This window comes from Lemur catta, chromosome 7 (genome assembly GCF_020740605.2).
Source record: "Lemur catta isolate mLemCat1 chromosome 7, mLemCat1.pri, whole genome shotgun sequence".
In the NCBI taxonomy this organism is placed as follows: domain Eukaryota; kingdom Metazoa; phylum Chordata; class Mammalia; order Primates; family Lemuridae; genus Lemur; species Lemur catta.
The window spans coordinates 9,270,391-9,558,748 of record NC_059134.1 but is presented as its reverse complement, the minus strand read 5'-3'; the positions used below and the strand labels follow the sequence as shown (position 1 = coordinate 9,558,748).

General features: G+C 36.6%; 1 protein-coding gene across 3 annotated transcripts; it reads left to right on the top strand.

Moving 5' to 3' along the window:
* The first annotated feature begins 52,322 nt into the window (after window positions 1-52,322).
* Window positions 52,323-254,258, top strand: ARHGAP32 (Rho GTPase activating protein 32). 3 transcript variants are annotated; one of them, XM_045555419.1, is made up of 23 exons: window positions 52,323-52,377; window positions 77,006-77,114; window positions 103,811-103,902; window positions 104,779-104,820; window positions 105,178-105,262; window positions 138,857-138,943; window positions 166,890-167,027; window positions 169,415-169,507; window positions 170,346-170,468; window positions 172,014-172,091; window positions 189,402-189,483; window positions 221,957-222,106; window positions 232,026-232,128; window positions 233,478-233,622; window positions 234,069-234,151; window positions 240,918-241,025; window positions 241,300-241,445; window positions 242,024-242,219; window positions 243,818-243,963; window positions 246,407-246,478; window positions 248,504-249,382; window positions 250,069-251,051; window positions 251,866-254,258. In XM_045555419.1, exons 2-23 carry the CDS (start codon window positions 77,010-77,012, stop codon window positions 254,116-254,118), a joined length of 6,189 nt encoding a protein of 2,062 aa, XP_045411375.1. In that variant the 5' UTR covers window positions 52,323-52,377; window positions 77,006-77,009; the 3' UTR covers window positions 254,119-254,258. The 3 variants fall into 3 exon arrangements, with proteins under 3 accessions (XP_045411375.1, XP_045411373.1, XP_045411374.1); XM_045555417.1 differs by lacking the exon at window positions 104,779-104,820; XM_045555418.1 differs by lacking the exons at window positions 104,779-104,820; window positions 169,415-169,507.
* Window positions 254,259-288,358: the final 34,100 nt, after the last annotated feature.

The following is a 288,358-nucleotide window of genomic DNA, read 5'->3' as shown; positions in this document are numbered from 1 at the left end:
AGGAATTTGACTGCTGTCCTCATCTCCCTCCATATCAAGCTTAACTGTGGAGATTTTTTTCCCCTTTTCATTTTTTTTTTTTTTTTTTTTGAGACAGAGTCTCACTCTGTTGCTCAGGGTAGAGTGCCGTGGCGTCAGTCTAGCTCACAGCAATCTCAGACTCCTGGGCTCAAGCAATCCTCCTGCCTCAGCCTCCCGAGTAGCTGGGACTACAGGCATGCGCCACCATGCCCGGCTAATTTTTTCTGTATATATTTTTACTTTTCCAGCTAATTTCTTTCTGTATTTTTTTTAGTAGGGAAGGGGTCTTGCTCTTGCTCAGGTTGGTTTCGAACTCCTGAGCTCAAATGGTCTTCCTGCCTCGGCCTCCCAGAGTACTAGGATTACAGGCACGAGCCACCATGCCCGGCCCCCTTTTCCTTTTATAATTTTTTAACTTATTCATGTGTAATACACATACAGGAAAGTGCATAGGTCATACATGTACAACTCTGTGACTTCTCACAGAGTGACCCTGTGTGTGTAACTAGCATCCGATTGAGAAACGAAGCAGCTCCCTTATTGTCCTGCGTATTATCCATACCCAGATTTACAACAGCATAGATTAGTTTTTGCCTGTATTTGTATTTTATATACATGAAGTCATATGTTAATTGAACGTATTCTTTTGTGTCTGGCTTCTTTTGCTCAGTGTTATCTGTGAGATTTATCCATATTGTTATGTATAATCGTAGAATATTCTCATCTCTCAAAGCCTGTTGCATTCCATTTTGTGACTTTATCTTATCTACCGTAGGTGGGCATTTGGATTGTTTTCAGTTTTGACTATTGTGAATGCTGCTGCTGAGAACATTCTAGTGCAAATCTTTAGGTAAACATATGTAAGCATTCTGTTGTCTGCATACTTTGGCGTGGAATTGCTGGATCAGAGGGTATCAGCAACCTAAAAGAGTTTAAGCTCTTCTACATTCTCTCCAGCACTTGACGCTGTCATTGTTTTTAATCTCGTCATTCTGGTCGGTGTATATTTCGTGAAGTGCTTCTTCATGTCTTTTGCCCATTTTTCCATTGGATTGTTTGTCTTATTGTTTGTGAGAATCCTTTTTATCTTCTGGATACCAGTTGTTTTTATCAGATATCTTTTCCTGCTGTCTGGGTTACTTTCACTCTTCTAAGTGTCTTTTAAAGAACAGGTATTAATATAATATAGTACAATGTATTACGTTTTCCTTTGTGGTTAGTGCTTTTTGGATACTGTTAAAAATATCTTTTCCTACTCTAATGTCACGAAGATGATCTATTTTCTTCTATAAAAGCTTTATTGTTTTACCTTTTGTATTTTGATCTATTTTTTCTGGAATTGCTTTTTGTGTAGGATGTGAGGTGGGGGTCACAATACATTTTTTCCCATATGGATATTTAGTTGAGTCAACACCATTTATTAAACAGAGTATCTTTTCCCACTGCATTGCACTATCAGCTCTGTCATAAATCAGATGACCCAGTATGTGTGGGTTGTTTTTGGATTGTTTTATTCTATTCCGTAAGTCAGTTTTTCTACCCTTTTTGCAAATACCATGCTGTTCTAATTATTATAATTTTATGACAGATTTTGTTAACTGTTAGTGTTAAGTGCTCCAGCTTTGTTCTTCTTTCAGATGGCCTTAGCTAACCTTGGGGATTGTCAACTGGTTAGGTGGAGTTAATATTCATTTTGTATGTCTTCTAACTTCTACCATACACATCTCTCAACCAGGTGATTGAAGTACTGGCATTAATCCAGTTAGCCAGCCAGAGAACCCAGTTAGGACCTCTAACCTCTTAATGAGTTTTCAGATTTATTGAGTAAACAGAAAATAATTTTTTGTTGCACACACAATCATCACATTTTTTAAAATCAGTGCTTTCAGCATAAATCACTGCAGTGTGTAGTTATCAAATATTTAGTTCAAATGTGTATATTTAATTGCACTGATAGTTAATTTTCTCATTTGTAAGTAATCAGCTGTTTTGTTTACCCTTATGACCAGCTCTGTAGATACCATGTTTGGGAATTAGTTTGCTTCAAAAAGATGAAACAGGAATAGTGAAATAAAAATAAGACTGAGTCCATCTGGAAGAATGAATCATCTGTGCATGACATTTAAAGGCAATAATCTTTGTTAGTAACAACCTGATATTGTTAATCTGAGGAAATTTCTTCTCAATATCCTGCCTTATTTTCCCCTTGCATTTCACATTGCTTCATTTGGAGGAAATCATAAGGTTTTAAGTAAGCAGTTAATATTCATCTTCAAGATTGACCATATGTAACTTATTTTTTTTTTTGAGGGATGGAAAATAGGGAGAGGAAGTAGGGAGCCTTCTGGTTGCAGTGATTATGTTCCATATTCCCATATAACGCATTGTTATACATGATACATCATTTAAAATTGGCCACTGCACTTCAGCCTGGGCAAAGGAGGGGAGACCCTGACTCTATAAATAAATAGATAGTCTTTATGTATGTATGTATGTATGTATGTATGTATCTGTCTTGGGAAATTGAAAATATATGATCCCTATAATACCTTGTTTCTACTTTTAAAAATAAGGGACTGAATGATCAGAGATCATATAGGCTGCTGCATGAGTGTCCCTCCCAATCCCCCTGCTTTCTCTTAATAAAAGGTGAGTTATGGGGTAGGGTTCATGCTTGATTCAAAATTGGAACTGAATGCTAGTGAGGCATATGAAACTCTATTCAAAGTTATTTACTTTTTTCTTTTTCTTTTTTTTTTTTTTTTGAGACAGAGTCTCGCTCTGTTGCCCGGCTAGAGTGAGTGCCGTGGCATCAGCCTAGCTCACAGCAACCTCAAACTCCTGGGCTTAACCGATCCTACTGCCTCAGCCTCCCGAGTAGCTGGGACTACAGGCATGTGCCACCATGCCCGGCTAATTTTTTCTATATATATTTTTAGTTGGCCAGATAATTTGTTTCTATTTTTAGTAGAGATGGGGTCTCGCTCTTGCTCAGGCTGGTCTTGAACTCCTGACCTCGAGCGATCCACCCGCCTCGGCCTCCCAGAGTGCTAGGGTTACAGGCGTGAGCCACTGCGCCCGGCCAAAGTTATTTACTTTTAATTACAAATAAAGACCACACCATTTCATTTATAATACTTTAATATTTTAAATCACACAATTATATCCTATTTCAGTTAGAATTTGCTGTGTTACCTTACACAGTCTGTTTATACAACTGTGTTGTGGGCAGAAGTTCTTGTTTGTTAATGGATCAGGTACACATTGTGGCCTTAAAGATCTCAGTGACCGAGTTTGCTGAACAGGTACCTGTGGAGTGCATATTGATTTTCAGACACTTTGTAAGCACTGGGAACATAATGGTGAGCAAAATGGATGTGATCCTGCCACCACAGATCTTTCCAATCAGAGTTTGACGTCTTAGTTTTACTTGTACTTGGTGCATTTGCATGCTGGTAACAGTAAATAATATTTGATTGCCCTGTGAGGATTCAGGCTTTCTATGCCAGTTAAGTGTAATATTCCTAGTGCGATATGTTAGTATTAGATTTCAGATATTGTGGGCTGTTTTTCCTCAATGTATAATTTACTTAATAGTGTGTAACTGAGCTGGATTTAGCCTTTTGCACTCCATGCAAAGTATATCTGAAAATATTATGACTTTATGAGTGCTTGTGGAAATGAGAGCATCTAAAATGAACATGCACTGCGTTGTTCCTTATATATCACGTTTCCTACCTACCACTCTTTTTTGTTTGGATTGAAAAATAGCACAAATATGTGTATCGACCTATCCATACATTATGCCCATATTTGGTAACATATGATTTGTTTGCTTAAGTATCACCAAGTTCCTAATTAAGAAGCAAAGCAAGGGAATGAATGGGGTGGGGGAAAGGAATGAATCTTTATCTGAAAATCCCTTCTGCCAATGCACATCTGGGTTTATTTTATTTGTATAGTTGTATTTTTATACCTTTTAAACCACTTTCAAATTTGTCTGCCTCTCTGTCTTCAGTGCTGCTACGTTAGTTCTGAAAGATACTCTCTGGCCTCCAGTTATTGCAGCAGCCTCCTTATTGTTCTCTCTGACCCAAACTTATCCTATTCCAGGTCTTTTTTCCTCCATTTTCAAGCCAGAATAATTTTACTGAGATGCATATGTGGGAATTCAGGGAGCTTCAGGTGATATTCCCTGGTTGAGTTTAGAGTTTGGCCCAGAAAAGGGGCTAGCACAGGCTGAGTAGAAGGGGTAGCATTTACAGAAGCTTTCATGTTTTAAACCATGGCAGCACTCTTACAAGGAGACAGCCTCCCAGGAAGACTGCAGTTCTTTTAAGCTTAAGTCATTTACCTCTGTGCATGCAGGCAAAATCAGTCATATTACCTTATGGCAGTATAGTCTTACATTAATGCAAGTTTACATAACAAGTTTTATACAAATACACTTGAACCTTGTTCCCCTTATACTGTTGCATTTCAAAGACCTGTTCTACTTTTGGTATCTAATAGCTTGTTTCTATTGATGCTTTCCTGGACGATTTGATTCACTGTACTTTGTTTAATTAATATAAATAGCTAATTTCTAATGGTGATCAATATTTTGTCCAATTCAGCAAATATCTGTGGTGAGTTGGAATCCTTTCTTAAGGACAGAAGTTGCCAGTTAAGCTGTTAAGTGAAAATAGTTTATTAGAGTAGATACCATCCTGAAAACAGTACAGTTAGTACAGGGACTGTCTACTGATAAGCTGACCATTCTTGCCTCTTAACTAGTTTTTTTGAGAGTAGATCCTGGTGGAGTTTGTTGTGTTCTTCCATTGCTAATGAAAGATTAAACATGATTACAGCTGAGAGTAAAGCTGTTAAACTGGAAATAGACCAATTAGTGAAAGTGATGGTAAAGGTGTTAAAGATGATAAAAGCATACAGCAGATGTAAAGTTAGTTTAAAGTTGGTATTAAACTAAAAATTGTTCACTTTTTTTTATTGTGGTGACATTATAAGGTTGAGGCACATAAGCATGTTGGCTCATTTGTGGTAATAGTACTTTGTCATTTTTAACCTTCAGTATTTTCTGCTCTATTTATTTGATGCTATTTTGGTTATAAATACATGTAATTCATATATTGTGGATGTGTTTCAGTATGATCATTAGACAAATTTCTGTCAAATATGTCACTTTAAAATATAGTTGCATTTAAACTTTGAGCTTAAGCAAATTTAGGTGTCATTTTCTGTGTTTTCATGAATATACTTTCATTTATTTTTACAGTCCACTTATTTTTAAGTTTACTGTTTTCTTCCATGTGTTTTTTACATTCAGAGGCTCATTTTCTTCTTAGTGAAACTATTCTAAGATTTCGTGATGTAAGCTGGTTAAAAATGACTCATTTAATAGAATTGTATTCCACAGTCTAGGTTTTTGGAGCATGTCATATTTCATTGAAGGAAAGATATTTGAGAAAAGGAGAGTCTATAAACCAGATAAAAGTAATAGCATCTTTGCCAACTTCATTACCTTATCACCATTACCTTTAGAATTATTTAGTGATGCCTAATCAAGACAGGATCAATTTACTTTCTTGTCTACTGTTGTAGAATTTCTTTAACCAATATCTAAGAAATCACAACTTGCTGATTTAAATAATAGATATTTTCTGGATCTAAGCCAAATTTGAGGTTGGCTTTTAGCATTTAGTGTAACTTTTTAACAGTTGTTATTTGGGTAAAATAACTCTCTAAAAGGCCAAGATTATGTAATGGAATTCATATGCCATTTGTGAGTGTGTTAAATGGTGTGATTTCTCTGAAGGACAATTTAGAAAAATATGTCAAGAGCCTTGAAATGTTGCTTTTGACCTAGTAATTCCACTTTTAGGATCTCATTCCAAGAAAGTAATATAAAATATACGAAAAGATTTAACCAGTGATACTTGATGTAGTATTATATGTAGTATTATAATGGTGAAAATTTGGTAAATCAAAATCTGCAACAAAAAATAATTAATTATGGCATATTCACATAGAGGAATGTTACTTAGCCATCATAAAGTTTATTTCTGAGGACCAATAACTAGGGAAAATCTTCATACTATAAAAGTGAAATAAGTATCAAGAACTCTATAAGAAGATGAACTCTATTGAATAATCAATAACAATTAAAAATAAGTCAGACTTGTATATACAGACCTGGAAAGATCAATAGGATGCATTAATTAAATGCAAAAAAGCAAGATGTATAATAATATATACACTTACATATACATATTTTAAATTATGTATATATACACACATATATAATGTACATATACACGTATTCACACACATATGCACATACATACATGGAAAAAAGATATTTGTAAAAGCAAACATGCTAAATTAACTATAAATTCATATGTAAGTAGGTACATGTATAGGAAAATATCTGTTTGGTCAAACTATTAGTAGCATTGACTGGAATTGGAGAGGGGAAAAGTGTACTTTGAGTTCTACTTGAATTTTTAACAGTGAGAGTATATTCATATATTATTTGTAATTAAAATAAGAATAAAAACCCCTGAAACTCAAGATTCTATTTGGTAAAAAAAAATTCACTAGGATATAAGCAGTGGTTACCTCTGGAAGGTAAGAGTTCACATAGATCTAATTTTCTTTGTATTTTTCTGTATTTTCCTGACTTTTGGCAATGAACAGGGTTTATTTTTATAAACAGAAAACGCAGTAAGATTTTTTAAAAAGCTCATATCTCAGGTAATACAGTCTGGAGTCAAGATTGCCTTGACGAGCTGTGAGACTCTAGGAGGTTACTTTATTTTTCCCACAGGATTTTTTTGAAAGTTAAATGATACCTGACATGTAAGCTAGTTAATTTCCTTCCTTTTTGCTTTCCTTTTTAATGCCGTAATAGTTAAAATTCTTCAAAATCAATGAAAAATACTATGAAACTATTAACAGAAACACAGATGTATATTCAAATGTATATTAAAAAATTGGACTTTGTAAAGCTCCTGATAGTTTCAGAAGTAATTCTGCTACAGGATAGAAAGTGAGAATTTTCTTCAGAGCAAATAAAGGCGTGGGATTTCACTCTGATGGTGGGAAGAAGCAGGAATGAAGCCTCATTGTTTTGTAGGAACCAGTCTTTAGTCAGCAATAGCAATGGTTTTCAAAGTGTGGTTTATTAGAATTTCCCCACAGGTTCAACTTGATTGATTTTTTTCAAAGCTGTATTGTAGATAAAGTGCTGTCTTTATTCATCATGGCCACTAATATTAAGAAATAAAAGTATTGAGGTTTCCAGGATATTAAGTGTTGCAGTAGTAATTCAACATGTAGAATGAGATATCGTCGTTAATTTCGGAGGTTGTGTTTTAGTGGCATAAGATAGTTAGGGAAAATGGACACCAATGTAAAATTCTCATAGCACTTAATGATTGCATTCTTCTTATATATGTTTATTAGAAGTACAGTGGAAAATACAGAAATTTGCTTTTTCCTTATTTTTCAGAGGCAGTATCACAATCTTAAAAAGGAACATTAGTTGATATATATCAGAGAGCCAGTTAAGTGGCAAAGGTAGGGGTCCAGTCCTAGATACACGGGACTTCAGAACATTAGTACTGCTGTCTCTAGTATTACTGCCTTTAGGTGTTTTCATAAAAAGAAATACTTTTTTTTAAAGGGCTAAGAGATTTGGTGGATATCAAATGTTTCTATTATTTTGTTTGTTTCCTTATTTAGTCCTATTTCTCAACTGTGTAAATTTGATCTCATCTGTGCCTTTCTTCTTCTTGTAAGTCTTACTCTTGAATTTCAGCCCTTCAAGAATGCCACATATTGAAAAGCAATTTGGGACAGAATTTCATGTGGTTTAAAAATGAGTCTACTTTGGAAAACCACTTTACTTGCGTGACTGTGAGTCAGCAGCAGTGTCTCAGCTTGTAGTCCGCAGTTGTGACCTGGCTCCAGCACCTTTTTTAAGTATCTACTAGTAATAAAAATCTCAACAGCAGTACAGAGTGCCTTTCATAAGTATGTGAAATCCCGTGGAATTGATCTGAATTCACTTCCACTCTGGTATATATATTTTATATGATTTTTTTTCCCTAAAAAGCTAAAAGTTTCCCCTGAATGCACTTTCTTCAGTGTATCCTCTTCACCTTGTAGATTGATCAGTGGTCAGAAGTTTTTTGTGGGTGTGTTTAAATAGTGTCTTTATATTTTTAACTTGCTGTATAGTTGCTTGACTCATTATAGGTTATCTAGGAAATGTTTTGCTGCTTTTAATGAATTCTGGAATGATTCTCTTTTGAATGTATCCTTTATCTTGTGGAAGTCTTTTAATCTCTTTATCTAATTCAGTATGTTATTGTCATTCTTGCACCACATCATTTATTATAAGAGCTAATCTGAGTGGCATTGTGCAGTCCATTGCTCTTACTTTGCTAAGTGACCAAGTCAGAGAGGAAATGGATTCCAAGCTCCATGAGGGCCAGAGACCATCCTGCTTTATTCACTGTATACTGTGTCTTGCACGGTACCTGATACACAGCAGGCACACCGTAAAGCTGAGTATAGAAGAGTATGACTGAGCACAAATACAGCAGAGAAAACTGCAGGGTCATAGTGAACTTAGCTTAAGTCATCAGCAGTATTGATGGGAGTTGTGTACAAGAAAAGAAGGAGAGGGGAGATTGAACCAGGCTTTTGGAAATATGTGAAAAACTAATAATAGTGATAAGGTTTTTAAGACTTACATTCTAGGCACTGTGTTATGAGCTTTATATATATTATTTAGTCTGCAGAGAGTACAAACAATACAATAAAATAAATAATCAAGAAGCAGGAAAATGTTCTAATTTGCTTAGGTAAAGGGAAGCTAGGGGAGATTTAGGTGCAGAGCACTACTTATAAAGATGTTTTGTACAGGAATTGTTGAGATGTTGGTGGAACATAGAATGATTTTTACTTCTATTATGATTAGAAGTAAATTAAAAAATTATAGATACTGTAATGAAAATAATGAGAGCCAAGACATAATAAAAAATAAAAAATACTCTTTGTATCTCATCCCAAGGAAGTCATTCTATTAAAATACTGTGAGGTAGATATTATGGAAAGTTAAGCTTACACAGCCTCTAGAAGAAAATGGGTCTTCTAGATGGTTAGATAGGTTGGATCAGATACGCTTTCAAAATTTTCTTTCAGTCAGATTCTATGATTTTATCAGATTAGGTATAAATAATTTTGGGGGAGGATGTTTTGTTTTTTCATTTGCCTTTTTTTTTTTTTGGAGACAGTGTCTTGCTCTGTTGCCCAGGCTAGAGTGAGTGCCGTGGCGTCAGCCTGGCTCACAGCAACCTCAAACTCCTGGGCTTAAGCGATCCTACTGCCTCAGCCTCCCAGGTAGTTGGGACTACAGGCATGCACCACCATGCCCGGCTAATTTTTTCTCTGTGTAGTTTTAGTTGGCCAGATAATTTCTTTCTATTTTTAGTAGAGACGGGGTCTCGCTCTTGCTCAGGCTGGTCTTGAACTCCTGAGCTCGAACAGTCCTCCCACCTCGGCCTCCCAGAGTGCTGGGATTACAGGTGTGAGCCACAACCCCCGGCCTTTAAAATTCTTTTAGAAAAGGCCGGCGCGGTGGCACACACCTGTAATCCCAGCACTCTGGGAGGCCGAGGCGGGTGGATTGCTCGAGGTCAGGAGTTCGAGACCAGCCTGAGCAAGAGCGAGACCCCATCTCTACTAAAAATAGAAAGAAATTATCTGGGCAACTAAAACATATATATAGAAAAAATTAGCCGGGCATGGTGGCGCATGCCTGTAGTCCCAGCTACCCGAGAGGCTGAGGCAGGAGGATCGCTTAAGCCCAGGAGTTTGAGGTTGCTGTGAGCCAGGCTGACGCCACGGCACTCACTCTAGCCCGGGCAACAAAGTGAGACTCAGTCTCAAAAAAAAAAAAATTCTTTTAAAAAAGTCTCACAGGTTACTTTGAAGTCATGAAATAGGAAGTGTGAATGCATGAGAAGACAAACATATGAATGAACTTAATCAGTTTAAAATCTTACGACTGCTGACAACTTGTCCCATATCTAGTTTTGAATGATGAATAGAACCGGGACTACATGCACATCGTTTATGTTTTTAATATACAAAATCCTTGCTCTTTAACCAAGGGTTATTTATGTAGGAGTGTGATAATTTTCTACTCAGTTCTAAGAATTGTGGAATAAGCGTTTTATTGCTGATTTAAATAATTTAATGTACATTATTAATATTTTGCTAGATGTAAAGCACTGCTGGACCTGTGGGGGTTGAAGAATAAGACTTGGGAGTATTTACAGTAGAGTGTGGAAGGTAGACCTGGTGAGGAGAAAATAGGGGCAGTCAGTGTGGGAAATGCTGCTTTCGAGCTGAACATGAATATGAAAACGGAAGTTAGCCACTGTTGAGTTCTCAATTGAAATATTGATATTATATATATATCTTCCCTTAAAAGACACATTTTAGTAGCATGGTTTATGGTAGAGATGAGTTTGAGGGGAGGAGAACAGAGAGAAGGATAGGCCCCTTTAAGATTCCATCCCAATTTTATGCTTGAAATGCCTATAGGGTTGAATTAGAAATTACTGAATGGATCAGACCAAAAGGCTTAATCTCAGTATTCAGTTGCCACTAGTGACCTATAGTTAAAAACAGTCCCACTGCTATGGGAGTGCATGATTTTTGTCTCAGATAGTACCTTAAAGGTTAAGTGTTGCCCTGGTTCTTTGAGCAGTAATTTATAGCTTTGTGTCAATTTTTTTCAGAACGTTTTTGGTTCATTTTATTTGTCCATTTCTTGGGTTTTGAGGTATTGGTTTCATAATTTTATTTCATGCTGTGAGAAATAGAATTGACTTTTTTCTTATTTATCTTATTCATCATCAAAGCATCCTACTAATTTAATGGTTTTGAATTTGGTAACCTGAAGTTCGTGGGCTGCCAGTGCTTTTATAGATTGGTTTATCCCAGTGTTACCTCTTTTAACTGAAGAGTTTTATTATTTATGTGATTATACTTTAATTGAACTTCTTTGATCCTTCATTAATTCTGCCACATTTGGATGCTTTTCTGTATACAATTGAAACACGCTGGGTTGGAATCGTATTACAACTGACCAGAGAGTGATCGCTCTAAATGAGTTTCGATCCATGAACCAACTCCCCTAGGCTCAAGATGGCTCTGTTGTTTAAAAAACTGTAATCTTGAAGGCAGGATTGTGTTTTATCGATTTATGCCCAGGGACTAGTATAGCATCTGATCCCGATGAGCTGTAAATAAAGATTTCGTGAATATCTAATCCATTTGTTAAATTGATGAATAGAATATTGCCAAAGGTTTAATGAATATGTGAGTAGATTAAGTGTTTGATTTCCTTTTATCTATGTAAAAACTATGAAATAACTTCCAATGAATTATTTTGGCTTAGTATCTCTTAAAACATTGTTTTTAATAATAGCAACAATTACCCCCAAGCACTGGTTATAAACCTTAAGAGTACTATTATTTAAGATTGAGAATTGTACCTGTCATTCTTTGCTTGAACTAGGAGAATGGGAAAATAATGGTGATATACCAAGCTTTTATACAGGAGGCAGTAAAATTTTTACCCTTCCACATTGTTGGTGGCTTTATAAAATGGTAAATCCTTTAAAAATTTAAAAAAAATAAGTATAAAGAACCATCAAAACATCCGTACTGTTTGACTGAATATTATGTTTAGAGTCTAATGAAATAGTCCAAAATAAGGAACTAACCATGTATATAAAAATGTTAATTACAAAAATATTTATACAATTGAGGAATAGTATTAAACCTCAAGTAAGTTAATTATTTTTCTGCCTCAGTTTTCTTATCTGCAAAATGAAGGTAATATACCTTCTTCATAGAGTTGTTGTGAGGAATAAATGAAATCATATATGTATAGTACTTAGAATAGTGTCTGGTATTTATAAAGCACTGAAATTTGGCTGTACTGCTGTTGTATTTTATTATTATTGATATACAAGTCTCTCGTTTCCTAGAGACTTTATAATATTATTGTACAGGTATATATTAGGTGCAATAGGAGCTAAGTAAAAGTTGTGGTTCTGGTTTACAAGGAACTGAAATTTCATTTGGTGGTAATTATAGCATATTGAGAAATAATTTTAATTCTGCATTAGAATGTGGTAAGTAGCATAAGAAAGTTACAAAATGCTATGGGGACTCTAATAAAGGAAGGCGCCGATGATTACTTTGGGTTTGTGGGGTTGGAGAAGACATTTTCACCAAGCTGTGAAAGCTAGATAGAATTCTGAGAGGTAAAACTGTGGAGGATGCCATTTTGTGGTGCACATGAGCAAAGACAAGTGGGAAAACAAAGCATGTATCTAGTGTATTAGAATTGTGGGAGAGAATGCTGAGAGAGAAAGAGTACTCACTGGAATGGTTCGAATGCCAAGCTGAGGAATTTTTACTTTATTTATGTGACATTGGTAAATGAAGGCTCTTGTGACCTGGTAAGAACTATGTTTTAGGAAGATTGAATAACTCTGCAAAATGGTTTGGTGGAGGTAGAAGAGAAGTGAAGTCGGAAGACTAGTTTGTTTTTTTTCCATTTATTTATTTTAAAAATATTTGCTGCTCACCTATTCTTTACGATGTTTTATACTTTGTATTGAGAATAGTACTATATCATATTTTCTTTATTTATGATTGTTAGTGGTATTTCAAGACACAGATAATGAAAACTGAAACTCATTGGTGTTTGTGGGAGTGAAAGTAGATTAGATGTCAAGTGCATTATAGAAGTGGAATGACAGGCTTGCTAACTTTATGTATGCTGTAAGGCAGAGGCAGAAGTTCAAGATAATTTGGGTTTTAAGCCTGAGTGACCTGGGGACTTACTGCATTATTCTTAATGCACATTGGGAAATCAAGAAGTGAGCTAGTGTATGTGGACAAATGATGCTTTCTATTTGACTTACTACTTTGTTTGACTTGCCAGTGAAACACTAATTGGGTGCTATCTAGGAGGCAGTTGGCAACGTGGAGCTGGAACTTGAGGGAGTGGGTGGCTAGTGAGATTAAGAATATAAGTTTGTAAATCATAGGCATAGATGGGGTAGATGAAGCTGTTGAAGTGAGTGAAGTTGTCACGGGGGAATGTGAAGGGGGCTGTGTGCTCTTGGTGGGGATGGGTTGGGAGATGAACATTTTTTATTTTACAAGAATCACTTTGGTATTTTTTATTAAAATGATATATTCCCATTATTTAAAAAAATCTGATGGTAAAGAGGGTATATCCAGATCTCACTACCTGGACTTTATTGCCACTAAATTCAGTAGAATATCCATTTATTTGTTCTATTTATAGTATCAAGATTGAATATCATAGCATTTTCTGCAGATTTCACTTTCTCTTACCTTTCCACATAAAAGAAAAATTAATTACGTTTTAATGAAGTATAAGTTACCGTGTGTGCATATCCTTTAATTAAAATATTTTTTCATTAAAATTTCTAAAGTTCATTTATTGGATGAAAGCTATGTATCAGAGTACTGACATATACATTTTGTATACATGATCTCATTTATTCATTACGGTTCATAGGTGCCAATATCCCCATTTTACTGGTAAGGAAATGAAGAGAATTTGAATACTTTGCCCTAAGCCACAGTGGTGGTGAGTAGTGGAACAAGACTTCAAACTCAGAAATGGCTCACTCTGAAATCCATATTCTTAACCACTAAGTTAAACTATATGTTGTCCTCTCTTCTGGATTCCCAAATTTCTCTAGCAACATTCCTTTCTACTTCCTCTGCTGAAATGTTGCTTTTAAATTTAATCTTTAAAATTTACAGAAAATTGGCTTTTGCAGACTCAAACTTTTTTCAGTCCATATTAAAGATAAATTTGTGCAGTGATTTCTTATAATGTAATGACTAAAAATATAAAAGAAAATATAAATCTCACTCTGAAGCGTTTGGGGGTTGGGAGAAGGAAGAGGAAAATTAATATAATCAGATTATTCACATTTGGTTGGTTTACAAATATTTAATACTTCATAAAAGCCCTATGTTGTGTGTCTCAAGGAATTCAGAGATAAATAAGACAGCCTTGGCCCGCAAGAGTAATTCAACTGAAAGTAAGCATACCATGAGGCACTATAAGTGTCCCAAGAGAAGGGTTAATTAGGTACTTTGGGAATTTATTGAAGATGAAAGCTTGTAGAAAGGAAATGACTTGAGATGGGCTTCTGAAGGATGGATAACACAATTATGGAAGTGTCATTTCAGTAGGAATTTACAGAGGAAGGAAATTATAGGGGTGTATTTATGGAACAGCAAATAGTTTGGTTTGACTAGAATTTTTTTTCCCAAGGTCACATAGCTAGTAAGTGCTTGAATTGGAATTGGAATCCCTGGCTGTCTGACTCCAGAGTCTACAGTAATAACTATCATGTTAAACTGCTGCATCCTTACCAAGAAATTTTTCTAGTCCTGAGGCCCAAGTAGTGGTGTATTATTTGATGAGGTTAAGAGTAGGGGAAATATTTACAATGTAACAAGTTTCCTAAGGGATTACTGGAAAGCGATGAGAGGGTAGTCAGCAGAGGGAGGATGGGTTAGAGCCAAAGAAGTGTTAAGAAGAGTGGAGTTCACTTTTGGGGTGGTGATCAGGGCAGGTTGACAGGAATGTGATACATTGATGGAATTCGTCAGTCTAAAGGTTCTAAGTAGAGCTGCTTTGCTATTCTTTAAATGAGGCATTTACATTATACTGAGAACTTTCTCCTGTCATATCATTAAAAATGTTACTTCTGTTAGCGTTTAGTGAATTTTGGTGATATTTAAGATTAGTTTTGTATTATTAATATTATAAAATTATTTAGTGTTATAAAATGCTGGATTGCTATTGCAACTCCTGTCTTTAGATAGAATTGCATAGCTATATTTTCAAGAATGCATTGTTCATACATGAAAAGATAAAAAGACATAAATTTAGAAAAAAGATTATGAAAAAAAAATTTCATGAGCTTCATTGTGTTCAGTTGTTTCCACTTGTATGATGCTGGCCTGTGCCCCCTTCTGAGTAGGGGTGAGTTTGATATTATTGACTAGCCATTGTTATCTATAAATGGGGGAAATGCACTTGTAGTTTAGGAATTAACACATGGACTGCCACATTAGAAAAAAATTTTTCCTTGGGGCCATGAAAATAGAATAAAAACTTCAAAAACAAAACAATCCTTTCTAATTTAGTGAAAATTTTGTTATTTTTTTATTGTTTCCTTGCATGAGTTGTATGCAATTGTCAATATTAATTGTAACAATACGAACATCAGCAAGATGAGTGAGTTACACATGCTTCACGAGGCCCTGGAGTCAAAATTAGCATGAGTTAAATACAACTCACATGACAGTTAATGTGTTAAATAACTTGTTATTTAAAAGTCAAATGTTAAGATAAGAATTATTACTTAATAAGTACAATTGGGAAGTGAGAACCAACCTTTAAAACTTAGAGTTTATGCTCAGATTTAATTCTACAAACATTTTATGTACAGTTACTATGTAGGAAATGAAGATTACAAACAACAGTCCCTGCCTTGGAATTTATAGTCTGAGAGGTAGGAGAAGAAATTTGTACAAAGGAGATAGAATGATAGTTACCTAAGAAAGTATAAAATGCTGTGGGATCTTCAAGTCTGTTTTTTAAATCATTGTGTGTGTATGTGCTGTAGGTTTTTAGAAAAAGTTTCATGAAGAGTGGCATGTGAATTGGATTTTAAAGAATTGGCTTTCTTTTCAGCAGATTGAGGATAGAGGGAAGGGTTTGATGGGTTAACGTGAGAGTAGACACAGGTTTAGAAAATGGCCAGTAGTCTAAATTGGCAATGATGTGGGGAGTGAGGGGATTAATTAGAGATGATGCCAAGCCTGACATGCTAAGAAGTTTGGATTGTATTTTGTGGGTGGTTAACAGTACTTGGAAGTATTTTAATAGAACTGATATCATCTAATTTGTCTTTTAGGAGGGTTATTCTAGGTGGTTAGTGTAATGGTAGGTTGGAGAATGAGCTCTGGGGTCCTCAGTCCTGGGACACCTTCTACTTCTGTCACTCCGGGTAATTGGGTAATCTGACCAATCCTGAAATTACTCATCTGCAAAATGGGGATAATGCTGATACCTACCTTACAGAGCCGCTGTGAGGAATAAATGAGATTATGCAGTAGAGTACCTACTGCATGTCTTAACACAGAATAAGTGCTCAGAACAAATGTTAGCTATAAAAGAATGTCATTTTGGAAAAGGACAAAGTCTAGAGGTAGAAAGACCATATAAGATTTAGGAAAGTCTGTACTATTTAATAAACTATATAATATGTTATGGCTTTTAAAAATTATTGTAAAGATAACACTTCATTACACCACCAAGAATTTTAATTGTGTTCAGTCTGTTTAAAATATGTTCTATGAAAATGCAATTGGTTATTTTATTTCTTTTGAGATGGGGTCTTGCTATGTTATTCAGGATGGCCTTGAGGCCTTGGGCTTAAGAGATCTGCCCACCTCAGCCTCCCGAGTAGCTGGGATCACAGGAGCATGCCACCATGCTGGCTCGCAGTTGGTTATTTTAAATCTCATCAGTGTGTGTATTACTCATACATGTAAGAGTAGCCTCACATTTATGAGGGTACCTGTTAGTGATGTTTACAGATATGTGGTGGTGGTGGAGGCTGCAAAGACTAGTAAATCCAGTGGCCCATGAAATCACTGATTGGAGAATGACCGTGGGCAGATTTTTCACTCAGTACGACCTCAGTGTGTAATTTTTTTCTCTTACTGGGTCATGACAAGCGAGAAAAGGGTGAAGAAAGGGAACAGAATGACAAAACACTATTTACGTGGGTTAGTTGTTAGGAATTATTCCTCAGAGGGTACAAGAGTTAGAAGGAAGAATCTTAATTTAACAGAATGGTGCTCTGTGTCCTCAAAGTTTGCAGGAACTATAAATAAATTCCGTGATGTTTGGCCTCTAATATGGGAGGAAATTCAGGGTAAATGAACTTTACTGAAGCTTAGGGGAAAATTTCGGGTTAGTCAGAGCTGTAATTGAGAAGATTGAAAATTACCTTGAGTCATCAAAAATCGTAGGGTCTGTGGTGACTTTTTCTCTGGTCCACATCCATTGCATCACCAAACTCCCTTCCCCCTAGTGTCATAATGTGTCTTCAATTGAGCCACTTGTCACCACCTGCATCACTACCATCCTGGTCTAAATCACCCTCATCTCTTTGACTAGACCAGTGCAGCAGCCCTAAACTGGTCTCTTTGTTTGATTTTTGCCCTGCTTTGTTCTGCTGTTTATAAAGCAGACAGATTAGTCCTTCCTAGTCTGAGAAGAGTCATGTTCCTCTTTTGCAAAAACCTCTCAGTAGCTCCCTGTTTCAGGGGTTCTTAGGACAGCTTGGAAAGCCCTGTGAGGTCTGGACCATTTTCTGGAGCCTTTTCTCCCACCCGCTCCACCCACCCTCAATGCTCTGTTGCACCACACTGGCCACAAGCCGGCCTTTGCCCCATGGCCTCTGCACCTGTGCTTCCATCTGCCTAGATCCACATAATTCACCCGGTTCACATGTCACCTCCTCACAGAGGACTTCTCTGATCACTCCTTCTAAAGCAGCCGTCTTGGGCATTCTTTATTCCCTTTAATGTGCTTGAAGCACTTACCACTACCCAACAAGTAATCCTTTAAAAACATCTGTCTTCCCATCTAGAATGTAAACTCCAAGAGAACAGAGATTTTGTTTTCTGAAGTATTCCCACTAGTTAGGATATAATAAATGGCCAGTAAATATTTGTTTAGTGGATGAATGACTTATAAACAAAGGGAGATTTATATTTCTTTAAATCTGAGATTTACTGTTCATGCCAACATTTATTTTCTGTGCAGGCAAAATGAAATATGAATATGAAATATTAAGAAAAGGAACCACTAGGGAACTACAGGATTATGGTTTGGAATCTTTTGCATAAGATAGTATGTGGTGACAATAGAGAATATATTCTTTAGAAGTTTGTTTCTTGCTGTGAATTATCTTTCTTATGACATCTATGATAAACTTGAGGCCTGACAAAAATTATTTGAATCTTACAAATTCTTTTAGTAATTGACTGATTTTGTAGCCCTTGGTTAAAAGTATGTTCTTAAGATTGTATGTTTCTTTTGAAAATTACAATTTATAAGCCTTATAGTATCTATTAGAAGTTTTCAATCTTAAAGCAAATTTTGGCTGTAGACCAAGTTTTGACAGATGTTCAGAATCTCAGTTCCAAATATCATAGAAGTATATTGAACTTCAATAACTATGTAAAAAACAAATGTAGCAAATAGCAGAATGATTTTTGTGATCATTTGGAAACTGAGCATGCCTTGGCAAATAAAACAAGGGTCTTGGATTTGGTCAACCTAAATTTGAATTCTGGCTCCCTTTCTTACTAGTATTGTGATTTTTGACAAGTTACTTAGCCTTTCTTGAGTCTGTTTTCCTAATGAGTAAAATAGGAATAATATTACCCGGTGACTTTACAGCGTTAATGGATGAATCGAATATGAAGATGTAAGTCATATAGTTGGTAGATAATAACTGTGTGCATGGACTGCTGAGTCAATATAGTTTTGTATTTTGATAGTTGTGACAAATTAGTTTTCCAAAGAGATTTAAACAATATTTAGCTTACATTTTAAAATTCATTGAATCATCATGAAATCTAATTATTTCTTAATAAGTACTTTATGTAGGGAGTCAATTATTTTTATCATTCTTTTAATTTTATTTTGGGAAATTAAACTGTAGAAAATTCATTTAAACCTAAATTTGTGTTTTTCATTTTAAAATTAGATATAAAATAGTATTAGAACTTGATATGAGAAAGTGATAACATTTCTGCCTTTAAAGATTAAAAAATTTTTAATTTGTATATTTTTGAAATTCTGTAACTGCATTTTAAAAGCATACTGTGGCTGGGTGAGGTGGCTGATACTTGTAATCCTAGCACTTTGGGAGGCTGAGTCGGGAGGATTCCTTGAGGCCAGGAGTTTGAGACCAGCCTGGGCAACATAGTGAGACCCTGTCTCTTAAAAAAAACAAAAACCCAAAAAGCCATACTATGGATGTGCTTGGTTATCTGATTGATGTTAGTGTGAGCCAAGTGCACAATATAGTTCAGTAAAATCAAATTGCACGTTATGGGTTTTGAATTGCAGATATCAACTTCATTAGATAATCTTTTTATGCTTTTACAAGCCATTTATCATTAACATTTTGTGGTGTAATTTTACTCCTTGGATGCTTTTATAGTCTTACATCTGTCAGGTGAGATAACTGGCTTCATTCTATGAAATATGGATTTTAATGAACCAAGGGCAACAATAAGAAAAACATTTTCTCCTGAGTCCACTGAATATGAATTAAGAGGTCAGTAAGATACACATAGTAGCCTTATAAAAACAATGCTGCAATATGATATATTTTAAAATTCCAGGTCTTTGCAATTTATTTGATGTATCACTTAATGGTAGTATTCTGGTCGTTACCTATAAAAAGTGCTGTACTTAGAAACTTCCTTTGACTCTTTCTTGATATCTTACTTCTGTCTCCCTCCGCTCTAGCTGTGTAGAGATATGTAAAAAAAAAAAAAAAAAATTAGAAGAGTCAGTGGCTGAGAGAATGGAGTAGAAATTTAGAAAATAAGTTAAGGGGCAGTTAACCTGAAAGTTTCCTTAGAATAAACTCAAATGTCCTATGTAGGAATTTTGCAAATTGTCATTAGGATTTGTGCAAATGTAAATGCAAGCACTAGGTCTTTCTGATAGTTTGCTCTTTCAAATGCTATACACAGGAGTATACTGTTGGAGGCTACTGCAACAGAAACACCATTTGAGATACAGTATTGGTATGAAAATATTGGTACCAAAATATAGTAGCAGGTAAATCAGTCTAGCTGGTAGCAACTAGTGTTTGTTTATAGGAAGTCATTGGATAAAAAGTGACCAAAACATGTAACGGTTGCAATTGCAGACCTCTTGCAGAATGTGTGCTTCATCTGTGTGTACTGTGTGAAAATGGTTTATTCTTTTGATTTCTGTAGATACAAATATAAAGGAGGTTGGTCACTGGTGCTATTTTTAAGGCATTAAGAATAGGCACCTTGGCTGAGGGAGGTGGCGCATGCTTATAATCCTAGCAGTTTGGGAGGCTGAGTCGGGAGGATTGCTTGAGGCCAGGAGTTCAAGATCAGCCTGAGCAAGAGCAAGACCCTGTCTCTACAAAAAATAAAAGAATTAGCCAGGCATTGTGATGTGCACCTGTAATCCCAGCTACTTAGGAGGCTGAGACAGGTAGATTCCTTGAGCCCAGGAATTCAGTGCTGCAGTGAGCTATGGCCATGCCACTGTACTCCAGCCTGAGTGATACAGCAAGACCAAAAAGAGGAATAGAGACCTTGTAAGTAGAATCCTATTTTCTTATTTGTATACATTATCCCTAAACTAGAAAACAAACAAACAAACAAAATAGCTGATAATAGGTTAGCCAAGTTACAAACTGTCTTCTGAGATATACCTATTGTCAGATGTGAGTTACATGTTGACTGCCGTGTGAGTTGTATTTAACTCATGCTAGTTTTGAGCCCAGTGCCTTGTGAAGCATATGTAACTCACACGTCTCTTCACCCTGGGAGCTGCGTTAACTATTTTTCAAGTTGCATATAACTCTCGCATAGAAAACAATTAAAAAAAACCAAAATTTTCACTAAATTAGAGAGGATTGTTTTGTTTTTGAACTTTTTATTCTTTTTTATAATAAAACACTGTGGCCCCAAGGAAAAATGTTTTTTTCTAGTGTGGCAGTCAATGTGTTTAAATAGCTCTAAATTTCTTTGGAATTTCATATTTCTCTTAAAAATCCTTACAACTTTTACATACACAATAATGTATTCAATCTCATGTAAATATGAGTGTTTAAAATTAACTCCCCCACAAGGTATTCTATTTTAGTTTTTTTTATTTCTTGGTACACTTGCCAAGTACATCCATTTTGAGTAGTAATATGCAAATGGTCAGGTTTAGTTTAATTACCCTGTTTAAAATTTAACAGTTTCAAATGCCCTACACCCAGAACCACAACCATCATTTCACTTTTGAACACATGCTTTTGTAGTATGTGGTTTGGTGTACAAAGAAATTACAGGTAAGTCTAGAGATAAATAATTACCTAACACTAAGGAAAAAAAAAACTCCGCAGTTTATATCAAAATGAAAGTAAGGCTGATTTTTTTTTTTCTGGCTAAAAAGATGAACTGTTTTACTAGTTATTTAAAAGATGGGCATGAAATGATACTGGTTGTTTGTACAGTTTTGATAATGATAGATATAAATACTTTTCAATCTGAAATAAATCAGATTTATATATAGGTAAGAAGTAATAGCATCTAAAATGTGAAACAGTTGTTAACTCAGTTGATGAAACCTAATTTAAAATTGTTAGGAAGCTTCAAATAAGATATGTAAGAACCACTTAAACTTTTGTACTCCCATAATATGCTGAAATAAAAAAAAAAAAAGGTATGTAAGAACCACTGAATAGTACATTCTTTCTCTGCTGACAGTATTTTTGTCATCCAGATTGTGAGTGTGCAAAATTAAGATAAGTATAGCTACCTTTTAGTAGTTTCTCTTTGAAAAAAATACCACATTAAAAATCAATACTCTTCATAATACATGTTTCTGTTATAGTTTTCTTTTATTGTTTTAAAATTTAAAATTATTTTTGAATAGTTAATACATTCACCTAACCAGAATTCAAAAGAAATTGCAGGATACACTCCTGTGTATCCCTTCCCTGTCAGTACAAAGAATGACTTCATCATTTTTGTTTTGTTTTTTGAAACAGAGTGTCACTCTGTTGCCCGGGCTAGAGTGCCATGGCATCAGCCTAGCTCACAGCAACCTCAAACTCCTGGGCTCAAGCAATCCTTCTCCCTCAGCCTCCCGAGTAGCTGGGACTACAGGCATGCGCCACCATGCCCGGCTAATTTTTCTATATATATTTTTAGCTGTCCATATGACTTCTTTCTAGTTTTAGTAGAGACAGGGTCTTGCTCTTGCTCAGGCTGGTCTCAAACTCCTGAGCTCAAACGATCTGCCCGCCTCAGCCTCCCAGAGTGCTAGGATTACAGGCATGAGCCACCACGTCCGGCCTGACTTCATCATTTTTTTAAAGGACTGCCTGGTATTCTCTTGAATGGGGATAGTCCAGTTTTGTTTTTTTTTTTTAACTAGTGCTGCTTGTGAGACTTTTTATGTTGTTGCATTATAGCCTTGACTCCATGGACTATTTTAGTTTTGAAAATCATTTGTTTCTTTCAGGCAGAAATACTGGAGAGTTATGAAAAGAAAGAAGAAGGATGTTGGGAGCTGGGTGAGGAAGGGTGGTCTTCAGCCAGGTTTTGACTGTTAGAGGTAAAGAGTTCATTTAAGGAGAAGTCTATTTAAAATTAGTTCTTAAACTGCTGTCATATGTGTGTGCACATAAGGTGGTAGCATTCTATACAAAGTGCTTTCCAAACTTGAGCAGTCCTGGGTAGCATTCAGGCAGCTGCTGGGAGAACTTTGCGTCAGAGAGCCAGAGATCTGGGTTTGTATTTCATTTGAACTGGCAATATGGGCATACCTAAAAAAAACTCTGAGCTGACCATACTTTTTTTTACTTTGCTCTCTTTATATGGCTTTTGTAATCTTAAAAAAAAAGTTACAGCTAACTGTAAATACTTCAGGTAGTAGTAGTTGATTGTTCTTGTTTTTTTTTTTTTCCTTTAAAAGACAGGGTGTTACTCCGTTGCCCTGGCTGGAGTGCAGTAGTGCAACCATAGCTTACTGCAATCTTGAGCTCCTGAGCTCAAGTGATCCCACCTCAGTCTTCAGAGTAGCTGGGAACTACAGGTGCATGCCACAATGCCTGGCTTATTTTTTTATTTTTTATAGAGACAGAGTCTCATGCTATGTTGCCCAGGCTGGTCTGGAACTTCTGGCTTCAGGCAGTCCTTCTACCTCAGCCTCCCAAAGGGCTAGGATTACAGGTGTGAGCCACCACCCTGCCCCAGATTAGTTTTGTAAATCATATCATGATGTATGAAGTCAAAAGTTGATGATTTCCTGTGGCTAGAGAATCTGTACTCCAATAATACCACTTATTCCTGGGTTTCTTTTTTATGTTGCTACCGACCAGGGACAGAATTTGGTTTTCTCTTATTTGAAGACCAAGTTCAATTGTGTTGTGTTCTTACACACCTATGATTGTATCCATGCTGGTTTGTGTTTACCAGTTCCTGAATTCCAGGAACTCAAACTCAACTTTTGCTACAGATGATTAAAGTTTTAGAATAGGTTGTACATACTTATACATACGACATCTACAGTAGGGGCTCAGGCAGGAGTGTGGGGAGGAACACAGCAAATGTGGGATGAAACTCTGAGGCAGGTAAAGCCCATGGCAGGTGCTATGTTAGGTAGCTAGCTGAAGTGGTAGGAGAATGTTTGGGAAGATAAGATGGCAAATGACTATAAACTTGGTGGCTTCAAGCTACAGAAATTTATTGTCTTAAAGTTCTAGGGGGCAGAACTCTGAAATCAAGATGTGAGCAGGGCCACGCACGTGAAAGCACAAGGGTTCTTTGCTTATTCCAATTTCTGGTAGCTCCAGGTGTTCCTTGGCTTTTGGCTGCCTAACTCCAATCACTGCCTGTCTTCACATGGCCTTCTCTTTTGTGTCCATGTCTTCTCTTCTGTCTCTTCATTGGATTTAGACTCCACCTGAAATCCAGGATGATTTTCATCTCAAGATCCTGGACTTACATCTGCAAATTTGTTCTTTTTATCCTTTTCCAAATAAAGTAAGATTTACAGGGTCCGAGTATTAGGACATGGACATATGCTTTTGGAGGCTACCATTCAAAAGCTTGAAGTCCTACTTAAAAACCTAAAAAACGAAAGGAATGGTGAGTAGGGATTCAAAGATAGGAACGACTACTTGTGGTTTTGTTTTTCGTTCTTAGAACCTAGCTATCCTTACAGAGACTCCCCTTTAAATAAATAGTTTATATGCCGAATAGTTTTCCCCACCCCACCCTGGAGGGATGGTTTTGTTTGTCTAAAAGTTGCTAGATTAATTCAGTTATCAGATTAAAAATAAGTAAATGCTTTTCTTTTTGAATAACTTGTAAGGAGATCTTTGGGAAGAGTTTCCTAGAAAGCAATATTTTTTTGCCATTCTTTCTGCAGATATTTCAGTTATGTTTATATTAATATATTTTTAACTTTATAAAATGTTTCAGAATACACAGACTAGTACAGAGAATAGGATCACAGTACTCATGTGCCCATCACTGAAACTTAATAGAATTTTACGTTTTGTCATAGTTTACTTAGGAGATACACACACACACACACACACACACATACACACAATTTATTTATTTTCTTTTTTTGAGACAGGGTGTTGCTTTGTTATCTGGGCTAGAGTATGGTAGTGTCATCATAGCTTACTACAACCTCAAACTCCTGGGCTCACGTGACTCTCCTGCCTCAGCCTCCCAAGTAGCTGAGACAATAGGTGCACACCAGCATTCCTGGCCAGTTTTTCTGTTTGTTATAGAGATGGGGTCTTGCTCTGTTGCTCAGACTGGCCTTGAACTCCTGGCCTCAAGTAATCCTCCCACCTCAGCCTCCCAAAGTGCTAAGGTTACATTTGTGAGCCACCATGCCCAGCTAACAGGATATATATTTTTATATACACAGTAGACGATTCATTTTACACATATTATATATTTTTATAGTTTTAAAATATGTGGCTCAATGCCGCTACATTTTGGCTTAGTTATTCATATATTTATAATATGTATTATTGGTATTATCAGCAAGATTTTCTTTCAAACTCATATTTAACTGTGGGTATTTTGAAGTGGGATAGTTTACAATTCTGAAATCAACTAGGTAACATTCAAAATTCTTAAAATCTTATTTAAAAACTTTAATGTTAGATAACTTGTCAGTAATCTTTTTTTTTTTTTGATTTTTTTTGTCTTTTTTTTTTCCAATTTTTTTTTTTTAATTTCAGCTTATTATAGGGGTACAAAAGTTCAGGTTATATATTGTCCTGCCCATCCCCCTGAGTCAGAACTTCAAGCAAGTCCATTCCCCAGACAGTGTGCATTGCACTCATCATGTAGTTATACCCCCATCCCCTCCCCCCACCCCCCACCTCAGTCCGATACCCCATTGGTGTTATTCCCAAATGTGTACTTAGGTGATGATCAGGGAAACCAATTTGCTGGTGAGTACATGTGGTGCTTGTTTTTCCATTCTTGGAATACTTCACTTAATAGAATGGGTTCCAGCTCTCTCCAGGAGAACAAGTAATCTCTCTCTTGAGCTAGCTTTTTTGTTTTGTTTTTAAAAATTTTGGAATATTCCAAACAGAAAAGTACAAAGAGGAACATAAACCAACATGCCAGCTCCATTAATTCCTTATATTTTACCTTTTTTGCTTCAGGTATTTTTTAAAAAAAAATTAAAACATTACATATATAGTTGACCTCCTGATATTATTTTTCTTTCTTCTTACTTAGAAGTAACCATTATCCTGAATTTGGTACTTATCATGCTCATTCATGATACACTCTCTATTAATCAAGTACATAGGTCTATCCATAAAAAATACATAGCATTGTATAGTATGTATTAAAACTGTGTATTATATAGTATTAGACTATATATTGTATATTATTTTGTAGTATTAAAAACTGTAAATTATATAGTACATATTAGAACTTTATGTAAAAAGTATATTTATCACTGGACAGCTTTTTTCTCATTGTTAATATTCTTCCATATAGTTAATACATAAAGATACAGTTCATTTTAACTATTATATATATTTTCATTGCATGAATATTCTACAATTGTTCTTCTGTTGCCACGAAGATATCTAGATCGTTACAAATGTTTTTTGCTGTTGTAGATTGTGCTGCATTGAATGTTTTTTTACATATTTCCTTGTACATATGTGCATGACTTCTCTAGGGTATCCTAAAAATGAGTTGCTGGGTTGAAGGGTATGAGCAGTTTCAGCTTTAGTAGATTTGGACAGAGTAATTTCTTAAAGAGGTTTTACCAATTTGTACTCAAACCAATTGTGTATTATGATTTTTATCCTTGTGTATCCACTTCTAAGAGTTGGTTAGTTCAAAAATATTTTCATTATAGAAATTTTCAACTGTATAGAAAAGTAAAGATAGAATATAATGAACTGCCATGTTCCCCTCACCTAGTGTCTAAAGTCTTTAATTATGACCAGTTTTGTTTTATCCAAAGCCACTCCCACCACCCAGGATTATTTTGAAGGAAATCTCTGACATTTTATCTGTAACTATGTCAATACATATATCTAAAAGGTAAGGGTGCTTTTTTAAAGTAACATTGATGTTTATTTAGCATAGTATCTATTGAGGTATAACTTACATATAGTAAAATGCATGTCTTAAGTGTACAGTTTGAAAAAATTTGACAAAGGTATATATTTGAGTAATCCATACTCCAGTCAAGATATAGAACCGTTCCATCACTACAACTGGAAGAGATCTGTGCAAGTCTGGCCCCTGTGGAAGACAGGGAGGAAGGTTGGGTAAGAAAACCATCACCCTGTGGTGCAGTTGTCAAAGTTTTGGCAAAGCTGATTGGTAGCCCTTGAGTTAAAGTCACCTATCAGAGGAGCCACATGCTTCCCAGCAGCAGGGTTACCCATGGCACTCAGTCATTGGCTAGGAGCAGCTCATGAGAAGTGTGATAGGCAGAATCATAAAGATGGTCCTCCTGATTCCTGTGCCCAGGTATTCATTCAAACACTATTCTAGGTATTGCTGTGAAAGGATTTTGCAGATGTAATTAAAGTCCCAAATCAATTGACCTAAAGATATGAAGGTTATCTGGGTGGACCCAATTTAATTACATGGGCCCTTTAAAAAAGAATTTTTTCAGGCTGATGGCAGAAGGGGAAGTCAGAAAGAGTGGAAGCATGAGAAGGGTTGAGCACACATTGCTGGTTTTGAGGTAGGAAGGAGACATATGATGAGGAATGCCAGTGTCCTCTGGAAGTTGAGAGTAGCCCATCTGACAGCCAGCAGGGACCTCTGTCCTACAACTGCAAAGAACTGAATTTGGCCAACAACCTGAATAAACTTGGAAGCAGATTTTCCTTGGAGCTTTCAGATGAGAGCTAGTCCTGGCTGATACCTTGATGATGGTCTTGTGAGATCACTTACTGATATCATTAGGGATCTCATCAAGCTGTCAAGCCCATATTGTCAGATACAAGTTTTCCAAAAATCTTACTTTTACTTGAAAGTTCAAGTGTTGTCATTTTCAACAAATGCTGACAGTTGTTTTCCTTGAAATGACAAACTTACTTCATTCATTTTTAAGGAAATAATCTGCCAGATATAATCATTTGAGTAACCCTGATTTGTTTGCCATTCTTTCAAATTAAAATGATATTCCATGAAAAATGGGGCTAGTTCGTCTTGTACTTCAGTCACTCAGGTGCTTTTCTTCGAGAGAGCCCTCTGTTTGTATGCTGACACCTTGTGTAAAGTGCTTTATGCATACTTCCTGTTTCATCGCAGAGTGTCTGCTTAACAGACATACAGAATATCTGCACCTGTGCAGACCTCACCCATGAGTTTGTGGTTCTCAAACTCTCTGGGACTGAGAATTAATGTGAGGGAAGTTTATTAGGATAATGTTGGTATCAACACCTGTTGAAGGGAAGAAAAAGGAAGGAAAAGAAATAGGTAGAGGGAGAAGTTGGATGTGATGCAGCCTTAAGAAAGACTGTAGCAGCTGGGCGTGGTGGCTCACACCTGTAATCCTAGCACTCTGGGAGGCCGAGGCAGGAGGATAGCTGGAGGTAAGGAGTTCCAGACCAGCCTGAGCAACAGTGAGACTCCGTCTCTACTAAAAATAGAAAGAAATTACCCGGGCAACTAAAAATAGAAAAAAAAAAAAAATTAGCTGGGCATGGTAGCGCACACCTGTAGTCTCAGCTCCTTGGGAGGCTGATGCAGGAGGATCGATTGAGCCCAGGAGTTTGAGGTTGCTGTGAGCTAGGCTAATGCCACAGCACTCTAGGCCAGGCAACAGAGGGAGACTCTGTCTCAAAAAAAAAAAAAAAAAAGGAGAGAGACTGTAACTGACACTGTAGGAAATTCTGAAATGAGATGGCTCCTCACAGTTTTTTCTAGTTGGAATGACTGGGTCAAACCTACAGTATCCCTTCATTAGATGTACTGCTTCTGTAGTCATTCTCTAATCTTTTCAAGTAGTTGTTCTGTGTATAGTTGATAGTTTTTAAAGTGTTGTAGATGTAGAACCTGTTGGAGAAGTACAAGCTACTCCACCATGACTGGAACCAGGACTTTTCCTAGGTTTTTGAAATTTTAAAGTTATATATTATTATAATCAGTTTGCAGGTCGCACATCACACTTGTATTTGACAATGTGAAGATAATTCAGGTATTTTGCACTTTGAATTACTTGCTTGTTAGTGTATTTGAACAGACAAGTGCTTTGCACTGAAGTTTCACCTGTAATCAGAAAACATAATTATTAGTCATAGGTTAAATGGCTGTCAAAAACAGAACAGAATTTCTCAATATAAAACAATAACAATAAGAACAAACAGTATATATTTACAGAAGAACCATAAAATATTTATGTGCCATGTAACTATGAAAAATTACTTTCATTTTGTATTAGCATATTAAATTTTATACTCTTATTTGATAGATTTTTTACATTTTACAAGTTAGCTGATCATTGAATTGATTCAACACATGGTATTTGATACAGTTTCTGTTGAAATCATGTAGCCCAAAGGTATTTTAATCTTATTTTCAAAAAGTTTTACTCTCAGGCACATACTTATTGTGAAATATTTCTCATGAGAAATAATAAAAGTATGAAATAATAAAAGTATATTCTAGCTTAATTTGATGTCACTAAGTTAGCTTGGAGAAGACAAAAATACCTAAACTGAAATGTTTGCTCTCCTGCTGTATTTTAACAAAAATGTTGTACAAAATGATTTGTAACCAAATTTTTAAAAAGTAAATAGAACAAACCAGTGAATATATTATGGAATACAGTGGCATCATTATATGTTTTTGCTTGCGCTCTCACTGTAAACTCAAATGACAGAGATTAGGGAGAGAGAAGATGAGCGCTCCCTTTATCCAGGTCCAAAAACAACTACTTTTTTCAGTAGCATCTGAAACATTTCCTCAAAGATGTGGATTGTGTATTTAGGAAAAATTAAGTAATTTCTTTTCAAGTATATTTTATTAAATAACCTGGGTTGGCTAAGCAGTATAATGTTAAACTTTAGGTTCATTTTCTCACCCTCTATGTTACAGTAATTATTTCTTTTACAGGAGTGCCACCCAATGTTCCAATTCTTCAGTAGCAGCTGGATGCAGTTTTTCATTTAGCATCTTAAAAATATTTTTGTGGCTTGGTATCTGGCCACATTAATGTTACGCATATGTATTTCTTCATATTCAGACTGTTTTAGCAAAGTTGATAGAAATTAAAATAAGTAACCCAAATTTTTAAAAAATTGACTGATTTTAAAAGATTATACATATGGTTCTTTTCCTGTATTCCCAAATCTTGCCGATAGCTTCTCCACTATACTACTACCTTTTTTGTTACTGCTATTTCTGCAGACCTCCAACCCTAAATTTGCAGTTAATGCAGCAGTGGGGTTGCTTTATGATGGTGTTTGTGGATAGATTTTAATCATTATATAATGTAAAAACAATATTATTAATAATTAGCTCTTTGGTAATTGAGTGATAATAGAGCTGATAGTATAAAGTTTAAGTAGAAAAAAACTGTCTTTTAAGGTTCACTGCTTAAATAACTGTAAATGTAATTTAATGAAAATTATTTAATACAAATTAACATTTTGTATTTTGTTTTGGCAAATATTCATTTACATGTGACTGATGCCTTCATTATAAATAATTTGTATCTGTTCATTTATACAGATTATCTTTGGTTCTTTTTTAGTACATACTTTTTCTAAGTATATGAAGTTAGTAAGTTAATGAAGACTAAGTTTTTCAGTAATGCCCAAGTTAAACCAAAAGAACAGTATAATTAAAAACCTATCTTTGACAAAAGTAAATTAAATTAATATAATTGCATTGTTTTTCTTTTGAGACAGGGTCTCGTTCTGTCACCCAGGCTTGAATGCAGTGGTGTTAATCATAGCTCACTGTAACCTCAAACTCTGGGGCTCAAGTGATCTTTCTGCTTCAGCCTCCTGAGTAGCTGTGACAGGTGTGTACCACCATCCCCACCTAATTTTTAAAATTTTTTGTAGAGACAGAGTCTTGCTGTGTTGTCCAGGCTACTCGCAAACTTTTGGCCTCAAGTGATCCTCCCACCCTGGCTTCCCAAATTGCTGGAATTATAGGCATGATCCACCATACTTGGCCCATATTTTTAAAAATGTACTTTAGATTTTTGTAAATCCCAAAACTGGTCCAGGCAGTACAACATTATGTTAATATAAAAAACATGGCGCTTAAATTTTGACCTCTCTATTTCCTGTTTCTTTGGTAAATGATGTAACAACTCATAACTTTACTTTTGTGTGAATTGGGCATAGCCAAATATACTTTCATAGGTGGCTGTGACTATTAAATAAAATTACATATATTACTTAACAGAGTTTATTTTCAATATTAGCTAAAGTTTTGTCAATTTTGTTATCTTTTTAAAGGACTAACTTTTGGTTTTGTTGATTTTTTTTCTTATGTTTTTCTGTTCTCCATTTCTGCTCTGGTATCTTAACTATTTCTGTCTGCTTGCTTTGGGTTTAGTTCTTTTTTAGGGTGGAAACTCAGGTTATTGGTTTGAAATTGTTCTGCTTTTTAAAATGTAGAGTTTATAGCTATAAATTTCCTCTAAGCACTGCTTTTGTTACATTCCATTAGTTATGGGTGGCTGTGTTTTCATTTGTCTCAATGTATTTTCTAACTTTTTCTGAATTCTGTTTTACCTGTTATTTAGGAGTGTTTAATTTCCACTTGTATATTTTTCAATTCTCCTATTGTTATTTATTTCTAATTTTATTATATTATGTTTAGAGAGCATAAGTTACGTGATTTTAATCCATTTAAATTTATCAAGACTTGTTTTATGGCCTAACATATGTTCTGTCCTGGAGAATGTTCCGTGTGCAATTGAGAAGAATGTATATTCTGTTGTTGTTGGGTGAAATATCCAATAGGTGTTTGTTAGGTAAGGTTGATTTATAATGTTGTTCCTGTCTTCTATTCCTTATTGATCTTTTAATTGTTTTATCCATTATTGACAGTGAGATATTGAAATCTCTATTAATTGTTGCATTGTCTCAGTTCTGTCTGTTTTGCTTCATGAGACTGTCGTTATGTGTATGGATGTTTGTAATTGTCTTATTGGAAGATTGACCTTTTTCTCATTGTAAAATGTTGTTTGTATCTAGTAACAATTTTTTTCTTAAAGTCTTATTGTATTAGATAGTATAGCCTTTTCAACTCTCTTTCTGGTACTGTTTGCATGGAATATCTTTTCTATCCTTTCACTTTCGACCCATCTGTATCTTTATAAAGTGTGTTTCTTGTAGAAAACATACAATTGGATCATATTTTTTTAAAAAAACCATTCTGCCAATAGAATGTTTAATTAGAGTATTTATACATGTACATTTAACATAATAACTGATAAGACAGGATTTACTTCTGCCATTTTGGTATGTTTTCTTTGTATCTTATGTCTTTTTGTTTCTCTGTTCTTCCGTTATGGCATTCTTTTAGGTATTTTCTAGTGCAGCATCTTAATTTCCTTGTCTTGTATTTTACTATATTTTTTGAGTTGTTTTATGAGTGGTTGTCCTGGGGAATATAATTAACAATTAGCATTTTAGTTTATAACAGTCTATTTTGGATTAATACAAATTTAATTTCAATAGTTTACAAAAACTTTTTTTCTACATAGCTGTTTTTCGTCCCCCTTATGCTGCTATTTTATACAAATTACTCTTTATATATTCTGTGCCCATCCACACAGATTTATAATTTGCTTTATGCAGTTGTCTTTTAAATTAGATAGAAGAAAAACAGAAAAATAAAATGTAAACAAAAATACAATTATATTGTCTTTCATACTTACCTATATAGTTAGCTTTACTGGCACTCTTTATTTCTTCTTCTGCATTGTCATTACAGTTAAATGTTCTTTCGTTTTAGCCTGAAGGACTCCCTTTAGTATTTCTTGTGGATTAAGTTTGCTAAATACAAATTCTTTTAGTTTCTGTTTATCTGGGAATGTCTTTTTTTTTTTTTTTTTTGAGACAGAGTCTCACTTTGTTGCCTGGGCTAGAGTGAGTGCCGTGGCGTCAGCCTAGCTCACAGCAACCTCAAACTCCTGGGCTCAAGTTATCCTCCTGCCTCAGCCTCCCGAGTAGCTGGGACTACAGGCATGCGCCACCGTGCCTGGCTAATTTTTTCTCTATATATTTTTAGTTGTCCAGATAATTTTTATTTCTGTTTTTATTAGAGACAGGGTCTCGCTCTCGCTCAGGCTGGTCTCAAACTCCTGACCTTGAGCGATCCACCCACCTCGGCCTCCCAGAGTGCTAGGATTACAGGCGTGAGCCACCGCTCCCGGCCTGGGAATGTCTTAATTCTTCATTTTTGGAGCATGGCTTTGGTGGTTGTAGACATCTTGGTTAACAGTCTTTTTCTTTCAGCACTTTGAATATGTCATTCTGTTGCCTTCTGATCTTCATGGTTTCTGATCAGAAATCAGCTGGTTTTTTTTTGTTGTTTTTGTTTTTGTTTTGAGACAGAGTCTCACTCTTGCCCAGGCTAGAGTGCCGTGGCGTCAGCCTAGCTCACAGCAACCTCAAACTCTTGGGCTTAAGCAATCCTTCTGCCTCAACCTCCCGAGTAGCTGGGACTACAGATATGTGCCACCATGCCCGGCTAATTTTTTTCTATATATATTTTTAGTTGGCCAGATAATTTCTTTCTATTTTTAGTAGAGATGGGTTCTTGCTCTTGCTCAGGCTGATCTCAAACTCCTGACCTCAAGCGATCCTCCCACCCTGGCCTCCCGGAGTGCTAGGATTACAGGCGTGAGCCACCATGCCTGGCCAGAAATCAGCTGTTAATCTTACAGAAGCTCACTTGTATGTGATGTGTTGCATCTTTCTTGCTTCTTTGTCTTTGGACAGTTTGATTATAATATGTCTGGGTGCGTCATACAGAATGGGGAAAAGTTGAAAGCATTCCCAGTAAGAACTGGAACAAGACAAGGGTGCCCACTGTCACCACTTCTATTCAATATAGTGCTGGAAGTCCTAGTCAGAGATGTCAGGCAAGAGAAAGAAATAAAGGGTATCCAAAGTGGGAAAGAGGAGGTTAAAGTATCTTTTTTTTTCTGAGACAGTCTTGCTCTGTTGCCTGGGCTAGAATGCTGTGGCGGCAGCCTAGCTCACAGCAACCTCAAACTCAAATGCCTGAGCTCAAGTGATCCTCCCGCCTCAGCCTCCTGAGTAGCTGAGACTACAGGCGTGTGCTACCACACCTGGCTAATTTTTTTTTTTCTATTTTTAGTCACCCAGGTAATTTATTTTTAGTAGAGACAGGGTCTTGCTGTTGCTCAGGCTGGTCTGGAACTCCTTACCTCAAGCGATCCTCCTGCCTCGGCCTCCTAGAGTGCTAGGATTATAGGCACGAGCCACCATGCCTCGCCTAAAGTATTGCTTTTTGCTGACAATATGATCTTATATCCAGAAAGCCCCAAAGACTTCACTGAGAGACCCCTGGAATTGATAAATAAATTCAGCAAAGTCTAAGTTTACAAAATCAATAAATAAATTCAGCAAAGTCTCAGGTTACAAAATCAATGTTTACAAATCAAGTAGCATTCCTATACACCAAGAACAGTCAAGCTGAGAGTCAAATCAAAGACTCAATACCATTCACAATAGCCACAAAGAAAATAAAATACTTAAGAATATATTTGACCAAGGAGATGAACAAAATCTCTACAAAGAGAACTATGAAACACTGAGGAAAGAAATCGCAGATGGCACAAATGGAAAAACATATCATGCTCATAGATCAGTAGAATCAACTTTTTTTTTTGAGACAGAGTGTCGCTTTGTTGCCCGGGCTAGAGTGAGTGGCTGTGGTGTCAGCCTAGCTCACAGCAACCTCAAATTCCTGGGCTTAAGCGATCCTACTGCCTCAGCCTCCTGAGTAGCTGGGACTACAGGCATGCGCCACCATGCCCGGCTAATTTTTTCTATGTATATTTTAGTTGGCCGGATAATGTCTTTCTATTTTTAGTAGAGACGAGGTCTCACTCTTGCTCAGGCTGGTCTCGAACTCCTGACCTCGAGCCATCCACCTGCCTTGGCCTCCCAGAGTGCTAGGATTACAGGCGTGAGCCACCGCGCCTGGCCAGAATCAACATTTTTAAAATGTCCATACTACCCAAAGTGATTCACAGATTCAATGCAATCGCCATCAAAATACGAACATCACATTTCAGAGATCTAGAAAAAATAATTCTACACTTTGTTTGGAACCAGAATAGCACCTGAATAGCCAAAGCAATCTTAAGCAAAAAGAATAAATCTGTTTCTTTGGTTTAAAAAAAAAAAAAGAGGAAAAAAAGAACAAATCTGGAGGCATCACATTACCAGATTTCAAACTGTACTACAAGGTCAAAGTAACCAAAACAGCATGATATTGGTGCAAAAATAGAGACATAGACCAATGGAACAGAACAGAGAACCCAGACATAAAACCTTCCACATACAGCCAACTCATCTTTGACAAAGCGGACAACAATATACACTGGGAAAAAGAAGCCCTATTTGATAAATGGTGCTGGGAGAATTGGATAGCCCAATGCAAAAGAATGAAATAGGATCTATATCTCTCACCACTCAAAAAAAAATTAATTCAAGATGGATAAAAGACTTAGATGTAAGGCATTTAGCTGTAAGAATTCTAGAAGAAAATGCGAGAAAAACTCTTCTAGATACCAGCCCAGGCAAAGAATTTATGAAGAAGACCCCAATGACAATCACAGCAGTGACAAAAGTAAATAAATGGGACTTGGTTAAATTAAAAAGCTTTCTGCACAACTAAAGAAATAATCAACAAAGCAAATAGACAACCTACAGAATGGGAGAAAATATTTGCAAGCTATATATCTGATAAAGGGCTAATAACCAGAATATACAAAGAACTCAAGTAAATCAGCAAGAAAAAAACAACCCCATTAACAAGTGGGCAAAAGACATGAACAGAAGCTTTTCAAAAGGAGATAGAAAATGTTCAATAAACACTTGAAAAAATGCTCAAGGTCACCAATCATCAGGGAAAATGTAAATTAAAACCACAATGAGGTATCACCTTACCCCAGTTAAAATGCCTTTTATTAAAAAGTTCAAAAACAATAGATGCTGGTGTGGATGCAGAGTGAAAGGAACACTTACACACTTTTGGTGGGACTGCAAATTAGTACAATGTCTATGGAAAACAGTATAGAAATTCTTCAAGGAGCTAAAAGTAGACCTACCATTTGATCCATTTTGATCACTACTGGGTATTTACTTAAAGGGAAAGAAGTCATTTTATCAAACAGACACCTGTCCTGGAATGTTTATTGCAACCCAAATCACAATTGCAAAGATGTGGAATCAACCCAAGTGCCCATCAATTCATGAGTGGATGAACAAAATGTGTTATGTGTATGCTATGGAATACTACTCAGCCATGAAGAAGGATGAGTTAATGCCTTTTGCAACAATTTGGATAGAACTGGAGACCATTATCCTCAGTGAAGTATCTGAGGAATGGAAAAACAAACACATACTTGCTGTTAAATTGGAACTAACCAGTGAGCGAGCACACATGTGCACAGAGAGAAGTAAAACTCAGTGGAAATGAAGCAGGGGGAAGAGGGAGGAGGAGATGGGCGAAAACCTTCCTAATGGGTACAATGAACATTATCTGGGTGATGGGGACACTTATAACCCTGACTCAAGCATAAGAAAAGCTATCCATGTAACCAGAAACATTTGTACCCCCATAATATTTTGACATAAAGTAATATGTGTAGGTGTGGATCTTTTTGAGTTTATCTTACTTGGAGTTTGTTGAGCTTCTTGGATGTGTAGCTTAATTCTTTTTGTCATATATGTAAAATTTTTGGCCATTATTTCTTCAAATATTCTTTCTGGTCCTTTCCTTTTAATACCCTCGAATGTATACTGATGTGCTTGATGGTGTCCCACTGTTCTTTAGGCTCTGTTCATTTTCCTTTATTTTTCTTTTTTCTGGTCTGCAGACTAGAAAATCTCATTTGACCTATCTTTCCATTTGCTGAATCTTCTGCTTTCTCAGATTTGTTGTTGAGACCTCCTAGTGAATTTTTTATTTTGGTGATTGTACTTTCCAATCCTGAATTTCTGTTTGGTTCTTGTCTCTTTATCTCTATTTGGTGAGGCATCATTCTCACACTTTATTTAGTGTTTTAGGGTTGGTTTCCTTTAGTTCTTTGAACATATTTAAATTAGGGACAGTTTCTACCAATTATTTTTCTCCTATGTATAGGCCATACTTTGTTGTTTCTTTGCATGTCTTATATTTTTGTTGTTGGAAACCAGACATTTTATGTAATATAATATGGTGGCAACTCTGGAAATCAGATTCTGCCCCAGGTTCTTCATTGTTCTTGTTTGTTGTTGCTCTTTATTTGTTCAGTGCTTTTTCAGTGATTTTTCTATAAAGTCTGTAATCTTTGTGGCCACAGGAGTCTCTGCTCGAATAGCTTAGTGGTCAGCTAATGATTGTACAGAGATTTCCTTAAACTCCTGGAACCAGTCAGTTTCCCAGTTTTTGCTGAGAGGCTCTTTGTGTGTGTTGGTACATTCCTTTAATAGTTATCCAGACAGTTGACAATTCTGCTTAACCTTCACTTCTTGTACAGAGCCTCCAAGTCAGCCTTCTCAGATCTTTCCTGAGCATATACAAAGTCTTGAGCATGCACACAGCCCTTTGCATGTGAAGAGCCTTTTAGATTTTCTGGAATATGTCTAAACTTTTGGAAGCCCCTATGGGCATGTCATTCCTCAGTTCATTCTTTTAAGATCTTCCCTTAGTCTATTATTTGTCCGACTGCTATCCACCATCTGTCTCAGGCAGCTACAGAGTTAGACAATTGCCTCTAAGTATTTTTGACAAATTCCCCATGGGGAAAAGATTTTTTTGTTCCAGCCAAGCTCTGAGTCAGGTCAAATAAAGATAGCCCTACAAGTAGGGTGTTCTAGGGAACCCCACCAGATAGGTTAATATAGTAATACTTCTCTGGGAATGAGGCTTTGAAGGAGCTTCAGATCCTCTGGTGGTTGCCAGGATGCTGGTTTTCAGTGGGATTATGGGTTTTTGGTTTTCAAGGCTACTGTGGAGCTGCAAAGCAGGGAGGGAATAGGGCAAGTTTAAAATGCCGCTCAACTTGCTGTTCATACTGAGATTCATTTGTTTTTCTTGGAAAAAGTGCTTTATAGATTGCTTCAAGCTTTTAATTAATTTCCCGGATTTTGAGAAAGTGAAGGAGAGAATTTTCAGAGGTACTCACTCTGCTGTTTTTGCTGATAAAACTCTTATGGCTGGTATTTAAACTTCAATAAATGCGGGTCCCAGGTCCCTTTTTTCACTATCATTGGTTTGAATTACTAAGATTTTAGTACATAACCATTCTGTTGCCGAGTTTTTACAATCTGAATTCAGGGCCTACAGCCTTATAGAATTTGAATCTCTTGCCATATTTTCTAATTTAATTCTGAGAATTATGCTATGAGGGCAGAGTGTGGATGACATAGTGCATAGAAAACTGGCACTAACATCTGTTGTCTGTACCACTTTTCTGTCTAAATGCAAAACCTCAGTGGACAACAGTGCAGTTGAATCAGCTGTTTCTTGGTTTGTATTTCATTACTTCACCGTCCTCATGAAGCCTATCAACTCTTTAGTACTCAAGATGAAAGCCAGCAAATGAGTTGGCATCTTTTTATTTCTACCCTGAAATTTCTGTTATTGTTCCTTTAACTTCGAGATAGTGCCAAAATGTGATTTGGTTTAAGTGATATATATGGGCAGATGCCCAGCTAATTCATTCTTTGCCTGAAACTTTGTTTCTGGAAAGCATGATAGACCACATTCATCTTAATTGCTTAATGTTCTTTGGGAAATCCTGGCATATAGAAACCCGTTTGGCTGTCTTTGACAGGAGAGTTGAATTTACTCTGTGTTTTGTTGTGGATCAGCTGTCTTTCACTTCTTCAGCTATTTTTAAAAAATGAATGTTTGATATTTAAATTGGTGTGTAAACCAAATCTTTATTTTAGATTTTTAAAAAGGTGAATAAAAAGTCAATAAAAACTACGATACCAGTTTTCATGTACCTGCTGGTAAAACTTGGCCAAGGCACATTATATGATGTTCCTTCTTTGAGGATTCTGTAACGCTTAGGCTCACTTGTCATAAAAAGGTCAATAAAAAGTAAGCAGGTATCTTTTCTACGTTTCCTGCTAGATTGTGCCAAGATTATGTCTTAAAAGTATGTTCACTTTCTCTTTTCCCACTGTCAGTGCTGCCGTTACCCAGCCTTGCCAGCTCTTCTTTCTCTGTAGCCCAAAATGACAAGCCGTGCTTATCATGCCCTTCCTGTGCTCCAGCGCTCAGTCACGGATTGCCAGGGTAAAGGAAAATGTAAAAAACAAACAAATACTTTTCTATTCCACTGATACCACAGATTAAGGCTAAACTTTATGTATTTGCTGATGATAAATTTTGAACCATCAATCTACTAGACCTGCTTGGTTCTGTAAGGTAGCAACTAGCCATAGGGGATTATTGAGGCCTTGGGATGTTGCTATTCTGAATGAAGATGTGGAAAACTCAAGCTGGGTTGCAAAGACAGTATGAAAAAACAATGTAAAATATCTCATTAATTTTAAAGTTTTGATTACATGTTGAACTGGTAATGGTTTGGATATATTAGGTTAAATAAAATATATTGTGAAAGTTAATTTTACCTGTTTTTAAAAGTTTTATTAATGTGGCTACTAAGAAATTTAAAATAATATATGTCACTTGCATTATTTCTGTAGGACAGCACAACACTGTACTAGACCCTTTCAAATCAAGGGGATACTACACTATCCCCTAGGTTTTTATTAGAAATACAGAATCTTACCACTCTGACCATACTGACTCAGAATCTGCATTTTAACAGCATTCTCATGTGATTTGTTTGACATTAAAGTTTGCAAACAAGAAGTATCAAAGTATTAGATTGTTAAAGGAAGATGCAGATGAAATAATGTTTTGTATAGAATCAGTTGCCAAAGAGATTGTATTCAAAGAATACAAAAATGTAGGCTGTGAATGAGACCGGTGACATGTGTATTTCCATTTAAATTTATGAAAATTAGAAAGGAGGATAACTATCTTCCATTTCGCCCTTTTGTTATATCAGTTTGTTCCCTGGATATGGCCTTTCTGGACCATGCAGAAATTTCACTGGGACATTTTTATAGTTAATATGTCATAAAATTTAGGGTGTATTGCTACTTAAAATTGGAGGAAATTTCTTATGTCTTTTAGTGTGGCAGGGCATAGCATTTGGAATTAAAAGATCAAAGTTTAAGGCTGGCTTTCACTTAGTACTAGCGTGTCCTTGGAAAGTTGCTTAACCAGTTTGAACTTGCATACTAGAGAAAAGACTAGGATACCAGTTTTCATGTACTTGCTGGTAAAACTTGACCAAGGCACATTATATGATGTGCTTTCTTTGAGGATCCTGTAACTCTTAGGCTCACTTGTTATATTTCTTCTTGATGGCAGCAGGAGGAGTATAATATAGAGCAGCAAAAATCCACAAAAAAGAAACCACCACTACTTAAAATATTTGATCAATGCTGAAGGTAAATGGCTGCTTCAAATGATGTCATTTCTTCCTTTTGCCACTCAGTAAACTCCACTAGTAGCCATAGTTGTCAATATTTCAGAAGAACTTGGTCCCACAATGCCTATCAACAGAATGCCTCGGATCCTAAACCTGCATATTCATGATGTCCCAGAATAATGAGGGCCAGTGACTCAGTGGGGTCGTGGAAGGAAAGAGAAGATACCAGTGTCTATAGTAACACACTGTGGGAGCATCTGGGAGGAGCAGAAAGTAATGGTATTGGAGTACAGGGCCCCATTGCCCACTGTTGGTACCAGCTGTAGGCTGAGGCTCTCCTTCAGAAGCCCTGCTGATCCTCTGCTGCTTGTTCTTTCCTTGTTCCTCATCTTTCAAGTATTTATTAATATTGTGGCAGGAGGAATGTGGAGAGTCCCAGAGCTTCCGCAGCTCAGCTCAGGCGCAGGGTTGGTTCCTCTCACCTCTGCTGCCTGTGACTTTTCCCATAAAAACAAACACATATGCACAGTAATGACAATCACAAACTTTGAGAAGGATCAAAATTAAACGGTGTATTTTCAGTCCACCTTCTTCACATGAAGTCCAGTTTTAAATTTGTTTTTATTCACTAATAAATGGAAGTTTGTGAAGTCTTAACTGATGTTTAAAAATCATGCTCTAATCAATTAAAAATTTATATGGTGATTATCTCTGCCAGAAACTTTGACTCCTTAAGACTTAATAGTTTTGTATAAATTTTCTTTTGTGAGCAGTGTAATTTTTCAATTTACTTTATATTGTACTGGGAATATTATGTGTCTGAAATATCAGTGTCTTCAGTCTAGATATTGTTTCATTTCTATTTTCTATGTACCTTTTTACCTCCTTAATTAGAATATATAGGATCTTCTGAATTGGTGCTTTTAAAACATGGGTTCACATTGGGATCACCTACAAAGCTTTTAATAAATGCTGATTTCCCCTCCCTATCTCTGGAGAATGTGATTTAGTTTGTGAGTCTCGAGTTTTGGTATGTTTTAAAAGCTCATCACTTATTCTAATATGTAGTTAGGCTTGAGAGTTATACCATTTAGTTTAATATAATCTATTAAATAGTTGTAGGAATGGGTAAATATAACGCGGAGCAAGTATGTTACCATTACAAATTCTACACACACAAAAAAAGTTATCAGGCTTTAACCTGTAAAGGAATCACCTAGAAGTTTTTAAACAATGAAGATTTTTGAGTCTTAATTAATTTATGAACTACTGGATTCTAATCAGTGGGGTATATGTTCAGTGAGGGTATATGTTTAGTGAGGAATCTATATTTTTTCATGTTGAGAAAACTCGACTGTGGCAAGATTAAAATTTAAATATGTATTCTCCTCGACTGGGAGAATATATACTTGTGTTTGGACAGTTTTTGATTTAGGTTGCCATAAGGATTTCTTTATATATTGATTATAAAAAAATCTGTAGCTGTTGGAGAAATGGATAACTTTTGCGATTTGCATTGAAAACAAAGTAGTTGAGTGTGAAAGACTGTGGTGGGGCATAATTCTAATAGGCCACAATTCACAATTTCATTTTAGTTGAATATCTGTAGTAGGCTTATTTTGGGATAGAGAGTAACTTTTACATCATCCTAAATGGAGCTTTTACCTTACATCTAGTTCTGTCTTTCTGTGCTGGTTTTGAAAATGGCCCCCAGCATTGTCTTCACAACACCTACTTTAAATCCTTTATTGGGGCTTAAGATAAATTTCTCTGCTCTTAAGCAAAAAGTATTAGGAGTAACATTTGGGCTTCCCTCTTCATAACGCCATACACATTTTTGAGTTATAAACCCCTGATTAAAGTAACATTTTTTGTTTTGTCTATAAGTGAAACATGACCTTTTGTTTTCTGTTGTACTGTTGCATTAAAGCTGGAATAATTGTTTTCCTTTCCCAAAGCTTATTGACATATCTTCACTGTTTCAGATACAGGAGAAACATATTTCACTGTTAAATGATCTAATATGCCTGATCTAGTTTTTTTTAAAGCAGTTTACACAAGTCATATAGTTTCAGGAATCTCATTTGCCCAAGATATAATAATTTTTCGCTGTCCATGAGCAATCTATTTGAAAACAGATTGCTAGGTTTTATTTTTTCATGTCAAAATGGTTATGCATCCCTCTGAAGCCTGGCAGACTACATTATGTGGGACTGAGAATGAACAGTGTGTATGTGGGTTGGGGGTGGTGGTAGTTAATACGAATATTCATAATCTCTAGATTTTAGTTTCTTTTTATTTGTAAGTAGGAACATAGCTCTATCTTTTTTCACTCTGGGAGACAATATTAATTATTGTATGGTAGAATATAATGCTGTGTTCTGACCTGAGAAAACATGAGGCAGGAAGTCTTACTATTCTTAATATTATCTTTACAAATAATGTACTAATATTATTAAAGTTATCTATCATAAATTAGAAAAGTTTGAAAATTACCAGAGAAATGATATTTCTGGGCCAGAAAAATAGAGACTGGAGCCAGCTAATTTGAGACATTTCCTGAGAATGTGTTTCTGCTGGTGTGTGAGATTTGAATTCTCTGCTCTTTGCTTCCTATGTGAAGCAAAGATTGCATAACAGATCTTGGAAACAGCTGAAACATAGATTACAACTTTCTTGATTATCATTTGTGAGAATAGGAATAATAGAAAAGTTACAGAAAAGGTGCCTCAGGCTGAACTCAGTACAATAAAAAGGAAGGGAAAGATATGCTTTGTAAATTTTTAACCATTTTTATAGTTGATAATTAATTATAACTAAATATCAGGGGTAAAGAATAAGAATTTTTTTTTGGGGGGGGGAGATGGTATCTCACTCTGTCTCCCAGGCTAGACTGCAGTGGCATCATCACAGCTCACTGAAACCTCCAACTCTGGGCTCAAGGGATCCTCCTGCCTAAGCCTCCTAAGTAGCAGGGACTACAGGCATGTACCAGCACACCTGGCTATTTTTTTATTTTTAGTAGAGACAGACAGGGTATCGCTTTAGCTCAGGCTGGTCTGGAACTCCTGGCCTCAACAATCCTTCTGCTTTGGCCTCCCAAAGTGCTAGGATTACAGGTGTGAGCTACCACACCCGGTGGTGAGAAAATAATTTTTCTATGTATGTTTCCAGGTACATGCAACTGAAATTTGTATTTATTTCTGGTAGGAAAAAAGTATACTTTTCAAAATAAAGCTGTTTCTATTTGAAATAATTCCCCAAATAAAAAGGGAAAAGAATTTAGGAAATTCAGCTATCACGTTCTCAAGAACATAATCTGAGTCTGAAATCTGAAGGGCTGTTCCTCTTGCCCCTACTCAATTCTAAAGGGCCACACTAATTTCAGTGCTTTTTGGGGGTTGTCTATAGCTTTCATTGAGTCTGCAGTGAAGCTCAACTTCTTCCTTTGCTCAATTCTGGTTTCTTTTCCTTACCACAAATGTTCTCCTCACTGGCATGCCCTAATAAACATTCTACGTGTCAAATGTGTCAGAGTCTGTTTCCTGGAGAATCCAACCTGCAGTACCCACCTTCTGCTGTTATAAGGGCTTACCTTTTCATTGGCTAGGAATTGTAATCCCAAATAGCTTTTTTTTTTTTTTTTAATTTGTTACTATGTAAAGGTTTCTCCTTTTAGATGCATGCATTCAGAAAATACTTTCCTCAGGCCTCTTCTCTCCTAGCCTGGCTTCCTTTGGTATATATTTTTCCTTTCTTTTCCTTTCCTTTCCTCTCTCCTGCCTCCTTTTATAGTTCTGACATCACTATTTGTATTTATATAGATTTGTATCTGAGGAGATCAGGGAAGACTTCTCAAAGGAGATGACATTTGAGCTAATTTAGAAGGACAAAGAGGATTTTATTTAGGGGGCTGTGTGTGTGATTAGCTGCAGTGGAGGATGGAATGCATTAAAGTTGTCAGGAACCATCTATAAAGAACTTGGAACAGCTTGATGAGAGTGGAGAGCTATAAACAGTTGCTGTGGCTGATTGAAAGAAGATCTGATGCTAGATAGCTACTAGACAGGTTAGAGAAGGGCCAGTTCATATATATCCTATAAGGTAGTTTGTACTTCGTTCTTTAGCAGTGGGATACCATTAATAAGTTCATGTTCTCAGTACCAGCTTTATAAGAAGTAGATATTTAACATATTTAGTATTCCACAGTGTATTTAAAGTCAGGTAATGGCATTATTAAAATTTTGAATTTGCATAAAGCTCATGACTCTCAAGAGTCACCAGATTAAAAAAATTTTTTTGTAAGAGATCTCTCCCCTCCCCTCCCCTCCCCTCCCCTCCCCTCCCTCCCCTCCCCTCCCCTCCCCTCCCCTCCCCTCCCCTTCCTTCCTTCCTTCCTTCCTTCCTTCCTTCCTTCCTTCCTTCCTTCCTTCCTTCCTTCCTTCCTTCCTTCCTTCCTATCGTTCTTTCGTTCGTTCTTTTGTTCTTTCTTTCTTGACAAGGTCTCGCTCTATTGCCTGGGCTAGAGTGCAGTGGCATCATCATAGCTCACTGCAACCTCGACCTCCTGGCCTCAAACGATCCTCCTGCTTCAGCCTCCTGAGTGGCTGGGACTATAGGTGTGAGCCACCATGCCTAGCTAATTTAAAATTTTTGTAGAGAGTGGGTCTCACTATGTTTCTCAGGCTGATCTTGAACTCCTTATCTCAAGTGATCCTCCTGCCTCAGCCTCCCAAGGCACTAGGTTTATAGGCATGAGCCACCTCACCTGTCCAGCAGATTTTAAAAGTGGGTGTTGGGGGGGGTGGGCAAGGGCAACGTACATAACCTAAACATTTGTACCCCCATAATATGCAGAAATAAAAAAAAAGTGGTTGTCAGAGCTGGTTTTGGTATGCCACCTGAGAGTGCTACAGTTAGAGCAATTTATAAGCACTTACGATATAGTAGACATTGTGCCAAGTTCATTGCCACGTTTAATTCTACCACTGTCCTTCTCAGGTAGGTGGTGTTAGTCCAGTTTTGCAGATAAGGACATTGTGGCTTAGGTAAATAGCCTGCTCAGGGTCCCACAGTAATCATCAAGGCTGGGATTTGAATTCAGGTTTGACTCCCAAGCTAGTGCTTTTAACCACTTTGCAAAGCTGACTTCAGTGATAGGTATGTATCTGTTTCTTTGACTGGAGTGTTTATTTTAAAAAGTCAGAATAATCCTTGAGGACTATACAATATTTTCTTTTCTTTTTCTTTTCTTTTTTTTTTTTTTTTGAGACAGAGTCTCTTTCTGTTGCCTGGGCTAGAGTGAGTTCCGTGGTGTCAGCCTAGCTCACAGCAACCTCAAACTCCTGGGCTTAAGCGATCCTCCTGCCTCAGCCTCCTGAGTAGCTGGGACTATAGGCATGTACCACCATGCCCGGCTAATTTTTTCTACATTTAGTTGGCCAGATAATTTCTTTCTATTTTTTTTTTTAGTAGAGACAGGGTCTCGCTCTTGCTCAGGCTGGTCTTAAACTCCTGACCTCGAGTGATCCTCCTGCCTCAGAAGTGCTAGGATTACAGGCGTGAGCCACCGCGCCTGGCCTATAATATTTTCTTAGTCATTTTTTAAATTAAAAATTTTCAGAAATCAGAAATAGAAAATAGTACTGAACTTTTTCTGTCTTTGAGTTTATTTTTCTAGGGAAGGTAGAAAGACATCTCAGAAAGCAATTGTTACGTGATTCATGGTATATAAATTGTAGAGCATATGTGTACATGGTATAAAAGAAGATAGCTCTAGAAAATGCTCATAGAAGGTAGACATGATATCTTTTATATTGAACTTTTAAAAAATCAACAGCGTTCAGGATTTAACATTTTCCTACCATTTATACAGTATTGGATTTTGATAAGGCATACTACCCCTTGGCATGACATGGGCCCAAGGGTGACCTGTTTTGTACTACTGTTGTATATCAGTTTCTTCATTAACCTTATATATGGTTAATTCTACTTTCTCATGGCAGCTTTGATTTCAGAGCATAGGAGAAATGTTTCTGGATTATTTGAAGCAATAGCTAACAAAAAGGGAGGAAATACAGGTTTTGATATCAGATATGATTGAATTCAGGGCAGAAAGATTAAAAGAGGCAAAAAAGGAGGTTTACTGCAATAAAGGGTATGGACTGATTATGCTCCAAATAATAGCATTAACAAACATAAAGGCAAAACTATAGGTAATAAGGAAAAACAGGAAAATATTGGACATAGCAATGGCCAAAGATTAAGCCAGGATTTAGAAAAATCTGATTAAGGTAAATTTAGTTAAAATATATTTAATGTTATACTCAAAAACCAGACTACACCTTCTTTTCCAAATTTTCTTGGAACTTGACAAAAACTGATCCTATATTGGGCCATTGAAAAAAATCCTCATTAATTTCCCGAAATAGATATAATTAAAGTAGTGTTCTTGCACATTGTGATAAAAGTAGAAATTAATAATTTTAGGGAGAAGAAACTACAAAACAAAATCACTATCACTGGTAATTAAACTCTTTAATATTTGGGTCAAAAAAGAAAAATCATAGAAAATGATGATAAAATATATTAGAACCTATGGGGACCTAGCTGAAATTCTATGGATAGAACTATTATTTGTCTTAATATACATATTAATAAACAAGAAAGAAATAGAAGAAATGAACTACCCATTTGAGAGCAAAAGAATGCCAAAATATATTGAAAGTGTACGGAGGAATAAGGATTGGTAGGCTGAATAATGGACTCTCAAATATGTTCATGTCCTAAACCCTGGAACCTGTAAGTATGTTACTTTACAGAGTGTGTTTACCAAGGCTGCTGAAAGAAATTAGCACAGACTTGGTAGCTAAAACAGCAAAAATTATTCTCTCACAGTTTTGGAGGCCAGAATTCTGAAATAAGGTTGTACTTCCTCCAGAGGTTCTAGATGAGAATGCATTCCTCACCTTTTCTTGCTTCAGGTAGCTGCTGGCATTCCTGTTACTCAGTCTCTGCCTATTTTCACATTGCTGTTTCCTCTTCTGTGTATCTAAACTCCCTCTGCCTCTCTTATGTAAGCGTTTAGAGACTACCTGGATAATCCAGGGTTATTTCCTCATTTTAAAATCCTTAATCTATTCAAGTCTGCAAAGACCCTTTTTCCAAATAAGGTAACATTCATAAATTCCCAGGATTAGAACATGAACATATCTTTGGGAGCCATATCAGCTTACCACACATGGCAAAAGGGACTTTGTAGATGTGATTAAGTTAAGGACTTTGACATGGGAGCTTATCCTGGATTAGCTGGGTGGGCTCTCAGGGTAATCACAGGACATGGGCCTAGTGAAACTGATTTTGGACTTCTGACCTCCAGAACTGCAAGATAACAAATTTCTGTTTTTTTAAGCCATTAAATTTGGGGTGACTACAATGGCAGTTGGAAATTAATACAGTGATAAAAGCAGAAATTAATACATATGGAATGCACTGAGTGCTAGGATGCGTTTTAAAGCACTTACGTGAACTCAGTTATTTTTCACAATAACTTTTTGAGGTAGGAACTGTTACTGCTAAACTGAGGTGCTGAAACCCTAACCCTAACCAAACACTAAGGTAACCCTAACCCTGGGGTTAGGAAAGTTTAAAGATTGTGAGGAGGGCTGAGGGTTGTGGCCACTGTATGGTTGGAAGGACTGCAGCTTGTGAGTTATTGTGAAGTGCTGGAAGGAGGTTGCTTAGAAATGGGAGGGAAAGTTGTAACACCAGGTGTGGACGAGTGTGGCTCATTGTCCTCTGAGGTGTGTGCGTTTGGAGTGTTCCTAAGTGGCTTAGGGAGCTGCACGCAGTTTTCTTTCCTTTTTTTTTAACTTTTAATTTTTAATTATTATAGGTACATAATAGTTGTATATATTCATTCGCTTAGTTCAGAGGTGGACTAATTGCCCTGCTTGTTTTGGTAAATAAAGTTTTACTCGAAAATAGCCATGTCCGCTCATTTGCTGTTGTCTGTGGCTGCTTTCCTTCTATGAAGGCAGAGTTGAGCAGCTGTGACAGAGACCATATGGTCTACAAAGCCTAAAATACTTATTATCTGGCCCTTTACTGAAAACCTTTGTTGACCCTACCTAGTGCTTCCATCAGATAAAATCATGCATAAAGAATTGCAAAATTCATGCTATGTTCAGATTGTTCCCTAATATATCAATCAGTTTATAACAAACTTGCACGTTCCCAACAAATGTTATAGCCTGTTTGTACGTGAAACCTAAGACTGCTGTCAACATCTGGAGAGCAGAATAAAGGCGGCAAATGGAGAGACACTTTCCTGAAGCCATTTGAACCCGCTTCATCTCTCTGTGCTTAAAGTGAAACCAACCCTTAGATATTTTCAGTTGTAGGAGCCATAAATTTATTTTATGTTTAATCCAGTTTAAGTTGTGTTTTCACTTAAAATAGGAAATTTTTTTAAAAAACTTCTGGAATAGTTTTAGGTTTACGGAAAAGTTGCAGATAGTACAGAGAATTCCCATTTACCTCATGTCCAGGTTCCCCCATTGTCAACATCCTACATTAGTCACAGCTAATGAACCAATACTGATGTATTGTTATTAACTAAGGTTTATACTTCATTTGAATTTCTTTGGTTTCTTCCTAATGTTTTCTTTGTTTTCCAGGGTCCCATCCAGGATACCATTACCTGTGTAATCACGTCTTCTTAGGCCACTCTTGGTTGTGCCATTTTCTCAGACTTTGTTTTGTTTCAGTGACCTTAACAGTTTTGACTAGTACTGGTCAGTTATTTTCTAGAATGTCCCTGAGTCTGGGTTTGTGTGATATTTTTCTCATGGTTAGACTGGAGTTACAGGTTTTTGAGAGCAGGACTATCATACTCTTTTAAAAATTGTTTCTTGAGGTATAAGCATGTATAAGACAAAACAAATATCAGATATTGTTCTTAACCTTCAAGATTTTTGTAATTTTTTTTTCAAAAGATAATTTAAAGCCCATACCCACTTTCCCCCCACAACACTAGCTATATATATCTGTATGTGCTCCATATATAGGGTCTCCTTCCTTGTCTCTCCCTGCCCTCATTTATTGCCTCAATTTGTCATCCTTGTAGTGTCCTCATGTAAGATTTGCCATTTTGGCTGTCACAGAGCACTGCATCTGTTTGAAATAAATCTGTTTTTAAATGGCTTATATAGCATTATGAAAATGCTGCACTATTAAAAAATGTTATCTAAAACATAAGGAAAGCTGTCACATTTTCAGGAGTTTTTGCCTAATATTTATATTTCAATAATGCAGATTTCATTTAACGTAGTTGAGCTTGGGGACACTATTTTTGACATATCCTGCAATATGTTCTGAGTGTGCTATGATGACATCTTGGACTCCTGTGAAATCAGTCATTTTTCTCCATTGCTATTACTGTACCTGGCTTCCAGTTGCAGAAAATCTCATTATATTATTACATGCTGTCATTTGCCTTTGGCAAGTAGTTCTTATAAATGGAAGATTAAAATTTAGCTGCTGTAAGTGGTAAACCACATTCTTTGTGTCAGTAAAATACCTCCTGGGGGTATTTTTCTAGTTTAACTGAAGAAGCAGTGATTTTGTCCATTTTCAGTGAAATGTGAGTTTCATTGAACATAGCAGCCTTGGGAACATCTTTTGATTACCCTGCATCTCAGTTTATGTCATTTAAATTTGAAATAGCAGTAATACCAAGTAAATAAAAATATTTGAGGTTAGACAAATGAAAATACATAGGTCCTTTAATTATACTATATTTGAAATATAATATTATAAGATATATACAAATCTCTGTGGTTTGGAAAATAAAAATTAAGACATTTTTTGGGATAACTAGGTAATAGCCAGATAAATATATAATTTGAGATCTAAATCATGTTTTGTAGCCCAAATAACACTGGTTTCATTATATGTAAACTAGGCAATTTTTTGCCCCCAAATTAAAACTTTGTGGTCTTCTTATAAGTATTCTGGATCACAAATATTTAAGTAGGTACATGTTACAGTACAAAGTTTCCTGGAGCATTTTGTTTGTGTAAGTGTGACTTTTTCTAATTGCCATCTAGAATGTTATAGTTGTACTATGCTATGTAGGATAATAGCAGTAACATTCTACCAACTGTGGTAGATTTATATTTAAGTATTTAAATAGGAAATATTGATGGAGAAATAAATGTAAATTATATTGAGGTAATTTAAGCAGTATAGTTAGTGTAAATGATATTGGCACAGCTTTAATGAGAAAATTTACCCCAGCAGACCGAAGAATTCCAAAATAAAAAAGTCAAGAGTATGGTGACTTTCCATCTTTCAGATTGACAGAGCTCTGTGCCAATAAAATAAAACTTCCTATGTGTGCCTATATTGCAAACACCAAGATTTTTATTTTCATTTCCCACAATGAAAGCCTTGTTAGCATATCAGGCAGCTAGTTGGAGGGTATATTTCATAGTTATGTTGCTATTTCCACTCATTCAAGCCTCTTATTAATTATAGCAGCCCTTTCATATTTGATCAGTTCAGAGATATATGATTAAAAAATAGCTATACAATTTTAGTACTCTTCGTTTAAGAGTGATATTTCTTTCACTTAAATTATTGATCATGCAGAAGTAATCCTGTCTCTGGAGATCCAGTAGGTCTGTGTAGGGGTGGGAGAACCTGTATCTTTTTAAGCTGCTCAGGTGTTTATGATGCCCAGTCATATTTAGGAACTGGTCATAGCATGTTTGTGCAGTTCTTTTGTATACATTCTGAGGAACTCCTGACTTTGGTTTATGTAGAAGGCACTGGGATGAATAGGGAATGAATAACAGTTCAACTGTGCTAGATGCCCAGTATTTTTTTTTTTTTTGAGACAGAATCTTGCTCTGTTGCCTGGGCCAGAGTGCTGTGGTGTCAGCCCAGCTCATGGCAACCTCAAACTCCTGAGCTCAAGTCTTCTTCCTGCCTTAGCCTCCCAAGTAGTTGGGACTATAGGTGTGGGCCACCACACCCAGCTAATTTTTTCTATTTTTAGTTGTCTGCCTAATTTCTTTTTATTTTTAGTAGAAACGGGGTCTTGCTTTTGCTCAGGCTGGTCTCAAACTCCTTACCTCAATTGATCCTCCTACCTTGGCCTCCCAGAATGCTAGGATTACAGGCGTGAGCCACCAAGCCTGGCCGATGCCCAATATTTTTGATGGTAGCAGTTCTATTCTGTAGAAACACTTGAAAGATCTGACTGGCCATACAGGGATTGTAAACATTGATACTGATTTAAAAACATTATTTTTTGTATACTTGTTTTTGGTATAATTGATATATACTTCTGAAAAGTGTTGTAATTTTAAACAAGCACTAAAAAGGTCTGGGAAAAACAGTTGCATAAATCATTCAAAATCTTTATAGCTTTGTATGCAGAGCACTAATAAAAGCAATAACAATCCTAATAAAAATAATAGCACAATTAAAAAGACGTGAAAGTCCTAGTAAGTAAAGAAATATTACAGTAAATATAGGATTTTATCTTTAAAGGTGATGGTTGCATAATGAAAAGGGGTATAATGAAGGGTTGAGGCTGCTGGATTGCAGAGACAAGGACAAAGTCAGAAAAATGAGCAAGTACCATGCAAAAAGCCCTATCAAAACATAAGTGACCAAATTTAAGTAGCATCAAAGTGGCATGAATGAGCATTATGTACAGTACAGTAATCCCCTGCAGTTTATTGCATTCAGCTTGTGTTAGGGTACTTTGTGTTAAACTGGGCACACCAGGCTAAAAACACACATGGGAAAAAATACTATATAGAATCTGAGTTACATTAACATCATTCCTTGATTTACTAACCTCATATGAGCTAATTAATGTTATAGAAAGGTGTTATAGCAGAAAAGATCATACTTGGTTAGTAATCATTTTGGGAAATAGTTTAGTGGTTAAGTGTACAACCTCTGGAGTCCGATTCCTACCTCCATTGATGTGGTCTTTGGGCATATTACTTAACCTCTTTATACCTGTTTCTCTTGTGTTTTTGAAGGTATTATAGGAAAGCAGAAAGGAAAATGCTTTGGACTGGGTTATAACTTGGAAATTTCTCAGTGGAGGAGACATTTCAACTGTTCCTACATAGGTAACCTAAAAGGTGAATATCACTTATAAACTGTGTGACCTGGGGCAAGCCTCAGTTTTCTCATATATAATACAGGGACAGTGTTGTTTCCCTTGTGATGTCACTAGGTTCTTGTGGGTATCAGAATTAAAATGACATACAGTGTGAAAATTTACCATATAGCAGTAAGGTAGAAAAAGGAAACATGAATTTCTAGAATTTAGTTTTCTAGCTAACTACAGAATAGATGGTCTTCAGGGTTTCTTCTCACTTTGAAAATATTCAACTCTGTGAAATCCCAATAAGTGCTAATAGTTGTTCTTTGTGTCCTCTGACACAAATGTTTCTCTGGCCATTCATTCTTATCAGCAGTAAGTAGCCACTGGCCAAATTCTTCTTTACTCTCATAATTTGCATCAGATATTCAGTTAGGCAAATATTCCTAATTTCAGAGATGATAGCCTAACAAAAATGTCAATAATGGCATAAGGATTACCCCCATGTTGATTCAAAACCATAGTCCATGCGGTTGAATATTCTGTCACTTTGGTGTCATTTTCAGGATATTTTGAGGAAGAATATTGGTACCCTCATTGGTATCCTTGGACATTCTGGTAAATGATTTGTGTCTATTTCATCTGTGAATTTTCAGAGAGTTATATAAAGATTTTTCAGTTTAAAGGTGATATCTTTCATTTTCTAAGATTACTATACTTGATAAAATTTAACTCTGTTCACATACTGAATGGATCTATGCTTCTAAAAGTTGCCATTACAGAAGGAAAAAATCTTTTTTATTTTTCTTTGTCATCACTTCTGTTGCTTTTTCAGAACTTTTTACAGCTTCATTTTATCTTTTGTGAGATTTGTAAGCCAGAAATAGAACCAGTGTGGATGTTTTCTGTTTGCAGCCTTTCAAGCCATTTCTAACATAAGAATTTGGCCCCTGTCAAAGCATGTGCAACAGAGGTACCCCTGCAGGCAGCTAGACACATCCTTGGTGTTGTCTAGGTGTATTTGGTATCCTCTTTTGTTTTTTTGTTCTTAATTAGTCTTCTTGTCATATCGCCCTCAGCTGACCAGAGACTCTATTTCATCCAGCTCTCTCCTCCCTATTCTCGCTTTAACTTCTTTTGTGCTTCTAATTTCAACTAAATTAAGTTCTAATTAAAATAATTTACACCTTAAGGTTTGAATGCTCAACAAGCTTGAAACGCTCAAAAGATAATTCGCTTTTTAAATGATCTCTAGATAGGTTATGAGTCATTGTTACTGATGAGATTGTGTATATCCTTGAACTGTTTTGGAGCAGAAAAAAAAAGATTGAGAATCTCTGTTCTAAAGCCACTCTTGAAACAGTCATAGTTTTTTCCTTGGAAAACAATGCTGTAAGTGGCCATACTTTCTTGTGGCATACTCATTTCTTGGAATGTGTTGTACTTGTTTTTATTATTAATCTCTTTAATGTTAGATGATGTAGTTACTGAAGGATTATAGTGAGTTTAATTCTGGATACTTTTTGTTCTCTAGAAAGTTTAATTTTCTAAAATCTATGTATATATACATATTCTTTTTTTTATTTTTATTTATTTATTTATTTTTTTGAGACAGTCTCACTCTGTTGCCCTGGCTAGAGTGCCATGGCATCATTGTAGCTCACAGCAACCACAAACTCCTGGGCTCAAGCGATCTTCCTGCCTCAGCCTCCTGAGTAGCTGGGACTACAGGCAAGCACCACCACGCCCAGCTAATTTTTTCTATTTTTAGTAGTTCCTGGCTAATTATTTCTATTTTTAGTAGAGATGGGTCTTACTCTTGCTTAGGCTGGTCTTGAATTCCTGCTCTCCAGCGATCCTCCCGCCTCTGCCTCCCAAAGTACTAGGATTACAGGCGTAAGCCACTGCGCCTGGCCATAACATCTGTATTTTAGATACAAAATTCCCACTGTTTCCTTGCTTTAGTTTCTTTTTTGTTATTTGTCATTTGCTGTGAAATATATCAGAGTGCTGTGAAAATAGTAAGCTCCTATACTAGTTTAAGGTGATGTTTTTCTTGTGCTAGTATATATTTTGTATTTTATGTTTGCAAATGATAGATGGCAATCCCTGGCTGGTTGTTTGAAGGTGGCTGAAAAACAAGTACATGATGAATTGTCTTTTTTCCATTTGTTTACTTAAGAACTCCTTGTTGGTTTTTGGATATTGTTGACACTTGCAGAATCTATTACTGTTTATTGTTCTTTGACTTGGAGATTCTGATCACTGGCCAGATAATAACAATATTCCTGTGGGGGTGGGTGAGTGGGAGGAGGTCTAGTTCTACTTGGCAAAACTGTGTTACTTGGGACTAACATGTTGGACTTACAGGCTCATGAAGGTTTATTAATGTTTATCCCTCTGCATTAATATCATATCCTGAATTCTGTGTTTCCTCAGATACGCAGCCTGTTTTAGTTAAATCTTTCTTTGACCCCATGATTCTCACTAATTATTTAATCTAAAATGTTGAAGAGTTGGAGAGTGAAGTTTAATTATACTGGAATGGGATGTTCCTGCATTTCATGTAACTGATGAATTCATTCTAGAATATCAATTTTGCTTCTTTTCAACCCAAATAGGAGTGATTATAATGTTTCTGTCCTCTACTTTAAGGCTATAGTTCACATAGCTTTGATGTTGTTCTTCTTTTGGAAGAACATTTTGTGGTAGGAACTAATCAGTGACAAACATATTGGGTAGAGTCTTAGTAGTAGTCATAGGTTGTTCAGATGTGTGCAGGTATTGTCCTTGTCCTTAGCAGATTGTGTAGGAGGACATATAAATGTCATAGATGGCAGGAAAGAATGGAAGAGCCCATTTTGGTTAGAAGTCACATATTTGAAAACTGTTTATGTGCTCTACCTTGGGTAGCTCACCCACTTACACCTGCCTAAGTCATTGCAAGAATAGATTATCTGTGGTCCTTTGGTCACTTTTTTCTTTGTATTTTCTACCATTTTATCATTTCATTTTGTTGTTCACTTGATTAATATTTATTTTAGAAGGCTGGTAGACAAGGCAGAAAACGTTAAGGCAAAGCATTCACTATATAGCTTTTAAGAATTAATGACTTAAAGGAAATATTAGAGCTAGAAGCACCTATAGAACAACACTGTTGGGATATAATCAGCAAGATAGAGAATGTCAGAGATTATACAGGACCTTGTTTCTTCAGCCAATATATGACAATGAAAAATGGAGGAGGGGGAAACTTTAAAGAGACTTAAGAGACCTATTAATTAAAATATCATGTGTGGACTTTCTGATTCAAATAGACAAGCTGTTAAAAAAGATTGAAGACAGAAAAGTGTACTCTGGATATTTGTAGTAATTAAGGGATTATTGGTTAATTTCTTTAGGTAATATAATATTTTAGTTATTTATAAAAGAGTATCTTTTAGAGATACATGGTGAATTATTTAAGGATGAAATGATACCTTATCTGAGATTTTCTTACACATAATCCAGTGGGATGGAGGGGGAGAGAGATGAAATTTGCCATTGTTAATTGTTAAAGCTAGGTAATGGATACCTGTTGGCTTACTGTTCTATTATCTGTTGTATATGGTTGACAGTTTCCCTAACAAAAAGTCAGAATATTTAAATTAAGTGGCATTTGAGTACATTCTAAGTGTTAAGGAGCATAGTAATTGCTATGAAGGATAGCATCACAGTATCTAGCATATATCATGAAAAAATGAAGTAGTACATTAAATAAATGAGAATTTTGTTTCCTCTTCTAAAGAAGTTTAGCATTTTTAGAAGATCCAAACCTAGATTCATGAACCATCTTTCTTTTATTATACCTTCTATTTCTTGAGCACCTACTGTTTATAGACATTGTATTATAGGTACTTTATATATCCTGTTTCATCTAATTACTTCAACCACAATATGAATGGGTATGATTATTCAGAAGAGGAAATAGAACTTCAGAGATCTTAAGTAAATTGCCTGAGTTCACATAGGTAGTAAGTGGCACAGAAGGAATTTGAATAAATTTGAGCCCAAATTTATTAAAGGAAAAAATTCAACATTATTTTTAAAATGGAAATCGTAGCTACTCAAGAACAGCACTGTTGTTTTCAATTGCTGTATGTACTGTAACTGAAATATTACCTGAAATAGTGAAACAGTACCTTAATGAATTACGTATCAGTAAGCAACATTAGTTCCATTTCTAAACATGTTTATCTTACCAGGAGGGAATGCTGATATAGCTTGAAGATTCTGAATTGACACTTAAAAACAGCCTCATTATTTTGCAAGTAATGTTTGAGAATCAAACAAAATGTACTTTGTATTCATTGTTCATTTTTAAAACATCAGATGAAAATCACCACAGATGATAATATTGATGTCTGGGTTCTAGCAAAATCAGAAGAAATAGGCAAATATTCAATTCCTAATTTATGTGTCATTCAAACTTAAATATAGATCTGTCTCTTTTAAAGAGCTACCTATATTAAACTTCTTTTTACTTCTCCATTATGTTTTATTCTTCAAAAGATTCACTCTATTATTATTTTTGCAATTGCTGAAACTAACCACAATAAATTTCCATAACAAAGGATAATGGGAAAATGCCTGTTTGTTTCCAGAAATAAATGAGCAGGTAGGAACTTAATTCTCCTTTCTAGAAGAATAAAATCAAAGAATTACTGATACCAGGAGTAGTGGTATAACTTATTCAAATCAGAATAGTATACCTCAAATTAATGTTTGGAAGTATGGGTCTTAGGCCAGGCATGGTGGCTCACACTTGTAATCCTAGCTCTTAGCCAAGGTATGAGGGCAGGAGTTTGAAACCAGCCTGAGCAAGAGCAAGTCGAGTCCCTGTCTCTACAAAAAATAGAAAAATTAACTGGGCATGGCAGTGCACACCTGTAGACCCAACTACTTGGGAAACTGAGGCAGGAGGATTGCTTGAGCCCCAGGAGTTTGAGGTTGCTGTGAGCTATGATGACACCACCATACTCTAGCCAGGAGCAACAGTGAGACCTTATCTCCCAAAAAAAAAAAAAAGGACGAAAAAGTATGGGTTTTAGCTTCTGTTACTTAAGGATAGGATGATTATGATTTGAGAAAAATGTCTTTAATTTGTAAGTATTTGAATTTTCCCTAGTACTTTAATAAACTAGTCATTATTATTATTATTTTTTTGAGACAGAGTCTCACTCTCTTGCCTGGGCCGGAGTGCCGTGGCGTCAGTCTAGCTCACAGCAACCTCAAACTCCTGGGCTCAAGTGATCCTCCTGCCTCAGCCTCCCGAGTAGCTGGGACTACAGGCATGTGCCACCATGCCTGGCTAATGTTTTCTATTTTTAGTTGTTTCGCTAATTTCTTTCTATTTTCAGTAGAGACGGAGTCTCACTCTTGCTCAGGCTGGTCTCGAACTGCTGAGCTCAAGCAATCCTCCCGCCTTGGCCTCCCAGAGTGTTAGGATTACAGGTGTGAGCCACTGCGCTCGGCCAACTAGTTATTATTGATTCCCATTTTTACTGAGAGAGGTTGCCACCCTCTCTGAGCGATAGGAGAGGAGCAGGCAGAATGAAATATGTAGCAAGTTGCTAAAATTACTTCAGTCTCAAACCAACTTCATAGTAGAGTGAGCTATCCAGGTCTGCATACCAATAGGTACACAGTGGATTGAAAACATTTGATTAATTGGTATTTCCTCAACTAGTTTGATGGAAGAAACTCTACTAAGTTTATGCCATACCTGACCTTTTCAAGCATGAAGTGTTAGTACATCTTTTTTTTTTAATTTCAGCATATTACAGGGGTACAAATGTTTCAGTTACGTATATTGCCCTTGTCCTACCCAAGTCAGAGCTTCAAGCATATCCATCCCCCAGATGGTGCACACCACACCCCTGAGGTGTGTATATATCCATCCCTTCCTCCCTGCTCCCATCTGCCTGACACCCGATGAATGTTGTTACTATATGTGTACTTAAGTGTTGATCAGTTAATACCAATTTGATGGTGAGTTCATGTAGTGCTTGTTTTTCCATTCTTGGGATACTTCACTTAGTAGAATGGGTTCCAGCTCTATCCAGCATAATGCAAGAAGTACATTTTTTAAAATATAGCTCTAATTTTTCCCCCTTAGTGATTTCATATTAGTCTCTTCCTGACCTCTCCCTAGCCCTTACACTGAGGTGGAGTCTACTTAGATCATTTGCTTTCCCCCTTGTTATTATTGGTTGAATTTACAGTTAGCATTTTTTTCTTTGCAGTATTATTAATATTAGGAGGAGGTCTAGTTATAGCAGTGACCAGGAGTGCTGTATGTACAGTTCAATTTATGTCAAGACCACAATTTCCTAGGTTCCTAAATTTGTAAAAGCAACGTAGCCTTATTTCTCTGTATCTCACTGACTATGGATGGCATTATTCAGTCAAAATTTTAGCTCAGGAAATGTTATTTCCCTTAATTCAACATTATACTCAACCTTCGTTATCTTTACAAGACCCATTACTACCAAATCAATTGTAACATAATTAGTTTCTAATTTTCAACACTATACTTTTACATTAATTAACTGTGGTCCACTTCCTTCCTTTAGTTCTATAAATTCCCTTTCAGATAGAAATACTGTTTTACAATCCAGGGGTTATTGAAAAAGTTAATTGATTCTGTTAAGTTTTATTTATTACTTTTTGCCAGTGTTTTGTTTTTTTGTGTTTACTTAACCATTGTATATAAACCTTGTTTTTTAGTTGCTTTTAACTTGTTAGTAGAAAAATTATCACTTCAGACTTTGAGTAGGTTTGATGCGCTTTATCTGTAGATTCATCTCAGAGATACATGGTTGCTTAGTCAGTGAGAAGTATTTCCTGAGATCTCTAGATTCCAATGTATCTGATAAAGTAAGTTTTATCACTGAGTCTAACAGTGGAATTCTCAAGTTGATACAGCTTGCTTGTTCTTTGTGCCCGTGGCTAGGTAGATGTGTATGAGTTGTTTTCTGTAGCCTCTGATTACTTTTATTCCATTTGGTAGAGTATGTTCACGCTAATGCTGTTGTTCTTTTTGTCCCTTTACACAAGCACCTTGAACTCTTGAGTGTTAGAACAAAGCATTTCTGGGTTGGCTTTTGTAAACTAACTTACTTATTTATTTAGCCCCCTCAATTTCCTTCATATGTGAACTTTTGAAAAGGGAAACAATGATACAGAGTGATATAGTTTATAAATTCGACAGTAAGTAGATGCAGTCCCTGCACTTGTAGACGTACTTTAGGCATTGGATTTCTTTATTAATGTGGTGTAAATACCATTGATTTTGATTCTTCATAGGCTGGGATGGGAAATATTTAGAAATGGAATTAAATTCTTATTAAGCCCTGATACATACATTTATTTCATGATTCTGAGATCCTGATGTAAAAAGAATCTCTGTTTAAGTTTTCTTAGTTATTTAGACCAGATACTTGTTTTTACTTTTCTCCTTGGCTATTTTTCATGTTCTCTCTCTGTTTTCGATTTATCTTAGTCTATATGAGAATACTGTACTGCGTTCTTTATGCACATTGCCTTGATTTACACACATATATATTACACATTATTCACAGAATACCACATTTTTTGAGGAGTATTATATCATATTTAGAATCATAGCTGTGAAGTGTTCTGTGGACAAAGCTTGGTGCCCAGTTAAGGAGACACTTATTGACCTGTTGGCTATGTGCCATGCATTGTATTGAACAGTTTTAATAAAAACAATTCTAATATTATTATGAGAGAAAAGGACCACTAAAGTGAGAGTATTAAGGTCGTGGTTTTGGCCAGGCGTGGTGGCTCACGCCTGTAATCCTAGCACTCTGGGAGGCCGAGGTGGGAGGATTGCTTGAGATCAGGAGTTCGAGACCAGCCTGAGCAAGAGCAAGACCCCGTCTCTACTAAAAAATAGAAAGAAATTATCTGGACAACTAAAAATATATGGAAAAAATTAGCCGGGCATGGTGGCGCATGCCTGTAGTCCCAGCTACTCAGGAGGCTGAGGCAGAAGGATTGCTTAAGCCCAGGAGTTTGAAGTTGCTGTGAGGTAGGCTGACACTGTGGCACTCTAGCTTGGGCAACAGAGCGAGACTCTGTCTCAAAAAAAAAGATGGTGGTTTTACTCTTGCTCTGCTGTTGTTTTTTTGTGTGGTCTCTTATCTATACCATTCTCTAGTATAGAGAATGTATACTGTGTTCAGTCATGTAGGTAAATTTATGGGGTATGAGATATAGAAATGAATGTAGGTCAGCATATCATCACCCCTTCTGCCCCCTCAAAAAGAAAAAAAATAATAAAATTATGAGATCAGAGAGGGCCACGCAAATGAGCTGAATGTGGATCAAAATGAAAACCACATATTTTTTTACCACGGAAATAACATTCCATAGGTCTTGGGCTGATTTTTAAAAAGTATTTTTAATGCAAACGTGTGAGCTGGGTAACCCTGGACAAGTTGTTATGCTAAGCCTCAGTTTCTTCACCTGTAATATGAGGATCATGATGGCTCCTACTTTATAGGGTGGTTGTGGGAATTATGTAATTCATTATGTAAGGGCCTTAGCACAATGCTTGGCACATAGAGTAAGTGCTCAGTATATAGCCTTCCTTTCATGTCCATGGGGGATTGGTTCGAGGACCCCTGTGGATACCAAAATCCAAGGATGCTGAAGTCCCTTATATAAAATGTTGTAGTATTTGCATTTAATCTACACACATCTTCCTGTTTACTTTAAATCATCTCTAGATTACTTATAATACCTAGTACAATGTAAATGCTATGCAAATAGTTGCTATACTGTATTGTTTAGGAAATAATGATAAAAAAATAAAGTGTGTACATGTTCATTACATATGTAACCATCTGTGTTTTTTTCCTGAATATTTTTCATTCAACCAAATGATTGAATCTATGGATGTGGAATCCATGGATACAGAAGGCTGCCTATATTTGCTGTTATTGTAACTACTTACTACTGCTACCAGAAAAATAATCCACTTTTTAACAATTATTTCTCTTAAAAATTGATTCCACCTTGGGATTCTTAAACTGTTGCTAAGAATTCTTCTTTCTGCTGTGGGATCAGATATTATCCTTTCCCTCTGTTTTCTTACCTTTTTGGTTTTGATGAGAATCACCTAGTTCTCAATAGTACTTGGTGACTCCTGTGGTTTAGGTCAGAGACTTGAGCTCTACAAATGCTTGTTGGGGAAGTGAAACCTGATTGGGGTTTTAACAAGTCAGGAAAAAGGGAGTTAAAGCCATCCTTTGGTCTTCAGGAATATCTAGTCTCCCCCGCCCCCTTGTAGCCTCAGTGATTGACTCCACTTTGTTCCATTCCTTTGCTATCCAGTGTTTTTTGTTTCTGCTGGATTTTCATTGGCTACTGGAAAAGGGAACATAAAACAGAAACACATGTTGATTTTGAAGTTAAAAACATTTACAAAAAACTCCAATAGCAGAGTCAAAACTGAGAACAAGTCTTGGAAGGTATACTTGTGCATATTTTAGGTGGGGGGATAGAAGGTTCTTTCCACAGCAGGGGTGTCTGGGGAGGTAGGATTCTGAAGTGGCAGCAGGACTAGAAAAGGAGCTTTCCAAGGTAGTCTTAATGTAAGTCAGACTGTCTATCAGTGTTCTATGTAAAAATGCTGCTTGCAGTTCACTTTTTTATGTTTAAAAGGGCTTGAAGAAGTGTGGTAAGGCAACCATGGTAATGAAAAGAAAACAAAAGACATTATTGAAAGGAAAGGAGAATAGGATTCATGAAAACACACTGAGGGAGTTAAAATTGTTTGGAAGAAAAAGAAGACCTAGACACTGAGGGATAGAAAAGATTATACTTAAAACTGATTAATTTTTTTTGCAAGATTATATGTGCATGATATAGTGAAAACTGTCTTCCGTTTTTTCCTTTTCTCCTGTTATCTATTTTCTTCCTTGACGACAACTGCTGTTATTGGCACTGTCCTTCCATAGCTATTCTGAGCATCTATAGTTCCCTCTTCCTCCTCACTGAGAATATGAATAGCAGGATACCACATACACTATTCTGTACTCTTACCTCTTTCTTCTTTGCCTTAATGGTATGTCTTAGGGTTTGTTCCATATCATGACCAACAGGGCTGCCTTTTTCCTCATTTACTTACCTGTGTAGCATTCCAGTCTATTGGATAGTCCATAATTTAATTATCTAGTTTTCTGTTACTGAGGAAGTGAGGTTTTTGCTATTCTATTTTGCTATTATAAAGTGTATCATAATGAATATTCCTGTCCACCTTTTATTTCTACCGGTGAAAGTAAGATAATTTCCTAGAAGAGGAATTGTTGGGCCAAAAAGATGTGCATTTTGAATTTTGGTAAATTATGCCAAATTGCTCTGCACAGAGATTGTACTAGTTTAAGCTCCCACCAACACTGCAGGTTTATTTTGTCGTATCTTCTTCCAGTTTGTTGAGACCTTTTTAAATCTTTGCCTATCTGATAGATTAAAAAAAGACATCTTATTGTTGTTTTACATTTTTGTTATGAATGAAGTTAAATACTTTTTAATATGTTTTTATGTTCTGTTGTATTTTTCTCCGATTATTCTGTTTATGTTCATTGCCTATTTTTTGAATTGTTGAGTCTTTAAGATTTGTAGGAACTCTCTCTCTCTCTCTCTCTATATATATATGTATAAAAGAAATTAACCCTTTGTGATATGTTCTGAATTTTTTTTTCAATTTTGTTTCTATTTTGACTTGGCTTTTTTTGTTATGGAAGATTTAAAAATTTTTATACAGTGAGATATGTCAGTCTTTTATGGTTTTAGGACTTTTTAAAGTTATATGTAGAAAAGACTTTCCCACAGATGATAAAGAACTTTTATGTTTTATTTTTATATTTAAAATTTTGATTTATTGGGAATTTATTTTAATGGATAGATTGAGGAAGGGATGATTGTTTAGGTCAAAATTTGCTATGGATTTGTCATGAGTGGAAATTATTAGACTATTCTGCAAGATATGTTTTATGAAATGTTAAGTTTTTACAAGTCACCTGCTATCGAGAACAGTTTGTTTTCTAAATCTATTCTCAGGCTTGACAATACATTTTAGTTTCTGTTTAGACTAAAACTATATGACTTGGTGAAGCATCAAGATTAAAACAATAAAACATATAAGTTGTAATTTTGTAGAAGGGAATAAGGTATTATATAAGCAAAGTCAGTTTGAGGTTCATTTTTCTTATTTTCAACATGAAAATTCAAGGATAGCCCAATGATGCCCCTAAAAATTTTTTAATCTAATCAGATTTAATGAAAAATCAGGGCTTAGTAGTTTGATGCTGCTTAGTAAAAGACAAATAACCATGAAGACATGACATGTCAGGGTTGGTGCCAGCATGGCTGTCTTCTGAGTAACAGTTGTGTTTGTTGACAGAGTCATGCTATAGTTTTCATTCATTTTCCAGAAAATCATTTTATTGCTTCCATCTGCAATGTAAATGTGTAAAAATTTTGCATGCTTATTTTTGATGTGATTGTTAGCATCTTTCAACTTGTAATTTCTTTAAAGGACCATGGACAAGCCCAGCTTTTTTGTCTCCCTCTGGATACCTGAGCAAAGGTGTATATGGCAGTTATTATTGAGAGGAAGGAAAGGGGGGTGTAAGATTGGAAGGTATGAAGTTGGGCAGGTCCCTAGACCATGCTTATCTTCCCTATTAATTGTGAGTAAGCTTCCTTAACTATAAGATCTATAATTGTGCCTGTCATCCTGCTTGGCCCTGGAGACCTTTGCATATATAGTGTTATCCTTTCTAGTTTTCTGTTTAGCTTTCTTAAGTCTGAGATTGCAAAAGGATGCAAATAAAGAAAAGCTTGCTTTTTAAAAATACCTATTTTTAACTTATTAACTGGAAACTTTGAGAAGAGAAAAACAGTTCTTTAAAGAATAAATAATTAGTGAAAAATCACCTTCATTTGGATTCTGCTTTCGGTTATGTAGGTCACAAAGCCTAAGGCAGTGGGAGGGTTCAGGTGTCACCAGTGCAGCAGTCAGATGCCTGTGATTTCCTGTCTGCACCCCGACTATAATTAAACCAGCACCATCACCTGTCACTGGTACACCAGCCACACACCTGAGTGTGTGTAAATAGAGCTGAACAACCTGAACATTGGTGCTGTTTATTCCATGCCTGGAGGTTTAGATTTTTTTTAATACAAGATGGAGACTGAAAGTGAGAGTAGCACTTCAGGGGATGACAGTGTCTTTTGGTTGGATTCTGAAATTATAACCCAGATGACTGACTGTGAAGAGGGAGAAAGCAAAGAGAAGTTCAGGTAATCATGGAATTCGTGGTTTTTGCACTTACCCTTTGTCCCTCTGTTCACCCTTACCACCCTTTTTCCGTCCTCTGTGTTTCAGTCTCTTTTCCAGTAAGACTTTCTTTTCTCTGGGGGAAGGTTTGGAGCTGAAGGGGACAGGTTTTGAGTTGTATATAGCACTCCTCATTCCACAACTTGCCCTAAGCTTGTAAAGTACATTTTAAATGACTTGTTAGAACACCAGGAAGAGAAGATGTTAGACAGGTTTTGTAGTTGCATTTCAGGAATTTCAAGTAGACTTACAATGAACTACTACCGCTTCCTGTATCTGATTTGTATTTAACATCAATAGATTTGATCTGAATTTGTACCTAATAGGTTTTTCTTTCTCTTTTTCTTGGAATGTGTTCTGGTGTATGTATGTGTGTGTCAGCCTGCCTTTGTTGCCTTTTGCATGTATATGAAAAATTTTAATTAAGTACAAATTGATGGCTTCAATCCTTACTCTTGTCTCTGACTTCATATCTCACTCCCCTAATCTTTCTTGGTTTTTGCATCTCTAGTAGTAACTTCATAACTGAAGTTTTTACAGGATGCCTTCTGATTAAGTGGCTCTCGAAGTTAGTGGCACTGGTGAAGGAGGAGGTACTCACCCAGCTGTGGAAACAGTACCAGTTGTTTTATTCATTCTTTTGTACTGTTACAAATTTTAAGGGGCTTTATTCTGGCTTTTCTTTTTCATTCAGGGTTTGCAATTTAATACCTTTGGAGGCATTAAACAATTTCTTGATGAAGTTTGAAGTCTGTACTACGTATTATTACTGCCCACAGAAGGGCAATTAAACATCTTTCATAATTTTACCTCTGAATTTTTGGTGGATAGGTAAACAACATTTCCATCAAATATTGTCTTTATGTTTGATGCTCAAGAGTCTTTCCCTTTCTCAACTTAAAGGATTCTTTTATCCACAGGTTTTATTTTTTAAAGTCTAGTTTAAATGACAGAGGTATTGAATATTGGAAACTCTTGATAATCCACACTAAATTTGTTAGTCAGTAGTTAAAATAAATGAGAAGTATAGTTTGTATTTTAAAAGAATAATTTAATATTCAAAGTATGAAAATGAACTATTTTATTAGCAGGTGATTCTTTTTGTCTGAATGTTCTTATTTTACTATCATTTTATTTAGCCTTTCTAATTTGAATAAGTCATTTCTCCGCCAAGGTTATTTCCTAGTTTTTAATACGGCCAGTGTCTCACTAACAATTAGTAGAAATAAAGTATTTGTTTGGTATTGTTTGTAATAAAACTGTTTGACCTGGTATTAAAATTGTGGAAGTTATTTTGGGTATTTGTCAAAGCAAGAAACAAATAGGAATTTATTTTGTTGTTGTTACAACAGATTTGATGCTGTAATCCTAGATTTATTTGTTAGGCAACAGGAATCTCTCTGGGATTTTTTTTTTTTTTTTTTTGACAGTTAAAGTTAAAAGCAAATCTGTGTAAGGTTGAGCTTTTTTTTTTTTTCCTTAGGAGTAAGTGACATTTCCGTTGTGACAAACCCAGCTAGTTGTATACGTTGTTTTAGGAAACCATGATGCCATACATAGGGAGTGTGTCCTCCGTTTATGATTGTATTTCCTGTCTGAATAGCACCATAGCTTTCCCAAACCAAATATGTCTTTGAGATTTGATCTTATTTTATTTACAAATGTAACAAAGATCTGGGTAGGGCCCAGTTTCATGGCAGTGTTTCTCACCTATTCAGCTGGTGAGGCACGAGGAGGCGTGGCAGCAGAGTGCTTTCTCAACGTCCTGGCGGCGCGGTTCCTGCTGAAATGCCTGGCAGGAAAAACGCGGAAATGCCTGCCAGGAAAAATGTGCGCGTGGGTGTGGAAGGTGAAGGATTGGATAGAAGGAATTGCAGCCATACCCTTGGGAGAGCCGAATAGTAGACTCAGTGTTGTAGGAGAGTTGTTTTAGAAAAACCAATTTAATAATTTAAAAAAGCCACCAAAGTCTTAATGTGTTTGTTTTAAAAATCTACGCTAATACACAAGAAACCAAACTGTTGGATTGATTACATGTACACACACACACATACACGCACACACAGCTAATGCGATGAAGGCAAAAGATTGCGCACTATTCTTTTTCCTTGTCTTCTAAGCTAGGTTTTAAATTTATTCTTAAAAGAATTCCATTGTGTTGAGGCACCCTGGCTAAGAGAATGAAGTCATACCACACCTAGAATGTAGGCTTCCGGTGCTTCCAGGTACCATTTGCTTTATGAGAAAGTACTCCCAGAGGTAGTTAAAATTTGTCCAGTAGCTTTTGGAATAGCCTTTATTTTTGGACTTGGAGGAAAGGATACTTTTTCTTACATTAAAGCACTGTAGGAAATTGCCTAGTCTCCTTTATGGCAATAGTTTGAACTTATCCACTGCTGACTCACAAATCTCTCATTTTCTGATTTCTCATTTGTCGTGTGACGTTAATAATCTGTGTTATCTACCGTATCACTATGATAAAATAGTTATTAGACTAGAATATTTAGTTGTTAGAATATTCCGTAGAGATCATTAAAAGAATCCATTTCTAAATTAGAAGGGGGAATGTGAGGCAGAAAAGGAAATACATAAATGTTTTAATTCTATCAAGAAAGAAAATTGTATTTAGAAGTTTTTAGACATTGTTACATGCAATATGTAGGCCAACTATGTTATATACAGTATGTCAGTGAACTGTATATCAATCTTGTGAAGTAGGTATTATTTTTTCCATTTTCAGATGAGGAATTTATGGTGCAGAGAGCCACATAGCTCACACTGTCAGGGTAGTGCAAAAATTTGAACCAGGTATAACTGATGTTGAAAGTGAAAGACTTTTGTTTTATGAAAGATTTTTTATATGTCTGCTGCTAAATGATGAATTTTAAGAGATTACAGCTAATATCTCAGTCTTGAAATTCCTTCTTTGAGGAGTATATAACCAACATAAAAATGAAGCTATGAACATAAAAATGGGACTTCTAAAAAATGTGACCTCTAGAACACCTGGGAATCATGGCTGACTCAGTCATGAAAGGCTCTCGTTATTTGGCATTTGAAGGTAGAAATGTTTATCGTGTAATTTTATTTAGTCTTCTCTAATATCACATTATTGGCAGATAGACAACCTGGTATGACATATAATTTGAAACAGTTACAGGGATGAGATAATACATAATTGAGTCACATTTTTAAACTTGTATACCTTTAAAACCAGGATCTATAGAAGCCCAGATCTTTCAATGAGACCTTCACTTTACCTCCATCATAAGACAATTGATTTTAAGTGAAAAGAAAAACTTCTGACTATCTAGTTAAACCGGATGAGTTAGTGAACATGTTTTGATTTTGGGGGGAATGGTCTTCATTAGTTTATAGCATTATAGAACTAATATTTCATGTGCTTGATTGGTTGCTTTATTCATTCTCTACTTTATTTGGAACAATGCCACAAATTAGAAGATATTGCAACAGTCCAAATAGGCAATGAAAGCCTGGACTATGGTATATGTCTTCTACGTTCTTGCTTTTCTTTTAGATCTCGGATATCTTTAATGACTATTTCATAATTCCTTGCTTTTAGTACTATGGATTTTCTTTTGTTTACTGCAGAAATTCTTGATTTTGGGATTCCCAACCAGTTTTAATGAGCCTGAAAAGATAGAGAATTAGTATTAACAATTAACCATTGATCTGTATACCAATGTGACACTCAGGCCTCTTTTATACTGTGTAAATTTTCGTAGGCATCTCATCCTTAATCATCTATTATGTGTATGATGTCAAAAAAGATATATATATTTTGCCAAAAATGTAATTTATATTGCTTTGTAACCTTGAAGATAGCATCTGGGATTTAGTTTAGGGCCTGAAATATTATTTCAACAGTAAATATAACTTTCACCCAAGGTACTCTTATCAGTGTTACAAAAATAATGAATTTAATTGTAATCAGCAGAATCTGATGTGAACATTCTTTAATCTCAGAAAATTTTATGCAATATTGGAGTCTAGCCATTAGGCTCTCTTTATAATCTGTGAAATCAATCTGTCTTAACCATGAGGCATGCTAATACAAGACTTTCTTGGTATTTCAGTAATTAAGCCCTTTGGGATGGAGTCCAAGGTAGGCTTTTCTTATATCTGCCTGTGTGAGTATTTTGATGTTTAAGAAGGGCCCTAGAGCACAGAAACTATATAAAACTATATAAAAGTTCCTGGTTATTATGTTGTTAAAAATTTTTAAACTTATTTTCCCTTAAACTTTGCATTCCACTTAGGCACTAAAACTCCCTTAACCAGTCAATGGCACTTTAACTTAATAAATTAAAATCTTGGCAACATTTAAAGTTCTATGTATAAATGTAATATAGTCCATTTTCTTTTTTAAAAATAAAATACATTAAGTGACTAGCTTAGCAAGAACATAATCAGAACAAACAAAACCTTCCCAGATACTTCATTTTGGAAGTTCTGTTATACTTTTTACTTTCCATTAGTGATTAGTTTTCCTTTCCATGTTCTCATATGCAGATATGTGCTTTCTCCATTATTATTTGAAAATCAGATAATTTCTTCCACCCAGATGTTCTGTTTTTGCCTATCATGGCTCTCTTTTTTTCTAATTCCTTTGCTCATATCTTGAGAATACTTTCACTTCTTTCTTGCAATCCCATTCCCCTAGATGAGACTTTTGGAACTCTTATTTATTCCCATTCTACCTTACCCCACTCTTAGTTTTTTGTGGAGATAGTTTAATATTTTTTATTCTTCATTAAGATTTAATCATATGTGTCATTGTTCAGTGCTTACTGTTATTTCTTTTCTTTATCATGTTCCATTTTAATGTGCCTGTTCTGGATCATTTGTTATTTTTTCTTGAGTGTTTTGTTCAAGTAAGTTCTACAGGTGATCAGTCTGATTTTTTGTATGCACTCAAATGCCAATCTGTCTTTTCTTTTCCTTTGTAGGTAACTTGTTCTTTCCACCTGAATATGTGTAAGATTTCCATTTTATCCTTGGTTACATATATTTTGTCATCAATTTCTCAGCTTGGAGCTTAGTGACTTTCAGTCTATAGATTCAAGCCTTTGTGTTAGGGTAGAAATTTTGTTATTGATTAGTGGCTTTCCTCTATCTGTAATAGTTTTCTCTTTGTGGAACCTATTGATAGCCTATTAGGTCTTCTTAATCCTTTCTTGCATGATATATTTCTCTTTACATTTTTATTTTGTGATTTGAAGTATTTCTTGTACTTGTTTTCTTAGCCTACTTTTTAATTCCGTCTTCTTTAATCTTCCGAATTCAATTTGAGTAGAGAAATTCTTTTTAAGGGTTCTTAATGTATCGATATATACGTACATAAGATATTTATCTAGTAAATTTAGTTTATTGTCTTTCTTCTTCAGCTTTGCAGCTTTATTCATTCAGTGTGCACGTACTGTTTCATTCTGACTGAACAGAACATATGCTTTTAACCACCAAGCAAAACATCTGCCCTCTTTTGCCTCCCCCTACTGTGTTTTCTTTCACAGTCCTAGAATGTGTATAGCCTCTGCCTTGCTTCTCTGAGGTGCACACATCCACATTAGGAGCCCTAGTCCTTATAGCTAATGGTTAAATTTTTTTACAGGACATTTTTCCAGTTTTTATTAGTACCTTGGAAGCAAGTGTCTTTTTTGTTGTTGAGAGGGGTAGAGTATAGCCTACTTGAACCTCTGCTGTTTTTCTGTTTTGGTTTATCAGTCAGTATGATCCTACTTTTTGTCTTCCAGAAGTTTATCAAAGTCTCTGGCCTGCTGAAGCTATCCATAACATTTTGTTAAGGATTTATTTCTCTTTCTTTAACTTACTGATTTTTCAGAGAATTGGAGAAGGATAGAGCTGTTTCTTCACGTAAACACAATCTACTGTTGAAAGTCCACTGGCTAGTTTTTTTCATAGCTTTTGGGAGGAAACTTCTCTGAAGGGAAAAGTCATTGAGGCAAAATGGTGGTGTCTTTTACCCAGACTGGTGGATATCTAGGGATATGGATGTCTGCTTTAGTGTCTTCTTCAGGTTGGAAAGGAGGGGTTTCCAGGAGAAAATGATCTACCACATTTGGGGTGACTGAGATGTGATCATGCATTCCAGTTTTCCTATCTGGAAAACAGGGCTACTAATAATAGTGTATCAGACAATAACCAGTTAGAAGATACAATGTGGCCAGGCGCGGTGGCTCACGCCTGTAATCCTATCCCTCTGGGAGGCTGAGGCGGGTGGATTGCTCAAGGTCAGGAGTTCGAGACCAGCAAGAGGGAGACCCCGTCTCTACTAAGAATGGAAATAAATTATCTGGACAACTAAAAATATATATAGAAAAAATTAGCCGGACATGGTGGCGCATGCCTGTAGTCCCAGCTACTCGGGAGGCTGAGGCAGGAGGATTGCTTGAGCCCAGGAGTTTGAGGTTGCTGTGAGCTAGGCTGACGCCACGGCACTCACTCTAACTCGGGCAACAAAGTGAGACTCTGTCTCAAAAAAAAAAAAAAAAAAAGAAGAAGATACAATGTAAAAAAAGTGCCATTTTCAAGAGCAACAAAAAAGATAAAATATCAGAAATAAACTTACTAAGGAACTCTAAGACCTATATGATAAAAATGTAAAACACTATTGAAGGACACAGACGAAGTTTGGAACAAATGGAAAAGATTAATTGTTCATAGCTGGAAATATATAACACCATTTAAAGATGTCAGTTTAAGTTAATTTATAAGTCTTATGTTATAAGAATGCTTTTTAAAAAACTAGATAAACTGATCTTGAAATAAATTGATCTTGGCTAAATAATTTAACTAGGAGACTTTTTAGGAAAAGGAAAAGAGAAAAGTAGTGGATAGAGGACTTGTGCAACTAGATATTTTAATATGCAGTCTCAGTAATTAAGACCTTGTGGTTCTGGCATATGAAGAGAAGGCATAATGGGGTAAAATGGAAAGCCTAGAAATATACCCATGTCCATAGGAACATTTAGATATGATAAAGATAGATTCTCAAAAACCAGTGGAGACAATATGTACTATTCAATAAATAGTTTGGGGGAAACTGAATACTCACATGTGTAAAGAAAGAAAATTGGAGTCCTACCTCATACCAAGGATAAATTGCAAATGAACAAAGATTCAGAGGTGCTAAATGAAACCACAAATATTTTAAAAGAAAACGTGGGAGAGTTAAAAAATTTTTTGGATTAGGGAGGGCATTTTGAACTATGACTTAAAAAAATCATAAAAGACAAAGCCATGAAAGAGTTGAGAAATTAGACTACATAAGATGATAAACATCTGCATTATAAAGAACAAAATAAGCAAGGACAAATGACAATCTGGGAAAAGTACTTAGAACTCATATTACAGATGAAGAATTAATCTCTTTAATATATAAAGAACTAAAAATAGGTAAGAAAAAGGCTAACAATCCAATGGAAAAATGGGCTGATATATAAAAAGAATTTTTTCACTGTTGGAATTTGTCTTTCAAATATACTTGTACATATATAGAAATGGCATATGTAGAAATGTACAAACTATTTTTTCATCATATACTTTTTTTGTTTTTTGTTTTTTTTTTCTTTCTTTTTTTTTTTTTTTTTTTTTTAGAGACATGGTGTTACTCACTTTGTCACCTAGGCTGGAGTGCAGTGGTGTGATCATAGCTCACTGCAGCCTCAAGCTCCTGGGCTCAAGCAATCCTCCCACCTCAGCCTCCCAAGTAGCTGGGACTGTAGACGCACACCACCATGCCTGGGTAATGTTTTTATTCTTTGTGGAGATGGGGGTTTGCTAGTTGCCCAGGCTGCTCTTGAACTCCTACCCTCAAGCAGTCCTCCTGTCTTGGCCTCCCAGAGTGCTAGGATTACAGATGTAAGCCAGCACACCTGGCCCTTTTTTGATTTTTGCATGATACAGTTGTAATACCTATTAGTATATCAGACATTTTCAGTTGGAGTTGACCACAATCCTATTCCAACGGTCTTCAGCAAACGTCTATTCCATTTTCACCACCAATATAGCTGTCCCCATTAGTGTTTAGAAGTTCACTTTCTTTGTTTTCTGGGAATTCTGGAAATGTTAGATTTATGTAAGCACTTATTAGTCTATATAAACTAACCAGAACAGAGCACCTATATTTTAAGAGGCTTTATAGTCTAATTTATTAATATTCCCTGAAGGTAGGAAAATATATCTTATGATGGCAGATAATGGCTTTTATCAGTTACAGGCACATAGATACACAGAAGCCTTGTAGCTTCAGATTTATAGCATCAGCCATGGGTAAAATGAACAGAGAACACCGAATTCCCTCCTTAGGACGTTTCTCAAAAAGCTGTTCTTTTCTCCAGTGGGACTGAGACATATTCTTACACACACAAACAAAAATTGACTAGCCAAATTCTCTGTTTTCTCTGACAGAGTAGATGCCTGTCTCTGTCAAACATCACCAAATGTTTGACCATAAAACAGACTTTGAGTCATTGTTGCCACCAATGGAGAATAACTTATCAGCCACAGCTGTCACAGAGCCAGGACCAGTCTTCCCCTCCCCTTCCCGTTCCCCTTCCTCTTCCCTTTCCCCTCTTCTCACCACAACCTCAAACTTCTGGGCTCATACAATCCTCCTGCCTCAGCCTCCTGAGTAGGACTACAGGCATGCACCACCACACCCAGCTAATTTTTCTGTTTTTCATAGAGACAGGATCTCCCTTTGTTGCTCACGCTGGTCTCTAACTGGCCTCAAATGATCCTCCCACCTCAGCCTCCCAAAGTGCTGGGATTACAGGCATGAGCCACTGTATCTGGCTGCTCTTTTTTCCGAGGTTCCTATGATGGAAGCTTAGAACACTGATTTTTCAACTTGTCTAATTTCCAATAGTAAGCATTTGTAGATATGTATGAGTTTTGCTTTAGTTGTATCTCACACATTTTCATGTGTTGTATTTTTATTATTATTCAGATAAAAATATTTTAAAATTTCCAATGTGGTTTTTTTGTATTTGGTTTATGAGTTATTCAGAATTGCATTTCTTAATTTCCAAACATTTAGAGGAATTTCTAGTTATCTTTCTGTAATTGATTTTTAGTGTAATTCTGTGGTGTTCATAAAACACATGATTCATGATTTAAATTTTTTGTATTTGTTGAGACTTGCTTCATCTTCTAGCAGTTAGTCCTTGGTGAATGTTTCATATGCACTTGAAAAGAATGTAAAAGAAAAAAGAATTGTGTAGTTGTGTTTAGTGTCCTATATTAGTTCAAGTGGAAAATTGGATTGTTCAAATCTATATACTTATAATTTTTTGGTCTGCTGATTCTGTCAGTTACTGAGAAATGTTAAAATTACCAACTGCGATTGTGGATTTATCTATTACAATTTTTTTTAATTTTTGCAGTTTTATTTATTTTGAATCTGTATTATTTGTTGCATACAAATTTTATTTACAGTTTGTTGCATACTAATTATATCAACCTTGAAGAATAATTTGACACTTTTATCATTGTGAAATCTCCTCCTTTATCTTTTAGTAATACCTTTTGCCTAAGTTCTACTTTGATGTTAATATAGATATAGTAGCCTTCTTTAGCTAGTATTTATATGGTATCACATTTTTTTAATCCCTCTGTTTTGCACCTTTTGGTGTCCTTATATTTCAGGTTTGTCTCTTAGGGTGTGGCAGTTTTTGTTTTTTTTTTTTTTTTTTTGTGGTGAGTCAGTGTCTTGCTCTGTTGCCCGGGGCTGCAGTGCTATGGGGTCAGCCTAGCTCACAGTAACTTCAAACTCCTGGGCTTGAGATCCTCCTGCCTCAGCCTTTCCAGTAACTGGGACTATAGGCGAGCACCACCACAGCCAGCCAATTTATTTAATTAATATTTTTAGTAGTTCCCAGCTATTTTTTCTATTTTTAGTAGAGATGGGGTCTTGCTCTTGCTGAGGCTGGTCTTGAACTCCTAAGCTCAGGGGACCTTCCTGCCTTGGCCTCCCAGAGTGCTAGGATTACAGGTGTGAGCCACTGTGCCTGGCACAGTGTTGATATTTTCTACTAAACTATCCTCCAGTTTACTAACCCTCTCTTTAACTATGTCTGTTGTTCTATTAAATCCATTTAGTAAGTTCTTAATTTCAGATATTATATTTTTCAGTTTTAGACGGAACATTTGATTGTTCTTTGTAGATCCCAATTCTCTGTTGGAGTTATTCATTTTTCCATCTCTTTTTAATTTACCTTTCATTGAACATATTACGTATAAAGGTATTTAGTAACTTCGTTAAAAATTTAACTGAATTCTTCTCACCAGCTTGTTTATCTTTCTTTTCCCATGCTTTGCTCCAGAGAAGTAATTGCTTATGATCCATTTCATATTGGAGAAGCTTGTGTTTTGTTAGAGTTCAGGCTAGTTGGTTGCCCTGAAACGTCAGTTTTTGGTTGTGTCCTAGAAAAGTTATAATTTTGTGGATTATCTGACTTTTCTTCTTGTTAGGCTATGAGTAATACTCTTTACAGGTTTCTCCATTATAAGCAGAAACCACAAATGCATCATAGCCATTTTAAAGTCTCTTTTTGATAATTCTAATACCTGAATTAAATGTGAGTTTCTCTGTTTTAACTGTTTTTTCTTCAAATTTTTTCATTTCTTTTTGGCTTTATTTTTTAAAACATGCCTCATAATGTTTATTGGATACCAGATAATGTGGATAAAAATTTTGCAGAGTCTGGAGAATTCTTTTTTCTCCAAAGAGAGTTAATTTTTTTCCCAGCATTTCTGTTCTTGTCCAGGTTTAACTTTAGGTTTTATTAGAGTTTGTTTATTGCTATTTTGTCCTTACTCCCAAGGCATGGCTTTTTTGGATTCTTAGTTAAGAGCGCAGGGGTTTTTCCCACCCTTCTCTGTCTTGACAGTGCGTGCTTTCCAACCTCTGTCTCCTCAACCCTGCTGGGCTGCTGAAATTTCCACTTGGCTCTTCAGTTGGTTTATTTTGGGTTCCTTGGCATCTTGTCCTGCTTGCTTGCTTGCTTGCTTGTTTGCTTGCTTGCTTGTTTATTTATTTATTTATTTATTTATGAATGAATGAATGAATGAATGACACAGTCTCGCTCTGTTGCCCGGGCTAGAGTGCTGTGGCGTCAAGCTCACAGCAACCTCAAACTCCTGGGCTTAAGCAATCTTTCTGCCTCAGCCTCCCGAGTAGCTGGGACTACAGGCATGTGCCACCATGCCTGGCTAATTTTTTTCAATATATATATATTTTTAGCTGTCCAGATCATTTCTTTCTATTTTTAGTAGAGATGGGGTCTCGCTCTTGCTCAGGCTGGTCTTGCTCTTGCTCAGGCTGGTCTCAAACTCCTGACCTCCAGCGATCTTTCTGCCTTGGCCTCCCAGAGTGCTAGGATTACAGGCGTGAGCCACTTCGCTTGGCCTGCATATTTATAATATTAGAAATCAGCTAATGATTTGAGGGGAATTTTCATGTACATTTCTGGGCTCTTTTTCTCCAGGCTTTTTTGAGGGCAATTTCACCCCTGGAAGCCCATCTAATTTGGTGAACCTGACCTCCAACTTCTGCCTTCTCAGCCCAGTTAGATTATAATATTATGCTTGGGCTCCATTTTTCTTCATTGATTTGGAACATTTGCTTATACAAAAAGAATGATTAAATGTAGAATTTGCTTCTCTCAAAGTTTGTAGCCTTGGAAGCCTCACCTGTTGGTTGCTTTTCCATGCCTTCAGATAAGCAGTTTTAAATGTTTTGCTCAGCATTCGTAGATGTTCTCATCAAGGGTGTTTGTTTGATGCACTCTGCTCCATTGATTCTAACCAGAGATATCATATCTCTTCTTCATTTTGGAATTTCACTAATATTTAGCACAGTTCTGTAAGTATTGATATAGAGTAAATGATAGCTGTTCCAAATCTTTCCAAGGTTCAAATTGTGTTGAACAGATAAAAATAAGTTTTTATATGATAATTACTGTGGATTATAAAGGTCAACTAGTTACAAACCTTACTTTTATCTCTCGGAATAAAAGCAAGTATTTGGTACCTTAGGAAAGATCCCTGAAAGCCAGAGTAGAAGTGAAGGATCAACGCTAGCCACTTAAGCCTTTTAACTGAACTTCCAATCTGACATACAAGTTTTCTGTTCTTTGAATTATATTCATTGGAAAGCTTTCACAGAAATGGAAATTCTTATCAGAATCTCTCCTATTTTGATCTCTAGGAAGATGAAGTCCTCAGTACATTCTGAAGAAGATGATTTTGTTCCAGAACTACATAGAAACGTTCACCCTCGAGAGCGGCCTGATTGGGAAGAAACACTTAGCGCAATGGTAAATCAGCTTTATACATATGTATATATGTATATTGTACTTAAATAAGGAAAAGGAACTGAAGGAGCGTTACAGAAAAAAGTACAATTTTTTTTGTTGCTTAATTTATTTATTCAGGAAATATTCATTGAGCAAATACTTTTTTCCAGGCACTGTTCTGGACTCTGTGGACAGAGTAATAGGGTTACGGAGTGGTAAGATACAGTGAAAGGATAGTTGCTAGTTATGTAGGGGGTGGTCACAGATGGGCTCTGCAAGAAGGGGAGATTTGATTAGAAACCTGAAGGATGTGAGGGAGTGAGTAATGTGTTTATCTGGGAACACATGATTTTAGGCAGTGGAATAACAAGTTAAAGGCTGTGGTATAGGATTCAAAAGCAACTTGGAAGAAACACGAATAGGACAGTGTGGCTGACATTGAATGAGCCAGGGGAAGAATAGAAGAGATCAGGTCAGAAGAGTTGTTTGGGTGGGTGGAGAGCAGATCATGCAGTTTCTTATAGTCCATTGATAAGGATTTTGGCTTTTTATGCTGAGTGAGAAGGGAAACCATTTGAGGATTTTTGGCTGAGAAGTGATATGATCTGGCTTAAAATCTTAAAGGAATTCTCAGGTTGCTCTGAATAGAAGGAGGTAAAAGAGGAAGTAAGGAGACTAGTTACAAGGGTATTATAATAGATGAACAGTGATGGTAGCTTGAACCAGAGTGGCAGCACAAATGGTGAAAAGTGTTTAGATTCTGGATACAGTTATATAGATAAAGCCAACCGTTTTTGCCGATGAATGGGATGTAGAATATGAGATAAAGGGATGACAAAGATGACTTCAAGTTTTTTGTCCTGATCAACCTAAAGAATGGAATTTATATTTACTGAGATGCTGGAAAAGCAGTTTTTGTTGCGAGTATGTGGAAAAATTAGCAGTGTAGATTTCCACATGATAAGTTTGAGACATCCATTTAGTTTATTAAAACTTTTTATAATTTAGATCTAGTAATAAGAATGATGAACTTCTTTTTTTGTGGGAGATGACATTTTACTTAATTGTGGTTCAAAGTTAAAGTTCTCTCTATCATCAAAATGCAATGCAAATGTTCATCTGTCAGTGTTGATTTGTAATGATATTTTACTTGAAGTCATTTTTGAAAATGTTTTTTTACTCAGGTACTGGAAATACTGCCATTAGTTCACAAGCATATGATTTTATTTGAGCGTATCATCACTCGGAAGGATAGAAACTATAAAATTCTATTAGATTCTCCTCTTGATATTTGCCTTTAAACGTTATTACATTGTAGATGAATCACTTCCAATTGAAGGTTAGGTAAAGTTTGCAATATGGAGCTTTACTTTGCACTTACATAGTGGTCTGAAAAACCCTGCTGGACCTATAGTGTGAACTCAGAAAATATATTCATTACGAATTTGTATGGGAATGGAAAACTCCCTTCTTGTTCTGTTTGTTAGCTTTGGAGTATGTAAAGAAGCTTGTGATTACTTGTGATTCTAAGAATACTGGTTATAATCAAAATGACTATTGCCAGAGTTTCTTATATAAGCTATTCAGTGGTCCCCAGCCTTTTTGGCACCAGGGACTGGTTTCATGGGGGTGCGTGGCTGCATGCAGCTCAGGCGGTGCTGTGAGCATGGGGAGTGGCTGTAGATACAGACACAGATGAAGCCTCCCTTGCCTGCGGTTACTTCCTGCTGTGCACCCCACCCCCGTTGGTTCCTACATCTCATGGAAGACCAATTTTTCTTTAAGAGGGGCGCGGATTTCTCTGGCCTGGTACCTAAGAGGCCACGACCATACCAGTTGCAGCCAGGGGGTTGGGGACTGCAGAGCTATGTTTTGCCTTGTAATTTTAGGTTTAATTCATCAAGAAACACCAAATCTGCTGCAAAATCTAATTAACAAAGCCATTTAGTATTCAGTAATAGAGGTTGAAAATAAGCCTAACTGAAACTTTTTCTGCTCCACACATTTTTGCCAAAATTGGTTATAATGTATCTTAGTAAATTTCACTTCAGGTTGTACTAAATTAATGTTTGCTCAAGTTATTTGAGAATATTCTTGTCTATAATTGTCCCGTGTGCACTGTTCATAGAGGGACTCCTCATCAACAACTGAGCAATAATGGTTCACTTTGTTGACTCATCAAGAGTCAAGGAAAACCACTTGAAATCATTTGCTTTTTTTTAAATTGACTAATAATTTTGCTCCCAGTGTCTTTGAATCTTCAAGCAACTATTCTCACCAGTAGGCTTAAATCAGTTTGCTTTCTCTGGACACATTTGGCTGCTGCAGTCAAACATGATTTAATAGACTTATGAAGGGTAAATGGCTTTCTTTGCTTGGCTAATAAATGAGCTGCTTGGAAATTTACTTAGTTTGCAATCTTGTTACTATTTAATATTTTTTATTTCTGTGGAGAAATTTTGCATGGTGATACATTCTTAGAATTTTTAAATTTTTCAGTGTTACTTTCCTGTGAGTTAAGAATATTGTGATCAGTACATAGTTTGGTAGTGTCAATGCATATACTGTTTAAGCACAGCTGTAGTGTCATTGTATTAATAAACACAATGTTTTGCCATCTAATTTGATAAAATAATCAACATTCTTCTGTGCCTTAACGTATGACATTCAAAGTCCCCTTATCTCTTGTTTTCTTATTCTTATATGATATGCATATGTATGTAATTTTTAAAAAATGTGGTAAGGTAATACATGTGATAATTGAAATGCTGTTCATTTAAAATTTAAAACTGCAGTTTATAGTGTGCCGTACAGCAGTGTGAATTGATGAGAGTGCCACATACGGTCTTTTCTGCACCTACTCAGCTCTGTCATTGTATTGTGAAAACAGCTATAAATAATACGTAAACAAATGAGTGTAATTGTGTTCCATAAAACTTTATTTATGGATGCTGATATTTGAATTCCATATAATTTTCACATGTCATTAGGTAATCTCATCTTTTCACTTTTTTCCCCAAACATTTAAAAATGTAAAAACTACTTTTAGCTCAAGTGCTGTTCAAGAACAGATGGTGGGCTAGATTGGCCCTAGTTTTCAACCCCTTTTTTAACATAAAATTGTAACTTAAGATGTAGGGCTTTCCGAAACTTTCCAGAGAGAAAGCAGTTTTATTTCACTTCTCATAGTATGCTATATAATACTGTCTGTATTATGGTACTTATCTCATTGTATTGATCTAATTGATTACTAATGTACCTGTCTCCCTCCCTACTAGGTTATGAGCTCTTTGAGAAAGGGTAGAGATCATCTTGTATTCATTTTATTGAAGGATAAAGTTTAAAAGAGGATATAATCATGACTCTCATATAAATATAGAATAAATACAAGTCAAAGATATTTAACTCATTAATTAGTGAAGGAGCCAGTCAGTTGTTAAAAGTGGTTTAAAGGAGAATTCAAAGTACCTTTTATAGATCAACCATGTTAAAATGCATACAAATAGATGCAAAATTAACACAACTGTTCAGTTCCACTGGACACAATTTGCATTTCTATGAACAGGGATTATTTGTATTACTGTGAATTTTCTATAAGTTAACTTCCATCTCTACAGAGTTGTAAAATAGCTGAGTCAAAAGACAAACAAAAATCACATACCCCTATTGAATCAAGTAATCCTTGGAGATGTCAGTATTCCCATTGAAAGGATATTCAGTAATATTTTTTGCCCATTTTTAAATATTCTATAACTTTTGTCTACAATTTTTATAACCTTCAGTAAATCTACATTGAATTTATGGAATGGAAAGAAAGGTGACGTTAGTTTTTATGTGGTGGTCTGTTGGCTGTGTATTAAAATGTCATATGCTGTGTACGTGTGAAATTACTGAATTCTCTTTTCTGAAGTCCACATTAATTTGTCTAAGCACTTATGGAAATTACTGTTTATATCATAATGTTTTAACACCTCATTAAATTCTTATTTTATGCTCTTAATTTCCTCATTTGTAAGCTCCTTGAGAGCAAGTGCTATAATCCTTTTTCCATTAAAAAAATGCATCACAATAAATAGTACATTGCTAGGTTGCAAAAAGCGTTTAGTGAATGATAAAGAGGAAAGGGTGTAAATGAGATTAGAGCCACTATTTTACTGCCATTTCTGTAGAAATTCCTTTTGATATTAATCATTAAGAGTAGACAGAGCTTGGGACTTTTTCTCTCGATAATAATCTATGTGAAATATCACTTTGAGAATGAAATTTGTTATTCAGAGAAACCCTTATATTTCTCTCAATTCCATTTAGTTAATTTTTGAGTTGCTTTAGAGATAAAAGGGCTTAGATATTAAATTTTTGTTGATTTGTGTGCTGTAGCCAGAATATTGGATTTCTTATACATGTATTTACGAGCCAGAAATTTCTGAGCTATTAAGAATTTAAGGAATTTTTGTGTATATTATAGTCATTTTTAAATCAAAACAATAGCAATAAAAACCTAAAATACTGCTCTAATTTTGTGATTTATGGTTAGGTAATCTTCATAGATCTGTAACTAGATAAGTATTTTAAGAAATCTAATAGAAGCTATATTTTTCTAAATTACTAAAAGTACAACATTTATTAGTAATTATTTAACAGTGAAATTATTTAGCAATTAAATATCAGGATCTTTAAAAAAATCTGAAGAAAGTGTGTGTTTGTATGTGTGTGTATCAGGATCTTTTTACCAGTTTTCAATATTTGGACTAAAACCAAATATTATTATTGTTTCTCTATTCATTTTATTTTTAGTATTGATTATTTCAGTGTTCTCAGAATGGATCCTATTAATTCTCAAATTATTTTGTTAGGAACCATTTCTCCCTTCAGTTTTCTTTTAATTCATTAAAATTAGTATGTGTTCAGGGCTCAGGGCTAAAACAGGTTATGGAGTGAGTAAATGGTTCTGGCTGCAAATGCTCACTTGTGCTAACAACCAGAGTCATGGAAACTAAAACAAGGTGTAAATTTTCAACTTCCAAGCTATTGAAGATTTAAAAAAAAGAAGATTAAAAAGTTAATGCTCAATGTTGTCAACACTGCTTGCATGCCATCTCTCTCTCCCCCCTTCCCCCTCCTTCCCCCTTTTCTTGCTTCTTCCCTCCCTCTTCTTCCCCCCACCCCCTCTCATGCATACACCCACGCTCACTCACTTCTTAAGGTTATGTCTTCTCAACTCTTTCTTCTTCCCTCCTTTGAAATGTGGGCATCTACCTGGGATCTGCACTTGGTCTCTTTATGCTTATTCCCTCCAAGTTCTTTGCTGTCATCTCTATGCAGATGACTTCCATGTCCCTATCTCTAGCCCTATAAGAATTCACTCCCCACAATGAGCCTCCTTTTTTTAAAACTTTACAATGTATGTTAACTTTATTCCAGTCACCCAGGTTCAAAACCTTGTATTTGTTTTTTTGTTTGTTTGTCATTTTTTATTGATACATAATAATTGTATATATTCATGGAGTACATGTTACATCTTGATACAAGCACACAACATGCAATGATCAAATCAGGGTAACTGGGACATGATTCACTTGAAACATTTATCTTTGCTTTATGTTGGGAGCATTTGAAAACTTCTAGCTATTCTGAAATACAATAAACTATTGTCAACTATAGTTGCCCCATTGTACCACTGAACATCAGAACTTCTTCCTTCTATTAAACAGAATTACCCCTTCACCAACGTCTCTTCATTACCCCTTCCCACCAGCCTTACCAGTCTCTAGTAGCCACCATTCTATCACTACTTCCTTGAGATCAATTTTTTTTTTTTTAGGTCCCATATATGAGTGTGAAAATGAAATATTTGTCTTTCTGTGCCTGGTTTATTTCACTTAAGATACTCTTCAAAGTAAAACCTTGTATTTGTTATCAGTGAGATAGTTTCATTTCATTTATCTTAAAAGCCAAAGTTCTTCATTTTTGATCATTTTGCTCCAGTCACATTGGCCTCCTTACAATTTCGCAAACATGTTAGGCATTCTCCCACTTTTGGGTCTGTGTATTTATCTTCCTTCTAGAAAGTTCTTTTTTCAGATCATTTGCTCCCTTACTTCCTATATGTCTCTTTTCAGATATTTTTAAGTGTTGCCTTTACTCACCATCTTACATGAACTAATAATAACCCTGCCCTCCTCTGTCTTTCTTACTCGGCTTTAATTTTCTCCATAGTACTTGCAAATATTGAGTATTTGTATTATTAATATTATTATCTTTCTTTTCCATTATAGTGTAAACTCCACAAGTACAAGGGACTCTGTCATTTCTGTGTACTGCTTTCTCCCTTATGCCTGGCATGGTAAATTCTCAGTAAATTTTTGTTGAATAAATGAAATTGTCATTCTCTGGACAGATCAAACTACTTGTTTTTCCTTGAAAAGGCCCTGAATTTTCTTGCTTCTTTATCTAATTTGTAGGACATTGATATTAACATGAATATGGATTTTCTTCTTTCTTTTCTTTTTTCTTTCTTTTTTTTTAACTTCTCTGCTTTTTTTGTTTTTAAAACAAAAGTGAGACTATGGATACATTTTTCTTAGGCTATCACAAGTGTCCCTTTGTACTTGGGCCAGTCCCCCCTCTATTGCCTACTTTCTAAAGAGAGCAAAAGTTTGTAGAATAGTTGGATTATTTCTTCCTGAATAATCCTGAAGAAGAGGTAATTTTGGAGGAGATATGTATTTTATTTATTGGTTCTTGGATAGACATGTATCCACTCTCGGTAGTACAGTAGGCCCTCTTTATTCAGGGGGATATGTTCCAAGACTCCCAGTGGATGCCTGAAACTGCGGATAGTACTGAACCCTATATAGGCTAATGGCTGGGCAGTGTATATAGCGTGGATATGCTAGACAAATAGATGATTCATGTCCCGGGCAGTACAGAGCAGAGTGGTGTGAGATTTCATCATATTATGCAGGATGACATTCAATTTAAAACTTACAAATTGTTCACTTCTGGAATTTTCCATTTCATATTTTCAGACTGTGGTGACTGTGGGTAACTGAAACCATGGATAAGGGGGGACTATTCTACTTAGATGGCCCTTTCTACCCACCAAATTGTAAAAACATCTGCAGGTTTGAATAAAAGAAAAAGTTTTTGCAAATGTTCCTTAAGTGAATGTCTTTAGCTCTTTTATTATTCTATGATGTTTAACCCTTTATTTTTGATGGATGGGGTGAATTTTAATTCAGAGGAACTGATGATGTTATCATTTTGCAGTCTTTAAATGTTGAATGCTTTATGTAATGTTGCCTTATGTACAATCACAAATGCAGCCAATGATTAATATGCAAAGTCCAGGTTTTGGATTTCTGCCAGTATGTTCAACGCTCTTCAGTAAACAACTCCAAGCCTCCCTCAATTCCATCCCCTTCCATGATGGATCCTGTTCTGGCTGAAGATTGTGGAAATTCTCTGGCATGAATCAAGTGGTATTAATTATTGAAGTTAATTAATGTACTACTGAGAGCTGTGGGATATATATTAAGTTGGACTGTATGAGATGCTATAGGTCAAAAAGGGTTGAAAATTGGCAGTTTCATAATGTTAAACCTAGAATCATTTGAACTGTTGAACCAGTGCTTGAGCCTATTTTATTGTTAATTGCTAAACTGAAAACTGCATTCAGAACATGCTATTTAAAGCTTTAGGTGATCTGGATGTTACTTTTACTGATGGAGTTTGCTGTATAGCTTTTCAAAAAATATTTAAAGCTTATGAAATATTCAAGGAGAAAACTACATAAAATGTGCAGTTAGAGGAATAATGGTTCTTAGAGGTCTTAACTGGAATGTCCTGGGTGGTCTAAAATCTTGCTCTTTCTTCTTTTAATAGAAATTTTTCCAAATAAGCATCTCATTTGTGGTTCTTTCTTCCCTTCTCTTCTTCTATTCATACTCTGTCTTTTTCTAGAACTCATATTTTATATTTTTATATATTTAAATATTGCATGTAGTTTTTTATAAGTAGATCTAATGTATGCAAAATTCAAGTGTAGAAATAGATCAGTATAGGCCGGGAGCGGTGGCTCATGCCTGTGATCCTAGCACTCTGGGAGGCCAAGGCGGGTGGATCCTTTGAGCTCAGGAGTTGAAGACCAGCCTGAGCAAGATTGAGACCCTGTCTTTACTAAAAATAGAAAGAAATTATATGGACAACTAAAAATATGTATAGAAAAAATTAGCTGGGCCTGGTGGCACATACCTGTAGTCCCAACTACTTGGGAGGCTGAGGCAGGAGGATTGCTTGAGCCCAGGAGTTTGAGGTTGCTGTGAGCAAGACTAACGCCACTGCACTCTAGCCTGGGCAACAGAGTGAGACTCTGTCTCAAAAAAAAAAAAAAAAAAGATCAGTATAAATTTCTAGGAGCACTGAAAACTAGTGATAATTTACCGTAATAAAGTGCCTATAAAGGTAGTAAAATACTGTTCTTAGAGTTTCATAGGAGCCTTCATATAAAATGTCTGGTAAAATTAGATACATTATTGGAACCTGTATTGTTAACAGATCAAACACCTTCTGTATATAGGGTTATTTTTAACAATGAGAGCAAATGGGAATAAGATGAAGGAAAGGATGAATCTCAGTTATGGAAAAGTATAAATTTCAGAACAATGAAAAGTTTGCTAATGTGTCAATGTGTTAATTCTAGGTTGATTGACCTGCTGTTGCCTAGCAGAGGAGTTGTGATTGTTGTACTAATGACAATTGCTAATAATTTTTCCCAAATTGTTTTAAACATTGCCTCTGCATAATTTTTCTCTGAAGTTATTGGCTCTCTGAGGAGTGTTATATTTTATTATTATTATCAATAAATATTATTTATATCATTAGTATAAAGGGACTGTGCCATCTCAAATTTTGACAGGAAATAATAATAAAATTTGAATCCAAGAAACAAGTGAAAAGTGGCAAAAAGTTACCATTCTTCCCTCAGATTTATTTTTAGATGCTATTTGCTAGCCTCATACATAAAAAAGACTTTGATCGAGTCTTCCTTTCCCCTTGCATATTTTAGTGGAGTTTTTTTGTTCTTTGAAGACAAGAACATTCCTGGTCCACTTTGATAGTAGTATATACTTACACTGATTACATTTTGATATCCCTTACGAATGCTTGTTTGATGATGTTATTGTTGATTTTTTATAGCAGTTTCAAACCCATTTTTGTTCTTAAGTATTAACTACTCATTTTGATTAGTTGTTTGCCTTTCTTGATTGTACAAATTTAGTATTAAAATTGTGTTTATTCAGTTGATGTCATGTGTATACCTATGTACATATGTATGTTATTTGGCTACTGTACCTTATCAAAATATGAGGATACTTTATATAAACCTGTGTTTATATGTTATATATTTATTGCTTATTAATAAATTTTATGGATATGGGGATGGGATCTCCTGCCTTCCTTCTGCTCTGTTCTCTAGTGCAGGAACGTTGATGCCTGTAAACTACATTTCTCAGGCTCCTTTGCCCGAAGACTTCTGGCTCAGTTTGGCAAATGGAAGGCGGCACTAGTGAAAGATTGGAGGGAGGAAGAGGGAGAAGCCAGGGTGTTTCTCCCTCTGTTTATTGCTTTGAGAGCTATCTCCACTCAGTGGTTCTAGCTGTGGTTCATCTTTCCGTGCAGGATGACTCATAATTTGGTTCAGTGATTAACAGAAAATCTTTTTTTACTACTGTATGTATCCTGGGTACATTTCACCATAGAAGCGTTTTTTTATTTTTTTTTTCCCAAATTGACTATAAATATGAATACCTAGTTTTGCATGTTGTAGTTATATAGACTAATATCATTTATTTATAACAGGTTGTTATGCATTTAAATGGTTGGTGTAAGGAAATATGCAGAGAAGGAAGAAGGCTAACTTGCTTGGTTTCTCTTTCTTTCTCTATTTTTTTCTTTTTCTTTCTCTCTTTCACCCCTTCCTTTACAAAAATAAAACATGCTTATACAGAAAATGTAGAAAGTGAAAAGGAAGAAAGAGAATCACTCATAATCCCATTTCCCACAGTGGTGAGATCATTTTGCTATATTCAAGACTTTTTATGATGCAGAGAGATTTTAATAAAACATCCACCTAAGCATGTTTTTCTTATACAAATTTCTCCAAATTGTTAGTTTCAAAGAATATTGCTTTGGTGATATACTCCCCCTTCCCATCATGTCTGGGAATATGATATTTTCAATAATTGTGAACAGTATATGATTTTATATTTCTTTGCTTTTCCATTTAACATTAGCATTCTACCTGATTATTAAGGTGCCGGCGAAGTACAGAGACCTGAGTATTCCCCGTTGTACATTATGGGAGGGGTCATAGGTAAAGGAGTTGGCAGTTTTACTGGAAGGAGGAGATCTCTGGAAAAGACTAGCTATTAATAGTGAACATAGAACCATTTTGGCAAATAATCTGGGGACTCTTATGTTCCCCCTTGGAAGGGGGAAAAAACATATAGCCATAGAGAGGGGAAGGAATTACATTTTCCTCCCCTTATGGGAAAATGAATGATGGTCTTGAGAGCTGCTGAATGGGAAATGGAACAGACTGTAGAATGCACACTTAAAATACAAGGTTGCAAGGGAGAGAGGATAGCTGGGTATTGCACTGAGTCAGATCTGTGTACTTTCCCCCAGTTACCTATCCCACTTTCGGAATTTGCACTTTCCTCCAGGGTTTGCCTTCATGTGAGCAGTTTACTCCTTCCAGGAAGGCTTTAGCAGGAGGTTTGGGAGAATACTGAAGTCAGTGCATCATTGGAGTTCTGGGAGTGCTGGAAGGCAAGAGCTACTGAGGCTTTGCATTACAATCCTGGGAAGAGAGAGTTATTTAATTAGTTAGTTATTAATAATTGCATGAGAGAGAAAGGGGCAGGTAAAGCCTAAGATTACTCAGGAATTCCTAGGGTCTTAGATGTCAACATTGTTAGTATTTGTTATCTGTTGACTGTGTATAAGAAATTGTCACAAGCTTTGGGACTTAAAACAATATCCATTTATCATATCACAGTTCTGTATGTCAGAAATCTGGGCAGGTTGAACTGGGTTCTCTGCTCAGGATCTCCTAAGGCAGAAATCAAAGTGTTGGCTAGGCTGGGTTCTCATCCTGAGATTCTGTCTAAGAATCCCTTTCCTGCCTTATCCAGGCTGTGGGCAGAATCTGTTTCCTTGTGGTTGCAGTTCTGAGGTCTCTGTTCCTTGCTGGCTGTCACTGGGGGGCCATTCTCTGCCCCCTCAGTCTTCAAAGCTAGCAGTGGTGCCTCATGCTTCAAATCTTCAACTTTCCCTTCTACTACCAGCTGGAGAAAACTCTGCTTTTAAAGTGCTCACGTGACTAGATTAGGTCCATTTTAAGATCAAATGACCTGGGATTTTAATTACACATGCAGACTCTCCTCTTAGCAATGCCTAGATTGAATAACCATGTGGTGAGAATCTTGGGGGTGGGGAGACTGGGTCTTTAGAATTTTGCTTACCACAGTGTTGTGTGTTTTCTCTGCTATTTATGCTTCATAATATATTTAACGTGATAACATTGGTCAATGGAAATTACACATATTCCAGAAATTTAAAATTCACTAATACTCCATAAAACTGATTGCTTGGGGGGAAATTTATGTTTGCAATGTGTTGTTATTGATGTTCAATGAAAACATTAATAAACATATTTAAAGACTACATAACACCCTATAAAATAGGACATTTTTGTTGTTAATTAATAGGAACTTGGGTTTGTTATATATTTTTCATTTTGACGAATATCTTTATGATGAGTTTTGCTTTTGCTTTTTACTATTATCTTATAGGGAATTACTTACCCAAAGAATATAGGGATCCCCAAATTACTTGCCAAAATGGTTTTATTAATTCGTATTCTGATCCGTAATGTTTAGTGACTTTTGTGCCAATCTTTTCAGTCTTATATTTTTATAAGGGGAAAGGTATTTCTCATTATTCTAATATTCCATTTTTAAAATTCCATTGCTTTTGAACATTTTTTAATGTATCTATATTAGACATAGTGGGTTTTGTGATAAAAATTCAGTTTAATTCAAATACTGTGACTAATGCACTATGCAGATTACTTCTTTCTTGGTCTCAGTTTCCTCTTTATGGTAGAATAGCTGAATGAGATTTCTTTCAGCTCTGTGATTACATTAAACACTTCTTCATTCCCCCTCTTTTTTAGTTAAAAATCTGTAATACTCATTAGCATTCTGGTAATACCTATCAAGATAGAGTTTGTAGAATTTTGAAGGAGGTAGATCGATAAATAATACAAAGGGATTGGGGCTGAATGTAGAAGCAGCCAGCTTTATGGTTCTTTATCAGAACACAGTGTGTTAATCTACTGTGAGGTCACTTGACAGTTACCCAGTCAATGGTAGTGCTTTGTTTGGATATGGGATCAAGAGAGGAGGCTATTTGAAAGATTCTTTAAAGATCTGTAGCAGTGGAAGAAATAGTAGGATTTTTCCAGCGGGGGGTGGGGGGTGGGGGGTGGTGGCAGGGTGGGGGATGGGCGGTTAGGGAGCAGTGAAACAGACATGATAAAACATTGCCAATTCTTAGTTTTGCAAGCTTTCTGTACCAAATTATATTTTCCTGAAATGGATGAACTGTCCCCTATGTGATTTAACTGGTTAAAATAGAGAAACAAATACTTCCTTTGTTACAGATGCCATATATTTTAAGACTGCATTAGCTTTTTACCAGTAAGGGTATATTTTTGGCTTATATTAGGCTTGTGGTAAACTATGGGTCTTAGATCTTGTTATATGAATTCCTGTCAAACAGTGTGCTCCCCATATGCATTCATATATAATTGAGTTTTGAATATAAATTTGGGGCTTTAATTTTTATTCTTGATGAACTTCACATTCATTTGGCTTGTCTTTGGAGCTTATTAAAATCTCCTTGAATTCTGTCATTCACAGTTCAGTGCCCCTTTCAGTTTTCTTTTATCTATAAATTCAATAAATATGCCATATGTTTTTATTTGTCTTTTATAAAAGTATTGAGAAAGGAATAAAAGAGTCCTGTGATATTCTGCCTTCTTCCTGTGACACATTAATTTGTAGTAATTGACACTTACTTAACATTTTTCAGTATTTAATCATCTTCAAATTTAACTATATTAATATTGAATTCTCATTTTAAAATATGCACAGGTGTACCACAAAAGACTCAGTTATATGTCTTGCTATAATCAAGATTTAGTAGTCCATCTGCATGTGTCTATCTTATCATTCTAGCTGCTTTATTTAAACATACACATGCACCCCCCCCAAAATGAATAGGGTTTCTGCTTAATTTCTTTGATTTTATATTTGGATCTCTTATGCTGAAAGCCTTAGTTTTTAGTGACATTAACAATTTTTGCTTTAATCTGCTTTTGATAATTTCAAAATAATAATGTCAATATTACTGAAAAGTTTGCTTTCTTTCATCTCTAGGATGTATCCTACTAGGGATATATTACTTTGCTTTTCTGTTGTCTGAAGTAATTCCTGTCTCTGTGTGTAAGCCACCAACTTATAATTAGGATCATTTGTTTTATTTGGTTTTTGATTTTTAGGCCCCTTTTTCCACTTTAATTTAATTTTACAAATATTTAAAATATTTACACGACCTAAAATTTGAACTACAATATAAGGCATTCGAATAGAAAAATCTTTCATCCCTGTCTCTGTTCCTTCATAGGTAAACATTTAAATTCACTTTTAGTTATCCTTCCATTTTTTAAATGTATTTACACACTGTTTAGTTAGGTAGCCTGTTCTCAAACCATGCTTTTTTTTTTCTTCTTAATATATACTGAAGACTACTCCATAGCAATTGATTGAAATCTTCATTTCTTTTATAGCTATGACTGTTCCATTGTGTGGATGCAGCATAGTATATCCAACTGTTTCCTTATTAATGGACGTCTGGGTTGTTTTCACTCTTCAGTTAGTAGAAATAGTTCTGCAGAGAATGACCTTATATTTAATATATATGGCATTTTTTTCTTTTGCCAATATAAGAAGAAATGGTTAAAAAAATTACTGTTATTTTGGTGAGTTGTGAGAGAGCAGAGGTGAATATGTCTTCAGTCTTGCTAGACAGAAGTCTTGCTAGACATTCTTATCATGAATGAGTTTTATCAGACAATTTTTCTGCATCTATTGCAACAATCTGATGTTTTTCCCTCATTAATTTTAATTGTAATGTGGAATGATAATAATAGATTTTCTATTATTAAACCATTCTTGCAGTCCTGGAACAAATTCAATTTGGTTATGATTTTTTTTTAATACGGTGGTGGATTTTGTTCACTATTTTATGTAGGATATTTTTATGCATCTGTGTTTAATAAATGAGATTGGCCTATAATTTTCCACTGTCGTGCTGTTGTCTGTTTCTTCCCATTTATTTTTTAAAATTTACTTTTATATTGAGGTATAACATACAGAGAAGTCACAAATCTTACATGTGGAGCTTGGTGAATTTTTGCTTGTGTATATGTGGATCACCACCCAGATTTAAACACAGAACTTTTCCTGAAATTCAGAAAGCTCCCTTGAATGCCTCTCAGTATCTTTCCCACCAAAGGTAACTATTCCTATACATGAAATCCTACAAAAATATACTCTTTGTGTCCAATTTGTTATGTATGTAGTAGAATCTCATTGTGGCGTTTGTTTCTATGATGAAGATGTTTAGTGCTGTTTCATATTCTTACTGGCCACTGAAGATAACTCTGTTGTTACATGCACATTTAAGTCTTGCCTTTTTCTTATGTTGGATTGTCTGGTTTTGCTAAGCTGACTTTTAGAAATTCTTTATAAATTGTAGATACTGGTCATTTATTTGATATATGTTTCCAAGTTCTTCTTCCAGACTCTGACTTGTCTTTTTGCATGCTTAATATTATCATTTGGTAGACAGAAACTCTTAGCTTTAGTGAAGTTCAGTTTATTAAATTTTTTTGGGGGGAGTCAGAATATTCTTTTTTTATGTATGCACTTTTAAGAAATCTTTGCCCACCCCAGTGTTATAAAGGTATTTTTCTAGAAGAATATGTTTACCTTTTATTATATGTTTGGGTCTATGAACTATTTAAAATTGATTTTTGTGTATGATATAAGGTTGGGGTCAACATTCATTTTTCTCCATATAGAAATCTGATTGACATAGTAAATGTGTTGAAATGACCACCTTTTTTCTGACTTAATTTCAGTGATGCTTTTGTCATGAGTCAGACAAAAGAAGTCAACCATCTTGTTGGCTGCTTTCTGAATTCTTTATTGTGCTCTGTTGATCCATTTTTCTAGACTTATACCAATATCACACTGGCTTAGTTATAATTTTAGAGTAAATCTTGATACCTGGTAGAGAAAGTCTTTCGGCTTTGCCCTTTTTGTCTTGACAGTTCTATGTCTTGCATTTCCGTATAAAGTTTTAGAATAAGCCTGCCAATTTCCACAGATGAATCTGTAAATCATATTGGGGGAGAATTGACACCTTGACATTATTGCATCTTCCAATCTATACAAATGAGGGGTGTTTATGTGTGTGTGTGTGCGTGTGTGTTTAATCTATCCATTTAGATTTTCTTCAATTTTTTAACAATGTTTGTAGTTTTTAGTGTGGAGGTCTGTCTTAGTCTGTTTGGGCTGCTATAACAAAATACCTTAGACTGGGTAATTTATGAAAAATAGAAACCTTATTTCTCATAGATCTGGAGGCTGGGTAGTTGAACATCAAGCCAGCAGATTCAGTGTCTGATGAGGGGTTGTTTCTCATAGATGGCATCTTTTATTTGTCCTCACATGGTGGAAGAAGAAAACAGGCTCCATCAGGCCTCTTTTAAAAAAAGGGCAATAATCCCAGCACTCATGACCTAATCACCTCCGAAAGGCCTGACCTTTTAATACCATCATCTTGGGCATTAGGTTTTAACATACGAATTTTGGGGGAACACAGACATTTAGACCATAGCAAGATCTTTTACTTTTTTATTAGATGTGTTCCTAGGTATTTGCTATTTTCTTCGATGCTACTGTAATTGGTATTTTAAAATTGTTTTTAAATTTTATTTTCTGCTTGTTTGTTGCTAATATGTACAAATCTAGTTAATTTTTATATATTTATCTTATGCCCAGAGACCTTGATAAATTCTTTGATTAATGCTAAGAGTTTGTGAATTTTTTAATTTTATATGTACACAGTCTTATTTCTTTTACTTTCTTGCTTGTGCTGGCTAGGCACTCAAGGATAATGATGAATAGATGTGGTAATTACACGTATCCTTGTCTTGTTCTTGATATTAGAATGAAACTTTAAATATTTAACCATTAAGTATAATATACCTCTAGTTCCTTTCCAGTTACTTTTTTATCAGATGAAGGATGTTCTCTTTTATTTTTAGTTTGCTGATGTTTATATTTTTCATGAACAGGGTTTGGAATTTTTCCACGTTTTTTACTGTCTCAGTGATCATTGTATGATTATTTTATCCCATTCTGTTAATGTGCTGAACTACATTGGTTTGTTTTTAGATGTTAAACCAACCTTGCATTCTTGGGATAATCTACTTGATCATGGTATTTTATCTTTTCTATATATTCTTGGTTTCAATTTGCTTAACTTTTCATATTCTACTTAAAATTATTATTTTATATTTCAAGTGTAATATAAAAACTTACCACCACATAGAACCCTTTATCTTCCTCCTTTATGTTATAGTTTTTATATAGATTACATCTGCATTCATCAGTGTTATAATTTTTGCATTCAACTTGTACATATATTTTAAAGAATTTAAGAGGAGATTAATACTCTATTACATTTGCCTAATTATTTACCATTCCTGTTGTTCTTCCTTTATGCCAGAAGGTCCATGTTTCAGTTCACCTGAAGTATCCTTTTCCTTCTACTTGAAGAACTTTCTTTAGCATTTCTTTTAGAGCCTGTCTACTGGTGACAAATTCTTTTAATTTTCTCTTATCTGAATATGTCTTTATTTTTACTTCATTTCTGAAGGATATTTTCACTTGATGCAGATTCCTAGGTTGAGAGTTTGTTGTTCCACTGTCTTCTGGTTTCTCATGAGAAATCCTTATTACCCTGTACCTAGACCTAATGTGTGTGTGTTTTTTTTTCTGAATGCTATCAAGATACTTCCTTTATATTTGGTTTTCAACAGCTTGATTATGATGTTTTGGTTTATAGTTTATTTTATTCTGTTTTGTTTTTCCTGATCTTAAATCTGTAAATATATATGTTTCAATAAATTTTTAGTATTTTCAGAATTGTTGCTTAATTTTTTTTCCTATACCAAAGTGTTTCTTCTTCCATGCAGAGACTTCAAAACATTAATGTTAGATGTTTTGATATTCTCTGTTAGATATTGACAGGTATTTTTTCTATCTTTTAAAAATTTTTAACCATCTGTGCTTCAGATTAGATAATTTTTTTGGTCTGTTGGAGTATTCACTCTTTCTTCTGTTTTCTTCATTATGCTATTGAGCCAAGCAAATATTTTTTTATTTGGGATACTACATTTTTCAGTTCTCAAATTTTCATTTAGTCTTTTTTTGTAGTTTCCATTTTTCCTAAGAGAATTTCAGTCTCATCATGGGTTTCAATATCTAATGGAGCATGTTTATAATATCTGTTTTAAAGTCTTTGTCTGATTAGTCGAATATCTATTTCATCTCAGACTTGGCATTTCTTGAATGTCTTTTCTATTGGCAATTACTCATATTTCACTGGTATAGCTAGTAATTTTAAATTATGTGTGGAAATTCTGAATATTATTTGTGAGACAGACTCCTACTGAAATCCCCTGGAGAATGTTGACTTGTTTTATGGGGCATCAGCCTGGTTGGGTTCAGATTGAAGTTTCATATGGATATTTTTAGGTGGTGGTTTCAACATCAGTTGTTATATTCTTACCAACCTCTTTCTTGTTGGGGATTTTGCCTACACTTTTTTTTGTTTTGTCTGGCTAGAAATATGGGATTCTCCAAGAGCTTTAAAACTCTTGCGCTGTATAGTTTTTCCTGATTGGGGCAGCTGTCAAGTCTAAGTAATAAGAAAAGAGAGAGAGAAAATAATACCAAGAGTTATCTTCACAATCTTTATGTAACAGGGTCCTACTTTATTGTTTCTGTGTTCAGAAGAATGGATTTCACTCAAGCTCTCATGTATCCAAGCCTAAGCTCAACTAGTGTACTACAGTTCTGCTTCCAGTTCTGTCCTAGTGTCAGGCTAGAAGAGGCAAAAAAAGGGGAAAAAAACCTCTGGACTATTTTCCCCACATTCAAGGTTAATTTTTTTCTATCCTCTGGTCAGAAAGTTGGACTTCTAAAAGAGTTTTTCTGACCATACCTGCTACTCATATCCCAATTCAGCCTGTCCTTGGGTCAATTCCAGGAAGTAACGGGGGAAAACTAAGGAAGCATAGTGTCGCTGTATTGGTCATTCATCAGCTTTTGATCTTATTCCTCAGTCTACCTACTCACATTTTTTTAAAAACAGTTCTCAGATAGTTGCATGTTTTTATTGATTGATTGATTGATTGATTGATTGAGACAGAGTCTCACTCTGTTGCCCAGGCTAGAGTGAGTGCCATGACGTTAGCCTTGCTCACAGCAACCTCAAACTCCTGGGCTCAAGCGATCCTCCTGCCCCAGCCTCCCGAGTAGCTGGGACTACACGCATGAGCCACCATGCCCGGCTAATTTTTTCTATATATATTTTTAGCTGTCCAAATCATTTCTCTCTATTTTTAGTAGAGATGGGGTCTCACTCTTGCTCAGGCTGGTCTCGAACTCCTGAGCTCAAGCAATCCACCCGCCTCGGCCTCCCATAGTGCTGGGATTACAGGTGTGAGCCACCGTGCCCGGCCCATATTTTTTTTGAAATAAACTTTGCTTAGTATAGAATTCTTTGTTAACTCAACAGTTGTTTTAAAAAGCATTTGAAAGAACTCAGTCTAACTCTTCTGCCTTTCTATATTTATTTCTCTGAACATAATGTATATCCTTTTTTTTTTTTGTTTGCTATTAAGCTTTTCTCTTTATCAGTGGTTTTTATTTAGCCATCCGATTATGATATTGCCTTGGTATGATTTGTATTTTTCTTACTTTGGATTTATTGAGTTTTATGGATCAATGTGTCTATAATTTTTATGAAATTTAGATGAAATTTACAAACTTCATCAATTATTTCTTCAAAGTTTTTTCTCTGTTATTTTTCTATTAGGTTGGTGCAAAAGTAATTGCGGTTTCAGCATTTTTGAAATTTGCCATTTGCTATTGGAATACATTCTTAAATGTGGTTATGTTATATAGCATTTTAATGCACATTTCTCACATTGTGTTTTTGCTGATGACTTACTACTTGGTCTTTATTTTACATTTATTTTGGACTATGGAAGTAATATTAGACAAAAAGCAAATCCAAGTGATTTTCTTCATTACATCTGAGAAGTATGCTCAGCAAATCGATGAGATGCACCGAAAACTACAATGCTTGTGGCTGGCTGGTGTTGGTCAACAGAAAGGGCTCAATTTTTCTCCATGACAACGCCCAACCCGACCACATGTCACACAACGAACACTTCAAAAGTTGAACGAATTGGGCTATGAAGTTTTACCTCATCCACCATGTTCACCTGACCTCTCTCCAACCGACTACCACCTCTTCAAGCATCTCGACAACTTTTTGCAGGGAAAACACTTCCATAACCAGCAGTATGCAGAAAATGCTTTCCAAGAGTTCGTCGAATCACGAAGCATGGATTTTTACACTACAGGAATAAACAAACATTTCTCATTGGAAAAATGTGTTGATTGTAATGGTTCCTATTTTCATTAACAAAGATGTGTTTGAGCCTAGTTATTAATATAATGATTTAAAATTCATGGTCTGAAACTGGAATTACTTTGGCACCAACCTAATACAACATTCCTCTCCCCTTGCTGTTTATGTTTTCCTTTTGTTTTTTTGCCTTCAGTTACACATATGTTAAATGGCTTTATATTGTTCCACATTTTGCAGAGTTTTCTCCTTTTTCTCTTTGCTTAATTTTAGAAAGTTTCTCTTGCAGTTTCTTCAAGTTCACTGATCTTTTCTTCTGCCATGTCTAGTATCCTATTACTTTTATTATAGATATTGTATTTTTTATCTGTAGTCTCACTGATTTTTTAAAACAGTTGTCATTTTTTCTTCATTATGTTTTTTTTTTCCGTCCTTGAGCCAATTGAACATACTTACAAAGTAATTTTAAATTTTTTTCTGCTAGTTTCATTACTCTTGTTATTTTTGGGTCTCTTTCTAGTTGGTGATTGTCCTCTTGGTTATGCTTTTTTGGATAGATTTCTTAGGTATCTCTTGTATATGTGGAGTTTAGGGATGAAAAATTATTTTAGGTTAATTTTTATATAAATATTTTTGTTTATTTCTAATGGTTTCTTCTTTAAGGTCCAATCATATGGCAGTTTAGAAATGTAACCTCCACTGTTTTTGCCCAGTAATAGTATTCCTTTCTGTTTGGAGTATAGGCCTTCCTGGGGTGAGAAGTACTTGCAGGTCAACAGTTCAGGTGAATATGGAGCTCATCTTACATCATTTGTTTCTCTCAAAGATCATAGCCTATCATGTTTTTTTCTGAATGATTGAAATTAAATGTTTTTGAATAGTTGGTTTATACATTTTATACAGCTTTTCTGGTTGTTTTAAGTGGAAATTTTAGTCTTGCCATTACTAGTCCCAAGTCTCTTGGTACTTTTGATGTCTGGGGTTAACTAGTATCGTAAAATGAGTTAGAAAAACATTCTCTGTTCTTTGAAATATTATTATTTCCTCATTTCTCATTGTTTTCATAGTTATAGCTATTGCAGACAAATGTAGAACCAGCTTAAGTTCCATAAAAATTCCTCTTGACCTTTTTTCTATTAATTTTTAATTGAAGTGTAATATACACACACAGTAAGTGCGTAAAGCACACTAATGTTAGCATACTGTTTGATGACCTGTATATTTTGTGAAACCACCACCCACACCAAGATATAAAGCATTTCTCAATACTCAATAAGGTTTCTTCATACTTCTTTCCAGTCAGATGTAACACATTCTTCTTTCTCTGAATAATTTCACCTGTTATTGAACTTCAGGTAAATATTATAACAGAGCAAGATTTTTTTTCCTTCTGGTTTCTTTAATGTAATACAACAACTGTTAGATTATTCATGATGTTTACTGTATTAATATTAATAATTAGCTTTTTTCAAGCACAGAATTTCATTGACTAAATATATCATAATTTATTCATTTATTTCCCTATTCATGTATATTTGTATTGTTTCTATTTTTTGGTGATTATGAATAAACCTTCTATGAACATTTATGTACATATTTTTTTGGTGTACATATGGATTAATTTGGAGGGACATATATTTGGTAGTGTACAGTTGTAGGATCGTGGCATGGATATGTTTAGTAGGAATTATCAAACAATTTTCCGAAGTGGTTATGCTATTTTATACTCCAGCCAGCAATGAATTTTTAACAATATTAGTATTTTTTTCTTTCTAAAACAGAGTCTCACTCTGTTGCCCGGGTCAGTGCCGTGGCGTCAGCCTAGCTCACAGCAACCTCAAACTCCTGGGCTCAAGCTATCCTCCTGCCTCAGCCTCCCGAGTAGCTGGGACTACAGGCATGTGCCACCACGCCAGGCTAATTTTTTTCAATTTTTAGTAAAAACGGGGTCTTGCTCTTGTTCAGGCTGGTCTGAACTCCTGAGCTCAAGTGATCCTCCCATCTCAGCCTCCCAGCGTGCTAGGATTACAGGCGTGAGCCACCGCAGTGGCCTATTAGTATTTTAATTAAAAAAATTTTTTGGCTTTTTGGGTGGTGCGCACTGTTATTCCATGTGGCTTTCTTTTCTTTCCTTTCTTTTTATTTAAGAACTGGGGTGTCTGTCTGTTGTCCAGTCTAGAGTGCAGTGGTGTGATCATAGCTCACAGCAGCCTTCAACCCCTAGGCTCAAGTGGTCCTTCCGCCTCAACTTCCTGAGGAGCTGGGACTATGGGCAGGTGCCTCCATGCCTGACTACGCATGTGCTTTTGCTTTGCATTTCCTTGATGAATAATGACACTGAGTACCTAGATTATTGGCCATTGGTATTCTCTTTTGTGAAATACTTGTTCAGATTTTTTGTCAGTTTTTTATCATAAGGAGTTCTTTATATATGTTGGACATGAGTTCTTTGTTTTTAATTTTGATGTAGTTGAATTTATTTTTTTCTCTTCTGTGTAGTGCTTTCTTGCTTTCCGTTTAAGGCACCTTTATTTACCTCAGGTTTATTCTTCTGTGTTTGTTAAGTTTATTATTTTTCATAATGAATGATTTCCACCTTGAATTAATTTTTATATGTTAAGATTCAAGGTTTGTTCTTATTTTGTATACTTTTGAAACTGTCAATCCCATTTATTGACAGTACTATTCTTTTGAATTGCATTGGTGTCTTTGTCATAAATCAGGTTTTATCATATATGTTTGAGCCTTTTTTAGACTCTTTGTTATATTTTATTGATTTGTTTGTTTATCCTTACCCCAATACCACAGTCTTAATTAGTACGGCTTTATAGTAAGTCTGGAAATCAGGAGGTATAAGCCTCCAACTTCCAGGTTTATAATTTTAATGACAAGCTATTAAATAGCTTGTCATATACTACTAGCATTAACTTAACTTTTGAAAAATCTCAAAAACATAGAATATAAGAATAAAAACATATTACACAAAATAATAGATATAGATACCCACTAAAATGTGAGATTATGTTCAACTCTTTTGCCTTGTTAATTATAACAGAAAGGCAAAGAAGTAATCTTATCAGACTGACATGGATAAAGATTTGATACTATTCAGTGTTTGTGAGGTTGTGAGAAAATAGGCACTCTGATACATAGTTGGTAGCAGTGAAAATTAGATCAAGCTCTCTGGAGAGTCATTCAGCAGTGTACATCAAAATAGTAAGGGTAAAATATTTTTGATCATAAAAATAAAGATATTAAAATGAACTTTATTTTGTTAACTGTGGACATCCAAAGATAGTATTTATTATGCAGGGGAATTAAAAATGAGAGATAAAAAGCTTTATTTGTTCTTCTAGGGTAGTTAACAATACTGAATTTTTTTGACCGTTTTCCTCAAACAGTACTACATTTTAGTGTTGTAGTAGAGGTTGATGATGTCAAATACTAGCAAAATATGTACAGATTATTCCATTGGCTCATGGTCAAGGAATGTATTCTCTTGATGAGTGGAAAAACCTTTGATCGGAGAATTATGGAAGCCAATTTGCAATAAAATATGAATAAACATATATTAAAATGCTTCAGTGTGCTGTATATAGTATACATCTTACGGAAGATTAATAAAGGAAAATATCAACATTTGGGAAAGTTATTGGGATAGGCTTAAATGGAGTAGGTAGATTTGAATTGGATTTTGAGGATAAGGTTGTATAGATGGGGTAATTTATATATTGGTTGAATTACATAGTGAAAACAAGAGGTATAAAAGTGAATGTAGGGAAGAGTAAGGAGGTAAACAGTGTTATTTAATCTGTTCTCTTAAACTTTTGGAGCACATCCTTTGTATCTGATTTTTATAATTGAAAGATGATTGAAACTGTGTAACCATCTAGGAAGTCAGTTTATTGCTGGAGATAAACATGGAGTTGAAATGTAAATGGTGTGTGCTTTTATGAGCATATGTTCTGATGAATGGTGCTGTGTCTGTTGCTATTATAATTCTATTTTGGAAGCATAATTACCTGATGAATAAATAGGAAAAACTGTGTCATTTTCTCTGAATGAATATCACTTAATGAACTATTTTCTAAAGGAGAATTTTCTTAACCTTTGACTTGGAGCAACAGTATAAATGACTCAAGCTCCATGCTTTCAGTGGAAAATTTAGGCTATTTATTTTAAATATGTAGGTGAAAATATTAGTTTATCGGGTGATTGAGTAGTAGTTCTATAATTTCCTTTGACTTCTATTTGCTGCTTCTTTTTTTTTTTTTTTTGAGACAGAGTCTCACTCTGTTGCCCGAGCTAGAGTGAGTGCTGTGGCGTCAGCCTAGCTCACAGCAACCTCAAACTCCTGGGCTTAAGCGATCCTACTGCCTCAGCCTCCCAAGTAGCTGGGACTACAGGCATGCGCCACCATGCCCGGCTGATTTTTTCTATATATATTTTTAGTTGGCCAGGTAATTTCTTTCTATTTTTAGTAGAGACGGGGTCTTGCTCTTGCTCAGGCTGGTCTCGAACTCCTGACCTCGAGCGATCCTCCCACCTCGGCCTCCCAGAGTGCTAGGATTTCAGGCGTGAGCCACCGCGCCCAGCCCTATTTGCTGCTTCTTAAAAGAGTAAATAATATAACCTTATCATGTTAAAGTGTGTTATATTTACTCACAGAGATATATAGTGAGTGAGTGGCCAGAATATGCTTAGAAATTTTAGAAATTTTAATAAGGATAGCATATCTCTTATATCAAGTAAATTTTGGTGTACAAACATCATAAAAGATGAAAGAGTATTGTCACATTTTTTTTTTAAGCAAAAAAGGTGATCCAGGTTGTTGCTGTAGAATACTGTTGTAGAATATTTCATGATTAAGTCCTTTCAGTTGAATGACTAACTGGAGGAAAATACCATGTTTCCTTTTTGTCCTTAGAAATACATTGTTCGCTACATTCTTAAGTTATACTATATTCATCTAAGATATTAGTATGAGATGTCATGTACATGATCATTTTTACTATCTTTATTAGAGTCTAGAATACTATTGTCTCTGTATCCACCTTTTGATATTTCTAATCATTGTAAAATATCTTTGTCAATTAGTTTTCTCTTTTCTATTATGGAAAGAAATGAAAACTATTGAATTAGTGAATATATTCAATGAAAGCACAATGCACACTACAACGATGGTGTCTTCAAGCTTTTTAAATACCTTTTTAAAAGATGAAGCAACAATTTGGGCAACACAATATAAAAACTGGATGATGATTTATTTCACTGTGTTATCGACCTTACAGATCAGGCATTGGCAGACTTCACCTGTTGGCTGCCTGATTTTGCAAATGAAGATTTGTTGGAATGTGGCCGTGTTTGGTCATTTATGTGTGGCTGCTTTTGCTGTACAGTAGCAGAGTTGAGTAGTGGCAGAGACAGTGTGGCCCACAAGCCTCAAATATTTACTAATTGGCCCTTTATGAAAAAGTTTGCCAAACTCCTTTGTAGGATATTCTCTCATTTTCCTCTTTTTGAAAAACTTACTTCCTATTTTTTAGTCTTTTAAAATTTTTTAGCATGGTATATTGGTGGAATAATGGATTAATAATACATGGAATAATTGATGAACAATGATGAGTACTATTGAAATAATACCTAGGATTATGAAATAATTGTCTCAAGATAGAGGAAAAATAGACAAGATTCTATCTTCGATTTGTAAAAAGATCCAATGGATCCATAATGGTAATTTTAAGATGGAATAATTCTATTGTATTACCAAAGAGTATAGTAAATCCTCTTTTGTCCTTTGGAAGACCTCTAAGGAGGAATAAAAAGACACCTAAGAAGGACTGAGGATGAAATAGCAGTCCTTATAAATAGTTAAATTTGTTAAGGAAAAAAACCTTAAAAACAAAAATTGAGTCTGATGGACCATGATAATGTACCAGGGGTTAATTCTTTTAAGTTTATACATTGTTACTTTATATCTTTGGGAAGGGGTGTGTGTGTGTGTGTGTGTGTGTGTGTGTGTGTGTGTGTGTGTCTTTTAACATTTAACCATATTGATTATTTAGGCTATTTTTTTTCATAAGAAGACATTAAAACCTTTAGTCAAGTTAGTGATTCTCCTGTCAACTTACGTTAACTGCTTATCCCACATTATTCTCCCCTATTGAATTATGTGGCATGGGCTATTGTAATTCAGCTTCAGTTTTTCTGTTACCAGTTATAGGTATGATAACATAAATTTGTTTTTAAGATAGATATTTGGACTTGATTTTTATTTTGTCCAAAGTGTTAAGAACTTTTTTATTTTTTTCAGTTTTTTTAATTTTGAATGATGGCAGCTGAATGTGTCCCTAAAGTTAAAAATTCACCACTATGAAAACTATGGCAGACTAAGGAGTAAGTTGGAAGTATTATATACATGTCACTCTGAGATTTTGGTGTGAGAAATGCATGTTTTGATATCTTAATTATGTTCATATTACCATTTTAACCTATATTAATCATTGTAACCAAGTTTATTTTATTCCAACAACTGTCAGGGGAGATTTTAGTTTGTATTGAGACACATAATGTAATAGCTGATTTTGAAATTTGATTTACAAGAGCATGAAAATTCTTATTTTCGCAGAAAGTTTTCCCCTATATAACAAAGCTAAATATTTAAACTAGGTGAAGATTTTTTATTCTAAATAATTAAAATTCAAGTTATAATTGTAAGAAGAGATTATTAAACTAAGACGTATTTTTGTTGGTACAAAGTCAGCAGAACCATTAAAATTAACCATAATCTCCTTTAGAAAAGTATTAATAATACTAAAGGAATGTCATAAACATTTTGTTTTTATTTTTTTAAGGCAAGAGGAGCAGATGTTCCAGAGATTCCTGGAGATCTTACTCTTAAGACATGTGGTAGTACAGCCAGTATGAAGGTTAAACATGTGAAAAAGTAAGTATAACTTTAAAGTGATATCTATATGAATTCTTGTAAATGGAAATTAATTCTATATTTCTCGTAAAAATTTTATTTAGATTCCTTAATATACTCTTACTGTGCATATATTATACTGTTAATTCTTAAATTATGACTCAACAATTAGTTGAAATAGCTTTGCAGCTTATCCACTCATATAAAAATGTTTTTTTCTCGAGACATCTTATGTCATTGTCTATTATGTTGCATTTCTTTAATAGGAACAATTCAACTATGTTGTTTTTGTTACCTTTAATGCATGTTGTCATTCATTGAGGAAAATCAACTTTGTTGTTTGAGTTATAAGATTGCTGGATCTCAGGTTTGCCTTTGAGAAGCATAAAATAGATGCCAAGAGTTGAGTGTTAAGTGAAATACAGGTTGAACGTCCCTAATCTGAATATCTGAAATCTGAAGTGCTCTAAAATCAGAAAGTTTTTTGACTGCCTACATGATACCACAAATGGGAAATTTCACACCTGACCTTATTTGACAGTTTGCAGTCAAAACTTTGTTTCATGCACAGCTTTATTAATGATATTATATAATACTTCCTTCAGGCTCTGTGGATAAGGTATATATGAAACATAAATGAATTTCATGTTTAGACTTGGGTCTCATCCTCAAGATACTCCATATGTATATGCAAATATTCCAAAACCTGAAAAAATCCCAAACCTAAAGTTTCTGGTCCCATGCGTAATGGATAAGGGATAGTCAACCTGTACCTGAAGGTTCCCCATTCAGTTTTAAACAGAAAAACCATCTTTTCACTTGGTAAGGAGTTAGATAGCTATGTTTCATGCATAAGTAGAGGAAAGACAAGGATAAAAATGTTAATTCTGCGTCCAGGTCCACCACTCCAGGACTGATGGGCTGTGACAACATTCACAGGTAAAGTCTGTTTTTGTATTTTGTGTTGAGAATGCTGCTTCCAGTTAGAAGCTGGCTGTTCACAGTTTCCATGACATTTGCAAAAAGTACGGTTTTTCTGTGGGCATTGACTTACGTCAAGATTACAGAGTATAGTGATGCTTTTTTATTTTTGGTTTTGATCTGTACACTAAGTATAAAATTCATTTGATTCAGTGTATTTCTGAAAGGGTTTGTGTGGATATATGTGGCTCAGATGCATGTGCTTTTAAATATTTTTGCTTGCATGAGCTCTTAAATCCATTGTATTTTCCCCTGAGACTTAGTAATTTTGACTATACCACTATCTTATTTTTTATTTATTTTAATGTATTTCAGGTTACCTTTCACTAAGGGTCACTTTCCGAAGATGGCTGAATGTGCACATTTCCATTATGAGAATGTTGAGTTTGGCAGCATACAGGTATAATTGAAATATTTCTTACATCCTGAATTAAGATATCTATTTATTTGTCTATATCTATATATCTATATCTGACAGATGAAACTTTGAAGTAGTTCTTTCTACTGTTGTTCTGTTGGTTGAGATGAAAACTATTACTCTGTTCTATTGAATAACCTTGATGCCAAGTTAACACATAGAATTAACCATCATGCTAGCATATATGAGTTAAGGAAAGTCAGTTATTTCTTCTTCTTTTGTCACGTATCATGTCCATATGTCTGTGGCTCCATGTAGTGGCTGTGTATTCTGAAATTGTGTAACCTTGCGAGTACTACCTTGTCTTAGTTAATTACTGTGAGTTTTGTTATTTGGTGGATTAAAGTGTTCTCACTTGATTCTTCTTTTTCAGAAATGTCTTGGCTATTACTGCCCTTTCCACTTACATATAAATTACTGAATCTGACTTACTGACATTGAGCTAAATATTTTGTTCTTATTATAACTCATTGGCAACTTAATGAGAAAAAATTATGAAAAAACTTTTAAAATACCAGATTATGGTTATTTTAAAAATTATATTTCCTTAGAGGAACAAAAGTAATTCTTTGTTATTTGTTTAGGCTAACAGCAAAAAGTCTTGATTTCTACACATGACATAGAGAGGTTTTTTTGCCTCTTGCAGTTGCCCGAACTCCACTGTCTCTCCAAAAAAAAAAAAAAAAAAACTCACAAGACATGGTCGATGCTGTGTCACAGTATGTCTCCTTTTGTAATGTTTTTTTATTTCATAAACAAGTGATATTAATTTAACCTGTAGGATTTATGAAAGTGAAGGACATTTCTATTTCAGATCAATTGACAGTTTAAAAAAGTGTTAGAGATTTACAATGCTTGACTACTGTGACATCAACCAAAGGACATTTTACTTCTTTTTTTTTTTTTTTTGAGACAGAGTCTCGCTCTGTTGCCCGGGCTAGAGTGAGTGCCGTGGCGTCAGCCTAGCTCACAGCAACCTCAAACTCCTGGGCTTAAGCGATCCTACTGCCTCAGCCTCCCGAGTAGCTGGGACTACAGACATGCGCCACCATGCCTGGCTAATTTTTTTCTGTATATATATTTTAGTTGGCCAGAAATTTCTTTCTATTTTTTTTAGTAGAGACGGGGTCTCGCTCTTGCTCAGGCTGGTCCCGAACTCCTGACCTTGAGCGATCCACCCGTCTCAGCCTCCTAGAGTGCTAGGATTACAGACGTGAGCCACTGTGTCCGGCCGACATTTTGTTTCTTTAATGTGTATATCCTTCAGATTGCAGTTATGATGATAAATTTGATAGGTCAGGAAGAGCTTATTAAGGAAGCGATAATGAATACATTTTTCATTTTGTGACTGTTAAGTATTTTGATATATCTATTTTAGTGATTTAGTTTACTTATGTAGGTAACTTATTTTCTAATTAGTTTACTTTGCTTGTTTTTTATTTTTACAAGATCGAATGAGCTCTTTTGGAGGCAGTAAACATTGTGAGGAGTTTTAGTGAACATTATGAAAAGAAATAGGAAGCTAGAGATTTAAAACCAGACAAGAAAAGTATTAGCTTGGTGCAAAAGTAATTGCGGTTTCAGACTGTGAATTTTAAATCATTATATCAATAACTAGGCTCGAACACATCTTTGTTAATCAAAATAGGAACCATTACAGTCAACACATTTTTGCCAATGAGAAATAAGTTTGTTTATTCCCATAGCGTAAAAATCCATGCTTCAGGATTCGAGGAACTCTTGGAAAGCATTTTCCGGATCCTGCTGGTTGTGGAAGTGTTTCCTCTGCCAAAAGTTGTCGAGGTGCTTGAAGAAGTGGTAGTCCATTGGCGACTGCAGGCATTGCAGTTTTTGGTGCATCTCATTGATTTGCTGAGCATACTTCTCAGGTGTAATGGTTTTGCTGGGATTCAAAAAGCTGTAGTGGATCAGACTGGCAGCAGACCACCAAATGGTGACCATTACCTTTTCTTGGTGCAAATTTGGCTTTGGAGAGTGCTTTGGAACTTCTTCTCGGTCCAGCCACTGAGCTGGTCATTGCCAGTTGTCATATACAATGCGCTTTTCGTTGCATGTCACAATCCGATTGAGAAATGGTTCATTGTTGTTGCGTACAAATAAGAGAAGACGACACTTCAAATGACGATTTTTTTGATTTTCAGTCAGCTCATGAGGCACCCACTTATCGAGCTTTTTCACCTTTCCAATTGGCTTCAAGTGCCAAACGACCGTAGAATGTCGACATTGAGTTCTTTGGCAACTCCTCATGTAGTAGTAAGAGGGTCAGCTTCGATGATGGCTTTCAATTGGTCGTTGTCAATTTCCTGTGGCTGGCCACTGGGCTCCTCATCTTCAAGGCTCTCGTCTCCTTTGCAAAACTTCTTGAACCACCACTGCACTGTACGTTTGTCAGCAGTTCCTGAGCCAAATGTGTTGTTGATGTTGCAAGTTGTCTCCGCTGCTTTACAATCCATTTTTAACTAGAATAAAAAAATCACTCGAATTTGCTTTTTGTCTAACATATTTCCATAGTCCAAAATAAATGTAAAATAAACAGCAAGTAATAAGTCATTAGCATAAAAATATGTGAGAAATGCATGTTAAAGTGATGTATAACATAACCACATTTATTTAAGAATGTATTCTAATATCAAATGGCAAATTTCAACAGTCCTAAAACTGCAAATACTTTTGCACCAGCCTAATATTTAAATGTTGATGTTATGCTAGGTTGGGAATTCTTTAATGAGTCTGACATAAAAACAGAACTGTTAATGGTAAGCATTGTTAGTGGAATAAAGAAAACACTGGCTTTAGTTAACAAATACAGATTCTGATTTCCTTTCTGCTTAGGAAGTTTGTGACCTTGGGCAAGTGGCCCAGCTTCTTAGGGTTTTGTTTCCTTTATGTATGAAGTGAACGAAGTTGTACTAAACAGTAGCATGGTTCTGAACTTTTATTATTTTCTGTTTGAAAAGTTTATAATGGGTGCATTGAGGATGTGGGTAAGGAACAGACATTAGTTATTCAGCTGGGTTTGGTTCTGTCTTCTGAGATTTTGTTAAGTGCCAATTATTAGGGTTTAGTCCTCTTAATTGGAGGCCTCTGTCTAATTCTTACGGGGGAACATGGTAGACTTTCTACCAGAATAGACCTGTAATCTTCATTTTAGAGAGAGTCATTCTACTTTTTACTTCCCTATTGTACTCACTTCAAACCTGTAAACATTCCACTACTTCTCAGGGAGAAAAAAGATATGATACCAACTCAGTTTGTGATCCTTTGTATATGAGGCAGATGAATGAGATTTTTCAGGATTGTGTTGATTGACCAGTAGGCTTCTGGACTATGGAGGGTAGGGGTGGTTCAGAGGAAACCAGCTCAGCTGCACCTTGCCAGTCCACTCTAGAATCTTCTTTCTTTGTTGACTACTGCTGTGTTTGGCACACCTCTCCTGCAAAATCCATTTTCCAGCCAGTTTTCTCCTGCCTTCTGTGCCTTTGGAGACTGGTCTCTACATACCACATTTTCCAGGTTCCCTTGCCCTCTACTTCTGGTTGGGTTCAGCCTATGTCAGATACCATCAGGAGGGAAACGTTAGTTTCTGTTAACTAAGTTGTACAGCAGTCCCCAATCTTTTTAGCACCAGGGACAGTTTTCATGGAAGAAAATTTTTCCGCAGACCGGCGGGGTGGGGAGATGGTTTTGGGATGATTCAAGTGCATTACATTTATTGTGTACTTTATTTCTATTATTATTACATTGTAATATATAATAAAATAATTATACAACTCACCATAGGTTGGGAACCCCTGTAGTAAAAGAACTGTAATAGCAAACTGGCTTGACTTACATGTTTATGTTTTTTGACTTGGGTTACTATTCCCTGTCTAGTGTAGGTTTTACATTTTATGAAATAATTGAATGCCACCAAAACAATAATATTAACCTTTAAACAATCCTACATTTTATCTACTACAGGCAGTTAAAATAAGGTTCATATGTCAAAGTTCATATCTTTATGATTTTGTAATTGCTTTATACATTAGATAAATCCTAGTACATTTGATTCCATACATGTTTGTGGAAAATGATTCTCTTACTTATTTTCAGTATAAGATTGGAATATGTTCTGAGGAGAAACCAAATAAGAAAACTTAGTAACATGTGTCTACAAAAGGTCATCAGTTGCATGCTGGGCAGCTCTATTATAAACCAGTAAGTTATTCATACTGTCATTTGGCTGACTTGGTTGTTGTCTTTTAATATGTCCCAGTTTGGGGACATTCTTTAGTTACATACTTTTTCTTTTTTACTCTGATCTTAGTCTTACAGATTTGTCTCTATATTTATAGTTTTTTCTCCTCTTAAGATGTTGACTTTATAATTGCAGTTGGCCATCGTATCCTAGTATGACTGGAGATGTCAGTGGCTTTTGATTATAAATGAAAATAATTATTTTAAAGTCTATATATTAGAAATTTCAATTATTATTTTATTAGATTATTTTTTTAGATTGAAAGACATAGTTACTTATAAAAGAATTGAGATATGTCATTACCATGTAATGTACAAGGACATTTTCATGATTCTCCTTTGAATTCCAGCCTTGTATATCCAGCTGACTTCCCAGAATCTTCACTTGGATGTCTAATAAGCACCTCAAACATAGCATTCCTAGAACATTCTCCTCTTAGACCTGCTCTTCCTGCTGACTTCCCATCTTGGTAAATACGGAAACTATCCTTTCAGTTCCTAAGGCCAGCCAAGAACCTTGGAGACATCTTGGATTCCTTTCCTTCTATCAGTCCTCATATCCAGTCCAGCAGCAAATTTCTTAGCTCTGTCTTTAAAGTAAATCCAGGGTCTGACCACACCTACCTGCTTCTCTGCTATCACCTTACGCTAAGCCATTGTTATTTTGGGAGGATTATTTCAATAGCCTTCTTTAGTTGGCACAGTAGCTGGAATGAGTTTTTTCAAATGCAAGTCAGATCATAGCACTTTTTCAAAACCCTCCAGTTACTTCTCATCTTATTCAGAGTAAAAGTAAAATTTCTTGAAGTTTCCTGCAAGGATTTACAGAATGTACCCTTACCTCTCTGACCTAATCTCTTCGTTCTCTTCCCCTCAGACAAGGTGTTCCAGCCACAGTGGCCTCTTTGCCCTTCCTCCAGTATGTATACCCCCTTCTTGGGGCCTTTGTACTTTCTCTTTCCTTTACTTAAAAAGCTCCCCAGGGACAGCCACCATACACCTTGCTGCCTGCCCTTTCTAAAATAGTTGTTCTAGTGCGATCTGCTCAGAATGTGCCTTCCGTTCATAAGATTGTAACTCCTGGTCACCAGCATTCTTCATCTCCCTCCCATGTTTTTTTTCCCCCTCCATAACACTTATCACCATTTGGCATGATAAATATTTTATTATTTATTCTCTTGTCCTTCCCTCAGCATCTAGAACAGTGCCTGACCCATAAAAACTACTGAGTCAATATTTGTTGAATGAATAGATCAATGAGATGAATGGGTTTATGTTTGAGGAAGAGATACAACTGGTTTAAAAAATTCTGTTTTACTATTTTATTTTTATTCATCATTTAAGTTTTGCTCCTGAAGCTTAGAGCTTCAAAAAAAAAAAAAAAAAGATAAATTTTGCTCTTGTATGTTAAGAATATATAGTTCTTATGAGTATTTATTTATTATAAAACAAATTATATAACCATCCTGTTTAAATCTCAGTACCTTCAGTTATAATATGTGGTATAAGATGCAAAGTATTGTGTTAAGAGAAATGATGTCGTGTGCTACAGAATGAGTGTGGCCAGCTGGTCGTACGTTCTCATTGTGCCATATTCTCTTGACTACTGTGGAGAGCGTCAGTTAATCTTGGTCATGTTTTTCTTATCTTCACACTGAAAAGAAAGTACAGTTCCTAAATACACTAGAATACAGGTGACAGTTAATGTTCATTCTAGCTAAGAAATTGTAGATGAACTGTAAGCTCTGATTTAAAGAACTGAGGTTGTGACTAAGTGAAAAAGAAAAGAAATACCATAGCACAGGGCCGGAGAGGCTGCACCATGTCATGTTCTTATTTTAGTTTGCTTCCATAGAGCTTGAATAAGCTGTCTTTAAAAATTAGTGCAAAGAATTGATCTTGCCATAGAAATAGATTATTGAAACATCTTTACATTCCTGGGATACATTCTACTGTATTATATATATTTAAAAATAAATTCTTTTTTCATTCTACTAAGATTTTGTAATTTTTGCATCTGTGTTAATTAGTGATGTTGACCTATGTGCTGTCCTTGTCTACTAGCCTGAGTTTGGGGAATTTCCACTGCCCCTCCCCTTAAAATAAATGCCTAGCATAGTTTGTGTAAGTAGGAATTACCTGTTCTTTGAAGGTTTAGTAGAATTTTCCTGTTAAAAACTTTTGGGCCTGGTTTCCAAATAGGATATTAACTTTAATTACCATTTGAATTTATGATTTGATTATTGGTCTAGATAGATTCTTTTGTGTCTCCTTAGGTCAATTTTTATCATTAGTATTTTCTTAAAAATTGTCAATTTAATGTAGCTTTTCAAATTTGTGGGTTATAAATTGTATACAAGATATTCTTAAAATTTGGTCTTATTAAAGAACCAGTTTATGTGTTTATTGATGAAGCTAAGTTTGTTTTTCTTTCCTTATTTTCCATACTATTAATTCCTAACCATACTTTTTTTCCTATTTACGGAATTGAAATATTAGTTTTAATATTTTCTTTTCTTCCTGAAAAAGAGTTGAGAATAACAAACATGTATGTACCTACTAGAACTTGCCTATCAGAAACTAGCTTTGTCATAAGCCAACTTTGTCAAGTATTAATAATTATGCTACATATTCCTGTTATGTTTTCTTTAGAGAAATAGAATTCCATAGGTATTATTAATAATTTAATTGTTTTCAGCAATTGATTTTTAATAAGTGCATTTAAGTTTGGATATTTTCCTGTGAAGAGTACTTTTGCCAAATTCTACAGGTTTTCAAGTATAAATGTATTATGTTTTGCTTGGAGAAATTTAAACCTCAAATAAAAAAAGAGAAACAATTACTAGAAAGAGCTTTTTGTTTTAAGTAAAGCCACATGTAGTTTTAAATTCTGTAAATTTATCATTATTGCACTTTTTCTCCCTGTTGTAGCAGTTTCATTGTCCAAAAACAAAGATTTGTTCACATTTCCCAAAATATTTTTCAGTAAGAAGGAAAAAAAAATCTCTTCTAACATGCAAAGAAATGATCAATTTTTTTTCTCCTTTATCAATTTGAGGCCGTCATCTCTTTCTGCTGTGCCTTATGTTGTACTGCCATCTAGTGTGTAGAATGGTAAAATGGATATATCTAATTTACATTTTCTTTATCTGGTTATTGGAAGCTATCATTATATTCCTTTTTATCTGATTTTGTATAAAACATTAAGTTAATCTGAATACAAGAGCTTAGGTTTTCTCAGATAGAGCATAGGAAGAGCATGAATTTAATGCGTGTGTCTTGAGCTTTGTATAAGAAAGCTGCCTGTGAGGGGCTCAGAAATGCTACTGTGGCTTTCTGTTATTAGATGCATTCTTGCCTTGATACTGGAAAATGTGGAAAGAGCTAATAAAGTTTGACTTGAGTGTAAGAATATTGAGGTGTAATAATATAAAAATTTACAAGCTTGAAGTTTCATTTTAAATGAAGTAATCAGAATTATAATTAAAAAATAGAAGCAAATATTTATTAAATGCTTCCTGTGAGCCAGGCATACTAAGCAGTGCTTGCATGTCGACTCATTAACTTTTCACAACAACTTCAGATATGAAAACTTAGGCAAAAGGTTGAAGAACCTATTCAAAATCATAGCCGTTATCTGGGGGGAGGTTGGATTTTAATCAAGGCAGTCTGACTCTAGAGCCATTCTGCATGTACTTTTGTAGTGCTAGAAAAGAATAAATTGACAGAACTACTATTTTAACAAGAAAGAATAAACCATAGTTCTGAAATATTTAATGTAGTTGAAGCTCAAAGGTACAACACTTAATATTGCAGTATAACCTGTGTGATCTTAAGTAAAACCTTAACATTTCTGTTCCTCAGTTTCCTCGTCTGTGAAATGAGAATAAATATATCTATTCCAATTATGTCACTGAGTACTATGAGAATTGACATGATATTTATTAAGGTTGCTTAATAAATTTTAAAGTACTTTAGAGAAAGGCAAAAAGTTCTAAGGAAGCAGTTAGGTGAAGTCAAATCATCATCATTAACATATGGAAAGTCCTACTTGTCCTGATGACCCGAGAGCAGCATTGTTAAACTTGAGGCAGTGGATGTGACTTCACCAAAGTGCTTCCTATCAGTTAGGCTCTCATCATTAATAAAAATGAATTAGCTAATGAAAGATTATCTCCCCCTCTTTTGTTAAAACACTTGAGTTTGTAAGATTAATTTGTAGATATTTTCAGTTAAAAATATCTTATATAGAAGTACATACTATTACATGTCACCATCTGAAACAAAAGCCATGCTAATTTTATTATTGTCACCCTGACCAAAAAGTTTAGTTTTCCTCGAACCAAAAGAAATAAAAATTTCATCTCTACTTTTGCACATATTCTGTAGTAATACTCCCTCTTATGCTGGGAAATCATTGTCCTTTGAGGGGAAGATTTGAAACAAAAAGTCCAGATAGTTATCAGTGCTGCTACCTTCCAAGTACTGGATTTTAACTGTATCTCAATTGAGATTATCCACCCTAAGAGTTAAATGTGTAAAAGTGGTTGGACAATGAAAAAATGTATCTATAGTGGAGTCACAGTTATACATGCAGTTCACTTAATAGGCATCCAACTGAATATGCTTGAAAATAATATTATTGAGTCTGAAACTATGAAGGGTCTGAGAAACTAACCTACTTGTAAGCTAACAAGTTGTCTTGCCACAACTATGGACACACACTGCACACACACTCTCTGTCTCCCCACTGCTCCCCAACAGAAACATGAGGTCCCTGGGTCAGAAATCATGCCTTTTATTTACCCAAGGAGTAACTTGTACTGATTTCCTAGGCCCCAGTTCTCCACAGAGTGATGTGGTGAGAACCAGATATAACCTGTGTATACAGTGGGATTTTATACCACAAAAGAACTCTGGAATTATGAAACTTGGAGCTTATATAGGACAGCTAGCTCTTCTGCCTATTCTCCTTTGTGGAGATGGAAAGAGAGACCTTTGCTCTGAAATGTACATCAATTTTCTCTGGAGAAAAAAAGCAAAGATCTGTATTTCACAAACACCCTGGTATGTAAACATGGCTTGGGGGAGAGAGAAGACTTTATATCTCTCTGGAGGGCTCTAGCTTTGGGGTTACTGTTAAACCCTTTAACCCAGGTGCCAGTACTCTTTGCTCAGTAAGCCCTGACCGTGGAGAAATGTGAAAATATTTATGAAGCACTGTTTCCTGACAAGTATGTACTCTTGAGTGAGCATCAGTAAGATGAGAGATATAATTCTGCTGTCATGTCATTTAGTTTCATTTTTCATGTATTATTCATACTGTGACCATCACACTGAACTGAAGGTGAGTCTAATGTTTAAAGATGAACAAACCAATTATTTTTTCTGGTGCTCAACTGAGGAACCAGTGCTCTATTTCAATTCTGGAAGGAAAAATTGACTGTTAGGTTTATTAAGATGCATGTGGGTCTCTAGCTTTTTCCTGTTAAATTTGAAGGGTAATTTTATTTTTGTTGATTTTTTGCCTTATGTGCAGAAATTAGAACTTATTAATATTTCACTTATTAACCATGTAAGATGTGACTCTCCTGTAGAGTTGTTCTTCTCCTTGGCCTCCTGAACTCAGTAGTTTTGAAGTAGTGTTTTCATTGTTGAATATTAGGAGGTTGAAGGTAGGGTGAATGGACCACATAATATTGTACAACAGAAATTATTTTTTGTATCTCCATGTCTACTGCAGGCTACTGAAATGAAAGGAAACTTGTTTACAGACTACATAGGTATGACACAGTGAAATTGAACCACCATAGAACTATAAAAGATAAGTAAAAGAAAGGAACTCTTTCTGTGTCCCATTTGCAATCTGTTGACTAGGCTTTGGTGAATGGCTTCTTATGTGGGCGTGGTGGTGTATTTTTACCCTGCTCCATGCTACTGATTTCCATTTTCCATATTGAGAAAAGACTTCTCTGAACATTTGATGGCTTCCTGAATAGAGTTGTATTTTTAAAGTTCCTAACGACATTAATTGTGATTGGTTTCCATGGTGATAGAAAAATGAAGTCAATACAGGAAAAATTAACTACAAAGATAGATTTGGAAGGCATTTAGAAGTATAGGATTTGGAAATCCTGTTTGCCATTTTTTTTCTTAGAGATAGGGTCTCACTTTGTTACTCAGGCTAGAGTGCAGTGGCATCATCATAGCTCACTTCAACCTCAAACTCCTGGGCTCAAGTGATTCTCCTGCTCAGCCTCCTGAGTCGCTAGGACTACAGGCGCGCACCACCACGCCCAGCCAATTTTTCTATTTTTAGTAGAGATGAAGTCTCACACTTGCTCAGGCTAGTCTTGAACTCCTGAGCTCAAGCAATCTTCCTGCCTCAGCTTCCCAGAGTGCTAGGACTACAGGCATGAGCAACTACACTTGGCCCTGTTTGCCATTTGTAATAGGCAAAGGACTGAGATATTGTTAAGTTAAATGAAGTGAAAATTATTTAAATTATTGAGTTCATGTCATAAATTTCCACAGACAAGTACAGCTCAAACCTTCATAGTGTATACTCTTGGTGCATGTGGTTCAGGTACTGCATAAAATACGTTAATGTTCAGGCATGTAGACAGGAAGTCTTTAAACCTACAATTCATTTAGGATGGTTTTACTGCATATCTTGTATGTGCTTGCCATCTATGTGAGCACCACTGACGAAGCAGGTAGAGATTCTTTCCTCAAAGAGAATAAGCAATATACCAATAAACATAAGATAAGAATGTAGTAAATATTGTAAGAGAGCTTGAAGGTATTCAAAGGTGAGAGAGGCTATTTCCTATGGAATTCAAAAGTCTTCACCATTATTGAAGAAAAAATAGTACAGAGTTACCTGGAAAGGAAGGGGATGAATGGGGAAGAATGACTGTGGGAAATCATGATTTGGAAGGTATTTGGAAAAATGCCATAGAGGTCCTTCAGTGATCATCTAGGGTCTTTGAATTTTACTTTTCAATTACTTTCTTAGTAGGAACTGGGAAAGTATAGCTGGATTTTGAGAAGAGAGTACCATGATCAGTGTGTAGTGGGAAATGGAGAGAGACAAGTTAGAAGGCTATTGTAATCATCCTAATTCAGAGAAGCCTAGGACCAGGAAAGTAGCAGTACAGATGGGGAAAAAAAGAGACAGGTGTGAGAGACAAGTTTTGGGAGACAGGGAGAGATGAAGGAATAACGGTTAAGATTAGATCTTGAGCCCCAGAAGATAGTGTGTGGGGGGAGGGGAAGCAGCAGGGGAGTCTAGGGTGATGAGGTGGGTCTACTGGTTGAATGGTAGTGCAGTTTGTTTACTTTGGGAATTCAGGAAGAAAAAGAGAATATCTGAGGAAGGAGGAAGAATTCAGTTTTGAAAATGAGTACCACGTTTCACTGAGAATGTTTGTGTATACAGTCATTCATCAGATACATAGTGATCCCACTTACATTCCACTATAGTTGACCCTTGAACACACTGATTGGAACCATGGAGGTCCACTCATATGCAGATGTTTAAAAATAAATATACTAGAAAATTTTTTGGAGATTTGTGACAACTTGAAAAAATTCACAGATGAACTCTGTAGCCTAGAAATATAAAAAAAAAAGAAAAAGTTAGGTATGTTACAAATGCATAAAAGATATGTAGATACTAGTATATTTTATCATTTACTACCATAAAATATACACAAATCTATTATAAAAAGTTAGAATTTATCAAAACTTGTACACACACTTACAGAACATGGTGCCATTTGCAGTAAAGAGAAATGCAAATAAAAATAAAGATGCAGCATTAAACCACAACTGCATAAATTTAACTGTAATAATACTATACTACTGTCATAATTTCATAGCCACCTCCTATTGCTAGTGCAGTGTACTCAGGTGTTGCAGATAGCCACTTAAAACACTGTGTGATGCTAATCATCTTTGTGTGAGCATTTTGTCTCTCCAGTAAATTGTATATTGCAGTAAAAAGAGATCTCTTGTGGTTCTTACATGTTTTTCATCATGTTTAGTACAATACGGTAAACTGTGAATAACTTAATGGGCCCCATAGACATGCTAATAGTGATGCTGGAAGTGTTCTGAAGAAGCAAAGTCATGACAGTACGAAAAAAAGGTTGAACTGCTTGATGTGTACCATAGATTGAGACCTGTGTCTATGGTTGCCTGCCATTGCAAAAAAAAAGGAATCCATTATAAGAACCATTATAAAAAAGAAAATGAAATTCTTGAAGCATTTGCTACAGCTACACCAACAGGTGTGAAAACCTTACACTTTTTGCAAAAATGCCTTTTTATCTTGTATTGAAAATGCAGCTTTTACGTGGATACAGGATTGCTATAAGAAAGACATACCTACAGACTCTAATATGATTCAAGAAAAAGGAAAGTCATTATATGACAATGTAAAGCAAAAGGAAGGTGCAGAATCTAAAACTAGAGAATTTAATGCCAGCAAAGGGTGGTTTGATGATTTTAAAGAGGTTTGACTTAAAAAATATCAAGGTAACAGGAGAAGCAGCTTCTGCCAATCAGGAGACAGCAAGTGTGTTCCCAGATACCATTAAAGAAATCATTGAAAAGAAAGGTGATCTGCTTGAACAGGTTTTTAAAGTAGACAAAGTACCGTATTCTGGAAAAAAATGTGCCAGAAAGGACATTTATTAGTAAGGAAGAGAAGTGAACACTGAGACTTAAGGCAGGATGGGATCTGATAGGCTAACTTTGCTGTTTGTGCAAATGCAGTTTATGATCAGGACAGTCCTTATCTGTAAAGCTGGTAAGCCCCTAGCCTTGAAGAGAAAAGATAAACATCAGCTGACCATCTTTTGGTTGTACAACAAGGTGGCTTGGACAAATGAGAACCTTTTTTCTGTATTGATTCTATCTATGCTTTGTCCCTGAAATCAGGAAGTACCTTGCCAGTAAGGCATTGCCTTTAAAGTTCTTTTGGTATCAGACAATGCCCTGGCCACCCAGAACCCCATGAGTTCAACACCAAAGGCTTCAAAGTAGTCCTCCTGCCCCCAACACAATGCCACTAATTCAGCCTCTAGATCAGGACCTTAAAGGCCCATTACACATGGTACTCTATGAAAAGAATTGTCAAGCACTATGAAAGAGAACCCTGATAGAACATCACGAAATTCTGGAAGGATTATGCTGTTGAAGCTGCCATCATTGTTAGAGAAAAAGGTGTAAAAACCATCAAGCCCAAAACAATGAATTTCTGCTGGAGAAACTGCGTCCAGATGTCACAATATTTATGACAAAGCAAATCGGGGAAATCATGAAAGAGACTGTGGATGTGACAAAAAGGAGGGGTGGGTGGTGATGGGTTTTAAGATATAGATCTTAGAAAAATTTTGCAAGGGCTAATAGACACCACACCAGAGGAATGAACAGAAGATGACGTGATAGAGATGAGTGCTTCCGAACCAGTGCTAGATCTTAAGAATGAAGATGTAGAAGGAGCAGTGCCAGAAAACAAATTGACATTAGACAGTCTCGCAGAAGGGTTCTGACTACCCAAGACTGCTTTTAACTTTTTACAACATGGACCCTTCTATGGTACAGACACTGAAACTAAAGCAAATGATGGAATAAGGATTGGTATCATATAGAAACATTTTTGGAGAAATGAAAAAGCAAAAGAGTCATGCAGAAATTATGATATATTTCCATAAAGTTATACTGAGTGTACTTGCCTCCCCTTCTACTTGCTATACCTGTTCTGTCTCTGCTACCCCTGAGACAGCAAGACCAACCCTTCCTCAGCCTACCTACTGTAAGACAGGGTTGAAGACCTTACTGATGATCCACTTCCTCCTAATGATGAGTAAATATTTTCACTTCTTTATGATTTTCTTAATAAAATTTTTATTAAGCTTATTTTATCATAAAAATACAGTATATAATACATGTAAGATAGAAAATATATTAATCTACTATGTGTGTTATCAGTAAGGCTTCCAGCCAACAATAGGCTATTGGTAGTTAAGTTTTTAGGAAGTTAAAATTTATACATGGATTTTCAAACACATGGGGATTTGGTATCCCTAACCCATGTCATTTAAGGGTCAACTGTACTTTTCAAGATGCTGAGGTAGGCATATACCTCTCTCATTTCTTTTTCTTTGCATGTTGGGGTTATAAATCTGTCAAATGTGTATTACAAATATTTTTACCCCGGTTTGTGACTCATCTTTCCATTTTGTGTATGGTGTTCCTTTTGTGATAACATTGTAAAATTTTGATGTAGTTAGTTTTATCAGTCTCTTTTTTTTGCCCTTTTCATGTTTTATCTAAGAATATCTTCTGTGTCTTATGAGCATACAGATATTTTCCTGTACCTCCTATACTATAATTGTTTTTTTAAGTTTTAAGATTTCAATTTTCACATTAGGTATTTAATTCACTTAATTCAGCTGGAATTGTTCTTTGGGTGTGTTGTAAGGTAGGGATCTGGTTTTTTTCCTAGTTATCTCAGACCATAGATTAAGTAGTATTTCCTTTTACTAGTAATTTTTAAGGCCCAGTTGGTCATATATCAATGTCCAAATATGTGTGTCAGTTTTTTGATTGTTTTTTCTGATCCATTGGTCCATGGTCTTTCCCTGTGCCGATATCACACTATCCTAATTATTAGGTTCCTGTTGTCTCTGAAATACCTCAAAACTTAGTTACCTAAAGCAACAACCATTTTATTATATTTCCTTGGGTTGTCTCAGATGGGCAGTGTGCTATTGGTCTTTGTTGGTTCTTTCATGCAGTTGCAGTCAGATGGTGATAGCAACTGGGACTGGATGTCTCCTACTTCACCAGTTCTCTCTGTGGTCTTTCTTTCAACATGGTATCTTATACTTCAGGGCTTTTCTGTGTGATCTCTCTCTCCAGTAGGGCAGCATGAACCCTTTACGTGGTGGCTTAGAACCTCAAGAATTAAGTAACCAGAAACTGTTAGACCTTTTAATGACTAATCTTGAAAGTCCCAGAACATTGCTGTCTCAACAATGTTATTGTTTTCTTCAGTATTATTGGTTCAGATAGTCACAAGTGTAGTATGAATTTAAAAGGAGGGGACGTAAGTTCTGTTTCTTAATGGAAAGAATAGCATGTTCATAAAGAGAGGGACTGAATTGTAGCTTCATAATAAGTCTTGATATCTGGTAGGGCAAGTCTCCTGACTTCATCAAAATTATCTTGGTTGTTTTGACCCCATTTCTTTCCCATATATATTTTAGGTTTCCTTGACAAGTCCTGTGGGAAAAAAATGAGCTGTTGAAATTTTGATAGAAATTACGTTCAATTTATAGGTTAATCGGGGGATTATTACCCTATAGAGCAAACTGGGAATAGAATGTAACTTTTTCAATGGAATAAAGACTATATATGAAAAACCAATCATTAACATCATAGTCAATGATGGAAAAACAAAATACTTTCTTAACATTAGGAATAAGGTACACATGCCTACTTTCACCACTTCTGTGCAGCGTGGTATTGGAAATCCTCGCCAGAGCAATTAGGCAAGAAAAAAGAAAAGTCATCCAAAATGGAATGAAAGAAAGTTTTCCCTGTTGATGAATAACATGATATATGTAGAAAACCCTAAATATTTCTCAAAAAAATATGTCAGAACTAATAAATGAATTCAGCAAAGTAAAAGGGTACAAAATCAACAATCAAATCAGTTACATTTTTATATACTAACAATGAATAATCTGAAAAGGAAATTAAGAAAACAATTTCATTCACAAAGCATCAAAAGGAATAAAATGCCTAGGAATTACTTAACCAAGGAGTGTCTCATAAATTTGTTTAATATAGTTGTTGCTTTGGTATCCATTTGTAGATCTGACATAAGGTGAAACCCAGTTGTACCCTGTCACCTTTGGCCTAGTTCATACTTCCTCTCCCTCTATAGTTTGTGATGATGCTTGCTTGTTCCTCATCTCACTGACCCCAAACCCAGCACATCTTGAAACTGCTGACCATGATAAAGTCTAATAGTTAACACCAGAGTCATACAAATAAGTTCCCTCCTTCATGCATGTTCTCTTTTAATTAGCCAAACCACATACAACCCCCTTGGGAAAGCATAAGGGATAACGCCCATAAATCTTAATAAAGGCATAGTGCCACAGGTCTTCTCCGTCTCTAACTCCCCACTTGATGGTTAAGCTCCCTGCTACCTCCAGATTTCCTGTCTGCACTCTCATCCTGCCCCAACGTTGGCAACCCCAACCTCTCTGGGATATGTAAGTCATACATTTATTCTGTTTCATTTTCTCATTGTGTCTCACCTCCTCAGTACCCCTGAACCTAACTTTCCCCTGGTAAGGGCTCTCCTAGAGAATGGTTGTTGTGGCTTATGTCCACTCTCAGTAGTGAGACCTCAAGACTAAATTAGAAAGAACCCATAGTAATAAAAAACACAAGGCAAAAGACTTGTACACTGAAAACCACAAAATATTGCTGAAATAATTTTATAAAGACCTAAAGAAATGTAAAGACATCCTAAATCCATAAATTAGAGGACTTAATATTGTTAAGATGTCAGTACTACCCAAAGTGATCTGTAGATTTAATGCAATCTCTTTCAAAATCCCAGTAGTATTTTTTTGCAGAAATAAAAAATCCCATCCTGAAGTTCATATGCATTCTAAAGGGACCCTGAATAGCAAAAAATCTTGAAAAAGAACAAAGATGAAGGGCTCATATGTCCTTATTTTAAAACTTACTACCAGCTATAATAATAAAAACTGTGATACTGGCATAAAGACAGGAATGGAATAGAATAGAAAGGTCCAAAATAAAACCTTGCATATATGGTCAATTGAATTTCAGTGACATTACAAATGGTATTGGGAAAACAATTTATCCACATGCATACAAATGAAGTTGGATTCTTACCTTATACCATATACAAAAATTAACTCAAAATGAATCTAAGACCCAAATGTAAGAATTAAAACTATAAAACTTAAAACATAGGATAAAATCGTTATGATAATGGATTTGGCAGTGAGCTCCTGAATATAACACCAAAAGCAAAGGCAACAGCAACGAAAAACATAGAGTAATTAAATTTAAAATGAAAAAACATTTGGAGGGGGCTTCAAGATGGCTGACTAGGTGCATCTGGTACTTACCTCTTCCACAAAGAACCAAAATAGCAAATAGATAATCACACTTTGAATAGATTATTTAAGAAAGAACAATAAAGAATTCAACAGAGAAGTGACGGGAAACACCTCATAGGAAGGAGAGGAAAAGAAGGCAGCATGCGTGTCTAGGATTTTATGGGAGCCCGGAGAGACTCCACAGTGCAGGGAAAAGGGTAAGTGAGAAGACCCCCCAGCAGACCACATTCCCACTATGGACTTCTGCAGTCCTAGCCATGGGAGAGCCCCATTGACCCTTGTGGGCCCTGGGACCAATATAGGAAGCTGCCTGGAGACTGCACAATGGCATTGCTCCATAGAGGGAACTTACACTGAGTCCCACAGACCCCAAGCTCTAAGCAGCTACAGCATGGTGACATTTTGAGAGCCTAGCCCCCACCACACTGCATCCTGCTCTGGGGCCCCAATAGCCCCTGCATCTCCACATCCCTGTAGATCCACTGACAGTCCCTGCCTGCAGCTGCTGTCTGTAATGACTGCTGCTGCCAGGGCCATGTGGCTTATCAGAGGGGTGGCCATGGCAAAAGGCTACCCTGCCTGCAGATGGCACCACTACTGGCTGTAGCTGCCACTGGGGACAAAGCATGAGCCACTGCCACTGCCCCTGCCCCTGCCCCAGCAGAGTGGTAACCATGATGAAAGGCTACCCTGCCCATAGCTGCAGTACCTACTGGCTGCTACCACCACCAGGTCTGAAGCGCAGCAAAGCATACACTTTCCAGCTGCCTGCCTATGGCTGCTCCTACTGAAAGCAACCCTGCCCTCCCCAGTAGCAGAGCCATAGTGCAGCCACTGATGCCCCATCTGAGCATTCACCAATGGCCTGGAGATTACTCTGTATCTGCCTACCACAACCAGCGCCTGCACATACCACCAGGGAGCCTGAGGACAGGTCCACCTGGCCTATTTCTCATCCCCTAAACCCCAGTACCCAAGTATGCCACCTGGGGCCTGGGGACCACCCCGCCCAGTTCACCATCATTGGCACCTGAGCACTCCTGCTGGAGGCTTGAGGTAGGGCCCACTTAACCTGCAGCTACCACAAAAGATGGCATCTACTTGCACATGCCACCTACAGGCCTTGGGACTGGCCTGCCTAGTCCATTGCAACCATAGCAAACACCAGCGTGGACTCCTCTGGACCCAGAGCATTGTCCCACCAGTGCTATTGCCATCACCCTGGCCACACCCACTGCCCAGGGCTCCAAGAACCTGCCCACCTTTCTAGCCTAGCACTGCCAACCCTGGCACCTGAGCAAGCCACCTGGAGGCCCAAGAATTGGCCTGTCTGAACTTGCTAACATGGGTGACGCCTTGGGCCCCAAAGACAGGCCCACTGCTGCCTGCCACCTCTGGGGCCTGAAGACTGGCCCACCAGGTATCCCCAGTCCATAGTAAAACTTCATCACAGTTTCCACTAGTAAACATACCCTAAGCCACACAGGAAATCACAGATGTCACTGATGCTGTTTACAGCCAAGGAATCACACAAGGAAACTCTACTGCATGTAGCAAGAGTCAAAGCCAAAGCACCCTATCCAACCAACACCATAGATACATCTTCAGGAAAAAGTTCTCCCCTATGAATGCAAATTTAAAATTTGGAAGAAGCGACTGTTACACCCAATGTGCAGATACAAACATAAGGACACAAGAAACATGAAAAAGCAAGGAAATATGACTCCTCCAAAGGAACAAAATCTACAACAGCAGATTCCAATCAAAAAGATTTATGATATCCCAGAAAATTAAAAATAACGATATTAAAGCTCAGTGAGATACCAGAGAATACAGAAAGACAATACAAAGCAATCAGAAAAACTGTTCAGGATATGAATGAGAAATTTACCAAAGAGATAGGTAAAACAACCAAAAAGAAATTCTCTGGAACTGAAGAATTCACCAAATGAAATGCAAAATCCATTTGAAACCTCAACAATAGACAGGATCAAGCAGATGAAAGAATATCGGAACTTAAAGACAAGTCCTTTGAAATAATCCAGTAAGATAATAAAAGAATAAAAAAGAAGAGAAAAGCCTAGGTGACATATAGGACACCATAAAGTAACCAAATGCTTGAATTCTGGTATCTGAGAAGGTGAAGAGAAAATGAAGGGGATAGAAACCTACTTAAAATAATAATTGAAAACTTTCCACTTGTAGTAAGAGACTTAGATATCTATGTTTTCAAAAGGTTTTCTCCGTGGCATATTATAGTTAAACTGTCAAAAGTCAAAGGTAAACAGAGAATTCTAAATAAAGCAAGAAAAAGGTGTCTGGTCACCTATAAGAGAATCCTCATCAGAACGATGGATTTCTCAGCAGAAGGCATACACTCCAGGAGAGAATGGGATGATGGATTCAAAGTGATTAAAAAAAAAACAAAAAACGTGTCAGCAAAGCATACTATACTTAGCAAAGTTATCCTTCACAAATGAAGGAGAAATAGTCTTTCTCAGACAAGCAAAAGGTGAGGGATGTCGTCATTACTAGACCAGCCCTACAAGATATGCTGCAGGGTGTCCTAGCTTAGAAGTGAATGGACAATATCTAGCATTGGGAAAAAAACATGAAAAGTGTAAAACTCACTGGTAGAGCAAATGCAAAAATAAGGAAGAGAAAGGACTTAAATGATACCACTACAGAAAACCACCAAACCACAATCATAAACAATAAGAGAGGAAGAAAGGAACAAAATATGTACAAAACCACCAGAAATCAATTAATGACTAGAATAAGCCCTCATATCAATAACCTTGAATGTAAACAGACTAAACTTAAAAAAATACAGACTGGCAAAATGGATAAATGAGCATTTCCCTCATATTGGATTAGAGCTTATTAAAAAAAAGAAAACATGCCCCAACTATATGCTCCCTACAAGAAACTCATCTCACCTGTACAGACACATATAGACTGAAAATAAAGGAATAGAAAAAGATATTCCATGCAAATGGAAACCAAAAGTGAGCAGGAGTAGTTACAGCAGATAAAACAGACTTTAAGTCAAAAACAGTAAAAAGAGACAAGGAAGGTCATTACATGATGTTTAACAGATCGATTCCATAAGAGACAATTCTAAACATGTGTGCACCCAACACCAGAACACCAGCACACCAGCATTCCCCTGATACTAAAACCAGGAAAAGACACAGCTAAAAAAAACTACAGGCCAATATCCTTGATAAAAATTGACACAAAAGTCCTCAACAAAGTAATATTGTTAATTCCTTAACAAAAGGAAGAATTAATATTAAAATGACCATACTTCCCAAAGCAATCTACAGATGTAATGTAGTCCCTAGCAAACCAAATTTAACAGCAAATCAAAAAGATCAAGTGAGATTTATCCCAGGGAGGCAAAGATGGTTCAACATACTCAAATCAGTAAATGCTGTATAGCAACAGAATGAAGGGAAAAAACATGATCATCTCAATAGAGTAGAAAAAGCATTTGATAAAATTCAACATCCCTTCATGATAAAAGTGTCAACAAATTAGGCATAGAATGAATATATCTCAGTGTAATAAAGGTTGTATATGACAGCCCCACAGCCAGTATCATACTTAATGGGGAAAAGCTGAAAGCCTTTCCTTAAGAATTGGGACAAGACAAAGATGCCAATTTTCGCCATTCCTATTCAACATAGTACCAGAAGGTCTAGTCACAACAGTCAGGCAAGAGAAAGAAAAAAAAGGCTTCCAAATTGGAAAATAGTGTGTCCAATTGTACCTCTTTGCAAATGACATGATCTTATATCTAGAAAAACCTAAAGACTCCACCAAAAAACTCTTAGTCCTGATATATAAATTCAAAAGTTGCAAGATACAAAATCAGCACTCAAAAATCAATAACATTTCTATACAGCAATAATGGATGAACTGGCTGAGATAGAAATGAAAAAGGCAATCTCATTTACAATAGCTACAAAAAAATACCTAGAAGTAAATTTAATGAAGGACGTGAAAGGTCTCTACAAGGAAAACTAAACACTGATGAAAGAAATTGAAGAGGACACAAACAAATGGAAAGACATTCCATGCTTATGGATTGGAAGAATTAATATTGTTAAAATGACCATATTACCCAAAGCAATCTACAGATGTAATGTAGTCCCTACCAAAATACCAATGTCATTTTTCCCAGAAATAGAAAAAAAAGTGTAAAATTTGTGTGAAACCAAAAAAAGAGACTAACCAGTGCAGTCCTGAGTGAGAAGAATAAAGCTGGAGGCATCACACTACCTGACTTTAAAATATATTACAAGGCTATAGTAACCAAAACAGCATGGTATTGGTGTAAAAATAGACACATAGACCAATGGAGCAGAATAGAAAACTGAGAAATAAACACACATATTTACAGCCAACTGATATTCAACAAAGTCTCTAAAAAAAAAATACATTGGGGAAAGAATACTCTCTTTCATAAATGGCACTGGAAAAACTGGATATCCATATGTAGAAGAATGAACATCTCACACCATATATGAAATTCAACTCAAGATGGATTAAAGATTTAAGTGTAAGACCTGAAACTGTAAAACTCACTAGGAGAAAAAATAGGGGAAACACTTTGGGATATTGGTCTATGCAAAGATTTTATGGCTAAGACTTGAAAAGCATAGGCAACAAAAACAAAGGTAGATAAATGGTACTATATTAAACTAAAAAGCTTCTGCATAGCAAAGGAAACAATCAGCAGAGTGAAGAGACAACCTTTTGAATGGGAGAAAATATTTGCAAACTATTTATCTGACAAAGGACAGAATAACTCAACAGCAGAAAAACCAAATAATCCCATTAAAAAGTTGACAAAGGATATGAATAGATATTTCTCAAAAGACAACATACGGATGGCCAACAGGTATATGAAAAAATGTTCAACATCACTAATCATCACGGAAACGCAAATGAAAACCACAATTAGTTATCATCTTACCAGAGTTGAAATGGCCATTACTAAAAAGACAAAAAGTACCAAATGTTGGCGAGGATGCAGAGAAAGGGGAACTCTTAACCACTGTTGGTGGGAATGTAAATTAGTACAGCCACTGTGGAAAACATATGGACATTTGGAGATCTCAAAAAAGTAAAAGTAGAACTCCCATGCAACCCAGCAATTTCACTACTGGTTATGTATCCAAAGGAAAGGAAATCAATATATCAAAAGGATACCTGCACCCCCATGTTTATTGCAATACTATTCACAAAAGCAAAGGTATGGAATCAACCTAACTGTTCATGAATGGATGCATGGATAAAGAAAATATGGTATGTATACACAATAGAATACTATTTAGCCATAAAAAGAATGAAATTCCCGTTATTCGCAGCAGCATGGATGGAACTGGAGGTGTTTACATTAAGTAAAGTAAACCAGGCACAGAAACACCAATATTGCATGTTATCACTCATATGTGAGAACTAAGAAAGATGATCTCATGGAAGTGAAGATTAGAAGAATGGTAGATAACCAGAGTCTGGGAAGGGGTGTGGTAGGATGAAGAAAGTTTGGTTAATGGGTGCAAATGTGCAGTTGGATAGAAGGTTTAACTTCTAATGTTTGATAGCAGAGTAGGGTGACTGTAGTTAACAACAGTATATTGTATATTTCAAAGTAGTTAGAAGAGAGACTTGAAATATTCCCAACACATAAAAATGATAAATACTCAAGGTGATGGATAACCCACATTCCCTCATTTGATTGTTACAGATTCAATTTGTGTAACAAAATATCACATGTACCCCATAAATATGTAAAATATTATGTATCAATTATAAAAATGTTGTGCATCAAAAGACACTGTGAAGAGAGTGAAATGACAATCCAAGGAATGGGAGAAAGTATTTGCAAATCATAAATCTGATAAGAGATTAATATCCAAATTATATAAAGAACTCTGAAAACTCAATAACAAAAACCAAACAACCCAATTCACAAATGGCTGAAGGACTTGAACATACATGTCTCCAGAGAAGATGTATAGATGGCCAGTATGCATATGAAAAGACGCCAGTCTGTCCATTATTGAACATAGTGTGTTGATCTAGCCTACTGTTACTGTAGAGCTGCTTACTTATAACTCCCTTCAATTTGTTAGTGTTTGCTTTATATATTTTGGTGCTCCATTGCTTGGTGCTTACATGTTTATAATTGTTATATCTTCTTGATGAATTTCCCCCTTTCATCACTATCTGGTGTCCTGTTTTGTCTCTAGTAACAGTTTTTGACTTAAAGTCTAGTTTGTCTGATATTAGTATAGCTATCCAGGTCTTTTTGGTTATTATTTACCTGGAATAAGTTTTTATATCCTTTCATTTTCAATCTCTTTGTGTCTTTGGATCTAAAGTGAGTTTCTTGTAGATACCATATAATTGGATCATGTATATTTTTAATCCATTCTCCAATCTCTCCCTTACGATTGTAGAATTCAATCCATTTACATTTGTAATAATTACTCTTAAGGAAGGACTTCTGCCATTTTGCTGTTTGTTTTCTCTATGTCTTATAGTTTTTACCTCTCATTTCCTCCATTACTGCCCTCTTTGGTATTTAGTTGAATTTTTTAATGACACGTTTTTATTCCCTTCTCATTTTCTTCTGTATACATTTTATATTCACATTTTCTTTGTGGTTACTATAGTGACTACATATAACATCTTACAATTATAACAGTCTATTTTGAATTTATACCAATTTGATATAAATTCTATACAAAAGCTATACTCTCATATAGTGCCGTCTCCCTTGTTAAGTTATTGATGCTACAAATTATATCTTTATACATTTTTACATGTGTCTTTTAAGACATATAGAAAACAAAAAGTGGGATTCTGAACCAAAATTTGAATAATACTGTTGATTATATTTGCCCATGTATTTACCTTAACTGGGGATCTTTATATCTTCATATGGCCTTGAGTTACCCTGTAGCATCCTTTTATATCAACCTTTAGGACTTTAGCCTTTCTTGTAGGGTGGGTCTGGTGTTGGTCAACTCCTTCAGCTTTTTTTTTTTTTTTAAATCTCTGAATGTCTTAATTTTTCCTTCATTTTTGAAGGACAGTTTGGCTGGGTATAGAATTCTCAGTTGACAGTGCTTTTCTTTCAGCAGTTTAAATATATCATCCCACCGCCTTCTGGCTTCCAAGATTTCTACTGAGAAATTAGTGTCTTATTTTATTGATAATCACTTGTATGTGACCAATTGCTTCCTTCTTTCTGCTTCCAAGAGTCTCTCTTTGACCTTGTCTTTCAGAAGTTTGATTATAATGTGTCTTGTAGTGGGTTTCTTTGGATTTATCCTTCTTTGAGTTCATTATGGATTTTCGATTTGTAGATTCGTGATGTTCATAAAATTTGTAATGATTCTGGCCATTATTTCTTCAATTAATGTTTGCTACTTTCTTTTTCATTTGATTTCCATAATGCATGTGTTGGTCCCTTGGTGATGTCCCATAGGTGTTTTAGGCACTGTTTAATTTTTTAAAATTCTTTTTTCTGTCTATTCATCAGATTGTATAATTTCAGTTGTTTTCTCTTTAAGCTGGCTGATTCTTTCTTCTTCCTACCCAAATCTGCTGTTTAGCCCTCCAGTAAAATTTTCATGTTAGTTGTTAGACTTTTTAGCCCTAGCCCTTTTGTTTGTTTCTTTTAAATACTACTTCTTTATTGATATTCTCACTTATTCATACATAATTTTCTTGATTTCCTTTGGTTTTTTTGTCTGTGATTTCTTTGAAATTTTTGAGTATATGTTTAATAGAGTTTATTCAAAGTTTAGTTAAATATTATATCTGTACTTAATAGGGATAGTTTCTGTTGATTATTTTTTTATTGTGAATGTCTATGCTTTCCTGTTTCTTTGTATACCTTGTGATTTGTTTTGTTGCATGCTGGATATTTGAATATTATTTATTTGGTAACTCTGGAAATTTGATTCTCCCTTTCTCCCGGATTGGTTGGTTTGTTTTTTTGATTGAGGCTACAATTGTCTGTATAATGATTTTTCAAAAATGTTTTTGTGAATACCATATTCCTTGTCAGGTATGCTCACTGAAATCTCTCTTCCTTTAGCTTGTGTTCAGGTTGTGTTTTGTTTGGGATTTTATTAAATGCCAGAAGCTAAAAATAAAAATGAAACAAAGACAAACTACTTTTTCCAGTCTTTGCATATTGCCCCTGTACTTGGGTCCTCATTCAACACTTTAGCTAAGCTGTTTACAGGTCTGTGTTAGTCTCCATTTCATGTTGCACTTAGCGTCGTGGTTGCCTATAGGTAAAAACTTAGGGATTTCTCAGCTTTTTGGTGAGCATGTCCTACCATGTTTGTGTGCATGGATTTCTAAATATCCCAATATACCCAGGCACTTTTGAATGCTCTAATTTCCCAAAGAACCTCTCTCCTCAGCTTTTCCTCTAGGTTTTATGTTTACTTTATGTCTCAACTTTAATTTTTTGCTCCAGGTGGCTGCAGGTTTTTTGTTCACCTTCCTGTGTTTTTGAGCAATGCTCACTGCTCTTCCTCCCTGAATGACTTCCTCGTTAGGTGAAATGGAAGTGAGCACCTTGCATCAGTCTTTCAGGTACCCCCAGACAGGTTAGAAGAGACAAATACAGTAGTTTGTGAATAAGGTCTTTTTTGTTCCTTCCAGACCCGGGGACCAGGTCCCACACTGGGAACGAGGTTTTCCATTATCAAGACTGCTGAGCCAGGGAGTGGTTGGGGCAAGGACAAGTAAAAACGCCACAAAGCTTTCGTACCATTTTGCAGTTGCTTTTTCCTTGATTCACTGTTCTCTTGGTTGTTGTAAACCGTTTACTGTTTTCTGGAGTTCTGAGAAAGTTGGTTTTGAGAGATTTTGCTTATTTTCATATTTCTGTGAGGGGACTAGAGTTTGGAGCAGCCTACTTTGCCATTTTGTTGACAGCATTTGACCATCTTCTTTTGCTGTTAGGTTTTTTTTTCGTAGCTCCTTGCCTATTTTTGCAAAATGTGCTCTTTCCTTATCCCTTCCTCCCCAGTTCTGCCTAGGGAGATTGATTTTATTTCTATTGTTAATTTCTTTTGTGCCTATTGACATTTTAAAATTTTATCCTCCTCTTTCTAGTTTGGAAGTTATATATCATCTTTCTATTCTTTTAACTTGCTATACCTAATTTAAAGTTTAAAATTTATAAATATCTCAACTGCTTCTGTCATACGAATGCCGACACTTAGAATATTTTAATTGTGATCACTGTTTCTTGTCATCCATGTTAGTGTTATTCAGGATGATAGTTCATCTTTTTATCTTTCATAATTAATCATTATTATTATTATACATGCTAATTTGTTAAGATTTATAAATTTATTTGCTGAATTATTTGTTCAGTATTTCTGCATTACATCTCAGTTCATTCCCTTAGAATCTTTTTTGTTCTTTCTCAAGTAGATATTTTAAAAGTTCTCCTATTGAGGTTTTGTTACTGGGAACTCTCATTTTTGTTCGTCAGAAAATGCTTTTTTTGGCTCTTATTTTTGCATGATAGTTTAGGTATGAATACATTCTTGTTAAATTTTTTTCTCAGAACTGGAAGATATTCTTAAACTATTCCATCTGTTACTGTTGAGAAGGTAGGTGTTTCATAGTTACTTAGATATTTACCATTTCTGGTACTGTTTATTCCTTCCTGCAGTTCTGGGTTTTTATCTGGTACCATTTCTCTTTAGCTTAAAGAACTTGTTTTAGCTTTTTTTTGTTGGGCTGATCTGTTGGAGAGAAATTCTCTCAGCTGTTTTTATGTGTGAATATCTCTATGTTGCTTAAATTTCTAAAGGTTATTTTCATGGAATATAGTATTGACAACATTTCTTTCAATACTTTAAAGATGTTTTCTTTGTTTTCTCCCTTCTTGTTTCTGATGAGAATTGAACTATCATTTATATTTTTCCATTTTGAGTAATGTGTTTCTTCTTTAATGATTGGTCTTTCTCTTTCTCTTTGTTTTTGAAAAGTATGATTATGATACACTTAGAACTTATTTCTTTTTTATTTTATTGGAAGTTCACTGGCTTTCTTGAATTCGAGATTATTTTTCATGCATTTTCGAAAGTTCTTATCTGATATCTCATTAAATATTTTTTCTTCCCCTTTCCCTCTCTTATTTCATTGTGGTACTCCAGTTATACATATGGTTGTGTGTTTGACATGGTCTCAGAGATCTGAACTATATTATTTTTGTTCATTTTTTTTCTCTTTGTGTTTCAGTGTAGATACTTTCTATATTGCTCTGTTTTCATGTTTACTAATCCTTTCATCTACTGTTTCTAGTTTGCTGTTATTATCTGATATAAACTTTTCATTTCTAGCATTTTCTTTGCAATTTTTTTTATAGTTTGATGCTCTGCTGAAATCCTCATGCGTTTTTTTGACTATACTAAGTACCTTCTATAGGTGAGATCATACAGTATTTGTCTTTTTGTGACTGGCATATTTAACATAGCACAATGTCCTTCAGGTTCATTCATTTTGTAGTATATGTCAGAATTTGCTTCCTTTTTAAGGCTGAGGCTGAATAATCCATCATATGAGTGTGTGTGTATGTATAGGTACATACATACATACAGACACACACACCACATTTTGCTTGTCCATTCATCTTTTGTTGGAAATTTGGGTCACTTCCACGGTTTAGCTGTTGTGAATAATGCTGCTATGAACATGGGTTTACAAACATCTCTTTGAGACCCTGCTTTTAGTTTGGGGGGGATTATATGGTAATTTTAGGTCATATGGTAATTCTGTTTTTAAGTTTTTGAGGACCACCATACTGTCTTCCTCAGTGGCTGTACCATTTTACATTCCCACCAACAGTGCACAGGCTTCCGATTTTTCCACTTCTACACCAGCTCTTGTTGTTTTCTCTTTTGGGGTAATAGCCATTCTAATGGGCATGAAGTAGCATCTCATTGTTATTTAGATTTGCATTTCCTTAATGACTTGTGATGTTGAACATCTTTTCATGTGCTTTTGCCCATTTGTATATCTTCTTTGGATAAATGTCTGTTCTCTAGTACTTCACCCCATTTTAAATCAAACCGTTTGCTTTTTTGTTGTTGAGTTATAGGAGTTCTCTAAATATTCTGGATATTAATGTCTTGCAAATCCCTTATGATTTGTAAATACTTTCTCCCATTCTTTTGGTTGCATTTTTATTCTGTAGATAGTATCTTTTAGTTTCTTTAGATGCAGCTACTTTTAAATCTAAATTTTTGTGAAGTTCAGTTTGTCTATTTTATTGTTTGTTGCCTGTGCCTTTGGTGTCATATCCAAGAAAATATCACCAATCCAATGTCATGAACTTTTGCCCTATGTTTTCTTCTGAGATATTTATAGTTTTAGGTCTTACATTTAGGTCTTTGATCCATTTTGAGTTAATTTTTGTATACAGTGTTAGGTTAGGGTCCAACTTCATTCTTTTGCTAGCACCATTTGTTAAAAGGACTGTCCTTTCCCCATGGAATGTTCTTGGCACCCTTGTCATAAATCATTTGATCATATATGTGAGGGTTAACTTCTGATCAGTCTGTTCTATTCCATTGGTCTATATGTCTATCTTTATGCCAGTACCACACCCCATAGTTGATCACTGTAGCTTTGTAGTAAGTTTTGAAATCAGGAAATGTGGGTCCTTCAATTTTGTTCTTTTTCAAGTTTTTGCAATTTGGGGTCTCTTGAGAATTCTCAGGATTGGTATTTTTATTTTTGCAAAAACATCAGTTGGATTTCGTCAGGGATTACATTGAATCTGTAGATCTCTTTGGATAGTGTAGACATCTTAAAAATATTCTTCCAACCCATAAACATGGGTTGTATTTCCATTTGTTTATGTCTACTTTAATTTCTTTCAACAGTGTTTTATAGTTTCCATTGTACAAGGCTTTTACCTCTTTGGTTAATTCCTAAGTATTTTATTCTACTTAATGCTATTATAATTGGGATTATTTTCTTAATTTCTTTTCCAAATTGTTCATTGTTAGTGTATAGGAATGCAACTGATTTTTGATTGTTGACTTTGTATCCTACTGCTTTGCTTATTAATTCATTTATTCTAATGGTTTTTTTGTACAATCTCTGTAATTTTTTATATGTAAGGTCATATCACTTGTGAACAGAGATACTTTTATTTCTTCCATTCTAATTTGGGTGCCTTATATATCTTTTTCTTGCCTAATTCCTCTGATAGATCTTCTAGTACAATGTTGAATAGAATGGTGAAAGCCAGCATTTTTATCTTGTTTCTGATGGTAAGGAAAATATTTCAGCTTTTCAGTATTACATATGATGTTAGTTTTGAGCTTTTCATATATAGTCTTTATTGTGTTGAGGAAGATACTTCCTGTTCCTAGTTTGTTGAGTGTTTTTGTCATGGAAGACTGTTGAATTTTTTCAAATCCTTTTTCTGCATCATTAAAAAAAAAAAAACATTTTCTGCATCAGTTAAAAACAATGTTTTTTTTCCCTTAATTTTGTTAATGTGTTGTATTACATTGATTGATTTTTGTATGTTGAACCATCATTGCCTTCCAGTAATAAATCTCACTTGGTCATGGTGTATAATTTTTTTAATATGATACCGACTTCAGTTTGTTAGTATTTTGTTGAGGACTTTTACATCAATTCAAAAGGGATAATGGTATGTAATTTTCTTTTCAAGTTGTGTCTTTGCCTGGCTTTGGTATCAGCATAATGCTGGCTTCATAGATTGAGTTAGGAATATTCCCTCCTTTTTAATTCTTTGGAAAAGTTTGATTAGATATGGTATTAATTCTTCTTTGAGTATCTGAGAATTCACTGTGAAGTCATCGGGTCTTAGGCTTTTCTTTGTTGGGAGAATTTTAATTACTGATTCAATCTACTTAATAGGTTTAGTTCTATTTATTACACATTTTCTATTTTTCATGATTTAGTCTTTGTAGGTTTTGTGGTTCTAGGAGTTTGTCCATTTAATTTAGGTTATGTAATTTATTGGTATACAGTTGTTCATAGTACTCTCTTCTAATCCTTTTTATTTCCCTAGAATTGGTGGTAACATTTCCACTTTCATTTTTTACTTTAATAATTTTATTCTTTCTTTATGCCTTAGTCCATCCAGCTAAAAGCTCATCAATTTTGTTGATCTTTTCAAAGCAGCAACTTTTGGTTTCATTGATTTTTCTCAATTATTTTCCTATCTTCTATATTGTTTATCTCTAATTTTTATTTTCTTCCTTCTGCTAGCTTTGTGTTTAGTTTGTTCTTTTTCTAGTTCCTTTAAGTTGTTGGGTTAGGTTTCTGATTTGAGATTATTCTTATTTTTAATGTGTTTATAATTTCCCCCTTAGCATTGCTTTCACGGTATCCCATATAAATTTTGATATGTTGTGTTTTCATTGTTGGTTGTCTCTATATGTTTTCTAATTTCCCTTGTGATTTCTTCTTTGGTTTATTGGTTGTTTAAGAGAGTGTTAATTTCTACAGATTTGGAGGCCACATCCTTTTTGTTTACCCTGACTCTTGTACAGTAAATGTTTGCTGCCCCAGGACTATGTGCACAGCTGCCTGCCACAAGGTTGGGAGGGAGGGATTGGTAGCTGCTATTTTATTAAGAGCTGATGTTTACCAAAATGAACTGCAGTTTCCCATCCATGCCTTCCACTGGAAGTTGAAAGTCTCGAATGGAAACCAGAATTCCAAAACAGTTACACCAAACATTCTGCCAGTGTAGTTGTTGTCTAGGTAGAGAGAGATTCCTGGTGCCTCCTAGTCAACCATCTTTCCAGAATCTTCTCTTTTGCACGTCTCCTTGCATATTGTTTACCTTTTCAATTAACTTTTAGAATGGCTATTGTAATTAATATATATTCTCTTATTATTTTTACATTTGGCCCATTTCTGTGTCTCATTTATTTTACTATTTCCTCTAATGACCATGGGTCACGTTATCTTGCTTCTCCGTGTTTTTGTAATTTTTTCATGTGAAATATGTTATATAAAGACAGTTGAGACATCTCCAGGAAAGGGCTTTTCCCTTCTTCCAGTCCGTTAGATTGGGAGACTGAATCAAGCTGATCTATATTTGGTATAGATCTGATCTTTGTGGCAGCTTTAGTTTGATTTAGTTTATCATTTCTTTCAAATATTTTGAGGGTAAGGTCCAAAGATTTCTTTCTCAGGGAAAATTGAAGGCCGGTGAGATGCTGGAAATGTCTTTATGCTTTACTGGGTAGCCACAGTCTTCTGGACCAAGGGAGTGCACATTCTCCCTCTCTCCTTTACAGCCTGGTTACTGTCTCGTTTTTCCCTAGCTTTCTGTGCTTCAGGAGAGCTCTCTTTCTTTTGCCAAGACCTCGGAGGGTGGCTGCATTATACTTTATGACGGCCTGGAATATCTCAGTGGGGTTTCTCTTAGCTTTTCTGTGCCACTTCCAGCCTTCAGTTGTTGGATGTCCTGAGGACCTCAGAAGGATCTCTGTCAGTTCTGTTTTCTCTCAGTTTTGCTGCCCTGATCCCAGTGTAGGTAGGTTGTTGCCTTGTGCTTGGGGGAGGCTCCCCACACTTCACATGTTCTCTTCCTTGGTGTTCCCGCTCATCCCCAGCCTTTGATATACTAACCCTGTACCCTTGGTGAATATCTGTGGGCATCAGTTGATGAGTGGGTGTCAACTTTCTGCTACAAGGTGCTCCCTCCCTATAATTTTAGTTTGTCACTTTAGTCTGTGTGCAGTCACTCAAGGTTTGACTTATTTCTCCTTACCCTGTCTAAGGTAGATTATTTATCCTCTTGGATTTCTGCCAGGCATCCAAGCACATGGTTGAGTTTCTTCTGTCTCTCGCAAGTCTTTTCACTTTCTAAAACCTAGTTCATTTACATTTCCTTTCACGCTTAATTCTTTGATTTCTTTTTTAAACTATGACTTTGCAGTTAATCTGGCTTATTTTGTTAATGATTGTTATCTTGTGAACAGGTTCTACTTAAGGTTATAAAAAATACTTTCAGGGACACTGCTTTTCTAAGTAGAGAATGTATCTTCATCAACCTTGTATTTCTTATATTAACTATAATGGTACATTACATTTCTTAAGTACCAGTCACCTTGGTTAACACTGTCCATGCATCATCTCATTTAATACCCTCAAACTTGAGAATAGGTATTATTATATCATCCCCATTTTCCAGATGAGAGATTAAGTGGGTAGGTCAATATTACATAGCCAGTTATTGACGCTTTTGAACTCAAGGTTGTCCATCCAGAGATGGACAGAGTTTGCAAATTTGTGTCCAAAGATGAGCAGGTTTGTAACATAAATGAGTAAAGCAAGTGGGGTATAAGAAACAAAACCAGGCAAGTAGCATGATGAATGACAGTGTTTTGCCTAGATGCTGGAAACAAAATAGAGTAATCAGTTCTGTGGCAAACTCTTGGAGAATACATGCCTCATTTAAAGGTGATGGTCACTTCTCAGCTGTAGCCAGTTGTTGCCAATGTGACAATGTGGGCATAATACTACCAATTTTCTAATTTTTTTTTGGTCAAAGCTAGAAATCTGTATTTTTCATATGAAACCTCCCAGCTTTTATATGTTGGCTTCTGGTTCAAATAAAAATAAAATAAAATAAAATAAAATCCAATATGCAGACCTACATGGTAGTCCAAAATTAAACATATCTGTAGGCCCAACCCCTTCTCTGGGCAGCCAGTTTGTAGTCTCTGTAATAGGGTCTGAGCTTTTTTACACTGGCTTATTTTAATGCCTTCCTTTCGCATTTGTGCTATATAAATGAAAGAAGTGAAGATTTGCTCTTGAGTGAATGTGTTTTATTAATATTTACTACTGTTATATGTTTGTGTCAGTTTAGATACAAGCTACACTTAATATCTAAATGTAAGGTTCTAGGTATGTATTTTCTTTGAAATCCTGAATTCTTCATTTAAGCAATAGAGTTCTAATATAAGGTGTCCTACATTAGGTTGATGTGAAGGTCCAAGACACTATGAATGCTTAGTTTATTTTTGTTCACTAATCATGACTTTCTGTCCTTCTGTTCTCACTTTCTTCTCCGGTACAGCTTTCACTTTCAGAAGAGCAGAATGAAGCAATGAAAAATGGCTGTGAATCTAAAGAGTTGGTCTACCTCGTGCAGATTGCTTGTCAGGTAATTTTATGAATGTGTTCTCCGTTTCATATAAAGTTAAGAATTATTTTGAATGATGATTAAATTCTTTTATATACTGTGTTTCTTACATTGCCTAAAGGATTATAATCCACAGAAAAATACTTATATAATATTGGAATGAGATTAGGCTATAATGACTATTATAAGAAAATAAATGGTATCTTTTTAAAAAGAGAAATAAATGTGTTCATACAATACTACTTCATGGAATGTACACTTTAGCACTGCTACTTGCATGTCTTCTCTTTGCATTTTTAGAACATTCCCAAGGCTTTGGACACTTACAAGTAGATAACAGTGACTGTGGTAACTAAGATGATTTGTTTTATTCTTTCTCACAGTCATACTGGTATTTCTACATGTACTCAGAGTTGAAGTTATCAATTTAGTAGAATCAGTTTGAAAGATACTTAATTTACAACGTTAAGTGAAAATATCTCTTGTAAAAGAAAAATATCATTTATTGATCATTAGGTTAAATGAGTCAGCTGTTGATTACATATCATAACAAGAGAGTAGACTAAGTTGTCTCTGCCTCAGATGCTCACTTTTTCTAACCGAGACAGTCAGTTCCTTCATGATGTACCAATAGGATGTATGCATGTTTTCGAAACTTACTGTTTCTTGACTTTTAGTATTAGAACTTTTTTGATGGTTATTACCATGACTTCCTCTTAATGAGATTTAAAATGTCATTTGTAGCATTGTTTCCTCTATCATGTAAGTACTTAGTATAGTTCTTTTATTCATTTATTCTGCATTCATTGAGCTTTGTATCTATTAGTGAATTAGTCATTGTGAAGCAAGTGATTTGGAGAAAAGCTTTCTTCTGTACAAAGTTTTTAGTTTTCTTTGGGAGATAGCAAGATAGGGACATTTATATTTTTTCTCAAAAAGTATTACTCATGTAGCTGAAGTTAAAAGTAAAATTACCTGGAAAAGTCTAATGCTTATATCTTAGTTCTGGTCACCTTAAGGAAAACCTTTCAGAATTAAGTGCATTTATTTTTAGGTGTCAGAATATAGGATTGCAAATCCAATTTAGCTTGTATATAAATAAGACGGTCAGAGTCACCTATTGTTCATATGTGTTTTATTGCATGTCATCTCCGTTTCTTTGCGGAAGTAGGACAGCTCTAAGTCACTAAATTTCATGTCATATTTTGTAAAATGCTTCTGTTTGGTGGGTTAATTTTTAAATGAAAATATCAAGTATTTTTATGATACATTATTACTAATAGGTGAATGGAATTCATATCTTTATCTAGAGTACATGGTTAGTATGTTAGGGATGAAATTATTAATCCCTCTACAACCTAACATATTTTAGCATGTTTTATCATTAATTTCCATATGCTTTGAGAATGCAAATATTTTTCTTCTCATGAGCAAAACCTAATGTCAAAAGTATCTGTGCTGTTTTTTAAAATGACCTTCAAATGGCAAGCATGGTGTTTTAGTACCAAGCATTAGAATGTATAATTGTTACTTGATTGTATTTCCATGTACAGTGTTGGTATTAGTGACCTAGATAGGTAGTTTCTTGGTTGTAAATATCTTTCCAAGCTGATTAAAAGATTTCAGGCTATGTGGTATACTATTATTGCATCAAAATAGTAATTTATTTCATTGTAATAATGCCTTTGCTCCTATTCTTTGCCTCACTGTAAGTAATCACTGATGCATTCTCATAGCTTCCTCTGTCTTCTTGGCATATATGTCAGCCATATACCATATTAAACTAAAATCATATTTTTTATAACTAAGACTCACAATCATACTCTCTAACTTGCAGATTAGGAAACTGAGGCTAAGGTTACTGAAGTGTCAGTCCTAAGCTGTATCAAATGTTTAGCAGCAGAAGCTACTAAAGACTTCAGTTTCCTGGCTGCAAGTTTTTTCTGTTTCCTTGGAATTTTCAGTTTATAACAGATTTGAGAAATTGCTTAGTCTTCAAATAAGATAAGATCACCATTATACATAGATAGAATCTATCTGTTCTAGAAACTTATTCACATATTTCGTATCTCTGCTAATTTATAACTTTTGATAACAACACACTTAAAGTTCTTTTTATTTAACCCAAATTCTTTGTCCTTCATCTTAACCCTTTCTTCTTGTTTTGTTAGCTTATGAAAGTGACAAACTGAATAGCTGTGATCTTTTTTCTTTCTGTAGGTTAAGTGATATGGATTTCTTTAGGTCTTATCTTTGAAACTTTGAAGTGTTCTAAGTATTCCTGCCCTTTTAAAAAAATTTCTTTCTAAATTGTGACCCTGGAAATGTAAATTGTGTCTTCCATACTGAATAGATTCAAATTCAATAGGCATTTTTTGATCACTTATGTGTCTATTATACAAATATTATAACAAACAGTTCTAGTCTGATTTCCATTTTAAAGGTGATGAAACAAAGGCTCAGGGATGTTAATAACTTCCCCAGGATCATAAAATTAAAAGGAAGGAACAGGATTTGCATCCAAATTTAGGTTTTTTTCCCTTCTCTTCCACCATTTTCTGATGTGATTTGTACCTGGTTGGCTACTCTAAAATCCACAAGCATATCCCAAATGTTAAAGAATTGCAGAAATGCACTAAAACTGACAATCTAGTTTCTTTTCATGACTTCAGTGCACAAGGGCCTATGTAGTGCATGTCTCTCTCTCGCTCCCTCCCCTATTTTTATGTATATTTATTTATGTATATAAATTATATACTTACATATTTTATATATGTAGTTACATATATAAATTTTTGTATATGTGTGTGTGTGTGTGTGTGTGTGTATATATATATACACACACATATATATACATATATGCCTTTAAGTGGAACCTTAAAATCTAGAACCCCTGGGGCAGATAGTCTAGGTCAGCTGGGTGCAATCCCAGTCCAATAGACTATAGTCCTAGTGATAGTAAATACATTTAAACAGCTGCTACAGCATGGGCCCAAAGCAATTAGAACAGATATTTGTCATGCAAATCTGATTTAGCCATATTGGTATGTCTTCGCTGAGTATTAACCATGGATAGAGAACTCTGTAATGCTCTGTTGGAGCCCTCAACTCCCTTCTTCATACTCATTATTTAGAGTAAGTGACCTTAACTAATATAGGTATGTTATACCTCAGATATTCCCTCCTTTATCTTTTTATTCTTTTCTCTAAGTAAACAAATGAAAGTATCTGTTGTGTAGAACAAACGGATCAACTACTGTGGAATGAGAAACACTCTTTCCAATTTGGGCCATGATGTTGATCCAGGTAGGAGTCTTTTTCAGTCTCTTTTCTCTTCCAAAAATCATGCTTTTTCCTCTACTTCTCAAGAAACATCATGTATTTAGTTTGAAATTAATGAAATTTATAATAATAAAAATCCTAGGAATTTCAGGAATATGTCATGGTAGATATAGGAAGAAAACTTTACTGTCTGAAATGTCGAAAATTCAATAATTTCTAAAAGATCAAAATTAGATGAACTCTGACACTAATTATATTGAGCTCCACTATATAGAACAAAAGTTTAACATCAATACTTTTGAGTTCTAAAAAGCATTCTATCTTCTATTGCTTTGTTCTTAAGCAAATAAGTAAGCATCAGCTTTTAAGTGTTAATTTTAAAATGGCAAATTTAAACCTAGTTGCTGTGGGAATTTATTCTAATGTGTGCCCTAAGGAAAACCATGTTTTGATCTTTTCTTTCTGTAAGTATAGTTTTGCTGGTATAAGAATAGTTGTTGTGTAATAAAACACACAGGATTTTACCATCCATTGTCAGCGTTAGAGTAGTTGACATTAATGGTTCCTATTGAAGTTAGAGTGTATTAACTACCTTTGTATTTTAACGAGAATTCATTAATACTTAATAGTTTGTTTTTTCTGAAGATTAAGTATTTTATAAATATTTACAGTAATCTGAGGCTCTTTTATGTCATGATAAGTGAGGTAAACAGTTGGTTTCAGGGGAATGCTTCCAAGCCTCCAAATATCTCCTGCGTTCTGATGTGCCCATGCTTGAAATTCCACCATAAGAAATGCATTCCTTGGTATTAAGTATCTCCTCTCCATTCAGTCTGTTTAGAAATTGCTGTTACTACAAGAGTGAGAGTAAATATTAACATTTATAGAATATATTTGTATGAACAAAATGTATACGGAGATTGCTGACATTATTATTTAAACCTTAGAGTGCTTCTGTGAAATACATGGTGTTACTCCCATCTCATAGATGAGTGAACTGCTGCTCACAGAGTAACTTGTGTGAGGTTCTGTACTTAGGATAGGGACAGGCTGAGACCTAAATCAGGTCTCTTTTCTCTCTCTTTTCACTTGAACAATATACATTTAAAGAGATAATCATAGGCCGGGCGCTGTGGCTCACGCCTGTAATCCTAGCACTCTGGGAGGCCGAGGCGGGTGGATCGCTCGAGGTCAGGAGTTCAAGACCAGCCTGAGAAAGAGCGAGACCCTGTCTCTACTAAAAATAGAAACAAATTATCTGGCCAACTAAAATATATATAGAAAAAATTAGCCGGGCATGGTGGCACATGCCTGTAGTCCCAGCTACTGGGGAGGCTGAGGCAGTAGGATCGCTTAAGCCCAGGAGTTTGAGGTTGCTGTGAGCTGGGCTGATGCCACGGCACTCACTCTAGCCCGGGCAACAGAGTGAGACTCTGTCTCAAAAAAAAAAAAAAAAAAAGAGATAATCATGGATAGCATCAGTTCTTTTTTAGATAATCCCATGGTAAAAGGGACTTCAGAGGATGTGGGTAAAGACTGTTCTTCTCAGAAAGAATAGCAGATATGTCTAAAATTTGTCTTTCTTCCCGTCTCTATTGTTAACCAAGCTGGCTGATGTTTGTTCTCTATGATCTATTACAACCTTGTAAGCTGCCAGAGTGATATAAAATATAAATTGAGTCTTGTTGTTCTCATGGCTAAAACTGTTGAATAGATTCCCACTATATTTAGAGCTAAACCTAAACTACTTACAAAGGCCTGTGAGAGCCCAAGTCTGGCCCTTGCCTATCTCTTCTGCGTCATGTCACGACAATCTCCTCACTCCTGGGCTCTGGTCACACCAGCTTCTGGGCAATTCCTAAAAGGGCCTAAATTCTTTCCTGCAACAAGGGTTTGAAGTGTAATCAGCTGGCGATTCTGTTCACCCTGTGCTGTTGCTGTGTCTGGTGCCTTCTCAGTTTTCAGGACTCAGTTTAGATAATACCTCCTCAGAAAGGCTTTTCCTGACCACTCTAGTATGAAGTAGGTCCTTCCTTATTTCTTCATAGTACAAAACTGGTATTTTATTTATGTATTTCTTTACTTTTTAAAAGTATTTGTTCTCCTCACTAGGTATAAATTCTGGGAAGTTAGGGTCTTGTTTATACTTTCTCTGCTGCATCTCTAGTGCTTCCTACAACATTTGGCACTATGTGGGTGTTCTGTAAATACCTGGTGAGTGAATGAGTGAAAGAACAAATTCTTGTCATAGACATTTGATCCTACATACACTGGAATATTTTCTCTCATTCTTCATCCTCAGCCTTATCAAGAATTGTTGATTTTTGTCATGTTTGGATAGTAATAATTACTTGGAATAATAATTACTAAGATTAACAATTAGCAGCAAATTAAAAATTTAGGCAGATGTATATAATGAAGAGTTTTTTTGTTTTGCTCCTTGACAAAGTTATTGAACTTTTGAAATACTCTAATAATTTATTTTTTACAGTCTGTTTGGAAATTGGATGATTAAGGCTATATTTTTACATATGAAATTGAAAGTTCTTGTTTTTCATATCTGTGGAAAATATAAGATATTCACTAGTTTTACAGTTTTACTCTGTGAAATTAACACACTTTTAGATAATTTTGTAAATTGTGTGTTAAAGTTTTAGTTTTATAAATGAAAATCTGTATAAAAGAGCAGACTTTTTGCTGGCACAGGGATGTTGTTAAGAAGTCGAAAGAAATCAGTTAACGAATATACTCTATAGATGTCAGTTATATCCGGTTGATTGATGATACTGTTGAGTCAGCTGTGTCCTTACTGAGCTTCTGCCTGCTGGAACTGTCCATTTCTGACAGGGAGATGTTAAAATCTCTGACTATATTAGGAGATTCATCTGTTTTTTTCCTTGTAATTTTATCAGTATTTACCTCACAGTATTTTTACTTTACGTTTTTAGGCACATACATATTAAGAATTGTGATGTCTTCTTGGAGAATTGACTCATTTATCATTATTTAACGCCTCTCTTTATCCCTCATAACTCTCTTTGCTCTGAAATCTAGTCTCTCTGAAATAAATATAGCTACTTTGGTTTAATATAGCTACTTTGGTTTTTAAAAATTAGTATTAGTGTGATTTATCTTTCTAGCCCTTTAATCTGTATGTGTCTTATATATTTAAAGTGGATTTCTTTTAGACAATATGTAGTTGGGTTTTGTTTTTTGACTCACTCTGATAATGGCAGTCTTTATATTGGTGTATTAGACCATTGATGTTTAAAGTGATCATTGATATTTCTCTTTGGGGGCGAGGTTTCCGTTTGGTTTTTTGTGCTCCCCATATTTTTCCGCTGAGCCCTTCCCATCTGGCTCTATCGTTAGATCTTTTCTCACAGCTTTAGTCTAGTTAACAGCACGTTTTGTACTCTGTTCTTAGGCTGTGGAACAGTCTAGGAATGTTGCTTCCTTTATCTATAGGGGGAGACTGTTGTGTGCTGTTTAGAGTTTCTTTTTTCTATCTCAGTTGGGGGACTGCTTCTGATGGGTCCACCCCCAGAGGGTTGGCTTGACCTAAGACCAGTTTGGCAAGTTCAATCACTGTGTTGTGGACTTTCAGTTAGTAGGCAGGATTCACACTATTTGCAAGCAGAAAGCCTCTTCTCCCTCTCTTTTTCTTTCCCTTCCTTCTTCTTTTTTTTTTCTTTCTTTTTTCTTCCCTTCCTCTCTCTTCCTCTTCCTTCTTCTTCCCCCCCTGACTTTTGGTTCTTCCTCTGGGTGTGTGGTTTCTGTCTCTTTCTGCAGGAAAGACACTGGCTAGGCAGAGGAGGCAGTGCCCTCACTCCCTCAGTGCCCCAGCTGCTGCAGCTCCCACGGGCAAGGGTCTACACTCTCCTCCAATTGGCACAAGCCAGTTTCAGAATACCAACATGTTACCAGAAGAATTTCAGTCTTGGGTTATAAATAAGCTGAATGATATACAAGAAAAAATTGATATCCACCGCAAAGAAACCGCAAAAAAATTCCAGGATTTGGAAGAAAAATTCACTAAAGAAATAGACGTATTGAAGAAAAACCAAACTGAACTCCTAGAAATGAGGTATTTATTCAGGGAGCTACAAAACACAGTGGAAAGTCTCAAGAACAGGGTAGATCAAATAGAAGACAGAATCTCAGAAATCGAAGATAACTCTTTCCAATTAAATAAGACAGTCACAGAGATAGAGCAAAGAAATAAGAAAAAAGATCAGAGTCTTCAAGAAATGTGGGATTATGTGAAGAAACCTAACGTGAGAGTTATAGGCATCCCTGAAGGTGAAGAAGATAATAAGCAAGGGCTGGATAAACTATTTGAAGACATAATAGAAGAAAATTTCCCAGGCCTTGCTAAAACTTTAGATATACAGGTTCAAGAAGCTCAAAGAACCCCTGGTAGATTCATAGCAAATAGGAAAACACCACGCCACGTAGTCGTCAGACTGACCAAAATATCCACTAAAGAGACCCTTCTTCGAGCTGTAAGGAGAAAGAAACAAGTAACATACAAAGGGAGACCCATTAGAATTACGCCAGATTTCTCAACTGAAACTTTACAAGCAAGAAGAAGTTGGGGCCCCATTCTCACTCTTCTGAAACAGAATAATGCCCAGCCTAGAATCTTGTACCCAGCTAAGCTAAGCTTTCTATATGAAGGAGAAATTAAGACATTCTCAGATAAACAAGGACTGAGGGAATTCACCAAGACAAGACCACCCCTCCAAGAAGTACTCAAAAGAGAGTTACACACGGATCATCACAACAAAGGCCCACGAATGTAAAACCACCCAAGAACTAAAGATCAAATTCTAGCCACCACAATGGCTCAAGAGAGAAAACATAGAAAAGAAGTTCTACCCAATAAGATAAACAGAAATCTGTCCCAATTATCAGTTCTCTCACTAAATGTCAATGGCCTGAATTCCCCACTCAAGAGACATAGACTGGGCCAATGGATAAAAAAACACAAACCAAGTATCTGCTGCCTTCAGGAAACACACTTAACCGGCAAAGATGCATTTAGACTGAAAATAAAAGGATGGAACTTGATATTTCAAGCAAATGGTAGCCAAAAGAAAGCTGGTGTGGCAGTTTTAATTTCCAATAACTTAGTCTTTAAACCAACAAAAGTAATAAAAGACAAAGACGGTTACTACATACTGGTGAAAGGCACAATTCAACAAGAAGACATAACCATACTTAATATATATACACCCAATCTAGGTGCACCCAGATTCATAAAGCAAATCCTACTCGATCTAAACCAAATGATAGACAACAACACTTTAATAGTTGGAGACTTTAACACCCCACTGACAGCACAGGACAGATCCTCCAAGCAGAAAATAAGCAAAGACATAGTAGACTTAAACAGAAGGCTAGAACAAATGGGCCTGACTGACATCTACAGGACATTCTACCCTAAATCCACTGAATATACATTCTTCTCATCGGCTCACGGAACATTCTCTAAGATTGACCATATCCTAGGCCATAAAGCAAGTCTTAAAAAAATTAAAAAAATAGAAATCATACCCTGCATCTTCTCAGATCACAATGGAATAAAAGTAATAATGAACCCTAACAGGAACTCTCATTCCTACTCAAGGTCATGGAAGCTAAACAACCTTCTTCTGAATAACAATTTTGTAAAGGAAGAAATTAAGTCAGAAATCAAAACATTCTTTGAATTAAATGACAAAGGTGACACAACTTATCAAAATCTATGGGATGCAGCTAAAGCAGTCCTGAGAGGAAAATTCATTTCCATAAATGCCTATTTCAAAAAGACAGACAACTTACAAATAGACAACTTAATGAATAGACTCAAAGAGCTGGAGAAAGAAGAACAGACTGACCCCAAACCCAGCAGAAGGCGAGAAATTGTTAAGATCAAATCAGAATTAAATGAAAAAGACAACAAAAATACTGTAAGGGAAATTAATAAAACAAAAAGTTGGTTCTTTGAAAAGATAAATAAAATAGACACACCACTGGCTAGACTAACCAAGAGCAGAAAAGAAAAATCTTTAATAACTTCCATCAGGAACATAAAAGGAGAAATCACAACCGAAGCCACAGAGATCCATGACATTATCCATGAATATTACAAAAATCTTTATGCACACAAATTGGAAAATGAGGAGGAAATGGACAAATTTTTAGAAACACACAGCCTTCCCAAGCTCAATCAGGAAGAAATAGAATTCCTGAATAGACCAATATCAAGAACTGAAATTGAAACAGCAATAAAAAACCTTCCCAAAAAGAAAAGCCCTGGTCCAGATGGGTTCACACCTGAATTTTACCATACATACAAAGATGAACTGGTGCCCATCCTGCATAAACTATTCTTCAATATTGAGAAGGATGGAATTCTCCCCAACACATTCTACCAAGCCAATATAACATTGATACCAAAACCAGGAAAGGATGCAACAAAAAAAGAAAACTACAGACCAATTTCTCTCATGAACGTAGATGCAAAAATTCTCAATAAAATCCTAGCAAATCGTATCCAAGTGCTGATTAAAAAAATAATTCATCACGACCAAGTAGGCTTCATCCCAGAGATGCAGGGGTGGTTCAACATACGAAAATCTATAAATGTAATTAACCACATAAATAGAAGCAAAAATAAAGACCATATGATCCTCTCAATAGATGCAGAAAAAGCATTTGACAAAATTCAACACCCTTTTATGATAAAAACACTTAACAACATAGGCATAAATGGGACCTACCTAAAAATAATACAAGCCATATATGACAAACCCACAGCCAACATCATACTGAATGGGGAAAAATTGAAAGCATTCCCACTCAGAACTGGAACCAGACAAGGCTGCCCACTGTCCCCATTACTTTTCAACATTGTATTGGAAGTCCTTGCGAGAGCTATCAGACAAGAGAGCAGAATCAAAGGTGTCCAAATAGGGACAGAAGAGATCAAACTCTCACTCTTCGCTGATGATATGATGTTGTATCTGGAAAACCCCAAGGACTCAACCAAGAGACTCCTGGAATTAATTAACGAATTCAGTAATGTCTCAGGTTACAAAGTCAATACACACAAATCATAGGCATTCATATATGCCAATACCATTCAATCGGAGAACCAAATTAAGGACTCAATACCTTTCAAAATAGCAACAAAGAAAATAAAATATCTAGGAATATATTTAACTAACGAGGTAAAGGACCTCTATAAAGAGAACTATGAAACGCTAAGGAAGGAAATTGCAGAACACGTAAATAAGTGGAAATCCATACCATGCTCATGGATTGGAAGAATTAACATCGTTAAAATGTCTATACTACCCAAAGTAATCTATAGATTCAATGCAATTCCTATTAAATTACCAACATCATTTTTCACAGATTTAGAAAAAATAATTATACACTTTGTATGGAAACAGAGAAGACCCCGTATAGCAAAAGCAATCTTAAGCAATAAAAACAAAATGGGAGGTATTGATTTGCCAGACTTCAAACTATACTACAAAGCTGTGGTGCTTAAAACTGCTTGGTATTGGCACAAGGGCAGGGACACAGACCAGTGGAACAGAACAGAAAACCCAAATATAAAACCATCCTCATATAATCATCTAATCTTTGACAAAATAGACAAAAACATACTCTGGGGACAAGAGTCCCTATTCAATAAATGGTGCTGGGAAAACTGGATAGCCACATGTAGAAGACTGAAACAGGACCCACAGATTTCACCTCTCACAAAAATCAAATCACGGTGGATAACAGATTTAAACCTTAAATGGGAAACGATTAGAATTCTAGAAGAAAATGTAGGAAAGACTCTCACAGACGTTGGTCTAGGCAAAGAATTTATGAAGAAAACCCCTAAGGCAATTGCAGCAACAACAAAAATAAACGAATGGGACCTGATTAAATTAAAAAGCTTCTGCACAGCCAAAGAAACAGTCACGAAAATAAATAGACAGCCTACAGAATGGGAAAAAATTTTCGCATACTACACATCAGATAAAAGACTGACAACAAGAATCTATTTAGAACTCAGGAAAATCAGCAAGAAAAAATCAAACAATCCTATCAAAAAATGGGCAAAGGACATGAATAGAAATTTTTCAAAAGAAGACATAAGAATGGCCAAAAAACGTATCAAAAAATGCTCAACATCCCTAATCATCAGGGAAATGCAAATCAAAACCACAATGAGATACCACTTAACTCCGGTGAGAATGGCCTTTATCAAAAAAATCCCAAAACAACACGTGTTGGCGTGGATGCGGAGAGACAGGAACACTCATACACTGCTGGTGGGAATGCAAACTAGTGCAACCCCTATGGAAAGCAATATGGAGATACCTTAAACAGATTCAAGTAGACCTACCATTTGATCCAGCAATCCCATTATTGGGCATATACCCAGAAGAACAAAAGTCATTCTTTAACAAAGACACCTGTACCCGAATGTTTATAGCAGCACAATTCACAATCGCAAAGATGTGGAAACAACCCAAGTGCCCATCAATCCACGAATGGATTAGTAAACTGTGGTATATGTATACCATGGAGTACTACTCAGCTATAAGAAATAACGATGATACGACATCTCTTTGGTTCTCCTGGAGAGAGCTGGAACCCATTATACTAAGTGAAGTATCCAAAGAATGGAAAAACAAGCATCACATGTACTCACCAGAAAACTGGTTTCCCTGATCATCACCTAAATGTACATCAGGGAAGGATACCAATTGGATATCAGACTGGGATGGGGGGGTGGGGGGAGGGGATGGGTGTATGCCTACATGACGAGTGCGTTGCGCACCCTCTGGGGAATGGTCATGCTTGAGGGTGCAGACCCGGGGAGGTGGGGGGGAGGGGATCGAGGTATGAATACATGGTGAGTGCCAGGCGCACTGTCTGGAGAGTGGGAGCGGACGCGCTTGGGACTCTGACTCGGGGGGATGGGCGGGACAGGGACAATGTATATGACCTGAACTTATGTACCCCCATGATGAGCTGAAATAAAAAAAAAAAAAAAAGTGATCATTGATATAGTTAGATTAACGTCTACCATATTTGTTACTGTTTCTATTTGTTGTCCTTGTTCTATGTCCCTTTTTCAGTTTTCCACACTTTTTCTGCCTTTTGTAGTTCCTCCTTCCTACCCCCAGATTTTTGTGGTATAATTGACAAATAAAAATTACATATATTTAAGGTATAGAATGTGATATTTTGATGTATGTATGCATCATCCAGTGATTACTGCAGTCAAGTTAATTAACATATTCATCACCTCACCTTTTTTGCATGTCTTGAGAACACTTAAAAATCTCTTTTTGTGTTTTTAATTAAGCATTTTATGTGATTCAGTTTTCTCCCCTTTCTTAGCATATCAGTTATACTTTTTAAAAAACTTTTTTAGTGGTTGCCCTAGAGTTTGCAGTATACATTTACAACTAATCCAAGTTCACTTTCAAATAAGTATAGAGCTTCATGGATTGTGCAAGTATCTTATAATAAAATTATTCCCAGTTCCTCTCTACCACCCTTTGTGTCATTGCTGTCATTCATTTCACACATAGAAAACATACATAAGTGTATATGTATAGACACTCCCACCTACCCATACACATATACATAAGCACATGTAATTGAATATATCCCTGCTATTATTTTGAACAAAGTGTTATCTGTTAGATCAATTAAGTATAAGAAAAATAAAAGTTTCATTTTACCTTCACTTACTCCTTCTCTGATATTTTTCCTTCTGTTATGTAGATGATGGGTTTCTGATCTATGTCATTTTCTTTCTCTCTGGAGAGCTTTTCCATTTCTTGCAAGGCATGGCTCCTGGCCACAAATTCCGTTGATTTTTTGTTTGAAAGAATCTATTTATCTTTCACTTTTGAAGGATAATTTTGCAGGGTACAAAATTCTAGGTTGGTGGCTTTTTTCTGTCAGCCCTTTAAAAATGTACTCCTCTCTCTTCTTGCTTCCATGGTTTCTGAGGATAAGTTGGATGTAATTTCTATCTTTGTTCCTCTATAGATAAGGTGTTTTTTTTCCTCTAGATTCTTTCAAAAAAATTTTTTTTCTTGGATTTTCTGAAGTTTGAATATAATATGCCTCAGTGTAATTTTTTGGCATTTATCCTGCTATGTGTTCTCTGAGCTTCCAGGATCTGTGGTTTGGTGTCTGACATTTGTTGGAGAAATTCTCAGTCATTATTTTTTTAAATATTGCTTCTGATCCTTTCTCTTTTTCTTCTCTTCTGGTATTCTCAAATATATATGTATTAAACCTGTTGCAGTTTTTCCACAGTTTCTTAGTGCTCTATTTTCCCCGCCCTATGCCTCCCCCACCTGTAGTCTTTTCTCTTTTTGCTTTTCAGTTTTGGAAGTTTCTACTGTGATACCCTCAAGCTCAGAGATTCTTTCCTCTGGCCAGTTAACTCATAAGTCCGTCAAAGACATTATTCATTTCTGTTTTTGACTGCTAGCATTTCTTTTTGATTCTTTGTTAGAATTTCAAATTCTCTGCTTACTTCTGTTCTTGTACAGTCTACTTTTTCTGTTCAAGCTTTTAGTATATTAATCATAGTTCTTTCAATTCCTGGTCTGTTAATTCCAACGTTCCTGCCATATCTAATTCTTGCTCTGATGCATGTACAGTCTCTTCAAACTGTGTTTTTTTCTTTTAGTTTACCTTGTAATTTTTTGTTGAAAGGTGGACATAAGGTACTGGGTGAAGTAATGTGGTAGTAAGGTATAGGAAGAGGGAAAGTCTGTAGTCTTGTGATTAGGTCTCAGTCTTGTGAGCCTGTGCCTCTGGGGTGTGAACTTCACAAGAGCTTCTCAGGTCTTTATCCTCCACCCCCAACCTTTGGGTAAAACAGGGTGACTAGAGTGGGCTGAAGTTCGGTATTCCCTTCTCCCCTGTGGAAGGCTTGAAGAAGCTGCAGTTGGGTTTTCTTCTTCCCCCAGGTAGTTTAGGATCTGATAAAACCCCAGAAGGTTAGGCTGTGGTAAGACAGGTTTTCCTGAGGGCAGGCCTTGTTAAGAACATAATGCTCTGGTGTATTTCAGAAGTCCTTTTGCTCCTCTGCCTGCTGGAAGCATAAGGGGATTTTTTCCTAATGTTCACTCTAAGTACCTAGTAGGGCTCCTGGAGGTAGAACTCACAAAAGTGTGTAGGCTCTCCCATGACTGGGTCCCCCTAGAGTTTTTAACTCTTAGATTTGTCATCTCTGAGCCTCTAGCAATTTATCAGTTATAGTTTAAGTTTTCCTACCCCAAGACTGGTTCCCACAGAGGTTTCTGCTCCGGCTAAGTTGTGATTCCCTGTATTCACTTGTCTGTCTCCAGTTTATGGGGTAGTGGTTTGTCCTGTAACCTCACTTCTGTGATGGATCTAAGAAGATTTGTTGATTTTTCAGTTTATTCAGCATTTTACTTTTTAAGATAGAGTGATGACTTCTAAACTCCTTATATACCTGACCAATAACCAGAAGTTCAGTGATTACTTTGTAACCTGACAGACATAATCACTTCTGAAATATAACTGTATCAACAATGTATTTTTGTACGGCTTCTCATTTTCAGGTGGTACTTGCTAAGACAAAGCCAAATGAATTAAAAGTTGAATTGGCAGAACAAACACAAAGCACAAAACAATATATTGTAATACCCTTTTATTTTTTATTTATTCTTATTTTTTTATTTCAGCATATTACGGGGGTACAAATGACAAATGCTTAGGTTACAAATCTTGCCTTTGCCCCACCCAAGTCAGAGTTTCAAGTGTGTCTATCCCTGAGACGGTATGCACCACTCCCATTAGGTGTGAATATACCCATCCCATCCCCCCTCCCGCCTCCCTGACACCCGATGAATGTTACTACTATACGTGCACATAAGTGTTGATCAGTTAATACCAATTTGATGGTGAGTACATGTGGTGCTTGTTTTTCCATTCTTGTGATACTTAGTACAATGAGCTCCAGCTCTATCCAGGATAGTACAAGAGGTGCTAGATCACCATTGTTTTTTGTGGCTGAATAATACTCCACGGTATACATATACCACATTTTATTAATCCGCTCATGTATTGATGGGCATTTGGGTTGTCTCCACATCTTTGCAATTGTGAATTGAACTGCTATAAGCATTCTAGTGCAGGTGTCTTTTTAATAGAATGTCTTTTGTTCCTTTGGGTAGATGCCCAGTAATGGGATTGCTGGATTAAATGGTAGTTCTACTTTTAGTTCTTTGAAGTATCTCCATATTGCTTTCCATAGAGGTTGTACTAGTTTGCAGTCCCACCAGCAGTGTATGAGTGTTCCTATCTACCTGCATCCACACCAACATTTATTGTTTTGGGACTTTTGGACAAAAGGCATTCTCACTAGAGTTAAGTGATATCTCGTTGTGGTTTTGATTTGCATTTCCCTGATGATTAGAGATGTTGAGCATTTTTTCATGTTTGTTGGCCATTAGTCTATCTTCTTTTGGAAAGTTTCTATTGATGTCCTTTGCCCACTTTTAAATGGGGTTGTTTGATTTTTTTCTCGCTGACTTTTCCTGAGTTCTATATAGATTCTAGTTATCAGCCCCTTATAGGATGTGTAGCATGTGAATGTTTTCTCCCATTCTGTAGATTGTCTGTTTGCTCTCATGATAGTTTCCTTGGCTGTGCAGAAGCTTTTTAACTTGATCAGGTCCCATGTATTTATTTTTGTTGTTGCTGTGATTTCCTTTGGGGTCTTCTTTATAAATTCTTTTCCTAGGCCAGTGTCTACAAGAGTCTTCCAACATTTTCTTCTAGAATTCTTATAGTTTCATGCCTTAGGTTTAAGTCTGTTATCCACCATGAGTTGATTTCTGTGAGAGGTGCGGATCCTGTTTCAGTCTTCTACATGTGGCTATCCAATTGTCCCAGCACCATTTGTTGAATAAGGATTCTTTTCCCCAGTATGTGTTTTTGTCTGCTTTGTCAAAGATTAGATGGCTATATGAGGATGGTTTTATATCTGGGTTCTCAGTTCTGTTCCATTGGTCTATGTCTCTGTTCTTGTGCCAGTACCATGCTGTTTTAGTTACTATATAGCCTTACAGTATAGCTTGAAGTCTGGTAAATTAACGCCTCCCAATTTGTTCTTTTTGCTTAAGGTTGCTTTTGCTATACAGGGTCTTCTCTGGTTCCATATGAAGCATAGAATTATTTTTTCTAGATCTGTAAAAAATGATGTTGGTATTTTAATAGGGATTGCATTGAATCTGTAGATCACTTTGGGTAGTATAGACATTTTAACAATGTTGATTCTTCCTACCCATGAGCATGGTATGGTATTCCACCTTTTTACATCATCTGTTATTTCCTTCCTCAGTGTTTCATAGTTCTTCCTGTAGAGATCTTTTACCTCCTTAGTTAAATGTATTCCTAGGTATTTTTTTGTTGTTGTTGCTATTGTATAGGGTTTGATTTGGTTCTCAGTTTGACTATTGTTGGCATATAGGAATGCTACTGATTTCTGTATATTGATTTTATAACCTGAGACTTTGCTGAATTTGTTTATCAATTCCAGTAGTCTCATGGCAGAATCTTTGGGGTTTTCTAGATAAAAGGTCATATCGTCAGCAAAGAGCGATAGTTTGACCTCTTCTGCCCCGATTTGGATGCCCTTGCTTTCCTTCTCTTGTCTGATTGCTCTGGCTAGGACTTCTAGCACTATGTTGAATAGAAGTGGTGACAGAGGGCAAACTTGTCTGGTTCTAATTCTAAGTCGGAATGCTTTCAGTTTTTCCCCATTCACTATGATGTTGGCTATGGGTTTGTCATATACGTCTTTTATCACTTTTAGGTAAGTTCCATCTGTGCCTATTTTGTTAAGCATTCTTATCATTAAAGGGTGCTGAATTTTGTTGAATGCTTTTTCTGAATCTATTGAGAGTATCTTATGGTTTTTGTTTTTACTTTCATTTATGTGGTGAATTAACATTTATAGATTTGTGTATGTTGGACCATCCTTGCATCTCTGGGATGAAGCCCACTTGGTTGTGATGGATTATTTTTTTTGATAAGCACTTGAATACAGTTTGCTAGGATTTTGCTGAGAATTTTTGCATCTATATTCCTAAGGGCTATTGGTCTGTAGTTTTCTTTTTTGTTGCGTCCTTTCCTGGTTTTGGTATCAGGGTGATGTTGGCTTCATAAAACGTTTTGGGGAGGATTCCTTCCTTCTCGATGTTATGGAATAATTTCTGCAGGTCTGGTAAAATTCGTGTGTGAAACCATTTGGTCTGGGACTTTTTTTTTTAGGAAGGGTTTTTATTGCTGCCTCCATTTTGGTACGTGGCATTGGTTTGTTCAGGAATTCTGTTTCTTCCTGATTGACTCTAGTGAGGCTGTGTGTTTCTAAGAATTTGTCCATTTTCTCCATGTTTTCAAGTTTATGTGCACAGAGGTTTTTATAGTATTCATAGATGATATTTTGTATTTCCGTGTCATCAGTTGTAATTTCTCCCATTTCATTCATGATTGAGTTTATTGGAGTCCTTACTTTTGTGTTTTTCATTAATCTAGCAGGAGGCATGTCAATTTTGTTTAGTTTTTCAAAGAACCAACTTTTTGTTTTATTAATCTTCCATATAGTTTTTTTGTTATAGATTTCATTTCATTCTGCTCTGATCTTTTGTTACTTCTGCTGGATTTCGGGTTGGTTTGCTCATCCTTTTCCATTTCTTTGAGATGATTCATCAGATTGTTGATTTGTGATCTTTCTGTCTGTTGGATGTAGGCATTTATGGATATAATTTTTCCTCTCAGGACTGCTTTAGCTGTGTCCCATATATTTTGATAGTTTGTGTCTCCTTTATCATTTAGTTCAAAGAATCTTTTGATTTCCATCTTAATTTACTCCTTAACCCAATAATTATTCACCAGAAGGTTGTTTAGTTTCCATGACTTTGTATAGAGATGAGAGTTTCTATTGGAGTTGATTTCTAATTTTATTCCACTGTGGTCTGAGAAGATGCATGGTATAATTTCTATTTTTTTAAGTTTGTTGAGACTTACTTTGTGGCTTAGGATGTGGTCAGTCTTAGAAAATGTCCCATGAGTTGATGAGAAAAACATATGGTTTTTGGTTAGAATGTTCTGTAAGTATCAGTCAGGCCCATTTGTTCTAGAGTTCTGTTTAAATCCATTGTTTGTTTATTATCTGTTTGAAGGATCTGACCTGTTCTGTCAGAGGGGTGTTGAAGTCTTTGGCTATCACAGTGCTGCTGTTTATCATTTTATTTAGATCAGGTAGGATTTGCTTTATGAGTCTGGGTGCACCTGAGTTAGGTGCATAAATATTTAGAATTGTTATGTGTTCTTGTTGAACTGTACCCTTCACCGTTATCTAGTGACCATTTTTGTCTTTCATTACTTTTGTTGATTTGTAGACTAAGTTATCCGATATCAGAACTGCTACTCCAGTTTTCTTTTGGCTTCTGTTTGTATTGAATATTGTTTTCCATCCCTTCACCTTGAGTCTGAATGCATCCTTGCAGGTTAGTTGTGTTTCCTGAAGACAGCAGATACTTGGCTTGCGTATATGTATCCATTCAGCCAGCCTATGTCTCTTTAGTGGGCAATTCAAGCCATTCATGTTTACTGAAAGAATTATTAAATGGGGCAGATTTCTGTTCGTCCTATTGAGTTGAACTTTCTTGCTTTGTTTTCTCTCTTCAGTCATTGTGGTATCTGGCCTGTGACCTTTAGCTTTTGGATGATTTTACAGTGGTTAGTGTCTGTTGTGCTGATTCGTAAGTAAGGGTGTTCTGAGTACTTCCTGCAAGGCAGGTCATGTCTTGATGAATTCCCTCAGTCTTTGCTTGTCTGAGAAGGTCTTTATTTTGCCTTCATATAAGAAACTTAGCTTTTCAGGACATAAGATTCTAGTCTGGGCATTATTCCATTTGAGAAGGCTAAGAATGGGGCCTCAGTCTCTTCTGGCTTGTAAAGTCTCAGTTGTGAAATCTGCGGTTAGTCTGATGAGTTTTCCTTTGTAGGTTACCTGCTTCTTTCACCTTACAGCTTGTAGGATGGCCTCTTTTGTGTTTATTTTGGCCAGTCTGATGACTATGTGTTGTGGTGTCTTCCTGTTTGCAATGAATCTCCCAGGAGTCCTTTGAGCTTCTTGTACCTGGATATCTAGATTTCTAGAAAGGCCAGGGAATTCCTCCATTATATCCTCAAGTAGTTTATGCAACCGTTTTGTATTTTCTTCTTCACTCTCAGGGATGCCTATGAGTCTCACATTAGGCCTCTTCACATAATCCCACATTTCTTGTAGGCTATGCTCTTTTATTTCTCTGCTCTGTCTCTGTGACTGACTTATTTAATCGAAAGGTGTTATCTTCAATCCTTGACATTCTTTCTTCTGTTTGGTCTACCCTCTTCTTGAGGCTTTCCACTGTGTGTTTTGTAATTCCTTGAATAAGTTCTTCATTTCCAGAAGTTCTGTTTGATTTTTCTTTAATATTCCAATTTCTTTAGGGAATTTTTCTTGCAAGTCCTGGATTTTTTCTGTGGTTTCTTCATGTTGTTTATCCATTTTCTCTTACGTATCATTGAGTTTTCTTACAATCCACATTTGAAATTCTTCTTTTGTCACTTCAATGTTCTGATTTTGGTTGGTATTAATTGCTAGCGAGCTTGTGTTCCCGTTTGGGGATGTTCTTTCTCTTTGAGTCTATACTTCCAGAGTTCTTACGCTAATTCCTTCCCATCTGGAGCAGCTGTTGCTTCTTACCTTTGGATTTTAGTTTAGATAGTGACCCGCCCAGTTTAGTCTCTGAGCCAGTAGGTGGTGTTTATGGATGAGATTTGACCACACCGTGTATGATTAGTCAGTAAATGCAGTAAAAGGGTGTGCAAATTGACCTCCCTGTCAGTAGATGGCACTTGCCAGGAGGGTCAAGCTGCAGTGTTTTTGGGTCCTGTAAGCAGCTCTTGTTCTTCTGGAGAAGCACTCTAGTGCCCCAGGTGGTGAGTGGGGCCCTGGGACTTCCAGGTGTGTCATTCTCCACCTCAGCAGAGACGAGTGGGGGAGTGAGGCTGGGCAGGGCTGGGTTGGGTGAGTCTGCCCTCAAGCTCCCCCATTGCTGTTAGCAGGGGTCAAAGGTCTGTTCTCTGCTTCTAGGCAAAGCTGCCAGGAAGGGGCTGAATGGCCCCACTCCACCAGAAAGTATGCATGTGGAGGTGGGGCTGTCTGGGACCCGTAGTCTGGCAGTCTGGAGCAGGCCTCTCTCCTTTCTGCCCTCCCTTATTCCGTGGTTTCTCCTTTGCCTCTGCCAGCAGGCAGGACCTCAGGCCGGCAGAGCCCCCCCCCGACTATGATGGGAGCTGTGAGGTTCCCTGCCTAGGATCACAGCCTGAGCTGGGAACGTGGCAGTCCTTTGGGAGGAGGGGTGCCCCTCGAGCCATGCTGCAGCTAGGACTCACTCTGATCTTCCCCTCAAGGCACACGCACCTCAGTAGACTAGTTTACAAATATCCCTTCTGTGCCCCTGCGCAATGCAATTTAGACCAGGGTGTGCGGCATCTGGCCTGTAGTTCTATCCCCCGGGGCCCGGAGATCAGTCCCTGACCATGCCAGGGAGAAGAATGCTAGTCTCGAGTCACCCATGGGGTGCCCTGGCTGGATCAATGTCTCTCCGCCTTGGGGTTTGCCCTGCTCTGCTGGAGTCACCAGGCAAGCAGCTCTAGGGGGAGAGCTGGTGGATAGGAAGGTCGTAGTCCGAGTACCCCTCAGTCTGCTGCAGGGCCCCAGAAGGAAAAGTCCCATCCCTGTGGATGCTTCTGGATAGTGGCTAAATCATGCCTCTCAGCAGCCATGGGTAGGGGACGGGAAGGGGAGAATGAAGCAATATGGCGCCTGCCCATTGGCTCGAGTCTGTGGGGCCAGACATGTCCTAAGGGAGCTAGGAGCCCGGTGCCTGTCTGCAAGAGACTCTCCACTCACTGGTGGCAGCAGTCTCTGGGCTGATGTTGGCTGGTCTCTCCTGCAGCTCGGGAGCCCACCAACAGTTCTAGATGCAAGGGAGGGAAATTTTAATCATTCAGCTACCCTTGTCGCTGGTCTCCAAGCCTCTCGGGGTTTCATCGCTGCCGATGCCTTTGTCCTTCCAGTTCTGCTCCACAACCTTTACCCACGAAGTCTCCCATTGGTTTAGGCACCCTTCCTTCTAACCCTCCTCTGATCTATGTTTGTCTACCTGTTTGTTTTTTTCACTTTTTTTCTTTCTTTTTTTTTAAATATATATTTTTTTTATTTCAGCATATTATGGGGGTACAACAGTTTAGGTTACATATACTGCTCTTGCCCCTCCTTCTCCCCCCGAATCAGAGCTTCAAGTGTGTCCATTCCCTAGACGGTGTGCATCACACTCATTATGTATCTATACACCCATCCCCTCCCCCCCCACCAGCATCTGCCCGACACCTGATTAATGTTATTCCTAAATGTGCTCTTAGGTGAGGATCAGTGAAACCAATTTGATGGTGATGTTTTTTTCACTTTCATCTAAAATCTTTCCTTCTTACAAAGACACTGTGCCTGGAGGTATTTCTCATCTGCCACCTTGCCTCCCTCCCCCCTTTAAAAAATATTTTTTAAATACCTCTAATAGGAAGAATGTCCCAAGCAAGTAAGACCAACCAATTCTTTTTATGACTGAATTCTGAGTTTACTTATTTTTTTCATCTTAGATACTCATTTAATCTTCCTGTCTAACTGCAACTTTGTACCATTTTACCAACATCTCCCCACTACCCCCACCATCTGGCCCCTGGTAGCTACCATTCTACTCTCTGCATCTACGAATTCAGTTGATTTAGATTACACATGTAAGTGAGATCATGCGGTATTTGTCTTTCTGTGCCTGGCTTATTGTACTTAGCATAATGTCCTCATTCATCAATGTTGTCACAAATGACCGAATTTTCTTCTTTTTAAAGGCTAAATAGTATCCCATTGTGTATATATACCACATTTTATTTATCCATTCATATACTGATGGACACTTAGGTTCATTCCATAGCTAGGGATATTGTAAATAATACTGCAGTGAACATGGGAGTGCTCATAGCACTTTGACGTATTGATTTCAAGTTCTTAGGGTATATACCCAGATGTGAGATTGTTGAATCATATGGTAATTCTGGTTTTAGTTTTTTGAAAACCTCCATATAGTTTTCTAAAATGGCTGTACCAATTTATATCCCCACCAACAGTGTATAAGGGTCCCTTTTCTCCACATCCTTGCCAATACTTGTTATCTTTCATCTTTTGATAATAGCCATTCTGACATGTGTGAGATGATATGTCATTGTAGTTTCAATTTGCATTTCCCTAATGATTAGTGATGTTGAGTATTTTTTCATAATGTCTGTTGGTCATTTGTATTGTTTTTTGAGAAATGTCTATTCAGATGCTTTGCCCATTTGATTCATCAAGTTACTTGGTTTATTTTTCTTACAGGATTCCTTGAGCTTTTTATATATTTTGGTATTAACCCCTTAGATGCCTTTTTTTCAATCTGTAGCTTGTCTCTTCACTCTGTTAATTGTTTCCTTTGCTGTGCAGAAGCTTTCTAACTTGATATAATCCCACTTAAGAGCAACCAATTTCTTTTTGACTTCTTTTAAGCAGAAAAGTTTACTATTATAGTGTAAAAAACCATTTAATGAATCACAGCAGTATACATTCAAGGAATTTTGTTGACTGTAACTCCCGAAGTAGGTTATAGCTTTCAAAGGTCTAATAGTTTCCTCAAAGAGTTTGATTAGACATGTAATTTATACTGTCATTTGATAAGTATATAACAGTAATGTGCTGTACAGAAAATTTGGCAAAGATGTGAGTAGATTTTTCATAAAAGAAGAAATAAAAGTGATCAAGAAATGAGAAATCATGTGTTCGGCTTGATTAAATCAATAAAAGCAAACTAAGAAAAATTACTATTTTTTACCTACTGGAAAATTTTTACTTCCTTAATACATGTAAACATGTATTAACTTTTATTGGTTTGAAATCCAAAGGCACTGAAAAGTAATTGATAAGAATGTTCTTTTTTCTTTTGAGTTGTTGAGCATTTGGTGACCAGTTGTTTGTTTTACTAAATACCGTGAGAATTAGTTTGGAAGCATCGTTTTGTAATTCTGCTACCAGAATAAGTTCTCCAGATTTATAAAATGCAGCGATAACTAGCGTGTATTAAGCTATTTCTTTTTGCCTGGTACTACTAAGTACTTTATATTACTTTATTTGATTTAATTCTTTTTTTTTTTTTTTTTTTTTTGGAGACAGAGTCTCGCTCTGTTGCCCGGGCTAGAGTGAGTGCCGTGGCATCAGCCTAGCTCACAGCAACCTCAAACTCCTGGGCTTAAGCAATCCTACTGCCTCAGCCTCCCGAGTAGCTGGGACTACAGACATGTGCCACCATGCCCGGCTAATTTTTTTTTTTCTATATACATATTGTAGTTGGCCAGATAATTTCTTTCTATTTTTTTTTTTAGTAGACACGGGGTCTCGCTCTTGCTCAGGCTGGTCTCAAACTCCTGACCTTGAGCGATCCACCCGCCTCGGCCTCCCAGAATGCCAGGATTACAGGCGTGAGCCACTGCGCCCGGCCTATTTGATTTAATTCTTACATAACTATTAAATAGGATTCATAATTGGGTCACTGTGATCTTAGAGCCAAGCTTGTAGCTGTTCCACTCTTTCAGGAGTTGGTGAGTCTAAATATCTTCAGGATCTATACACGTAATGTAAATTAAGAAAAATGTCTTAGTGTGGTAATAACTTGGGCAAATTAGAACTTTCCATACCATACCTAAGGGTATTCAAATACAATTTTTAAAAACACTATAGGCCAAACCCAAATCAGAAGATAGAATGGATAAATTTAAAATACTGTAGGTGATGGCAGTAAGGCCTTCTTGTTCAGATGAAAATTTAAATTATTTTATTGGATTCTTATTTTAATCCTTGTTCTTTCACATACCTATGTGAAATTTTGAGCAAACTACCTAATCTGTGATTAGATTCATAAGAAGGAAATAAAATATTAATGTTACTTCTCTTTGATAAGACACTGTAAACTGAGGGGACTTGGATCAAATGTTTGCAATACATGATTTTTCCAATATATCAATAAGCAAGCAAACAAACATTCTATAAATCAATAAGTAAAAATCATCATTGTAATGGAGAAATTGAACAGGGTTTTGGCAGGAATAGGCAATTCACACAAAAAATCTGAATAATCAGTAATATATGAAAAGATACTAAGCTTCATTCATAATCAAGGAAATGCAAACCAAAAAGAAGATACAATTTCATATATGTCTGGTTGGCAGTGGTGTGAATTCTCATGATGCCAAGTATTGGCAAGGATTTGGGGGAAGCGGGAATTCTTACATACTACTATTGGGTGAGTAAATTGATATTACCGTTTGGAGACCAATTTGGCAAATTTGAAATACGGTTGAGGATGCTCGTACATTATGACCTGGAAGTTCCACTTTCAGGTAGCTGTTATGGACAGTCTCTCACGGATGGGCAGGACAAGATGTGAGGTAAGCATGCTCATTGCAGCACAGCATGCAATAATGCAAAGTACGAAATACCTGCTTTCCTTCCACTAGGAAATGAAAAAATAAACTGGGATTTATTCCTGCAATAGAGTGCACTTTGGCAGTTACAGAATATTAACATGGATAAATCTCAGCATGATATTACATGATATTGAGTGGAAACTTCAAGTTCCAAAAGGACGTGTTTTTTTTGTTTGTTTGTTTGTTTGTTTGTTTTTATTTAAGAGAGAGGGTCTTGCTCTATCACCCAGGCTGGAGTACAGTGGCCTGATTATAGTTCACTGTAACCTTGAACTGCTGCGCTCAGGTGATCGTCCTGTTTCAGCCTCAGGAGTAGGTGGCACCACAGGCGTGTGCCACCATGCCCAGCTAATTTTTTTTTTTTTTTAAGAGATAGAGGTCTCACTGTGTTGCCCACAGTATTTTCAAACTCCCAGCCTCAAGTGATCCTTCTGCCTTGGCCTCCCAAAGTGCTGGGATTACAGGCATGAGTGACTGTTCCAGACCAGGATGTGAATTATATAATTTATACAAAAACTTAAAATAATATGTTGTTTATGGATATATGCATATATAGTAAAGTTATAAAAACATGCATACATTCGTGATGCATCAACTCTAGTCTTTTAGAAAGGGAATAAGAGAGAGAATGGGCTTTATATCTGTAATGATTGCCGCTTTAAAAAAATTCAGAGCTTTGAAACAAAAAAAAATTTAACATCCGTTTCATCTCTGTGATGGATAATACGTACATTTTAAATTTTTGTTTTTGTACATTTCTGATATTTGAAGTGTTGCATAAAAATGTACTTAAATGTCAAAGAAAAAATAATTGTAACTATGTGATAAGAAGTCTGCCTTCGTTTCCTTTCCTTTTCTTTTTTTCTTTTCACTGTTGTTTTTTATTTTTCTATTTTATTTTTTTGCCAGCCCAAAGGAAGAAGTATTAAATCCCCTCTGGTCATTCAGGAATGCTTTGGGGTGGTAAGGTAATGGTAGAACTGAGAAAACAAAGAAATTTGCTTGAGTAAAGATGGGGGTGGGGGAAGACTTTCTGTGATAGAACAGCACTTACAAAATCAGGGAGTCAAGAAAAGGAACATTCAGCTCATGAATTGAATAAATGCAAGTCATTCATCATAACAGGAAGTGAAAAAAGGGCACCAAGGAGTAGTGAATGACATCAGTCTGGAATTTTAGGCAAGGCCCAGGTGATGAAAGCTGTGATATATGCCAATATGTTTGGACTTAATCCTGTGGACCAGTGGTTCTCAATTCAGTCTCAACATAGAATTAGTTGAATCTCATTCCAGACTTAGTGAATTAGATCTCTTAGAATAGGAGCTAGGACACTATTCTTTAAAAATCTTGGCCACATCTCTTCTCTTATTTCATTCTTACAACCCTCTGAAAGAGGGAGCTGGTGTTGCTTTTCATCTATGTGATGGAGGATTACAGTCCAAAGTGAGATTATACAAGTTTACCATGTTAGTTTTTGACACACCTATGGTTAGAAATGAGCACCCTCCGATGAAGTGATACCTTCTGCTTCCACTCCAGTTGGCTGGGGCAAATGGAGAAAAGATACACTAAAAAGGTTTCCTTCAATTCTGAGATGGTTGCTCTGAAGGTTTTTTTTCTCCCAAACCCTCCAGATTTTTATGAGCTGAAAGCCTCCATATAAAATTAGATTAAATTGGAAAACTATATGATACACAGTCAGGATCTGCTCATCATTACTGACCACAGGAGCTTTTGAAGGTTTTTGTTTTTTAGTGTGACAGTAAGCTTTGTTTTTTTTTATTGGGGGTGGAGAGGGATGGCGTTCAAAGGCAAGGCATGGGGAGGGGGAAAGAGGGGTTGGATACATTCACACCTAACGGGTACAGTGCACACTATCTGGGGGATGGGCACACATTGACTCAAATGGTTCAAAAGCAACTTATGTAAGTGAAGCATTTGTACCCCCATAATATTCTGAAATTTAAAAAAAAAAGGCAAGGCACATTAGCAATATTCCAAGTAAGAAATGGTGATGTTCCTTACTGAAGGCTATAGGACTGAATAAGAGGTGATAGTCAAGAGAAAATGAGGGCCGGGCGCAGTGGCTCACGCCTGTAATCCTAGCCTCTGGGAGGCCGAGGCAGGTGGATTGCTCGAGGTCAGGAGTTCGAGACCGGCCTCAGCAAGAGTGAGACCCCATCTCTACTAAAAATAGAAAGAAATTATCTGGCCAACTAAAATATATATAGAAAAAATTAGCCGGGCATGGTGGCATATGCCTGTAGTCCCAGCTACTGGGGAGGCTGAGGCAGTAGGATTGCTTAAGCCCAGGAGGTTGAGGTTGCTGTGAGCTAGGCTGACGCCACGGCACTCACTCTAGCCAGGGGCAACAAAGCGACACTCTGTTTCAAAAAAAAAAAAGAGAAAATGAGAAGACATTATCTAATAAATATGCTCTGTGAGTGTGATCTTTTTAAAAAAATGAGCTCATGAGATTGAGCAAAGAAGGTAAGAAAGCCTGAGAGGTGGAGAGAGCTGATGGGTTCTGGATACTGTATGTATATCAAATGCTTATAGAGGAGGACTTAAGCAGTTTTGATTTTGAGTGTATTTCTAGTCTCAGTCACGGAAAATGTTGATGATAACTAATAACCTGATTTTTTTTTCTGTAATTTTAGGTAATATTCTCCTACCCAAAGTTATTTTATGGCTTTTTTGTAGATTAAAGTCACATGCTGTCTTAACCATCAAGCATTACTGTTCTGAAAGAGAGGCAGTGGACTTTGACCAGCAGTAGTAAAAGTATTAATGGAAAGTTCTATCTTATTTTACATTACTGAACTTTTAATGTGATATAACTCACTAGAGTGTTTTGAAGTTTAACTGTTTATTATCAAGTTAATAGAAACTTCTCTTTAGAAAATATAAAATCTGAGTAAAATACCCTTATAGAATAAGGCCTAGATGCATAAGCATTTCTCAATAGAGATGAATTATATGAGTATTTTTTTTTTCCTACCAAAAGGGCAAAAGTTGGATTGTTAAAAGAAGTTATGAAGATTTTCGGGTACTTGATAAACATCTTCATCTATGTATTTATGACCGACGATTTTCTCAGCTCTCAGAGCTTCCCCGTTCTGACACCCTGAAGGACAGTCCAGAGGTAAGGATTTAATACCGTTCTTTGGTACATTTAGTACAAAAGTAGTCACCATATATAACTTAGCAGAAATTTTTGTTTGTGTACTAAATAAAAGCTTACATTGAGCACTCAGGATTGTTTGTGGGATTACTTAACCGTTTCCTAACTGGAAAATTAGTAATGCTCCGTAGAATGTTTAGAATTAAAGTAGGTTGTGTATAATTTTATAAGGGGGAGAAAACTCATACCATAAATAGGCAATATATATGAGTAAACATAGTAAAGTATAGTAAATAGGCAATATATATGAGCAAATAATTCTCCAGAGAGGATATAAAATACGGAAGCAAAAATGTGGAAAAATTTTGATTTCACTAATATCAAAGAAATCCATATTAAAACAATGCTCTTTGATTATTTTAAGGTGGCAGGCTGTGTGTACCTACCTATCGTGTCCATTCCTGCTAAAAATTTCTAGTACAAATATAAAAGATTTTTAAAAATTTAAAAAGAGAAAGAGATTCTTTATAGCGTTAGAAAACAAAAAGTACCATCAGGGAATCAAAAATTGTGAGGAATCTTTAAAAGTAGGTGGGTTAATATTTATTGGGGAGAGAAAATGTAGCCTAAAACACATGTAAAGGAAGACTGCAAAAAATAGGCGAACTAGCAATCTTACAAAACAAAAACTGAATAAACAAAATAACTGAGAAGAACGAACAGAAGACCTTTCAAAGTGATGGAAAGTGAAGTTATCACATCCCTGAAATGAGAGCAGATTTTTATAAAATGAAATAATCAGAGATCTTAGAAATTAAAATATGATTACTTAATTTTAATAATAGCAAACCTGAATAACCGAACTACCTGCAGAATGTACCCAGCTGAAGAGAGAATTAGTGAGTTGGAAGATCGAGTCATTTATAACCGTGGTCCCCAACCCCTGGGCCACAGACCAGTACTGGTCCACGGCCTGTTAGGGACCAGGTAGCAAAGCTCTATGCCTTCTCCCCCACAATCGGTCAGTGGAAAACTTGTCTTCCATGAAACTTAGGGCATGGGGGGAGCGGCACAGCAGGAATTGAGCGGCAGGCAAGCAAGGGAAACTTCATCTGTGTTTGTAGCTGCTCCCCATTGCTCGCATCACCGCCTGAGCTCTGCTTCCCCACCCCACCTCCCCCATCCCCGCCAGTCAGTGGAAAAACTGTCTTCCATGAACCAGTCCTTGGTGGCACAAGGTTGGGGACCGCTGATTTATAAGATTACAACTCCTGAAAGGGACAGAAAGTTAAAAAGTTGTGAGAGAATAGTGGGATTCATGGAAAATGGGTTCTGAGAAGTTTATTAATGAGACTTGTATTAATAGAAGGAGAGAGTAGCTGCAAGGAAGTAATTAAAAATTAATATAAAAATTCCCTAGGGTTAAAGAAAGCAATCCATTAATTGCTAACATTATAATGAGTGAAAGGACACATCCCTAGAAACAATGTAGTGAAATTTCAAAATGCCCAAACAGAGGAAATTCTAGAAGTATCCAGAGAGCGAAAAGCAGATTTCTCAAAAGAGCAAGAATTATATTGGCATTAGAACCCTCCTGTGCTACAATGGATGCTCGAAAAGTGTCCAGGAATATCTTCAAGTCCTAAGGAGAAGTCATTTTAAATCTATAATTAATTCCAAGGCAATTAAGTATGTAGGGCAAAGTCATGCAGGAACTGACACTGCTTCAGGGTCTAAGGAATGTCTTAAAATCACAGATTCCTTTGCACTGTAGAAAACCCAGAAGTCTCTTCTCATCTTTGCCTGTTTGACTTTCTCTCCCACGTTATCTCAAAGCATAGCTACTACCAATAGATTCCAGGTTTTCATCTCCTTTTAAGGGAACAGCGAGATTGAGCTAGAATTTGTATCACAATTCCTAATTCCTGGATTAATTCTTGATTGGTCCAGCTAATATTGGTCACATTCCTGGACCAGTCAGCCGAACCGTGGTGTAGGATCATGTATGAATATGGCAGATCCTGCCACTTCCATGTTCATGGATGATAAATGGGTCTTAGGGAAAAGGGTTTCAGAGTAGCAGGGGAAAGCTAGGGAGAAAAGCCAAATATGGATCTGCTATAATTAGTTTTTTGTATTTTCAATACAAAAATAGAGAAAGTGATAAAATTAGAAGCCATAGAATAATATGACCGTTGAGAATAAGAGGTGAAAAGTTACAGCCCTACATGAGACAGGGGCTGAGTTACAATGTCCATAGTTAGTGGTAAGCCTCTGTGAAGAAGCCTTACTATTAAAAGGCCTAAAGATCTGTAGATTTCTTCCCCTCCCAGAAACAACCAATTTATACTGGAGAACCAGAGTGTAGTATGTTTCTTCTGAGTCACACTGAATCTTTTTCTTTTTAGTCAGTCACTCAGATGCTTATGGCTTACCTGTCGCGCCTTTCAGCTATTGCTGGCAACAAGATCAATTGTGGGCCTGCCCTTACCTGGATGGAGGTATAACCTAATTCACCTTTAATGAAAGTGTATTTTTAAATTATCTATTTAGAATTTTAATATTAACTTAATTTTGATAGGTATTGAGTTTCAGCAATCAAAGAAATCGAGTATATTCTCATCTTCTGGGGAAGATATAGGAAGTCATTTTCCTCTCATATCTTCCTTTGGTAATACAGGAAACTAATTTTAATATAGTAAATATTTTTATGAATCTCAACGATACCTGTTGTTTTAGTGTTTAGTATATTTATGTATACCTTTAACAAAGTGTATATATATTTTTTTCATTGACTTAATAATTTATTTATGAACAAGAGAAAACCCTTTAAAGGGTCTTATTTAAGTATTGAGTGAAACATTGTCCAGTAAATATATTAAATATTTTGAATTTGCATATATAGAGTTATATTATTGTCTCCTTCCAGCAGAAATTGGGAAGGCCAAGGCGGAAAGTGGAAAAGAACATAAACCATGAGCCAGGCCAGCTTGCATTGAGATCTTAACTTTTACGTTACTGGCCATGTGATCCTTGAAAACTTGTTTGCTGTCTTATAAATTATACAATATCTTTCAACATCAGCATTTTCGCCTTTAAATCATGATAAGTATTCTTTTAGAGTTATGAGGATTACATTTAGTCATATATGTTATATGCACAGCACAGTGACTGGCATATATTAACTACCCAATAAATGGTAATTTAGGTTTTTTTTTTTAAGACTCCTTGGGTTATTGTCTCTCTCAATTAAATTGAATTGTCTTTTATGGATAGCCAAAGAAACATTTGCAAGCCCCATGTCTTTAACCATCTCATAATACATTTTCTTTGTTGCAGATTGATAATAAGGGAAATCACCTTTTAGTTCATGAGGAATCATCCATTAACACTCCTGCTGTTGGTGCTGCCCATGTTATCAAGAGGTACACTGCTCGAGCCCCTGATGAATTGACTTTAGAGGTACATAACCAAAGAGTTCAATTTGTCAATTGGTCTCTGCTACTGTTCCAGGCTCATCTTTAACTGTTTTAATCATTTGTTTAATTAAAAAAACTGAGAGCACCAGGTTTTTCCATAGTCCTTTATCTTTCAGCCTGCAACATCCTCTATTTTTATTTAAATGATTATATTCATCCTTGAAAACTGAGCGTAAACATCTCCCATTTCTTCTAGGAAGTCATCCTTGATCTGCCTCTCCTCACTTCATGCAAACACATATTCCCCCAAAACATGGATTGAATGTTATTCTTAACTGTTCTCTTGACTTATCTCTGACATATTACTTACTACATTTAATTATGAGTGTTGTGTTTGTCCCAGTGAGTTTCTTGAAAGCAAGGTCTGTTTCTTTTTTGTTTTTGTGTTTTTAGTACCTAAAAACAATGATACCCAATGGTACTTATTTAAAAATGTTTGTTGAAAGACTGAGTTAAAGAATAGATGAAAGGTGAAATGAACATTTCTTGCTATCAAGTACAAAAGTAAGGGAATTAAGTTTCTTCCCCTAAAAGTATGTATTAGCTGAAGAGAGAAAAAAAATGCTGACAGTTATACAATTTAAGAAATAACAATATAAATTTTTACTGTATAGAATCTGAGCTGTTCTCAAACTAAACTTTTAGGTTCTGTAGAGAAAGAAATGTAGGTCTTGAATGATGCCATGTATTAACAAATATGGCTTTGTGAAAATTGCTTATTTATGACTTGTGAAAGATGATTTGTGAATAAGCAAAGAGAAATTCCTAAAGTGATACAGTGTATGTTAGTAACATTGCTCTGAAGTATTTACCTATGTTTTATCGTAGATATCAGCACTTATTTTAATTGAAGAATATAACTTCTATTGAATATATTTTTAAAACTATTGTAATTTTTATATTTATGAATTTGTACAAGTTTATGCAAACTCACTAGTTTGTCTTTTGCAGTGAAGAAAATTAGTTCTTAAGTGAAAATGTTCTGTTGTACCATCTATTGAAAGAAGTGTAGTTCTCATCAAATTTTACACTTACTAAGAATACTCATCTTAGGCCTTTTTCTATATGATTAAATAAAATAGATATGTCAAGAGCTCAGTACAGAGCTTGGCACATGGTAAGCGCTCACTGAATGTAGTATTAATAAAAGCTGTCATTGTTCTAAATACAATTTTAAAACTTTATAAGTGAATCTGATCACTTGCAGTGACAGCAGTAACAGAGTATTTTAACAGAAGTGATAATGGTATGATGCCTAACAATAAAAAATCTTATGCTGTAAATCTGGCTTTCTGAAGTGACTGCACATGTGTTAATTGGACTATAGTCTTTGTGCTGCTTAACTTTTTGTAGACCTGTCCTTAACAAATGGTAGAATTATTTTTTAAAAGAAGTGGTATGTTTTTCTACAAATTATCAGCCACAGCATAAAATAGTCCTTTACTCTTTTGTGGTTGAGATTTAAATTCTAGGTATAACAGTTGGTTTAAAATTTAACTAAAACCATTTAAAATTTTGGTTCTCCTAGGTGGGAGACATTGTTTCTGTCATTGACATGCCCCCAAAAGTGTTAAGCACGTGGTGGAGAGGCAAACATGGATTTCAGGTAGGCAACAAAAAATTAGGTGTTGAAGAGTTCAAAGAACACTTTTCTTTATGTTTCAGTAATACTTCTGTTTACAAGATGCATTGGCAATGGACTTTTTGTCTGCAATGATAGAAAAATGGAGATGATGATAATGATATTTGACTTGGATTCCCTTTTTTAGTCACTACGGTGGTTGTTTTTTATCTTGTTATTCATCTTTAAATTGTAGTGTAACCAAAATGTGAATAGAGTCTCCAATCTGATGATCACTTTTAGATTGTCAAGCCTGTCACTCTGCTTTGCATTTAACATTGGTTTTAAATCATGATTCACATATATTTTCTCTCCAGAATTGTCAGTTTGATTAATATTTTGCTATAAAAATGTACTGTAACTGTTAATGTAAACTTAGTATTAATTGCAGAACAACAGCAGAATCTAAAGCAGTTTCATTTCTTTTTTCTGTATACAGTAGTCCTCCCCACCTCTTAAATTGAGGTTTTGCTTTCCAAGGCTTCAGTGACCCAAGGTCAACTGCAGTCTGAAAACATTAAATGGAAAATTCTAGAAATAAACAATTCATACATGTCAAATTACATACCATTCTGAGTAGCATGATGAAATCTCGCACTGTCCCACTCGGAACATAAATCATCCTTTGTCCAGTGTATCCATTATGTAGACGCCACCTGCCTGGTAGTCACTTAGTAGCCCTCCTAGTTACCAGATCAACTGTCGAGGTATTGCAGTGCTTATGTTCAAGTAACCATTATTTTACTTAATTGTTTTATTTCATTATTAGTTATTGTTGGTAATCTCTTATTGTGCTAAGGTATAATTAAACTTTATCATAGGCATGTATGCATAGGGGAAAACTAAGTATATTTAGGATTCAGTGCTATCACAATTTTAGGCATCCACTGGGGTCTTGGAACATATCCCCTGTGGATAAGAGGGGACTGCCAAATAGCTAAAAAAAAATTGAGACCTGATAATGGCATCTTTTAGATTGTCTTAGCACTAATTTCCATACAATAGATGGGTTTTCTTTTATCTTTTAAAACTATCCATAGAGGAGCCTGTGAAAATGCCTTAAAATTCTATCCTTAATATATAGTCTATGGTTTTTTGTGTTCTACTTAGAAAAGTGTTACTTAAATGCTACATAAATAACATGCACATGCTGTATAGTTAGAAATTTGGTAACTATTATATAAACATTTTGAACTTTAAGTACATTTTAAACAAAAACAAATTATTATCTTTTTAATATAATTTAAAACAGTACAGCGTGGTGGCTAAGAGTGTGGATTCTGGTGCCACATTGTCTGGGTATTAATCCTGTGTTATCTTGGACAAATAGTGTAACTCTCTGTGCCTCAGTTTCCCCATTTTACAAATGGGGATTGCAGGACTATTCTTTACCTCACAGGGTTGTCATGAAGATTAAATGTATAAGGATAAAAATGTAAAGTACTTAGACCAGGCCTGATGTATAATTTTTGATCAATAAATGTAGATTCTTAAATATAAATAATTCTGGTTTTTATTTTACAAATTTATTTTTATCCCTTTCTCTATTAAAAAAGCACCTATAACAATTTAATTTGCTGATTAAGTACAGAAAAATTATATTACAACTTTCCTTCTTTGTACTATTAGGGTCCTCCTTCATTTGTGCTCTGATTTCTTAACTGCTATGAATAATAGGTGCTTTTGAATAAATATAAAACTAAACAGAAGACTGGGATGATCTGTTTTCCCATTAAAGGGTCAATTCTCCATGTTAATGGAAATGAATTATAGACCTCAGGGTTTCAAAGATAACCAAAAAATAAATTTGGCTTTGAAGTGACAGTTATATTTTGGTCTTGCCAACCACTACTAACTTTCTTATATAACTTTAGAAAGTCATTTGCTTTCTTTGGACTTCAGTCTCTTTTTAAAATCAGAGGGCTCCACTTAGAACCTCTCTATTCCTTCTTGACATTTTAATTCTATGATTATAAAAACAGTAATAGGTTTTCCCTTTTTTGTGTAAACATTTATTGAATACTAACTCTATTCTAGGTGTAGATTTTTATTCCTATTTTATTGAGACTCACACAAATTGTCTAAACAAACTAATTTTTTCAAAATTAATATAAGTTAACTAGTCTAAAGCTAGTTAAAATTAATTTATTTCCAAGCCAATTATTTAAAATAAAAACAAATTTTTTAACTTCGCGGATTAATTTGTAATTGATAATGAAAAATTGTTCCTACAGGAACACTATTTTTCATCTTGATTGGTCTTAGAAAGGCAGGCGAGTCTCTGTAAGTGATGCTGGAGTGTGCTTGTGAGTAGAGGAGTGATGTGTTTGTGTCTGTGTGGGGCAGTGGGGGTCCATACAGCCAGGAGTGAATCTTTAAATATCATGGTCAAAACTTTTTATAAAGGACTCCAGTAGTTTAAGGAACGTTTACACCGTTCACCATTCCTTGTTCCTACACACTAGTCCATTTGTAAGAGTGCACATGGCTGTTGCCGGGGAAGTGTGACAGGGGAGAGTTGTTGAGCATCTGTTACCTGCAAAGTACATCTCAGCACTTCACATGCAGTGTTTTCTTTAATTTAATGTCACAAGCTTCTAGGTAGTTATTATCCCCATTGTTATGGAAAGAAGACAGACTGTTTGAGAAGACAGCCAGAATGCTAAATCAGTAAGTTACTGGAGTAGGGACTCAAATCCAGGTCTGCTGTGTCCCCGTTGCCTAAAGAACACTAAACATGATTTCTACATTCACTCTCAGATTATTAACTTTCTCCGTCACAGTTTTCTACACTATAGAAAGGAACATCTTTCCTTCCCAACCAGCAGGGAATGTAGTAAAGATTAACCGACTGTGGACTGCAAAGTGAACATGTTTACTGGTAGAAACATAGCTGTTACTGTGTGTTATGTTTTTATGTGATGATTAATAAATTGTTTGCCAGGGAAAAACTATTCAGGCTCCTCGTGACGTTCCCTGCCCATCTTAGGTATTTTTGAATTTTAACCTTGTGCCCCTCCTCAGACATTCTGTTGAGAGAGGAAGATAATCAGAATTGTCCATATATATGGTAAGTGTAAATCAGAGCTCTTTTTTTTTTTTTTTTTTTTTTTTTGATACAGTGTCTCACTCTATTGCCTGGGCTAGAGGGCAGTGGCATCGTAGCTCACAGCAACCTTAAACACCTGGGCTCAAGTGATCCTCCTGCCTCCTTCCTGAGTACTGGGGCTACAGGCATGCACCGCCACGCCCGGTCCCAGAGTTCTTTTTGTATCCTGATGTTCCAGTTTGAGATAACTGGAATAATATCTTAGTCCAGTAGTTTTTATAATTTTTCTTAACCCAGTAGAATTAATAATCAAACAGAATCTTGCACAGAGTCTCAATATGAGAAAAGGTAACAGTGGAGCTGCCCTGATTGGTTCAAGTCAGGCACGCTGGGCCTTGCACCCGACAGAGCCTGCCTGGCTGGCTTCCCTGAGGCCTCCTGCAGCAACCCAGAGGGGCCTCAGTAGAGCTGAAAACCACTAGTTTATGTTACTACTGGACCTTCTTCCTTTATGTAGTGGATATATTATATCATAGCTTTTCTAACATTTGAATTTTTAAAAGTCAGTTAATAGTCTAAAAATTATTAGAGAAACATGTTCTTTATAAGGGCATTTTTATGTAACTCCTTTTAGAAGGATAATATTCAGATTTTAAAATTTCTCTATGTAAATTATATATGAATTTCTATACTTTGTGTATTCTGATATAGGTGGGTGATACAAATTCAGAATGCAAATAATCTCATATTGTGTGTGTGTATGTGTGTAAGAGAGATTTTTTTTCCCTTTATTGGGCATGGCTTTGTAAGGTTCATTTATTCTTTCAGTTGTCTGTTAGGTTCTGTGTTAGTCTGCTAGGGCTACCATAACAAAATAACACGGACTAGGTATCTTGAAGTAACAGAATTTATTTTCTCACAATTCTGGAAGCTAGATGCCAAAATGCCAGAGGTTTGGTTTCTTCTGAGGTTTTTCTCTCTCCTTGGCTTGTAGATGGCTGCCTTTGCACTATGTCCTTACGTGGCCTCTGTGTTTGTGGTTTTCTGTGTCCCAACCTCCTCCTCTTATAAGGACACCAGTCAGGTTAGATTAAGGCCCACCCACATGACCTCATTTAACCTAATTACCTCGAAAAGCCCTATCTCTAAATATATAGTTGATCCTTGAACAGCATGGGTTTGAATTGTGCAGGTTCACTTATCTGTGGATTTTTTCAGTTAATCATGGATGGAAGACATAGTATTTGTGGGATGCAAAACCCGAATATACTGCTTTTGGAACATCAAGTTCTGCAGCGCTGACTGAGGCACTTGAGTGTGTGCCAATATTGGTTTATGCGGGAGTCCTGGAATCAGTCCCCTGAGTATGCTGAGGGATGACTATAGTCACACTCTGAGGTATTAGGGGTTAGGAATTCAACATATGGATTTTGGGGAGACACAATTCAGCCCATAATAGGTACCAACAGTCCTGGTTGGAAAAGGAGGGTTGGGCCACCTTTAGGCCTGGTCTGAAGGCTCCTTGGGCACACTCTGACACAGACTTGATAAAGAGCAGGGCCTGCCTGAGCCAGGCTGGTTCCCAGGCCAAGGGCAGGCAGGACATAGAAGACTAGCAGGCCTTGGTACTCGGTTCAGCATCTCTCCAGTGAGTGGGGAGGTTCAGGACCCACCAGGAGTCGTTGGGAGGTCTAGGAGAGCTTCCTGAAGGAGGTGACACTGGAGCACAGTCTTGTGTGTGACTGCTGAGGAGATGTGCACATGACCTGTTGATGCTTCTGTCAGTGGAAACAGGCAGTCTAGCCAGGTATGGAACAGCGTGCACCTTGGTGAGCTGGCTTGACTGGCTCTGGTCACACGTGGACTCTGTAAACTGGGCCCTGTCAGCAGACCACGGAGGAGGACGCACAGAGATGCAGGCCGGCTGCCCTAGCAGTGTAGGAGACAAGAGGCTCATCTAGGCATTGGTGTGGCCAGGAGAGTGGTTTTCTGGGGGTTGTCATCACTTAGTGCATATCACTCTCAGGAGAGCGAGAGAAGGGGAGCAAGGATGTGGGCCGCTGCTTCCCGCGGTGGGGGCCAAGTCAGCTGAGGCGTCACCCTCTCAGCACTGCTGGAAAGCTTTCTGAAGCACGTTGTCAGTGCCGGGCCTGTGCGTCTGCACTCGCAGCTGTGCTCAGCGTGATGCGTTTCTGTGGTGTTACGTGGACTCCACTGTTTCTTTTGTCAAGGTCGTGTGTGTGTGTTGTTTACTTTCTGGCCAGCTGTCAGGGCGTGACAGGGTACAGATCTCAGTGGAGAGGCCTTTCCTTAACTTAATATTGCTGTGAACTGCTGCTGTGTAGTTGCTGTGTTGTAACTTTGTGTTAATTTATTATTATTTTAAAAAATAATTTGATAGACCTGATTTTTAGTACAGTTTTAGATTTGCCAAATGATTGAGCAGATAGTTCACAGATTTATGTAATACCCCTCCCCCAGTTTCCCGTGTCGTTCACATCTTGCTTTATAGTGCATTGAACAGAAGCAGCAAAATGCTGATCATTACCAACAATCAGCTGATTAGCTGAGTTTACCTACAGCACTGAGTAAGCACTGTTTGTCCAAGAGTGATCTGAGGAAAAACCTGGGCCAGAATCACAGAGATAAGAATAGTCTCAAATCCTACCCCACAATGGCTGAAACAATTTTGAGGCTTGCTTTTTTTTTTTTTTTTATAACTGATGAACCAGTATTGATGTGCTATTATTAACTAACGCCCATCTTTTATAGTAAGTTTCACTCTTGGTATTATACATTGGATGGGTTTTGACATACGCATAATGGCAGGTATCCACCATCACAGTTTCATACTGAATAGTTTCACCACCCCAAAAATCTGTGCTTCACGTGTTCATCCCCCCTCCCCTCGAGCCCTGCATCACCACTGATGTTATACTGTCTCCATAGTTTTGCCTTTTCTAAAATGTCATATAGTTGGAATCATATAGTATGTAGCCTTTTCTGATTGTTTTATTTTACTTAGCAATATACTTCTAAGATTCCTCCATGTCTTTCCATGACTTGATAGCTCCTTTTTTATCACTATCTATTAATAATATCTGGTGTTGTAGATATACCACAGTTCATTCATTCACACACTGAAGGGCATCTTGGTTGCTTCCATGTTTTGGCAGTTATGAATAAAGCTGCTATAAACATCTGTGTGCAGGGTTTTTGTGGACATAAGTTTTCAAGTCCTTAAAGTAAGTAGCAAGGAGCGCAATTGCTGGATCATATAGTAAGAGTATGCTTAGTTTTGTAAGAAACCACCACACTGTCTTCTAAAGTGGCTATCTCATTTTGTGTTCTTACCGGCAATAAATGAGAGTTTCTGTTGTTCAGCAAACTCACCAGCATTTGATAATTGTCAGTTTTAAACAATTTTTAGCCATCCTAATAGGTGTTTAGTAGTCAAAAAAAAATCGAGTCCAAGGAATAGCATTTACTAAATATACTTAAGGATGCTGTACTGCTATCTTCATTATTTGGTTACCAATAATTCTTTTCACTTCCTCTTTCCCGCTGATTCTCAAACTTTAGTGTATGTAAGAATCACTGGAGAACATGTTAAAAATATCAAATCCCTGGGCCTAAGCCCCAAAATTTTATTTTAGGTAGTTGCGGGTAGGATGTGAGACTGACTATATTTTTATCCGTGTTGCTGTAGGTAAACTCTGCAGTCAGCTGGTAGTTGGTGAAGATCAGCGTTGTGCTGAGTTCTAGTCCGTGTAATTCACCAGCCCGGACCATAATTTAGCTGTGGGAACAGAAGGATAAGTTCATCCATGTGTTTAAATTATACCATGACTCTCTTTCTTTTCTTAAACTTCTGGGAGTAGGAAGTGTGAAATTATATTAACTACAGTAATTTGAAATTCTGAAATCTGTGTTTTTTATTTGTCACCTAAGGAGTATATTCAATCTTTTATCTTTGTTTTCTGAGGTGTTTCATCATATAATGTACTTCAGGAAAAAAAAAAAAAAACCTCTGCTTTTTTTTTCTTCTTTTAAAAAACTAACTTGGCATTATTATCAGATTTGTATTCCTGGCCGGGCGCGGTGGCTCACGCCTGTAATCCTAGCTCTGGGAGGCCGAGGCGGGTGGATCGCTCAAGGTCAGGAGTTCGAGACCAGCCTGAGCAAGAGCGAGACCCCGTCTCTACTAAAAATAGAAAGAAATTATCTGGCCAACTAAAAATATATATACAAAAAAATTAGCCGGGCATGGTGGCTCATGCCTGTAGTCCCAGCTACTCGGGAGGCTGAGGCAGTAGGATCGCTTAAGCCCAGGAGTCTGAGGTTGCTGTGAGCTAGGCTGATGCCACGGCACTCACTCTAGCCCGGGCAACAAAGTGAGACTCTGTCTCAAAAAAAAAAAAAAAAACATTTGTATTCCTGTCTGTAGACTATTGTTGGAAATTTGGGGTGAGGCCTGGAGAGCCTTGCTTTCTTAGGTAAAAGGCATTACACAAATATAGCATGTATCTTTGAGGATTGTTTACTTAGTACAGTGTTTCTCAGAGCTTTACCTGGGACCGACTAGCAACAGTGGCCTGAGAAATGTGTTAAAACTGGATACTGATCCTCAGAATCTCAGGGGATGGGGTCAGAAGTCTGAATGTTAACAAGTTTCTCAAGAGATTATTATGCACAAAATGTGAGAACCACGGATCAGCCTCCCGTTGTTTATCCTGTGCACAGATAAAGGGAGCAATAAAACACGGTTAAGCAATTGTTCTGTTCCTCCTCCCAGAAAACTCTCCCCTTGTAACACATTTGGGCTATGGTTCATCTACTGGATAAAATCACATTTAGAGAGTAACAAAATTTTATACAGCTCATGTTCTATTGGTTCTCCATAAGATGACCAAGGATCAGCTGTTTTATTTTTTCATAGTTAGCCCAGAACGTTTTGTGTTTTTTGTGCATAAATATCAGAGAAGTGGTTGTTAGACAATAAAAGTTTTCTTACCTCAAGAGTTTAATGTGATTCCAAATAATTTATTTTCAGAAAAGTCTTCTTTATCCCAAAGGGCAGCTATTCAGAAACCTTGTACCCTATAGTAGTTTAATGGAGGAAGGCAGTTTATCTGCTTATATAAGACCTGTGGTACTGCAGATAAAAGTATTTGCTGACATTTCTTGAGTACTTCTTATGTCTGCTGTTCAAATTGTTTTCCATTCACCTTTAATTCTTACAACTCCATGAAAAAGGTGCCATTATTATCTCATTTTACAAATGAAGAAACTAAAGCACTGTAGGTTAAACAGTTAGCCTATTGTTATTCTGCTGTCTAGTGCAGAGCTTAGATTGAAACATAGGCATTTTGGGCAAACAACAGATCGTAGTAGTAATTTAATGAACAGTAGTGGCTCCTAAGTGTTTACTTGTATGAATCATAGATTTCTATAGTAGGAAGGCTGATAGTGGACCATCTGGTTCTAAACTGTCATTTTAAAATGATAGAAATCTGGAGACAAAGGAATTGAGATAAATTGTTCTGTTTCACAAAGACAGTAAGTACGTGGTATAGCCAAGACCAGAACACAGACATGATGAGTCAATTTTATACTTTTTCCCCACTTTGGATCACAGAAATGTGTAAATTTTCCTAATTTATTTTCTTTATTTGTTGGTGCTGTTTTTATTTTTCTTATTAGTGCTGTTAGCAGTTGTCATTGGTGTTTAGAGATAAATTTGCCAATTGATAGCATTTTGTTAACTTATGACATCAGAATATGTCTTAGCAGGTGATGCTTAAACATTCAGTTTCATAGAAATTATTGATAGAATGGTTTAGGGCAGTAGTTCTTAATCTCATCGAGCCCTGTACCCTCTCTTTAGTTCTAAAATCCCTTCATAATTATGATTCTGAAATGAAATTCACAAATAATATACCTACCTACATTAATACAGAATTTCAAAAAAATCAGTATAAATACTCACATATAATATGAAGGAGAAATAAAAGGAAAGTAATTTATGAATTTAAAATATACAATATGTATTTAAATATAAATACTTGGGACAATTACATGAGGACCTTGTTACTGTAAATGTAATCCACAGACCAGCAGCATTAACATTAGTCATAAAATATAAAACCCATTTATAATAGCATCAAAAATATGAAATACTTATGGATATATCTGAAAAAAAGATGTGAACGATCTGTATACTGAAAATTATAAAACAAGGCTGAGAGAAATTAAAGATGACCCAAATAAGTGGGGAAGTATCTTGTGTTTATGGTTTGGAAGAGTTTATATTATTAAGATGTCATTTCTTCCCAAATTGATCTGAATCAAAATCCCAGCAAACTCTGTGTAGAAATTGATGGATTAATTTGTATGGAGATGCAAAGGACCTAGACTAATCAAAACAAATTTGAAAAAGAAAAAAGTTGGAGAAATAACAATAATTGAAAATTTACTATAAAGCTACAGTATCAACAGAGTGTAGTATTGGTGGAAAGATAGATTAGTAGATCAGTGGAACACAAAAGAGTCCTAAAATAGATCCATACATACATGGACGACTGATTTTCAACAAGATTCCAAAGTCAATTCAGTGAAAAAACATGGTCTATTTTACAAATGGCAGTGGAACAATTGGATATCATATATCTCCAAAATAAACTTTATTTCTTGCACCATCTGTAAAATTAACCCAAAATGGACATATACCTAAATGTAAAGCATAAACTATAAAAGTTCTAGGAGAAAACATAGGGGAAAGCTTTTGTGACTTTGGATTAGGCAAAGATTTCCTAAATGTAACATCAAAAGAAGAATTCATAAAAATGATAAGTTGAATTTCATCAAAATGTGTAAATAAAGTTTCTGCTCTTTGAAAGATGTTAAGAGAATAAAACACAAATCGCAGATTGGGAGAAAATACTTAAAATGATTATATCTGACAAAGGACTTGTATCCAGAACATACAAAGAGCTCCCACTGGGAGTGGTGGTGCACCCCTGTGGTCCCAGCTACTCAGTAGGCTGAGGCAGGAGGATTACTTGAAACCAGGAGTTTCAGGTTGCTGGGAGCTATGATGATGCCACTACACTTTAGCTGGGGCAACAGAGTGAGACTCTGTCTCAAACAAACAAACAAACAAAAATCAAAACTCAAACTCAATAAGGAAACAGAACTCGATTTAAAAAATAGGCAAAGATTGGAACAGACATATTACCAGAGGATATATGAATGATAAATAAACACATAAAGAGATACTCAACATCAATAGTCAGTAGAGAAATGCAAGTTAAAACAACAATGATGTATTGCATCATACTTATTAGAATGGCAAAGATGTGGAGGAATTGAAACTCTCATACAGTGCTGCTGGGAATATAAGATGCCACAACCAATTTGGAAAACAGTATGGCAGTTTCTTAAGTTAAACATACAGTAAGTCCTCACTTAACATCGTTGGAAACTACATTCTTGGAAACTATGAATTTAAGTGAAATGACATACTATATAATGAAACCAGTTTTACCATAGGCTAATTGATACAAATGAGTTAAGTTTATACTGCAGACATGCAGTATGTCGGTTCATTTAAAGTTGCAGTTTCTAAGAACCTACCAAGGGGGATGTTAAGTGAGGATTTTCTGTACACTTAATACCTGATCTAGCCCTTCCACTTGTAGGTACTTACCCAAGAGAAAAAAAACCTGTGTCCATTTGAAAACTCGTACGTGAATGCTCGTAGCAGCTTAATAGTCTAAAACTGAAAACAACCTAGTATCTGTCAACAACAGATTAATGGATAGACAAATGGTGGTAATCCATACAATGAAATATTACTTAGGAATAAAAAGGAATGGAATGTTGATACCTATAGCAACATGAATGATCCTCAAAATAATTATGCTGCAAGAGGGAAGACAGACAACAGAGTCCATTCTGTGTGATACAATCATATAAAAGTATAGGAAATGCAAAGTAATGTATAATGATAGAAAGTGGATCAGTGGTTGCCTGGGGAGCAGGGATGGGAGGAGAGTAGTTGGGGGAAGCAGACATTACAAAGATACAAGGAAACTCTGGGGTTGATGAATACATTCATAATCTTGATTGTGGTGATAGTTTCAGGGTATGTGTAAGAACTATCAAAATGTACATTTTAGATATGTGCAGTTTATTATTTGTCAATTATACCTCAATAAAGGTGGAAAAAAAACTGCAGAGGCATCTGTGACTTAACTTTGTTCGTGCATCCAATCCAGTTGACAGTTTCTGTCTTTTCCACTTATGTCTTTTATATTCATATTCTTCATGCCATTTTAATATTATAGGTTTTTTATTATGTCTTTCCTGTTCTATTTTTGCAAATTCCTAAAGTCATGTCCTGCTTATCTTCCTCCCTTCCTTCCATCTTGAAAGGTATACATTGCTACTAGAGTTTTCTTCCTATAACATACCTGTTCCCAGCCCTCTTCTGCCTAGAATTTGTCACTTTCATTTCCTACAGAAGAAACTTCAAAGTTCTTGTGATAACATAAAAACCATCCATAATCTCTGACCTTATTCTCATTTTCCAGTCTTATTTTCCACTACTCTATTTTGTAAAACCAGATGTTCCAGCCTAATTTAACCATGATTTCTCCCCTCATTGCACAGGTTGCTTTTTTCTACTCTTATGTCTTTTTATCTCTGTGTCCTTCAACTTACAATACCTTCTCTATCTTCTTATTCCTTCCAGGGTGAAAAGGTAAGGCAAATTAATTAAAATTTTAAAGCAACTATAATCTGTTTTGTCTTATTTGATATTTCATTGCACTAATGGGGAAAAGAAATTCAGTCTCCTCAATTTCTTACTATACAGTAAACAATTATGCTCAGTACTCAGTATTATGCTCAATATCATCATTCCATTGTTCCCTTCAGTTTTTGCCTGTCACCCACTTCCTGCCTTCACTTTCCTTATCTAGTCTAGATTCTAGAGCCATCATTATATTCACCTATCACAAATAAATTCTTAAACCCTTTATCCTTGTTTTCTTCTCTTTTATTGATCGTGGTCACTGGCTTAATGAATAAATGGATACGTCATTACTCCTCTTAAACTCTTGTCAGTATCTGACTTCCCTTTTCCTGACACTTTCTTCTCTTGGCTGATTTGACACGACACTCTTAAAAGTTCCTCCTGTCTTCTTAGTGTCCGTTGCCAGGGCATCCTTCTCTGCTAGACCTCTGAAGTTTGGGGTTGGCCTGCCTTCTCATTCTATGTTCTTTGTCCCATGCTGTCTTATTCATTCCCTCAACTCTACCAACCTATATATGCCCAACTCCCAGATTTATATCCTGATTTCTGAACTTGTATCTGACTCTCAAGTATCTAACCACCAAAGATAATTTTTTTATTGGAAATTAGAGAGTTGACATTTAAGGGGACAGTATAAATGAGGAAAAGAAACCAGAAACAATGTGGTGTTTTGCAGGGGAGATAAAGGGAGAGTGGGGAGTAGGAGGAGACATAAGTCAGAATATCTCAAAGAACCAAATGCAAAAATTATTATGCCACAAATAATGGAACCAGGAACTGGAAAATAAGGAATTGAGGGATTTGCTTCCAGTTTTTGCTTCTTTCATTAGGTAGCAGATGTTGCTTGTCTCCTCCTCCTGTTTATGAAAAATATTATTTTCTAACAACTCAATGGAGATAATTAAAGATTTGGTCCTAGTTCCAAAATGATAAGAGACAATCTAGTTGACTCATGGACTTGTGGTCTGATCAGCTATGCTAGGATGGTGTTGGCAGGGGTGTGGGGTTCAGATTGGCCAGAAACCCTAAAGAAGAGTAGGTTCTCTAAGAATGTTTGGGAAGTGGGAAAACTTAAGTAGCATTTTTAGGGCAACAGACTATGAATTTGCATTGGTTCACATTTCCTCAGTGATGTGGTTTTTCTCCAGCAATACACAGACATGCAAGTATGGACATATATTGATTTAGTTTTGGGGGTTTGTTGGATGGGTTTGACAGAAGATTAATATTGCAAGGAAATTAGGGTACTGATTTGAAAGTTCAACTGGTCAACCACAGGGTCCATACTAAACAGCAAAAAAAAAAAAAAAAAAAAAAAGAAAGAAAAAAGACTAGAAGGAGGAGGAATAGGTACCCATAAGAATGAAGGGGCTAGGATGTCTGAATTTTAGCTTCAGTTGTTACAGAATATAAATACTAGAGACCTGGGAGAATAGGAAGTTATATTCAGAAAATTTAACTTATGAGGTCAAATAGTTCCAGTTGAAAAATCTGTCGTATTTGGGAATAAGAGCAGTGCTTTACTAAGCTTAATGAAAAAATGTTTTGCTATGCTAACAGCTCTAAAGTTTCACTAGCCATAAATTAAATAAATAAACAATTAGAGTAGGATATTCCTTTTTAGGTTTTGGTTGGTTGCTTCCGAGAGACTGTAGTTAGGATTGAGCTTCATTGTTAAGCAATGATTTCTTTCCATTCCTACTGATTACAAAGCTCCAGGCTTATTTTATTGCGCTAGTTTCTTTCCTAATATTCCCTCTAAATTATGTCAAAATATTTTTCAATATGTACTCTCACTTTTGAAGCCAAACTTGATTTTCTTTTTAGTTTGAGTATCCTCAAGATAGAAGATCAGAAGAACCAGATTACAATGTCTCTCTTTAATCTCCTGGAGTCAGAGGGTGAGCCATATACTTGCCAAGGTGCAAGAAGCTGATTCCCAGGAGTTGTTGGAAGGGGACAGGCACAGGACCAAGCATATAGATATAGATTAGTGGTGAGCTGGAGCCAATTGTGAAGTTTTGTAGCACAGTTGTTAAACACAGCCATTATTAAAAACTAAAGTATATAAATTTATAATTAAATGAATTGTATGAAAACAAAGGTAATAAGTAATCACATTTTAAAAATTATTTTACCACATTTTACTATTATTTGTGTTCTTGAGATTCTTTCCATCTAATGTATCTGTATGATACAAATACTACATAACACAGTGCTACTCTGCTTCTCTTTTCAATTCTGTGTTTGGTTGTATCAAGGTGGTAGCTTGAAACCAGCCATAGTGGAATATTTATACCATGAATACTGGCAAACAGTAAATCAAGGCCTTTCCCCTTGGAGAGCTGGTTTTTAGACATTTACCAGCATACCATGGGTTATAACAGCATCTCTGGGTCTTTTTCGTGTTTTCTCAGACACTTGAGGGAAAACCAAAGTAGAGAGCCTCTCTTTTTCTGTAAGCCCATTCCTAACCTGCCTTAGCCTTGTCTCTACATCGTTCTCTTCCATCTTTTACCATATTTTTGTTACCTGGTTCTCTACCATCATGGGCCCTAGATGCTAGTCTTTTCTCTGTCTTTCATCCTCTTCCTAGAATTGAATCTCATTTTGATTCCTGCCAGTATACCCAATTCCCCTCTCCCTTTCCAGCTATATAAATTAAAGTTTTAGAAATTGCCACTGCTGCAGAAAGAATAATATATGAAGCAGGGTGCCATGGTTAACAGATCATATTGCCAGAGTTCTGGTCACTTTTACCATTTGACATTTTGAGTTCATCAGAATTGTTTATATTTAGTGAAATACTAGGTTATTTATCAGAAAAGTATAAATGTACATTAACTATATTTTGGGGGGTTAGTTGTATTCTTATGTATAATATTTTCAACAGAATACATTTTATGTTGGAAATTTTATGAGTGATAAGAAAATAGAATTTGCATGTCACAAATTTATAGACCTGACTATTTCTAATGAGACTCCTTGAATGTTAGGAATGCTTTTGACTTAAGAAGCAGAAAAGTAAATTGCAAGGGTAGCGGACTGTTACTTTTGAGTCAGCAGCTTAATGATGGTAGGCAAAAGTTTCTTAGATCCTCTTGGCCTTTCATTTATGGTCAAATGATGGCTGCTACAGATCCCATCATGATAACTTGAATTCACAGAAGAAAGGAGAATAGTAGCAGCAGCATTGTGTTGATGTGTACCTTGGCTTCACCTGGATACAGGCAGTTGGGAAACTGGATAGTTTAGCTAATGTTTAGTAATATTACACTTTATAACCAAGTGAGACAAAAGGGCCGGGATTGGAGTTAAGCATTAGATAAGCCTGTTGTAGATCTCTATATAGCATGCAATAGCATTTCCCCCCATACCTAAACCTAACATATTGTGACACATTTAAAAGGTGAAGATGTAACTATTATACATACAGTTTCCTGAAGAAGTTCGTTAAGCTTTATTCAGTCTTTGTGAGGAAGTGATGGAAAACTTGTTTTTATTTGCTGAAAGATCCTCGAGTTTAGAAACTAAGTTAGGTACTTTCACATAAACTCTTGAGGTATAGGTAGTGTTATCCCTAATGTTACAAATTAGGAAACTAAGACAGATATTAAGCAATTTTCTCCAGATCCCAGAGCCTAGGAAATGAGCAAGCTAAGTTTACAACCTGTTCTTTTCTCTTTGGCAAATTGCAGATGTTTATGAAGTGAAATGAAATGGGATTTTATGGAAGAATAATATTTGAGAGTGAAGAAACTTAAGCACACACACACACACACACACACAAAAGATGGTATTATGTGTCACATCCATTTGATGGAGGAGCTAGAGCCCTCTAGGTCTTCTGGTGACCAACACATTGGAATAACAACAGATAACATTTAACTGGTGCTTACTATATGCATCTTACTTGCATTAATTCATTTAATTCTCATAACAACTCTTATGAGGTAGGTATTATTAGTATCATGTTTAAATAAAGAAACTAAAACACAAACAAGCTAAGTTACACACTCAGTCTAGACCTAGGATGGAACTGAGACATGCTTACTCTTGAGGCTATGCTGTTAACTAATACCTCATGTGCCCTTTCATGATAATTGACTTATGTAAGAGAAAAATGAAGATTTTTCAAGTAGATTCTTACTTAGTTCTAACCAATCTTGGAAGAATTTCTACTCATTTAGTAAAATAGGCAGTTGAGTAGAATATGCTATGGAATTTCACTGATAAAACAAATACTTAAAGCATCATTTTGGAAGGCAATGCATAGGGGCTTTACCAATCCCAAATTCAAATCTTTTGAACAAAACTGATAATAATAACACCTTTTCAGCTCATGATAACTAGTTACATCTTCATAATTTTAAAAATGGCCATAGAATATTGATCTAGAAATTGAAATAAGAATGCAGCAAATGAGTATTTGAAAATAATCCCACACAGATGGAAATTACACAGCTCAGAACTTTATGATGAATCATGCTCTTGGAAGACTATCCCACTCTTCCCCAGAGTCTGTCAACAGAGGGATATACAAAGTGATGTAGTTTTCGTGTTTCAGCTTTAACATCTGCTGCATGGCAGTCCATTTATATTCCTATCTAAGGAAACATCTATAAATATTGGTAAAGATTTCCTTTTTACTTTTGTTTCCAGGCTGTTTATCTCTGTATTTATTCTCTTGGCTATACAGTATCTCTGGATGATTTAAAACTCAGTATTTCCTAATACAACTTGTTAGGATTCTACCAAAAGCCATGTAAACAATTCTGTTCAAGGTCAATGTTGTGTGTTCTTCAAAGCCAGCGTCTGTTGCCATTGATGAGATTGGCTGGTTCTTCTCTTTTGCTTTCCCTCTTATCCATGCACTCTTAGCTTTTTAACAGCAGTGAATACTAGGATGGTACATGAGCATTTGTTTCAAAAAGTTATGTGTCATGTATCTTTTCGTGAAACCTGTGGAAGACTGAAGAGAAAATTCACAAAAACTTTGGATTGTGCTTTAGCGTTGATTTTAAAAAAACATAGAGAAGACAATAAACATAAGTTGCCAACAGAGATGTTGACAAAACTAGATTGAGATTTCAGCAAAGTGAATTATTAAGTGATAAAATTTTACCTTCTGCATGCATAGCTTATTGTCAGACTAAATTTTTTAATTGATGTAAAAAACAGTTTTGGAAATTAAAAACTAAAACTAAAAAAGCAGCCTTAGATATTTGGACAAATAACATGACTCTGTATACTCATAGCAACAGATTGTTTTATTATTTGTTTGTGTAATTGGCATCATCTGTTATTTAGAGTCTTGGAATAATAGGACCATTTGGGAGGGACTGTGGAATTACTGGAATTGAATTGGCAGTGTTCACATATTGGTCTGGTTGCTGGTTTAGATCCTCTCTTCGTTGCTTTTCTTCAGGTGGGACTCTTTCCTGGACACTGTGTTGAGTTAATTAACCAAAAAGTTCCCCAGTCAGTGACCAACTCGGTGCCAAAACCAGGTGAGTACACTTTTTTATTAGTGTGGTTATTTTATCAGCAGCTCAAAGATACAGACTTTCTCTTCTAGCCAAATACATAGATTGTTTTGCTATTCTTTGCATTTATTGACATTCTTAATTTTATATATTTTTCATTTTAATGGTTTTGATTTTTAATGTGTTCTTATTTTTCTATTGATTATTTCACAAAGTTCTATATTCATTTAAATTTTTAAACAATTTAAAAGAGCTATGTGCACCATTAAGCTTTGTCATTATTTGCTTTTACAATTATATAGCAGGAGTATAGCTTATTAATGAGTAAAATGGTAAAAACAATAATAGGTTTAAAGAACTAGCATGAACATATGATTAACTGGAAATTAATAGATTTATATTTACATTATGTATTATATTTATATTTTAACAGTACCTATAAACAGCCAAACGGTTATAAACAGCATTTCTTGTTACTTATGTACTATATTTACAGTGCTACATAAATATATAGAATATTGTACAAATAAGTAAAGCAGTGTTACAGGGCATAAAAAGCAAGAAAATGGGGATTTTTGTGTTTATTGGGGTGATTTAATCTGGGCAAGATTCTACAGAATACCTAGCCTGGAAATTTTTGATCTGATATAAATTTTTTAAAAGAAAATAAAAACAAAGACTAAAAAATTTTAAAGGAAAGAGGAAGTAATGAAATTTATTTTTTTGTAGTTATATTATGTTTTTCTACCCTTTCCTTCCTCTCAATAAAAGGAGAAGAACAATTTCTGGGCCTCAGAGTTTATTTGAGCTGTTTTCCTTAAAATACTTTATATCCTTAGGACCTGAATGTAAGAGTTAGGGGAAAAAAAGTTTATTCTTTCCTTATTTAGTATTTTTCTACTTCTGCTCCCAAAGCATATATCAAACAATCTCTGCTTATACTATTTATAGAGTAGTAACTCTTTTCAAAGCTTATTCCTTCATAGAAGGTTAGAGAGTTATTGTTTCCATTTTTCTCACAGGAATTTATTTATTTTAGACAAACTTTATTGCTTGGTAGAGAAAATACTTCAAGACAGTGTTCTTCGCAGTTCCACTTGAGCCAGGATTCTTAGTTCTTTTTAAGGCAATTTTATCCTTCTTTCAGTAAGCTTATTAAAAAGACTTCCTCAACGGGTACTTGCCTGATAAATGTTCATTAGTATTAATAATTGTAATGACTGTAGATTTTTTTTTAATATGGCATCAGTAACTTTAAAAAAACACAGCTTTATTGAGATATAATTTACATGCCATACAATTTACCCTTTTAAATTGTATAGTTCAGTGTTTTTTTTATTATATTCACAGAGTTGTACAGCCATTGCTACTGATAATTTTAGAACACCTTCATCATTGCATAAAGAAATCTCTTATCCATTAGCAGACAGTGCTCCCCTCCTCCCAGACCCCCACCCTGAAGCAATCACTAATCTACTTTCTGTCTCTATAGATTTCACTATTCTAGACATTTTGTAAAAATGGAATGATATAATATGTGGTTTTTTGTGATAAGCTTCTTAGCATAATGTTTTCAAGGTGCATCCATACTGTAGCATTTGCTACAGTATTTCATTCCTTTTTTTAAAAAATGGCTGAGTATCCATGGTGCTAATTCCATAAAAGAAAATGGCTGAATAATATTTCATTGTATGTATGTACCACATTTTATTTGTTTGTTCATTTGGGTTGTTTCCATTTTTGGCTGCTATGTGTACAAGTTTTTCTGTGGATGTATATTTTCATCCCTCTTGGGTATATGTCTAGGAGTGCAATTGCTGAGTCATGTGGTAACTGTTTAATCTTTTGAGGAACTGCCAGCTGCACCATTGGCACAGCTGCACCTTTTTATGATTTACCAGCAGTGTATGAGAGTTCCAGTTGCTCCATATCCTTGACAACACTTACTTGGATTTTTTTGATTATTGTCATCTTAGGTGTGAAGTGATATCCCATTGTGGTTTTGATTTGCAGTTCCCTGATGGCCAGTAATGTTGAGTGTCTTTATATGTGCTTATTGACCATTTGTTTATCTTCTTTGGAGGAATATCTATTCATATCCTTTGCCTATTTTTTAATTGTGCTATTTGTCTTTTTATTATTGATTGTAAGTATTCCATATATTGTAAATATGAGTCCTTTATCAGATAATAATGATTTACAAATAAATTCACCCATTTTGTGTGTTGTTGTTCATTTTCTTGATGTTATCCATTGAATCATAAGTTTTTTAATTTTGACAAAGTCTCATATATTTTCTTCTTTTGTTGCTTATGCATTTGGTGCCTTATTTAAGAAGACCTTGACTAATCCAAAGTCATGAAGATTTACTCCTATATTTTCTTCTGAGAGGTTTATAGTTTTAGATCTTATATGTTAGTCTCTGATCCATTTTTTAAGTTAACTTTTATGTATTGTGTGAGGCAGAGGTTTGATTTCACATGATCATTCAATTGTTGCAGTACACCCTTGTAGAAAACTAATTGACCTTAGACACATGGGTTTTTTTCTGTACTTTCAATTCTATTTTATTGATCTATATATCTTTTCTTATGCTAGTACCACCCTCTCTTGATTACTATTACTTTATAATAAGTTTTGCAATAGGGAAGTATACGTCCTATTTTATTCTTTTTTTTAAGGGTTCATTAGGCCTTTATAGGTCACTTGCAATTCCATGTGAATTTTAAAAATCAGCTTGTCAGTTTCCACAATGTCAGCTGGAATTCTGATAAGGGACTATACTGAATCTGGAGATCAGTTTGGGAAGTATTACCATCTTAACAATATTAAGTCTTCCAATCCCTGAACATGGGTTGTTTTTCTATTTATTTAGATATGCTTTAATTTATTTCAGTGTTTTATAGTTTTCACAATATAAGTTTTATATATCTTTTGTTGCATTTGTTTTTAACTATTTGACCCCCTTTTGATGCTGTTATAAATGGAATTTTAATTTCATTTTCTTACTGTTCATTGCAAGTGCTTAGAAATATAATTTTTGTATATTAATCTTGTATCTTGAAACCTTGCTGAACTTTATTAGTTCTAATAGTTTTTTAGTGAATTCTTTGGAATTTTCTATACATAAAATCGTGTCATCTGTGAATAGAGATTTTTTTTTTTTTATTTCTTCCTTTCCAGTCAATTTATTATTTTTTTCTTGCCCAGTTGCCCTGGTGAAAAGCTCTAATACAGTGTTGAATAGAAGTCTCAAGTGCAAGCATCCATGCAAGCATCATTATTCCTGATCTTAGGGGAAAGCATCCAGTCTTTTACCATTGCTAATATGTTAGCTGTGGAGGTTTCATAGATGCCTGTTATCAGGTGGAGACCATTCCCTCCCTTCCATTTCCAGTTTGTTGAGTGTTGTCATGAAAAGGGTGTTGGATTTTTTTCACAGGCTTTTTATTCATCTATTCAGATGATGATCACAGGTTTTTATGGTCACTATTCTGAAGTTACTAAAAGTCAATATCAAAAACTTACTGTGCTTTCTTATACATTATTTTTACCCATCCTTCTGTGGAGTAAGCTTAACTTTTATTAGTTATTAAATCACATCTTTGGTAATTTTGACCCAGAGATATAGTATAAACTGAATTTTGAAAACTTAGCTTAACAGTGGCCTTAAAATAAACTGTTGAAATACTTTCTTACATTTTGAATGAAGAAATGACAATTTTTAACAGTGATAACCTCCAGAAGCATTTAGTACTGGGAAATTAATCAGTTATTGATAGTTCTGGAAAATAAGTTTATATTCTTAGACCTGCATGGCATTATTAATTCTAAATTAGTAATGACATATAAAAAACAAGCACACCTTCAAAAGCTAATATTGTATCTTTTGTAAGCAGCATTGCAGAGTTTGCATAGGGAAATGTGCATTTGTAATACATTTTGAAAAGGACGATGTGAATTCTTTCTGCCTTGGGCTTGTTTCACACTTTAGAACTGTCTTTGCCTACAGTATAAACAACTTGAATGTTCTATTTATTTTTAACATTGCCATCTGTCACTGTTAGATGCCAAATCTGAAAGATGCAGCTATAGTTTGAGACTAAAAATTTAAAGCTCCCTATACTATTACACAACTAGGGTAATGGAAAATTTTTTCTTTTGAAGCTGTTCTTAATATGTTCAATTACTTGTGGATACAGATATAAAATTAATGAGTCACCGTGTACTGACCAAGATAGCAAGTACCCATGGTACCTTAAGAAAAAGAACATAAGAGTTCGAGAGAGAAAGAAAGGAAAGAAAAGAGGAAGAAAGGTGGAAATTTATCCATAAGAAATTAGCATTTTGTTCACTCACGTTAGTGCATGGTTTGATGGAAGAGCATGAGGTTGAGATGGGCAAAAATGGAAGGGAAAGCACATGTTTTTCTTTGTGTTTATCTTGCTTGGTGATATCTTTCTTAAAGGTTTTGATGTTTTCGGCTATTTTCTCTTCACTATATTTCTTTTTGTCCAATTCTTTCTCTCTTCTCCTTTACACATCAGTTACATTATTTGATATTGTCTTGCAGATCTTGAACTCTGTTCCATTTTTTTCATTATGTTTTCTTCGTGTTTTTTTTTTTTAGTTTGGATACTTTCTGTTGACCTATCTTCAAGTTCAGTGATTCTTCCCTCTGTTACATATAGTCTTCTCTTAATCATGCTTAATAAATTCTTTAATTCCCATGTTTTTCATTTCCAGGATCAACATTTGGTCTTTTTTGTAATGTCCGTGCTAGAATTCCCCATTATCCACTTTTTCCACCAGAAGGGAAGAAAAAGGGGAGTGAATGATGGAGGAATAGAAGAGAGGGAGAAAAGAGAAAAGGAGGAGTGGAAGAAAGGAAGAAAAAGAGAAGAAAAGCAAAGTCTGCTTTTGAGGCATGAACTTCTGGAAATGAAAGACTAGGGATTTAGACAAACCTTCCCCTGAGACCAGTTAAAAAATGGACAAAAATATAAAAATATCTCTTTGAATCATTGGAGGGTTAATAAAACAGAAAGCAATACTGAACTAAGCTGAAGCAGAAGAAGGAAGTCCAGCGGGTGACCCCAGCACGTGGAGACGTTATTTTCCTAGGGTATCTGCTGATGGAGTATCAGAAGTCACTGTGCTGGGGTAACCAAAATTGGAAGTCAGAGCCCAATGGGGCAGAGCTGCTGATAATGCCCCAAGCCTTGAGTTGGGATTGTCATGGAAATTGATGACTGATTATAAAATTTATGTGGAAATGCAGAGCCAAGAATACCCAAGACAATTCTGAAGAACAAAAAAGTAGGAAGCTTACTGTAATAGGTGTAAGGTTTTAAGACCGTAGTCCACGGGAGGGGCGGCGCAGCTGAAAGTCAAAGTACCCTCCCGGGTTTCAGCACCAAATGTAAGGTTTTTTGGAGTGGCCGGCGCCAGAGAAAGACAGATGAGCAGAGTTGAAAGGGATAAGTAAAGAGGCTTTATTAGGGTGCTCCCAGGTGGGGGTAACGGGTCCCAAGAGAGGGCCCCTGGTGAGCCTCATGGTCCCACCAGTGGAACCAGAAAAGCCTCCCTGCCCAGAAGTCTGGGTGGGCTTATATACAGTTTTAGGGGTGGGGGATGGGAGTTTCCCTGGAGGGAAGGTTTCGGTGGGAAGAGTGAGGAATTTCTTTGTTTCAGCTTTAGGGCAGGTATGGAGGAATAGGAGGGGCTTCTTCTTTTTCCATTAGGGAGGGGAGGGGTGCCCGCCACTAGCCTTACAATAGGTATCAAGATTTATTGTAAAAACTTCATTAATTAAGGCACTGGTATAGAAGGAAGGAAAGAAAAATAGATCGGTAGAACAGAATGGAGTCCAGAAACAAACCTGTATATATATAAATACTTGATTTATGGCAGAGGTAGAATTGCAGGACGGTATCAAAGGGTAATCATTTCGGTAACGGATGCTGGGTCAACTGGACTTCTAAATATAAAAAAAAAGGAGAAACCTGACCCTTATTTAACCCCATACAAATGGAGTTGTAATTCTAGAAGAATTACAGATCTGTATGTGAAGAGTGAAACAAAACTTGTGGAAGATAATGCAGTAGAATATCTTCATGTCCTTGGGTTATACACAAAGTATCAATCATAACTGAAAAACTTAATGATTAAATAATTAAAATTTAGGACTTTATCATAATATACTATTAAGGTAGTGAAAAGGCAGCTCACAAAGTAAGAAAGATGTTTGCAGAACACGTATCTGACAAAGGTCTCGTAACTAGAGTATGTAAAGAATTAATAAGAAAAGGACAGATAAACTGATTTTTTAAAAATCATTGAAAATTGAGATACTTCATAACAAGTATCCAACATGCTCAATGAGCATATGAGAAGATGTTCAACATCATTAGTCTTAAGGGAAATGCAAATTAAAGCCTTATTGGTTCCCCAGTGCACACCCACTAGAATGGTTAAAATTTAAGAGTAACAGCATTACAAGTTGGCAGGGATGTAGATCAATGGAAATTCTTATACACTGCTGGTGGCAGTATAATTTGGGACAATCGTTGTCTGGCATTATCTACTGATGTTGACATACATACCCTATAACCCAGCAGTTCCAGTCCTAGATATGTATAGAAATTCATGTACATGGACCAGGAGTCATGTACAGTCATGTTCATAGCAGCTTTATTTCTATTTGTCAAAAACTGGAAAAACTCAAGGGTATATGCGTGGTGGAATGAATAAATAAAGTCATATACATTCAATAGATTCTGCTACAGCAACAAAGACGAATGAGTTACAGCTACATGTAATGACAGGGATGAATCTCACAAAAATAAATGTTAAGGGAAAAAGCCTGATACACATACTGTATAATTTGATACATATGTATATAGAGTTCAAAATCCCAAGAGTCCAAGACTGTTCTGTGCTGTTAGAGGTTAGTATAGCAGTTGCCTTTGGAGAGGAGAGAGGAGCTAATAAGTGGGATGGGCAGGAGGAGGGTTCTGGAGTACTGGTAATAATATATTGATCCAGGTAGCGATTATACAGAAATGTAATGATGTTGAGCATTTCATGTGTTTATTGCCTATTTGTATATTTCCTTTGGAGAAATGTCTATTTAAGTCCTTTGCCATTTTTGAATTGGTCACTTTGCATTTTTTATGTTCTTCTCATCCAGATGAATATTCTTTGCAGCATTAGTTTAATACTCAAATGGTGGAAATCATATTTTGAAAATACTTTTGATACTTCTATACCATAAAATACTTGCAACAAAAAGAAAGTAGAGGCCTATGTACTACTAACCTGGGGAATTTTTTCTCTGATGTATTGTTAAATGAAAAAGCAAGTCACAGAACAGTATAATCTCACTATAAACTCATAGAAGAGGATCTAGAATATATACCTAACCCAGATAGTAAGAGACATTTTATTTTTTTCTCTATTTGTTTCTGTATTTAAATCCTTATAATGAATATGTATTACTTTGTAAATTTTGAAAAAATAAATTAAAATCTCCCCTTAACTCCACTCTATCCAAGTAACTAATTTCCAGGGGTCATTTTTAATGCATTTACCCCATAAAATAGTCACTTTTGTGACAGTAGATTTTAATGTAGGTGTTTGATTTATGTATGCAGCACAGTTGAAGGGACAAAAGCTCAGACAACCTTGGGTTTTAATCCCTGTGCCACTTTTTTCTGTCTAGGTGTACATCATTTGGCTTCTCTGATTTTCAATTTCCTTATCTAAAAAGTAAGGCAAGATTTCTTTTGAAGATTGGGGATAAGGCATTTAAGATCCCTGGGCACTTAGTAAATGTCAACTGTTATTATTTATTGATTTATGTTTATCTACTATGTTATCTAAATTCATAAGTGTCAGAAACTAGATCTGTTTAGTTTATATAGATATTTAAGCTGTTATTTATTGATATAAATCTGTGTGCCAGTATATCATGGTATACCACTGAAACAAATTAATTACAGTAGTTTTCATGGGACCATGTGGAAGGGAGGGAGCCTCTTTGCACGGTCACTTAAATAGAGTTTGCATGGTAAATTTTTGTCATCTTTTTTGATGATAATGGATTTTTTGGTTTTTTTGGTTAGCCACATACATAGAAATAGCTGAAGCTTTCATTTGGGGAGAAGGCTTAGAAATTAGATATAACTCTGATGAAATCGTTTTATTTATGTAAGAAATGATGTATAAGGTAACAAGTTAATTTGAATTTGTAGCATAATTTTGAAAGAAAAAAGTTCTTATAGTGTTCTTTTAGGAAACAGATCCTCTAGTATCTTGCTTTTTTTGACATTTTACTTGCGGTTTTATGTAATAAGGTTTTTTAAAATTTTTCATTTGTTTCCTCCTGATTATTTTGATTTTCTCTTTTTTTGAGTTTCTAGCACTTTTTGCTCCTTCATAGCCATGTTTCTTTGCACATCACTTTATTATAAAAGGACCACACATTTATATATCAAATAAGAGAGGTCTAGGTTTGTACTTATCCTGTTTTGAGTATTGTATTGAATAATCTTCCCAGTAAACGTATGCTCACATGTGTTCTGGAGGTAATAGTTTAAGAATCAGATATTAAAGTTAGTACCCTAGGAGGCATTGATGTAAGAGGCCAAGGAGTCCTGAAGTACTAGAATGCCTCGGGAAGGTTTTCCCCTGAATACATCGTAAAGGATAGAGCAAGGTAATACTTTCTCACTCTGCATCGGGGGAAAAACAGTTAGAAAATGTATAATATCATATATTTGTAAAATGCTTTAGAGTTTATGAATACTTATATTTCCATTGTTTTAAGTTGGACTTGAATCCAGGTATAATCCTTATGAGGTCAGTAGGAATAGAAAATGTATTTCTGTCCCATTTTTTAACAAACAGAGCAACTGAGACTCAGAAAGCTTAAGACAGACACTTGCCTGAGGCTTCACAACTAAGACTTATTCAAATCTTCTGACACCTGCTATTAATCATAGCTAACATTTACGTAGTCCTTACTGTGTGCCAGGCACTGTACCAAGTGCTTGACATGGGTTAACTCGTGTGATTAATTAACTCAAAACCCAGAATTCTGCCCACTATAGAACACTGAATAGAAATAAAGTTTATTGTTCTCTCTCAAAACAAAACTTTAATTCCTTTTGCTTTTATTACAATAGAAATAAATGAAAGTGAATTTGAATTTCCGTAAGGCCTATATGAACAGAACAGAAATTAAGATAAAAGATGGATTAAATTGAGGATAAAGAGAATTGCTTATAGAATCCCACTTAATTTGTAGATTTTGTTTTCAGCCATCTTTTCTAATGCTTCTTTAATTAAGAAAATATCTTTCAATTATTTCCCCTATGTATAAAACATGACTCCAAACTCTATTTTATTGCGGCATTTCCAACCTTCCTTCTTTTCTATTCTCCTGTTGTAGTCTCTGTGTACTAACTGGAATCTACTTCTGTGTTGTCTGAACATAGCATGTGATTCCAGAGCTTTCCCTTTGCTCTTGCTATTCCTACAGCCTGAAATGCCCTTTTCCCCATTTTGTCCAGTTGAAATCCTCCTATATTTCAAGACTCAGGCCAGAACCCACTATTTCCATGAACGTTTCCCTGACCCATCTCTCCCTAACTGCATCCCCTCTCTACCCCAGTCATATCTCTTAGCATGTATTTCACTTGTTCACTAAATTGCACTTACCTCACAAATGGCAAATATATCTCATTAACTTTATCTCTCCCACAGGATGAATATTCAATGAATATGTGATTAATGCCTGCTGAATTACTCCATGCTAATATTTACTACTAAATTAAATTTTTAGAACACAATTTTTATCATGTAATACTTACCTTCAGGAAACTTAAGTAATTTCCCTCTGTGCCAGATTACATGCGAAATCTTTGGTCTAGAATTTAAGATGATCCACAAATACTAAAACTAACTTATCTTTGTGGCCTGTTTTTTTTCCCCATTTCTTACCCATATGCAGCTTTAGTAACATGTTTCCTTCTTCTCCTCTCAAAGTATCTTGGGCTTTCCCTTTCCCTTGCCTGTGATCTTTCTCCTGCCTGAAACAATTTACCATATGTTTTGTGAAGCTTCCCTAGGCCATTACTTTGCAAACATGAATGTGCATTCAGTTGACCTGAGAGATTTTTTAAACTGTAGATCATGATTCAGTAGATCTAGGCTGGGGCCTGAAGTTCTGCATTTCTAACAGTCTCCCAGGTAATGTTGATGATACTGACCCTAGCTACATTTCAGCTAGAGTAGCTGTTGTTTGTAGCACTCACTTGGAAATACTGTATGGCAATGATTTCTCTCCTTTAGAGTTTGATCATTCACTGCCCCACCTACATGGTTTTGCTTGTGGGCAGCTATTCTATTTTAATATTTTATACTAATTTGCATCCTTTATACATGATTGGTGCTCTAAAACAGTTCTTGATTGACAATTGTAAACATGAACAGTTTCCATTAAAGTTGTCAAAAATGTTTCTTAAACCCCCATATGCCTTTAAGTCAGTGCTAGGAGTAGGCCCCTAATCTCTCCTCTCCTTCCCCTAAGTAAGACTTCCATTTTTTGGCATTTTCAGTATTCATTCATTCATTGATCAAGAATTTATTGAGTGTACACTAAGTGTCAATGGCTAAAACAGTGAATACAACAGACAGATTCTGCCATTTTGGTGTTTATATTCACATGTGATAGGAGGGAGAAAGGTAAGCCAACAAAGAAGTATATATTAGTATGATAGATAAGTGCTGTGGAGAAAAATAAAGCTGAGAAAGCAGTACAGACCAGGAAGTGCTGGGTGTGGTTCCTGTGGTGTTATAATTTCAAAGGAGGGTAGGGTAGTCAGGGAAGGGCTCATTAGAAGGTTACTTTTGAGCAAAGACTTGAAGGAGATGAGGAGGGGAGATTTGCACACATTTGGGGGAAGAGCTTTCCAAGGAGGGCACAGCTAATGTAATGATACTGAGCTGGGTGTATGTCTGGCCTGTTAAAGGGTCAGCAGGAAAGCCAGGTTGGCTGGAGCAAAGTGAGTGAAGAGATAAGGTCAAGAGGGGAGAGGGATCATATCTTCTTTGGGGCCTGGTTCCACTATAGGGGTTTTGGCTTTTATTTAGAATTTTTTGGAAAGGCAGTAGAAGATTTTGAGCAGAGCTTTTGTTTGATCTGATTGACCTTGTCAAAAGGATCACTTTGGTTGCTGTGTTAAGAGTAGGAGAGAAGGACATTCGTGGAAGAAGAGAGGCTAGCAGTGGCTATTAGAGTGAGCCAAGCAAGAGATGGTGGTGACTTAGACAAGGTAACTGTGAAAGTGGTGAGAAGTGAGCTAATTTTGGGTTATGTTGGTTAAATACAACCTATATGTATATATTGGTTTATATACATATATATATATAGTATATTTGGTTATATACTATAGTATATCTGTAAATTGTATAGATAATTTTTATAATAGAATGATAGAATGATTGGAATGTAGCCGTTGCCTTTCCAGTGAACTCTCTTGTTGCCTCTCCCACCTACACAAAGATACATCCTGGTTCTTCACAGGGGGATAGCCTCCAAACTTTTTGTTAACTATGAGAGAAAAATGACAAATGACTGACTTCTCCTATGCCATATGCATCACTAGATGATACAGCATAATGCTTTTCAGTCAGCCATACTTTTTAAACTTTTTATTTTGAAATAATTAGTTTCAGAATAAGTTGCAAAAATATTAATAGTACAGAGAGGTCCCCTGTACGTGTCATCACTCAACTTCTCCCAGTTGTAACATCTAACATAACTATATAGGACATCATCAAAACCAGGAAATCGACATTATCACAATACAATTAACTAGAGTATAAACCTTACTCCAGATTCACCAGTTTTTGCATGTACTCATTATCTTACCATGTGTTTTTATGTGACATAGAGCAGCGATCCCCAACCTCCAGTTTCATGTGGAAAACAATTTCTCCACGCCGGGGCTAGGGGGGTGGTGTTGGGGGAGCCCGGATGGCAGGGGATGGGGAGTGGCTGTGAAAACAGATGAAGCCTTTCTAGCTCAGCTACCCGGCCCTGCAGCTGCTCATTTCCCCCTGACTGGTACTGGTCCCAGGCCCCTGGGGTTGGGGACCACAAACATAGAGTGCACCTTTCTGGGTTTCAGGTGAAAGTTATTGTCATTAATTCTGTAATTCTCCCACACTTGGGCAAACTATTGTAGAATTTAGTTATTCCTGTCTGTGCTTTTATGTGGTAATATGAGGGGCTATGGATTGTTGAAGTTTTCCAAAAATGGCTTTTCTGTAACACACTGTGTACTTTCTTCTCATTCCCCACCCTTCTCCTTTTTCTCTTTTCTTCCTCTTTCTCTTGCCCTCCCTTTCTGTCCTTAGTACTAACTAAGGAAAGGGTTGGGAGGGAAGGGTGTTTTCTTTTGAAAATTAAAGAAAAGAAGAATGGCTTTGCCTTCTCCCATATGAATAAATTTTAAGAGCCTCATTTCCTTTTCAACAAATTCCGTAAATCCACAGCTGTTTTGTTTTGGTAAAAATTAACATGTTTTGTTCCTGTCACATATTGGAATTCTCTATGGTCTTTCTTATAAAATAACATTAATTCATTGTTTCTCTTATTGTGGCCTACCATTTGTCAACCATTCAGAGATATGTTCAAAGAGGAAAGGAGCAATAAATTCAATCATCAGCAGAAGATTTTGTCAGGGTCCCTGATGAATACTCCCTGAGTATCTCCTCTTTTGCCAGTCACTACTTGTGTGACCTTGGCAAATTGCCTAATCTCTCTGCCTTGGTTTCCTCATCTATAAAATGGGATAATGACAAATCAATTTCATAGGATTAGGATGAAGAATATTTTTAAGTACTTTGAATTGTGTCTGGCACATAGTGCTGTAACATTATTTTGTAAATCATACATAGCTAAAGGTAGAATTTATGTTGGTATTAGTAAAAAGTCATTTGGAACAGAAAATATGTCAGTCTTTTCCAACTCATTTATTTCATTAAGTAATTCTAATTGGATTGGCAAAGCTCAGTACTGTTATTTAGTATAAGTATTGGATCTCTTCAATATTTATATTTCATTTATGCAAATAAATAACAATGCGTTAAAAAGTCACAAATTGAGATTGAGTCACAAATTGCTACTTTGAGAATGGTTGCCAAAGATTGTCACTTTTACTGATGAATGTTTCTGGCAGAAGAAAAGAAATGCCTTGAGACCTCTTGGGACAGGTGAAGGAGAGTTACATATTTAACACCTGGACAGTGTATGGAGGAGGACCTCATACTCAGGAAAATTTGTTTAATCATTGTTTTTCAATTCTGAAGAAACCTTTTTAATTTTTTTTCACTAGTTGCATAAGAGATTTTTCTCAGAATTTTTCGCAGAAAGACTGTAAATCGATACTTTTAAAAAAAACTATGTTAGTGGAATAACAATTACAGCTCAAAATCAGCAAAGATTAAAAGGTTTATTTTTTTAACATGTTGCTGTCAGTTTAATGATTCAGTCTTTTACTGGCAATACTTCCCTATTTGATCAATTACTTTTCTTGTTTAATTGGGGCCCAAAGTGCCATCATTTTAATTGAATACACTGTCTCGTACCTACTTAGCAAATATAAGCAACTGAATAGCAAGTAACTTTTTAAAAGATGAAAGATAAATATCTTTTAAAAGGTATTTTAGTATCAATTTCATATGCGTGTTTTCTGAGCAGGAAATACTCACCTGTGTGGGGTAGATGGGTGGGGCTGTACTGGTAAAGCCGGTTCTGCAAGTGTGAGTTGAGGCTGGGCATTTCCGTGGAGTTGCGAAGCAGTACGTGCTAAGAGAGGATTAAGCTCCTGAAAGCAGAGCTCTCCCACACACCAGCAGGCTTGCTCGGCTCCACCACAGACCTGACTGAAAACTGGGCCAAGAAAAGTGCTGCTGAGAGGGGGCTCTGAGCAAACAGGAGCTAGAACCTGCAAGTGCTGTGAAGACCTGGCTTGAAGTTAGCCTGTGGTGGATAAGGTCTGCGCCATCGTGATTATGAATCATTTGCTACATGGAATGCAGAGCTATTGTATCCTGACGAGTCTACTGCTAAATACAGTCATTTGGAATAATTTTAATTATTGGTCCTAAAACTTGTACCACAGCAAGAGGTAAGGAGATCTCAATCAGTTATTCAAATATTTAACTCATACAGCATTTAGAATATGTTACTGAAACTATTTTTAGATTCTATTTAGGCACATGTTACCTTGGTTGCTCTTAGGTGAATGGTTAATTTTTTTAATTATCTAGAAATTGAATAATTGAGCATTAATATTTTTCATGTTTATGGAGAGGCTGAAGTAGGATTGTATTGATTGTACCACATAGGTATTTTCCGAGTCAGTTTCAGGAAATACCTATTTTTCTCTTATTTCCAATCAACTTATTCCTTAATGTTTTCTAGACTTGAGGTTAATATAACAAAAGTTTTCATGGTTAAAAGAACATTCCTTTATTTCTTAAGCAACCAGTATCTATCATATTTTTTAAATTTTTTCCTGGTGGCTTAATAATATTGCAATTACCGATTAATGGAAATAGGCAGTGCTGATTAAATTAAAGGAATTTGGTGGACTGTATAAAGAGGCTGCTTAAATTAGCATAAGGAAGTAACCCTTTTGCCCTTTTCCTTTCAAGTATGGTGCTTTCCCCCACCTTCACTGTAAGGATCTTAGTAAAGATAACCATGTCCATCCATAAAATATTTTGTGTTAACTCTCAGAGATTTTACCAGTATGGTAATATTCCATATTTATATGGTGTTTCTTTAGAACTTGGGGGTAAATGCTTTTCATTAAAATAACAGGGAGATAAGAATTTTCTGAACCACAAATAAGCCCTGTTAAGAAGTCGAACATTTTTCTTTTCAGGATTGTTGCATTATTGCTTAAATGATATCAATATTTTAATTTTCCAAAGCCATAAATGGGGGAATTTCAAAATTTATAGCTCTTTATCATAGTCAACTTTTTTAAAGGATCTATTGCTCATATGATAATGGTTTGAAACCATAACTTAAAAAAAAAAAAGAAAGTATTGTATAGTAATATCTGGTGTTCGGTAGAAGAGAGCATAAACCTAAAATTTCTTAGGTTAAGTTTACATTTAAGAAAATTATAGGAGGAAGGACTAGAAAGTGACACCATGCTTGTATGTACCCTTCCTTACTGACCTCACTCCTGAATTTAGGATGGTTAGCCATATTAGATTAAACTTTGTCTAGAAAGCTGAGTCAGGTTTCTGGTTAGCTTTACACCAAGGGAGATTCTTAACATTTTTGGACTAAAAGTAATGAGAAATTGTATTAATAGTAGTAAAAATAGCTTCTATTTATTAACACAGAGTAAATCCTTGGCATATATCATTCCATGTAAGCATCATAGTAACCTGAGCAATAGCTATTAGTGTTGTCATTTCCATTGGTGAAGGAATTGAGACTTACATAGGTAATTTGCTCAAGATCTTGCAATTGGGGAGTGATTATGCACTGGATTATAACCCTGGCTCTATCTGTTTCCAAAACCTGTGCTCTTATTCACTGTGCCATAAAGGTCAGATCTTTGGTAGGGTGGGCTTCCAAGACTTTGCTTTTAATGAGACCTCATTATCAGTTCCAAATGCTCCAAATGTAGAACCTTTCCTCTCTACCTCCTGCAAGAAACCCCCTAAAACTCCCCCAAACAAAAGCTACCTATGATCATATCAATGGTTCACACCAAACTTCATAACTTAATCAAATGTAAAGGACTGTGCTTTCAAAGTGAATATGATTACATTTTAATCTAATAGAAAAAGAAAAATAATCTCAAAAGACAATTTTTGTACTATTAAGAATAAGGTTCCAAATTTTTAGGATTATAGAACTTCATGTAGTATTTTGGTAGTCCTGTTAACTTTGATGTACCTGAATTCCTAAGAATATGTGGTTGTTACACTATAATTTTTGTAAGAGAAAATATGCAAACAAATATCCTCCTGGACAAGTACTAGTTTTTAAGCTTGTTATCAAATAGAACTAGTTGACCCTGCAAAATTAAGAGCCCAGACAATTTAAAAACTCTTAGCAGGTTTTAAAATCTGTAACCTGCATATTTTGTCCCATTCTAGTGTTAAAACACTTTTAGTGTCAGGAATTTACATCTACCTCATGTTTCCTCCTACTCACATCTGGTAAAATGCAAATCTTCCTTTTGTTCTGTTTTTAGAAATGAAATTAGTCATAGTCTTTTATATAATAACTGAGGTGGTAAAGTTATTAAGTTTAAAAAAAATCCTTTGTTGTACAGAGTAGAGAAACAAAACCAATCACATTCATTGTTTTAAATTTGAAATGAAAATTTTAAAATGAGTATCAATGAGTACCACTTTTAGCAGGAAAAAAGCTTATTTATATCAATCTAAAATCACATAATCTAAATTCAAGCCTTTGATATTTGTAACAGAAATCTGTAGCTTCTGGAAAAGTAAATGTATAATGTAGATAATAATACAGTCTTATCTTAACCTTATGACCATTTTGCCAAGGTAACTGATTTTTATAGCTGTAATATACCATGCCGGTTCTGTGTCGTAACTGTTTGTGTACTCCTCTGGGAAGGGCACCAGCAGGATGTTGCTTTGGTTTCATTCTTAACCCTGAAGAAGAGATACAGTTTTATTCAACTATCCACATATTTTAGTTACTCACTGGCATGCCATTCAGCATAAGGGTTGTGCTGGATATTCTGAAAAAGCAGTTTGTTGCCTGTTTTTTGCTTCTCTTTTTCCAAGTAAATTGTTCTGTTCTTATCCCTTCTTCTGTATCTGAAAGGTTCTTTTCTAAAATCTACTATAGATTTATTTTCTAGATCTCTTAACGTCATTCATTTGCATTCCAGTCAGTAATACCTTTTGAAATGTCTCTTTTTCTCTCTCAGAAGTAAATGGAAGCCTATTTGACTTATGTAAATGTTAGTAGCTTTCCAGTATTTCAGTCAAGACCATTACTGTCAGTGCTGTTTTAAATTTAGCCTTGAGTTTACATGCCATTTCTCAGATACCTGCTTTTCTCCCTTTGAGGCTGGAATGTTCAGATACCAGACTGTTGTAGTTGTACACATTCTGGAACCCCATTCCTGGGCTAGTCCCAGATATTTTCTCTGTGACAGCAGCTGTCATATGCATCAGAGAACTGTGTTTTTTCTCTTATTTCAAAAATTGTTTATGTTTTTTCAAAAGCAATACTGTACTTTCTTGTTCCACAATAGCTACAACAGTATATTAAAATTTAAGACTCAAGTTATCTAAAGAATTTTTTGGACATATACTTGGGGAGGAAATGAAGTCCAAGGCTGAACAACTGTTGTATTCCTGATTTAAAAATTGGAAGCTAACCTCAGTGATTCCTAGAGAGACAATGAGAATTTTGCTTTTTGAGCATCAACCTAGTAGAATATAAATAAGTTTTCAGAAGTTTAGAACCTACAGATAATATTTACCTAGTGTTTCCTTTACTACAGTGAATTCTTAACACCTAGGTCTAAAATTAATCTTCTTGGAGTATATGGCATTTTCTAATAAAAAGAATGTTATAAATGACCATTGCACTGTTGACCAAGGACTTATAAACAAATAAATCAAAGAAATAACAGGATATCATATGGTATGATCAGCAACTGTGAATGTCTTTAACAGTTAAAGAGTACAATCATACATCTAGTCTTGGGAATAGTTATAAACATGTTATATAAGTTAGTTATATAAGGACTCCTTATTAGTATTCTAAACACTCACGGAGCAAAATAATTAAATGAAAATTAATTTTAAAAGTGTTAAACCTAATAAACTATACAGTGATTTAACAGTGATCTTTTTTATCTTAAAGTTTTATACCAGCCTTTCCAAAGATGATTTAGAAAGCCTAATTTTTTTTGTGACAAAGCTCTCCAGTGATTTTTTTAAATGATGTCCCATTTTTCCTCCTGATAAATTTTCCTAGATTTTTTTTAAAGCAAAGGTATCTTCCAGAGACTTCCTATCCTATTTGAACGTTATACTTTCTCAGCGTACTTCATGATTTCTCAGGTATTTTCAGTGAAATCTGCAATGAAATCTACAATCATACTGCCTGTTTAAATACAATCATACTGCCTGTTTAAACTTCTCATTGTTCATATTATCAAACTGAGGTCTAAACTGGTTAATTTCCTTGTTTAAAATCCTACAGTGAGTGACTGGTATTATAGAATCAGGACTAAAATTATATCTTGATCTTGACTAAACTTCTTGATCTAGTACTTTTTCACTGGCACATCCTTGTCAGTGATGGGCATGATTAGATGGATGGCCTTCATCACAATCTCTGTCTTATTGTTGGAATGCTGTAAAAGCTTTCAATTGCTAGGTCATTGGCTCAAGTATGTATTTTTAAATCTTCAAATAGAATTGCTAACATTTTATGCTCACTCTATATTTTTCCACATACAAACTATATATTTAGAGATTATAGGATAGTACCAAATAAACTAAAGAAAAGATTATCTTGACAATTAGAGCTGGATACGTAGAAGGGAAGAAAGGTATACAGTGTCATTATTCTGATAACCCTTACTATATTTAAGTCATTATATTGAATGTAATGGGAGATAATTAGATTTTATTTAATATACCTATTCTTCTGACATAAGCTTTTAAGAAGATAATTCTAGTGATTAGACACTTGTTTATGTTTTTGAATTTAATCACTGAAGAGTGTGATGGTAACACAAAGGTTAAATTAGTTAATACATGTAAAGCACTGGCACATAGTGAGCACTCAATAAACATTATTGATACTATAATTGCTGTTATGATATTACTGTAGTTTTTAGATTTTCCTTCAATTTTTGTTAATTATCTTTTTCTTCCTATTGCCTTTGTAGAACTGAGAACAGGCCAGTGGGTGGAGCCAGAGAGAGGGCGTGTCTTCCACAAAGTAGAGCAGACGGTATACAGGGATGTAAGAATGAGTCAGTGACAGAATTCCTTCAGCACGTCCTTATTCCATCAAATAAAAACCTGCTCTGGGTTTGGTTTGCAAGAAACTCTTTTACTCTGATTTGCAGAGCTTTTTTTTTTTATAAACTTTTTTGAAAAAACACATTGTCAGAATTATTCGTGTGTATTTTCAGTCATTAGCTTAAAGAACTTCTTTTATATCATCATTCACCCTAGACACTTTATTTATATTAAAGCCTTTTCATATTATAACAACAGAAAAGTTAGAAGAGGTCTTGTATTTCAGTAACTGAAAAAAGTGTCTTTTAGAAATATTTGAATCACATTTTGGAATCTTGCTCAACTATCTAGAAATTTTTCTTTAAGAGATTTGCAGAGTTGTTACTCTGGCGAACCACAGCTTACTTTAGGAGTCCATTTATTTGCAGATAAAAGCTTTGTTGGTTAAGTTTAAAGTGATTTAACTGATATATTCAAGGCTATAGACTAAATAAGAATTATATCACATTTTTACTACATGAGTACCGACTGAACTTGTTCAAAAGGTTTATTTTTCAGTTGACTAAAGATCCTTTCAGATCATATGACAATGCATGCTAAAGATAAGTTAATTTTTGGATCTCCTACTAATATCTCTTTTAATAAATTTGGAAGTACAAATTTGAAGTAATACTTCAGCTATACATTTTAAAACTGTACATGTAAATCTGTATCATTTTTCTCTATTTAAGGTATCTGCTGATGTCCATTATAGTTTTTCCATTTTTCAGAATTCTTTGTCTACACTTGTAACTTATAGATTTCATCTATATTTGTCTTTCTTTACTAGAAGTTCACCTCAAATATGCTTACAGTATTCCCACATTTATTACAATTTCTAAGAGGGAACTTTGCTATAGCTTAAGGCTTTTCTTTAAATTGCCACTTACCTTCTCAAGTGTTTGCACTGTGTTTACATCATTGCAAAGGGTATATAAGGGAAGTAGAGGTATAAAATTATACAAAAGTAAAATATAAAATCTAGACTTTTAAAAGTGGGTATAAATTTAACTTACTACATTCCAAACTTAAGCAAGGCAAACTAAAAGATCAGCTTAATAGATGGAGAGAAATCATTTGATAAAAGTCAACACTTGTTCATTTTATATATCTTAGCAATTAGGAATAGATAATTTCTGTATAGTTACCCAAAAACCACAAGCAAATTTTATTTTTTCTTAATTTCAAAATATTAGAGGGGTACAAATATTTTTGTTACATGGATACCTTTTATAATGTTTAAGTTGGGGCTTTTAGTGTGCCCATCACCCAAATAATGTTCATCGTCCCTGATAGGTAAGTTTTTACCCCTTCCCCAGTCTCTTCTTGATTTCCAGTGATCTTTACATTTCTTTGTGCCCATGTGTGCCCATTTATTAGCCCCCAATTATTAGAGAGTACATGTAGTGTTTGTTTTTCCATTCCTGAGATACTTCTCTTAGAATAATGGTCTCCGGTTCCATCCAAGTTGCTGCAAAAGACATTATTTCATTCCTTTTTATGGCTGAATAGTACTCTCCAGGTGGGTGTGTGTGTGTATGTATACGTATATATATACACACACCACATTTTCTTAATTCGTATGCACTTAGGTTGACTCCACATCTTTGCAATTATGAATTGTGCTTTGATAAACATTTGAGTCCAGGTGTCTTTTTGACAAAATAGCTTCCTTTTCTTTGGGTAGATACCCAGGAGTGGGATTGCTGGGTAGAATGGTACGTCTACATTTATTTCTTTGAGGAATCTCCATGCTGTTTTCCATAGAGGTTGTACTAATTTGCGGTCCCACCAACAGTGTATAAACATTTCTTTCTCTCCACATCCACACTGTGTCTGTTGTTTTTTGACTTTTTAATAATGGCCATTCTGATAAGGGTAAGGTGGTATCTCCCTATAGTTTTAATTTGCATTTCCCTGATGATTAGTGATGTTAAGCATTTTTTCATGTTTGTTGGCCATTTGTCTATTTTCTTTTGAAAAACTTATGTTCATGTCTTCTGTCCACTTTTTAATGTTTTTTTGTTTGTTTTTGATTTTTGGCTGATTTGTTTGAGTTCTTTATAGATTCTGGATATTAGCCCTTTATTGGATATATAGTTTGTGAATATTATCTCCCATTCTGCACATTTTCTATTTATTGATTATTCCCTTTGCTGTGCAGAAGCTGTTTAATTTAATTAAGTCCCATTTATTTTTTTTTGTTGTTGTATTTGTCTTTAGGGGTCTTAGTTATAATTTTTTTTGCCTAGGCCAATGTCTAGAAGAATTTTTCCTACATTTTCTTCTAGAATTTTTATGGTTTCATGTCTTACATTTAAATCTTTTGTCCATCTTGAATTAATTTTTGTATATGGCAAGACATAGGGTCCTGTTTTATTTTTCCTCATGTGGCTATCCAGTTTAACCAGCATGATTTATTGAATAGGGCTTCCTTTCCTCAATATATATTGTTGTCTGCTTTGTCAAAGATCAGTTGGATTTCTGGATTCTCTATTCTGTTCCTTTGTTCTTTGTCTCTACTTTTATACCAATACCTTGCTGTTTGGTTGCTATAGCCTTATAGTGTAATTTGAAGTCTGATAACGTGATGCCTCCAGATTTGTTGTTTTTGTTTGAGATTACTTTGGCTATTCAGGTTCCTTTTTGGTTCCAAATGAATCATAGAATTATGTTTCCTAGATCTGTGAAATATGATGTGATATTTTGATGTGGATTATGTTGAATCTGTAAATCACTTTAGGCAGTATGGACATTTTAACAATGTTGATTCTACCAATCCATGAGCAAGAGATGTTTTTCCATTTGTGTCATCTGCGATTTCTTTCCTCTTTCCTCAGTGTTTTCTAGCTCTCTTTGTAGTGATCTTTCACTTCCTTGGTTAAGTATATTCCTAGATATTTTATTTTCTTTGTGGCTATTGTGAATGGTATGGAGTCTTTTATTTGACTCTTCAACTTGACTGTTATTAGTATATAGAGATGCTACTGATTTATGTACATTGATTTTGTAACCTGAGAGTTTGCTGAATTTATTTATCAATGCCAAGAGGCTTTTGGTGGAGTCTTTAGGATTTTCTAGATACAAGATTATATCGTCAGCAAAAAGGGACAGATTGACCTCCTCTTTCCTGATTAGGATACCCTTTATTTCTTTCTCTTGGCTGATTGCTCTGGCTAGGACTTCTAGTGCTATATTGAATAGAAGTCGTGACAGTGGGCACCCTTGTCTTGTTTCAGTTCCTACTAGGAATGCTTTCAACTTCTCCCCATTCAGTATGATGTTGACTGTGTGTTTGTCATTTATGGCTTTTATAATTCTGAGGTATGTTCCTTCTATGCCTAGTTTGTTAAGAGTTTTTATCACGAAAGGGTGCTAGATTTTAATCAAATGCTTTTTCTGCATCTATCATGATCATGGTCTTTGTTTTTGCTTCTCTTTATGTGGTGAATCACATTTATTGATTTGCATATGTTGAATCATCCTTGCCTCCCTAGGGTGAAACTCCCTAGGGTGATCATGGAGTTTTGTGCTGTTGAATTTGGTTTGCTAGTATTTTGTTGAGGATTTTTGCGTCTGTATTCATAAGGGATATTGGTCTGTAGTTTTCTTTTTTGTATCATTTCCTGGCTTTGGTATCAAGGTGATACTGGCTTCATAGAATGAGTTAGGGAGGATTCACTCCTTCTCACTGTTATGAAATAATTTCTGTAGGATAGGTCCCAGTTCTTCTTTGTAGGTCTGGTAAAATTCGGCTGTGACTCTGTCTGGTCTAGGGTTTTTTTTGTTGTTGTTGGAAGATTTTTTATTACTACTTCAATCCCACTGCTCATTATTGTTCTTTTCAGGATTTCTATTTCTTCCTGATTGAGGCTTGGGAGGTTGTGTGTTTCCAGGAATTTATCCATTTCCTCTACATTTTCTAGTTTGTGAGTGTAATAATCTCTTTTAAGTCAGGAACAAGGTAAACATTTACTGGAGATCCAGTGAAGTCAGACAAAAAGAAATAAAAGGATTGGATAGGAAGAATTAAATCTGCATTTTTTGCTGATCTATAATTCCAGATGATTCTACAAATTATAAGAAATAATAACAATTCAGCAAGTTTGCTGAATAAAAGATAGATAATACAACAACAATTATGGCACATTTATTAAGTTTTTATGTCCAGCACTAAGTCCTATACCTTTAACTCATTTGATCCTCACAAGAGTCCTGTTGAGTAGTTACTATTTTTAACTTTTTCATAAATGAGGAAAATGAAGTACCAGGAGTTTAGGTACTCTGTCCACAGTCACACAGTTAGAAGCTGCAAAGGCAAGATTGGAAATCTAACTCCTGAGTATACTCTTTGCCACCATGCTAATTGCATTTCTATATACCACTAATAAATGATTAGAAAATGTAATTTAGAAAATAGACACTATTTACAATAGCAGAAAAGTTGTAAAGTTCCTTAGATGAGCTGTAACAAAAATACATAAGGTTTTTATGGCAAAAAAATTAGAAAAATTTATTGAAGGACATAAAAGAATCTTAAATAAGCAGAGAGATATACTATGTTCATGAATGAGAAGGCTCAATATTATAAAGAACTCTCTTCTCCAAAATAATCTAAATTCAATGCAGCTTCAATGAGATTCTCCAGAGTATTTTTCCCCCCTCTAATTTGACCAGCTGATTCTATAATTCATATGAAATGATAAAAAGCTAAAAATAAGGCAATTTTGAAGAATAAGTAGAGAGACTCCTCTTTCCAGATGTTAAGACTTATAAAATGTTAGAAATTAAGAAAGTGGGGTATTAATGGAGAGAGAGAACTGATAGAATTGAGAAAACTCAGAAACAGACCGCAATCCTTATGCATTTTCACATAAGACAAAATCAGTCTTATAAATCAATGAAGAAAGGATTATTGAATTAAAGGTGATAGAATAGTTATACGTGTGGAAAAAATAATAAAGTATATCTTTATATCACCCTAAAAAACATGAAAAAGCAAAAGTTTTAGAAGAAATAGGACAATGTGTTTATAGCTTGTGGCAAGGGAATATATCTTAAAGTACAGAAACCATACTTAAAGACATTTTAAAATTTGTACAATAAAATATATGCCATGGACTGGGAGAAGAATTTTGCAACATATATAACTGACAAAGGATTCATTTGTAGATTATATAAAGAAATATTATCCATCAGTAAGAAAAAGGCAACAAAATAGAAAAATGGGCAAAGTGTATGAGCAGTAATTTCATTAAAGAGGAAAACTGGGCAATAAACATATGAAACATGCCTACTCTGATTAGCAATCACAGAAATGCATATTAATGTGAAATAAACTTTTATACTCATCAGATTGGCAAAAATGAAGAAATCTGACAGAATTAAATAGGACAATGATATGAAGAATGGGAACTCAGAAATATATCCTATTGAGAGTGTGTTGGTAAATCAATTTAAAGAATATTTTAGCAAAGTTGAAATATGGTTGAAAAGTAGCATATTTACAACCCAACATTTCACTCCTAAACGTGGGTGCCAGAGAAGTCCTGTCGCTTGTGCCCAGGGAGACACTTATCAGATGGCTCAGTGTAATATTGATTGTAATAAAAACTTGGAAACTGTGAATGACAGCAGGAGAATGGAAATGTAAGTGGTGGTGATACTTGTAAGGGGGTGCTGTGATATAGTTTAAGCGAATATACTGATCCACAAGTACCATGGATGAATCTCAAAATACGTAATTTTGCAGAAAGCTTAAAATTATATGATTCTATTTTTGTAAATTTTTAAAACATGCAAAATGATAATATGTATTGTTTGTGGCTATATACACATGTAGTTACAGTATAAAAACATGTATGGGATGATAAATAATAAATTCAGGATTAAGATTCTCTCTGTAGGAGAATGGGATTGGGGAGAGAGACGCAGTGGCTTCAGCTGTATTTATTTTTTAATTTAAAAAAAGGGAAAATAAGTCTGAGGAAGTAATATGACAAAATGTTAAGATTTTAAAAAACTAGGCGATGAGTACATGGACATTCACCATATTACTCTTCTAAACATTTCTATATAATCAAAGTATTGAGTAATTTTTAAAAGTAGGTACATTTACACTGGGCTCCAAGGATTTCTATTGGTTTCATAGCTTCTGATTATCCAGGGCAATCATACCCCAGGCCTGTTTCTTCTGATTATGTTTTCTAGTTAGTTTGTCCTGAAACGGGTCTCTGAAGACTTACGTTAGTATAATGCTAAGTAAGCATTAGGCCAGTGGCCTTTTAAGTAGTAATCAGGTTAAAACTGAGTATAACACGATAGTCTCAGCATGGTTTTTTTTTCTTTCATTCCTTAAAATTCACTTTTTAGATGTTTCTTTTGAAGAACAGAATTTTTAGAACATTTGTCATTAAGTCAATTTGATCCTTTCTCCATGTTCGTTGATGTAAATAGATGTATTGTTATGCTTTAAATAAAAGCAAGTTTGTAGAAATTTCAAATTAAAGTTCAAATCTTTTCATCTTTATTTAACATAAAATATTGTAAAATGTGCAACAGAGATTCAAAGTGATAGGATTTGGGAGGTTATAAGAGAACCACAAATATCATGTAGTCCAGTTGCCTGTATTTGTATTCCCCTCTATTAAATTTCTACTAAATGGTTATCTAATCTGTGTTCGAGAATTTTGAATAAAAGACAGGATGTTGTATGCAATGTGTACAAATGGGCCAGGCATGTTAAACATTATACTCATTCTCTATTATACCTTAGGTTTAATCAGGACAGTCCCCACAAGTGTTATATATTCCCACTGCTACCCTATATTTTTATCTGTTTGACTTTCTGAATTTATTACTGATCTTAAAACTTGATGCATAGGCTGGGCGCAGTGGCTCACGCCTGTAATCCTAGCACTTTGGGAGGCTGAGGCGGGAGGATCGCTTGAGTTCAGGCCCAGCCTGAGCAAGAGCGAGACCCCGTCTCTACTAAAAATAGAAAGAAAATAGCCAGACAACTAAAAATATGTAGAAAAAATTAGCCGGACATCATGGTGCATGCCTGTATAGTCCCAGCTACTCGGGAGACTGAGGCAGAAGGATTGCTTGAGCCCAGAAGTTTGAGGTTGCTGTGAGCTAGGCTGATGCCACGGCACTCTAGCCTGGGCAACAGAGACTCTGTCTCAAAAATAAATAAATAAATAAATAAAAAATAACTTGATGCATATAATCAAATAAACTTAATGCTGAGGCCATTATCTGGGCACAAACCATTTTCCTTTATATACCCTTAGAAATTAATCCAAACCCAGACTTGTCTAGAAGATTTCTGACAACCAACGTAGAGAACTCTAGTTTAGGTGAAGTATTATGAGAAAGCAAGAATTTTGGGGGATTGCTGGAGAAATATTACATTGTGTAATTAAACACCAGTGCCCCACTCTCCACGCCAAGGTTCACTATAGCTTAATGAACTACATGTTTTTAGTATCTCTCTATAAACTGGTTATTGGTATCATAAAGATGAACCTTTAGTACATCTACTAAAACTACATGTTTTCAGTATCTCTCTATAAACTGGTTATTGGTATCATAAAGATAGTAAGTTGTATGCCATACTGCTAAAACTTTTGACTACCAAAAAGACTGGCGTGGTAGGATTTGTCTTAGATTTAAAAAAAAATTTGTGAAAATAAAATCTATTATATCTAAATAACATGGGATTAGCATTGTGGCACAGGTTGCATTTTAACTCTAGAATAGGAAATTTGAACATAAAATAGTATGATTTGCTTTTGTCTAGGTATTGTTTTACATTTTATTTTTGATGTATTTTGTATGTGGAATAGTGTCTCTAATCCAGGATATTTGGTGGACCTTAACCTTCACAGTCTCGTTGGTTAGCATGCCAGTGCTCCTTCATAGAAATGGGTTTGTAAGCACTTAACCCCCATCTGGCCTTCTTCATTAGAAGTCTTCTGATAGAATTGACAGTATTTGATACTTCTGTTCCTCAAAAGGTATGAACTAGTAGTATTGAACAAGAAGGCAGTGGGTGGGGAAAGGTGAGTGCCCTTGTCCGAAATAAGCTCCTTTTGGCTATTTTAATGTCTAAGAAAGTTTAAAATGACAAAAATTAATATGAGAAGACATTTATACTTGGAAATGTATTAGATCCTCAGATTTGAGTATAATTAAATTGAATATTCTTATTCAAATCTCCAATGAAATTAACCTATCTTGATAAATAATGATTATGTCATTATAGATGCTAGAGTTTCTCACCACAACTACCTACCACAGTGAGAATGCCAATTAAAATAACATGAATAGCATCAACACTGAAGCTATGTAGAACATAGTGTAGTCTGAAGGCTTTATGTCTAGATACCATTATGAATATCCATTACTTCAGTGCCTCACATTAGGGTATAGATTGGCAAGAAGAGACCACATCTACCCCTCCCACTTTCACTCCAAGTTTAGATGTAAAGTTCCAATTTATTTAGTAATGTATTTTAGAAATGCCACATAGCAAAGTGGCTACACAGAGCAGAAACCAGAGCTACGTACGTCTCAGCACAATTTCTCAGAGCCCTCACGTGCTAAATGGGGGCAGAGTTGCTAGTGACACCCTTCACTGTCTTAATTTTGTGCTCTATTGCAGCTCTTAATTAATTAGGCCTTGTGTTACTATTTAGAAAAAATAAATGTGAACAGTCTTGACCCCAACAAGAAAAGATAGCCAAGGTTCCCTGTTCTTGAGCCACACTTACCAAACCGAGAAGCAAAGTCCAAGCTACCTAATGTCCTTCCTGGAAAGTCCAGCTGTACACAGGTTGCCCTTAACTAATGGGATTTTATTGTAGATGAGAATTTGGTTGGAGGATCATAATTATAAATCTATTTCTACCCAGTTATCAGTGAATTGTGAAGGTTTATATTACTGGTCAATATGCAATTAATTCCAGCTGATAATTACAGTTATTATATTGCTAATTGAAGTGAAAGAAATTAGTGTATTCATTTTTCTACTGTTGATGAGCCCAGTTCAATATGGCAGACTACTGCTGCAGTTGAAAAAATGTTCTGGCTCCATTTGTGCTGAAAATTTTCACTTTCTTCCTTCCTTTCTTTTGGGGAGTATTACTACAGACTCATGGACTTTATTTTATGTTTTATAATCAAAGATAGTTTTATGATGTTTGGGTTGCCCAGTCTACCCAGTGGGAATCCATCTGACCCGACCCTTCGGCTCCATCAACTGTGGGTGTCCCCTGCTTTCTTCACAACAAAGTTCCCCATTCTCACCTTGTGGTTGCTTGCTGCCAGCTTGAAATCAGGCATTTCTCCAATGAGTCTGGGTTTGTTTTAGTAGGGAATGTTATCCCAGATCTGAGACCAAAGGTCTTCATTGCAGCTGGCGTGTGATTGTTTCTAAGCCTTTTCAGTGGATAGAGATTAGGGAAAGAGTGTGTGTGTGTGTGTGTGTAGGTTTTAATCATGAGTTCATGTTGACATTTCTAAGTCAAAATTAATGTTACAGATTTTTCTTCTTAACTTATTTCATCTTATTGTATCTCATTTTCTTTCATGCTGAAAATCTTGATTCCTAATAATATTTATTTGTTTTGTCCCACAATTTGTATAAAATTGTTTCAGAATTATACTACCAATATTACCAATAATAAAACAGTTTAATGAAGTTAAATATTACCTTGCATATTTTTTGTCCTTAGAATATATCCCACAAAGCATGTACTCCTTTTTCAAACATTTTACATTTATTTTTGGACATGTAGAAATAACACTAACATAATTCAAAAGTCAAGCTAGATAAGAAAGCTATACTCACAGAAGTATCACTTCCTGTCCCCACCTTCTACCCTTTCCCCACCCGTTTTTTTTACCCATTTTTATTAGTTTCTAGTTTATCCTTTTGTCTTTCTTTTTGCAGAAATGAACTCTTGTATACGTACATACATGTGTGTGAGTTTGTATGTAATGTGTATATTCCTCATCCTTTCTTGTCTTAAATATACTGTTCTCTACCCTGCTTTTTTGACTTAATGTACCCTGCAGATTACTCCACATCAGTAGGTAGAGATCCTCCTTAAAAATAAAAGAAAAGCAAAAGTTAACCAGTAATCCTCCGGGTGGATGTATCATAGTTTGTTCAACCAACCTGATAAAGCACTGTTGGGTTTCTAGTACACATACTGGGTTAATTTTAAAGTAACTATTTTAAAATATTTAAACTTTTAGTGTGTTCTCATTGCATAAAACCCAGACTCTCTATTATGGCCTGTAAATCCCTGTCTTTGCATGCCTCTTCAACCTCCTTTCATGCCACTGTCTCCCTGGCTCACTACACCCTCATGGCTGTCAACTCAAATATGACTTCCTCAGAGGAACCATCCCTGACCACCCTATTTAATTTAGTTTCTTTCCTCTCAAGTCACTGTTACTTCATTCTGTTTGTTTCCTTATTTGCCACTAAAAACAATCTGATGTTACTTTGTTGTCTTCAATTTAGGCAGTATCATATAGTGGCTAAGAGCTTGGGTTTTGAGCCAAATGGCCTGATTTTAAGTCCTGGTTATGTGACTCTATGCATGTTAACTTTGCACTCTGTGCCTCAGTTTCTTCATCTAAAAATGGGAATAATAATAGTATTTTCTTTAGAGAGTGCTGTCAGAAATGAATAATAAATATAAATACTTGTGCAGTTACTTGCACTTACTAAGTGTAAAATAAATGCTAGCTGTGTCAGTATTACTGTTGAATTGTTCGTGTGTCTGCCCTTAATGTGCTCTGTGACAGCAAACACTTTGTATCTCTTGCTTCCCATTGTACTCTCAGGATTTAGAACAGTTCCTGAAATATAGGACACACTTGCATATTTGTTGCTAAACAAATAAAAGCTAAAATTCAATTCCCATTCCTTTGAAACATTCTTGGAAACATGTGAGTAAAAGAATACTTTCTCATATACATCATATGTAGTTGTGAAATTCAACAGAATTTTCATCAAATTCATCATCAAAATATGAATGCCTACTATTAACCATTGTATCTTGGAAGTTCTGGCCAATCAGTAAAATTTGAAACAAATCAAAAATTATTCCTATTAGAAAAGGCTAGAATTATCATATTTGCTTTGACACAATTATGTATCCATGAAATCCAAAAGGATCAACTAAAATCCTCCTAAAATTGTTGAGAGTTCAACACATACACTGCTGGTGGGACTGCAAACTAGTGCAACTTCTGTGGAAAACAATATGGAGATACCCTAAACAGATACAAGTAGACCTGCCATTTGATCCAGCAATCCCATTATTGGGCATCTACCCAAAAGAACAAAAGACATTCTATTACAAAGACATCTGCACCCGAATGTTTATAGCAGCGCAATTCACAATCGCAAAGATGTGGCAACAACCCAAATGCCCATCAATATGAGTGGATTAATAAAATGTGGTATATGTATACCATGGAGTATTACTCAGCTATAAGAAATAACAGTGATATAGAATCTCTTTTATTCTCCTGGAGAGAGTTGGAGCCCATTCTACTAAGTGAAGTATCCCAAGAATGGAAAAATAAGCACCACATGTACTCACCAGCAAATTGGTTTCCCTGATTATCACCTAAGTGCACATTTGGGAATAACACCAATCGGGTGTCCGACAGATGTGGGTGGGGGAGGGGATGGGTGTATACCTACATAATGAGTGCGATGCGCCCTGTCTGGGGAACGGACATGCTTGAAGCTCTGACTCAGGGGGGATGGGGGGGGGCATGGGCAATATACATAACCTGAACTTTTGTACCCCCATAATAAGCTGAAATTAAAAAAAAAATAGTGAATGGCAAAAGGCAAAAAAAAAAATTGTTGAGAGTTCAGTAATGATCAGATTTGAGATATAAATAAAGAAATTATTTTCCAGCATACCAGTAATTGCCAGTTAAGGGCATAATTGAAAGAAAAGTATTGATCTACCCCAGCAGAAAAAAAGATACCTAGCAATATTTCTAACAGAAAGTATGTGGAATGTGTTCTTTCATAAAGAGAATTAACTGAGAGATATAAAAGATTTAGAAAAATTATATACCCTGTTTTCAGATAGAAATATTGAATATTATAGAAATTAAAGTTCTTCCTAATTATTGTATAATGTTAAATTATTGCAAACCAAATTTATTTGTAGTTTCCTAGGAACTTTGTCAATTCTTTTGTAGTTCATGTGGAAAATATTTGAAAAAGAACAGAGATGGTTTGATTGCCACTCTTTAACAGATTCATAACATAATCTGCTAGCTACTAGAGGAGAATAAAGCTCACAGTAGCCCATAACTTTTTATATAGTAATATTATATGTGATAGCCAAGTGTACCATAAATGTCTTGTGTATAGATAAGTGGGCATGTCATCTAATTTTACAGCAAGGAATCTCAGATAGAAGAGAGGGGATGCCAGAGATAGCATCAAAATTATATTGATGACTCTAAGTAAACTTTAAACAGTTGGTATAAAACAGAATAAATTTCCCATTGAATTTTTGTGCAGTGTAGGATGACTGCTTCGTCACATTTTGCCCATTTGTTGTGTGTTGACTTTCAGAGTAATTTCCCATGTAGGCTACAAAAGTCATTTTTCTAGGGATTTGTTTACTTTCAGTTCTTTCACTATTTTTTTTTTTTTGTGCCAATAAGTGGGAATATTTTTTTCAAGTACTGATTTGCTTATCTCTTGCTTTGATCTGCAAAGGTTTTAAGGTGATATATTTAGTATACTGTCTTAATAGAAGATCTGATGTTTTTGTTTGTGTGTGCGTTTTGTATTTATATAGCCATTAGGTTGGACAGATACGTTCTTTATCATCATGGGATTGTCCTCTTTTTTCAGTTGTACTCACCAGATTACAAATGCTATGAAAATTTCTAACCATCAAGTAAAATATTTTAGAAATTGACTAGAAATGCAAACCATACTTACACCATTTTAAGTCTAACTTACTATGAAGATCTCCAAAGCAATATATTACAGTAAAACTCAGATTCCTCTTGTAATTATATAGTATCCATAAGTATGCATTGGGAAGACGGCTGGCGTACAAAGCTTGATTCAAAGATCACAGGTTATAACACTTAAATTTGCTCACAATCCCATCAACTAAAGTCACAGGCTGGTGAGAAAAAAGTACAAAATTATGTTATTTATAACACAACTACTAGCTAAACTTTCTGCTGAAAATTTTCCTACAGATTATAAAATGTATTTGTAATAGATTATTTTGTAGTCAGCCTGTTGAGATACCTATCACACTAAGTAAAATGTAACCTCTTGCCACAACTAAAGTATTGTCTCTTTATTACTTTTTAGTATCTAAAAAGCACGGCAAGCTCATTACTTTCTTACGAACATTCATGAAGTCTCGTCCAACAAAACAGAAGCTGAAGCAGCGGGGAATCTTGAAAGAGAGAGTATTTGGTTGTGACCTGGGGGAGCACCTTCTGAATTCTGGTTTTGAAGGTAAAAATAAAATTTAGAAGCTCATACTTTCAGTTTCTGACCTCTCCATATTGAGTTTCTGTAACCAGTTAATGGAGTAGATTAGGCAAATGATCTTTCATTTCAGGAGCAGGGATTGAGCTTCCTCAGGTACTCATCTCAGTTTTGGGTAGAGCTGAGAATGAAAAGTCTAATGTACTTTGGCATCAGAAATGCTTATGATCTGTTTGGGAAGAGTGGGACATTCACACAAAAGGTAAACAATACTGTTATTTTGCATTATTTTTTATGTCTGCCCAGGTAGCTTCTTCAGCCCGTTTTCCTGCTTACATTTTATCCTAAAATATTTATGTAATTCTTCTTGTGAAAAAAACATAGCTTTGAGACTATGAAATATCAAAACCAGTCTTCCAACTTTTATACCTAAAAATTTACATTCTTTTTTCATAAATGTGAATGAAGAATTTAGTGATTAGGTGAGTGGATGGAGGGAATGGATGGATAGGAGGGAAGGAAAAAAGGAAATTTCATTTGATATTTTAAAATAGCACTTTCCTGGCCAGGCGCAGTGGCTCACGCCTGTAATCCTAGCACTCTGGGAGGCTGAGGCGGGCGGATCGCTTGAGGTCAGGAGTTCGAGACCAGCCTGAGCAAGAGCGAGACCCTGTCTCTACTAAAAATAGAAACAAATTATCTGGCCAACTAAAAATATATATAGAAAAAAAAACTAGCTGGGCATGGTGGCGCATGCCTGTAGTCCCAGCTACTCGGGAGGCTGAGGCAGGAGGATCACTTAAGCCCAGGAGTTTGAGGTTGCTGTGAGCTAGGCTGATGCCACGGCACTCACTCTAGCCCGGGCAACAGAGCGAGACTCTCTTAAAAAAAAAAAACAAATAAATAAAAATAAAGAAATAAAAAAATAGCACTTTCCTCTACCGTCTCTTTTAGAGATGCTAAAATATTAAGGCATATTAAGGTATTCACCTGTGATGTTGATGAGTATCACAAATAGATGATTAGTGAAACACTGAATTCTGATGGGAAATACCCTTTGTGCCTTTTGAGAAGATCACTAATCAAAAATGGTAAATTAATTATAATCAAGTTAATAATATCAAGTCCAAATTAAGGACTTACTCATTGTTTAAAGAATATCAGTGGACTTAATTAATAATATGAATTTAGTGCAAACTATGCCATGTTTCTTAAGGGAGTAGACAAAATATTATTTCAAATAGATGTTATTCCCAAATTAATATCAACAGGGCAGTTCTTTAAAAAACAAAAAGACAAAAACTCTGAGGATTATTTTTGCATCTCTTCAAAATGCACATGGAAAAATCAACCAGTGAAAATGTCAGAGATCACTGTAGAGGGGAAAAAATCAGGAGACATCTAGTTTTACCAGATATTAAAACAGTATTCAAAACTAGAAGGCAGAGCTTTGTGCCGAGAATGAAATGTGAATGATACAGCTTAGAATGTTCAGAAATAGTTACTACTATACATAAAAATCCATTATGGTAAAGTATAGTTTTAGAACCATGTTATGAGGAAAGGTTATTTATTTATAATATATACTGAGATAATGAAATCGCAGTATTGAAAAAAATTAATTTCTGCTTTATGACACTGAAAAAACTCCAAATGTGTAAGGGAGTTTAAACATTTTAAACTTATGAAATTGCCAATATGAACTGATTCTGTTTTAAGATAAAAGAATAGTAATAGCTTTATCAGATTTAAACAAAAACCATAGAGGTGACTTCAAATATATACTTTTCATATAATTAGAAATAACAAATATAGAGGGAGGAAATGTAAACAAGGAAAAATAATTTTTTAGATATGATGAAATACTACTATTATAATGTATAAGAATATCATCCAGATTTTTGAAAAAATTTAAGTCTCTGAGTAAACAAATGGAGAAAAGATACAAATGCATAATTGTCACAGGGTGATAGGAAAACAAAATACAGAAGAGTGTTTATCCTCATTTGTAATCATGGAAATGTACCTTAAGGCAATTTTGAGAAACCAAGATAACAAAGCTGTTTTTCTAAATTATGATATCCAGTGCCATTAACGACAGCAGTGATTTTTACCAACAGGTAAAAATTGTTGGTTTCAGGTAGCTTAGAATTAGTACAACCTTTTTGGAAAACATTTTGGCACTTTATAGCAACAGACTTTTTAGTGTCCCTTTCATGTAGCGATTCTACTCCTTAGGGATTTATGCTAATGTTATAATTAAATAGAAATATTCATTATAGCATTATGTGTGAGAACAAAAAAATATTAAATACCTAACTTTGGGAGGATTGTTCTATAAATTATGAAGCAATTAACTATTGTGAATTTGAATACAGTGTAGAAACTTAGAAAACGTATGTAAGCGATAGATAAAACTTTTTGAAGTATGGATACTTAGGTGATATGTAAAATGAATATAATTATGCTAAAGTATTAAATACAGAGAATGTCTTTGTGACTCACTTTTTTTCTTAATTGTCTTGCTTTTTCAATTAAAACAAAACTTTAAAGGAATATTAAATATGAATTTAATAGTCCTGGAAGATAAACCTCTGTGCTGACAGCCTGTCCAACAGAGAAAGTCTGTATACACAAAAAAATGAACTTGCGACATGAGAGTGTAATTGCAATTTGATCAGCTTTGGGAGGCAGAAACCTTAAAGACTGAGGTCACATATATTGTTGTTGGCATATTAAAATAATTTACAGTTTCATTAGGGGTGGTAAAAAATGAAGAATAAATATTCATATGAAGGACACTCATTTTAATATTCAAATGAAGATTAAATTAGTAGGAAAGGGAAACTTTTGAAGTTCATTCACTAAAATTTTCATGAGGAAAGAAAATGTTTTTTAATATCAAAATGATTTATTAGTTTGATTTAATAAACATGTGAGGAATTTTAGCTTTAAAGATGTTGAGACTTCGTATATTGGGGGTTTTTTGTTGGTTTTTTTGATTCGGAGTCTTGCTCTGTCACCTGGGCTAGAATGTTGTGGTGTCAGCCTAGCTCACAGCAACCTCAAACTCCTGGGCTCAAGCGATCTTGCTGTCTCAGCCTCTCAAGTAGCTGGGACTACAGCACATGCCACCACGCCCAGCTAATTTTTTTCTGTTTTTAGTTGTCCTGCCAATTTTTTCTATTTTTTAGTGGAGACCGGATCTTGCTCTTGCTCAGGCTGTTCTCAAACTCCTGAGCTCAAGTGATCCTCCTGCCTCAGCCTCCCAGAGTGCTAGGAGTACAGGCATGAGGCACCATGCCCAGCCGAGACTTCGTATATTGTATGTAGTCTATAACTATAGTTATATGTGTATATATATTCATACACATATAGAGAGAAAAGCTATTTTAAAGTCTAAATTAAAACAATTAGAATTGAATATATATTGTATACGATATTTTAAACTCTAAATTTAAGCAATTAGAATAATCATGAAGAATGATATACTATATGCATAATTATGAGGAGAGATGAGAGATATATATAGTATATATAATAGACAGATAAATATAATTATATAATATGTATAAGTGTTCTTCGTGACTATTCTGTTTTGGCTTAGACTTTAAAATGGTGTCTTTATCATGAACAAAATAGATTTTACAGCAGATTTTTCTGAGAAGGAAGGTCATATCAGAATTATGTTTTGCTAGATGATTCATCCTCTGAATAATTCCTAGTGAATAATGAACTTCGTAGAGAAATTATCCTATTACGCTTTCTAAACTTTTGAGCACCTCCCTGTTGCAATAAGTGACAAACCTGAGCTATTTCTTCTATACAAAGTGTTGTAAGAAATCACATAGGAGCCTGACAAGGCAGTTTTCTTTTTATCCTTTCATTTGTGGTCCCTGGTGCCCAGGGTTCACTCAGGATGATCTTACAGAGTTTCACTTATCACAGTCACAGTGTTTATAATTGAGTTGATTAAAGATTATGTCAGTTATTTTTATAGAACTGATTCTTTAAAAATCTGCCCATATAGTACTTTTTGTTGTATATAGATTATACTAATTTGTTATTTACTTGGGCATTCTTAATTATAGCATTAAAATGTTTTTTGTTACATTAATTCCTTTTTCTTTTTGTATTTCTTGCCATCGTTCAACTTTGCTTAGATGTGATCATTAGTATAAATGAGTGTTTCCAGTTTGTTCTGCCATACCCAATAGCTTTCAAACATCCATTCAGCAATTTTAGTTATACTTAGAAGTTTCAGCTGTGTTTCCATTCTTCATAAGAATGATAGGAGAGGGCAGATACCAATATATAATTACTTTCTGAAAAAAAACAGATTTAACTACAGTGCTCATGTATACTAATTATGATAAAATCTGTTTGAATGGAACAGTCTTCAGGTATCATTGATTTTTTTTCTATAGGACTTTTATTTTTGCTGCACATATTTAAAAGCAAATTTTCTTAAAAATTTGAAATGAGCTTTCTAAAACAAAGTAGTGAGAACTTTGTAGAAGACTAGGTAAAATTATATTTGGCACAAAATATAAAAAATATTGTAAAACCCAAGGAGAGGAAACTGTTGCCTGAACATATTTCTATGTCATATTATATACCAGGGTTTTGTAATCAGAGCTCAGTAGAAATTAAACAAGGCCCAAATAACCCCCTGAAATTAATCCTTTAGGTAATCATATTTTCCTAACCAAAAATCATGATGCTCATCATAAAAAGTAACATTGTAATCATATACTCCTAGCCTGGAAGTCACTTCTCTGAAAATGGAACTCTGCTTTTTCATGATGATGTATCTGAAATGCTTGTAGGATGCCTGGCAAATAGAAGGGACTTAATAAATACTTGATTGTTGAGTAACTGAGAAAATAAAAAGAACAAAAATAAAACCAAAACTATAAGATCCTACTTTTTTTAACCATGATTCTAATTTTAAGGATCATCAATTTTAATTTAACATTTCTTATTCTGTTATCATATGATGATATAAAAAAAAAACCCCTAAGAATGTTAAAGTGGATCAGAGGAATGCGGAAGTAATTCTTAAAGTCATATCATCTTTTAGCAGCAGTCCCTAACCTTTTTGACACCAGGGGCCAGTTTCATGGAAAATAATTTTTCGACAGCCGGTGGACTGGTGGGGGTGGGGGGAGGGGCGAGCTCAGGCCGCCATGTGAGCCATGGGGAGCGGCTGTAAATGCAGGTGAAGCTTTTTACTGGCTCGCCTGCCCACTCACCTCTTGCTGTGGTCCCCCCCACCCCCCAATTCGTAAGTTTCAAGGAAGACGATTTTTCCATGGTGCTTCTTAGAGAAGCCATTTTGGAAGTTTGTAACGTTATATTTTGACTGAGTCATTATTTAGTGTGCATTTGGTTGGCTTGTTAGATGGGTTGGGCGGGGTAGCTAATAAAATACCTTTTTTAGCAAGACATAATATATTGGATTCTTATATTGCTTTCCTACATGTTAGTGAAAAAATAAACCAGATGTTTTCATTTTATCTTCACCACTGTTTTTCAGTTTCTCTTTTCTTCAGAATTAAAGTTTATGCTTTTCTCTCTTTTTTTGCCACTTATTTCTTATTAAATATCTCATTTGTCTGTCTTAAAATTATAAGTAATAGTTACGTAATTTTATTTATTAAGCCTCAATGTGTGATTGTTTTGTAGACATTCAGTCCTTTTACTTAGAGAACATAAAATGTAAAGAAACAATTCATATGCTTTCCATGAAGTATTACGTCTGTAGGAGCTTGGTCATATTATCGGGGAAAGACCTCTAATTCTCTATAATTTTAAAGTTTTCCTACTTATTTGGGAGAATATAAGTGGATATGAATCTAATGTCACACAGATATAAGATTCCAGTGAAAGTTATCTATACTTTTTAAAACATAGTAACTTATTTTTATGAAAATTTTATAATGTATGCTAGGAGAGCCTGATAATATAGAAATAAAATCCTGTGTTCTGAAACTTTTTGTGTACCTGGTGAGTTAGCATGCTAATTTGGAGCATACATAATGCAAAGCATCTTTTAAGAAAAAGAATTAAAACTCTTTGTCTCTTTAAGTAATTATGTTAATTATCCCAGTAATCTCTAAATATGTTTTGTTTGAAGTAGATGGCAGAAATTTTCTAGCTCCAAATTTTATTATTCCACTTCTAGTTTATAGAATAGAAACTAAGGCACTTGAGGTTATCATTGTTGGAAGAATGCTAGAAATAGGACCTGTGTTTTCAAAAACATTTTATATCTTACACATCATTTTGACACAGATTGCTTATAATATCAAAGTCAGTCCACAAAAAGTTCTTGACAGTTCTGTCTGCCCTTCATCTTTACTACATGCACATTTCCCTCTCTTGTTATTAAAAGTCTTAAATGTATTTAGAGGCAGAAAGCATATAGTTGAAATGAATATAGTTCCATATGAAAACTAAAGTCCCTACCTGCTAACTTGATCAGATAATTTTTTCTGGCTCTTGGTGCACCTGTAAATTAATTCACATGCTTATTTTTACACATTGTGTCAGGACAGTGCTCCTGAGTTTTGAATATACAAACATGAATGATGCATGGTTTTTGTCCTTTATGAGCCTGCAGTCTAAAAGGAGTAATGGTTGTATAAACAAATACATGATAATTTGAAACACCCTTCTGTGACTATGTAGGACATAGGACTGCGGCTATCTTTACTTGAGGATTTTCAGTGAAGGCTTGCTTAAGAGGGATAGTTTCCCTGGGTTCTGAACAACAGCCAAGAATTTTCTATATGAAGAAGGAAGAGTCCAGGTAGAAGAAATTGCTTTGTGAAGGAGTCATAGAATGACTGGTTTGTATGGTAAAAGGTGAAACTTCACTTTGCCTATAGTTGTGAAATATGATAATAATTAAGTGTAAATTACAAAGGGCCTTATATGCCAGGCAGTGTATTGCAGTAGTTAAAAGCGTTGGCTCTGTCCTTGGACTGCTGGAGTTAGAATCTCATTTCTAGCACTGTTTTCCTGCCTGTGCTTGGGTAAAACTTCATTACTCCAATTTTCTTCTCTGTAAAAATGGGGATAATGATAGTACTTTCACCATAGGGTTTCTGTGAGAATCACAGAGTCTGTTGTAAAGCACTTAGCCTGGATCATACTAAGTGCTCAGTACTAGCAGCTGCTGTTTTTGTTTTTGTTTTTTTTGAGACAGAGTCTCACTCTGTTGCCCAGGCTAGAGTGCTGTGGTGCGTTTTTGTTTTTGATTTAAGAAAAAAAAGTCAAAGATAAGGAGTTTAAGTTTTAAATGTAGTTACAGGATCTGACAGAATTAAAGATGAACTACAAGAAGGACAATAGAAGGCAGGAAAACCAAGGAAAAGTCTATTATAATAATAAAGGAATGACAGTAATATACTGTAAATGAAATACATTAGCTAAAATTCTCTTATTAAAATATCTTATTTGTTTCATTTGCCACTCTGAATGTTTCATCCCTGGTATATAAGAGCTTCTTGTAGACCAAATAATGTACTTCCAAGCATTTTTTTTTCAGGGATTTTGACCAGCACTCTTCTTTCTACTTATTCTTAGAGTGTCCTTTATCATGAACTGATAATATTAAGTAAAAATGTCAATAAATTTAATGTAAAGATGGGCAGGAAATTAAAATATTCCATCTATTTAAAATTGCTTTGGCCTTTATGTTATATTGGTGTTTTGTTTATTGAATAAAATTAGAATAAGCATTAACTTTGAAAAGATAGAAAAAACTTTTAAAGAAGTGAAATATTGCAGCAATCACAAGCAATAATATTGGGATAAGCATTTAACTTTCTATAGCCATTTGCTATGTATGAAATTCAGCTGAACAGCTGTATTTTAAAAAAAATCTAGCACACTGTTAAGACTAAACAGTTCACCTTACTGTGGTAACATGATCTGAATGAGTCTACTGTAGAAGACAGACTGTCTAAATGAGCATGAACTCTTTTACCTACCTAAATGTCATGAGATAAGAGCCAGCCTTTTGGCTACCATTTGCTTGAAATATCAATTTACAACTTTTTATTTTCAGTCTAAATGCATCTTTGCAGGTTAGGTGAGTTTCCTGAAGACAGCAGATACTTGGTTTGTGTTTTTTTATCCCTTGGGCCAGTCTATGTCTCTTGAGCGGGGAATTCAAGCCATTCACATTTATTGAGAGAACTGATAAGTAGGACAGAATTCTGTTCATCTTGTTGGGTAGAACTTCATTGCTATGTTTTCTGTCTTCAGCCATTGTGGTAGCTGGGATTTGATCTTTAGTTCTTGAGTAGTTTTACATTCATGGGTCTTTCTTGTGCTGATCTGTGTGTAACTGTCTTTTGAGTACTTCTTGGAGGGCTGGTCTTGTCTTGGTGAATTCCCTCAGTCCTTGTTTATCTGAGAATGTCTTAATTTCTCCTTCGTATAGAAAACTTAGCTTAGCTGGGTACAAGATTCTAGGCTGGGCATTATTCTGTTTCAGAACTGTGAGAATGGGGCCCCAATCTCTTCTTGCTTGTAAGGTTTCAGTTGAGAAATCTGGAGTAATTCTAATGGGCTTTCCTTTGTATGTTACTTGTGTCTTTCTCCTTATAGCTCAAAGAAGGGTCTCTTTAGTGGATATTTTGGTCAGTCTGATGACTACATGGCGTGCTGTTTTCCTATTTGCTATGAATCTCCCAGGGGTTCTTTGAGCTTCTTGAACCTGTATATCTAGAGTCCCAAAACAACACGTGTTGACGTGGATGCGGAGAGACAGGAACACTCATACACTGCTGGTGGGACTGCAGACTAGTGCAACCCCTATGGAAAGCATTAATGGAGATACCTTAAACAGATTCAAGTAGACCTACCATTCAATCCAGCAATCCCATTATTGGGCATCTACCCAGAGGAACAAAAGTCCTTCTATAAAAAAGACACCTGTAACCGAATGTTTATAGCAGCACAATTCACAAGTGCAGAGATGTGGAAACAACCCAAATGCCCATCAATTCATGAGTGGATTAATAAATTGTCGTATATGTATACCATGGAGTATTACTCAGCTATAAGAAATAATGGTGATATGGAGTCCCTTTTGTTCTCCTGGATAGAGTTGGAACCCATTCTATTAAGTGAAATATCCCAAGAATGGAAAAACAAGCACCACATGTACTTACCAGCAAATTGGTTTCCCTGATCATCACCTAAGTGCACATTTGGGAATAACACCAACTGGGTATCGTACTGAGGTGGGGGGTGGGGAGAGGGGATAGGTGTATACCTACATGATGAGTGCGTTGCATACCGTCTGGGGAATGGTCACATTTGAATGTTCTGACTTGGGGGGATGGGAAAGGGGGGAGGGGAGTGGGGTATAACTACATGATGAGTGCGTTGCGCACCGTCTGGGGAATGGTCACATTTGAATGTTCTGACTTGGGGGGATGGGAAAGGGGGGAGGGGAGGGGAGTATAACTACATGATGAGTGCGTTGCGCACCGTCTGGGGCATGGACACGCTTGAATGTTCTGACTGGGGGGGGGGATGGGGGGAGGGGATGGGGGGTATGACTACATGATGAGTACAGTGTGCACTGTCTGGGGAATGGACATGCTTGAAGTTCTGACTCGGGGGGATGGGTGGGACATGGACAGTGTATGTGGCCTGAACTTTTGTACCCCCCATGATGATAAGCTGAAATAAAAAAAAAAAAAAAGAGCCAGCTTGATTATTCAGGAACTAGTTAGGTAGTTTAGATGTGAAATTAAGTAAAGATGCCCTCATCATTTTTTGTAGTGGAGTAAAATCTTCACCCCCTTTAACTTTAATTTATAAATTTTATTTTGCTTTTGAAAACTAAAATGTTCCCATTTTTGGTGATTTTAGTTCCACTGAATGCTACCAATTTAATCTATGTCTTTAAAAATTCCATTAGTGCCACAGGTTCTTCAAAGCTGCACAGCATTCATTGAGAGATATGGCATCGTGGATGGAATATATCGTCTTTCTGGCGTTGCATCCAATATCCAGAGACTGCGGTAAAGTCTTACATGGCATTTTCTTTTTCATTCCTTTTTAACTCATTAAAGTGAAATTATTTCAAAATTCAGTCATTTTGATAACTGTAATTTTCAGCAAGATAGTTTAAATACAGTAGGAAATAATATCCATATTGTTCTCTGTATATATTTTTCTAAATGACATTTCTTCATCTGTAGCATCAGAGAACCATGCACCTTAATCTCTTCAATATTGTGTTTTGTCTCTTTATAATGTTTGAAGATTTTAGCAATTTGAGTCTGAACACATGACAACCAGGAGAGATGAAATTACATTATAATAGAATTATTCTTTAGTTCTTAATTAAAATTGATGTGTGTGAAACCTTTTCTAACTTCTTTGACCCTAATTCTGTAATATATGCTCAAGTATGAGTGTGTTACATATTTCACATCCTCCCCGACATCTTCTCTGAGACAGAAATAGTGGTATCCTCTTTGCCACCAATATAAATTTTATTTTTGCTTAATCTCTTGGACTCTAGTCTATTCTTGATATGCTATTATCCTTTCTTTTTCACTGTGATACATGATAACTGCCATTATTCTGTAGGTATTTTAATATTTTAATTGACCACAGAGCTCATCTCTGTTTTCAGGAATACACCTTTGGAAAATACTTAAAGTGGTTCTTTTATTAAAGACAGTTTCAGTCTTTAGTTTAAGACACAGTAAATCTCATATTCAGCTTTGTCCACACACATCAGTCCTCTCATGCCTGTGGATTAATATTAACTAACCTGGAGAGTGAGCTTAATCTGCCTTAGTATTCTGAGCACAACTTTTATTTTACTTTCTTTAATGCTACAGATTTTACTGTCTGTTAAAATTTGGTATTAGCTGGGAGTTGCTTTATTAATATATTATTTCTGGCTTTTTTTATCCTACTTTACTAAAACATTCCTGAGCTATCCAACTTATATCCAAGGAATTTCTGTACATAGCTGTTCGTGCACGAGTTGCCATTCAATCCTAGTTTCTGGGATTGCCAGAATAGTATCTATTCAAACCATTAGAGATTAGGAGTCCAGTTTTCAGATTGATGTGCTATAAGAGCTGCTCCTTCATATGAGTTTTGAGGTTATTGTCCATTTTAACATTAAAGCTATGCCTTTAACATCCATGTAGAAAAATACCTGTCTTATGATAAGGCATCCAATTGTTGCTGAAGTCCAAATATAACTTACATGAAATACAATAAATTGAAGAAAATAGGAACTCATTGAGGTGGAGCTGAATACTTTGGTCCTTTGCTTTCTGTTTTTAAGTCATATATTTGCTTTCCTGCAATAAAATAATTTTGTTTTGTCCTCATCTGCCTTTATTAGCCATGAATTTGACTCTGAGCATGTCCCCGACCTGACAAAGGAGCCATATGTTCAAGACATCCATTCCGTGGGCTCCCTCTGTAAGCTGTACTTCCGAGAGCTCCCCAACCCTCTGCTCACCTACCAGCTATATGAGAAATTTTCTGTGAGTACAAATCACTTTTGAATCGAGTGCTTTGTGGAGCTTTGCTGTGGTTTTGTTTAAAACATGTGAAGATTGGTTTGATCACATGTAAGAAATAGTTCTGTGACTAAAATGACTCCTTAAAAAACCAACAATTATTGCCAGTTTATCTGTAATCTTTGCTGTTTTCATACTGTCATTCTTTTAGTTTCTGACTTTGAGCCGTTAATCTTACCACCTTTAATATTGATTGCCATTAAGCTTTTTAAAATTAATATTTGAGTAGATTTCAGCACTCACATTGTGTGAAAACAGTTTACTTCCTTGCTATTATGTTGTGTTTCTTCCTCATTTAGCATCAAAGAGTAAAGTGAGTTAATCTCAGAGTGAAAACTGAATTATAAGTGAAGAACTTTCAATTTTACCAACAAAACTCACTAGTTTATTTTCCATTGTGATTGCTACAGGATGCTGTTTCAGCAGCAACAGACGAAGAAAGACTGATAAAAATTCACGATGTTATCCAGCAGCTCCCCCCACCACACTACAGGTAAACCACAGCTGGCCAATACCGGATAGAGGGAGAAGTCAGTTGATCTGTAGCAGTGTTGTTTTCCTTTGGATTTCTAACTATTTAAACTTCCTTGGAGTTCTAACTAATCAAACTTCCATTTTTCCAGAATGAATTTTATTCATAAATATATACATTTTTATTTATTTATTTGTCTTTATATCCCCAGGGCCTGGCATAGTGCTTAGTAGCATCCAGCATCATTTACTTACTTAAATGGTAAAAGAATGAATGAATAAATGACAAATGAATGGCTGACTAAACCTGGAGGTTTTTTTGTTTTGTTTTGTTTTTGTTATTGGTTTTGTTGTTGTTGCTACTTTTTAAAACCCAATTTGGTTTGTATGTTAGTTTGGACTCTCAGGGATATTTTTGTTTATATCTGAGAATACCAGACTAAAATTAAGGATGACTTTGCCATTTAGTGAGAGAAAGAAAACAGTAGACACTGTATTATAGTATGTAAAAAAGCAAGAGATACATTTTCAAAATTCAATTATGGACAAGAAATTAAATTTAGATGTTCTTGTAATATACAAATTAATTTAGTGCTGATTTTTTTCAAAATGACATTGCTTATAATGTATTTTTAAAAAATCACTACATTCAACACAATTTTTAATCAATGTTAATAATCACTTATTTTTAAATAGATATAAATGCATGATAGTCATGAGCCAGAAAGTAACTTAGCATCAACTCATTGTCTTACTAATGTAACCTGTCTCAAGGGAAATGCAATGAAATTAATGAGGTCTAAGAACCCATTAAGTGTGGAAGAAACTCAAAATTAAAGAACTTTCATGAGGTAAACTCAAAAAATTGAGGTACTTAGCCCTGAAAAGGAGGGCTGAAAAGATAAATCTGATCAATACACAGTTATTTGAAGAATATCTTTAAGGGAGAAGAGAATTTTCTTTATCAAATTATCAGAAAAAAAAAACTAGTGCAATATAAAGAATATCGGCTTTGGTAGATAGACCTGAGTTTGAATTTCCAAGTCTATCACTTATTCCTGTGTCCCTTCTCTAAGCATCAATCTTTACATCTGTGAGCTGAATGTAATTGACCCTCTACATCCAAGGGTTCTGCATCTGTGGATTCTACCAAGCACAGATTGAAAATATTCAGAGGACAAAAAAGGTCTGTACTGAACATGTACAGACTTTTTTCCTTGTTGTTAATCCCTAAACAATACAACAGAACAACTATTTACATAGCATTTATGTTGGATTAGGTATTATGAGTAATCTAGAGATGATTCAACGAGAGGATGTGCATAGGTTATATGCAGATACTATGCCGTAAAGATCAGGAACTTGAGCATCCTTGGATTTTGGTATCCACAGGGAGTCCTGGAACCAATCCCCCGTGGATACAAGGGACAACTGTACTAATAATGCCATCTTAAGAGGAATTTTTTAAATGATAAAATATGTGAATAAGCCTGGCTTTTACTATTTTTGTTTTAAGCTAAGCATAGTGAGGCAGATGATTAGATTTAAGCCAAGACTTCTTGACTTGGTAATTTTACATGAGGTATGATAGAAATACATCTTTTTTTCTCTCCATTAAAGTAAAGAACTGTCAATATAATGTATGTACCTAGTCTTTAAAAGCCAAATGGCATGCAGAGCTGACACTGAGAAACAGCAGTTGCTTCTCCATTTCTAATTTCTTTTTCCCAGAAGTTACTACTCTCAACTCTTTCTTCTGGAGTTGACTCCCCTGCTTCTACACAGCATGCTTATATTGCTATTTGTTGATTTTTTGCTTTTTGATACTGTGTTGCTCTCCTTTCAAGGTAGATGAGGATGTGGCTCTTTTACAGCCTCCTCCCCTCAGTACTGCACAAACACACGCTCCCCTTCCTCAGAGTCTAGTTGGGTCTGCATCGGGAGCCCAGCCAGTGTTCAGCATCTGCATTGCAGTAACTACATCACTTGCTGACAGCTGCACTTAATAGTATACTAGAATTACTTTTCCTTTCTGGTGTAACCATTTGGGGTTTTCTGTGGAGTAATTGCCCATTTCTGACTTGCTAAGTTTCTATTAATATTTGTCACTAGTTTGTTCCCTCAACCCTGTAACAGAACTATATATTAAAGAAGTGTTTCTCAGTGTGTTCAAACATATCAAGCAATGTTTCCTTTTTCTTTTTTCTGAAAACATCCCTTCTAGGGCCTTCTGTTCCCCTGCCTCAATCCTGACTGATTGTTCTCTAGACCTACAAGGAAGCTATTAACTCCAGTCCTTTACCCTCACCCTGGAAATTCCTTTCACCACCTTCATAAGTTAGATAGCTTCTTTTCTGGATCTCGTGTTGTCATTTCCTTGTTTTTACTCCCTGCTTTGGTAGTACACATCTTTGCTATCTTCCTGAGAAGAGCTATATAGGGAGTAATTTTTTTTTTTTTTTGAGACAGAGTCTCGCTCTGTTCTCTGGGCTAGAGTGAGTGCCGTGGCATCAGCCTAGCTCACAGCAACCTCAAACTCCTGGGCTCACGCGATCCTTCTGCCGCAGCCTCCTGAGTAGCTGGGACTACAGGCATGCGCCACCATGCACAGCTAATTTTTTTCTATATATTTTTTTTAGCTGTCCAGATCATTTCTTTCTATTTTTAGTAGAGACGGGTCTTGCTCTTGCTCAGGTTGGTCTTGAACTCCTGACCTCGAGCAGTCATCCCGCCTCGGCCTTCCAGAGTGTTAGAATTACAGGCGTGAGCCACCGCGCCCGGCGGGAGTAAATTTTTGAGACTTTGATATCTGAAAAACTCTTATTCGATTCTTGTATTTGATTGATAATTGGCTATATAATTTTAGCATGTAGATAATTGTTTTCTCATAATTTTGATGGTATTGTATCATTGTTGTTGACCAAAAATTCTGCAGCAAAGTCTGGTACTAGTGTACCATTCTTTTAATATAATCTGTTTTGTCTTGGTTTGTTTTTATCCTTTTTGGATGTTTTCAAATTTAGAACATACCTAATGATCAGTTTTTACATTGATATATCTTGGTATGGGTTCTTTTCCATTCTTTGCTTTGGGCACTTTATGGGTCTTTTCTATCTGGAAACTTACGTTCTTCAGTTCTGGGAATTTTTCTTGTGTTATTTCTTTGATGATTCTCATTGCAATTTAAACCCCATCATTTATTCTCTTCCTGGGATTTCTGTAACTCTTAAACTAATAGCCCTTTTTTTTTTCTCTACTTTTGTCAGTTTCTACCTATGGATTTCCTCCAAGTCCTCTGTTGATTTTTTAAAAATTTATTTCCAAGAACTTATTTCCATCCCTTTTTCACTGAATGTTCCTACTTTGTAGCATGCTATTCTTTTTTCATGGATACAGTCTCTTCTCTTTGTGAGAATATTATTAGTAATTATAGGTTTTGTGTTGCTTTAAATTGTTCTCTACTCATCACAGTGTTTGTTTCTTACTCATTTTGCAGCTTCCCTTTTTGGCAGCTCACCTTTATCAGGACTTTGCAAAGCATTCAACTGAGGTTTCATGGAAACACGCAAACAAAATTTTTTCTAAAAACATATTTTATAACAAATGTTGATGGCATTTAATTAAATTATGAGTCAAAATAACCTATATGAATGGTTATGGAAACACTTATAATTGACTTTAGGTAAGCTTATAATACAAATAATATTAGCCAATGTGCTCAGGGATACCACAGAGAAATGTATTAGCCATAAAAACTTCCTATGCCCTGGACACCAATCAGTTCATTTTTCAGAGGGAATTGAAAGTAGTAGTTACTCTTGTGAGTGAATTAAGAGAACTCAGTAAGAAGAGACTCTATCATGTACATATAAATGTACACATTTGCCTCCTATAATGTATTATGTATTTAAGAATTCTTACTATTTATTTTCTTCATACAGTGAAGTATATATGTTTCCTACTATAAATTTTTATATAAATAAATCTCCCACTATGTGTTTTTTATCTATATCTCTTGTTCTCCATTATATATATGTTTATACTCTTCTGTATAGTACATTTATATCTTCTATATACAATATTTATCTATATGTTCAAGGCATTGTAATGTAGGGACTCTGGAGCCACACTGACTGTACTAGCTGTGTGACCTTAGGCAAGTTCCTTTGCCTCTCTGGCCTCAGTTTCATCATTTGTAACATAGAGAAAACAATAATAACTTTCTCATAGGGTTGTTGTGAATATTAAAGAAAAAGCACATAGAACAAGGTCTGTTAAATAATAAGTGCTATTATATGAACTAAATGAGTTTACTATTATTGATGTTATCTCCTATTATATATATTCATCTATTTATGTGTTAAATCTATATATATATACACATGTTTATGTGTGTGGATATGTATATATCCCCTACAACTGTTGATGTGTATAGCTTTTCTACTATGTTATGTTTACCGACTCTAATTATATTTGTATTTCTCCTACCATAGTATATATTTTCCTATAATACATAGTTATAGATATTTCTCACATAATAGGTATTTCCTCTACTAATTTATATATATATCCCTTGCTATCTAATCTTCCCTATTAAACATATATTCCACTATATGTTTTTTATATATACTCTATTGCCTATTTAATATAGAGATGCTCCTTGACTTACAATAGGGTTATGTCTGATAAACCCATTGTAAGTTGAAAATATCATAAATGCATTTAATATACCTAACCTACCAAACATTGTAGCTTAGCCTGGGCTACCTTAAACATGCTCAGAACACTTACATTAGCCTGTAGTTGGACAGAATCATCTGGCAACACTGTAGAGTGTCAGTTGTTTACCCTCCTGGTGACGTGGCTGATTGGGGACTGTGGCTTGCTGCTACTGCCTAGCATCTCAAGAAGGTACCATATCACTTATTGCTAGCCCTAGAAATGATCAAAATTCAGAATTCAAAGTATGGTTTCTACTGAATGTGTATTGCTTTCGCACCATTGTACAGCCAAAAAATCATGAGTTGAAGCATCGTTAAGTCAGACCATCTATATAAGCTCTCTAAAACATAAGCTTCCTGCGGTTGTGAATTAATTGTCTTATCACGATATTCCCAGAGTAGAGCCTTGCACACAGATGTTCAATAATATATGTTGCATGTATGTTCTGTATATTTTGTATACTGTATATTTTATAGCTTCATGTATATACACATATATATGTAGCATATATAGCCTAATACCTTCTTTACCTGTCGCCTAATATACATTATTACCTACCATGGCAGTATAAGATGTTTTGGGGGGTTTTTTCCAATTTTGAATATTACTGGGAGGACCCTCCTTTCACGTGGAATCTAGATTTTTTTTTTTTTAGGATAAAATTTAGCAGTGAAATTCTGGAAATCAAAAGATACTAACATTTTTTTTCTTACTACTATACAATAATATCCAAATTGTGTTCCACAAAAGTTTATGCAATTTGAACTCTCATGTGCTGAATATGAAAGTGCTCACTTCATGGAATCCTGACTAAAATTCTACATTAACTTCTGAAAAATCTTTATTATTAGATAGTAAACCAAATAGGTATCTTTGGTTGTTTTAATTTGCAATTCTTATGAAATACATTTCTGAAGTCCTTTAATCTTTCCTTTTCTTCACCCCCCCATAATAAAATTTTATATTATTTTCTAAATACATTTCTCAAGCTTTCCACCTCTTTATAGTCCCCAGGCCAGCTTCACTTCTATCTGTCTTTCCTTGTTTAAACATGTACAGAAAGGACAGAGAATTACCATTTTAACTCTAAAGCAGCTACAGTAGATGCTGTTGAATAAGCAGGCCCTTTGGAGCCACGCTGACCTTGATTTGAAACCCAGCACTGCCACTGCCAGTTTGTGTAATTCCTGGCAAACCTTGACTTTCTCCTCCATACAAGGGAGAATAGTAATACTGTGCTTGTCAGAGTTACTGTGAGAATTAAATGAGACTCCTCGTAAAAGCATCTGGAACAATGCCTAGTCTAGCTGGTATATTCCTTTTTGTCTCACATTCATGTTGGGCAGATCTGAATTTTTGTGGTTCGTATGTAGACTAGGATTTAACTTTCATTAGTGTTTCAGATAATAGAATCTTACATTTCTGTCTGCCATTCATTATCTTTAATAGTTTTAATCCCTGTACTGTTAGAGAGGGACATTTTGAGATGTGGTAGGTGACAGATAATATCTCTGTGTGTGTACACACACATTTGCTTATCTGGTTTAACTTAATTTAAGCTGATTATATGATTTCCAAAAATACTCTGCTCTGTTGTCTAATCTTGGTATAAATGGAATTTTTAAAATAAAGCAAATTTTGAATGGACAAGGTAAACCAGGATATTAGGATTTGAGGAAGGCTCTTTATTCCAAAAGCATATTGTCTGCTCAAATATTCTCCCCTTGATCCCTATCAGAATGTTTCTTGTAACTCTTTTTAGGCTTGTAAGACATTGCTGTTTTCTTTCATAGAAGAAATATTTAAATCCTTTCCTATTAGCCTGTCTGCTTCAAGTAGAATGGCATAACTTCAAAATATCATTTGGTCTAGAAACTAGCTTTTGTGGAGTAGTCACTTCTAATAATAATATTTAAACCTAGTACATAGCAAAAAAATTGCTTGGGTTTGTATGGTCTCCTTTTCCATTTTGCTATTGAAAATTTACAAATTAATTAGTGGGCTTTTATGTTCTACATTGCTACATACTGTTTCTTTCTATTAATATGTCGTATTTCATTTTCCAGAACACTGGAGTTCCTGATGAGACACTTGTCTCTTCTAGCTGACTATTGTTCCATCACAAATATGCATGCAAAAAACCTAGCAATTGTTTGGGCTCCAAACCTGCTAAGGTAATTTGCATTTGACTTATGACCTTTAGTAGAATTAATCATCTTAAATAGCAGTCTAATTCATCAGTGTTCTTAAGGAAAATTTTAAAAGGTAAAACAAATTCATTCTTTTTATTAGCATTTCCCTAAAACAGGCAACTGGGGCTTAGCTAAAGGACTGTAAAAATATGATTTCTTCCTCTGGTTTGTCTGTGATTTACATGTTAAAAAAAAAAAAAAAGCCCTTTAAGACTGCTATCTTTGCAACTTTCTGATGGATATGTTTACCTCACAGATCAAAACAGATAGAATCTGCCTGCTTCAGTGGAACAGCAGCTTTCATGGAAGTGAGAATTCAGTCTGTGGTTGTCGAGTTCATCCTTAATCATGTTGATGTGCTTTTTAGTGGCAAAATCAGCGCAGTCATGCAAGAAGGGGCAGGTATGGCTTAAATGGGTTTTGTTTACTACCAGGAACATGGATGTAAACTTCCAAAGGAATGAAGAACTGTGCATTTCTTATTTCAATTATTAAAATATGTCATTGGGATAAGGCAGCTAATTTATGTCTGTTTTCCAAAATGCACAATCTGATAAGTTAATTTTGTATGTACATAGTGAGAAGAGCATGTTAGGCCTGTTGTTATCTTAAGTTCATGACATATTAAAAAAAAAGATCTTATCACCCATTATTCATGTATATAAAGATATAACATGGAGCAGATGAAGAAAAACACTAAAAATATCTGAGTGATCTTTTAAGAAAGGAAAATAAATAGTTAATGAATTAAAAATGTGTATGTATATATATATATATATATATATATATATATATACACACATATATGTGCCACTATTAACAACCTGGTATGTCACCTCATTTAATATAAAGCAGTATGGTTTTTGCTACTTAAAATACTTGAAGAAAATTTGAAACTACATAGGTAGATAGATGGATGGACAGATAAAACAGCCTTCTCCATAGTTGACTTTCTACTCCTTTGGGGTTTTTTTTGGAAGCTTCTTTATCAAGGCCCAAGTCCCTGCTGGTGTCCTCTCCATCCACCAAGCTGCTGACATTGGAGGAAGCCCAGGCACGAACTCAAGCTCAGGTCAATTCTCCAATTGTGACTGAAAATAAATATATCGAAGTAGGTGAAGGCCCTGCTGCACTTCAGGGAAAATTTCATACCATAATTGAGTTCCCACTTGAAAGGTAAAATTCTTATTTTAAAATATGATTTTCATAGCTATGTGTTATTGTTTGCTTTTAGTTTTGTATTTTAGTATTACTATATTAAATTCTGGGCCAGTCCTAGAAAAACCTGTTTATTTGAATATGGATGACATTTAACACTTTGTAGGGAATGATACAAATGATTCTTGCAAAGCATTACGTCATCCTGTAATTTTTAAAAAGAAGAAAGTCAATTGTATAGGGAATATTGTTTCAAAAATGATACACTTTCACTATATAGGGTTGATTTTTCTCTCTGAGATATGTTATTTAGAAATTTGCTTAGAAATAAGCTGTGTTGGAAGAGCTTATTCAGAAAGTAATGAATGGACAATGACTTGTGAGACATTCGTTTCACACTAAGGTTAGAATAGGTCAGTAGTTCTCAAAATGTGGTCTCCTAACCAGCTGCATCATCTGGTGATTGTTAGAAATACAAATTGTCCAGTATTACCCCAAACCTACTAAATCAGAAACTGTGGGTGTGGGACCCAGAAATCTGTCTTTTATGAAACTTTCATGATTGTGATAGCTGCTAAAATTTGAGAACTGCTGCAGTTTGCTCTCTCAATGCCCCTCCCAGCTCTGAAATTCTGTTTCTCTAAAGAAATGATAATTACATGTTTTCTGTATCTTCTTTTACTAGTTATAGTAGGAAGACTAATATATGTGAAAGTTATTTTTGATGTATCTGCTACTCCTTTGACTATTACACATGAATGTAAGGATTTTGATTCTCTAGATTGGATGGTACTGATAAAACTTTAGAATTTGTTCTTTCCATATTTTAGTAGATTCCTCTAACTTCTTTTCACTTCTCATGACTAAAAATGTCCTATCAGCAAAATGTTGGAATATACTCTTGTACTTTGTCTTTGAGTTTGTCTTCAGCATCTTGGTTTTATATTTTTAACTCCATAATTTACTCAAAAAGTTTCTTTATAGAGTAGTGGTTAAAAGAGTAGATACTGGGATATAAATAGACTTGAGTTTCAGACCTGACTCCATTATTTGCTAGTTTGAAAACAGTGAGGAGATTATTTGAACTTCTTAGTGTCTTAATTTCCTCAGCTATAAAATGAGTATAATAGTACCTGCCTCAGGTGGTTATATCTAATTTAAAGGAGACACTGCATATAAGGCAGAAGCACAGTGCCTGTCATTCAGCATATTGTAGTTATTATTCTTAATACTTTTCTTTTTTGTCATTACTCCACTCATACCTAAAATGATTTTAACTCTATATTATTGTTGGAGGTTTAATATTTCCTATTCCTAGATATGTCCTATTCCCATTTACTTTGTAGATTATGAAGTTGGATCTAAATATTAAGATATGTATAAATGATCTTTGTGAAAATAGTTACTAATATTAAAATCCGCATGTTTAATTTCCATTTTCTGCTTTGGCTACCTGCACTGTGCAGGGCATGCTACGTGGAAAGTGTATGTTTGTTTGCTGTTCTGGCTGTGCCTCTCCAGGCTGTTTGGTTCTTTCTATCATTTGTTCATTTCTTTTTCTATAAGAAAAGACAGACCCTCAGTTGCCTTAATACTGATTATTTTCTCTCTCATAGAAAGAGGCCTCAAAATAAGATGAAAAAATCTCCTGTGGGCAGCTGGCGTTCCTTTTTCAACTTAGGGAAATCGTCATCTGTTTCTAAACGGAAGTTGCAGCGTAATGAGAGTGAGCCTTCCGAGATGAAAGCCATGGCGCTGAAAGGTCAGTGCCTTCGCTGCTGTGCTGTGTCCTGCCACCGTCATGATGGTCTCCTGTTGCTCTGGGTGCATACTTCATGTATGGGCTTTGTTGTTTTTTTTGTTGTTGTTTTTATAGACAGAGTCTCACTCTGTCACCCAGGCTGGAGTACAGTGGCACAATCACAGCTTACTGCAGCCTCAAACTCCTGGGCTCAAGTGATCCTCTCACCTCAGCCTCCTGCGTAGTTAGGACTACAGTCATGTACCACCACACCCAACTATTTTTCTTAATAGATATTTTTTGTAGAGACAGGATCTCGCTATATGACCAAGCTGGTCTTAAACCTTTGGCCTCAAGTGATCCTCCCACCTTGGCCTCCCAAAGTGCTGGGATTACAGGTGTGAGCCACCGCGCCAGACCATGTATTGCTCTAATACGATTCAGTGGAGTATGGCCACAGTTGTGTTGCACCTATGGAGTATCTTCTTTTAGCAATTCTTTATCCCCAAATTGAAAGGAAACATAAGTTATATATTAATATGTAGTAATACCCAATTTCTTAAGGAAACTATATAGATTATATATGGTGGGAATGCAATTAAAAATTCACAACATATTTGTAACATAGCTTGTAATAAATACTGCTGTGGTATTTAAATGTATTGATCTGTATTCTGACATATTTAAAAAATGACAAAACCATATTTCAACATGCCTTTCAAGTTTATAATTCTTATAACCAAAGAAGTTATTTTTTTATTTTTACTAGGTGTCTCACTGATAGTATTTTATTAGATTAAATCAATCTATTACTGTTAAAAAAACTATTCTTTTAAAAGTAGTTTAAACCCATGTTGTCCTGATATTAACAGCTTCTGAATCTAGGAAGGATAATAGTACTTTCTTCTTAGGCAATGTTAGAAGTCTAATGTTCAATCGGTTTACTTCATCATCCATTCAGTATGCAATCACGTAGTAAGCATGTGCTGGATATTTGATAGCAGGCCCTGCAGATAGAAGGAATATTACGACAGCCTTCTGTGTCTAAATGGGAAGTCATACATGTAAGAAAATAAATTTCAGTGCAGAATCATAGCTATTGAGATAGAGGTTTATATAAGGCATTTATGGTAGGAATTGTCAATTCTCATGGGGGAGGGGCTGGTAGACAGAAAATACAACCTTTGACTTGGGTTTTGAAGGATAAGTAGGGACTCCCCTAATCAAAAGGACTAAGTATTTCAGAAGATGGGAAGAGAGAGAAGAGAAACAGGTTGGGGGCTGAATTCTGAAGAAAAGCGTTGTGTTAAAGAAGTGGAAAAGGAAGAGTTGTCATGAGAGGAGAGTAAGAAGGAATGATTAGAAAGGTTGGCAAAGGACAAAAGAGAGAGGCGCTGTCCTCTGCGGGGCGGAGGGGCTTAGAAAGGGAGTGTCGACAGTGCTGCCAAGGGGTGGGAGAGGATGAAGACATTTAGCAAGTAAGATTCAACACATATAATTAAAGCATCTGTATTCGTGTGCCAGAGCTGCTGTTAACAAATTACCACAAATTGAGTTGTAAAAAACAACAGGAATTTATTTTATCACAGTTCTGGAAGCTCAAAGTCTGAAATCCCAGGGTGTCATCAGCAGGGCTGTGCTCCCTCCAGAGGCTCCAGGGAAGAATCCTTCCTGGCCTCTTCCAGCTCCTGGTGGCTCCTGGAATTTCTTGGCTTGTGGCAGCATCACTCCAATCTCTGCCTGCGTCTTCCCATGGCCTCTGCGGCTCTCGGCGTCCTCTCTCCTTATAAGGATACCAGTCACTGGGTTTAGGGCCCACTCTAAATCCAGTATGATATCATCTCGCGACATCGTATTGGTCTTTAGGAAATATGAAATAAATAAATCTTACAGTTAATCTCTATGCCCAAGTCCATAATCCTTTAGAAAAGAGATTTTTCATATAGGAAACCATTTGAGAACAATATAACACATTATATAATAGGATAATAAATTGCTGTCAAAATGTACAGTTAAGGCCGGGCGCGGTGGCTCACGCCTGTAATCCTAGCACTCTGGGAGGCCGAGGCGGGTGGATCGCTCGAGGTCAGGAGTTCGAGACCAGCCTGAGCGAGACCCCGTCTCTACTAAAAATAGAAATAAAAATTATCTGGACAACTAAAAATATATATACAAAAAATTAGCCGGGCATGGTGGCGCATGCCTGTAGTCCCAGCTACTCGGGAGGCTGAGGCAGTAGGATTACTTAAGCCCAGGAGTTTGAGGTTGCTGTGAGCTAGGCTGACGCCACGGCACTCACTCTAGCCCGGGCAAGAGGGCAAGACTCTGTCTCAAAAAAAAAAAAAAAAAAAATGTACAGTTAATCACTCTTGGAAGTTTAAATGTGTCAGGAAAAACAATGATCCCTTTAACTCCATATGTAACAAATAACAAAACTTCACCTTATTTGATTTTCATTTTTCAGGTGGCAGGGCAGAAGGAACGCTCCGCTCAGCTAAAAGTGAGGAGTCTCTTACTTCTCTCCATGCAGTGGATGGTAGGACTAAAAGCATCAGTTGTCATATTCTATATATTGCATAAAAGAACACTGCATGAATATATTTTATCAATGTGTGCTTAATAAATAGGCTATCGGCTATCATTTCCTAAGAATACTAGTATCTACTATTATTCAGATTGATGTTTTAATATGGTTGCAGTCTTTAATCTTTTCACTTTTGGCATGATTGCTATTCAATTTACATAAAAATAGCTGAAATGTTTTTAAGTCATACATTTGTATTTATTAATCCCCAGTGAAAACTTGTTATTACAGTTTCCTTCTTTAGATTTCACAATGGGAGCATAATGCTACCAAGTATAAAATTAAGCAGTTCTGATACTTAGACTAGTAAGTCATCTTTTCTCTTGCACATGGCTTAACCTGACCTTAAATTTCATGGATCAGATTGATTACAGGTGGTCTTCATTATCCAAGGATAATTAGCACCTGGAGAAGGCACTTAAAGTGTATCTGCTTAAAATAGGGGCCAAAATTTCATGGTGAATAGTGAAAAGGATTTGATTACAACATAACTTGAAAAACAAAACTGAAATATTGTGCAAATAAGTTTGTTTTATCTTTACATTAACAAAACTTGGATTATAGTTGCAATGTGTACTAATTTTTAGAACAAAGAATTACTTCAACATTAATTTGGAAGAAGGTATGATTTTTCCAGCAGTCCCCAACTTTTTTGGCACCTGGGACCAGTTTCATGGAAGACAATTTTTCCACAGACGGGGGTTGGAGCAGCAGGGCACTCAGGCAGTGAGGCACAGCCTGGTTCCTAACAGGCCATGGAATGGTGGCTGGCTGTGGCCCAGGGGTTGGGGACTGCAGGTTGGGGCCATGTCAAAATAGGACATCATTTATTTGAGTTTTGGCTTATGTCACAGGGTTATAAAGAAGGTCCTTTTTGAAAAACTAATCAAGAGCTACCTTGATTGATTTCCCAAGGGTTCTTCTTAATCCATTGATATTCAGATCATGCTCTTTTGAAGTATCCTATGGTGTCATCATCTTGGTGAATTTTCTCATCTTCTAACTGCCAAACCCTCGTTAACTAGTGACTTTGCTTGTGAGTCAAGAGGTTCTCCCACATCATTTTATCTGAGTGGCTGACATCTTACAAGTTTTCCAAGATTTTCAATTAAACTGGAGTCAAGATAATCTACATAAACAATGCAGTGGGCTGGGTAGATGCTAGTGTTAAGCAGAAAATAATATTTGAGTAGGGATTCGTTGTATAAGTGGTCAGTACATTCATAAATATATTATGTTAAGGTAGTTTATGCCTCTTTATGTTACATTTTAACTATGGTAATTATAATAATTGCAATAGAATTGAGAGTTCCTTTCTTACCAGTTGGATATTTAGTAGCATCATAAGATTGTGTAATACCCTCTACCACTCTTGAAGACTGAGAAACTTAAAGCATATTCTTTTTAAAGAAAGTTTTATTAGTATCTGAAAGGAATTCTTTACTAAATATGTATACGTACTTTATAGGATTGCAAAGGTTTTTTAATTGAGAAGTTCGATTTTTTTTAGAAATTTGGCATTATAAGGCTGTTTCCCCACAAAAACAACCTCATTGTTGGTATAGATCCAAAACGCTATTTGAAGTGATTAATTCTACTTCATCAGTCATATGTGGGTTAGTGATAAAATAAGACACAAAGAAATGAAAGACGTGCCCAAGGTCACGCCAAGAGCCAGTGTTAGAGTAGTGATAGAATCCAAGAGTTGTGAGTCCTTTCTTCCCATCCAGACCATGAAATACTGCATTCTCCCTCCGATTATAGCAAATATTTGTTATTTAGCATTTGGTTTGAGAGTTCTCTTATCTCAAGTTTAAATGATCTGTGTGCACTGAGAGAAGACTTCCAGAAAGAAAATGAGAAGTCACATTTATTTACCCTATGTAGTAAGTTACTGCTGTACTAAGTAGGTGACTCATCATAGTGTTGTGTATCCTATGACACTCATACTTTGGCTTTGTTATCCATTTCTACCAGGTGATTCCAAGCTCTTCCGACCTAGAAGACCCAGATCTAGCAGTGATGCACTGTCTGCCTCTTTTAATGGAGAAATGCTGGGGAACCGCTGTAATTCCTATGACAATCTGCCCCATGACAACGAGAGTGAGGAGGAGACAGGGCTGCTCCATATTCCAGCTCTTGTGTCTCCTCATTCAGCTGAGGATGTTGACTTGAGCCCACCAGACATTGGGGTAGCCAGCCTGGATTTTGATCCAATGTCCTTTCAATGTAGTCCTCCTAAGGCCGAATCAGAGTGTCTGGAGAGTGGTGCTTCCTTTTTAGATTCATTAGGATACTCCAAGGATAAACCAAGTGCCAATAAAAAGGATGCAGAAGCAGGTGGTAGCCAGTCTCAGACTCCAGGAAGCACTGCAAGTTCTGAACCTGTTTCTCCTCTTCAGGAGAAGCTGAGTCCATTCTTTACCCTGGACTTGAGCCCAACTGAGGATAAATCATCTAAGCCATCCTCATTTACTGAAAAGGTCGTGTATGCTTTCTCTCCGAAGATAGGACGGAAATTAAGCAAATCACCTTCTATGAACATATCTGAGCCAATTTCAGTGACCCTTCCACCTCGGGTGTCAGATGTCATTGGTACAGTCTCAAATACTGCAGCTCAGAATGCATCATCTCCAACCTGGGACAAAAGCATTGAAGAAAAGGATGTCACAAATAGATCCCCCACCGAGATAGTAAAGATGAAAACAAATGAGAGAGAGGCCCAAGAAGGATGTGACTCTGAAGTCCAGCCCCTGGACCAGGTGGCTGCTGAAGAAGTAGAATTGCCAGGGAAAGAGGAGCAGTCTGCCTCAAGCAGTCAGAGTAAGGCTGTAGCTTCTGGACAGACTCAGACAGGTACCGTTTGTTTTTCTCCATTCTTTCTTTAAGTTAAGAGGGATCTTCAATCCTGTGTGCCATCTGTGCCTTTTAAGAGAGAAATGTGCTCCACAGCTAGCCTTTAATCAAAGAGAATGCTTTTATGGATAGTGCTGATGGCGCAAAGCCCTAAATTAAAATCAAACAAAACTCCCCAAAGGGGCCAGTGGTCCTGCTTCAAACCTTCACAAAAGTCCCCTTATCTCTTTGGACAGTGAGAATTCGTGGATAATTTTTGCACAACTGCATAGTTCTTGATTCTGTTTTCTCTTCTAATAAAATATCTTTATTATAGCCTTACAAGTTAACCAACCAGCCTACACCATCAAATGTAAAAACTGTTCATAGTAACAATCTGCAAGCACTTGAAGCTTGTTTTCTAAGCGATCATTTCTCTGACAGGTGAGGGCCCGGCTTTTTTTTACCCCCATCCTGTAGCAATTCAAGAGGAGATTGCAATCTTTAAACACTCTTTGTTTTAGTTTTCCTTTTGAACCAGATGTGTTTTCTACAGCATTTGCATGTGGGATAGAAGATCATGGATTGCCATTTTGAATATGGAAGGCACCTATTTTTTAATGATCAAATGGGGAGTGTTTGGCTTTCCATATAGGATAACATAAGCTACCTTTTCACTCTCATTTTTTTTCCCAATTTCCCACTAGGAGCAGTTGCCCATGATCCCCCTCAGGAGTCCGTTCCTGTCAGTTCAGTCTCTCTTATCCCACCACCACCGCCTCCGAAAAATGTTGCCCGAATGTTGGCGCTAGCATTAGCTGAGTCTGCACAGCAAGCCTCAACTCAGTCACTGAAGAGACCAGGGACTTCTCAGGCTGGGTATACAAATTATGGAGACATAGTGGTGGCTACAACTGAAGATAAACTGCCCAGTTCTTACTCTGCTGTTGCCCTAGATAAGGCCTATTTCCAAACAGATCGACCAGCAGAGCAGTTGCAGCTCCAGAATGGAACACCAGGCAACTGTGACCAGCCTCTACCAGAGACAGCAACAGCTGGGGATCCTACCCATTCTAACACATCTGACTGTGGGGAGCAGCACCACCAATTAGACTTGTCAGGGAATCAGCCACATAGAACCTATTTATCTGGGGACCCAGAAAAGGCCAGAATTACTTCAGTTCCCTTAACAGACTCAGAGAAGTCTGATGATCACATACGTTTCCCCGAAGACCAGTCTGGGAAGAACAGTATGCTGACTGTCTCCTTCCTGGATCAGGACCAGCCTCCACTGCATTTCTACAGCGGAGAGCAACCTCCTTCTCACCTTGGTGCAAGTGTGGATAAACCTCATCGCCCTTCGGAACTTGCAGACAAATCTCCCACACCTTCTAATTTGCCTAGGGACAAAATCTACCCTCCTTCTGGGTCCCCTGAAGAGAATACCAGCACAGCCACCTTGACTTACATGACAGCTACTCCAGAAATAGCTGAAATGAGCAGCAGGGAAGCCAGCTGGGATGTGGTTGAACCGCCCCCTTCTGCCAATTTTGCTGCTGCCACCGTTCAGCGCACACATAGAACTAATCGCCCCCTTCCCCCACCTCCTTCCCAAAGGTCAACAGAGCAGCCTCCAGTCGTGGGACAGGTACAAGCAGCAACCAGTATAGGATTAACTAATTCCCACAAGGTAAGAGGGGAGGAAGTCAGGGAGGTGAAATATACTTTTTCCAAAGTTAGGTCATTTTTCAGCAGGGTGTATTGTTATCTTTGAGTGACATACAACATTTACATTTAGGTCCTGGGACAGGTTTCCATGAAGCAATTCCTATTTGAGGTTGGAATCTGCCTTTACCTTGATGGTATTTTTTTCTCTGAGAAAGGAGTAGTTACTAGATGGCTGTAGTTTAACTATACCTGCTACCATTTCTTCCTAAAGTGAACACTAAAAAGTCATGATCAAATGAGACAAAGTAGGCTTTAAGTGTCAAGGTTGTGGGTTTTTGTTTTCGATTTTTTTTTTTTTTTTTTGCCAACTTTATCACTGACTCATTGTGACTTTGGGCAAGTTGTTAATCACCCTCTGCCAGTTAATTCACATCTACACAATGAAGATATTTCCTTCTCAAATGTCATCTGTAAACGCTGCCTTGCACATTTTGAGAAGTATAAGAAATTACTGTTCCCTAGGATTTTTTGTTGTTTTCACAGCATTAATGAGCAGATTGTTCCATATTCAAGCACTTGTTTTGATGAGAGAATATAGTGTGCAGAATGCTAACGTTTCTTCCTAAGTTTCTCGTTTTTCAAAAAAGTGCCAAAGGTTTTTTTGTGGTCACCATGAACTAGAAGGACTTAAATTTCTAGTCCTTAGTGGAGGAAACTACATTTACCAACTACTTCTCTCCCCAGGCAGCCTCAACATATGAGTAACAGATTTAATAGTATTTGATGCCATAGCAGGGCATAAAAAGCAGACTCATAATATTATCATCTTTCAATAGGTTCAAGGAGTAGTTCCAGCTCCAGAGAGGCCACCTGAAGCCCGAGCCATGGACGACCCTGCATCTGCTTTCCTCAGTGAGGGCAGTGCAGCTGCTCAGTGTCCCATGGCTGCTCCTGCTGCCCAGCCAGGCCTGCCTGAGAAAGTGCGGGAAGGCGGCAGGGCCCCGCTGCTGCACCTGCGTGCCGAGTCTGTCCCTGTGCACTCGTGTGGCTTCACTGCACCGGTTCCTCCCACGAGGACGATGGAGAGCAAGATCGCTGCTGCCATCCACTTCAGCAGTGCAGATGCCACCAGCAGTTCAAATTATCATTCCTTTGTCACTACTTCATCCGCCTCTGTGGACGATGTGTTGCCTTTACCACTTCCTGTCCCACAACCTAAGCATGCTTCTCAGAAAACAGCTTACTCCTCCTTTGTGAGGCCTGATGTCGCCACTGAGCCCTTTGGTCCAGAAAACTGTTTGCATTTCAGTATGACTCCAAACTGCCAGTACCGTCCCCAGAGTGTACCTCCACACCACAATAAATTAGAGCCACACCAAGTGTATGGTGCCAGGTCAGAGCCACCAGCCTCCATGGGTCCTCGTTATAACACGTATGTGGCACCAGGAAGAAACGCATCTGGGCACCACTCCAAGCCATGCAGCCGGATTGAGTATGTGTCTTCTTTGAGCTCCTCGGTTAGGAGTACTTGTTACCCTGAAGATATTCCACCGTATCCTACTATCCGGAGAGTACAGTCTCTCCATGCCCCTCCGTCTTCCATGATTCGCTCTGTTCCCATTTCACGGACAGAAGTTCCCCCAGATGATGAACCAGCCTACTGCCCAAGACCCCTGTACCAATATAAGCCATATCAGTCCTCCCAGGCCCGCTCAGATTATCACGTAACTCAGCTTCAGCCTTACTTTGAGAATGGACGGGTCCACTACCGGTATAGCCCTTATTCCAGTGCATCCAGTTCCTATTACAGTCCCGATGGGGCCCTGTGTGATGTGGATGCCTATAGCACAGTCCAGCTGAGACCCCTTCACCGCCTGCCCAATCGCGATTTTGCTTTCTACAATCCTAGGCTGCAAGGAAAGAACTTGTACAGTTATGCTGGTTTACCTTCACGTCCCCGGGCCAACGTGACTGGCTACTTCTCTGGTAATGACCATAATGTTGTCAACATGCCTCCAACTGCTGATGTAAAGCACACCTACGCATCATGGGATCTTGAGGACATGGAAAAGTACCGCATGCAATCCATCCGGAGAGAGAGCCGTGCTCGGCAGAAGGTGAAAGGGCCTGTCATGTCCCAATACGATAATATGACCCCAACTGTGCAAGATGACTTGGGAGGGATCTATGTCATCCATCTGCGCAGTAAATCTGATCCTGGGAAAACTGGACTTCTCTCGGTGGCAGAGGGAAAGGAGGGCCGACACCCAGCCAAGGCCATCAGTCCTGAGGGAGATGACCGCTTCTACAGGAAGCACCCAGAGCCAGAGTTAGACAGAGCCCACCACCACGGAGGGTACGGCAATACACAGCCAGAGAAACCCTCCCTCCCTCAGAAGCAGAGCAGCCTCAGGAACAGGAAGCTTCATGACATGGGCTGTAGTCTCCCTGAGCACAGGGCACACCAGGAAGCAAGCCATAGGCAATTTTGTGAGTCAAAAAATGGGCCACCTTACCCCCAGGGAACTGGCCAGTTAGATTATGGGCCCAAAGGGATTCCAGACACTTCTGAGCCAGTCAGCTACCATAACTCTGGAGCAAAATATGCTACATCAGGGCAAGAATCTTTAAGACTGAACCACAAAGAGGTGAGGCTCTCCAGAGAGCTGGAGCGGCCTTGGGCTAGGCAGCCTCCTGCCCCAGAGAAGCACTCCAGAGACTGCTACAGGGAGGAAGAACACCTCACTCAGTCAATGGTCCCACCTCCTAAGCCCGAGAGAAGTCATAGCCTAAAACTCCATCATACCCAGAACGTGGAGAGGGACCCCAGTATGCTGTACCAATACCAACCACACGGCAAGCGCCAGAGCAATATGACTGTTGTGTCCCAGTATGATAACCTGGAAGATTACCACTCCCTGCCTCAGCACCAGCGAGGAGGCTTCGGAGGGGGAGACATGGGGACGTTTGTGTCTCCTGGCTTTCCCCATCCACAGAGTAGGACATACGCTACAGCTTTGGGTCAGGGGGCTTTCTTGCCCACAGAGTTGTCCTTGCAGCATCCTGAAACACAGATCCATGCAGAATGAGCCCTGGGAGCAATAGAGTTGAAGCAGCCTCTGCTGGACAGTGGACTGTTCTATTTTTTTTCAATAACCAAAAAGATTAAAAAAGAAAAAGCTATAAAACCCCTGACCACATTTAAAAAATAATAAAAGTAAACAAATCATTTTCTTCCCCTTCCCTGCTTCATTACCACCTATTCCATCTATAGACTGTGTCATTTTTGTCTCTAAAAATGATCTAAATGATTGTAAAGCACTGTGTTGAAAACCTAGTAAAGAAATTTGTCACAGACCATACTTGCCATGTAGGGCTAATTTATAAGAGCCTGAGGACTGCCTTTAACTGAATTTGAATTTAACTTTGTCCTTTCTTCTTAGTATTTGCTACATAGTTCAGAGCAGTTTACGTGTATTTCCCAGTAGGCTTTTGCATTTACTGTTGTGTTCCTACTGCTTTGGTAGCTGCACAACTTGCCCGGATGGACGCCCCTTTCTCACTTCATTCTTCCTATCTGAGAAGGGTCTTGTGTCCAGTTAGAGTGGAAAAAACTTCCCTGATCCTTCAGATAAGTCAGTCAATTAGCAACCTTATAATTAAAGATAAGAAATTAAGACTTTAAATTACACATTAATCAAGAGTCTTAAAATGTCAGACCATTTAGACTCAGGCTGAACCTGAGTTCTCTTCACATTTTTATTTTTCGTACTTGTTCCTCACTGTTCAATGAACAGGCTCATATCACTGCAGAAGAGATTTTTTTAAATTAGAGTTTAAGGAAATTTTTTAGGTGGAAAAAAGTACTTATTGTCAGTGAACTTTGTTAGCACCAGAAAATTATATCAATGCTTTTAATGTGTTGCCTGCTTTCAGATTTTCTTACCCCTGATAATATTTGGTAAATTGTAATTCTAGTAAAACATGTCATAGTATTTGTTTTCCTAAATTAGCAGCTTTTTTCATTTATAAAGAAAAAGCATGGTTTGACTGGATACACACATAATTTATCATGAATATAAACTTACATGTTAATTTCTGTTTCTAAACCAGAGTAAAAGGTTCCCTGGGAATTTTTAAGTATCTGTGCATTATCTGTTAGGAAACTGTAAGTTCCTGCCATAACCACTTGGTACGCAGCCCCATTTCACAGATGGAGTTCTGGGCAGTTCTGGTTTCCGTCCTGAGGCATTCCGTACTGTTTGTTTACTCTGTGCTTGCGTGGTCACAGAGTTACTGTAGTTGCCGTCTGCACCAGCATTTCAGGTATAGCTCTTTATAACTCTGTAGACATGTTTAACATGTTTAATACCCAGGACTTTTCAAAGTTGCATTCCTTATTAGAGTAAGAACTCTCTAGCCAAACTCCATTCTGTTTTCTCCGTCCACCCCACCACAGGTACGTCAGACTAGCAAGGCAGTCCTCTGTTTACAAAACAAGTTTAGATTGTCTTTCGTTCCATAACTCTTAATGCTCAAGTTTTATACATTCACGCATTTTAAATGCTCAGTTTGTAGAAGACACTAAGAGAATTTCATTCCATTTAGTGAATGGTTGCTGCTCTGGCTTTTGAGAACTTGGAATTAACTTTTATTTAGAACAAAGGAGGAAATCTTTTAAGAGGCTAAAATCATGCTGCTATTATTGCTGTGAAATTGTACAAAGATTAGGATTCATGCCAGTTTTTTTATTTTAAAAAATCAAGTGATTGCATTTTAAGGGTTTATATCTAGAAAAAGAAATAAAATGTTTTAAGAACACCACATTTATATGTGAAAATACTCTAAGGTTTTCTTTTGTTTCCCCAGAATTGATCAGAGTGATGCAGTAAAGACCATAGTAGAAATCTGATGTGAAAAAGTCTGTGGAAGTTTAGATCCCTGCGTGAAAAGTGCAGAACCAATTGGTGTGTAGTCAAAATGTTAAGAAACCTGATAGGATACTTTCATTTGGCACAAAAACACGCTGGGTGCTACAACAGGAGTTTGATTTTTGGTGGATATGCAGCACTTACTTTACCTTAATTGTCTTTTTGTCAAGTGGGAAATCCATTGGCCGTTGGATACCACACCAGCCCTGTAAGTTCTCACCAGCAGCGTGGAGGTTAGGAGAGGGGCTGGTGTGACCATCAAATACTCATGGCTATAGTAATTGAGAGCCCGAAGGAAGTGGCAGGAGTCTGGTCCAGTTTTTGGTATTTGTGGATTTGTTGTCACACACATCATTTATTCCTGAAACTAAAGTCTATTTTATAAATACTAGGTTAATTCCTCCGAGCAATTTCTTTATTAATAATGTCCTATGGGTTTAGAAATATCAGGTGAATATTTTGAATATAGAATGATGATTCAAATTACTGGTTTAAGTGTGAAACACACTTTGGATAAAATCTAGAGTTGTCTCATTTAATGTATGTAGCAACAGCCTTAACTTTGGACTCAGTTATTTGAAAGACTGTGCCCGAATCTTTCCCTTTCTAAAACTGTAGGGTAGAAACTGGATGGCAGATCACTGTGAGCAGGTCCCCTCGGCATCGTTGGCCTGGTGTGTGATGTCAGAAATAGGGCAATTGCATGTTAATGACTTTAAAATTTTGATGTGGAGCATTATGATCAAGGAAATGGAACTGCCTTATGCATTAAATCCATAATTCTATTGATATTTTCATAACCATGCCTCCAGACTTTATCTTTTTGGCAAAATTCCGATTGCACAGTTTGGTTTGATTGAAATAAATCTTCCCTGGATATCTGGCTAGAAACTTTGCTGACAACCCTAGGGATGCCATTTTCTATTAATAAACTTCATCTGAGCCTTATTGCTTACCGTATTCAATTTCCTTTCAAACATGTAAGTCCCTGGGGTAGTCCCTAAGGGTAGGACCTGCACATGTCTTATGATGGCAAAGCAGTTTTAAAAATTTAGGGTCAGGTTGAAAAATTCTACCACTAATTCTGTAATGAGGAGGAACCATTAATGTGAGTGGGGACAGAAGAGCAGGTTATGACATTTGGAGCAGTAATGGATGCGTACAATATAAATTTGAAATTCACCCCTTTAGTTAAAGACGCAGCCGGCATAGTCCATTTCTGTGTTTCCAGCACTGTCAGTCACTCATCCAGTCTGTTGGCAAAGTATTGCCCGAGCAGTGTGTATAAGGAAATAATAAGGAAAGCAAAAGTATGTCAGAAAGTTACTTTGAAACAGAGGCATGAATTTTCAGTACTGTGTTACAGAAATGTCAGGAATGGTGTATTTTAATGTGTGCAAGATATTGTCAGTGTGCACAGAGGGTCTTTTTTCCTTATCTGATTAGTACTGTTAATGTTCAAAGAATAAAAATGGTTGTTTTACAGTTTAGATTCTGAGATAGCAAAACCTGATTTTTCAACCATGACCTGCATGAGAGAAGCATCCTAGGAAGTCTTAGATCATACTTTTGAGTTTTTAACTTTAATTTATATAGTGTTTTTTTATGTTTTAATATTTTTTGTGAACTGGTGTAAATTGTTAATGCATATAAGCTTGTGTATTTTTGTAAATAGTTTTGTGATTATTTCTTGCCCCATATGTAAATATTTAGAGTCTCATTTCTTCCAAACTTACTTCAAGCTGAGTTGTGGGTTTTGGGTTTTGTTTGTTTCTTTGGTTGGTTGTGGGGGGTGGGGGGTGGGGGCGGGGGGGGGGGGAAGGGATTTTGTACCTGGAGATGGAGCTATCTTGTGGTTTAAAGCAAATGTCCCGTTGAAAGCAATTCAAATATCAACAGAATTATTTCAGGTTAAAACAGACTTCTTTGTGTATGTGTTTCCTTTTTCACCTAACATGAATTAAAATGAAATAGGTGGGGGTAATTGATTTGGGATATTGGGACCAAAAGACAAATGTTTGTGTGGCACACCGGTTATACCAGGCGGTATGTACGTTATTTGAGGAATGGGGTTAAACTTAAGTCTCCTGTTTTTGTCTCTTTGCCACCGTATGCTGCCTGGCCACACTTCTCCCGGATCACACACTGTTCTCCTTAGAGCTGCAAAGGCCTCTTGGTCTGTCCTGGAATGTCTAGGCAGACTTGCTACACCTGGGGCTGCCCTAAGGACTCTAGCAGCTCCCATGTTCCCAGGACACTGAGTTGGCTTCAGTTCTTGGGGTCCTCCAGAAGGGGATTCTGAATAAAATCCATGTTTTTAAAAATTCCCACAGAGCATCTTGGACAGCCTGTTTTCAGAGTGAAATGACCAGAAAAGAATCATCCTCTAGGCTAGGTCACCTGTGGTAAGCTGGCTTGTAGCAAACCCAGATAAAGCATTTCAGTGCAACAAGTTGCTATAGATCTGAACCAGGTGCTGCAAGTAACCCAGCTGCCCAGCAGGATCCAAAGCTTATTCCTGTGCCAGAGTTCTCAAAAGAAGTGCTTCAGTATCAACCAGGACTTTGGGAGGGAAATAGACCCTCAATATTCAGCCGTTGAATATTTGTTTTCCCACTAAGAGTCATCAATTACAGATCATTCTTCATTTTATAGTATTAGCGGCCTACCCCTTATTGCCAGCAAATAGGGCAAGTTGGCTGTTTAGCCCAGACAAGCCTGGTGAGCCAGCCGTCTTTTATATGCCTGCAAACCACACTCCAGACTTCAGCAAAGATACAACATCTGCTTCAGTAAACACTCCCAGACCTAGATTCTTGGTCCCCTGGAAGCTGCTTCGATGGGTTAAAGAAAAGACACTGATGACATTTCCACTGGGTCTTCTACTTAAACTTTTTGGGACTCTGCTTTCCATGCCAACTATTGCGTCACCAAATTTCCTTCATACTGATGAGAATATGGCACCTCCCTTTTAAAATGTCTTTGTCATTGAGAAATTGGTGACAGATACATTGGTGGTGTTTGAGATTTTAGTCATTTGTGGTTCTATAGGAAAAGGCACATTTTAAAGTAATATGGACTCCCCTTTACAGTAAAACGTTTGGCATCTGGAAACACCAGAAATAAGGCATTTTTGTTGGCCTTGTTTTCTACTTAGTTGAAAGTGTACCTCTTGAAAAGTGTGAGGTTTAATTTTTATTTTAGATGTTTTAATTAAAATATTTCCAGAATATATTTCAAACCACAAAGTTTACTGTCAATATACTTAGAGTTTCGTCATTTATATGTATGGATTCCTGTACCATAATGTAGTGATACTCCCAGGGACACACTGAGATAAAAAATTTGCTTTTATACCAATGGTTTAACACCAATGTCCTTTTTATGTTTTTGTGCCTTTTTAAAAAGTTCCTATCCTTCCCTTCTTTCTGCTGTCACTTCTTGTTTTGTCTATGAACTACCTATGAACCTTCCTCTTCCTCTTTCTCTCTGTGTGATTCTCATCTGTCTTGGAAATCACATAATTAACGTCAAAATGCCAAGCAAAAGAAGTTTTCAATTGGAGCCCTGCAGGGTTATCCTGAGTTATGTGGACTTTTCACCATCTATTTTTTGTTACTCAGAATCCTCTTGTTCTTTTCTTTTAAAGTGAGATGCTATTGTATAAGATGCTCAGAAGGGAGAATGAAACAAAAAGACTGTAGGAGTTCCCCCTGCATTTGACATTCTGTGAGAAAGCTATGTGATTAGACACAATGGCATTCCCCCTAACCCTCCCCACCCCCCCCCCCCCGTTAATAACTGCAGAGTCTCTCTCCCCATAGAAGAGTGCTAGTCCATAGAAGATAGCCCCCGCAATTACGAAACGAGAGTATCATGCAGACAGAGAGCCTCAGCTGCTACTGAAGCATTCAATTAGTGTTCTTGTTTTAATTCTCTGAAAACATGTTGAAAAGCATCCTGAGATTTCTCAGCCACTGGTCCATGTTGTATACTCAGCAAGTAGTTAAGCTTTAGAATCCATATAAAACACCTGGAGAGCTAGTTAAAGAAGCTTCTTTGAGCAACCACCAGACAGTCTGATCCAGTATGTCTGGGATTGGACTGAGGAATCCACAATTTTAGCACCACTCCATGTGATTCTGGTGCAGGTGGTTGAGAAATACAGATCTAGGCCATATTTAATAGGCTTTTCTTCTTTCAAAGAGAGCCTGTCTCTAGTTCATTTAGGTTTACCACTTTTTCCCATTCATACCTTGGCTTCCCATCACTTTAGTGATACTGAAACAGAAATTTATCATTAGTTTCTCTGTCTCCTATGTTTAAATATTAAGCCCAGACTCATTTATAACAATGACATGTAAAAGTCAGAACTAATTGAGCTGAACAATATAGAAAGTTCAGCATTCTCTAAAACCATGACAATACTACTGCCTGTCTACATCGATGCTTTCTATTATATGCTTGTATATTAATAATATGGTTAAGTCAGCTGTGAGACACACGGGCCAGTTAGGAAGTACAGCTAATGCATAACAGAAAGGGCTCTTAAGGCCAAATGATTCCTTCTTTCTCGCTGAAACTTTCACAAGAACTGTCCCATAATCAATTAGCGTATTTAACTTTTTAGTTTTTGTATTTTATCAATTTTGGGCAACAGTATAGCAATGTTTTTAACAGCCAATAATTAACTCTGCTTACCATAGTGCTAGTCACTGTTGTAAGCATTTTACATCTATTCATTTATTCTTAACTATGAAATCAAGGCACACAAAGGCTGAACACTTTGCCCACTGTCACACAGTAATGAATGTGGAGCTGAAATTGAGACCCAGGCACTCTGCATAGTCAATGCTCTAATAAAAGCACACTTTGGAGTTGGGTAGTTGAATCCTGACTGTTTCTCACTAATTCTATAACCTCTACTGAACTACTAAACCCCTCTAAAACTATTTCCAAAACTCTTACTAAGCCATGACTTTCTCATCTCTAAAATGGGAACAGTAATAGCATCTAAGGGTTGCTGTGAGAATTAAATAGTAGATGTTTCTAAAGGGCTTACGGGAGAGTGAATACTGGATAAAAGCCAGAATTTTTGCTATGAAATAGTGCAGGACCATACAGCAGTTAAAGGGATGAGGGGATATAATTTTATATAGTGTTATCATTAAGAATTTATTCAGAGTCAACCTTTCTGAAAAAATAAGGTTTCACCTAGTTAACATATATCTTGCAGGAAGAGAGTCTTGGCAGTTAGACATGCAAGACATCATTTATCAGTTAAGCTGAGACTTCACAGTAAATCTTGGAGCATGGTGGTAGTGAAGTTAAGTCCTTGCTTACCATGAGGTCTGAGGAAATACCAAAAGTGTGATTGTTTGGTGGGAGTTTTATCCAGATAGCACTGATTATGACTATTGAACAATGTCTACATTCTCGAACAATGTCTAGAACTATTATTATCCATTGCCTCTGATAACTTTACAGTTTGGAGAAATGGCCTTAGGACCCTCAGTGAGCTGTGCCTTCTCTGGTAATGGGCATTGGTTTCTGCAGGCATCGCTTTCTTGTTGCTCACAGGCTGGTTCAGTGCACAAGGTGGCAGGAATAGAAGCAGTGCTGTGAATTGCTGCAAAAGAATAGTAGCAGAAAAAACAGGTCTGGTATTTTACAAAACAGTTGCTAAAGAGAGATGAGCTTGACTGTTCATTTCTGGATGGTAAAACTTGGTAAATAGTAAGTCTTTTCTATTCTTTTTTAAAATGTTTTTTATTTCAGCATATTACAGGGGTACAAATGTTTAGGTTGCGTATATTGCCTTTGCCCCACTTGAGTCAGAGCTTCAAGTGTGCCCATCCCCCAGGCAGTGCACACCGCACCCATTAGGTGTGAATATACTCATCCCCTCCTCCCCCCTCCCACCTGCCCCACACCTGATGAATGTTACTACTATATATACACTTAAGTGTTGATCAATTAATACCAATTTGATGGTGAGTACATGTGGTGCTTGTTTTTCCATTCTTGGGATACTTCACTTAGTAAAATGGGTTCGAGCTCTATCCAGGATGATACAGGAGGTGCTAGATCACTATTGTTTTTTGTAGCTGAGTAGAACTCCATGATATACATATACCACATTTTATTAATCCATCTATGTATTGATGGCACTTGGGTTGTTTCCACATCTTTGCGATTGTGAACTGTGCTGCTATAAACATTCTAGTGCAGATGTCTTTTTTATAGAATGTCTTTTGTTCCTTTGGGTAGATGCCCAGTAATGGGATTGCTGGATCAAATGGTAGGTCTGCTTGTATCTCTTTGAGGTATCTCCATATTGCTTTCCACAGAGGCTTTACTAGTTTGCAGTCCCACCAGCAGTGTATGAATGTTCCTATCTCTCCACATCCACACCAACATTTGTTGTTTTGGGACTTTTTGATAAAGGCCATTCTCACTGGAGTTAAGTGATATCTCATTGTGGTTTTGATTTGCATTTCCCTGATGATTAGAGATGTTGAGCATTTTTTCATATGTTTGTTGGCCATTAGTCTATCTTCTTTTGAAAAGTTTCTGTTCATGTCCTTTGCCCACTTTTTGATAGGGTTGTGATTTTTTTCTTGCTGATTTTCCTGAGTTCTATATAGATTCTGGTTATCAGCCCTTTATCGAATGTGTAGCATGCAAATATTTTCTCGCATTCTGTAGGTTGTCTGTTTGCTCTCATGATAGTTTCCTTGGCTGTGCAGAAGCTTTTTAGTTTGATCAGGTCTCATTTCCTCACACATTTTTCCTGATTCAAGATTGATGAAGGTGAAATAGAGTTCCAGAGGAGAGTGTAGTGATTGTACCAATAGCAGCTAGTAACACTAGTGGTTTATTGATCAGTTACCATGTAGTAGGCTCTTACATGTTTTGTGTATATCAATATTAACTCAGTCTTCCTAACAATTGTGTGAGGTAGCATGTTTACTTTTATTGCTACTTGATAAACCGAGGCCCAGAAAGTTTAAGTAATGTGCCTGAGTTCATACGTCTGAGGTTAAGTGGAATTCAAGCCCAGCTCTCTGGCTCCAGAGCCTGCAGTTTTTATCACTGTGTTGTACTGCATGACCAAAGTGGACCTTCAAAGATCATGAACCCCTAACATGGGAGTGCCCCGAGGCTAAGACACCGTGCTGTTGATTTGCAGGGGACATGACCCCTCCCCACTGGCTAGTTTTATGCTGTAGTAAGATCACCAAAATCTCAGTACCTTAACACAAAAAAAGGTGTTTTTCCTGCTCAAGCCAAGTCTGCCGTGGGCCCAGGTGACTCTGCTGGGTAACAGTTCTCTATGCAGCCACTGGCCTCCCTTCCCACCTCACTGAAGCTCACTTCCAGAATGGTGTGGCAAGGGAGGGGAGCACTGGAGGGGCTTGGATGGGTGTGGCCGGAAGTCAGACAAGTCATTCCTGCTCACAACTCATGGGCCAGAGCAGGCCTGAGGGGCGCAGGCTCGGTGTGTGGGCCCTGCTCGGAAGGCGAGCCGGGCTGGGCGCAGCGCACAGCACTGACATCTACCCGATCTCAGTCAGGTTCTGCCCCAACGCCTGTCACTGTCACCACAGCATCGTGCAGAAGAACAGTGCTGTAGCTTCCTGCAACACAGAGCGGCAGTTAAAACCCCTGAGACAAGGTCAAGGGTAGCAGTTCACTAGGCAAAACTGAGGGGCAGCGTTGCCTGGTGAGGTGTCACTCTTAGGGACCCCACAATGGTAGCAAAAGGTTGCCCTGCATCCACAAGTTTCTAACCATAGGTTGGAGAAGGAGAAGCTTCTGGAAGTAAAAAGAGGATGTGCCTTGCTCTAGCTCTAAGGAAATGGCAGAAAGCTTACAAAGGGACAGGGGTGTTCCATAAATGCTGTCTGAAGGCCAAGTACACCACCCGCCCTCCACTCTGTCACTGCTGCCTCCTCGGCCTCCCTGTCCCTAGACACGCTGCGTCCACCTCCCCGCGGGTCTTTGTGCCGGCTGACATCCTCCCCGCAGCGCTGGGCCCACATGGCCGTGGGCGTTTCTCCCTCACTTCAAGTCTTTGCTCAAATGTCACCTCCTTAGAGATGACTTCACTTGATCACTCTGATATAGCATCTCTTATTACTCAGTCCCCTTACTCTGCGTTAGTAATTATTTGTTATCTACATTTCCTTTGGAATGTGATCTCCAAGAGGGCAGGAGCTTTGTCTTATTCACTTATATCCTAGTGCCTTAAGTAGTGCGATAGCGTAATACGTGCTTCAATATTTGCTGAAGCAATGAACCGACGGGGCCCTCTTACCCATGGTGATGAACAGGAGGCATGTGCCGAGAAGCCCTCTGTGCTGGGTCCTGGACCACAGCAGGTCATCTTCAGCAGCACGTACACATCCCTTCACTGGTTTGGTTTACTTTCGTAAGTTACAGGCATACTTGGACAACTGGTGTTGGTTGATGGTCCCAGAAGGAAGGACAAGTAGGCTTAGTTTATCTAAAATCCAGCTGCCAGAGTGACTAAACACTGGTAGAATTAGTCATAAAATCTTTCTAAAGGAGGTCAGCTTTGAGAAGGGTTGGGAAAACAGGACAAGGGTATGACTTGGAGGAGAGGAAGGGTGATGTTCCAAGTGTTTAGGAAAGACTCTTCCCATACGCACGTCCGCCTTACAAACCATCTTCGGATATGGAACTGAGAAGATGTGATGGGAACTCTTTTTCTTCCAGGCCATGGCAACTTTGGAAGAGAAGGAAAAAAATCAAGGCTTGGATAGTTTTCAACAAACCTGTAGAACCTCTGTGCCAAGAGATGGTAAAATCTAGGAAAACATAATGGAATGAGTCCCTGAATGATCTGTTTCTCTAAGTTACGTGAGTTTTAGAGGAGATGACAATGTTACCTAGACCCTGCAGGATAAATTACTGGGACTCCAATTGCCCAAAATGCCCTTGGATCCCAGGAGCTGCAAGAAGTCTCTGAAAGCAGTTGCCAGGACTCCGGTTTCTTTGTTGCCTGGCACCTCCTGAAACAGGTGCTGCCCCTTCTTGGGTGTTCCTCTGCATGTCATTTAGCGAGTATTTTACTTTGGTTAGGGTGGGAGATGGCTCTAATCCTACCAGTGTTTATAATTAATAGGGTCTCAAAGGCTATATATTGGCCCATTTGATTTTTATGACCTTTCTCTTAAAAAGCTAAACATGTAGGATTGGCTTCCTTGAGGCTAGGCAAAAGCACTCAATGTTGGACTCAAAAAATACTTTGCTATGCTAACCACAAATAAGTGTTCCTAGATAACATCCTAATGCCATCACTCTCCTACTTTAATGTAATCTCTGGGATGGTTGCCTCTTACAGAGATGGGCACCTCTGTTCCCTGTCTTAGAGAACATGACTGACTGCTAGTCCAAAGATCTCCCGCTGTCCAGGAGGACACCTGGTACCTGATCACTTTCTCCGGCACCTCCCGAGTTCCTTGCAGCAGACTCAACTAGCCAGGAGCCCACATTGTAGTGAAAGAGAGGAGACTTAGGAGGGAGGTGACGAGCGGGAGAGCCAGCCTAAGCCTGAGTATACGCTGGGCTCTCAGAAGAAAAGGACTCAGGCTTGGTCTGATTGACCCTCAATGGTGGAAGCAATGAGAAATGGCTGGCCATCCAGCAAGAGTATTGTAGGAGCCGTGGAAACATTGAATGGCTAATTGGAGCAAACCTTTAAATTCCTTCCCAACCCTGAGGTTGTAAGATTTGTGAAATCCTAAGGACGAGAGCCTATGCCACCTGGAGGTCATTTGGGAGCTACCTGCTCTGCTGCCCAGTGAACATACTGTTCTTCCCACCTGGAGCACTCTTGTTCCCTCTCCCTCCTGTTGGCACCCGCCTCCTCCAGAGACTTCTGATAGCACTTAAATTAAGTCCACACTATTCAGTCTGGGCTGCAGGATCTGCTCTCCGATTCCATCTCCTCTCCCAGGTTCCTGTACAAGCTGTGCTCTCTGCCTGGAATGTTCTTCCCATGAAAGGCCACTTCACTGAGCTCTCACTTCCTTAGAGATGCCTTCCTTGATGGCCCAGTTCTAGGTAATCACTTGATCACGTCACCCTCTTAATTCTCTAAATAGCACTTCTCATTCAGAAATTATTTTTAATTATTGGTTTGTCTACTGATTGTCTCTATTTGTTTACTAGTTTGTAAGCTCCATGAGAGCTTGACACGTTATGCACTCAAATATGTTTGTTTGTTACATACATTCATACATAGAGTTTAAGGAAGAAAGGGGGGAAACAGTAACTTTAACAAACTTTATTATTTTCGCTAAGCTCAGCCCTGCAGGAATAGAATGTCCTGTGTCACAAGGAGTCTACTGCATAGAAAGTGGTGTTTTAAAACAGCCGCCAGGTGGTGCTGTTGACACTTTTATGCACAAGCGTTCATGTTTATAGAGAAAGTTCACGGCTTCCCGATATGATTGAATAGGTGATTCATTGTGATTCTTCTTCATCTCTTTTTGTTAGAGCCGGTTCCCCTCGGCCCCGGGAACAGAAAGACAGAGTCACTGAGGCTGCAAAGGCAAAGGAGTTTTATTTTGACTAGCTCGAGCTAGGGTCCAGGTCCCAGAGCACCAACGCAGTGGTCTCTTTACGAACCAGGACCCCGCCCTGGGGTAAAAACAAAGCTTTTATACTTTTTTTTTTGCTGGAGTCTGTTGCTAGTTATTTCTGATAAGAGACCCTTTCCCAAGAGATTCCCTCCCAGGAGATTCTCTCCCCGAGGACACTCGCCCTGCACAGCCGGCCCCTATCAGGAAGCCACCTGCGGTGCAGTTTTTTTCTTTTTTTAACTGCATTTGAGCATGGTTTTAGCTCTTTATCGTAATCAAGCAATAAGCAAGCAAGCTTTGTGTACAGAAGCGGAATTTGGCTGTTAGCTAAGAGCAAAAAAACAAGTCACCATCAAACAAACTAAAATATTGTTTTAGTCCTACTCTACATTTTCATTTTTACAAAAGCAGTTTTAAGGGCAATGGCCTGGCAGCAAATACTGGGAGTTGGCAAGTGATAGCTGACAAGCTACCTTTTTGGAACCAGCCCTGTTAAAAAGAAGGGTAAGATAAAAATCTGGTTGGATAAAAATCTGAAGAGTTCGAGGTGGGGAGTGAGAGGGGTTGCTTTCAAATTGAGACTCTGTAATTTCTTTCTTTCTTTCTTTCTTTTTTTTTTTTTTTGAGCCAGAGTCTCGCTCTGTTGCCCGGGCTAGAGTGCCGTGGCATCAGCCTAGCTCACAGCAACCTCAAACTCCTGGGCTCAAGCAATTTTCCTGCCTGAACCTCCTGAGCTGGGACTACAGGTGTGCACCACCACGCCCAGCTAATTTTTCTATTTTTAGTAGAGACGGGGTCTCGCTCTTGCTCCGGCTGGTCTGGAACTCCTGAGCTCTAGCCATCCTCCCACCTCGGCCTCCCACGGTGCTGGGATTACAGGCGTGAGCCACCGCACCTGGCTAAGAGACTCTCTAATTTCTAAGGATGATTTCATGTTTTTAAATTCTTAAGTATTCTTTATTGCTATTTTAAGAAAATGGCATAAAACATCCAGACTCTGGCTCCTCCAGTTTCATATGCTAAGTTCAGGCAGGACTTCTGAGCCCTGGCAGTTTCCAAGCCTGGCTGCACGTCAGAATTCCCCGCAGAGCTTTTTAAAAATACACATTTCTGTGCTTGCTCACTAAAGCAGTTGCGTCTTCACGGGCCACAGAACCTGTCTTGTTAACAGGACTTCCCAGATGATTCCGTCTTATCCGTGATTTAGGAGCCATTTTTCCAGGGACGGATCTATGCCTGCAGTCTCCCTTCTCGTGCCTGTCGGTTCTGCCACCAGTTCTGGGTTTTAGCCGGGTCCCCATGCAGCATCAGCCCAGTTTCCGGGCACGGAACTTCGTTGTTAATGGCAGTCTCCCCACCCCCGCCCCGGAAGATGGCGGGATCCCATAGGTTTGCAAAATAATAGATTAGACAGGTTTGTTTGTTTTTTAACCATGGAATTTCTTAGAGATTCACACAGTACTTAGAGTTCATAGTACTTTAAAGTTCTCAGAAGGAGAACGCAGGTCAGATCCCAGGTCACTTTATTCACAGAGCATTTCCTCAGCACACATCTCAGGAAACATCGTCTAGTTGGAAATTATCTGCTCTGGGTGTCAGAAGTGTTTGGTTTTGGTCATAGCTTCTTTATTAATAATGATGCGACTATTTATATCTACCTGATTCCTCACAAAGTTGGAGGAGATGGACCGTGTAGGTGGCTTGGATAAGTTACTCCGTCTCGAGGCCTCCACCCCTGGCTCAATGGGGGTCGTAACTGCTCCGTGACCACCGCTGAGGGGCACGTGAAGCATTTAATAGTCTTTGAGGAAATGCTCTGAAAAGAGTGAAATATAAGTAGAAGGTAGTGACATGTCCAGTAGGATGTGAGAATTGGTCTAATTGGTAATGAAAATAATGCAATTAGTTTTAAAAGTCAAATAGATTCACAAGGCTTATGATGAAATAGCAGTTACCATTCATTTCTCAATTTCTACTGCCCAGAGACAGCCTTTGCCAACTCTTTCAGACGTTTCTTCTGGTGTTTACCACCCTGTGCCTAAATAATGAGCTAATTCTTGATTTTTCCATTTTGGACATCATTATGTATGGCCCTCCATTAATAAAGAATATGAGGCTAACACTCTTGCTACTGCTGTGCCTGGTCACTGCTCCAGCACACACACACACACACACACACACACACACACACACACACACACACTTTCCCATCTCCAGTCTCTTATTCAAGTCACAATGCAGAACCCTTTAATCAATACTCAGCATTTTCTATGTACCTGTTCATCCTCGGCCTTTGCTGTGGAAGCTAAATTTCCTCTTGATATGAGATAATCTCTGTTTCTTTGTGAGTTTGGGGGGTTTTTGTTTTTAGAGGCAGGTAATAGCTGTTTTCTGGAGCCCTTCATGCTTCATCTTCCTGCTCAAACCTAGAATGGTCGTTCTCTGGGCCTGCTTCACAGCTGAGAAACCTGCGAAGTACCCAGGAAACAAGGGATTCTTATCCCTTGTTTCCTGGATCCCATTTTCCTCTACCTTATTTCATTCCCTCTTTATAATGGAAAAGGGGGCAAGGTAAGTACTTTTCGTAACCCTGTGTGTCTGGAAACATCTTTTCCCCCTGCTCTTACATTCTTTGATGGTTTGGCTTAATATAGAATTCTAGTCTGCCAGTCAATTCCCCTCATAATTTTGATGATAATGCTTTTTGTCTTCTGCAGCAAATCTAGCTGTTGAGAAGTCTCATATCATTCTATTTCTTTTTATAAATTATGGGTACATAATAGTTGTATTTTTTATAGGGTACATGTTATGTTTTGGTACAGGCATACAATGTGAATTAAATCAGGGTAATTGGGGTATCCATCACTTCAGATATTTACCATTTCTTTGTGTTAGGAACATTCCAATTCCACTCTTTTAGTTATTTTAAAGTATACCTTAACTTATTGTTGATTATAGTCACTTTTTGCACTATCAAATATTGTTCATTCTCTCTAACTAGAGAGAATTATCATTATCTCCTCTCCTCACTACCCCTCCCAGCCTCTCGTAACCATCATTCTACTCTCTGTCTCCATGAGATCAATTGTTTTTAATATTTAGCTCCTACACATGAGTGAGAACATGCGAGATTTCTCTTTCTGTGCTTGGCTTATTTCACTTAACGTAATGTTCTCCAGTTCCATCCATGTTGTTGCAAATGGCAGGATATAATTCTTTTTGTGACTATATAATATTACATCATGTACAGGTACCACAATTTCTTTATCCATTCATCCATTGATGTACACTTAGTTGATTCCATTGTGAATAGTGCTGCAATAAACATGGGAGTGCACATACCTTTTCAATATACTGAATTCCCCTCCTTCAGATATATACCAAGCAGTGGCATTGCTGAGTCATATGGCAATTCTATTTTTAGTTTTTTGAGGAGCCTAAATACTATTTTCCATAGTAGTTGCACTAATTTACATTCCCACCAACAGTGTATGAGGGTTCCCCTTTCTCCGTATCCTCACCAACGTTCATTATTGCCTGCCTTTTTCATAAAAGCCATTTTAACTGGGGTGAAATGATACCTTATTATAGTTTTAATGTGCATTTCTCTGCTGACTAATGATGTTGAGCATTCTTTCATATACCTGTTGGCCATTTGTACATCTTCTTTTGAGAAATGTCTACCATTCTGTTTATTGATCTGTATGTGTGACCTATTTTCCTCTTTGGAAACTTTTGTGATCTTCTCATTTCTCCTGATGTTTTGAGTTTCAGTGATGCTGTACCTTGGTTTGGGTCTTTTTGCACTAATTTTGCTGGGCACTCAGTGGCCCTTTCCATCTGCAAATATATGATCTCCAGTTCTGGGGACTTAAATAGTTCTTTCTTTGGTATTTTTTACTCAGTGAGCTTTCTGAACACCTATTATTTGGATGTTGGAACTTCTGGATTGATCCTCAATTTCCCTTATCTTTTCTCTCCTAGTATCCCTCTCTGACATTTTGTTTTACTTTCTGGGTTATTTAAAAATAATCCTTATATTGAATTTTTAAACTTCTATATTTTTAATTTCCAAATGTTCTTTCCTGTTCTTTGGGTGTTCCTTTCTTTTATATCTTTTTGTTTTGTTTAATGGATCCAGGCAGGATCTATCTGAGATATTAGAGGGCATTATTACTATTATTATTATTCAGTCCCCTGCATTCTTTTCCCCCTTAATTTCCTTTCATCTGTTTATTTTTGTTCCCATTCCTTATGTTAGGATCTTTCCTCCTGTCTGACAATCAGCGGCTACCAACTCAAATGTGAATGAAGCGCCACGTGCCTGCAAACACACACGCACAACTGATTGGAACAGGTGCTGTGTGGGCAAGCTCGTTAGCTAGTGCAGCACTGCGGTAGGGAGGATAATGGTCCCCGAAAGACGTCTGTGTTCTGATCCCCAGAAACGGTGAATATGTTAGGTTACATGGCAGAGCGGAATTGAAGTTGCAAATCAGTTCGTTTTAAAATTGGGAGATTATCCATGGGTCCAGTGTAATCACAAACATCCCTAAAGTGGAAGAGGGAGGAGAAGAGTCAGAGGAGGAGATGTGAATTGGAATCCAGGTCCAAGTGCTGCGAAGTAGAAGGACTCAACTCGAGGTTGCTGGCTTTGGGGACAGAGAAAGGCAGCTGTGAGCCGAGGAATGTGAGCAACCTCTAGAAACTGGAAAAGGTGAGGAAACCAAGTCCCCCCTAGTCCCTCCAGAGAGGAACACAGCCCTGCCGGCAACTTGAGCCCAGCGAGATTCATGCCAGACTTCTGAACTTTGCAAGACAATGGATACATGTTCTTTAAACCACAAACCTTGTTATAGCAGCTCTAGAAAAATAATACATTTACAAGTTGGGGACCTACAAATGTTACAGCTAAGGAAGTAGAGAGAGTCAAAATAGCCAGGGAAATGTTCTTGAGACCTTAGATAGGGAGAGGAACAGGAAATCCCTGGACTTCAGCTAGACCTATGGCGAGGTCTATGGTCCCTGCTGGGTCTGTCTGGGGAATTCTGCTGCCTTCTCAACAGCCCAAAGGGCGTTCCTTTGGAGAGGAATTTGGAGGTTCAAATTATAATCCTGAACACACCCGTCTTCTTTCTCCAGTAGTTTTTTGTGGCTTGGCTCAGGCTATCCTGGCTCTGCAAGAACAAGGAAGCTTTAGAATCCATGCATGTGCAGACTCCTTACCTGTTTCTGTTGGTTGGGTATAATGAGCCACTTGGTTGAGGCCCCGATCTAACACCACAATTTCCCTGTGCTTCTTGAAGGTTTGTTTTAGGAAACAGAGCTTGCAGGCTCTTCCATCTTGAATCGTGCTTGTGGATGGATATATATGAATATACGTATTTCTAAGATTTTTTTGTCTTTTTTAACTTAGCTTTTCAATAACTATAAGCAATTTGCATACTTGTTAAAAATATAAAGCATGATAAATAACTGAATACTATGAACTTAATACTTAATTTAAAAAAGAACATTAACTGTAACAATTGACATTCTCTATGTATTTTTCCAAGAGCCCATTTTCTTAATCCTCCTGCCCATCACCCAGTATTTATCCTATTTGTTTTTCAGTTTCACTGTTTTTTATAAAACGTTTTTTACTGTGAATTATGACACTTTGGAAAAGTGCCAAGTAAGGTTTACTTGAAGCAAATGCCCATGTGGCCATCATCCAGGTCAGTGGGAACACACCCAGCACCCCAGAATTTTCTTTCAATCATCAGTCTCTTCTGTGAACTGCCTATCACCCATTTTTTGAGTGTTTGTCTTTTTTCCTAATTTCAAGGAATGCGTTGCATAAGAGTATGTAAAGGAGGATAGACGCCCTTTGTTCATTTCACTGGTTTCGAGTATCTTCTCCTACTTGGTGACCAAAGTTTTCATTCTCTCAATGATGTGTTTTAGGAATAAAGTCTTAATTTTAATGTAATTAGATTTATCCATTTTTCCCTTTATGGTTGGTGTGTCTTTGAACTTCCAGGAGGGATCATTTCCTTCTGCCTGAATAACATTTTTGAGTATTTCTTTTAGTGTGGGTCTGCTATTAATTAATTCTTTTAGTTTCTGTTTATTTAAAAATGTTTCTGTTTCACGTGGACTTCTTGAAGATCATTTTCACTGAATGTAGGCTGGCCATTATTTTCTTTCCATTGTCTTCTAACTTCTGTTGCTTCTACTGAGAAGCCAGCTTTAAGTCTAATTGTTACTCCTTTGAAGGCAATTGTATTTTTCACTCCCTCAAGCTGCATTTGAGATTTTCTATTTCTCTTTGTTTTTTGTTTTAGCATTATAGTAAACATAATGTGCTTAGATGTGGAGATGGTGTATATACCTATATGTATAAATATTGCATATATATTTTAATGTTTTTGTCTTAGAGTTGTAGAACCTCTAAAATATGTGGCTTAATATTTTTCAACGTTTTTATAAAGCTCTCAGACATTCTTGCTCTAAATATTTTCTCTGCTTCATTTTCTTTCTCCTTTCCTGGAATTTGAAATATACGTATGTTAGATTCTCTTACTATATCCTCTCTGTCTCCTAGTCTTGTTAAAAAGAAAAACCTGTGATAAATTTAAGAGAATTTAATTGAGCAAAGAACGATTTGTGAATAGGGCAGCCCTCAAAACAAAAAAAGGTTCAGAGGGCTCCCTCTGAGCTCTGCAACGTGGGCAGGGAATATTTCCAGACAGAAAATCCACCAGAAATGAGGTACAGAAACAGCTAGATTGGTTCTAGCTCCGCATTCGCCTTCTTTGAACATGGTCTGATCAGTTGGCAGCCTGTGATGGGCTGAAGCTTGTCTGCTATGATTGGCTGACACCAGCTATTTGTTACAAAATATACTCCTAAATTGGGCTTTCATGTTTGTTTACATACTAAGGTTGCAATTTGTTATGTAGGGACTCAGGAGACAGTCTCAGCCCAAATTTAGTTAATTTTTTTTTCCATGCATACTCAAGTCCCACCAAATATAGTTTAACTTAACATCCTCTTCTCTGTATTTTCCATTGTTTTGTCTCTTCATGCTTCACTCTGGGTATTTTTTCATGAGTCCATAAGTTTAATAATTATCTTTCCAGGTTTATTAAATCTATTAGTAAACACATCCATTGAGTTTTAACAGTAGACTTTTATAATTTTCAGTTCTGAAGTTTTCTTTTATACATATATAGTTCCAGTTGTTGGCCAAAATTTTCAACATTGTCTTTGTCATCTTAAACATGCATGCATAGATGTTTTAAAGTCCATGCCCAACGGCTCCTATTTTTGGAGTCCCTGAAAGTCTGTTTCTATTGTCCATTTTTTCTCTTAGGAAAAACTGTTTATTAAAATAATTTGCGGACTAGGACATCATCTACTTCCTCCAGCGAGGATTTATGCTTGCTTCTGCTATGCACCTAGGGATGCGAACACTTGGTTACATTCATGCAGTCCCAGAGATTGAGACAGCCGGAAGTTGGGTTGCAGTCTCCTTGAGAACAGCCTGCTTCAGTTTGCTCCTGGGCTGCAGCCTTTCAGTGATCCCGACCCAGAAGGAAGAGGGTTCCTCAGGGCCCCCCGGCTATGTACTGGCTCATTTCCACGTTGGTGGGCTCTGTACTCCAATCCAGGTACACGGAGCCTTGCAACATGCCACTCAGCCTTGCAGCCGGCTGCTCTAGAAGTGGCGCCAGCTGCCGGGCTCCCCTCTCTGTGCCGCTGCTCTCTCCCCTGGATACTCTCCCAGTCGTATATCACGATCTTGTTAGCTCCCTAACAAGACCTAATGATGCCTTCAAGAGCAGTTTTTAAAAGATTTTATCTACCTTTTAAATTTCTTCTTAGTCAGAGGCTTGTTTTAAATTGCTGAATTCTCCATGACCAGGAGCAGAAGTTCTCTTAGGACTTTCAGCAGAGGGACCCTGACCTCTAGCATTTACTCTTTAACACTTAAGATCAAGCGCTGTCCGGTAGGCAGTAGGCTGTTAATACTATGGATCCCATAGGGTCCTTTAAAAGGAATCATCTCTACATGGATATATTTCTCTTCAAGTTATAAAAATGTATTATATTTAAATATGTTCTAAAAGAGAAATAAACATTAAGCCCCGAAACGTATTATAGATTTCCCAATTCAGGCAATTTGGAAAATAACTGAAAATATTTTTGTGAACTAAAAGATGTTCTTTTAAGCTCCCCTTAATTACCTGATTCAGTCATTAAAAATGCATCATTGGGCTTTCGCTGGTCTCCTGTGCCAGGGCCCCAAATATTGAGACAGTGTGCACTTCTTAACCTCAGGGAATTTATAATCTAGCTAAAACCAGATGGGTGAAAACCATCTAAAGTGATAAATATGTATAAGATTATGTAATGAAATGTACATATGTTATAGAGCCCAAATCACCTCAATAGAAAGAAAGAATATTTATGAATTATCTTGCTTCACTAATTATTTATCATAAGCTCTCATATCTGTTCATAGTTGTTGACTACCTTTAGCTTCCTCTGAGAAATTCAAAAGTATGTGTACAATCTAGAGTTTTATTTATTAATAACCACTAGGACCTATGAACTAAAAGTGGCATAAAATAATAAGCAAGAGAGCAGCACAGGAGCCAGGCTGGCTGGGCACGAATCCTGGATGGGCTACCTGCTAGCTGGGTGACCTTGGTCAAGTCATTTGACCTCCTTATCCCTCTGTTTGCTCTTCAGTAACATGAGAACAACAGTACCTATTCCCTGACAGGGCTGTGCAGAAGAATGGGTCATATAGATAATGCACTTAGAATCAGGTTTGGCACGTGGGAAAGCACTTCTTCTTACGGTGAAACCACAGTTAAACATTTACTTAGGGGAACTGAAATGTAACTTGAAAAACACTTTGTAAATTATTACCAACAACATACACGTAAAGAAGGAAAGGGGAGGCCGGGCACAGTGGCTCACGCCTGTAATCCTAGCACTCTGGGAGGCCAAGGCGGGAGGATCGCTCAAGGTCAGGAGTTCGAGGCCAGCCTGAGCAAGAGCAAGACCCCCATCTCTACTAAAAATAGAAAGAAATTATCTGGTCAACTAAAATATATATAGAAAAAATTAGCCGGGCATGATGGCGCATGCCTGTAGTCCCAGCTACTCGGGAGGCTGAGGCAGGAGGATCGCTTAAGCCCAGGAGTTTGAGGTTGCTGTGAGCTAGACTGACACCACGGCACTCACTCTAGCCCGGGGCAACAAAGGGAGACTCTGTCTCAAAAAAAAAAAAAAGAAGGAAAGGGGAAAATCCAAATCCATTTTACTCCCAGCCAGGAGACATTTAAAACACACACGCTCCCTGCCCCCACTCAAATGGGAGGTAGAGAAAGCAGTGTCCACCTTGTCCTTCCAAAATATCTTAGGATAGCCCTGCTATCCTTCTTGGGCTCTGGTAACCATCATTCTACTTTCTGTCTCTACGAGATCAATTGTTTTCAATATTTAGCTCTCACATATGAGTGAGAATATGGGAGATTTGTCTTTCTCTGCTTGGCTTATTTGACTTAACATAATGTTCTCCAGTTCTGTCCATGTTGTTGCAAATGGCGGGATTTCATTCTTTTTGTGGCTGTATAATATTCCAATGTGTATATGTACCAATGTGTATGTGTATATGTAAATTTCTTTATCCATTCATCCATTGATGAGACTTACATTGATTCCATATCTTGGCTATTGTGAATAGTGCTGCAATAAACATGGGAATGCAGATATCTTTTCAATATACTGAATTCCCCTCCTTTGGATATATACATAGCAGTGGGATTACTAGGTCATATGGTAGTTTTATTTTTAGATTTTTGAGGAACCTCCATACTATTCTCCATAGTGGCTGCACTAATTCACATCCCCACCAACAGTGTATGAGGGTTCCCCTTTCTCCACATCTCGCCAGCATTTGTTATTGCCTGTCCTTTTGATAAAAGCCCTTTTAAATGGTATGAGGTGATATCTTATTGTAGTTTTGGTTTGCATTTCTCTGATAACTAATGATGTTGAGCATTTGTTCATACACCTGTTGGTTATTTGTATGTCTTCTTTTGAGAAATATCTATTCAGATCCTTTGCCCATTTTTTAAAATAAGATTGTTTGATTTTTTTCCTATTGAGTTGTTAGAGCTCCTTATATATTTTGGTTATTAATCCCTTGTTAGATGGGTAGTTTGCAAATAATTTCTCCCATTCTGTGGGTTGTTTCTTCACTTTGTTGATTGTTTCCTTTGCTATGTAGAAGCCTTTTAGGTTGATGTGATACCATTTGTCCAATTTTACTTTTGTTGCCTGTGTTTGGGGAGTATTATTCAAGAAGTCCTTGCCCAGATCAATGTCCTGAAGCATTTCCCCAATGTTTGCTTTTAATAGTTTCATAGTTTCATGTCTTAGATTTAAACCTTTGATCATTTTGATTTGATTTTTGTATGTGTGAGAGATATGGGTTGAGTTTCATTCTTCTGCATATGGATATCCAGTTTTCCCAGCACCATTTATTGAAGAGACTGTTTTTTCCCTGCTGTATGTTCTTGGCACCTTTGTCAAAGATAATTTCACTATAGATGTGTGGGTTTATTTCCGAGTTCTCTATTCTGTTCCATCGGTCTGTGTGTCTGTTTTTACACCAGTACCATGCTGTTTGGGGTACTACAGTTCTGTAGTATAATTTGAAGTCTGGTATTGTGATTCCTTCAGTTTTGTTCTTTTTGCTCAGGATGACTTTGGTTAGTTAGGCTCTTTTTTGGTTCCATACCAATTTTATGATTTTTTAACCTATTTCTGTGAAGAATATCATTGATATTTTGATGGGGATTGCATTGAATCTGTAGATTGCTTTGGGTAGTATGGACATTTTAACAATATTGATTGTTCCAGTCCATAAGCATGGAATATCTTTCCTTTCTTTGTGTATGTCCTCTTCAATTTCTTTCATCAATGTTTTATAGTTTTCATTACAGAGATCTTTCACTTCTCTGGTTGAGTTTATTCCTAAGTATTTCATTTTATTTTACTTGTAGCTATCGTAAATGGGATTACTTTCTTGTTGCTTTTTTTTTCTAGATTGTTTACTGTTGGCATATATTATACAAATGCTACTGATTTTTATATGTTGTTTATTTTGTATCCTGCAATTTTACTGAATTCGTTTATCAGTTCAAATAGTTTTTGGGTGGAGCCTTTAGGTTTCTCTAGATTTCTTTCTTTCTTTCTTTCTTTCTTTCTTTCTTTCTTTCTTTCTTTCTTTCTTTCTTTCTTTCTTTCATTTTTTTTTTAAGGCTTGTCAAGTGAAGCAGTGGCAGTGGAGAAAGAATAAAGGAATCTGTAACTGGTTGTGATCAATTAGTTGTAAACACCACTACACTCAGACCAACCTAGGTTTCTCTAGATATAAGATTATATTTTCTGTAAACAAGGATATTTGACTTCTTCCTTTCCAATTTGGATGCCCTTTATTTCTTTCTCTTATCTGATTGCTCTAGCTAGAATTTCCAGTACTATGTTGAATAACTGTGGTAAAAGTGGGCATCCTTATCTTATTCCAGATCTCAGAGGAATGGGTTTCAGTTTTTTCCATTCGGTATGATACTAGCTGTGAGTTGAGGTAAATTCCTTCTATACCCAGTTTTTTGAGAGTTTTTATCATTAAGTGATGTTGAGTTTTCGTACGTGATTTTTCAGCATCAATTGAAATGATCATATGGTTTTTGTCCTTCATTCTGTTGATATGATGTATCACGTTGATTGATTTGCATACGTTAAACCATCCTGCATTCCTTGGATGAATCCCACTTGATGGTGATCAGTAATATTTTTAATGTGTTGATGAATTCAGTTTGCTAGTATTTTATTGAGGATTTTTGCATCTGTGTTCATCAGAGATATTGGCCTATAGTTCTTTTGTGTGTGTGTGTATTGTCTTTGGTTGTGGTATCAGGGTGATATAGGCCTCATAGAATGAGTTTGGGAGTATCCTTTCTTCCCTGATTTTTGGAATAGTTTAAGAAAGATTGATGTTAGTTCTTCTTTGAATGCTTGGTAGAATTCAGCAGTGAAGCCATTGGGTCCTGGGCTTTTCTTTGATGGGAGATTTTAATTACTGCTTCTATCTCGTTACTTGTTATTTGTTTATTCGGGTTTTGGATTTCTTCTAGGTTTTCCAAGTTATGGCATATAGTTGCTCATAGTAGTCTCTAATGATCTTCTGGATTTCTGCAGTATCAGTTATAATATCTCCTTTTTTTTTTTTTTTTTTAGACAGTCTCACTCTGTTGCCCGGACTAGAGTGCCGTGGTGTCAGCCTAGCTCACAGCAACCTCAAACTCCTGGGCTCAAGCAATCCTTCTGCCTCAGCCTCCCGAGTAGCTGGGACTACAGGCATGCGCCACCATGCCTGGCTAATTTTTTTTTATATATATATTTTTAGCTGTCCAAATAATTTCTTTCTATTTTTAGTAGAGATGGGGTCTTGCTCTTGCTCAGGCTGGTCTCGAACTCCTGACCTTGAGTGATCCTCCCACCTCGGCCTCCCAGAGTGCTAGGATTACAGGCGTCAGCCACTGCGCCTGGCCAATATCTCCTTTCTTATCTCTGATTTTATTTATTTGGGTCTTTTCTCTTTTTTCCTTTTAGTCTGGCTAAAGGTGTGTCTATTTTGTTTATCTTTTCAAAAAATCAACTTTTTGTTTCATGGATCTTTTATAATTTTTTGTTTCAATTTCATTTATTTCTGCTCCGATATTTATTATTTATTTTCTTCTAATTTTGAGTTTGGTTTGATCTTTTTCTAGCTCTTTGAGATAAACTGTTAAGTTGTTTATTTGAAGCTTTTCTACTTTTTGGATGTAGGCACATTGCTATAAACTTTCCTCTTATTACTGCTTTTTCTGCATTCCATAGGTTTTGATATGTTGTATTTTTATTTTCATTCATTTTGAAAAGTTTTAAAATTTCCTTCTTAGTTTCTTAATTGACCCACTGGTCATTCAGGAGCATATGGTTTAATTTCCATGTGTTTGTATAATTTCCAATATTCCTCTTATTATTGATTTCTGGTTTTATTTTATTGTGGTCGGAGGAAATATTTGATGTGATTTTAGTTTTTTTGAATTTTGTGAGACGTTGTGTGGCCTAACATATGGTCTACCCTTAAGAATGATCCAGGAGCTGAGGAGAAGAAGGTATATTCTGCAGCTATTGGATAAAACGTTATGTAAATATCTATTAGGTCCATTTAGTCTATAGTGCAGATTAAGTCCAATGTTTCTTTGTTGATATTCTGTCGATGGTCTGTCCAATGCTGAAAGTGGGATGTTGAGGTCTCCAGTGATTATTGTATTGGGATCTATCTCTCTTTAGCTCTGATAACATTTGCTTTATAAATGTGGGTACTCCCATGTTGGGTGCATATATATTTAAAATTGTTATATCCTCTTGCTGAATTGACTGCTTTATCATTATATAATGACCTTCTTTGTTTCTTTTTACAGTTTTTGTCTTGAAATTTATTTTATCTAAAGGAAGTATAGCTACTCCTGCTCTTTTTTCGTTTCCATTTACATGGAATATCTTTTTCCAGCACTTTATTTTCAGTTGATATGTGTTTTTAATAGGTGAACCGTGTTTCTTGCAGGCAACATATAGTTGGCTTCTATTTGTCTTTAATCCATTCAGCCACTCTATGTCTTTTGATTGGAGATTTTAATCCATTCACATTCAATGTTATTATTGATAAGTAAGGACTTACTACTGCCATGTTGTTACCTGTGATTTCCAGTTGTTTATAGTCCTCTCTTTTTTTCTTCCTTCCTGTCTTCTTACATTAAAAGTGATTTTCTCTGGTAGTTTTAATTTCTTGCTTTTTATTTTTGTGTATCTATTGTAGGTTTTTTGATTTGAGATTACCATGAGGCTTACCAAAAACATTCTATAACCCATTATTGTAAACATATGACAACTCTGCTTACAAACAAACAAATCAATAAGCAACGAGAAATCTAAGAGAAATTCTACCCTTTAATTCTGTCCCCCTTGTTAACTTTTTGTTGTTTCCATCCATATCTTGTTATGCTAACAATCTCTCAAAACATTGTTATTTTTGATAGGTTTGTCTTTTGTCTTCCTACTCAAGATATGAGTGGTTTATACACCACAATTTGCTATGCAAGAGTATTCTGTATTGGTGCACTTACTGTTCCAGTTAGTTGTATACTTTCAGAATATTTCTTATTGTTCATTAATGTCCTTCTCTTTCAGATTGAAGAACTCCATTTAGCATTTCTTGAAGGACAGGTCTGGTGTTGGTGAAATCTCTCAGCTTTTGTTTGTCTTGGAAAGTCTTTATTTCTCCTTCATGTTTGAAGGATATTCTTGCAGGATACAATTAAGGTTTTTTCTTTGAGCACTTTGAATATGTCATGCCACTCTCTCCTGGCCTGTGAGGTTTCCACTAAGAAGTATACTCCCAGATGTATTGGAGCTCTTTTATATGTTATTTTTTTCTTTTTCTTGCTTCCCTTTGACCTTTTCTTTATCTGTGACCTTGGGAACTTGATTATTAAATACCTTGAGATAGCCTTGTTTGGGTTAAATCTGCTTGGTATTCTATGACCTTTTTGTACCTCAATATTGATATCTTTGTCTAGATTTGGAAAGTTCTCTGTTATTATTTCTTTGAATAAACTTTCTACCCCAATCTCTCTCTCTATCTCCTCTTTCAGGTCAATAACTCTTAGATTTGCTCTTTTGAGGCTATTTTCTGGATCTTGTATGCATGCTTTGTTCTTGTTTATTCTTTTTACTTTTTTCTCTTCTGACTGTGTATTTTCAAATAGCCTGTCTTCAAGCTCACTAACTCTTTCTTCTGCTTAATCAATTCTGCTATTGAGAGACTCTGATGCATTTCTCAGTTTGTCAACTGAATTCTTAAGTTCTGGGATTTCTGCTTGATTTTTTTTAATTATTTCAATCTCTTTGTTAAATTTCTCTGAAAGGGCAGCTACTGACATTTCTTACTGAAGGTAATTTTACTGAAAGTATTTTTACTTTCTCAGTGTGCAGGGACTGGAGCCTCAGTGAAGAGCGTACAACATGTCCACATCACATAAACTATCACTGCCCTTTCCCTGTTCTCCTACCCAATTTAGTCCTCTCTCCCCCTGCCCCTAGGTGGGCATTTAACTCTGGTCATTGCAAACATTTCATTGTGGTTATTGAGTGAACTTATCAAATAGCCTGGGGTAATACTTGAATAGAGCCATATTGACCAATCACTATCCACCAAAACATTCTGGCTTGTTGAAATGCTGATTTCTCTGAAACGGACACACAAAAAAATACTTTCCCATAGAAGCCCTACCTACCAGGCAACTTTTCTTCAGCCTTTCCCTTGAATGTTGGCATCCTGAAGGTTTTGTCCTCAGTCTCTTTTCTTTGCACCTATCCCAAGGATTTCCTTCCCCATCTACGTGTATCTTTTGTTCAGAACTTCCTCGTAAGCTCTGGATCTGTCAATCCCACTTCCTCCTGGACTGCTTCCTTCTGGGTATCCCACAGGCCCCTCAACTCAGCATGTCTAGAACAACCAATAACTTTCCTCCTCAAGTTACACCTCCTTCAGAATTCCCTAATGATCTTCTATTTACTCAGTCACTCCAGCCAGAAACTCTTGCGCTGATTTCCTCATGTTGTACTGGTTTCCTCTGTCCCCACTAGCAGTGGCTTAGTTCACATCCTCATCCTTTCTCACATGGAGTATTACAATAATCATTTGTCTGGTGCCCAGTTTTTAAAATCCATTCTGTAAAGTGCAATGAAAGTAATCAATCTGATTAAGTCATCCCTCTGCTTAGGTTCTTCAATTAACCTCTCAATCAATGGTACCAATGTTTTCAAACTGAAGTGTGCATAAGAATCTCCTAGAATGTAAACTCCTGAGCCCCACCTGCAAAGATTCTGATTCAGTAGCTCTGGGATGGGGATCAGGAATCAATGTTTTTAACACATGTATCAGACTGCTCTGATGCAGGTGGTCTACGGACCACATTCCATGAAGTGGCCCCCTCAATGTGGCATGGATGCTCATCATTTTCTAGCGTGTACACACCTCTCTAACCTCATCTATGTCTGTTCTCCCCTTCATGTCCTGAAGTCCAGCATTCAGGTCAAGGACTAGGATAACATTAGGATAGGAGCCTGGAAGTGCCAGGTTCTTGGCCTACTGTTCATTCATTTTTGCTTTAATGATCTAACTGGAGGATCTCTACCCCCAAGCTTTAATAGGCAAAAGTAAGAAAAGTACCACATTATTAAAAGCTCAGACTATGCCCAATACCCTTGAATTACGGTTCTCATATACAAATGGAAATGCTGAACATGGCTTAGCAAAGGATAAAGGGCAGGAGGCAAGGCACCTGCCCTGAGTCAGCAGGTGGGGATCGGCCAAGATGACAAAGCCAACCCTCAATCCTCCTGGTAAGCCTGGCTGGTCTGTCCCTGAGGGGCTGGGCCCTGCCTTAGGCCCAGGCAGGAAATATGAGAGTGGAGAAGGATGGCCACTTCTGCCTAAGGAGACAGTCCCTATAAAAGGGTGCCTATAGCATGGGGGCAAAGTTGAAGAGAAGTAACCATGCATAAGTAACAATCTTTAAGTCACGGCAACTGTTTGCTAGTAAAATGTGGCTAAGTAATTTCTCTTCCCTTGCTTTTGGGATGGGGTCTTAGAAAGGAGGGCTGAGAGAAGTCTGGAAGCTCATGGATGGGGCAGAGTTTCCCTGCCGAATACTTCCTGCTCCCCGGTTGCTGGAGGAAGGATGGAATCGGAGCCAGCATGGGCAGAAGGCCACACTCCTTGACTCTTCGGAATACAAGAAAGAAAACAAATTTGGGCAAAAAATATTCTTTGCAAAATTATAACTTCTGATTCTGGAATGAGACAAGGAAATGTGAATTACATATCTCAGAGAATGTAATGAATTTTTAAAAGCAAGTGAGACTATTGGGGTGAGATGTCTTATCCAGTTTAATTAAGAGCCCCCAGGACTTCTGTTCAGTGAGTGTTCATCACATTTCCATTCTTTACAATAAAAACACAGGCAGGGAGAAACTACCTAGTGCTGAGAATAAAAAGGTCCCAAATTTAAGCATCTTTCAAGGAATTTGGAGATATAAGAAGCGGTGTGTCTGAAGGTTGGAAGTATGTAGTAGGGATAAAAATGAACATTCTGCCTGTGATACCATCTTTAGTGGATTATGCTTCATTCAAAAGTCAGACGTGTCTCCTTTCCAGGTGGGAGCTGGAAGCTCACCAGGTAACCAGAACCCATGTTCGAGCTGATGCAAACCCAGCGAGGAGCCCTGCTTGCCCGGCTTGCCTGGCTTGCCCTGCTTGCAGAGAGAGCTTCGCCTCATGCCGTCTTCCCAGGCTCACTGTAGCTGGGATCCGAGTGACATCTCGTGGTCAGGCCTGGCAGTTAGGAGAGATGAAGTCGACTGGGGAGTGCCAGCCCCCGAGGAAGGTCAGAGTGAGGCAGAGCATGGCAAGTTGGGAGAACAAATCTGCAAAATAAGCACATTAAAGTCAAGTTCAAAAGGCTGACTAGAAACCTCCGGGCTCCGGGTCTTTAGCCAGACCTGCCTTGCTGGTCTTCACATGCACTGGCAAGCTTTTTATAATGGCACCTTGTCCTTCTAGAGAGGACTATTTTAAGCTGAGGAAGAAGAGGTGAGGAGGGTTAACATCAGCATTCTGGAGAGATGCTGGAGTTCTGTGAAAACGGTTTGCACATAAGAGAAACCTGGCCCTTCCCAGGCTGGCTTCAGCCCTCCTGGCGACGTGGCTGACTTTGTCCCCGCCCACCCACCGATGCCGTCCTCCCCAGCAGCAGTGGCTGTGAATGAGCCAGCTCCCACCACTGCCGGCTTGCCAAGGACAGGCAGGGCCAGAGCCATTCCCAGCAAAGAGCCCAAGGGCATCTCCAGGGAGCGCTCCGAGCCAGCTTCCGGGAGGCTGCGCTCTGGGTCACCTTCCTCGCGCCCGGCGCACTTGGAAAGCGTCTAATCAGACCTGCGGCCCCGTCGGCGAAGGAAGGACAGCCGCGCAGGAGGAGGCGTTTCCGCGGGTCCTCCGACTTGCAGGCTCCTCCCCAGAGGCAGGCAGGCGCGGGAGCCGCGAGGGAAGCTCGTGGCCCCTGGGCGCAGTCCTGGCCTGCAGCCCTGCTCCTTCCCATTCTCTGACGCGTGGCACTGGGTAAACGCCTTCTGGGTTTGGTTCCTGCTTGTCAAACTGGGAAAGGATCCCCTAAGACTGCAGGAGTACTGCAAGCAACGGTGCAGGTGCAGGGCTTAGTATAGCCTCAGGCTCACGGCTGGTGTGGACCAGATTGGCCGAGTTCGCCCATTCGTCCGACTGGGACTGGGAAGGGTTGGCAATGACCGTCTCTACGTTCCTTTACCCTGAGGTGTGTGGTTCTACCAGCTGAGCCTCCGCCCGCGGTGCACACTCTTGGCTGCTTCTGTGCCCCCTGCTGAGGGACCTGGATGGCTTTCGGGGCACTGTTTCCTTTCAGCAGCTGCTTTTCTACTGAGAGCTGCTTCCTCTCACCACTGTCTGTGGGTGACGCAGCCCGTGGGCAGCCTCTGGAGGTCATGGACACTGAGTCACAAGCTGTCAAGAACGAGGCTTGCAGCCTGGCGAGCTTCCGCCTCCCCCGCTGGGGATCGGAGGGAACACTGGCTGGGAGTGAGCCTGGGCCACCAGGGCCGCGTGCGGGAGCGGGAACGGAGCGGCCACGGAAGCCTAGAGGACAGAGGGCCGTGGGAGGCATATGAGGGGACCAACTTTCCTGCACTGCAGGCCTGTGACACCCAGGAGTGCAGAGAGGAAGATGGGGGGATGTGGGTTTCTCTTCTAGACCTTTCTAAGCCTCACTTTCCTCACCTGTAAAATGGGACAATGACGGTACCTACTCTGCGGGTCATCATGAGGACTCAGTGAGGGGCAGGTGCTGAATGCTGGCCAAGACCTGGCTCGGTGACCTTGACCCGAAGCTTCTGCCCCCACCCCAACCCCTCCACCCTGGTCCCACCCCCAGGACGTGAGCAGGCCTCAGCGCAGGCAGCCTCGGCTTGACCCCTGGGCCCCAGCGGATGGCCGTGAGCTGTCAGCACAGCTGCCCCAGCCCCAGGGAACAAGGACGCCCGCACTTCGCAGCCCCGGCCCCGCTGACCCCGCCTACTCCCTTTCCCCAAATTCAGCACAATGGCTTTCAGATTGAGTTCCCCAAGCGTCTCCTGAGGTGACTTCTTCACTCTGGGTGGACAGGCCTCTCCGGTGATCCAAGGACGAGCCAAGCCGAAACCGGAGCACACAAACCCCAACAGTAGAAGGATCTCTGCTGGCCCCTGCGGCACCTCCCCCGCTGCACCGCCGCCACCACCGCTTCTGTTTGCAGCCTGCAGTGGTTTGGTTTGGTTTGATCCTTAGGCCTTGGCCCTGAGAGCAAATGGGCAGAAGCCAAGCTCCCCTGCCGGCTTCAGATCCGCCCGAGCCCTGCACGTGCCCGCGGGCTGGAGGAGGGGCCAGCGGACTTGCCTTTTGCCCCTGTTACCCCAGGAGGACTCTGTGCTCATGAGCTTGGTACCTGGACTCCCAGCCTCACCGTGGCTCAGTGACAGGGTCTGGCTCCCAGAGGTCTGCTGGGGACTGTTCCCAGCTCTGGGGACTGGATGGAGCTGGGAACTGACAGCCTGATAAATAGCTCCAAGGGGACACCAGCCCTCCTCCTCAGAACCCTGGGTTTCTGGAAGGCGGAAAGGTCTCCTGAGAAGCAGCCTGGGCTTGGGGAAGGCGGGAGAGCTGGGGAGAGCTGAGTGGCCACATGCGGGGGGAAGGGGCAGCAGAGTGAGCGCCTTGCTGGCTCCCTGGGGGCAGCCAGAGCTGCTTCTGTCTAGATGGTCCTTGGAGCAGCTGTCCCAGACTCCAGGAAGTCATTTCCCGCAGCCGATAATGAAGATGACACACTTGGAAGCTTGGTGGCTCTGAGGAGGGTGGGGCACAGGGGCCAACACTGGTTTCAAGGCTCCGGAAGCAGATGCAGCCTGCCCGGGAGGAGGCGGGAGCCAGGAGCCCCCACCTCCCCGGGGCCTGAAAGGTCTGGGGCCCAGGAGTGCTGGAGGGACCGAGCCACGTGCTGGGGGTGGGGCATGCACGCTTATTTATTTGCTGTTGTTCAAGGTTATTTGCTGTCTCTGTCTCCACTGTCCTTTGCACTGATGACCTTGAGGAGCCTTTTGTTCCTCCTGTCTCAGTTTGGTTTCCATGGGAACCTGAGTGGCAGCATCCTGGCTTGGCTCAGGTGGAAGGCCCCAGGAAGCTGAATACCTGGGGGAAAATCTGCCAGAGAAGAACAAACCATCTAAGAGATCGCCCCGCAGGCGCTGCCTCCAGCCTGCTTCCCTTTCCTCTCGGTGGCCGCGTTTAATTTGTGTCCCCAGGTTAACTGAGGCTGCAGGGGAACAGGCGCTCTCTCTAACTCGTCCTGTGAATCTTCCGCACCTCTGCACAGGCCTTGTGTCTGGTAGGTGTGTGATATTCATGTAAAGTCATGGGCAAGGGCTGTGACAGAATTAAGTAATCTCGTGACTTCGCCATAAAACCAGGTAACTACACTGAGCTTTTTGAGTTCTGGCTCTCCCCGAATTTGCCATCTGACAAAAATGACATCATGGCAGAGTTGTGACCTGCTGTAGATATATTTTATTTAAGTTCTCAAAAAAAAAAAAAAAAAGCTAATGGTAACTTTAGGAGTGGCCACTATAGCCAAGCTGATTGACAGCCACTGAACTTTCTGGAATGTGGCTGCTCAGGGGGCTGCTAGACAAGGGACAGATTTGGGATGAGCAGTCTCCTAACTTGAGTTCTTGCAGAGCTGCTGGCATCACGGAGCCAGGCTGGACGGTCGGGTTCCAGTCCCAGCCCTGCCACTGAGCAGCCGAGTGCACCTGTGCAGGGTGCCGGGCCTGAGCCCTGGCAGCCTCACCCTAAGATGCGATGATGATAGATTCCAGCCCGTGGATTCACTGTGAGTAGTAAATGAATCCACATATGTGAAGAGCTAAGAGTAGTACCTGCACACAGTGATGCCTATGTAGCTTACTGTTATTATTAATATTACCACATTTTGTTCATTCCAAGGTACGTTTTTTCCCACTTGGGTCATCAGTGCCCTGCCCTCGTGAAAGAGTTAATCCACTCATGGGTAAGTGAATTAATGGATTGAGTTAATAGATTAATAGATTATCATGGGAGTGAGACTGGTGGCTTTCTTTCTTTCTTTCTTTCTTTCTTTCTTTTTTTTTTTTTTTTTTGAGGCAGAGTCTTGTTTGTTGCCTCAGCTAGAGTACAGTGAGTGGTATGATCATAGCTCACTGCAAGCTCACACTCCTGGGCTCACCCGATCCTCCTGCCTCAGCCTCCCGAGTAGCTGCACCACCATGTGCAGCTAATTTGTCTATTTTTAGGAGAGACAGGGTCTTGCTCTTGCTCAGGCTGGTCTCAAACTCCTGAGCTCCAGCAATCCTCCCACCTCGGCCTCCCAGAGTGCTGGGATTACAGGCGTGAGCCACTGTGCCCGGCCAGGACTGGTAGCTTTTTAAGGAGAGGAAGAGAGTCCCGAGCTAACATTACCACACTCGGCCCTGTGCCACTTCAGGACTTGCAGAGTCCCCACCAGCAAGAAGGC

Excerpts from the sequence above, each read along its gene's own strand:
- ARHGAP32 (XM_045555419.1), top strand. The coding sequence starts at position 77,010 with ATGAAGTCCTCAGTACATTCTGAAGAAGATGATTTTGTTCCAGAACTA. Across the intron at positions 103,903-104,778 it reads AAGGTTAAACATGTGAAAAA|GTCCACCACTCCAGGACTGA; the intron begins GTAAGTATAACT and ends TTCTGCGTCCAG. Across the intron at positions 246,479-248,503 it reads TTCTCTCCATGCAGTGGATG|GTGATTCCAAGCTCTTCCGA; the intron begins GTAGGACTAAAA and ends CATTTCTACCAG.